The 224,743-nt window shown below is 39.7% G+C and overlaps 7 protein-coding genes across 9 annotated transcripts; 5 read left to right on the top strand and 2 right to left on the bottom strand.

The window, feature by feature from the left end:
- The first annotated feature begins 20,659 nt into the window (after nucleotides 1–20,659).
- On the top strand, nucleotides 20,660–125,820 carry ascc3 (activating signal cointegrator 1 complex subunit 3). Of its 2 annotated transcripts, XM_027015427.2 has the most exons (42): nucleotides 20,660–20,745; nucleotides 24,435–24,581; nucleotides 26,421–26,571; nucleotides 29,910–30,493; nucleotides 35,174–35,294; nucleotides 43,135–43,333; nucleotides 44,806–44,941; nucleotides 45,576–45,701; nucleotides 59,499–59,702; nucleotides 60,070–60,210; nucleotides 69,106–69,270; nucleotides 78,030–78,206; nucleotides 78,300–78,371; nucleotides 86,196–86,330; nucleotides 97,671–97,862; nucleotides 98,023–98,247; nucleotides 98,768–98,887; nucleotides 99,106–99,270; nucleotides 100,231–100,317; nucleotides 100,600–100,776; nucleotides 102,276–102,501; nucleotides 102,660–102,814; nucleotides 104,714–104,812; nucleotides 105,075–105,243; nucleotides 106,797–107,017; nucleotides 107,115–107,200; nucleotides 107,312–107,478; nucleotides 107,618–107,763; nucleotides 108,586–108,706; nucleotides 108,857–108,999; nucleotides 111,455–111,592; nucleotides 111,859–111,979; nucleotides 112,060–112,192; nucleotides 112,309–112,434; nucleotides 115,476–115,587; nucleotides 116,269–116,403; nucleotides 118,701–118,925; nucleotides 122,100–122,251; nucleotides 123,092–123,242; nucleotides 124,248–124,454; nucleotides 124,578–124,753; nucleotides 124,831–125,820. In XM_027015427.2, the coding sequence occupies exons 2-42, from the start codon at nucleotides 24,492–24,494 to the stop codon at nucleotides 124,976–124,978; spliced, it is 6,624 nt and encodes a 2,207-aa protein (XP_026871228.2). In that variant the 5' UTR covers nucleotides 20,660–20,745; nucleotides 24,435–24,491; the 3' UTR covers nucleotides 124,979–125,820. The 2 variants fall into 2 exon arrangements, with proteins under 2 accessions (XP_026871228.2, XP_026871238.2); XM_027015437.2 differs by lacking the exons at nucleotides 20,660–20,745; nucleotides 24,435–24,581; nucleotides 26,421–26,571; ... (1 more) ...; nucleotides 35,174–35,294; nucleotides 43,135–43,333 and adding an exon at nucleotides 43,462–43,736.
- A 2,824-nt stretch (nucleotides 125,821–128,644) lies between these two features.
- sim1a (SIM bHLH transcription factor 1a) lies at nucleotides 128,645–142,956 on the top strand. Its single transcript, XM_027015901.2, has 11 exons — nucleotides 128,645–128,878; nucleotides 132,591–132,673; nucleotides 133,305–133,394; nucleotides 133,560–133,668; nucleotides 133,756–133,841; nucleotides 134,278–134,477; nucleotides 134,839–134,945; nucleotides 135,780–135,927; nucleotides 140,300–140,465; nucleotides 140,596–141,001; nucleotides 141,091–142,956. The coding sequence occupies exons 1-11, from the start codon at nucleotides 128,704–128,706 to the stop codon at nucleotides 141,774–141,776; spliced, it is 2,256 nt and encodes a 751-aa protein (XP_026871702.2). The 5' UTR covers nucleotides 128,645–128,703; the 3' UTR covers nucleotides 141,777–142,956.
- Nucleotides 142,957–172,539: 29,583 nt separating this feature from the next.
- On the top strand, nucleotides 172,540–179,639 carry LOC113581109 (cytochrome b5 reductase 4). 2 transcript variants are annotated; one of them, XM_027016036.2, is made up of 17 exons: nucleotides 172,548–172,650; nucleotides 172,886–172,998; nucleotides 173,091–173,244; nucleotides 174,303–174,403; nucleotides 174,508–174,592; nucleotides 175,381–175,416; nucleotides 175,569–175,641; nucleotides 175,889–175,946; nucleotides 176,074–176,167; nucleotides 176,264–176,296; nucleotides 176,992–177,114; nucleotides 177,246–177,386; nucleotides 177,632–177,781; nucleotides 178,127–178,277; nucleotides 178,509–178,595; nucleotides 178,756–178,917; nucleotides 179,192–179,639. In XM_027016036.2, the coding sequence occupies exons 2-17, from the start codon at nucleotides 172,924–172,926 to the stop codon at nucleotides 179,244–179,246; spliced, it is 1,578 nt and encodes a 525-aa protein (XP_026871837.2). In that variant the 5' UTR covers nucleotides 172,548–172,650; nucleotides 172,886–172,923; the 3' UTR covers nucleotides 179,247–179,639. The 2 variants fall into 2 exon arrangements, with proteins under 2 accessions (XP_026871847.2, XP_026871837.2); XM_027016046.2 differs by lacking the exon at nucleotides 175,381–175,416 and having other exon boundaries at nucleotides 172,540–172,998.
- Nucleotides 179,640–181,315: 1,676 nt separating this feature from the next.
- Nucleotides 181,316–191,187, top strand: yme1l1a (YME1-like 1a). Its single transcript, XM_027016281.2, has 18 exons — nucleotides 181,316–181,504; nucleotides 182,329–182,472; nucleotides 184,809–184,980; nucleotides 185,214–185,315; nucleotides 185,579–185,688; nucleotides 185,831–185,978; nucleotides 186,291–186,374; nucleotides 186,721–186,894; nucleotides 187,085–187,237; nucleotides 187,447–187,579; nucleotides 187,703–187,765; nucleotides 188,024–188,136; nucleotides 188,246–188,401; nucleotides 188,494–188,645; nucleotides 188,808–188,934; nucleotides 189,021–189,094; nucleotides 189,732–189,818; nucleotides 189,929–191,187. The coding sequence occupies exons 1-18, from the start codon at nucleotides 181,472–181,474 to the stop codon at nucleotides 190,070–190,072; spliced, it is 2,169 nt and encodes a 722-aa protein (XP_026872082.2). The 5' UTR covers nucleotides 181,316–181,471; the 3' UTR covers nucleotides 190,073–191,187.
- A 576-nt stretch (nucleotides 191,188–191,763) lies between these two features.
- Nucleotides 191,764–199,362, top strand: pks1 (polyketide synthase 1). The gene is made up of 6 exons (XM_027015357.2): nucleotides 191,764–191,812; nucleotides 191,886–192,039; nucleotides 192,551–192,711; nucleotides 192,800–193,003; nucleotides 193,591–193,772; nucleotides 193,870–199,362. Exons 1-6 carry the CDS (start codon nucleotides 191,764–191,766, stop codon nucleotides 199,360–199,362), a joined length of 6,243 nt encoding a protein of 2,080 aa, XP_026871158.2.
- A 5,514-nt stretch (nucleotides 199,363–204,876) lies between these two features.
- Nucleotides 204,877–214,828, bottom strand: si:dkey-61p9.11 (uncharacterized protein LOC100000781 homolog). Its single transcript, XM_027016162.2, has 6 exons — nucleotides 214,771–214,828; nucleotides 214,506–214,659; nucleotides 211,578–211,738; nucleotides 211,222–211,428; nucleotides 210,726–210,907; nucleotides 204,877–210,462 (listed from the first exon to the last, which is right to left on the bottom strand). Exons 1-6 carry the CDS (start codon nucleotides 214,826–214,828, stop codon nucleotides 204,895–204,897), a joined length of 6,330 nt encoding a protein of 2,109 aa, XP_026871963.2. The 3' UTR covers nucleotides 204,877–204,894.
- Nucleotides 214,829–220,431: 5,603 nt separating this feature from the next.
- ptchd3a (patched domain containing 3a) lies at nucleotides 220,432–224,484 on the bottom strand. The gene is made up of 4 exons (XM_027015983.2): nucleotides 223,792–224,484; nucleotides 222,897–223,024; nucleotides 222,428–222,573; nucleotides 220,432–222,322 (listed from the first exon to the last, which is right to left on the bottom strand). The coding sequence occupies exons 1-4, from the start codon at nucleotides 224,482–224,484 to the stop codon at nucleotides 220,530–220,532; spliced, it is 2,760 nt and encodes a 919-aa protein (XP_026871784.2). The 3' UTR covers nucleotides 220,432–220,529.
- Between the last annotated feature and the right edge of the window lie 259 nt (nucleotides 224,485–224,743).

Below are 224,743 nucleotides of genomic sequence, written 5' to 3'. Positions count from 1 at the left end.
GAGAGAGAGAGAGAGAGAGAGAGAGAGAGAGAGAGAGAGAGAGAGACGCTCTTATTGCCTCTCTCGTCTCTTTAATTACAGTCAGTCTTCCATATCGGAGAGGAAATTAATTATTCACCTAATCTGCCGAAGGAAATACCCAAACCGCAACAACAGTCAGTGCAGCAAACAGCACCGTATGAACGTGAATTGAAATAACTTGCCAAACACCAGCTCACAGTAGCCTACCTGTGCTCTTAAGTCCACGGCATACCAGAATAGGACTAATACTTAAACACCACAGATACAAAACAAAGGAGCCTAAATGCACAGTTTGTTATGCATAGTTTGCTTAAATTTCCTTTTTAATGGTTTTAGTGCTTCTGGCTCAGAAATGTTGTTCAGCTTTCCACTGAGAATAGCTGAGGATAAATGTTACTCTTTTGAGGAAGTAACATATTCATTTGTATGGACAAAAGACAGTACAACCCATTTTTTATTATTGTGAATATGGTCATGAAAATACTATGCAACTTCCTTGTTAGAATGAAATAACTAGCACATAGAACATTGTAAATAAAACGAACAAACAAAAAAAAACCTCTTCTGATTATAAGCACTGGTCTATAATGCATTGGTCTATCTTTACTGAAGTCTGCTTTTAAGTAAACAGGCATAATGTTATCAATGGGCAGACTCCCTTTCAACCTAAGATCTAAATTCCCACTGCAACACCTTGTGTCCATTTCAGTTATTCTCCTTTCAGCTGCTTTTGACATGGGAGAGCTTTAATAACGTCTTTTGCAAGGAAGATCCTCTGAAGTTTGGTCTCTAATGAGCCCTATGTCTTCCCATTGTCCCAGCTGAAGAATGAGGTGGAGCACTCTACAGGCTTGATCAGCCCCTGTTCTCATTGCCTGTCAGGCAACTTATTGGAAAGCAGCTCTGTAACATTACTGTGGAAACTCTCAAACTAGTGTAAGAGACAGATCTTTAGATGGCAGTCTTGATTACCCATGTACTCCCTCTACACACACAGATCCACACAGAGAGTTCAGTAATAGATCAATAATAGACAACTCTGTTGTGTGCTTACCAATAGGATAAGGAAATGCCTTTTAACCCCCTTCTTTCTCAGAAACACACACACACAAATGATGTTACTGAAGTTTGAATGAGTGTTAATCACTTCTTCCTGTCTAATTTCCTTATGTGAACATTAAATTTTTAAGAGCAATCAAAGCTCACTAAATACGTCTGAAAGGTAAAGATTCCATATCAGATAACTCAGTTAAAAGTCCACAATATTTATATATATTGCATCACACTTTAGCATACTGAAGTGTGAGGCCTGCATCTAAACATACCTTTTGCACAGCTCTGTGGCACTTCCTCTTGTTTTCAGTGCTCTTGTTTTCAGTTCTCTTGTAACTGTCTTAATACCTGTATAGACTTGAGTCCAAGTTAAAGAAATTTAACTGCAACCTTAGAAACATTTTGAAGTCATTTCTTCAATTTGTCAAAACTTGGTTCACTCTACTGCCAGAAGAACTCCAACTTCCTGTATTGAGTTAATGTAGTGACTTTGACGATAGCATGAAGTGAGAGAAGTTTCAAGAGGTTCCTGATACATTTCATAAGTCCTTGAGACACATTTTACTTTTGTGAGAATACTAAGTATGTGGCAGGGAGAACTTGATATTGCCTATAGCGTAGACATGGTTAGAAAAACAGGTACTAAGAAATCCAGAGCTATCTAAATCCAACTATATATGCATGGCATAAAATTTATATTTTTTGTTTCTTATTTATGTTGGTGTTGTTTATTCAAAAAAGAAATGTACTAATGTAGCTACTCCACTTTTGTGGAAAAGCTATTACCATTATTTCAGAGCACATACTATACCCATGCGACAGCAGCATGTGTACACACACAGGATACTTGTGCCCTAAGAGAAGGACAATTAGCTACTAACTCTCTTATAACTAACAAGAAAAAGGGGCAAATTCATTTTAACTTTCCTTGACTTAACTTGGGATGATGCTTGCTGCTTATGATTAGGTTCCATTAGGTTCTATCAGGTTCTTTGTTCTAATAAAGCTGGTTAGATGGTAGCTTTCAGAGGAGAACTGAATTACACACAGCCAAAAGAGAGAAATATTGCTTGAGAAAGAGATTTTAGGTGTCTTTATCAGTCTCAACCTCAAATAATTGTGTGAATTTGCCAGCCAGGAAAAATATATATTGACTATTGATTGTGGCTGTCTTCGGGGCTTTGTTTTATGTAATTTCAGCTTCCTAGTGTTTTCTAATTCAGATTTAATAACCAGGGCACAACCTGAAGTCCCTGTGAGGGTAAACTCATCAGCTAAGTCAATGCTTTCAGTGGCCACGCAAAAGTAAAGGATACCTTACTTCATGTAATGATTGCTCATTTCATATTAAGAAAAATTAACTATTGACAATAAGTAATATTATTCAGATCCACTTTCCTTGAAGGAGTGTCATCAAACATCAGTTTGAAACTGAAGTGAATGACAATGCATTTAAACTCAAAAAACACAAAAAGAACTTATGGGCCACTAAACGTAGAATAACTGATGTTGTCTTTAGAGAAGATGACAGATGTAAAGTCTGGCCTACTACTGGATTTCATATCAGTGAGCCAGTATCTTTTCAGACAGAATCAGCTGCAGGGACCAAGCTTCAATCTCACAAGATTTGTTTTTTTTTTTGTGTGTGTGTGTGTGTGTGTGTGTGTGTGTGTGTGTGTGTGTGTGTGTGTGTTAGAGAAAGAAAGCGAGACACAGAGAGGGAGAAAGAGAGAGTGAGATGGAAAAATTGCACTACTTACTATTTTTCATTTATTATTTTCCTTCCCCCACCAGCCCCTTCAATAATGCAAAATTAAAGGTTTTCTCAGTCTATAATTAGTCGACCCTGACACTAATTAGAAATGCTCAGTGTGGTGCCACTTCATATTAGAGCAGAAGGACTATCCTCTTTTGTTCTCTTCCTCTTCACCGAGGCTATTTATGATAGGCTGAGGAATTTCGGAGGGCACGGAACTCCAGACAGGTCCAGATAAGGAAAGTGGTTCTGACAGTGGGTCCGATCAGCATGTGTTCTCCATAATATTAAGCAGTCTGCCCCATGCACAAAATGCCTAAAGAGGAGATCTGAAAAATGACCTTCTGAACTGCGAATATGGACTAATATTTCATATTGCTTACATTTTCAAGTCATAATGTCACGTCCGCAGACCTGAGCGTTCCCCGTTTTCATGGCAACCGAGTCGTTTCCGGGTTTTCGTCCGTCTCCATGGTTCCCTGTCTCCTCCCCTTTCGCTCCATCTGATGATCGTTTAGCATTCATTAGTGTAGACAACCTCTGTCTCTTTCGCTTCTTGTTTGTCGGTCATTCGTTGGCTGTCATTAATTCTTTTATGATTTCGTTCGTCCATGCTCCGCTCGCGTATGTATTTTGTATATTCCTGTTTAATCTCACTTCTCATTCCTCGCCCCGTGCTCCCTGCTGTTCTCTCATCTGTAATACTTTCTGTGTGCTTTAGTTTTTGTTAATTGGCTAACTTGGTCTCGCCCTAACCCTATTAGCCTGTTATTGTTTTGTTAGCCTGTTCGATTCCGTATTGTCCCTGGTAAGTCCGTTTGTTACTAAACTTGTTTTTCATTTCTGCTATCCGGTCTGTCTGTTGTCCATATTATGGCTTCCCTACTTAGTACCGTTTCGCATCACATCCAAGGCACAAGCACTTCGCAAGTGTGTTCGTTCTCCACCTCCTTCACGTTACACTTAATGTAGAGACACACTGGCTGGAAGGTAAACAAGCCCAAGGCCCTTGGATTGGCGTCTTAATCAAAATTCGTCCTTTCCATATGACTCACAAGCTTCGTTATAATCATAACACCAAGTAATGTGCCACATCCTTTAGAGAAATTTCAGAAAATAACACTCTAGGAAAGCATCTTTATTAAGAGGTTTTTTTTTTTTTCTGTTTTCACATAGACCTACATAAGCTATTTTGTTACAGGCAAGAATGGGAAAGGAAGAATCTTAGCATCTTCTTAAAACTGAATTTGAAACCTGGCTATATAAAGAACTTGATAAGCATCAGATCAGCTTTAGATCTTGCACAAAACCATTTTTTTTATGATTGATATTATATACTAGGAATCTTACTTTAAAAACTTCTGTAAGTATCATAAAATCCACAATAACAAATAGCTTATACTGAAAAAAATTTTAGCCATAAGCCAAAGAATTTGAAACTTGTATTGGAGAGATTTTGTTTCAAAATGAGTCATTCTTCTGATAAGGAGAAAATTACACTGGGCATAAGAGTAGAGACTTGGAGAAAGACACAGGTAAAGTGTGGAGCAGGACAAAATGGCCAACAGGTAAGTGGATATGGAAGATATCGAAATGAGAGCCATAGTGCGTTTAGCTAGAAGACCAAAATGGCTGAGTAGAGAGGAGAGCTCTGGGAAGGGGATTAAAGACCTATCGATCTGGCACTGCCATCATGCCTTCATGTTATATGAAGCCATGTTTAATTCAGGATTACACTGCACAAGGCCTGAGAAGAGATAGAGGTAAAAGGGGAACACTATGAGAATGAGGTTAGAGTGGAATGGAAGAGAGCAGAGCTGAGCTATTTGCTTCATGGAGATAGAGATGCCAGTCTCTTCTTTCATACCAGCCCATTTCTCTGCCACAAAAAAATCTCCAACACACACACACTTTTATATTCCAACCGCAGAAAACAGCAAAACAGCCTAACCAATAGGCAGCTCGCCATGCTCAGGAAGGGACAGAGCCTCGCTGTCAGAAACACAGAAAAACAGAAAAAAAAGAGGGGGGGGGGGTGAAGACCCTCTGAAATGATTTTGTCTGTGTGCTCAAAGTGAAGATCACTTTGCTCCTCGCTTTGGGCTTAGCCAGATATGCTTTCAGCCTAGAGGCAGTAGCCAGTGTGGATAGCCACGTACAGAGACAGAAGTGGGCTTTGTTCTTGGAGATGGAAGAGTCTGATGCACTGTTTTGTAGTGACTGTGATCAGATATTACTCAGATCTACCAGAGACAATGCTCTGTCTCTCTTGCCTGCTGCTCCTCCCTCCTCCATGCCTCCAGTGATCAGATACAGTTAAAGGTCAGGCAAAAGGGAATAGTATGCTAACACTCACAAGCAAGCTACATTTATTATTACATTTGTTAAACATCTTTATCATATGGAATGACCACACTTTCACAAAATGTGATCCTTATATGTATATAATTTGTCCCTTTATTCTGTCTCTGTGGCACAAAGGTCACATTTAAGATACAGTGCATTTTTTAACTACAATGTGAACTACAATTTGCACAATCCACTTAAAGAAGAAGAGGTATTTGAAAATAAAAGGGGATGAGCTAAAATGTAAAACTTCAAAAAAATGCTTTCTCATGCTTTAGTTCCCCTTGAGATGTTTCCAAAGGCGTACAGTGTGTTTACCTCATTCTCATCAGATGGGAGTGTTTCTATTTTCTGACTTGAAGTAGCAAGTCACACTGTCCCTGACAGTGTTTCTCCAGTATTTATCAGTCTATAGTAGTATCATCAGAACCAGGCATTTTGGCCTCACTTCAAATGGTATAACAGTGAAAATGGAGTTAGGAAAGGAGTCACGCTCCCAAAGCATTAGTCAAGTCAAAGTGGGGCCAGGATGACCCTGAAACAGGGTGATGCAGGAGAGGTCCAGATTGAAATTCTCTCCACATCTCCCCTCACTCTAGCACCTTGGCCAGCCACTCCTGACAGATATTGTACAGGCAAGAGAACCGTAAATTGCTTCACTTTGCTCTCCCTAAAACATTTATGACAGTGGAATCAGTCATTTAGAGCCCAATATTGTTTTAAACTGATTTATATTTTCAGCAGCAAAATGAATAGAAAAACTGGCAAGGGGTTTGGGTTCAATGTAAAAGAATTCAGAGCCAAAGAAAAAGACAATTCATTCCACTGACAAAGCATAATAATAAAACATGGATTACAGTGACACCACCTATAATATTTTCTTTGACTGTACAGATTATTTTGAATATCTGAGCATGCTATTAATGTACTTTAAATTTGGGACTGAATAAGTGTAGTGAGGCATAAGATGTAATTTGCCTGGGTTATGCTTAGCTATGATAAAACATGGTACATGGGGACATTGCACCAGAGTGAAGGGCTGGTGAATTTATTTTATGATTTTGACAAGTATGGATTGGATGTCTTTGGCATCAGTAAAGTTTGATGGACAGATAGCAGAGGAATAGTCATTTACAGTGCTCATCCCCAATTCAGGTCACAATCACTGGCATTGTGTGGATTTCCTCCCTAGAGTATAGGTGGCATGCACCTTGACTGTGAAAGCTCTTTAGTGATTGTATCTTCATGGTCCATTGTGTCACCAAACATGCAATGAACTCAATCCTGTAGGTTTACACCCCAACGGTGAAGGAATATTTTTACGGCCAACTCCAAGACATCACTGACGAGATACAAAGAGATACCTGAAGATTATCCTGGGTGATCACAATGTCATATTGGGTGATGCCTTCCAAGGCTTTGAGCAGGTAGTTTGATCAGTCATGCCGTTGGATGGAATGAATGAAAATGGAATGGATGGTAGCTTTCTGCACAACCCGTGCATTAGTTACATCAATTTCCAACATAGGCAAATTCAAAAGAAAACAAGGTAATCACCTGATGGATTAACAATCAAGAAGATTATTGATGTCAGCCTTGTGCAAAGCTTTCAGGTTGTGTTCACTATCTCATTAGAGTAAACAATTTCAAACTCTGAAAGAAGCCACTGCCAATTCTACCATTCACCATAAAGAAGCTGAAGGACTCTGCCATCTATAATGCCTTCACGTTGCAAAATCACTTCCAGGCCATCAGAGATCTATCTAGAGTTACTATCCAGAGTTACTCCTAAGAGGTCATCAGGAGACAAAGATCAACGTGAAAGGAGTGGTGTACTACAGATCAGTCTCGGATGAAAATCAGTGAAAGGAGAATACATAAGCAACAAAAAAAATTAAGCACAGACCACTGACAAAGCACGAGGAGCCTGGAAGAAGATATAACAACCTGGACTGACAGTCCAAATGCAGTTGAAAGTAGAAGGATTTGCTCAATTTTAAAGCAATTAAAATACAAGAAATATAGGAGGCTGCCAACTAGGGTGACTTAAACCCCACACTCTATTGTCAATTACTTCATGAGGTATAGGCAATGTATTGATAAAAATGTATACACAAAAATGGTAAGCTTCTGATCACCATCAATGAGCAGAACTGATGTTGGCTTCAGCTTTTTCTGAGATTCTTAACCAACCGAACTTGCTTATCACCTAGACCTTTGACACAGACACTGCCAAAGCAGAGCTGCAGGGAAACCTCAGAGAAATAACCAGCAAAAAAGTTAAAGTAGCAATTAGGATCTTGAGGAAAAACAGGATGACGCACCTTGATGATTGCTATCGCAACAACACATCATCAGTAGGGTATAATTACCTCACGATGGTCTACCCATGGTACTACTGTAGAATTGTGGATAGGCTGTGGTGGAGGAACTTTTAACACCATCTAATGAGCGCTGGTGCAGCAAAACAGTCCCAGATGAATGGAGGAAGAATGCCCTTGTTAAAATACCAAAGAAAGGCAATATTTTTGAATGTTTCATCTGGAGAGATATTACCCATCTCTCAGTACCTTCTGCGTGGTCCTACTAAGGCTCCATGCAGTCATCAACCAGCAACTAGGGGAAGAGCTGGCCAGGTTCTGGAGTGGATAATCATGCTGCAAGCAGATATTCACACTGCAGACTATCATAGAACTATGCATAGGGTACATTAACTCATTCATCATAAAGTTTGCCAACCTCAAGAAGGTTTTTAATAGCATTCCTCAGAATTCACCTAGGCATATTCTTTGGTAACACAGGGTCCCTTCAGCTTTTATGGGCATCCTCAATAGCCTATACTTCCAGCCTAGTTAATGCATCAAGACCAATGCTGAGTACATGGAATCTTAAACCTTGTTACCAGGGTATGTCAAGGATGCATCTTCTGTGTAAAGCCAATAAAACTGGGCTAAGCATCGGTGCAAAAAAATGTATTATATTATATATATTAAGGGCCATCTCAGGAAAAAAGCTGCAGGTTTCTGATGCATACAGAACATCAGGTTCTCTCTGTTGATCTCAGTGAAGATCAAGCTGCACCTATATGCCTCCATCATGATACTGACCAGCATATATGCATGCAAAATTTGGAAAGCAACTGCAACAATGATATACATTGAGAAGCAGGTTCAAAGACATGTTTTACTTTTGTTTTGCTTCTAAACAATAAAATAAAGAAAACCTAAAATAAATAAAATGGTAAAATGATGTACTGATTAAAAATTGTGTAATCTTCAAGAAATAGGAATTTACAGTGCATTTGATATAAAGTATGGCTTTAGTAATTTCAGACTGTATCTAACATTTTCATATTTAGCTGAAACTTTTAGCCAAAACACAAGTTGAGGGTTATGGGCCTTGCTCAGGGGCCCAACAGTAGCAGTTTTGAACTGGCTTGAACTGGCAACTATCCAATTACTAGTTCTTAATTGCCATAAGCACTGAGCTACCACTGCCTTTACCTTACTTATAGAACTTGACCTAGGCAGTCAAGAAAGGCAATGTGCAAAGATAAACACAGAGAGAGCCTTCTGTTTACTGTTTTCCAGGCTGTGGGTGCCACAGCACTTGCCCTGCCCTGTGCCTGGGTGGGTGCAGTGCCCACTGCACCCCCCCCCCCCATCCCCAACAGTGTTTGTCTCTTTGGCAGAGACAAACACTGCTGGTGGAGGTGCGCTATTGTGGCCAAGTTTACTGCCACAAAGGTCACTCTTTGTGAAGTCTTGGAGTATGCAACATGTGCCTTAAGCTCACTGGTTATTGGTATTCTCAAGCATAACATGCTCCTGTGGTTTCTATCACCTGTTCTTGGAGAGATTGTTGTCCCTTGTGTATGTTGTTTTTTTCTGGAGGATGTGTTCCACTTTCTTACAGTTGTTCACCTTTGTCTCAGTTGTTTGATCTCTCTCACTCACAGAGTGGTGATTAGAGTCTGTGTGCCTGAATTGGGCAGACCTGGCTTTGATTCCTGGACCATACAAGTCAAGTGGGGCTTTGCTGTATTTTTCTTTTAGTTAGAAGTGGTTGGGGGTTTGCTCATCTGTAAACCTGTCCCATTTGTTTGGATGAACCTTCAGCTCCCTTCCTCCCCTTATATGTCCACCAAGCACTTTCCAGTGTTCCTCACACTTTCACAGTGGGCCGAGCTGTGTGCTCTTTGTCCCCCACACCTTCAGTTTGAATCCTGCTGCTTGGTTTCCTTTTCATTTGTTTTGCCTTTTTCCCCATTCCCTTTTTTGCTTCACCACATCTGCATTTGGGTCCATGTAGGAGGTCCTACCATCCCAGTGTGTTCATAAGGGTTGCAGTCTATTAGGGTGCATCACCCAGATTACCCTGTTGCCCTGTTAACTTCGCCTTTGGCAAATATGCCTAATTTATTAAAATATATATGAGTTAAAAAAAACAACCACCACCAAAAGTCCTAGGTGCTTTTCTCTTCGTCAGGAGTATAAAAGTACTTTGGGAGTCTGGTGTCTTAACTTTCAAATGCAAATCACTTAAAAATATAGACCATCGGTTTGCTTATCAGTCAAGACATTTGTTTTAGGACAAAAATAAATGTTGAGATGACAAGTACTTTCAGCCTATGAGCAATTTAATTAATGGCATAAAGGTTTACTCAGACCTCAGAAATTCACTCATATGCTCTAAACTTATGCGATTAATTAGCTGAGTTTATCTTTTAATTGAAGTGAATGGATACTAGACAGAAGATGTTGATTGGTATAGTATTTTATTTTAACATTCTTTTAATAATCTGAAAGTTAGAATACACTGCTCCATAAAGTTTCTTACAACCATGCAACAACTATATACTGGGCAAGTAAACACAAGTAAAATTTGAGATGGATGAAGCCTACTGGTCTATGGTTTATGTTTTCTGAGTCTCAATGGTCATCTGTACTTCCAATATCTCAATTTCCTGAAAAGCATCCAGCACAATTGTGCTTATCAAAATATTGTAGTATACGGTAGTAGGTTAAAGAACGCTTTTCATGCATATATACCTTTTTTTATCCCTTTACCAATTTTCTAGCCAAAAACACTTAAAGGTGCAACAGTGTAGTCTAAGCCTTCACAAGTCTAAACTTCCACCCACACCCTTTTGTTTCTCCATTTTTTTGTCTTTTTCCATGATGACTTTCTTAGTGTGAGAGAGAGCTCATTTGTAGTTTGTCTCAGCTCCCCATCTCTCATCCCTGAGTTGATGGAGTGATTCTTTCCTACAACGTGCTTGAGAAAGCTATTGTGTCATGCTGATGGACAGAGTCTTCCAGTGCAGTGGGTCTGGCCACTTGGAGGGCTTAAATCAATCTGTTCATTTGTGTGTCTGTCAGACTGATTATCGAAAAGTGCAAACATTTCAGAGCCCCTCCATTCTGAATAGTACATTTTCATTAAAGTGCACACTAGCTGTACCAGGCCTAACTCCACTCTTCCAGCTGGGCTCTGTTACTGTTTACGTCCACGAAAGCAGGGCAAATTGTTCAGAGGCATTCATGCTTTTAGTATTCATTGCTTTAAATCATTTTATAGCTTGAATTGAAACATGGTTCTCATATGTTTTTTAAATCAAGCTCATAAAAATAGATATGGAAAAGTTGTGCTGTCAATGAACTGAAGCTGTTGTTTGGTTTTGTTTTAAGATTATCAATTGCTTTATCATTGCAGTGTCTGTATTCAACCTAACTGATAAACAGCATTAGCTTTTACTACAATACTAAATCAGAAAATTTTCACCTTTTATATATAACTAGAACTCCTCCATTATAGTTCATTCTCTATTCTGGAGAATGTCCTTTATTATGTTCACAGGATGCAGTCCATATTATATAACACCATCTTTAATGCTTATCTTATGTCCTTTAATTTATCTTATGTCCTCAGTCCAAATACATGCTAGACTAAAAGGTAGATGAGCTAATAATGTAATGCAATATAATGTAGCTCTGATGAAATAATGTAGACTACCACTTACTACTTAACAAGAAAACGTATTCCATTCTACAACCTGTTCTCACCTTATCAAGGCTTATCAGGTCCCACTTTACAATTAGTGGAAATGTAATTATTTTTCATCTACCTAACTTACTTGCCTATACCTTATATTCAGGTTAAGTGTTTTAACACTCCATATTACACCATGTCTGCATAAACACACACATTTAAAACCTTATTAGTCAGCAAGGAGAAATGGCACAGATGTTGCTGTCTTTCCTGAAGATGTGAGGAGTGTCACAGGAAACAAAGACCAAAGGAGAAAGAATGAGGACTGACAAACCTTGTATACATAGGAGAAGTCAGTATTTCACCAGTGGGAAGCCATTAGAAGATGACAGCATTTGTATGCTTCCATTATGATTAAGGTGAGCTGTTTAAACTGTAAACAACTTCATGTTTACAACTATATTCTGAAAAGGATGGAGGTGGCATGACACTGTCTGCTCATGGGCTACAGCAAGTATTCACTTGCTGTATCCATATTCACCTTCAGTCATTCTGACTGTCACTAAGATCCAATCTGAGATAAGCATATTATCATCACAAAGAGGAAAAACAAATAAACAACAGCAAATGGGTTCAGAGTCCAGGGCATGAAGCCAGCCTCCAGCCTGGCTGAAAAATGCAGTTCCAGCCACCAAGAGCTAATTACAGTATCACCAAAGGCAACAAATGCCTGCTGTGGTACATGCTGCTCCATGCCAATTACTTCTGAATTTATATTTGTTGTAGCTTTGTCACCTTTATACACACATTGAATTATGACTGCTGGTAAGATGGACTACATTAATCAGCAAGCATAATCAGTGACAGAAATTCTAATATTTATGGTAACACTGACCAAACTGATGCCTCACTTTACCCAGATTTTGTCCTAGACGTATTTTAATTAAAATTTCTATTTCTATTTTAGTTGACATTTTTTTCATTGTTTAGTATTTTTCACTCTAAACTGTTCATATAAAATCAAAATGAATTGTGAATTTAGAGTTATGATATCTTTCTTACAATGACAGTGACCTCATTCTTTATGAAGGGCATAAAATGTTTCTTTCTTTGTAAGGTCGCTTATGTGATGTATCAACTGCAGTGAGAAATGTTGCTGACATTGACTTGAGATGAGACTGCTGCTCTGTTTGTGTTTATGAGCATTAATTTCAACATTTAGTGCAGTAAATGAATGTGAAAGTACATTTGACAAAAAAAATAATTATACAACTATACCACAGAATGATAAATTTCAGTGTGTGTTTCAATGAAAAAATGCATTTCCATAATATTTCCTACTCCTATGTTCTTTTCCATTTTGGAGGATTATTCAGAATTTCTGGGGCCATATGACATTTAAAGTGTTTATTTGAAAGTGTGTTAAAGTGTTTATTTATTTTTACATTGACTTAATGTAAAGATTAATTTGATTCTTCCTTGGAATAAACACATTAGTCTTAAAACCAAGTATTTTTGAATACAGCATTAAAACACATAGATCCACATATGCATTTACGTGCTTTTGTGAAAGTTTTAGTCCTGCATATAGCTGCCAGATTTCACAAGGTGTGTTATTAAGATTCATGCAGTCGTGGCGGCATCACAGTGTGAGGCTTTCTCCACAGAGCATACTGCACAATGTGAATAATCGGGATACATATCCAGGCCTGGGGGAAGTGGTGGTGTGAAGCATTCTGGAAGTGCATTAGCAGCTATTCAACTGGGTTCTGACCCAAACAAGTGACCCCATGTGCTGCAGCAGGTAGCAAGGTTTTTTTTATTATTGTGGCTATGAGCAGAGCATGTTGCTCTGTCAGACACTATAATACTTTAGTATTCGGTAGGCTGCAATGTGTGCCCTGTGCATATGAATGTGCCGAATGTTATAGCTATTATCTTCACATGCTGTGAATGCGCAATGTCAATGCAAAAGTCATGCCAGAGAGTGCTCACATCATTCATTTTCAGATGAGTGTAGTATTTACTTTAGTAAGTATTGCATGTTTTTATTAATACCTACCCAGTTTTCAAATTTTTAAGTGCAACCAGCTGACCACAATTCCAGTACATTTCATGATACACAATCCTTTAACCATTGCTGCTCATTCAGAGGTAAAGGTTGAGGAAAAAAAATACAGAAATGTTTTCCTTCTGATTGTTTAATTTTCTTTATTGCATTTATACATTTATTTATACATTTTTATTATATTTCGCATGGTTTCTTGCAGTAATATGATCTTGCAATGCATTCCTTAAAGCATCATAAAGTGATCATATCTTGTAGACATGGTGTCACGGTATGGCCCCTCCCCCCAAACGTCTCCCTGTGTGTGTGTGCGTGTTCGTCTGTAAGGCCACGCACTCCTTGTGTTTCACACCTGCTCCTCATTGTGTTTTGTTAGCGTGCGTGTATATAAGTCTTGTATTTGAACCCCAATAGTCTGCATGCTATGCTTGTATTTATGTGTCTAAATAAACGTATGTGTTTGTCCTATGCTTGTGATCAAGTGTAGTATCTGTTCTTATCAGTTTTTTAAGACATATACTGCACCTTGTTCTGTGGTGGGGGTTTAGGTTTTAGGAGATCAAGGGAACCGGCTGTGCAGTGGTAGGAGGCTTGACCTCCACCACCGCATGGGAACCCCGTGATCTTCTTTAGAAGGATTAGTTGGTTTTTATGGTGTTTTTATTGGGATTTTTCACTTTTATTGTTGTTCAGTTTGTTTTATAACTAGTTTTATGCCTGGCCCTCTTGGATCAGCAAGGGTGGAATCTCCAGGGACCAGACGTGATCTTCCTCCAGAGCCCTACATCTGTGGCAGATGGATCACCACCAGCATGGGACGTCGAGGACCCGGGACGGAAGGGGGGACCTCCGCTGCAGCTCTGGCATCCGGGAGATTTATCCCAGGGGAGCCAGACAGGGGAGAAAGACAGGGGAGAAGGAGGGTTATTGAACACTGCAAGGTTCCGTTGGAGGAACCCGGAAGGGGGGCTGCCCTTCATGGGGAAGGTCCCCTTTGTTAGGGAGCTTCTTTTCAGATTGCTGGGGCTTAAATTGGAGGAACCCGCCTGTGTTCAGAGGAGTGGGGCCCAGATCAACTTTGACGCAACTGTGGCAACTGAAGGGTTGTATAAGGACATGCTTAAGAAGAAGGTGTTGGTGGGGCATCCGGAGTGAGTGCATTTTGCGGTAGAGCCATTGTGGGGTGTTAAAAAGACATTGAATATGGTACATGTTTTTAACCCCCATGTTCCTGCAAGTGTCATTTGTAGGTTCCTGCAGAAGTATGGAGAAGTCCCTGATGAGAAACTGGTCCAGGACGAGCTAGGGGTTTGGAATGGGTGCTGGCAGTATCTGGTTCTTTTGAAGGAGGATGGTAAGGGGTGGATATACACCCCCCCCACCAGTGTATTTTTCCATTGATTGGGAATAAGGCTTACCTTTATTATTCGGGCAACCCCTGTGTTGTAGGAACTGCCAGGGCCAGGGACACATGAAGGAGGACTGCCCGGACCTGAGGTGCCACAAGTGCTTGGAAGTGGGACATTTGGCCCGAGACTGTGGCGGCCTGTTAAGGTGCCGACAATGTGAGAGGGAAGGGCACCTGGCACGCTCCTGTCCTATGATGACCAGGACATATGCATTAGCGTTGGCAGTTATGGGCAGCGTCATTACTTTTACCCCTAAGGAGTGGAGTACGAGGGATGAGGCTCGGACTGGAGAACCCCGTGTTGAGAGATGGAGCAGACATGCGGGAGGCGAAAGGAGGACCCATGGAGAACTTGACAGGTGCGGCCTCCGTTGTAAATGTTAACCTGTTTCCGCTTGTGAATGTGGCCCCAGGTCCGGAACAGATCCAGCCCAAGAGGGGGAAGGTCCCGGCAGTCATACCAAAGCAGGGACTTAAGAGGAGAGCAGATGAGGAAGCCCAGGGGACCCTAAAAAGAAGGCTGTCCATCCAGAGGGGTCGGCACCCAGGATATCTCACTCCCCTCAGTCTGCCACTTCAGAGGAAGTGATCTGTATGGGGACATTTGACGAGGAGTCCACGGAGACGACGGCCTCAACGGATCCCTTCTCGGATGAGGAAGCCTTATCGGAAGATCGAGACATGCAGGCTTTGGTAGGACTGGGGGATGAGTTGGAGGTGGGATAGTTTTTTAATGTATGGGTTATAAATTTATGAATTTTAGGATTTTAAGTTAAACCAACTTGTATGTAGAACCTAGACAATAGTGGTGTTTTAGCCAGAGGTGGGAGGTATAGCAGGTTAAGGTGAAAAATCTTGAACTCTTGTTTATGTAGAGAGATATGGTGTTTTATAGATGAAACCAATTCCATGTATGTAAGTTTAATATCTTTTTATGATTATTTTTTGTAGAATATTTTATGTGAGTTGGTGAAATAAAAGGGGGGGAAAAAAAGTTTGTCCTACGTACTTGTCCCCGCATCCTGCTCAGCCTCTTTGTCACAGAAACATTAACTGCCAAAGGATGCTGGGAAAGAAAAGCAAGAAGGGGAAGAAGGCGCAAAACCGTTCCTCCCCAGCCCTTACGGGGAAACCCCCCATATGCCTGGGCACTCTTAGTACCGTGACGACAGGGGAGAGTGCGCCTGAGAAATTTGTCGGGCCCTGGGTGTAGTTCAGGGGAGGACTCCGCAGAGTCCTTCAAGTCCCTGATGGACTATGAGAACTGGTACAAGGGAGACCAGTATCCAAATCTGGACTCTGCAGGGTCCCAGTACCCCTGCTGGGGCTACCGGGAGAGTTACAGGGAGTATGAACAAAGTGGGGGTGCGGCTATACGGATGTCAGCCTCCGATTGGAATGTACTGCTGTCAGCTCCCAATCAGACTCCGCTATCCATCAGGTGGAGAATCTGGAGGTCGAGGAGGTCCTCCATAGGGATTCTCTCTCAGATATGGACACCGTATCGGTAGAGTCTGTGAGAGAAGAGCCTCCGGCACTTAAGTACCACCTAAGGTTCCGCCTAGGAGGCGCTGACCCAGAATAAATAGGCTGCCCAATGGGGCCTGCAGGGAGGTGTTGTCTGCCAGTGAGGACGCTCCTCCCACGAAGCCTTGCAGCCTCAGAGCTCAAGTGCCGAAGTCTTGTAAAGGCAAGAAGGCGGTGTCACCAGAGCCCGCCCCCGAGATGGCCCAATCAGCTGGTGCGCCTCCGGATGCACATGTGCTGAAGACGGAGCAGCTACCGTCACACAAGCCGGCGGGGTGGACTCCAACCCAGCCATCACATGGAAGACTAGTTGGGGCTCTGGCTATGTTCCCTGGACTGTTTAGTAGTGCTTTATGTGGTCATGTTCTCATACCTGTCCCGATCACTGTAATGGTTGCTTTGTCCCCCTTTATGTCTGTGCTCGTGCCCGTCAGTGTGTCCATCCCTGTCTCCCTCCCGTCTGTCCTGCTCACGCTGACCAGTGTCAGGTTGCTCGGTTCCCCAGCCTTGGCATTCGGTGTGGGTTTCGGGGCTGTGGCCCAATAGGCTGCCGCATTGGGAGCCGCAACGTTAGGAAGGGGCTCTGTCACCCCCAAATGTCTCCCCGTGTGTGTGTGTGTGTTCATCTATATGGCCACGCCCTCCTTGTGTTTCACACCTGCTCCTCATTGTTTCGTTAGTGTGTGTATGTATATAAGTCTTGTGTTTGAGTTTCTGTGGGTCAGTGTTTGAACCCAATAGCCTGTGTGCTATGCTCGTATTTACGTGTCTAAATTAACGTATGTGCTTGTCCTACGAACTCATCCCCACATCCTGCTCAGCCTCCTCGTCACAGAGGGTGTGCACTATAATGCCCATTCTGTTCAATGATTTTTGTTTTGCAACGCTTTTGGGAAAGTCAGCCTTGCTCTGTACATTATGAACTCTTTGTACCTTTAAATTATGTTAAAAGTAAAATGATAATCAAAAGACAATGCAAAGCATTTTCAGTGAAGGCAAAAAGACAGCCCTTAAAACATTAGGGTGAATGGTGGGCATTGCTGATTGTTCAGTTCAATGATAATTGCATGTTTTATATAGTATGGATGATGCGCTGTTCTTCGTTGGGAATCTTTATTGCTAAAATTAAGAGTATTAAAGAGTATTTTACCTTGTACTACTTCAATTTCATTAAGATTCCAAAAAGACTACATTGTTTGCCTTCCTAGATGCTTCCAGCTGTAGATGCATCTTTATTAGAATGATGAGGTAAATGAAGATATTGATCACATCATTGCATTTACAAAATGAAATAACAATAGGTCTGCAAAAACAGGAAGGAAGAGAAGCGGTCAGTAATTTAGAATTGGCACAATGGGAACAATGTCAGCATATCTCAATAGGATGATGCTTTAATCTGTGTCCTTTGTAGAGGAGCTGCAGAGGTGGAAGTTATCATAATATACTCCAACTGTTATAGATTTACAGTACAGTAAGAGTGACAATCGCCTTGAGGATCAAATGTTGCAGAAGAGCTGCAATGATTTCTGTTGGTCTTCAGTGCATTGCATTTTAGATAGTTGTGCCATTGACAGTCACATTTATTAGGTCAGAGGGTTAGCTAAGAAAATGAGACTCCTGCATAAAGCTGGAGGGAGAGTCTAGCCTTTCTAGCAAGCAAAAGGAACACATGAGAGAAGATAATGGGCAAACTCTCTCCTGATATGCAGGTGGTTGCTGTGTTTCTGCTGTAATTAGCTTTAGGCCAGTCATAAGACTTCCTGCTGTTTTAGTGAGGTAATGAACAGCTCCCCAGTGAGAGAATGCTGGCCATACAGCAGGCTCTGAGACACTCCTTATTTTTGCTAACAATGTGTCTGCTGCTGCTTTCCCTCTCTTGGTTTTGGTGCGTGCATATGAGAAACTTTAAGCTGTAAGGCTCTATTCACTTGGTACATAACAAATTGTATGGAAATATATACAAACATATATGCATGTGTTCATGTGTGCACTTGCATTATACGCAGAATGAGTGGACTACCAGTGATACTGAATGATGTTGCTCATGGTTATTGCTTATATACGTATAAAGCTTCAGAAACATTGTGCAATCTAAAATGCTACTAGTTTTTAAGGTTAAAGTGTTTATTCTAATACCAAATTAACTACACTGTTGATACAGACATGCCAGCACAACCCCTACTACAATGCCACTACTATGTCAGCATCACTGCTATATTGAAAATTGTCCACCAACCAAAAAATAACCAATCAGCAGCAGTTCTGTGGTTTTAAACCACAGAACTGGTCTTCAGTGTGCAAACTTTAAATACAATTCTATGTATTCTATGAAAGTAAGAATAAATTGCATATTAAGATACAGAACTAGCGCATATATATATATATATATATATATATATATAATAAAATTTGTTTAGATATTTGTGAAATCAACCTGCAGTCATAACATTGCTCTGTTTTTGTTCATGAATGTACTGTGCAAAGTTACACAAGTAATTTTCTGATCTATCCATATGTTTTATTCTATCACTATCATTCTAATTCAAGTCTGTGGCTATATAAAGCATGCTTATGACATACAGTATATATTTTTATATTTTATATAATATGATTCATGGGTTTAGAAAAGCTATAGGCATTTGCCAGACTACCTGTGTGTGCAGATGAACGTGATCTAAATCAAAATGAACAAACTCATATTAGCTGTGATCAGATGTACAGCACATTGGCTAAAGGAAAATAATATATCATTAAATTCATATTTAGACCATATTTGCATACAAAAAATTACTTCACCATAAATGACCAACTCATTGGCATTGCACAGGAAAAAATATTATCATTATATAATTTTTGAACATTCCTTATAACTTTGCTATACAGTTGTGTGGAATAGTTTGTGAAGCCTTTTGAGATCATTTTGAATTCTGCATTAATGGAACCTAAAATGTAATCTGATTTTTATATAAAGCATAATAATCTGTATTTTATTAAAATAATCTTATTTATTAAACAACACTAACATTTTTTGGATAAAGAGTTTAAACAAATTAACATAATATATGTGAACCCCTAAGACACAGGTATTCAACTCCAGACATACAATCTAGTTTCACTGGTAGTTATTTTAACAGTTAAAGTAACTGATTAGATGCTTTGACTGCACACCTAATTCCTGAGGGTTGAAAATCCATTGTATTTGGATCTTAGGTACATATATTCTATGACTACCAGTCATAAAAAAAAAACCTCTGGACTGAATTTTGGCATTTCAGAATTTGGTCTGGAAATGCTAATTTTAGCTTTTCCATTCAGGCATAAGTAAAACCTACTCTTGCCCTGCTGTAGAAAAAAAAAATCAGCCTTATTCAAGTTTTCACAGGTCATCGAAATATGAAAAATAGAACACAATAGAATAGAAAACCAGCTGTTCTCTGTAGTAGTGAGAGAAAAAAAAACATATGTACAAAAACAAAAAAGAAACAAAGAATCTCACAGTAACCGCTGGTTGACAGATAGTGTATCTCTTGAGTGTTTTACGAGTCTACCATAAAAACCCACTGGACAAGAGTAGTGTTCATGGGAAAAGGTTCTGTCATCTTAAATTTGCTAAAGGCCACATGGATATCCTATATGCTCTACAGCACTAAACAGATAAGACCAAAGTTGAACTTTCTGTTATAAACAAACAAACAAACAAACAAACAAAAAAAAACAATCAGACAGACAGATACAAACACCATTAAGTTTGGAGAAGTAAAATCCTTCATTCCAAGTGTGAAGCATGGTGGAGACAGTACAAGAGTGTTGCTTTAGGGCCTGGGTGGTTTGAACTCATTGGGAACCTAATAAAAACAGTGTGAATTCTACAGCATCATTTCAGAGTTTTTGTCTGTGTTCTAAAACCCAAACTGGGTCATGGAGCCTCATATAATTTGAGACATGCCACAGCAAAGATCAATAAAGATTATCCTGTAATGCTTATATACACATATACTTATATATACATAATGTAAATGACAAAGGGTTTTTTTTAATGACAAAAAAGAACAATGCTTGTCACTTCAAACCTATGGTATGAAAATGTTTTGGATACTTAAAAAAAAAAAAGGTTTAGAATAAATAAACAAACTCCACTTCCTGAAATATGCATTTACAAGAAGCCTCTGAATATTAGTCACACTAGAACTCTGACTAAGACATTCAATATTGGGTCACTTCACATAAATCTGGGGAAAGTTTGTTTTAAATATATGGTGCTGTACATTTTTTTAAGCTTGTACAAAATCATAAGTAGCCTAGTCTTGAAAGTGTCGAAAGTGCCTGCTTTTGAATCTAATCACATATTATTATTACTGATGATATTTTCCTTATATTTTCCTCAGACGTAATTTTGGACGAATTTTGCAGTAGAACTGAAATTAGCATATTAAATTAAGCCTCTTTGAAACATAATAACACTATAATACCCATAGAACCTTGCGTTTATGCCGTCTCAGGCATCTGGCTGGTTTCCTGTCTGACGTGTGTCCAACCGGGTTTATATTGGACTGACTGAAAATTGTCAACTTCGAGGTCTGAGTACCTTTTCGGCTTTTAAATTACTTATTCGTAGTTTTGTTGCAATGTCATTTATGGCACAGTACAGTTTCCCCAAACATGTGTTTTAAAGAAAACGATAGCTAACTAGCCACCTCAAACCAAGTATAGAACAGCTAGCTAGCTATCAAGCACAGCTAGCTAGCTACTTTAAGCACACCTATGTGAGTTTATAAAGTTAGCTAACTACCTTAATCTTGTCTTATCATGTTCCTTTCGATTTCAAAGGCTGTTTAAAATGGTAATGACACTAAATTACGCTTCACTAGAGACGTGCCTAATTAACCAGTTAGCTTGTCAGCTGTGCTAGCTATCTTTGCATATGATACAGGTAATGCCGGTATTGAGAGTAACCTAGCTAAGTAAGCTTAGCTAGGTTAGCTAACTCCTAGCTAGCTGTCTTAACCTACCTATCTGAATTATTGCGAAAATGTTTTTGTTAACATTAGCGTCAGTTAGAGGTGTCTTAGCATTATGTTCTAAATGAAATGCAGGCTAATCTAAGATAGCTAATCCGTTAGCAAGGTAACGGTGTTTTAGTTTCGTTTCTGCTTCAAAGTTTAGAGTTTTCAAAGTCTTTACATTCTAGTTAATGATCATGCCACAAGATTCAGTCCTTGGTCTCATACGCTAAGTAATTTATATGCTCACTGTTACCTAAGTCATAGGTTCAGCTTTCTTTAGTTATTATGCCGACGACATCCCGAGTTACAGTGGCACCAGGTCCCCTTCTGATCTGTCACCCTGTTCTCTCATCAAATAGATGTCTGAAGAACTGGATGAATGCTAGATAACTTTCTCAAGTTAAGCACAGATAAAAGAGATGTTCTGTTTAGTCACCCAAAATCTTCCAAAGTCTCTAATTTTGTCCTTAATATAGACAGTGCCATTGCCAAAGCTCCATAGTCTGTCTGTCTAATCTTGTCTGTCTGTGTGACCCTTTACCTTCACACCTCACATAAACCTGTGCACTAAAACTGCATAGTTTCATCTTCCATGTTTTCATTACCTCTTGGCCGGGTTATTGCAATTCCGTTTTCTCTGAAATCTCTGCTACAGTACTTGCATGATTGTTTATCCATTTCTTCATTTAAAACTGAACTAAAATGTACCTCTTCATTATCCACTGTTAATCTGTCTTTACCTAATTTTATTTTTTGTTTTTTTTCTCGTCCATTTGCACTTAAATTAGTGTTCTTTGTCGACCGTGTCTTTATTGTGTTCATTGTAGATGAACAGTGTACAGTGACCTTGAGCTCTGGAAAGGCAAATTATAAATAAACCTTATTACCAGCATCACTAACTACATCAGATATTAAAAGTAATGGTTAGTTAACTTTTTGACTACTACACAAGATAAGTGTCATCAGCCTCTAAGATTTCTTTTCAGAACTAGAATCATTTCTCATCCATCCTTCGCTTCTGATGACCAAAATGGAATGTACCACATTGAACCTCTGGAAAGCCACATGACTGGAGTGATTAGTGATTTTCTGGTGATAACAAACGTAAAGCATCTCAGCAAGGACTACATAATTTCTCTGTAAATCAAACCCTTCTGTGCCACCTTTTTAGAATAGATGTTTATCCATTTTTTTCACATTGCACACTTTTTTTTTTTTTTTTGCCATGCCAAAATTCCGGCTTGTGAAACTCATGATGTTTTATTGATACTGGGTTGTAGATATGTTGATTGAATTCTATGGATATATTTGAGACCATAGTGTTGTGGTATTTAGCAATTAGTATCAGTCTATCCCTTGTGACCTCTGTTCCCTTGTGCAGATGTTCTGCACAAGCTTTCATCAATGCTGTGTGCCTTGGAAGAATATAGAAGTCCTAATGCAGTGCATCTGCTATTTGCTCACTGTGTATGCTGCATAAGCCTTTTTTAAAGTTATATAGCTTCTGTTAATTGTCAAACATCTTTTAATAGTTTCTAAATAGGCTACTACTAACTGTTCAGCGTCATAGAAACCCACCAGTGTGCTTGCTGCATAATTGTGATTATTTTTAATTCTTCTTTCTATATGGTGTTACCTTTGTTTTGTACACTCAAGTTTTACATCAAACTGCAGTATAAATTGTGGCCCAATTACAAACTTTGTGAAAGAATGGGTCACTCTCAGGAGCTCAGTGAGTTCCAGCAAGGTACCATGATAGGATGTGCACCTGTGCAGCAAGTCCAGTCATAAAATTTCCTCGCTACTAAATATTCCACAGTCAACTGTCAGTGGTATTATAACAAAGTGGAAACGATTGGGAACGACAACAACTCAGCCACAAAGGGGTAGGCCATGTAAAATGACAGAGCGGGGTCAGTGGATGCTGAGGTGTATAGTGCAGGTTTCTGCAGTCAATCGCTACAAACTTCATGTGGCCTTCAGATTATCTTCAAGAACAAGTGTGTAGAGAGTTTCACGTAATGGGTTTCCATGGCCGAGTCTTACTTCACCAAGCCTTACATCACCAAGCGCAATGCAAAGTGTCGGATGCAGAAAATGCAAATTAATTGCCAAAGTTTTGAGGAGAACCAAACATGTAGTGATCAGGAACGCATTATGCTCCAGTGCTGTCGTATTCCAGGACAGCAACCTACCATGAGCTAGTTGAACCTTTTTAGGTTGAAGATCAACCCCAAACCTATTGGCATGTGTTAGAAGACACTTTTTTCAAGCGGTGGTACAGGAAAAAGTCTGCATCTTTCAAGAAGACCATTATTTCTATGCAGGACAATGCTCCATAGCAGGCATCGAAGTAGTCCACTGTGGCTAGCCAGTAAGGGCCTTAAAGATGAAAGAATAATGATATGGCCCCCTTCCTCACCTGTCCTAAACCCTGTTGAGAACTTGTGGGCCCTTCTTAAATATACAGTGAAGGAAACAGTAGAGCTCTCTGAACAGTGTCTGGGAGGCTGTGGTTACTGCTGCACAAAAAGTTGATTGTCAACAGCTTAAACCGACAGATTCAATGAATGGAAGGCTTATGACTGTTATTGAAAAGAAGGGTCACTGATTTTTTTATTATTATTTTTTTAATGTCAAATATTTGTGAATTGAGGTGTTTTTTTTTATATTAGTCTCACTTTAACAGATGAAAATAAACAAATGAGATGGGAACATGTTCTGTTTTTCATTTAGTTGCATAATAATTCTGCACACTAATAGTTGCCCAATAATTATGCGCACACAGATATTCTCCTGAGAAAGACAAAACCTCGCTTTTACTTTCTTAAATATTCAGGTTTGAGGTTTAACATTTTGAAATGACTGAGAGCACTGTAGTTATTCAATAATACAATAAATCCTCAAAAATACAACTTGTCAAATAATTGTGCACACAATTTGTGTGTTTTTATATATATGTATATATGTATGTATGTGTGTGTGTATATGTATGTGCCCCTCCATTCTAGCTCCATGGGAAGGTTGGTTGCTCTAGAAAATTGCCTAGTGTCACCCTTTCAGTTCTTCATCTACATTTAGTTATTTAGTTTAACATATTCATGTAAATATGCATGTAGTTTAGTATAGTGATTTTTTTTTCTTTAAAATAGATCAGAATTTGTCGTCACTTGTGTGCTCATGCATGTATGAATGTATTTATATGTTGCCCTATGCAGCAGCCATAACCTATAATTCAGCATTGCTGTTCTTTTCCAACAGGCCTTTGTTCCTGCATGAGTGGAGCTCACCTTCAATGGTTGACTGACTGGCAGAGCTATGTCTCCTCCTCGTCTCACCGGTGCATTACGTTCTTTCTCAACAGTCAGCAAGCAGGAGGACTTCAATCTCGAGCTTTGTGATTTAAAGGCAAGGCGTAAAAGCTAATTTCCAGAGTACATGTTTGTTTTAATTGCACTGTATAATTTCTAATAAAAATGTACAAGTTTGCCATGCCTATTTATTTTAAGAGTGCAGCTTGTTAGAACAGTATAGTATTCCTATCTTTGTGTATTGATATTACTGTAAAACTGAATTCATGAATAGGTTGTATATTTTTTTAGATTGGGTTTAGAAATGCATGCAGTGTCACATATGGACTGTTTAGTGGAAGCTACTCTGTCTACTCTAATGGTCTATGGAAATCAATTAGGCCTACCTTGACTCATTCATGTCAAGCTACTAAGACAACTTGGGTCTTTTGTATAGAAGGGGGAGACATTTACTTTAAACTTCATACTTTAAGGTGTATACTAATTTTGAATATTTGTGTTTATAATTAACTTGTTTAGTTTTGTTATTTGAGCACCATGACAATCCAGAAGTCTTAATTGTTTATCATCAATATAATATTTGGACTAATGACCTAACATTTGATGACAAGTTAATATAGTTGTTTATTTTTTAAAAGGCAATGGGGCAAAAAGTCAGTATTGTTAGTTTTAGCACCAAACCTTGCTTTGCTGCAGTTGCAAAGCACATATATGGGGATCATTTCAGGAAGTTTTCATAGAAAAATGAGAAAAAATGTAATGAATTATAGAAGGGAGCACAACAGTAACTTTAGAAATGTACAAATGTATGATCTGTGAAAAAATGAGCAGCAAGACTGACCTTATACACAGCTAAATGCAATTACGTAGTTCGTCATGGCACAGAAAAGTTGTAGATGGCAGGTCAGTGCTCATTTTAAAAATTTGATTAAGCACATAATTCACTTAGTGACATAATATTTGAAGGCAGTCTGTCACTGAAGTCAGATTTGTCAGAAATGGCACAAAACATAAAGTTCCTGCACCAAAGACTTGGTAAGAAGAGCCAATTATGTGCAGTGGATATGCCAAACCTTATTTTACTTCACTTTGTTTTTATTTTTTTTCCCTGGAAAAAAAATACTTAATTGCAGTAAAATAACCTGCAACCTACTGTACTTTTGGTTCATGTTTTTATTTATCTTCATGCTGCTTAGAAGAAAATTTATCAAGTTTGCTTTCATTCATCAAATATTCGTGGAATTCCTAAACGAGTGTATGTAAAATACACCACTGACACTTCTCCCCCCCCCCCCCCCCCCCCACACACACACACATTTCCAACTTTAACTTACTACTATGGGTTTCAGATTTTGTCTTGAATGATGTTTTGAGACATGGATATTAGAATGGATATGAAGGCTTTAAAATCAAGGCCAAACTCTTGTTAGTTTCTACCCAGCTAAATGGTATAGGAAGGGCTGCCTTTTATTGTATGATATCCTTGGTCTTGGAGCTCTGTAAATGTAGTCCTATCTTCTTCCTACATCATTGATGCCAGGTAGGTTCCCTCTTCCCTACTCCCCTCCCCCTCTTCATTTGGTTGTCCCCTGACTTTGTGTTTATCTTTTGCACAAGTGGGTAGATTGTGCATCATATCTGTTGAAATCAGCTTCCTCACCCCAGAATTTAAGTTTGTAAAGCAGTAACATTTTCACTTTATTCCAAAATTTCACTTTATTCCTTAGTTTAGAAGGCACCAAAGTGATGTGTAGCTAACATATTTTGCTACCCTTAAATCAAAAGTGCTAAATCAAAGTGTTTTATCCTTGTACCTTTTATAATAATGTTTCACTTTAATGTCTGAAAATATTTTTAATATGTTGCTGCATGTAAAAGAATTTGGTACATTTTCTTCGGGAAGAAAAACTACGTTTTTTCATGGTTACTTCTGCAGGCCAAACGTGTGAAGAGGCAAGAGCTGTTTGCCAGAGAAGGCCTAACATGGCCTAAGGTTGTCCATTTCTTTACACAACACCTGGAGAAGAGGGAGCAACAGACAACCTCTCAGGAGCTGAAAAGTGTTCTGCAAGCAGCCAAGCAGATAGGTATAGTATTCAATTATTTTCTTTAGAAAAGTTTTGTATTTTAAGTAGTATTACAAAACAATACATTGTACAATTTGCACACACACACACACAAACACACACACACACACTATGTGGCCAAAGGTTTATGGACACTCCGCCCAATTATTGAGTATTGAGATTAGGTTTTGCAGCCACACAAAGCGGTAGACCATGCAGATAAGTGCCAAAATGTATAGCGTGTAAAACTAACCTCTCCTGTGTTGCAAACAAATGTATCTCGAAGCAAAATCAAGAACTTCATGTAATGGCTAAAAAGACACACCAGACTAAGATCTCTGCGTGCATTGCCAAGTGACAATTGGAGTAGTGAAGCACTGTGCACAAAGCAAAGGTAAAAAAGACATGGTTTGACAAGTCTGGTGTGGAGGAACTCTAGTGGCCTGCACAGAGCCCTGAACTCTATGGTATTTAACACCTTTGGAATAAGAAGGTCAATTGCAAGCCAGGCCTTATCATCCAATAGCAGTGTCTGATATCATGAATGATCTTTAGACTGGATGGGCACAAATGCCCAAAGACACACTACAAAATCATGTTAAAAGCCTTCCCATAAGCGCGCAGGCCATTAAGGCTGCAGAAGAGTAGACAAGTACATATTAATCCCCATGGATTTGCAATGAAATGTCTTAATATTATGTAGGTGTAATGATCAGGTGCACACAAACCTTTTGTCATGGAGAATACATATGAAAGGCAGATTGCTTGTTTTAGTCATAAGGCATGCCTATCCACACCATTCACAGCCTTTTGTGCTGAATACATGTTCCATCAATTTGTTTTGGTCCATTTTGCATCTAATATTGGCCCATTAGAGAACAAATTGAATTAGCCAATGCAAGTGTTTTTGTAATTGAGCCACCATTAGCTTAGAGTCATTTTCCTCACACCACCAACCTGGACTTATTTTCAACCTCATCAGTAACAAAGGTGACCAATTTTATAATGGGACTGTGTAGATCAACCACTATAGTATTTAGCTGTCCTGATGCGCCTAATAATTATATTAGATGCAAATTCCTCAGAATACAGCCTTAGTCAAGCAGGGCCGCATGCTGGGTCCTTTCCCACTGTTCATATTACTGTTCTGATCCTGTCGGCAGGGGGAGTGAGCTGAGGTGTGGGGGGTACAGGGAAAGCAGCAGGGCAGGGATTGGAACATGGCAGGGTGCTCTCTTTGCCACTAATCCCAACATAGTGCCCATGAGTACAGGAGAAACTCTGGTCACAGCAGGGATGCCACATTTGAGGTGGAAATGAGGACCGTGAAAGGCAGAAAGGATTCTGAGTTGCCCTTGATAAAAGACTTACTTTTGTCTAGCAGCACGGTGCGGCTTTGTATGGTTTTGGTAAATGTTTCCATACTCCTGGTCTGATTAAGGTTGAGGTACTTCTCTCAGGCGCCAGGCTCACTATGCCAGGCTAGAGATTCAGCTTGTTTGAAATGTGATAAGATATTTGCAAAGGAAGTCATGAGATTAGATTATGAAGATAAGCAGTACTTGGAAGGGGGGAGAGATCATAAAAAATGACCCTCCCCACTAATTGGAAACACACAAATTTTTACTATTTTCATAACTAAGATATAAACAATTTTTCTTGAGGTTGCTTAAAAATTCTGGGTATGGTGTACTTTGAAAAGCTTTTAAACTTGTCTGCTTGTTATCTTAGCTGTCACTGTGTTTTTGCAAAACCTGCACACTTGACTGAGGTGATCCCACTGAAAACTGAATTGAAGCATATTGCTTAAGGATACATAAGTCAAGCTGAAACAGCATTTTGAGCAACGTCACATACCTGGAAATAAGTTGGATTCATGGTCAAATTACATGCATTATAAGACAATGTTCAGGGCATTTTCATTTTATCCAATGTGCGCTGTACTATTAGGGATAAATGATTGTGAATTCCTTGATTTCAAAATTAAAATTCCAAAATTTCTGAATGCATGGCTCCTTAATGTCATTTAAGTCACAATAATACAAATGATTGAAGTCATATTCAGAGCACTCTTATGTAACAACCAGGACAAATTTTGCAATGCCATGCCTTTGAAGACATTTTTTAAACAGTCAAGGCCATTGAAGCAAAAAGCCCTCACATTTAAGTAGAGCCTCTTTTATTAACTGTAACCTTAACCAAATGCTTTCTCTAGCTGCTGATCCATCCTGCAGGGCAGTTAGAGGGTGTTGGGACCAATTTTATACAAGTTTGCCCCTATTTGTTGTACAACTATTTAACTATTTAACCAAAATTTTGTAGTTTTTCTTTATTTACATACTTATTTACTTTCTTACTTGTTCAAACATGAGTATGTATGTAAATTCCACATTCAGACCTGACTCTAGTGCCCTTTGTTCGAAATGGTTCGTTCCACAAAGGTTTATATTTTTTAATTTGGCTTTGATTGTTTAAACCATTTGTCTTGTTAAAGTATTATTTATTTATTTATTTATTCGTAAATCAGACTTTATGTATTATGACTTGGATCACATTATATTTTAGGCAAAATTCAAAGGGTTTATAATCATTTGTTAAAACTATATTGAGGTGAGATTAGAACTGAATAATAGTCATTCCATCTGAAGAAACTGAACTCCCAACAAACCTCGCTTGCATAAGTCTAAAACCTCTGTAGACAAATCTAGTATGTTTACAATATAGGACTGTGCAATATGGCCAAAAATCTCATATCCTGGTATACGTCATTTCATATCCAGGGAGCAGTAGCAGCAAACAAAAATATATACATACCTAACATAAATATTGGCATATAAAGTACAAAATGTAAACATTATACTATTGAAATAAATGATGGAACATAATATGAAATGATAAATGTTTTTCTGTCATTACATGATATATAATCATATCACACAGCCTTATTACAGAACATGCTTTCTGCAACCAACTTGTCTGAATGCTGTTTAGGGTCTGTTTTAACCAGGATCAACCAGAGTTCTGCCATGCTGTAGATCATGAAATGTACAAAAATGAGCAATTATCTATAGGCAGCAAAGAATGGTGCATTTGAAAAATTTTAATTGGTCCAAATCCTTGCCTCCTCCTTTTTTGTGCAAATCTTTCCTTTAATTGGACAGTCGGCCCTTTGTCCTGTTATTAAAGTCTGGTTTAGTCAAGATTTTCTTGAAGCATTCGTAGGTGCTCAATTACCAGGATGTGCAATGTAGAAAGTGGTCTTGTAAAGAAAGTGGTCAATGTAGAACGTGTATACTATCTTATTTTTAAGAATCTACTCAGTAATCCCACTTTTTCTATGTTTCCTCTCTATTTTACAGTTGGTACAGATTATGGGCAGGATATCATTGAAAGTGCTGCTGTCTTCTTGTTTAAGACATTCCACAACAAAGAGCATGTTGGCCATGAAGAGACCCGGGCTATTAAACAGATGTTTGGCCCTTTCCCAGCTTCTGCTGCTGAGGCTGCCTGTGCTGCTGTGGACCGACTGGTGGCCAAGATCGGAGAGTCACAGGCAGAGGCTTTCATCCAGTCCCAGAGTTCTCACCAATCCCTGGACCATGGAGCTACGTTTGGACGGAACATTGCATTCTCCTTTGACACATATGTTCTAGATACCCAGGATACTTTACCATGGGAGGAGGAGCCTGATGAGAGCCGAAACCTGGACTTCCACAGCTTCCTAAGTAACCATGCTGGTGGGAGGAGCACTGGGGTAGAGAGGGTGGGCGTGCACTCATTGGGTGCTCTGGCCCAAAGCACTGCTGACAGTTCTATCCTCAGAAGAGAGGTGGAGGAATACTTGAATGGCGGCAACATGATCTCGTCCAGTGCTGAGGAACTTTGCACCTCCCTGTTTGAAATGCTGGCGTCTACCAAGAGCGACGATGAATTACAAAATGAGGTGAGAGATTCACCTGCTTGCCTGGAACTCGCTTAAAACTGTTGTAATTAACTGTACTGTTTTTGCCAGATTTCTGCTGGACTTCCACCTTCAGTCATTTTCTTCAGCTAAAACCTTCTCCAAAGATAACCATGCTCAGCATTTAAACCACCTGTATATGCACCTTATACAAACACAAAATGACTGACTGGTAGGAAGGACTGTCTCCTTGGAGAGTGGTTTCCTGATTGGTTTAGAAGATCCAGCTAATTTTTTTGTTTCTGCTTACAGAGCTCAGTCTCTCAGACTCCCCTTCCTTTTTTCTTCTCAGAGCAACTATTTTGTTCATAACTAGAGAGTTGCATGGGAATTAACTTTTGTCCCCACTCCACCCATCCCCAAAATACCGAACACCATTCCCACCCATCCACATGTGCTTCAACACAGTCCCCACCACATACCTGCTTTACCTAACAGAGCCCCCCTTCCCATTCCTATAGAATTTATCTCCACTACACCCCATCCCCACCCTATCCCCATGTGCCCCAACAGTGTTCACTGCTGTCCAATTATGTCATTTTTCATTATACAAATTATTTGTTTTACATTTATCTAGTTTTATAACCATTAGATCTATAATAGTATGTTAACACATAGTAGGATATAAAATATAATTCACAGTATTGCAAAAATGTATCGCAAAAATTTGTCTTTACACTTTATTTTCATAAGCAAATGACAGATTAGAATTTTCTCACTAGTGATGTCAGTTATTGATTTTAGGAGCAAAATCTTTTTTGTTTGTTGCCCTTTTACATTTGTATAAACAGCACTGCTTTAACTAGCATGTTGTGCTACATTCCTGCTAATGTGCAAATCTTTGCCTCAAAATAAGACTTAGAGTAAGGTTCTTATTCACCTGAATTGTGTGCATCCTTAAGAAGCAAGTTAATATAAAATTGTACCAAAACCTTTTACCGAAAAATAAAACAGCACTGCTTTCACTTTCAGAAATTATGTTCCACAATTACAAATATCTGCATCCCTAGCAAAATACTTGGAAATCTCACCAATGAAATTTGAGTTTTACTACAGGGGCTGGCCTATAACAACCTGGCCTGACTCATCATTCTGAAGAAGGGGTTATGGCATTATTAGTAAAATATCACTGTCTGAGTTCATGCTACATTAGACGTTGAACTTCAAATACACTACAATACGACTACAATAGACACACATTGTGGCGTACCTTAATTGAGACAGTTTAGCAGAAGTGTTTTTAAATTAGAAAATGTCTGCATCAGCTTTAACAGAGCTCATCCACACTGAAAACCCAGCTGTCTATAAGCTCCTCTGTTGCTTAGTGGTCTTCATGCTATAATTTAAAAAAACTAATCAACAGCCTGATAATTCTTGTAGCAATGGTAGTAAAGCTAGAACCTGCACTGCAGCCCATTCGTTTACCATTGTGTCTTTTAATAGACTTGCACGATGTTGAGGCAGATTTGGTACTCTTATAGTACTTGCTAACTAAGATTTCTTTTCAAAATTGTGTACTAATGACAAAATGAATACACTCAACTGTACACAATAATTTAGACCCGTGAAAGGGTCTTTAGGCTTTCATTGTTTCTATAGCTTTGTGACTTCAGTTTCACACCTTTACTTCATTCTGATTTGGCTTCCTTCTATTTTTGCTTTTTCTGATCACGTGTGATGATCTGACCTTCTAGACCTACTCCTGACCTACTCTTACACCACTGCTCAAAGTTTTTAGTTCAAGGTGTTGCATCTCAAATACACCCTATTGTGATATCCTTTATGTGATTGACATTTGGAACCCAAGTTGCCCACTTTGTCGGCCTGGTCCTCCATGCTTCTCTCTACAAGTAATTCTAAAGTGACCTGCAAAGGAATAATTTACACTTTCTACAGTTAAACTAGACAGTGGTTGGGGGAATGAACAATGGTATAGGTCAGCTTTTGAATACTTCACATTAGTACATTTAAAGTGACTTTTAGTGCAATAGCAAATACAGTATATTTTATAGCAGGAAAAGAGAACCCTTTGCAGATAGAGCTTACAGGTAATTTAGTCTAGAGCATTTACAAGGGGGACAAATTGTGTTAAGGAGATCTTGCCAGGCACAAAAGTTATTTTCTTTTATTGTTGGGTTTTAAAAGCAATTTTCTTAAAGTGAGACCTGTTATTCTCTTGTACAGTGCACAGATAAGTATATTTTGAAAAAGTCAAAGTGAATACTTGTCTAAAATAAGTGACTGTAATTTAACTTTACATGATATAGTGAGTTTGTAATTGAGGAGTGCTTGTGTTTAGTAGACTTTGTGTTTACACACTGTCTGACTTAGAGACATCCAGTCCCCAGTAACTACAAGACTGTTTAGTCCACAGTGGCTTTTGCAGGAAAAGCTTCCCCTGGTATATCCCAGAGGAGTGCTTTCTTACAAGGGTTAGAGTTTGCCAAGACATCTTGGTCAGAATTTATGAGATTGTGAAGAACAAAGAATACTTTTAGACAGGTGCATAAAAGAAAAAGGGCAAAATAAAGACAGAATTGAAAAATGTGCTGTCTGGGCAGGAGGGCGAAGGGAATTTACAACATGAACAACAGTATACACATACACACACACACACACACACACACATACATACTGACAGCTTTCTTGTCATCAAAGCGTATCTTATTGTGTGTTAGGGTCTCAAAATGTGTCTGGACTCCACACTGTCATGTTTTGCATATCAGCAAAAAAAGATGCAATAAAAAAGGGTACAGATGTTCAACTTATTTCAATGTTTTATACTGTTTACATTCTTAGGTTATTGTTGTTGAATGAATAGTTCAACACTTTGTCTGTTAAAAATGCTGAAGACCTTGTTCTTCTAGGCCACTGTTTTCTAGTGTGCAAGTTGAAAACTGTGATGGTTATTCCAGAAAGCATCAGTTCCCCAAGTTATTAAACTGAGGACAGTGTGAATTTTTAAGAAGTTTGCAAAAGGAATCAATTGGCATTTTAAAAACTTAGTTATTTTTCAGCAACTTTTTATATGCAGTATTTGTTTAAAGTGACCATTATAAAGGTGCAACTGTTATTCTACAGTAACTGGCTAGTTTAATGACAAGAGAATGAACAGGAGTGGGTTCTATCTTTAAAAATCATGTTTGTTTGAGCAGTACATAAAAGTGATTGCCTGCTTCAGCCTACCACATCTATTATTTTTGTTCAATGTATTTTTTACTTCACCTTCGAGAGCCACTTTTATTTATGGTTCTGTTCATAAGTATTTTGGACAGTGACGCAATTTATTCTGTTTAAGCTCTGTACTCCAACAGAATGGATTTGAAAGGAACAAGTTTAAAGTGCAGAAAGTCAGATAAATCTATATTGGATACAACTATCGAAATCGTAACCTTTTTTTTTTATACAATAGTCCACTCATTTCAGGGAATTGGTCATACATAATTGAACAGATGATGATCATAATTTACAACTTTAAAGATCATCAGATACTTGTAATATCTTTCATCTTTCAAGGCTAAAATTAAGCTATTTCAAGTTCCTACTTGTTTTGGGGGCTTTTATCTTTAGTCTCATTAGGTAAAAAAAATGCTCAGATGTGTTTAGGTTGGGTTTCTTATGTGATCACATTCATGTAACCAGCGAAGAACATTCCACTTGTAAAAATCCTGGAAATGCCTAGTTGCTTTATTAGGAGGTTTCCAATAATAATCCTGCTGCAAAATTATGTTTGGAGGTATTTGTGGTAAACCCCTACATGCTATTTTATAACAGTGTTCCTAATATAGCTCTTTTATTTAATAATAGTGATTAAAGCTTTTCTTTATTTACAGTTGTCTTCTGTGGTCTGCAAGGTTTTGTTTTTTTATAGTGTTTGTTTGGTATTCTAATGTGTTCTTGCTTTTTAAAAAAAGTACAAGTTGAATTTACCGCTTTTTTTGGGGGGGGGGGGTATATTTTATTATTTTATTTTTATTTTTATTTTTATTTATTTTTTTTTTGTCACATGATGGCCTTCAAGTGCTCCATATGCAAAGTCACATCTAGACTCAAGACCATTACTTGGAGGTCACAGCTAGCCAAGAAACAGTTGACCAGCCTGTTGTCTAATACTCATGATCTTATATACAGCACATTGTATACAAGCACTGATATTGCTATATGGTTCATTTGCTACTGATATAAAGACCTTTTGAAATAAAGCTGAAATTATGTACTATACTCTTACAATTACTTTTTCAATTCATGTCCACAATCCTGCAGAGTATAGCAGAAGCAAAAAATATTCATGGATTGTAGCTGAACTTAAAAAATAAATAAATTGAGCTGATTTATGCATTCAGGCTATAGCATAGTATAGTACTATAATGTTCTTTAACTTTCAACATTTTGAACATGTGTTCTGAGCTGGCTTTAAAAGGTCTGCTTGGTGTTTTATGATTTTTTTGTGGTGCTAAGTACCAGGTGGCTGTGTTCAGAAGGCTGAGTACCCGATGAGACTCTGCTTCATATTTAGAGCTGTTGGGTGGTGATAATTGCCAGGTGCTCACATTTGGCATATAGCGAGTTTGATATTCCCACTGCAATAGGATTTTTTTTAACCCCCACATTTTTGGCTTATTTGTGATGTCCCAATCACATATCCTTCTCTCATACACACAGCTGTTCGAGTTACTTGGTCCTGAGGGATTTGAGATGATCTCCACGCTTCTGCAGAGAAGGCCCGACATCGTGGACTCTCTTCTGTCTGCCCTTTCTGACAGCAAATTCAGCTACCCACCAGGTGAGTCTTGCAGAAGCATAGTGCAGTACCACCACCACAAAAAATTACCATGAAGTTGATGAAATTCAGAGTGATGCTGTCCTCCACTGCAATGCCCCAAATGTATACACAGGAAAATGGCAGACAAGGCTTTCTGTCCTTTTAGAATGTATTCAAACACAATTGAACAAAATTGTTCCTACCTATGGCATTCCCCATGGCCTGGCATGGAGAAGGCTATAAAATGTTCCTACGTGATCATCACATATTTTCAAACTGTCATATAGGACAGCTGTTTGGAAAAGACTGCTTAGTTATATATACCTGACGTAACAGATGCCCTTGTTCAGCAAACTTTACTCTGATGAGAAACCAAACTTTCATAGATAGGAGCCCAGTCAACCTTTCCTCCCACAAGTGAAGTGGGAGCATGGCCAAAGTGTCCTTTCATGTCCTCCATAAAAATCAAACATAGCTTACTGCTGACTGTATCCACCTGCAATGCCAATCAAGTTGAATGGTTAAAAATCCAGAATATGTGCTCTCTATTTCATTATGGTGCACATAAGCAAATCATAATTTGTCTGGTCTTATGTCAGCCCTGATATGTTAGCTTCCTTTGGAACAGGACAACAAAACATTCTAATGGAGCTTAAGGCAGCGCATATTTTCGTGAGGTTGAGTTGTCCTGGAGTCTTTCATGCATTAGCCATCTGCCCTCATGGAACATGAACATGAGCTTAAATTATTTTCTCTCTCTCTCTCTCTCACACACACACACACACACACACACACACACACACACACACACACACACACACACACACACACACACAAAGCAAAACACCCTCACCAAAAATCGTACTATAGAACAATATTATGTTTCAGACAATTTCATATTTACAGGGCTAGAGTGCAGTGGTAGAGTGCAGAGTTGCAAAAAGTGCTCACAGCTATTTGATGCCTTTAGCAGGTATATTTGATGCAGTTTCTGTGAAGAAATCATATCAAATGCTTATTTCTACTTTTTTGCTATTTTTGCTATTCTCACTTCTTTCTCAACCACCCTTTCTTTATCATATTTTAGAAAATATTTTTATTTCTTCTCTTAATCAGCATTGGTGCATTAAATGGTAAAATCATATTGGTGAGTTCTTTTGTATGTAGTATTTAATGCTGACTTGAGCTACTTTATGTATGTCTATAATTTAGTGTATTTTTGTGAGTAACTGCAGGCATGTTGCCTGTGTGAACCTTAAATGTGTAAACCTAAATTGAAAATGAAGCTCTAAATATGAAGTGCTTTAGGTCTTGTTGTTGAGAACAGGCATAGTTATTCAAGTGGGCATTGTGCAAAATCTGTTTATTCTGCCACTGAGGCACTGAAATTGAAAAATGTGCTTGGTTAAAAAATGTTTATTCTAAAAACAACAAATGGGAACTGGAACATTTAACATATATATATATATATATATATATATATATATATATATATATGAGAGAGACAGACAGACAGACCACACACACACACACACCAGTGATCAAAATTCCACACAAAAATGATAATAAATTGATTTTTAACCCCAGCATCCATATGTATTTTCCATTCCATATGTATTTTTTCCAGTGTAAATCTCAATGTGCAGGTTTTTCATGACACATACTGAGTCTCATTCACACATGACTTAGTTCAAGGTAGAAGTTGTAAAAAAGTACAAGAAGAAAAGGGAAAGGACAAATTGTTAAAGAACAATGCTGTTGAATAATCTTATAAGATAAAAGGCCAGTGATTTATAAAGGAGTAAAATATTAATGATGCTTCAAAGCAAATAAGTTATAAAAGTGATGCATTCACTCCACCAGAAACGGAAATGATGCTTAAGTAGAGCCTCATCTCCAGATGAACATCATTGGGGTTAACATATTTGTATTTGTTGACACTACAGAAGTCAGCCCAAATGTTCCTTATAGTCTTTGATAAATTACTCTGCCTAAGTAGAACTTATTTTATTACCAAACTCTTATTATGATGGGATTACCCTCTCTTGACACTTTTCACTCAGTACTGTATTCAAGGAAGATAATAGTTCAACATCAAGTAATGGGCATTAATAGATCATTTTAGAGTTATAGATTTATGTTTTGATTTCACTATAAAGTGATGAAGGGTGGAGGTAAAACTTTAAATGGCCCTCTTTCTCTCTGTGCCTTTCTCTTTTTTTGCCGTGTTCTCTTATTCTCTCTCTCTCAATTTATTTATTTGATTCTTATACTCTCTCTCTTTCAGACATAATTCAGTGCAGAAAATTATCCTGTTTTTCATTTCTGTTACTTTAGTTGTACAGTGCCAGACATGCACTGTCAAAAAGAGATAATAGGCTACTGGCTATTCGAAAAAGTTTGCTTGTCAGACTGCTTTTGAGAAGTTACCTTGACAACCATGGGCAGAGGTCAGAAGATGGGCTAAAAGCTGCTGATTAAATTGCCCATTCTTTGCATCCCATTAGGAGAGGTGGGATTTTATTGTGTGAGTTTGTCAAGAGCTGATTAGGTATATAAGTGCAGGCTCTTTTTTTGCGGGGATCTAAGCGTTAAATGTTATGGTGTAGAATTTTGAATCAAACTTGCATGCAAGGTAAGGTGCAATTCACAGATATTTTGACTTTTCAGCAATCCCTGGGATGATAACATCTTGAGTAGAAGTGTTGATAATCCAGAGCAGTGCAGTTTCCCTTGTACTACATTGTGTACTCATGAACACTTTATCCAGTTGACATTAAGCATGAAAGATGGCATTAATGTTTCCCAAATTACTAAGTTTGTCAAAGGAAGTGTTACCAATGTTATTGTTTTTATGTGTTATGAGACCCAGGGCTGGTTGCTATACCAGCTAAGGTATAATGAATGGCCAGTATTCAAGGACCCCAAAAATGCAGTTTTTTTTCCTTATATTGCCAATGACATTCTCAGGGAGAAAAAAGTATCCTGTTCTTGTTTACTGATTTTATATATATATATATATATATATATATATATATATATATAAATATATATATATATATATATATATATATATATATATAAATATATATATATATATATATATATAAATAACTGATTATATAACTATCCACCATTTTCCTGTTTTTTTAGACTCTTTCTCAACTGGATTAAATAGCTGGATAAGTGTTACCTGTTAAACTTTAAAGTTTGCTAACCATGATTGATGGCAGATAAGACAATAAGTATTAGGCATTAAGCCTGCCCAGTGCTATAATTGAAGTTATTGCTATTGCTGTCAGATGAACAGGTTAACATGTGAAGATGGTTGCAGTAATATTTAGGATTACTCTGTTTTGAAAGCTACTCTGTCATTGTTGAAAGATACATGCAGAGTCACCAGTTGTAACCTTTAAATGCTATGACTTAGTGCTCAGTGCAGAACTGCGGTAGGGTCCATAATGTTTTTTACCTATTTTGTATTGTTACTGTACCTGCTTTTCAAAGTGGTAGTATTTACACAGTCTTCACACAGTTAAGCTCATTCAAAACCTAAAGAGTCATCAGAAACAATCCCATGCTATGGCCATGGCTTTGACTTTAACAGTTCAAACTCGAAAAGACTAATCTTGAAAAATTTTTTAAGTTGTTGAACAGACACATTCAGTAGCTTCTAAAGGCTCCCTTTTTTGGAGTAACAGCCTTGTCCCTGTATCATTTTTGCTTCCTATTGATTTTTCTGCAGGAGCCTTTGTCACAGTCAACAACAATATCATGAATATTACCACCCAACAACATTATTGCCTGGTAGTTAGATGATATAGTTGTGCATTTGCAATTTGCAAGAAGAACTCATAAAACCTGGGAGCTGTCATTCAGCAGCTACTCTTGAAGATTGGGAAATCTGGTCAATAAGTGCACAAACTGATTTTCAGTGTATCAATTATAAGGAATCTGATATAGCATATCTAATATAGCACCACTGTTAGTGAATATAGCAGGATTGCAAATGCTTGTTGTAGCTTTTCACATGAAACTATTGATTGAATGATAGATTGCTTTCAAGGGGAGATTGCCCTTTTGTAACTTCCAATGAAAAGAGAGAGTTAGAATGCTACAAATTGCTACAAATTTGTATTGCTTTTACATTTTTTAAAATGTTATTTTATTGCTTTTGTTTGGTAATTGCTCTGCAGGGATTTTAGTGGCTGAACATTATGCATGTAGTAAGAGAAACACAGTGATGTGAAAATAGCATCAGTCACACGCAGTGTAATGGCCAGCACATGTTCCTGTGCTATGAAGCCAAAGTGTGAAGTGTGGGCAAGAGGCACATCAAAGAGTGGAAGTAATAAAAAGGTGCAGTTCCATACCAGGGGTGGGCGGGCATACAGACATGACTGTATCCCAAATGCAGCACCCAAGAAAAGAGAAGAGTCACCTTTGAGATGGAAATCACAAGGAGGTAGAGAGGGTGTCGGAGACAGTATGAAAAATTTAAAAGAACCTTTTGAGTCTTGATGGGCAATTGCTGTGAGCGAACGAATGAACAAGCCTAGAACTGCAATGCTCAGAATGAGATGTTTCGTCCAGAAAGATTATTGGGGGGAAAGATTGCTTGTCGAGAATAGGTGTCTCTACGGGTAACTGCAGATGTAAATTATAACCAGATGGGGATCTGAATTTATGGTACAATATGATACCGAGCACCAAATTTTGATAAAAATGTACTGGGTTGTCAGTGGTCAAGATGGAATGATAGCAGCATAAATTATATATAATTTAAGAAGCATGCATTTACAAATTCAGTTTCAATAAAATTAAATTATTAAATTACCACTACAAATCAGTGCCTATTCACAATACATTTTGTTAGACATGTTTGTTAGAATTGTATATGTAGCCACCAATTACATAAGAACATAAACCTGTGCAAGGCTTTGAGATTCAGTCTCAGATGCCATTAAAGTTTTAATTAATTTGTATCACGTCAGTTAGACCTTTTGTTGAACAGCTGTGTGCATAATGTAGTTATGTGACCCTGGGTAATGTAGATTGCATAAAGATGGCAGTAATAAAACAGTAGCTTTGGATCAAGTAGAGTAAAAGGCTGTTTATAGCCAACAGCATGTAAAAATGCAGTTTTCCTTAGTACTATGGTTAATTAACCATGTTGTTAAATAAACTGAAGCTGCATATATCCACATATTCTCTATTTATCTTTAGTGGAATTATTTTAAAAATTGTTCCATTCATTTAATTTCTCTTCCAGGTCTGTCAAAGGCATCATAGCATGTAGAGGTTTGAATTATGATCTAACTCTCAAGTTAATTCTTAATTAATTCCTGTTAGCCTATGGCTCTTCAGGGTAGTATTATTGGGATGTGTTGCCATTTTTGCCTTTTTTGTAGCCTTTTTGCTTTGAACTATATTAATTAGACAGCATTATTTTGAAACATTTCTTTTAATTCATCTTTTCTGCATGTTCTAGAATGCTATACCAAACCTGTCTATTCTCTGTGGACTTCATAATTAAGCTTTTGGCTCTACACTTTTGTCTTATATTGAAAGTGTTATCTATTATCTGTCTCTTTTCATTTCACTGTGTGTCTTTGAAATGGTACTTTCTTACTACCCTGAATGGTGATGCATCAGGCCTCCTCACTAGTAATACATTTATATAACTTTTGTGATGTAGTATTGATTGATCCAGTCTGATGAGTATGTTTAGGGAGACTTCAAACCTAATTTGCTTGTAATTTAACTTGTGTATGGGCATGTATAATAGCCCTGCTTCTTTTAAATTCACACAATCTTTTCTTTGAATTTCTGATAGTGTATTCAGGTGTTTATTTGACTGAGCAGCTAAAAGTATATTTCATTCTGTTGCTGTTATTACAACTCAGTGCTGTGCTGTTGTAGTTCTTTCTTACTCTCTGGGGCAAATTGCTTCACCTGACACTCCTAGAGAGTCAATGAGATTAGGGATTACAGTTCTCAAGCCTTCCATTTGAGCAATGGCAGCATATCAGTGCCAGATTTGCTAATTTAATGAGAAATAAGTGGGCTCTGCACCTGCAAACCTGGGTAATTTCACACTCTCACCAATCCTGTTATAGTTCCATATTGTTGGATGCATTCTTTCCAGAAACACATTTGTCAAGGAGGAGAGGTACTATTGGTACTATTTATGTTCTATAAATAGTGGTACTATCTTAAACTACAGGTGCTATAAATAGAGGTACTATTTGTTATTTTGCTTCCAACATAAATATTCAGTTGTGTTTGTGCATGTAATAAAAGTCTCTTTACTTACACCTGGTATAAATAAAATCCAGTGACTTCTGTCAGTGTAGTCTGTGAAGATTCTGGAAGAGATTTTAAGTAGATGGAACAAAGACGTCTGGCTTCAAGTTAAAAGTGTCAGTGAAACCCAAACCTTTGCATAATTAACAATGTTGTGGTGAATAGAACGTGTCTTGTTAGATCAGCCAGATCAGTAATAATGTGTGTGGAAAGCAGAGCCTCCTCTGTCTGTGTAAGTGGAGTGGCTAGTGTGCAACTTTGGTTCCCATGCTGGTTGCCAATGAGGGTGACACCTTGGGGAGAATAGCCAATCTGACAGTCTGCCTTTCATTTGTAATGGTGATGTGGATCAAGTGGTTTTCCATGCTTTGCCATCATTGCATTCAGTGAAAATTGATGTTTTTAAAATTAAAGGAAATGAAGTGGCCATTGAATGTGAGTTGAAGGTAGGTGTTTCTAATAAAGGGCTGGTGAGTGTGCACCATTGTTGAGCAAAAAAAAAAAAAAAACTTAAGTGATTTAGTAGTATTGTTCTAATTAATGAGTTCTTTTTGGTGGTGGCAAGAGTATGTCTGCCACCCGAGTGGTCTGCATAGGTGAGTGCCTGCGTACATGTGCCTGATTAGAAATCCCCTTCTTGTCATTGTAAGATAAGCAAGTCTCACTAAGAGACAGGAACAACTACTTAAAGCTGCAGTCTTTGCAGGAGACAAAGAAGCGATCATTTAGACAGCCAGCTGAAGCCCCAGTGCAATCATGTCTTTTCTTTTGCTCCTAAGAGTGGATGAGTTTAAACACTAACGTGAACTAATGGATAATTCAGATCTTATTCTGCATGCCTCTGTAAGCCCATCAAGGCCAGTACTGTAGCCTCTGTTTAAGACATGTTCTCATGTGGTAATAATGCTGTTGATGGTCTGTTTGCTAATATTTCCTTACTGGATTTTACAAAACATCAATCATAACTTGTTTTAAGAGGCTGGTAGTGGCCTTCTGGGTGATATTTATTATGTTACATATTTACTAGTGCAAATATGCAAATATTATGAGAAAAGAAAAAACTGCACAACCCCTAAACATTTTCCCCAACTGTGTGGTTTTGTCTAGACTGTATCATGTCATAATAGGCTGCTGTGACCTTGTTTTAGACAAGATTTTATATCTTAAATAAATGGTCACAATATTTAAGGTGAACCCTATTGCACTGTGTTCTTTGTTATTAACATTCCAGTTCAACCTGGCTCAACTGATGGACATAATTTTTACAAGTGGGTTCCTAAATGTTGCAGTAGGTCCTTGTTTGAAGTATGTTGTTAATTTTGGTAGAAGTGCTCCCTTGTATGCTAAGTTTAAATATTAAATTCGGTAAAGCTGACATGCATTATATTTGCATTATTTTGTGAATGCGAAGGAAATGGTAATGTATAAAAGCAGTTCATTTGTAATAGATTTGCACAAATAAAATAATTAGCAACTTGGGAGAGAGGGTGCTTAAGGAAAAAATTGAGAGTTGACGTCTTTCTTACTGTGGCTGGAATGGCACTTTGTTTTCCAGATGGAATGCTTAAAAGTGGCGAGTCTGTAAAGCCCATTTATGGTTGTCAAGTGACCATTCAGTCAGAGCAGGAGAGGCAAATGATGAAGCTTTACCGGCGGGAAGAGAAGAGGGAGAGAAAGAGGGAGAAACGTGGAGAGGACGGAGATTCCTCTGAAACATCGTTCCATTTTGACCCAAAGGAACTGAGACTGCAGAGGTAACCCCCCCCGGCCCATTCTCTCTCTCTCTCTTTCTCTCCCTGTCTCTCTCTTGTGCTCTGCCTCTCTGTTTCCCTCTTGCTCTCTTCCTATTGCACTCCCTACTTCTCTCATTCTCCCTCTCTCTTGCTCTCTTTTACTCTATAGGTCCCTCTGATCCTCCTTTTCATTACTGAACAGGCACCCCTCTACATATTTCATCAGTGTGTTGCATTGAAGAGCGAAAAAAAAAATAATTCTCTGATGAATGTGCATTCCAAACTTTTACCATGTATTTTTTTTTCTTCTGGAGCTTTGTACTAAAAGTTTAATTTCAGAAGATAAAAAGTGCAGCGATCTGGTTAATTAAAAATGTTGCCTGGCCAAATCTGCTGGAACATAAAGGGAAAGCTTAGTGGTGAGGTAAGGCTTGCTGACACTCACTGATGTACCTCACACCTCTCCTGTCTCTTCATCCTTTCTCCAAATCCTTTCATCCTTTCCATTTGCCCCTGATCCTAGTACTGCCTCTCTACAAAATAATAGAACATGCAGCAGCTGCATATCTAATCATCACTGAGAAATTCCCCACTCTTACACAAGCATCATTGTAATTTGAAGTTTTTGTGTTATTGTTTTGCTTGGTATGTTTGCATAGTCATTAGATATGCAACTATTCACTGTGATGCCTGAGAATCTTAAACTAGCCCTTTCCTTATTTCCTTAAGGTAATGACTTAAACAAGACCCTACTGAGGTCCTTACACCTTAGCAAATAACATGGGTGGCCTTGTTCTAAGAGATACCTAAAGTAACTGGAGAGATTAGACATTGATCCACAGCACCCCTCAGCTCTGTCCAAGCTGAGCCTTGGTGTTGACATGCATCTCTGAATACAGTAGCATCATGTATCGAATACCAGCTGGATGAGCTTCCCAGTGGCGGATTGGATTGCATTCCTGTTTACAGATTGGTTGAGTAAGGAACCTGAGGTGGTAACATTTCCAGCTTTGTTGTACAGAGCTAGTCATTGCATAATGGTTTAATTTTCAGTTTTACAGTGTCACCTGAGGTGAACTACTTTTTTTGTTTGTTTTTTTTTGCTGCTTTTATAGAGGTACATCATTCTCTAAATAGAACCCTTTCCACAGTGATTGGGTAATGTATCCTATTAAACAGGAATTGTCAGATTTAGAGGCAGTGCTAGTCTTCCAGTTGTTGTGTAATGTCTGCCCATTTGTCACAGTCACAGCCACATCATCTATATATCGCCTCTCCCTTTCAGTGGGGTGGCACTGTGAAGAAATCAAGGCTACTAACCACTCAGTGGTGCATGTAGTTGCTGGTGTGGGTTCACTGTACTTCACAGTTTCTGTGTGTTTGACAGTTTCAAGTCTAATACAGGAGAGTAGAGATTATCTTCTGTACCATGTTTGATGGGCCTCATGCTTGTGTGTGTGTGCGTGCGTGCGTGTGCGTATGCGCATATGCAGGGAACAGGCCTTGTTGACTGCTCGTCGATCTCCAGTGTTGGGTCGCCAGAGAGACTATGAACGCATCCACTACCCTCATGTGTATGACGCATATGCTGAAGCAAGCAAAACCTCTGCTTTCATTGGGGGCTGCAAGGTGAGACATTATTATAAGCTAAACATGCTGAGTCTGTACTCTACAGGGACAGTTTCATACCTGCTTAATTGTTTAATAGACGGACAATCTGCTGTATACCTCTAAGGTTTTCCACTCATTCATTTACTCAAAAAAGTCATCTTGCTTATTTATCACCCATTATCTCCCACTAGATTGCTAGTTTTATAGTAGCTTTATTTTAATTCTTAGTGGATCACAAATGATCTGGATAAAACCCAAGTTTTAATTGGTGCTTTTAACTGGAGTAGCACTGAGAGTATGAGGATGTGGCGGTGTGGCTATGGGTTTGTGTTTCAAGATGAATGCATTAGCTGCCTAGTTAAAGATGGAAATTTTCCTCACAGTAGCACCCATCAGCTCAGTTTTACATATGTAAAAGGAATGCATAACACAGCCCAGGACAGTATTACACAGCCAGCACCAGTCATTTTGAATACTGGTGACTGACCTTGGCTGCGATTGTGAGTGTTTGAGTTCATTGGGGTTGTGGGGAGCTAATGGATGGTAATGGTTCTGTCTCTTTGCCAGGTGGTAAATTGTAACTGGGTTTGGCTAATGCAGCCTGCTAATGTGTGTGTTTTTTTGTGGTGTGTATGTGTTTATTTTTTTGCAGATGCTGTTGCCTGAGGGCATCCAGAGAGAGAATAATAAGATGTTTGAGCAGGTTGATATCCCCCCAAATGAGCCCATGCCGATTGGATTCCAGGAGAAGCCAGTCTACATCTCAGAGCTGGATGAGGTTTGTGGTGCATCCTCTGTCTCATGCTGCTTATCTCACTCCTCTCTACATCACACTGATGGTGTACACTGCTTGTATTCACAATCGATAGACAGACTTACATGCTAAAATTGGGATTTGCTGTAGCCGCTAGATTACAACGCTTCAGTTGGTTGTGTGAGAATCTGTCATGCTGTACTCTGTAGTCCTCCAGTTCTTTTTGGCATTCCTTACTTTGTGTTGGTACTATAAATGACTGAGTAACAATATGTTTTATGAAATAGTTGTGTCTAGAACTGGGTAGTGTTAATTCTTGTACAGTAATACAGTTTTGAGGTAATGCCCCACTTTCCAGTACAAATAGGGGCAAATAAGGTTCGTGTCAGATGCTGGAAGACCAGGGCAATCTGATAGTGTGCTACTGGAACATATACAAGACATTCGTGAACAAGAGTGGAGAATAGAGGACTGTTGGAATGCTACTACACAAGTAATCCTAGTGTGAGAATGTGGAAACTATGCATGCATTGAAACTCAACATCTATACTAACCCAGAAACAACTAGTAGCTCAGTTTTCAAACATCCACAAGTGGCAACTGCTGTTACAACTAGAGATCAATGGGGTGCAGCACAAATGTCAGAGGGGAGATCTTATCCCCACACCCCAAAAGTGGGAACCAAGAGACAATGGGTCCATGCACTAAGCGCAACACAAGTGCTAGACAGACTACCAAGACTACTACCACAGACCAACCAGCTGATATATGCCACGGCAACAGTGATACCTGAGATGCTTGGCTACATGAACTTCATCAAGGAGCAGTATTGAGATGGAGAAGTAGGTTGGAGGCCAAGATAAGTGCAGCACAGTGAGAAGTATGACATGCTGTCCATACCTGAGGCCTTGGAGACTGCCAAGCAAATATTAACAGTTCTGGGAGCCAACCTGAAGATGCAAACAAGAGAAGTAGAAGCCAGGAAAAGAAACAGGATTTCTCAGAGGCAGGTTAATAGCATAACAATAGAGCCACCAAAGCTGGAAACTGTAAAATACTGGAAAGGCATAAAAGAGAAGGAGGTAACACGCATCAACAATGCCCAGTGGTTAGTGAAACTGAGAGCAGACCACAACAACCTCCCTGAACAGGATCCAAATAGTAACTCAAGACTGTAAAACTGTGCTCTGCCTGGATTGATTACAAGAAAGCCTATGATTCAGTGCCCCACACATGAATGCTTGAGGCTGTATAACAGTCTTTAAGAGCTTTCATCAAGAAATCAATGGGGCTGTTGAAGACGACCCTAGAGGCCAACTTCAAGCCAATAGCACAAGTCACCATTAAGTGTGGGTTTTACCAAGGAGATGCCCTGTCCCTGCTGCTGTTCTTCATAGAGCTGAACCCCCCTCAGTGAGCTACGGAATGGAGCAACCTCCTCTACATGGATGACATCAAGCTGTATGCCAGAAGTGTACAAGACATTGACTCACTAATCCATCTCACCAGGTTATACAGCAGCAACATTGGATCGTCATTTGGACTTGATAAGTGTTACAAAGAGAGGCAAGGTAGCTAGAACAGAAGGGATCATACAAATGTTGAGGGCAGCTACAAGGCCACAAGGAAAGCAGTTATAGCTAAATACCTACAAAGAGTTACGCAAATCCTGAGAAGTTAGCTGAGTTCGAAGAACAAGATTTGGGCTATCAACACCTGTGCTCTACCAGGCTTCAGATACCCCAATGGAATAATAAACTGGCCTCAGGAGGAGCTAAAAGACACTGACATCAAGGCAAGGAAACTCCTTACCATGCATGGAGGGTTTCATCCCAAATCCAAAAATCTGAGATTATACAGTAATGGCCAAAAGTTTTGAGACTAGCACAAATTTTGGTTTTCATAAAGTTTGCTGCCTCAGTTTTTATGGTGGAAATTTGCATTAACTCTAGATTGTGAAGAGTGATCAGATGAATTGCAATTAATTATCACTCTGTCATGCTGATTAGAAGAGCTTTAAAAGGGTGGTGGTGCTTGAAATCTTTTTCTGTTAACCATGGTTACCTCCAAGGAAACACGTGCAGTCCTCATTGCATTGCATCAAAAGGGCTTCACAAACAAGGACATTGCTGCTTGTAAGAGAGCACCTAAATCAACCATTTATCGAATCATCAAGAAGTTCAAGGAGAGAGGTTCAGTTGCAGTGAAGAAGGCTTCAGCGTGCCCAGGAAAGTCAAGCAAGTGCCAGGACCGTCTCCTAAAGAGGATGCAGCTATGGGATCTGGTCACCACCAGTGCAGAGCTTGCTCAGGCATGGCAGAAGGCAGGTGTGAGTGCATCTGTATGTACAATGAGGCTAAGGATTTTGGAGAATGGCTTGGTGTCAAGAAGGGCAGCAATGAAGCCACTTCTCTCCAATAAAAACATCAAGGACAGACTGACATTTTGCAGGAAGTATAGGGATTTGACTGCGGAGGAATGGGGTAAAGTTATTTTCTCTAATGAAGCCCCCTTCAGACTGTTTGGGACATCTGGACAAATGGTAGCACTCACCTTTTCTTCAATGGACAATCATGTGCCCTGTGTCATGCCAAAACGCCCTGAGTTTGCTCAGAATTTTGCCTAAGAACACTGTCATGAATGAGGAATGGTATCAAAACATCCTCCAAGAGCAACTTCTCCCAATGATCCAGGAGCAGTTTGGTGATGAACAGTGCTTTTTACAGCATGATGGAGCACCATGTCACAAGGTAAAAGTGATAACCAAGTGGCTCAGTGAATAAAACATTGAAATCTTGGATCAATGGCCAGGAAGCTCCCCAGATCTCAATCTCAAAGATAACCTGTGGTCAATCCTAAGAAAAGAGGGTAGACAGACAAAAACAGAAACTGTGATCAACTCCAAGCACTTATTAGAATGGGTGGCTATCAGTCAAGATTTTGCCCAGAAGCTGATATCCAGCATGCAAGGTGAATTGCAGAAGTCTTAAAAGAAGAAGGGTCAACAGTGCAAATATGAAGTCTGCTTGAACTGGATGTATATGTCAATAAAAAGTAAAAAAAAAAAACAAACAAAAAAAAAAACTTATGAAATACTTATAATTGTACTTCACTATACCATATAAACACCTGACAAAAGGAATTAAAAGAAACAGAGGCAGTAAACTTTGTGAAATCCAAAATTTGTGTCCGCCTCAAAACTTTGGCTACGATTGTACCCCCGCATGGCGGGGGTAGGGTGAGGACTAGTGAGCATCAGAGCCACTATCCAGGATGAAACAACCAAGATGTTGGGTCCCTAAGCAAGACCCTTAACCCTCAAATGCTCAAATTGTACCGTCATAAACGTTGCATCAGCTAAATGCCATAAATGTAAATGATGGTCCCAAGTGACCAAGTACCTCAACAAATAGCTCAACAAGCTTATCGGGTACCTCAAACAGGAGAACCCCAAGGAGGATGGGAATGAGGAGGAGCAGGAACCATCATGGGAGAATAGACTCCTGCACAAAGTGGAAGTGGCTGATATGGAGAAGTCCTACCAATGGCTGGAAAAAGTTCGGTTGAAAGACAGCACAGAGACACTAATCATGGCAGCTTAAGAAAAAGCTCTGAATACAAGACTAATAGAGATCTGGAATCTACCACACCAGGCAGCAACCAGATGCCCCTAAGACAACACAGCACATAACAGTGGGATGCAAGATGCTAGCAGGCAGAGCATACATAGAACACCATAACCAAATGGCTGGCATAGTACACCGAAAAATCTGTGCTGAGTATGGACTGGAAGTTCCAAGGTCAAAGTGGGATACACCCCCAAAGGTGATGGAGAATGACTATGCTAAGATCCTGTGGGACTTCCAGATACAGACCAAAATGGTAATGGCTAACCAACCGGATAAAGTAGTGGTGGATAAACAGCAGAAGACAGCCATAGTGACAGATCCCAGTGACAGATGAGAGGAAAATCTCTGGTCAGCTGTAGCTGAAACATACCTAATAGCGTGTTCTACCTCAGCGAGCATGAATAACAGCTGCGATTCGATTTGGTGTGGACTGATGTGGACTGGATTGATGTGGACTGGCATTTCTGGATGCAGGTGACATTGCACAATATGGACTGATTTTATGGCATCTTATTTGTCGTTCCAGGTAGTATCCACATATTTTCAAGAAGAATCTGGGCATCTGGGGATTTTGCGGGCCAGTCCAGATGGGTGCATGCTCCTGAATGTTTATTAGGCCAGTCAGTCAGCCCTGGGAATGTGAAAATTGTCATCTTGGAATACAGGGATTGGAATATTATGTTCCTTGGCAAAATGAAGAGCAAAAGGCAAAACTTTTTTCTCCAGCAGCGCAACAAAAAGACCCATCTCTGTGTAATTAACCCCCCCCCCCCCCCAAAAAAAAAATCACAGAGCCTCCTCCAGCTTGAACCACACCTTGGATCCAGGTCTTATTGAAGGCTTAATGCAGTCTATGATGAACACAATGCCTAGCATCATTCACATACAGGCAGAAATCAGATTCATCTGACCAGATAATGTTTCCAGTCATGAACAGTCCAATTTTGCGTCTCTTTGCCCATTTTACCAGGCAACTTTGTGAACAGAATTGAGTAAAGGCCTGTTGCGTGTCCCTCTGCTCAGAAATTGTGAAGGACCTGCATTGACTTCTAGAAGCAATTCTTGCCTGAAAGCGAAGCGATTTTTATTCACAAGCCGTGAAACGGGATTTTTGCCGCTGCAGGTAGACCCGTATGACCGTGCGCTTCGGTACACCTGCAAATTCAGCTACTTTCTTCACACTATGGCCTTTGGCATGCCGAAATGCAAGCACTCCTTTTTGCCAATCATTAACTACTTTTTTGCTACTCATTTTTCACACATCGAGCGAGACTTCACTGCACTATACCAACTCATCTCAATCGCATCACACACCCTGCAGGTATTTTTTACCATGATTATACACATTTAACACCAAAATTGGGTGTGTGTGCATTTTCTGACTTGTGCAGCAGTGCTACTTTTACCATTTTGCCTCTGTAGTGATTTCCATGCCAATATCCATCTTCCCACTATACCCATATGTTTGATACCCATCAAACCTCTCTGTAATGTTTTCTTCCCATACATATCGGAAACACCTTAGATTTCTGCTGGGTGAATTTAGTGTTTAGTACCATGTACTTATAGCACTCAGATTTTTCTTGTTTTAATTTATAGCCCTACTTTGCAGAGATTGTATTAGTATGTTCAGGGGTTTGCAAATAGTTGTCTGTAGAGTACGAGGCCTACAGCATGTTGTTTTATTGAAGTGGTATTGGTGTAAAATGTTTTGCTCTTAATGGATCCTATTTTAGCCTTATTGTGTGCTCTTAACCAAACTCATAAGCTAACGGACAGGGTCACATCAGTCTACTTAGCCAATAGCAGACCTCTGGCTATAGGAGGCTCCACCTCCTCTCTGGATTCTCCTATGCTTATTCCCCCTCAGTGCTGTAGTCTTCTTTGATTCCTCAATCTTAATGACAGGCATGTGATCATGGATGGCTTACAGAGTGCATCCTAATTCTCAGGATCAGAGAGTGTGACGCAACAACCGGCAGAGTCTGAGGGTCTGAGCGGATTAATTAGTCATGCTTCTGACATGCTCGTTGTATTTTTGTTTGCTGGCTGAGGCTCGTGTGTGTGTGTGTGTGTGTGTGTGTGTGTGTGTGTGTGTGTGTGTGTGAGAGAGAGAAGGCACAGTTCACCAAGCAGGCTGTCATGTACAATATGCCCCCAAACCTCCGCCTTAGCCATGCCTGAGCAGCAGCCGTTTCCTGTCCCATAAATACACATATTGTTGGCAGTGGGATGTCAAGCTGGTGTAAGTCACTGTAAATCCATGTTAAGCTCTCAGCCTTTAGCATCATCACAGTGAGTGGTCGCTTCTGCTTTCTTTCTTCCCCTTAATTGAGACCTTAGCACCCCTCTACCCACCCATCCCCAATCCCCTCGGCTTTTAGCCGCCCAAACGCTTGAGCGAGCAGGTGTGAATGGCAGACACAACTGAATGAGCAAGTGAAGCTTGAAGCAGTAGCTTTTAGGAGCTGACACTGGCATCAAACATAATAAGTGGCCTGAAGAAGCAGGTAAAGTAGGGGAGGTGTTGCCCAGTCTCCCTAATGGAAGGTGGGGGTTATTCAGACCTGCCACAAGTGGCCAGTGTTTGCACTGAGGCTAAAAGAATATACGTTAAGAGGGGGGGAAGACAGCATAAAGGCAGAACCTCCCTTATTTTTGTGAGGGGAAAAAAATGGACAAGACTGATTTATACTCCTGCCCCTGGCACTTAATTTTGAGCTTTGTGTTTTCCACCTCCTCAGGAAGCCATTAATTACACCAATGAGTGAGCGCCGTTTTTCTATAGCACAATTCATGATGTGCCTTTTGCACTGAACTCATTGATATGGAAGTCGTGTTCAGTTGAGTGCCAAAAAGACTAACACGTCTGAAATATTTGTAAATGAAAGAATCCTTTTCTGTGAGGTATCCTCCTACAGCCAGAGCAGACTTCTGCTTTACTGTGGGCTTGATGGAGATTGATATGGAGGCTCTTAAGATGAGTTCTGCGAATTAACGGAAGTGGAGGAACAGCTCTATTCACTTAGCAAAGCTCCTGGAACGCTGCAACAGAGTGCTGCCTTCTTCTAAACCGGCATGGCGGAGTGGCTAATAAGTCTTTACTTTCGAAGGCAGGCCAAGAAGCCTGTCTGTTTTTCTTTTTAAGCACTGTGTGATTGTCATTTATTGAAAGCTATAATGGGCAACAGGGACATAGCAATTCGGCATGCTTTTAATAGCTCTGCGAAACATTAAAAGTGGAGAATTTATTAGGGACCCTTTTAACTAATGAATCATGAGGCCTACCGTCTTGCTCTCATCACATTGCTAAAAGCCTTCTTAATTTTTGTCAATAAATATGTGGAAGAGCTTATTTTGGGATGAATGCAGAATTCTACATACACATCTGTCCATAAACTCTCAAACACACACCAAATGGGATTAATTGTGGCAGCAAAGATAATCTTTTGATAATCACTACATAATATTTTTTTATAATCTGGTAATTTATCTGGAGCAGTAAAACATTTGTTCACAGTACTATCACAGTGTATTCCAAAGGTATTAGAACAGTAGTCTTAAATTGTCCTTATTCTGAACTTTTTGATTATACAATAAAAATAACACCTTTGACTATACTGGCCAAACACTTTTGGAAGCCACTTTGTGAGCACATATGTCCCGTCACTTGTACTGTTTCACTATGCTCTTTTTTAATACCTTCCTAGATGATAATACTTAAAGTTCCACATTTGTTGGATACCGATAAGGGTCTTTTTCAGCACAACAGACACAGGCACTGTGCCTACTGTATTGAAGTTTAATGACCTTAATGCATTTCAAAAAGCACATATAAATTTTGCAAACAAGTGGCTCCAACCTTAAACCACATGCATCAGGAGAATGCACTATATCTCGTGTTTTTAAGTTGCAAGAGTCATTAACTGCAATTTTGTACTGTGTAACAGCCTGCAAACAAAGCACTCTACATGAAACTCCAAGGTCTTTTTAAAAAAAGCTTGCAAGTACTTGAAGGACACAGATGGTTGAAAGAGTCAAATATCCTCGCCAAGTCTTGTTCCTCACAGTAGTGCAAACTATCTACATAGTTCCACTTCTTACAGTGTGGAAGATGCATGTGGGTGTGTGTGTGTGTGTATACACAAATATATACACACACACACAGATATATATATATATATATATATATATATATATATATATATATATATATATATATATATATATATATATATATATATATGGATAGATATATATATATGGATAGATATATATATATATAGATAGATAGATAGATAGATAGATAGATAGATAGATAGATATTTGATATACAAGTATATACAACAGTTCCTTAGCAAATGTGTGTTTAGTATTTTTGGTCAGTCTTGCAAAGCAGGTGTGAGAATAAAGAGCACATTCATCTCCCCCAGCAATGGACACACACAGAGACCTCCTGCAGAGTCCACTGAGTTTGGCACATCACTGTTCCTTCACCATTATTTTTACGCTCAGGTTAAGCCACGACACAACACACAAATGATGATCCAAAAAAGTGTATTTTTGTTTGTATCGCAAAGTTGGGAAAAGACATCTAAAAAATGCCCATGGAATTCCTCACATATGGTACCTTTAAGGCTCTAAGAGATACACCACTACAACCACTACACTTCAAGATGGTATCTACTAACAAAGCTTGTTGGCTTGCGACAGCTGCTCTCTTACATGGAAGTGTATTGTCCAGTTTGAGCTGGCTTTGCTGCTTGTAAGATATAGGATGTGTAGGATTTCAGAAGTATTGCTTTCAGAAACCAGAGTTTCCTAGGCTTGGGCAGTACTTGGTCCAAATGCATGGAACAATTGAACCTTCAGTTTCACACTTGCTCCAAACATTTTTCTGGTTAAAAAATGTTTGTGCCTGGCATCCTTGGTAGTTCAGAGTTCCAGAGAAGTGCTGTTGGATGGAAAGGCCATGCCAATTCTTTTTATTTTTTTTCTTTTACTTTTCTTTTTGTTTATTTTACTTTTTCTTTTTTTTTTTTTTTTTGGCCACAACCAGAAGAGATTAAATGTATCGCTGGCTCTCCTTGCAGTTTCGAAAAGATGCTTGGATCCAGCTAGGGTGCCTGGTAACTTACAGAGAGAGTTCAGTGAGATTATTCAACAGGTGTGCTTGAGGGCACTGTGCAGTCTTTTTCTAACAGTTTCCCTCCAAGCATGCAGTTTCTGAAGAATTCTACTTATTTCTTAGATCTGAGTGTGTTGGCAGTCTCACATGGAGGATGGTGTGAAGGAACTGAATGTAATTAACATTCATGCATATTTGAATATGGAGGAACACTACAACAATCTCCTGTTCCGGCAGCTTCCGTTTCGAGTAGGAGAGAGATGAGAGACCTTGCCTTTCAGCCAAAGTTAGCCTTTGTTGATTTTCAGTCATATTTTTGTTTTTTGAAGTTGGGTTTGACAGTCTGGTCCACTATTAATATTTTAGATACATGGGTTATTTCAGCACAAAAAGTTGTTTTTCTTTTCTTTATGCAGTTGTGGGGGGTGGGGGCAGTGGGCCCGTTTGCTGGGTGGCACTGGGCTGCTCGTGTGCTCCTGTTTTTGTGCAGGATTTGGGCTCCTCTTGGACAGTTGCCTGAGGATGGGGTGATAAATTACTCCTCTCTTCCTCTGCTTTTTTTCCCCTCTCTCCCTCGCTTCCTGCAGTTGTGCTGAAGGGAAATGAATGGGTCTCCTGTTTGCTGCATCTGCATCTCACAGTCTGTCAGATACGGTGCATCTGCTGTCTAGGTCTCGGGTTTTTCTGTGGGTGGGTGGGTGGGTGGTTGTTTGTGTGTTTCAATAAAAAAAAATGTCAGTTTTATTTATGCACTAGTGTGTATTCATTTTCCTGTGTTTGTGTGTGTCTGTGTGGGTATGTATGCGTGGCTCAGACAGGTCATTTTGTGCTGTGTGGGTTTGAGAGAGGCAGATAAGCTGTTTGCTAAGACTAGCAATTAAAACTTGATCAAGCCTGCAGTTCAAATGGAATGAAATGGAACCGAAAAGTAATTAAATGGATAGCATGCAAACAACAACAATGATATCTCTTAGCTTTCTATTACCAGTGCTGAGAATTTAATTATTTGTAACAGCTTAAACATATACATGGCTGTGCATCCTCTCAATTTCATACACTAAGACACACACAACACACCCCCACCCTTACAGAAATTTGCACTATATATATAGTTTGTGAGGATAAGCATCCAACTTACTGGTACATTTTTTTCTGATTTTCATTTGCTTTTTAAGACTAGAATACTTGGGAAGAGAGGCCCCATTGACTGGGCTTTGAATGTTGCTATAAAATCATTCCTACTATCTATGAAGCTCCAATTAGTGTGTTTAAAGTCACTCGGGGTTTGAGGATGTATTCCTTCTTCCCCCACTCAGCACATATGGTCGGATGCCTGTGCACCACATAGCTAATTAGACTGTCAGGTTCTGCTGGACTTACAGAAGACTGCTTTGGGTTGAATGGAACCACACCTTCTTCCCCCTCTCCTACTCATATGCGTCCTCTTATTCACATACAAACAGGTGCAGTTTCAAGCTATGCAATTTAATAAAAATGATAGTGGTGTATTTTTAAACATTCCTAATGTTTAAACATGTATTTTACCATAGATCCTTAAATTTGACAGTATGGTTATATGGTACATATTACTATATACCATGGATATATGGTACATATGTCTTATAACACCATATATATGGTAGTTTAAAGTTGTCTGGGCTTTTAGGTAATGTAGTCACCTTGTATTTATCTACTCGAGCTGTCATTCCTGTACGGTTTCACCCAATGTTGATGTGAATTCCACTTAAAGCTGATGTTCTGTACTGTATTTAATGTTTACTGTTTCCTTTCAAATCCAGTGTACAGTACATGACTAAAATGACAAATATTGTCACTAGCCAAATAGTTACACACTACAATATATATCCATACTCTTTTGCATTGCTTTTTATATTTGTGAACTTCTCCAAGTGAAGACTTGTAGAAGTATGGTGAAACACATGTGACTTGTGAAGCCTGATGGATAAAGTTAAGTTTGTGCTTTCAAGTGTAAGGTGTCGTTCCCCACCCCGAGAAAAGAGGTACTCTTCGAAACATCAGACACTGAAAGTATGTTTGACACTTTGCTGTTGCTTTAATTGAATTGGAGTCTTACCTGGTGATGTTAGGTTTAAATCTGAACAAATGTTAATAGGCCGCCAACGTGACAGTATCCTCATTCAGGAGGGGCTTGATCAAAAGCCTGCTTAGTACAATGATTACCAAAGTTCGACCAGCCAGAACAAGCCTGCCATGATTTGAGTTTTAAAGACTACTTTTGGCAGATTTCCTATCTGCTTTTTGTTTGTTGCACTATATATGTGTCAGCAGATGGCTTACATGGGGGCTACACTACCTTGCAGAGTTTACATTGGCAGCTACAGGAGCACTACTGAAAAACAGCCCAGTTTGCCTCTACTTTTTAAGTGGCAGTTCACATATATTTGCATAATAATGCAAAGGATACATAACAGAAGGAGGGGAAAGCGCAAACTGTTTTTTTTGTTTGTTTGTTTGTTTTTTTTTGGTGATCATTACATGATGCCAAGTCTGTATTTACAACACTTTTGCATTACCTCAAGTTGAACATTGGGGCATGCATGCATTTGCATGTATTTGAATGATTAAAGAGTGCAGGGACCACAACTGTTCGTTACAAACGGACGAAGTCAATAAATCAAAACGATGGATGCTGTTAAAATTAGTGTGCCTGCTTAGTCGGCACAGTGACACAGTCCTGTGCAGGAAGTGAAGGAGAGAAGATGAGAGCATCAGGCTCCTAATTCAGGTATGAATATTTATAAGTCCATGCTCTAAGGACCTGCCCCTTAGAGAAATAATTGGTTGGACAGGCAGAGGCTGGCATTGCCAGGCTGCTGAGAGCAGTACAAGGATTCACCCTCTTCATTTGTTTACAGAGAAGGGCAATGAAAAGCCTTCAGCTAATACCACACTAAGAGCAGTTTTATAAATGCAAGAACACCCGCTGCCAGTTTGGGGCTAATGGGACTAAGTGTGCCTTTTTAGCAGTGTTCCTTTTGGTATAAAATAAATACTGTGATTGTACAACAAAACATTTTGAAACCTTTTCTTTCAGTCGTGGTATCCCTTAGCAATCCTGCCTGACTGCTTTCTGAATAAGACCAACATTTATCTCTCTAACACTAAAGGAAAGCTTCAACTGGCTTCACATGTGTGGACTTGAATCAGTAATCCAAAAAACCCTTGTATTACTTAGTAATAACCATAATATATATTATCACTCTGTATTCATTAAAAAAGAAGCCAAAGCAATATTATATAAAACAATTATGCAAGTTTTACCACAGTAGAGCCCATGCAAAATTCATCTTTTAGTTTTTAAATCTTAAAACATAACCTATGACAAACTATTTGGTTTAACAGAATATTTGTTTACTAAAATGTTTTCTGCAGCTCAGCAAATTATTCTGTTTAAAGGAGAAAAAAATTAACAAATAAGTAAAAGACAGGTCAGTTGAGACGAGTAAATTTCAATATATTTGTCACACTTTGTAATTATTCACTATTCTCCCAAGAGTGCTGCTGTTGCTGGTGGTGGTGATGATTATGATGGCATGACTGTCATAATAGCTGCAAAACTCAATGACTTTATCTAGCGCAGATGAGAACACCCCCTCACTAACACTGAAGTGGACCACTTTAGGTTTTCCCCACAGGCTCAGTAGAGATACTCCTCAGTGGCCCTGCCTGCCTGTCAAAAACCCACGCTCCCTCATTTACTCACTTCACAAGCATCCTTCATCTTTCCCTGGATAAGGTGGACTCTAATAAAGTTGCTCTTTGGTGCATTAATATTTTTCCCTTTCAGTATCTATTTCTTCCTGTCTTATAACCTCAAAAAGACACACACACTTTTTAAATGAGCACTGGAGTGAAACATGGGCGCGAAGAGAGCAATCAGATATTTTTAATGAATCCTTAAATAAATGACTCTGTTGCCTGAGCCATTGACATTCCTGACCAGATGCATGAAAGAGGAAGACAGAGGGTGTTGCTTAAAGAGCAAGTTAGTACTTTGAAGTGCTATTCATGCTATCTTCATAAATCGTTGAGCATAGACACTTTCGACAGTCCTCTTGCCGGCTCCTTCCTTAGGAGCTGGTACAGGCAGGTCTCAGTGGTTGTACGAGTGGATTTATGAGTTATTAATTACATATGTTGGTTCTCTTGGTCACTGCTGATCTCAGCCCACTCTTAGACTCCAAGAAGGAGAAAAGCAGTGAAAAATATCTGCTCTCAGCAGTAGCTTAAGTGCGCTCCCCATGGCAGCAGCCTTCAGAAAAGCCCCTTCATTCCTTATCAGGCATTTGGTGAGATTGAAGGCTGTCACCCCCAGAGTGTTGTCATGGCGAACCTGGCCAGTGTAGGCAGATTGATTGACAGCTTGTGACGCTGCTCGGAACTGCTCCCTCCTCCACAGGCTCGATGGTCTTTTGACACGCAGCTGCTTACTCCAGTGCCGCATGTCCTCCCGGCTGCAGGCTTGGAAATGCTAGCTGGAGATTAATTGGTCTGACATGAGACATGGAACTGTCTCTGTGCAGGCCAATGTTGCTTTTGGATCATGCTTATACTTGAACTGAGAGTGTAGCTGGTTTAATAGTTGAGAAGATGATTTGTTTGTGTGTAAAGATTTGCAAACTTGTTTGCTTTGAGTGCAAATGGAGAGGGGCTGGACTCCTCTGATGCTAGCCAGATAGAAGCCTAATTAGCTCTGGACTGTAGTACGGTACTTACGTTTTGGCTAACACTCTTCTTGGCCTGTTCCTTTCTCCCTTGTATCATATGTGTCTCACACTTGTAGCTGCACCCCAGCTGGTGTGGAGTGAACAAGTTTGGTAAAATGTGGAAGATTTTCAGTTTCCCCAAGAGCCTCTTTCAGACTTTCAGTTTAAACTAGCCATGTTGTCAATTTATTGTTTCTTCTTTTTCTGGTCTGTATTATTTGTTTGGTGCATATATGTATCCTTAGTTGTCTGCTTTATCCAGTAAATTAAAATTGTAATACCATACTTCTTTCTTTCTTTCTTTCTTTCTTTCTAGATTGGGCAGCTGGTATTTAAGGGTATGAAGAAGCTGAACAGGATTCAGTCCATTGTGTTTGAGACAGCCTACAATACCAATGAGAACATGCTGATCTGTGCACCAACTGGTGCTGGCAAGACCAACATCGCCATGCTGACAGTTCTGCATGAGATCCGCCAGCACCTGCAGCCCGGTGGGGTCATACGCAAGGACCAGTTCAAGGTATACCAGTGTTCTTTCCTAATGCCCACAGGTCAAGAGTTGTTCCCCACTGCATCCCACGCCTCCTCACTAAACCAGTGCCTGACTGCTTCCTTGGGATTTTTTGGATAGATGGGAGGGTATAAACAGGCAGCGTCCTGTAAATTGCATGTGCGCACACAAACAATGCCAAGTGGAATGATGATAGGCAGTCTTCATACATCACCATTAAACTTTCTCAGACTTAGTGGACGACATCATATTTCACTGCATGTTATATTGTGCTGGTTGCCAAGGAACAAATGATACTGTGATGTTCATTCATTTATCATGTGCTCGCTCTCTATTCCTTCCTCCCCCACTTTCTCCCCTCCCCTTGAAACTATAGATAGTATATGTAGCTCCGATGAAGGCCTTGGCTGCTGAAATGACTAATTACTTCAGTAAGCGTTTGGAGCCACTGGGCATCACTGTCAGAGAGCTCACTGGGGACATGCAGCTAAGCAAAGTGGAGATTCTCCGCACGCAGGTAACACATGCAAACACAGTCATTTTGTTCAGTCGTATTTCAGTACTGGCAAATGGAATATTTTGCACTTTTGTGGAAATTAGACCATAATGCAGGGTGACTTATAAGATCTAATTTACCTTGATTATAATTGTTGAAATGTAAGCATTTAGTAAAGAAGATATTTATCTCCCTTCGGTTGTTCTTGTGCTGAATAGTTCGCAGAATTAATTTTTGCAGCACTCAGTGTGATGAGACGTTATATCTAGCTGAGCATACAGCTGACCGAGCCATTAGATGCTGGCGCTTATATTCCTAATAATTTTGTAGAAAAGACCAAATGAGACTACATCGAGAATATCATGCTGTGCATACTTTGTTGTTAATACAGCCAGATGTTCAGGAACCAAAGATAGGCAGGAAGAAGGAGAATGTGATTCAGTCTCTAAAAGGAAATTGCACCCGTTGATCTGGACATGGTTTGGCATTGAGGTCATACACAGAACAAAGCGCGGTGTTTTGTACATTGTGTACGCTCAAATAAGATAGCTGCCAAGTCTAGCAGCATGACCAGCATGTTGCATCACTTCACACAGTGCAGTGTGCAATACGAGGGATGCGGCAGACTATGTGGGCCTCTCCCACCACCATGAACACAGCCACATCACTGCACTGCCAAGCTAAAAGAGCTTTTCTCCAGAGCAATGTAAAAAGAGTGGGAAGTGGGTGAGAAGAAGAAACCGCTGTACTTACACATTTAATAGCCAACGATCTGTTTCTTTTCAGAGCTGTAGTGAAAAGAGGGTTCAAACAGCTGCTTAAGACAATTGACTATAGACACAATTTACCAAGCCATACATTCTTTGCAGAGGAAACTCTTCCAAAGCTGTATGTTTGGGTTTGTGAACAACTGTCTGTCAGGCTCTCCAAAATCACTTAGTTTGCAACCACAACTGATCTTTGGTCAAGCAGATACTTTAAGTCCTAAATCAGCATTACTATACATCTCTTGGAAGACTAGCAGCTGAAGTCAGCTTGTCTTCAAACAAGCTACCACAGATAACACAGATGAATTCATAGCAGAGGGATTACTTCAGGCACTTGCGTTTTTAGAAACCAAGAGTGGAGAAACCAGTATGCTTCATTATCAATAATGGTACCAGCATGATTAAAGCAATATAACATTAGAATTTGGAAGGATTAGTGCAAGAACTAATTTTTTATTTTTATTTTTTAATCTGGGCACTGTATTGTGTGACATCAATCAGCTCGTAAAAAAGTGGCTTTGCAAATTACATTTTGTAAAATAAATGCCATTCACATTCGTTGTGAATCTGACCAAAATGGCTCTTCCAAACTTTGTGAGAGAATACAAATATCTAGAATACTTCTGTTGTGATTCAGGAAAAATATCCAGTCCTATCAAATGTTTTAAATTACACAGTGACCTTAATGTTCTCCTTCTTGTATGCTGTAAGGCATGCTCATCCACTGTAACAGTGTGTCCTATCCTCTTTGTTCAGCAGCATGATGTAGCCATTTATACTGGTTTATATATTAATCATGTAAAGGGCATAAGTCTAAGATTGGCTATTTTCATTTATACATATTATGCCAAGATGGGTTACTTTTATTATGTGAGTTGTGACAAAGGAGTCTTCAGTTGTTAAAACCTAGCAGAAAACTGGAAACCATGTTGGTTCAGATTCATATGAAACAGAGGTCTCACTGCCACCTGCTGCCGCTCTCCACTCAGCACTTACACAGCTGCTTTCTATGCAGGTGAGGGGAGAGCTGCGTTATTAGTGGAGTTGGAAAATGTTCTTTAAAACTATTTTTTTTCCTTCAGTAATGTAAAACTATGATTATTCACCTGGTGGATATTTTTGCTTAGATTTTTTTTTTTTCTTTCATTCATGGTGGGGCTTCTGCATTGTTTAGGAATTGTAATCGATTTACAAAATTGGTATTGACCCCAGAATAAACAAACAATTCCACACCCTAGCGTGGATGAATGAGGGAGACGGCGAGATGAGTGTTTGGATGGATGTAGGTGTGTAAGCGGGAATGGGAATGTGTATGTGCTGACGGACGCCTGCTGTCAGACTGGGTTTGGCTCGTAATGAGCTGAGGCTGCGGTTGCTTTCATCACAGCATAGCTCCTCAGATAAGAGAAGACAGAAGCGGCAGGCTGGTAAAGAGATCAGTCTGGGTTCAGACACTCTCATGATCAAGGGCCAGATAACCAGGCCTCTTAAACACAGACCCAGAAAAATCGCTCAGTCTCCACACACACTGAGCACAGGCTTCAGCCAAATATTAGCTCTGCTGTTCATTGTCTCTTGAAAATTGTATTCTCTCTTTCTCTCTGTCTCTGTCTCTTGATCTCTGTCTCATCATTCCAATTGAGAAAAATGTTGTAGAAGTACACTGATCTATGGATGCCTTGCATTAAAAATGGCTTAGCTGCTTGAATCTAGGAGAACGATCTAGAAGAATGGAATTGTTTTTTAACTACAAAAACCTTTTTCTTTTTGCATTTGTCTGGGGAAGAAAGCACACTGATAACACAGAGTTCTTTTGAATTACCTGTATAACCATGAATAACACTTACTAGTGTTCAAAACCCAGATTTCACGCCATGTGAGTAGGCTAACATCAGATAATTTAATTTCTGGCTTTTTAACATCCACATGATGTTAAAAACTGTATGGATGGGGGAGACTGATTTTAATTGCACCTCTTGTATCCAAATATTTCATAAAACCATTATTACCAGGTAAACAGAATTTTTGCCATCATTACTATTTTTTTTTTTTTTTTTTTTTTTTTTTTTTTTTTAATCGGAGCAAACTTTGCCTCATGAGTGAATGCCTAGATGGATGCTTCCTTTTCTTCATGGCAGATTTAATTCATTTCTCAATTTGCTTGCTCTTTGCTTGTGTGTGGCAAGTTTTGCAAAAGATTTCTTATTAAAGTGTCCCCCTCCTTACAGAAGTGGTGCCTCTAGTCTTACTGAAGTATGTGCCCTGCTGGATATGCCTCTAGTTTGCTTCTTTCTTTTGGCTTTAATCCTGAAATCATTCCAGGTCTCTGTAACCTAGAAGACTGTAGGCTTTCAATTTAAAATGAAGAATTGGCTACAGTGCCCTTGGGTAATGATTGTCTTCTTTTCTGATCTATGCTGTTGAGAGCCTTATCCTTAAATTCCTCAGTGTGCTCTTGTTTGGTCAGATTTGCTAATGGTTTTATGAGCGAATGCTTGCAGTCTTGCATGACTGCTCTTCTCTGCTTGGTACATTTTGTTTTACTTTAACAAAATCACTAGCAAGTTGAGTCCATGTAATCAGGATTGCCCTGTGCATCAGTGCAGACTGAACATTCTGAAAAAGATAATTAAGTCTTGAGTTACAGCAATGGTGTCAAACTTATCATAATGTGTCTGAAACGCATCATAATCCACATTTTTCAGGAGTCTGGGAGGTTTGCAAGTAAATGTTATTGACCAAATTATTGAATTTATTTTAAAATGTTTCTAGCTGCTTAAGGCAATCCGTCAAGTTTATAAAACCCGTTGTATACTGGCTACTACCTGTTATCAATTTGTTTACAACAATTGGCATATAATTACAGAAAATGTCCAATGAAGTATTAAGATGAAAGAAATACCTACACCCTTTAGTGCACCTTACAAGCAACCAAATGTGATGGCCCCTTCCCCTTGTTTTCATTCCCTCACTCACTCTTTCATCTACTCACTCACTCTCCCTCCCTGCCACACCCTTGAATGCTTGAACTGATGCATCATATGCGATGGGGAGCAGTCTTAATCAGCCCCTTATCTAAGCCCCAGTCCTGCATAGCTGAATGTGACAGGGATGGGGCGAAAGGCTCTGTAAAGAATGAGGCTGGTGCCTCTGCAGTGAGTAGCGGAGAGAATACAGAGCGATTCTGTGCTGGAGAGTGCTCTGAGGAGCCTGGAGAAGCAGCTGGGGCACCAGGTCCTGACACACAGCCTAGTGATGGTTGTTGTGGAGCCCAGACACAGAATGTTATCTAATCTGCCATTTCCCAAACCCAGGGGAGGTGCTAGAGAGCTTCAGGGCTCCACAGGTAGTGTGAAATACATAAGAAACTGTTGTTGGCACAGAAGGGCTGGGCTTTTATTCTCATCAGTACACCCCACCCCCAGATATTTTGATGAAGTCAAGCCTATTGCATGTGCAAGGTAAAAGAAAATGCGTGTAGGAGTTATGAAGGGTTGATGACAAAGCAAGCAGTTAAGAAATGGACATCATGGTCACTCTATTTGACCAGTCTATATGGGTAGGGTAAAGAGGTGGGTCACTCCTCCCTTCACATTATTGTTTTAAACACTGATTATTCTATCAAAACACACAACTATTCATGTTTGTTTATTTTTAAGATTAATAGTAAAACAGTCAATTGCACTGTTTGAAAAGTGAAATGTCACACAGTGACATGTGTGGTGTAATAATAGACCTTCTAGCCAACATTCTGCCAAAAAGGATTTGAAATACAAATAATGTTTATTGGGTGTGTCCATTAAGTATTTCGTTTACTAGTCCATTAATTGGAGCGGTGTTAAATATTTTTTAATGGACTAAAATTTCATGGTTCATCACATGAAATTTTATTGCTTGCAGTTGTATGCGATTTCTGTACCTGACTTGCGCATGTGAGTGTGTAATCGGTGGGGCTCGGGTGTACTTTTATCCGTGCTGTTGCTATAGGAGAAAACACAGGTTCAGGTCCAGATCTGGTTTAAACTCTGTTTTCCCCTTTGTCAAATGGCATCTTGTGTCACTTTGGTTAATTACACCGAAGGGCATCGGAAGCATCAGGAGTGAGTTGTGCGTTATTGAGCGCCTGAAGGTGGTCATTAGATATTGATCAGTGGAGATCATCAGAGCACCATCTCTCTCTGCCTTGCTGAGGACAAGCAGCAGGTTACAGCTTAACACCTCTTTCATCTATTGTGTCCTTCCTTTTACTTTCACTCTCCTTTTTTTATCTGCCCATCTCTCTCTCTCTCTCTCTCTCTCTCTCTCTCTTTCTCTCTCTCTCTCTCTCTCTCTCTCTCTCTGGTATTTTCTCTGTGTCCCTTTCTTTCTCCCGTCCACGAGCCTGTCAGTCTGTAGCTCTTGGATTTCAGCATATCTCCTTTTCTCTCATTTAGTTGTTGCCATAGAAACTGCTGTACTGTAAAATGCCTGTTACAGTGTACACACAGCTATACAAATATCGTCCTTATTGATCACTGAATTTGTGCTTGCATTTAGATATAAAAATAAGCAATGCTAACAAAACATTGCAAATTGTGCCTTACTAACGAGCAGATCAAGGTCTGCATGTTTGGACACTATAGAGGGATTGGCCTTGTGTTTGCTCCTTTAGCTCAGAGGAAACACAGCAAATAAAGCCTAAAAAAAATGCAGTTTGCTTAAGAAAGACCCCGCTTTTTTTATTGTATTAGCTTTATTTTCTTAACCACATATGTATGTACATATAGAAAGCATTGTAATTTCAGTATGTATAGTCTTCTGTTTTTATGTTATGCTGAGTAGTTAGAAATTCAAGAACTGAAAAATACTTTAACTTTTAGGTCATATGAATGAAACAACAAAAATTAATGGGTGAATGACAGAGAAGCTGAAGATAGTATCTCTGCAAGTATTTAAATATCCATAAGATGTATATTATCTCCAAAATCTGAATGCAGATTCCATATCTGAGACTCGGGAGGATATTTTCTAATCCCAGAGCTCATTTAAGTATTAAAATGCAGAGAGATGTGAATCTCAGAAATTGGGCCAATTCCTCTTAATCTCTGGGGAAGTGCATTTAACTTAATACGAGCTCTGTACTTGGGGGTGGGGGGTTAGTCTCCTGAACTAGCAAGACTGATGAAAGCTGCTGTCTGTTTTGTTGTGTAGAAAAAGTAGCCAGCCTATGGTTAGACTGGTTAGACCCTGCCAAGCAAGGCTCTTTTCCTGTGTTTCGTACACTACTTCTGTAATGAGGCTCAGCGCGAGGGCACGAACAGTAACCTTCTGTTTCCTTTAGCTGCTGCTCTCCTCCTGAGCCCGGCTCCCTCCCCCATCCGCACTGGCAAGCCAGTAAACAATGCCTCGCTGTTTTTAAAGAGGCCAGATGCAATGCTTGGGGTCTTGCGTCAGCCCTTTCCGATGGAGGCAATTGGACATGGTTTTCATGTCAAATTTGATGAGGCACAAAAGCAGCGATAGGAATAGGCACTCCACATGTGCCACCAGTGCATGCAAGCACATGCACACCCACGTGCATGTGCACTCTACACTGGTGGCAGGTGTGAGGTGTCTGGTCCCACTGAGCTGCATGGCTCCACCAGCAGGCCAGCTTGCATGCACTTAGACAGTAGCTCTCTGTAGTGGTGTGTGTTTTCTTGGACTGCATTTGTTTGAAGTTAGGCAGCGCTAAAACGCTAGGCAAGCTGACCTTGGAATGCATGTTCAGTTCTCTGACCTGGAGGCCACTGCCCTGCTTTAGAGCCGAACTGTACGTGACTCCTCTGTAATAATTAATTCATTCATTCTTTCCATATTTATTTTCTTTCATGCTAACCAGGGAGTAGTTCAGCTTTTCAGACTTGCTGTGCTTGCGAGTAAAATGTTGTTGATTATAGGTTTGCTAAAAAAGAAAAAAGACCTCAAAATCAGGCTACTATAATGAGGGCATGGTGAGATGAAGTCAGGTTGAAGAGTTGTGAGTTTAGAATGACGGACATGGAGTTAGCCACTGAATGCTTGTCGTCTGTGACGCTGAATTGTCATCCTACATTTGACAGCTTGACAAGTTCCTTAAAGCGTCACTGGAGTGGAGGTCCTGCAGTCTTGCCTGGTCTCATCACAGAGCTTTTAGTGAACAAACAAGGATTACCATGCAGCTATTTCTGACATAGAGCAGTTATTGATACTTTCAGGCAAAAACAACAGAGCGATTACAATATACCAACGTGCAGGTCAGGTTTGGAATTTGACGTGTTTGGATCTCCTCTGCCTTCATCTCCCTTCTCTTCATCTACCGTCTTGCTGATGTTGGAGCCTTCTTTTTCACTAGGACATGATCCATAGTTTAAAAAGATTTTTTTTCGGTCATACATTGTCTTTACAAACCATCAGCACATCACTACCAGTGAAAGATCTCCCAGCTCTCTTGCTCTCTGCCCACTCTAAAGACGGATTGTGGTTACCATGGAAACAGTGGGCAGGCCAGGAAAGCATTTGGCAGCAGTGTCTGTCTCTCTGTGTGTGTCTGTGTGACTGTGTGTCTGTGTGTGTCTGTGTGTCTGTGTGTGTCTGTGTGTGACTGTGTGTGTGTGTAAGTGCATGTGCATGCGCATTTACATCTTCCCTGGCCCAGGGGAAGTGGGTAAATATTTGCTGCTTGCGTAATAACAGAGTGGCAGGCGTCTTGATGCCGAGACAGCTCTACAGACAGAGCCTTAATTAAGAGATAAGTCTTGGTGCTGGGGAGGGATGCCTAGCCACCAGTGGCTTTTTTTTTTTTTTTTTTTTTTTTTTTTTTTTTTTTTTTTTTTACACGCCTGCACACATCAGTGCCTCCACAGGAGTCCCTCTCTACATCACCCAGCAACCCAACACCTTGCATCGCCTGCGCCAGGCCCACTTACTGACACACGTTCTGTCTCTCTCTGGAGGTGCTGTTCGGTGAGGGCCTGCAGACCCAACCGCTGCATACTTTTAGAACTGTGCGGATTTCCCCGTGCCAAAGAAACACACCATGTTCGGGCAAGCCACTGTGATACTAGCTTGTGAGGGTGGCGTTATCATCACAAGGGGTAAAAACTGCATTGGCCTCTTTGAAGTCCTATAGGGTTTTTTATTTTTTTTTATTTTTCTTTCTTCCCCCCCTTTGCTTTGTACTGTAATTAAAGTAAGCACTTTGGCCCTGCTACCTGTTTGCCAGGGCTTCCATTTAGATTAGCGGCAGTCTAATTAACAGTGGAGGCGCGGTTTCTGTTCTGGCACCAGTCTCTAATGGCCAGGCAGATTGATTTAAATGCAAACTAGAAAGGATTTAATGAACTGCTTTTACTGAAAGTGTTTAATAGGAATTTCCACACTCTCAGACATGTTGGCAAACAGCTCTTGGGCTATTAATTATATATTATTGTGTATTTCTGGTTAAAATGTTTTTTAATTGCATGGCAATAACTGCATTAGATGAGTCTTAAATGCATATGCCTGTCTAAGATACTTGACATTAGTGTGAAGCCATGGTAGAAGTATCCAAACTGTTGAGATAAAGATGGATTCTGATTAATTTACTGAAGAACAGTTCTGGAGAATTCATATCAATTGTCATGCGTGATTTGTGTGTCACTAATTCGGAGCCCATTTCCCAAACAGCACTACTAAAAAAGCCTTGTGGGGAGACACAAGTCTGTAAGGTGTTTAATAAAGACCATGTTTAACTCCACCATCATAGTGTTCATCTTGGAGAGGCAGATCTGAAATAAAAAGATAAAAGCTTGGGCAGTGGTTAAGGTACTTGACTAGAATTAAGAGGGTTGCAAGGTCAAGCTCCACCACTGCCAAGTTGCCACTGTTGGGCCCCTGAGCAAGGCCTTTAACCCTCAATTGCTCAAGTTGTATTCAATCATAATTGTAGGTCATTTTGGATAAAAGCATCAGCCAAATGCCATAAATATAAATATAAGCATCCTCAATGGACCTAATGCATTTTTTTTTCTAAAGTGCTCCGCACACCCAATCTGCATGCATCATTTACACCTGTTTTACACTTACAGTATTTACATGTTTTCTGAAGCATTCTCCAGAGCACTGGTCAAGCCCTGTCTTTCTGTCTAGTTGATGTGCTTGTGTCCTGCAGATGCTGGTGACTACCCCGGAGAAGTGGGACGTGGTGACAAGGAAGAGTGTGGGAGACGTGGCACTGTCTCAGCTGGTGCGCCTGCTCATCCTGGACGAGGTGCACCTACTGCATGAGGACAGAGGGCCCGTCCTGGAGAGCCTGGTGGCGCGCACACTGCGTCAGGTTAGACACCCCACCCCACATTCTCTAATTTACATGCATATGTATATGTGTTCATGTGTGCACGAATGCCCTTGTACATGCGTGTGTATTTGTGTGTATGAGAGCATGCACATACACATCTGCATTTGTGTGCTTTGTGAGTGACAGAGACCTGGTGATGATGATTGGCACCGTGCCTTACAGGAATCAGTCTGGCCGTTTGGGATATTAGTGTGATTATGCAAATCCTGACAGGCAGAGAGATGTGAGTCTGCATTCCAGAGAGTCCCATGTTCATGTTCCATTCTTTCAAGCTGCACTTCAGTGTCAGTCTCAAGGAGGAAATTAATAAATAAGCTTAAACTGGTGCATTGTGGGAAGTGTCCGTACTCTTTGTTGCAAAGCAAGGAGAGAAAAGTATGTTGGGACAGTGTCAGATTTTTTATTCTTATCTAGAAGATTTTGGGATTTCTCAGTGGGGTTAGCAATCTGTATATCTGACCATTATTTGTGTTTTCATATTCTTATGTTTTCACGTACTTCTAACATGAAGCTTGATGAAAGCTGTCCACAGCAACAGCCAGATATTACTGGACAGTTTAACAGGGACATACAGCATCACTTCAAATGTTTCATGTGCTCTATTTAGTTCAAGATGTAGTGCTTTTTTTCATGTAGATTGCAACCCCATAAATCTAAGTAATAGAAATCAAAAACATATAAAATCTATATTTCTACCATTACTTCCAGTTGGATAAGTCATAATATTCCAGTAGAGGGGGGAATCTCTAGACACCCTGTGATTCCATTCGACTGTAATCAGGGTGCCACGATGCCATTATATTATTCTTCTCCATGCCTGAAAATTGGAAAGGTTATTAAGACCAAAATACTAAGTCATTATAATCGACTCTCTTTATATGCATGAAATTGTCTGTGTGGGTTTTTTTTGTTTGTTTTTTTTAACTGAAATGTTGTATACTCTGCGTACTTTCATTAAGATGGACACGGTGTCAGAGATGCAATGCAGTGCTGTTGCCCAGCAGCCCCTGTGCTTTGCCAGGGTTCATCTCCATATGTCATTATATTTGGGCTAAGAACAAACACCAGATTAAGAATAATCCTGACCCATCTTGCCTAGATAGTGATTGTTAGTGAATGTTACATGTTTTTCACACATGCTTTCTGAATGCCTAACATTAGCGTAGTAAAATAAATTCAGTTATGTAGGCAGTATCAAAGTCTTCTACTTTTGCATCAGGTCAACAGTGCAAAACTTAGAGAGCTATGCATATGCCCTCCCCTCCCCCTCCCCCCCCAGTCAACAGTATTTCTTATATAAATACATTTATAGTCACCCCTGGTATTCCATTATTGTTTATTTCAAAACATAGAACAAGTTTCAATGTCTAGCCAAATTAATTCAGAACCCTGGAATTAAGTTGCTTAGTGGTCAGCAATATAGTAAAGCAAGTTCACAAATTAATAGAGCTTTCTTACTTTGTTTCAATACATTTTTTATCCTAAATCAATCAGGACCTGATTTGCTTACAACAAATCTGCTTTAGGACATCATGCATGTGCTTATGACACACTCAAACAATGGCAATGTTCACTGAAAGAGCCTGTAATCTGTTCAGATCGATTGTCAACATTTTGAGAAACAAAACTGAGGAGATTAATGAACATTGGACAGTGTCAGACCCTTCCTTCACTGCACTCAAAGAGATAACACACAGATCTGACGACCTTGAAACTATGCTGTATGACAGTTTAATATCCTGGTTGTATGCATTACCCTTAAACTTAGCAAATCAAAATCTCAAGAACAAAAAAAAAAAAAAAACCTCTATCTGGTGCACTAAAACCTCCTGTACTTAATGTAAGGTCATGAACCAATGCATCATTTATAGTATGATAGTTGAAATCTATGAACTAGATTTAATTTTCTTAACAGAAACCTGGCTTGGTAATAATGATCACTGTACCATCCGTGAAGCAGCTCCCCTTTTTACTTTTTGAATCTCACCACTTACTACTTGCTGGGGACATTTGCCTAAACCTCAAGAACCTCTTATTAAGGATTTTACAATTTGAGTGAGCTCTTTTGAGCTTAACCAGCATTTTGCAGGCCCTACACATAAACTAAGCCAAGAATAGATCTGATTATATTAGATACTTTGTTTTAGATACCAAGGTATCTAATATTTTTCTTGTAGGAATTTCAGATTACTAATGCCCTCCAGCAAATGTACTGGCAGTCATTAGCAAGTGCTATTTTACTGACAATTTACTTTCGCAAGTAAACTTTCTTACTTTCAAGGCACATTAACTTTTATGAAAAATAACTAAAATTACTTAACAACCAAGTAAAAATGGCTAGAAACTTTTCAAGCCTCTTTGACAGTCATAAAGACATCATGTAATTCTTCATGTTCACTATCGACAGCCTGGTTAATAGTGTCCATATCCAGTCTGATCTCCTAAATGACACGTTTGATTACTTCGCTGTCTTTTTAAGTAGTAAAATACTTTCAACTAGGGACAGTGTTGCAAATGATTCTCACTTGTCATAGTCCTCCCAGTGCACAGTAAGGCTAGAAGCTCAAAGTCAGCATTCTTAGCAATTATTCATAAAATACTTTTTTTCACTTCTCACCACCACCAGCTGCCCTCTGGATCCTTTGCATTCTTTTTTTTCCATTGTGAGCATCATCAGTCACCAATATGGAAAAATATCAAGCCTCTCCTATAACCTCAAATCCTGTAATCTCAACATTTTCTATTTAAGAAACTAGATAAATTTCCAATATTCCTTTCCTCATCAAAAATGTGTTTTCTGTTCATTTACACATCTTAAATGATTTCAAGTTCATTATAACACAGGTTCATTCTAACATTATAACATAAATTATTTGTTATTAATGATCTTAGAGTGACTCAAAATGCAGGTAACCTATCTGTATTAGTTATTTTAGATATGACTAAAAGATACAACTTCATTGGCTACAGACCTGGATTGGACTCTTCAGCTCGGTTCTAATTTGTCTTCAGACCTACCCGAGTGGCTGTGAATATTGTTACACATCATGATTGAGCCAAACTTTGTCTTGTGGAGTCCTTCAAGGCTTGTTCTTGAGACCAGCACTATTCAGAATAAATAAATACATTTACATTTACAGATAATGCATAGCTGTTTATTAACCTAGCTACTGATCCTCGGAGGTCTATCAGTGTCTTGTTTGATCATTTGGAGGACATCAAATCCTAGATATGTCATAATTTTTCTGTGGTTAAAGAAAGAGAAAACCGAATTCCTTGTTACTTGGATTGGCAAACAGAAATCTTGCACTGCCACACTTAGTCAATCTGTGAAGGCTAAAAAGGTTTTAAAAAGATGGGTGTTACTTTTGACATTGATCATTGTTTTAATAATTATATAAGTAATGTTATAAATACATTGTCACATGATAAATATATCCAAGGTTCATGACATTTTCAGCTGACAGTAAAAAAAAAACAAAAAAAAAACTTGTACATACTTTTGTGTCAACCCTTATGGACTATTGTACTGATCTTCTTCCTGGCCTATCAAAGAACTTGATCTTTAGATTGCAGTGAAAATTTTGACATGCATGATTTTACCTGATCTAAGACATCTGCACTGACAACTTTTGACCTTCAAATGACTTCATGGTTTTGCCTTATTGTGAAATATTAATTATGTTCCTAAAAGAGCTTTCGGGTCCACAGACCTGATTAAAAATTCACAAGCGTTTTCTTACTATGGTTTTAAATTTGGAAATTCCTTCCTAGCAGCCTGAAAGCTTCTGTGCGATATAGGCAATAGTTGAGGGTTAAGGTGTGTGTGTGAGAGAGGGCATTTAACAGGACAACACAGTTGAGGGACAAAACCAGCACAGAGTGACAGACAAACCAGGGGGACATCCAGTGACAGAAAAAACAGAGCCAAGCCAGATCAGAACCAGAAGAGAGAAAACCAGGCAAAATGGAAAATACAAAAAGTAAATTAACAGCAGGGTAAAAAACATGAGAAAATAATAATGAATTGATTACTCAATGCACTGAATAAACAGGGGCAATACTTTACAATAAGGCAAAGGGAGTGAACATTTTATATATGGGATGTGGAATTTGAAACAGATGTAACAGTTCGGTATTCTGAGGGTGATCTGGAGAGTGGTCCCTGATAGGTGGATGGTAAGGTGACCTCTCCTTGATTACCCAGGGGATTCTGGGAACTGAAATCCTGATCTGTAGAACCAGGAGGCAGCATGACCATGTGTGTGAGAGTATGTGGTGTGTGAATTTGATTTCTCATCAAGAAATAATTATTTTTAACAAAACTGCATCTGTCACAATTATTACAGCCTTCCTTTACCAATAAAACAGTATAGTCATCTCCTATTATATCTTATAAGGAATAAGAATACAAAGCATAGAATTTTAGACCCTTCCTTTTTACATACTCAAGATCATCCAGGTCCTCTCATGTGCATTCTCCTCTTTATTTTAGCCCACAGGTTTTCTGTGGGGTTTAGAACACGGGACTGATCTATGGCTGAACTTGTTTTTATGTTCAGTAAACCATGTTGATTTGGTCATATGTTTTGCATCCTTGTTCTCCTGCAAGATCCAGTGACACCACATTTTTAGTTTTTTGGTAGAGGCAGACAGATTTTGATTGAAAATGTCCTCGGGTTCATTCCATGTGGCTATAAGCAAGATGAACATCAACAATACTGCATCCTCCTTGAACAGAACCAAGTAGCCAGGAGCATGCTAGCAGATGTCCAAGAAAGGGTCTAAAGTATGAAGACCCTACTGACTGTAAAAGCTAACTGCACTCTAAGAACAGCATGGCATAAATGAAGCAGCTGATAATGGAACCAACCCTGAATGGCCAAACATTTCTGAAGAACGCAGAGAAAGGGGCAATTCCATGGACGTTCCAAATACTGGCTGTACAGGCATCATTGTGGCTAAGATTAGTAGGCACATGGCTCGTTACATGAGCGGGGCAAGAACATTGACACTGACACCAGAGGAACCAAACACCACTGCCTGGATTTCAAGTAAACCTATGATTCAGTGCCCCACACATGGATACTGAATAACATTAACAGGACTCTTAAGAGCCTTCATCATGAACTCAATTATGATGTGCCCAAATTCAGACCAATAGCACGAGTCATCATTCACTTGGTTTTACCAAGCAGATGCCCTGTCACTGCTGCTGTTCTACATAGGCCTGAATCCTTCAGTGAAAATTTCCAAGAGTGTCTATGGATACTGGTTATAAAATGGAACAACCATCAGTGATCTCCTTTACATGGTTGGCATCAAACTGTATGCCAGAAGAGAACAAGACATCAACTCACTAATCCATCCAGGAGATACAGCAATATAATTGGAATGTCATTCATATTGGATAGGTGTATTCTGATGGTTACAAAGAGAGGTAAGATAGCAAGAACATAGGGAATTGTACTTCCAGAAGGTAACATTCCTTGGAATCCCACAGGCAAATGGGAATCACGAAGCAGCTATAGCCAAATGCCTACAACAAGTAAGACAAGTCCTGAGAAGTAACCTGAATGTAAAGAACAAGATTTGGGCTATCAAAACCTATGCTCTACCAGTCATCAGAAATGCCAAAGGCTGCCCAAAGGTGGAGATAGAAGCCACATCAAGACAAGGAACTCCTCATAATGCATGGAGGTTTTCATCCTGAATCTAGCACTCTGAGACTATACACTAGTCTAGTGGAAGGAGGGGGTCTGAGGACTAGTGAACGTCAGAGCCACTCTCCAGAATGAAACTAACCAAGATCCAGGTGTATAACAGGAAGATGGCCCTAAATGATGGAGTGCTTAGTAAGTACATCAGACGTATACTGCCTCACACAGCCAGGGCCAGAGCTGGGAGGTGCTGGGGTGGTCATTGCCCACTACGGAATCACCTCATATTTCACATAAAGAATTCCTGATATGCCCAAGGCAACTTGTAAATTGTGTAAATCGCACAAATGGTTGCAGTGAAAAGAATGATGACATCTTGAATGACATCACATTTATCCAAAAAAAGATGGAAGGGAGATGATAGGTTTTACAAGGAGGTGGTTGTCCCCGTTTTAACTGGGGGATTGGCATCTCCTCGCGTACCTCTTCAAATCAAGATCTGAATATAGTTCAGACTTTCAAAATATGACTAAAGGCATGTCCACCCATTATATTTTACTTCCCCCCCCCCCCCCCCCCCCCCAAAAGCAGTCTAGAACCATGGCTGCCCACAACAGTGCATAAATTGACTTCCCTATGTTCTCCATTTTGTGTGTGTGTGCGTGTGCATGGAGATCCAACAAAGTTTGAATTATTGAGATCATGCATAGTAAGCAAGACTGATGCCTTAGGTAGTAGAGAAATGAGTAGCATTATCAATAAGAGATGGAGGAGGGGAAGCTGAACTATCCAAAGAATAACTTTACACCTGCAAGGAAAGGAACAAAAACAAGGCTCACATGTAATGCTCATAGAATCTTTTGCTGTCTAGGCAATCCCCTGTCCTCAGATCCATTTCATATATATTTCTGTGCAATCTGCAGTCAGTGAAGCATAGCAGATATTTTGACTACGCTTGCTGAAGCTGTGTTATAAGGTCATTCTGAGTTTTCTCAGTTGTAACACATGCATGTGTGTGCAAATGTTCCCAGTGCCTTTGAAGCAAAATGATTTCTATTGCTATATTCTGTCTAGCATGTAGGTAATCCTGTGGTCTTCCAATGACAGAATAAGAGTTATAACTTTGGAAGTGATCTTCCAAACTTTTCTTTGTCAATGAAAAGAATCCTTTACATTGGTGGATGCTAACAAAAGGGTATGCATTGACCCCCACACCTCAGCTAATAAAACAAAAAAAATAAAAATAAAAAACATTTTAAACCAAATTTTAATCATGGAATACTTCTTATGTAAGTTTGAGTTGTGGTTAATTTGCAACCCCTTTGTTCTTCTGAAAAACATACTAATAATAAAGAAAAACGTGACATAAATGTTTGACCTTTATGGCTAAGTTTAGCTGAACACACAGTATTTGTATCTTGAAATTAACAGATATGTGAAAAACTGAATAATTTATGTATTGAAATATGAAATCAAGTTCAGTCATGTAAATATTACAATGTATTATATTTACATTATTCACATGTTTTGCATCTGTCTGAATATTTTGAGAAAGGATAGTAGGTACTTTGCCATAGGTATTTTGCTGGAGACTGATTTAAAGCTTGGAATGCTACAGTTTAGGTTTGCTTCCTAATCAATCTGATCACAGGCATAGAAGCATTGTTCATGCTGGGATATGTAAGTAGCTGTTACTGAATTTAATGTGATGCCTAGCACCTAAGAGAGGAAAGATTAAATTCCCTCCTAAAGTGAACCTGCTGTCATGTTGCAGTGTGTCTCGGTGCTTACACAGAAGCTGATAAAAACCCAGATAGTAATGATATTAAAGCATTGCACAGTATTTATCAAGTAATAAATATGTTTTATTTTATATAAGGTATTTGCTCTCTTTTGAATCCTCAATTTGTGTAAAATCACAAATATCCTCTGAGGATCATTATTGCTTACATTCATATGTAAAAGTGCACTCAGCAGCGCTCTTTAGGAAAGCAGGGTACATGCTGTTTAAAGAGGGCAACCTGTAAAAGTGCCCTGCATTTCACGCCTAGGTAAAACCCATCACATGGTGCTAAATGTCTATGGAATGTGATCGAAAGCCTTTCATGGCCTGTCGCGAGAAAAAAGAAGATCCATAGGAAATAAGTTTTATGTTTACACTTAATAGTGAGTTAATAGTGTAATTATTAACCTCCATCAGAAGGAAAGGACCAGTTTGAAAACATAAAGGTATCATCATCTTTGTGGGTTATGCTATGTTTTATTACATTGCATCTGTCCTAATAAAACTTTTTTAACTGTTATAGTCCAACATGAATACACTTAAATCAGATCATACTGAAAGCCATAGCTGATGTGCAGATTAGGGAAATAGCTAATTAATTTTTTTCCAAAAGATCTTGACCCTCAGTTGCCACCATCTAGGTTATCCTGGTGCAGAAGTGGTCTGAGCTCTCCTGTTACACTGGTGTTGAGACTGTCTTTTGCTGGAATGAGTGTTTTAGCTTTCCTTTGTACCTACTGGCGAAGAGTGACTGTGATATCCAGATTGTCCAGACAACTACTATATCATAGGAAAAGCCTTACCAATGTCTTCTGTTATCCACACAACATAAGAATCAGTTATGTCTCTCTGTGACTTTCTCTTAATCACTCATTCACTGATTGAAACAGAGAAGCAATGGATAAGTAGCTTGCATGTAAAAATTTGAGTCAGTGAGTGAGTGTGTTGGTACAGGGTTAGGAGAGAATGATTTTTAACAAGGCATGAGTTAATTTGTGTGTGCATGGTATTAGTATCAGACTTCGAGATTTATAATCTGACTGTCCGATAAATATTTGTAAATATTTTTGATTGACATAGTATGTGAAATGGTGCCCTTATCAGTCAGAATTAGGCTTCAACTATTTAATTGTTTTGAGTGACAATTCTCAGGCTGTTTCGAGTAACATCTAGTTCTCCACCTTATTTATCCCAAGCATTGTTTTCCAATTGTTTTGAGAGCTTGGTGTTACATTTTGTGTTCGTGTGTGTGTGTGCATGTGTGTACATGTGTGCATGTTTGTCCATGTGCACAGGTGGAATCAACTCAGAGTATGATTCGTATCCTGGGGCTCTCAGCCACTCTGCCCAATTACTTGGACGTGACCTCTTTCCTGCACGTGAACCCCTATATTGGCCTGTTCTTCTTTGACAGCCGCTTTCGGCCTGTTCCCCTTGGTCAAACCTTTGTGGGCATTAAGACCACAAATAAGGTAACCTGCCCATCCCACATATTGCATTCTAACTGAATGTGGCATAAAGCCATGTTACCATGCTGTGATTTCTGTGCTCTGTGTCTTCTACAGATTCAACAGCTTCATGACATGGAAGAGGTTTGCTATGACAAAGTTCTGAAGCAGATTAAAGCTGGACACCAGGTAATTTTTATGGAAACTAAGAGCCTTTAGTAATGTGTCTGTTTATTGTATTATGTTTTTCTTCTTTGTACTTCAGACCACAAGTTTCTCAAGTTTAAAAACTCTCAGCCTTCGAGACTAGTAATACTAAAGTAGTATTATAATTTTTTTTTTTGTTCTGTGTAAATGATGATAGAAATAAAGAAAAACCAAGAACCTCTCAGATGTCCTCAGCCCAGTAGGCCCAACTTTAGCATTCAGTGATGAACATAAATTATTCTTGTTGTGTGTCATCACTCACCAATAATTTAAGTCATGTGTCCTTAGGACTGTCATAAAAAGTGACAAGAAAGGGCATCTCTTGGTGGCTTTATGAGGTTTTATTGAAAAGTATTAAACGCCAAAGGCTGGTGATGGCTTATTAATCAGACCCAGAGTGGCTCAGTCTGTTTTTACCCCTGGAATCTTGCCACTGAGGGTGTGCAGAACTGGAGCAGCCTCACTGCACTAGGACAATTTGTGGCATGTGTTTCTTGCTGAACTCAATTTTGAAATCGTACAAATCACTGAGCAAGACGATGTTTCCCTGCCACAATTTCACCCTACAAGTTCACTCACTCACTTTTTTAAGAACTTGTGTTATACCACACCCTTTTTTCCATTTTTTTAATTTATTTTTCTTTTGTTTATTTTTATAAGTGTGCCAGTTTATCTTCCCTAATGTATGGTAGCTGTTGAACGCAGGGGTACTGGCTAACTTATGCCTCCAGCACAAAGCATGTAACCAATGAACAAAACTGAGCTGCTGTTCCTGTAGCATAGGAGAGCTTATCACCCAATTTGGCAGATGTGGCTTGACAGACACTCATGATTGGTTAGGTTCACTGTATTGAATGAGTAACTTATGGCATCTCTCCCACCCAGTGAGAGTACGGATAGAGTCTCTTGGACTCTCAGGTGATTGGGGCATCATTTGGTCCCGGCAACAGGATGCAGCCTAATCTAACCATTCAAGAATCCTCTTATGCTTTGTTTTCTAGTTGCTGGTCATATTTTAGCTGCTGCATATAAAAAAAAAATCTGTTCCAAAATTTGTAGCATACAGTATAGTTATATTATGTTAGACTTAGTCACGTGTGTGTGCATGCACATGTGTATGCTTGTGTGTTTGGGGTGGGTTGCTTGTGTGTACTTGCATGTCTGCTTGCCCTTCATGCCCTTTCATCTCCCACATGCCCAGAACGGAGGGGCAAAGCTGTGGATTCAGCCCTCTCTTCCTCTGCCCATCTGCTCTGAGTAAAGAGCTTCCTGTGTCCTTCTGTTTCTTACATGACTTCACTACCACACATGGATTATACAGAATATATTAGTCACCAAATAAATGGTAGATTAGTTTTCATTTTCAAATTTTGGAAATATTAAAATACCATATTAAAATGGATGATTCACCTGAACAGTGCATTTAGAATGTGAGCAGACTACTGGTCTTCTGAATCCCATTTCATGTGCTACCTCTGGCCTATACACTATGTGTACAATTGTTAGGCAAGTTGTATTTTTGAGGCTTCATTTTATTATTGAACAACTACAGTGCTCTCGGGCAATCCAAAATGTTAATAAACCACAAACCTGAATATTTAAGAAAGTAAAAGTGAAGTTTTGGCTTTATTAGGATAATATCTGTGTGCGCATAATTATTGGGCAACTATTCGTGTGCAGAATTATTATGCAACTAAATGAAAAATGGAAATTTTCCATGAGAATAATAAAAAATAACCCAAAATTTACAAATAAACATTTGACATTAAAAAAAAATCATTGACCAATATAGCCACCCTTCTTTTCAATAAGCCTTCCATTCATGCAGTCTGTCAGTTTATTAATATGTTGACAATCAACTTTTTGTATAGCAACAACCACAGCCTTCCAGACACTGTTCATAGAGCTGTACTGTTTTCCTTCACCATAAATCTCCCATTTAGGAAGGGCCCACAAGTTCCCAATAGGGTTTAGGTCGGGTGAGGAAAGGGGCCATACCTTTACTGGCTAGCCACACAGTGAACTACTTCGATGCATGCAATGAAGCATTGTCTTGCATAAAAGCCATGGTCTTCTTGAAAGATACAGACTTTTTCCTGTACCACTGCTTAAAGAAAGTGTCTTCTAAAAACTGGCAGTAAGTTTGGGAGTTGAGTTTGAGTCCATCTTCAACCCAAGAACTAGCTCACCTTTAATAATACCATCCCATAGCAGTACCCCACCTCCACCTTGCTGGCGCATTAGTCGAAGAGGAGCTCTGTGCCTGTTACTGACCCAGCCATGGGCCCATCCGTCTGATCCGTCAAGAGTCACTCTCGTCTCATCAGACCATAAAACCTTTGAAAAATCTTCAGATATTTCTCGACCCAGTCTTGACATTTCACCTTATGTGTCTTGTTCAGTGGTGGTTGGGTTTCAGCCTTCCTTACTTTGGCCATGTCTCTGAGTACATAACACATTGTACTACTGGGCACTCCAGGTAGGCTGAAGTTTTGGAATATGACAGCACTTGAGGATAATGAGTTCCTGCTCGCTTTACGTTTGATTCTTCTCAAATCTTTACCAGTTAATTTGCGTCTTTTTTTTTTCTCAACATGTTTCTTGTGACCATGTTGACTATTTGCAACAAAATGTTTGATGATTCTGTGATCACACTCCAATATCTTAGCAGTTTTTACAGTGCTGCATCCCTCTGAAAGACGACCAATTTTTGACTTTTCAGCATCAGTTAAATCTTTTTTGGCCCATTTTGTCTGAGGAAAAGAAGCTGCCTAATAATTGATATAGGGTGTTGATCTGCTTAGGCCACACCCTCTCTCATTACACAAATACACATCACCTGACATGCTTAAATCCAAAAAGCATTCAAGTTTATAAAGGTTGCAGTTGGAAAATATGCATAAAAATGATGATATGGTCAAAATACTCTCTTGCCTAATAATTGTGCACACTGTGTGTGTGTGTGTGTGTGTGTGTGTGTGTGTGTGTGTGTGTGTGTGTGTGTGTGTGTGTGTGTGTGTATGTATGTATGTGTGTGTGTGTGTGTGTGTGTGTGTATATATATATATATATATATATATATATATATATATATATATATATATATATATATATATATATATAATATGAGAATGAATGACAGGGAAATTCTGCAGTGTCCAACAGCAACTCTAAAATCATACCTGGAAATGGTGTAATATAGAACCACTCTAAGGTGTAGTAGGAGAAACTATATCATAATGCATGAGTATTTTATATGCTGTACATCTCAGTTGGTTCTGGTTGACAGCTGTGGTTGCTATCAAGTTAACCTCAAAAGAGAATGTTCATGTTCTCTGGGCTTTTACTCACGCATCTAAAACTGTATCTTTTTATAGTGGTTATGCAGTATTAACATCACATAATTCCGAAAGTAATTTCTATGCATAAATATTCAATATGTATTATCAATTTGTTCATGCATGTTCAAGCATTTGAGGAAATCTTAGTGTTTAGACTCTGTATGTATGCCTCCAGTATATCTGTACCATAGCTCTGTGGAGGGCCTCTTCTCTCTCAGCTTGATATTAAATTGTCAGAACTGCCTGTGACATATATTAATTTCATCTGGGAGCATGATGGATAGAATTTTCTTTATGAAATAGCCCCTTTAGTCCCCCTGTTGGGACCTGGGCCGGCAGACAGAAGGCAGGCAGAACTTTAATAAGCTTTAGGAAGAATCCGGCAGCAGCTCTAGCCTGTGGCTCCTCTAAGTTATGTTACAACCAAAGGGGGGAAAAAAAGAAAGATCCAATAAATAATGCTACAGACGTCTGTGGACTTTTGCAACCATTCCTTTCTATTCCCGCAAAAGAGTAAGAGGAAGAAATAACATGAGTCGTAGAAAGAGGTAAATAGTTGTGCAAGTAGAGTTTGTTTCTCAAATGTATTTACATTACTGTATCTCTCCAAATATTTTCCTGTGTCAACTACTTTTATTTGGAAAACAGTTTAGTGGTGATGCTTTTTACTATTTCTACATTTTTAACCAGAGAACTCATGGTGGTTCATTTTCAGATGTGTAAACTGCTTGTGTTTTCTTCAAGCCTGTGGTGGTAAAGCCATTTTTTGTAACTTTGACATGTGTGAGTTTTCTCAGCATCATCAAAATTTGTTCTGTCATCCACCCATCTGTCTTTCATCAGATGGATACTATACTCCATGGAGAACTAATCAGCACAACAAGATCAGTCTAAATCTGAACGTTTAATTGAATAATGTTTAATTGAATTGACTTGGAGTCCAGGAGCTTCACATTGCTATTGCCACAGAGAGGGAGTGTGGTTCAGCATCATTCATCGCTGTTGACCTAGCTCTCTAGCCATGAAGTGTTCATAAGGTTGCCTTTGAGCCTGGGGTTGTGCAGTTGATTCAACTGGGTGTTCATTTGCCCAGCAAAGCACCACGCGTCCTGCAGCAGACAGGCCCAGTCCCACCGATACACTCGACTGGGCTTCCGATGTCCTTACACCTCTTCATCAACAAAGACACAGCTCAGCTGATTCATCAGATTAATGTCCTGCTCATGAGGCTATATGAAGATATAGGAAATCCTCTCCAGAGACATGGGAAACATGATGATCTGAGCTATAAATTGTGTTGCTTTGTACACTCCTGAAAACATGTAGTCTAGGGATAATAAGTGAGAGTTGTTGAGTACTGGAGTTATTAGGTGTGCTTTTATTAGTAATTACACTAATTCTATGATAAACATATGAATGAAAATATCATCCATCATACATGCTTGTCTTCCTCACACAACCAGATCTTTGGTGCTTATTTTAAACATGAACATTTCTACAAGTCTGAATTTTGCCCACACCGTTTCAAGACAGGGTGATTATGGCAAAACACTGTATGTAAAACCATTTAAAAACCATTAGAACCGGTAGAATGGTAGAAGTGTTGAATCTTATAATTACAATGGTTCTGTTCAACTTTGCCGATTTTAGTTGCTTAACCATGCCATACACATTTTATGGTTGTACAGATTCTAATATGTTAAACTACAATGCACATCTTGATGAATGCAATGATGGACTTTGGTAACTCTGAAGGAAAAATTTACAGGTCACTAGCATTAAGTTGCATGCATGGCATCTGATGTCAGCCCGGAGTTCTAAGCAACTTGAGCAGCATGTCATCTTTTAATTGGCCTGAATAGATCCGCACACTTGCAGTGAAGGTCATGCTGTGTGTGTGGTCTTTCATAGCGTGGGTGCTCGTTATGAGCTAAACTGTACCTCTGCGCATCTGTTGTCTCAAGCACATGCAGCGCTGTCTCAGACTTATGCCCGCAGAATGTCTCTCATGTCTGAGGCCTTTTTCTCTGTGCTTTTCAGTCTGCTTTGCTCTTTTAAATTTTCAGAATTGAGCTTAACCTAAACTAAGACTAGAGCTCGCAGTCTCACTGCCATGCTTTACTGGAGAGACATGCCAAGCCTCAGTTCCATGGCACAGCTCTCTTTAGTACTTCGGTACAAGGTTAGTAATGATGAGTAGCTATCCAAATAATAGAGTTTTGTCAAATGGCTCATCAGCTGGGATGTTTTCTTGTCCCTTCCCTGAAAGTATGTCTCTTTGTAGTAGCAATAGCACTAAAAAGGAAGGGATTATTTGACAAGCTGTCTATTTACTCAAGCCTGAAGGCCAGAAAATACCTGCTCTTCGGGGCTATGGAACAATTAAACATCATTGATGGCAGAATTGTTCATGGATGTGATGCAGAATATCACAAAAAGCCTCACAAAATTTTATAACCATCAATGCCCCACTTTTTGCCCTCAGACCTTGTCACAGTTGTTAGTCCTAGCAAAGCAGCTTGTTGAACAGCTGCTAGAATCTCTTCAAGATCCTCTCTTCATTTGAGCTCCTTTCCTTCGCTCTCCCTTTTTCTTCCTAGTACAATGAAAAAATAGAGATTGCTGTGGGCATTGGTGAGAACTGTGTTGGCAGGTGTTCAAGGATGTGTTTGGGTTGGTTTTTATTTTATTTTATTTTTTTTAAAGCAGTCCTTAAATTAGTAATCATGAATTAATTAGCTAACAATTATCTGCAGGCCTTAATTATTGTGATGAACACAAAAGTGCTGGGTCTGTTTCCAGGTACTGACAAAGGGGAACAAACCCAAAACAAACACATGGGTTTTCTATAAAATTACAGAGCACTGCTTGGTCCCCACTGTGTATCCACTTGTGTTTCTCTTGGTTTGGCTTCTGTGGGGGGGGTGCAGGCAAAAATAACCTAAAATTAAGCTTGGTTAGCTCAATGTGTTTTGCATGGTCTGTTGGATAATTTATACATTATATAACCAATTTTACATACACAATATTAGCATTATTGTGTATTTTGTATATACACATATCTGGAGAGAACAGGGATTCATGTGCATTCGGTAAATGCTGATCTAATGAGCAACTAGCTGGTCAAAACAAAACCACAGTTTAGCTGATTCTTGATCGCTTTTATTAGTGGTATTGCGCAATGTCATTTGAGATTATACATTACAAAAAATTATATTGATATTTATTTTAATAAAAGCAGAACCTAGAAGTGGAATGGTTGGGGTAAGTCTTAAAGGAGCGGAATGCAATCATTTTATCTTCAGATCGAAAACTCGATAGCTCAGAATTCATAGCTACACAGTTCTGTGTGGTGCAGAGATAGTCTGTATGTGCTGCGAGAGAGAGAGAGAGAAATGATTCATAAGAATAAACGTGACTCTCACTATCTTTCCATATTTTCTCTCTGTCTCATCCGTTCTTATTCCCTCTCTTGCTCTCACATAATCTCTCACTTTTTCTTACTGTCAAAACACCCCACCCCACCCCACCCCCTGCTTCAGTACTTTATGATGTCCTCAAAGGACAAGCAGGAGAAGAGGAGTAGAGAACTCTTTGGCTACCATCTCATAACTGTCTTGTATTTCTGTTATTGATTGTTTTTGTCTGGGGTATTGACTGTTTTTGCAAGGGCAGCCGAAGTATAATAGGAAAATTACACTCCTCCTTTGTCCTTTAACAAAGGCTGTTTGCTTCTGTGCCCTTCTCCAGCTGTGTACGTCACACGGGATGGAGGCTTCTGCATTGGTGAACAGAAGGGGGCAAAGGTCTTGGTCTGTAGTTACTTAGTGCAGTCTGTAGTTAGTTACTAGATTCATGCATCTTGTCATCTCCTGTCCTTCTGACACACAGGAGTTGCGGCAGTTTGTAGTTTGATTTCATTGGCAAAGGCCAGTTTTTACTAGTTTGTCAAATGTTAATTGCCTGGCTGGGTAATCACATGATTATTACAGGAGATTGTGCTCAGCCCAGCCTTAACTGCTTCTCTGAGACAGGACGGTCATTTTATTGCTTGTTTCATTGATTAGACTAGTGAAGCTCCAGAGTGTTGCTGTATTTTTGTAAGGAAATGGGTAGCCAGCTGTCACAGAGAGCAACATGGTTTGTTAGTCCACCTAACAAGACACCTCTCATTAGCACAGTGGGGTTCACAGGCACTTATTCTTTTTTTTTTATTATTATAAATAAGTGATAAGAGACCTTCAACATATCGCCAATGATCACATTTTGAAGGTCTAGGTCACCGTTTTTGCTCTGTATTTTCTCATTTTGCCCACTGTTTCTTCCTTCTTACCTTGTACCTAATAATTGGTTTACTCATTAGTACATGTTGCCAGTAAAGAAGCAGAAACAATCAGCAGACTTGATGAGGCAAATTGACCTATTTTGTAACCCCCCGCAATGTGTTTCTGGTCGTTTGTTTCAGGTGATGGTGTTTGTCCACGCCCGAAACTCTACTGTGCGTACTGCCATGTGCCTGATTGAGATGGCCAAGAATCGAGGCGAGTCATTGTTCTTCCAGCCAGAGCATGGCCCAGATTATGGCCAGTGTGAGAAACAGGTGAGGTGATTTATAAATGGATGCCTAAACCGAGAAGCCTAAACATTATGCAATGTAAACTATCCATTCCAATAGCAAAGTATGTATGAGGTAGCATGATGTGGGATTTGTGAGTGTGTGTTTGGGAGAATGTTGTCTGGCACATATAATGTCATAAACTGTAGTACAAAAAAAAAAAAAGGTTTTTTTTGTTGTTGTTTTTTTCCCCCAGACTGAGAATTACAGATCCTTTATTTTGAGCATATAGTGGCCAGGCAAAGTGTGCATTTATTCCTAACATTGTCCCTTGTGCGGTTTGAATATTCAATGTGTCCCCCTCTCCCTCCATCCCACTACATGGCCACATTGTTCCTCCACTAAATGTGCGTCATGCTTCCATGTGGTTTTCGCAGGAGAGCGAAGCATAGGCCAAGGGAGGTGCAGGGATAGGCGGCAAGTACCAATCAGTCCTGGCCCTGTTGGATGTGCACACACCAACCAGCTCAGCCAATTAGAAATGCGCAGAGGGCAACATTCAGGTGCAGTGGCATAGGGAGAGAGCTCCCAAGTGTGCCGAGAGTGGCACTTGATGTCAGAGAGTGCAAAACCTCCAGCCTTCTTTATGACTCCACTGCATGTTCAAGGAGGCTTTGACCAGAAATAGGTTTGGTCACTGGGCACCTCATAGCTTTGTTAGAGGGAAATACAGTGCCTGGCCAAAAAAAAGGTCACACACACTAATATTTCGTTTGACTGCCTTTAGCTTTGATTATGGCACATATTCGCTGTGCAATCCTTTCCACAAGCTTCTGCAATGTCACAGCATTTATTTCTGTCCAGAGTTGCATTAATTTTTTCACAAAGATCTTGTATTGATGATGGGAGATTTGGACCACTGCGCAAAGTCTTCTCCAGCACATCCCAAAGATTCTCAATGGGGTTCAGGTCTGGACTCTGTGGTGGCCAATCCATTTCTGAAAATGATGTCTCATGCTCCCTGAACCACTCTTTCACAATTTGAGTCTGATGAATCCTGGCATCGTCATCTTGGAATATGCCTGTGCCATCAGGGAAGAAAAAAAATCCACTGATGGAATAACCTGGTCGTTCAGTATATTCAGGTAGTCAGCTGACCTCATTCTTTGGGCACACAATGTTGCTGAACCTAGACCTGACCAACTGCAGCAACCCCAGATCATAGCACTGCCCCATAGGCTTGTACAATAGGCACTAGGCATGATGGGTGCATCACTTCAGCCGCCTCTCTTCTTACCCAAATGCACCCATCACTCTGGAACGGTAAATCTGGACTCATCAGACCACATGACCACCTTCCATTGCTCCAGAGTCCAATCTTTATGCTCCCTAGCAAACTGAAGCCGTTTTTGCCGGTTAGCCTCACTGACAAGTGGTTTTCTTAAGGCTACACAGCTGTTTAGTCCCACCCCCTTGAGTTCCCTTCGCATTGAGCGTGTGGAAATGCTCTTACTTTCACTATTAAACTTAAACTATTAAAGTTCTACTGTTGTTTTTCTACGATTTGATTTCACCACACATTTAAGTGATCACCGATCGCGATCATTCAAGATTATTTTCCGACCACATTCCTTCCTCGAAGCTGATGTTTCCCCACTGTCCTTCCATTTTTTAATAATGCGTTGGACAGTTCTTAACCCGATTTTAGTAGTTTCAGCAGTCTCCTTAGATGTTTTCTCTGCTTGATGCATGCCAATAATTTTGACCCTTCCCTAAACAGATTAACATCTTTTCCACAACCACAGGATGTGTCTTTGGACATGGTTGTTTAACAAATGAGAAGCTACTCACTGCATCAGTTAGGGTTAAATAACTTGTTGCCAGCTGAAACATAATCACCCATGCAGTAATTATCCAATGGAAGGCTCTTACCTATTTGCTTAGTTAAATCCAGGTGGTGACCTTTTTTTGACCAGGCAGTGTATATGAGTGGCAAATTAACCAATGGCAAATCGAACTAAACATGAGCCAGTTCTTCACTGCTGTCAGTCAATACTTTTAGGCTATGATATGAGAACTGTGGAGTCTGGAACCAACGTTCACTGTGGAGCTCCAAAGGGAAATCTCCCAACATCCAGATGTCATTGCAAAGCTCATAGCTATTCTGCATAAAACCCATTCAGTCTTTTCAAAACTTAAAAACTTTGGTAACATTCCAAGCACTAGCGACATTAGACATTAGAGCTCCATGGAGAGAGAGGGACATTGTTGGAGTTTACTGCACACAGTGGGGGAGTCACTCAGAATCTTACAGAAAGCCATTTTAAAAGCAACCTGCTGCTGAAAAATACACTTGACATCCCCACAGTGAAAGATTTGTCAAAGCTGTCAACTTTTTTTTTCCCCTTTCTCTGGGTTAGCCCATACTGTTCAATAAAACCACAAGTATAAAATATAACTTCCCTTTTTGTTCCTACCATCACTTGCCACTGTATCTACTACATCAGGAGCAAACACATCAGTACTGGGTTGTTGGTCAGAGGATGCTATAGAGAAGCTTTACGTGTTTGCATGTGGGCGGGTATTTGGCTCAGTGTCTGCGTGCGTAAATGTTTTTGTGGGTGGGTTGTGGGCGTGGGTGTGTCTGCGTGCAAGTCTCCTGTCTGCGCATGTGTCTTAAGTGCTGTCCCCTTCAGTGCTGGCTGGACTCAGGCAGTAGGTTGGAGAGTGAGAAGGACTGGTTCTGGCTTCATTAGGAACTGTCTGTGCTGGAGGCACAGGCTGAAGCTGCCTCTGATGGATTGGACTCATCCCAGCTCCACACAGCCAGAAAGGATCAATAAGCAACTGGAGAGGTCACTACTCGCTCCAGTCCGTCTCTCTGTGGGTTAATGCAGCTCACTGGACAAACTCGTCCAGGCTTCCATTCCCCGCCTGCTTGCTTGTGGGTGGGTGTGGGTGTGTGAGAGAGATATGGTGCTGCGATGTGTGCATACAAGTGCTTGTGATAAAAATGTCAGGGGTTGTTGGGATGTGTGTTGTAGATGAAAATAAGCTAATTGTGCGTTTGAGTTAGTGTGGGACATGGGTTTATGCCTGTATGTGTACCTTTAATGGATAATGTGAATGGGTGTGAAAGGAAATGTGTTTGTGTGTGTACGCACACGTTTTAGGTGAGATTTGTGATGAATAAATACGCAAAGGTAGAGCTGTCTCTCTCTTGGGAGGGTGTTGCACACTAACTTCATATTTAAATCTCCCAGCAGAAGGCAGAGTGATGCATTTAATAACCTTTGCCTCAGTCCCAGGGGCTTTGCCAAGATAGATGCTTCTTTCAGTGTCTTCTCTAATCTGCTCTCTATTTTTATGAGCCAGATATAAATACACACACACACACACACACACACACACACACACACACACCACCTCATCCTCCTCGTTTCTCCAACTGAAAATGGAGTGGGAGAGGCTAGGTTATGTCTTATATGCAAAAAGCACCAGTTATCTTCATTTGGTTCAAATGGCTCTGGCCTGAGTTTGTGTGCGCACGTGCATGCATGTTTTTGTGTGTATGTATGTGCGTGATTGTGTTTGATGGCTATGTATAATTCTCAAACACCATGGTTAAAAATGGTTATAGATACTGTCTTATCACTATCTGTTTTGGAATGGAACTGAAAAAAAGAAACACACTCAGTTTAAAGTCTCACACTCATACTCAGAAGTGTCTGTCTTCAAACCAGACATGACTGTGTTACTGTTGCATTGTGAGATTTTTAGTTTCTGCTCTGTAGGACTAAAGGATAACCCAATCTGTTTTGGGTTATGTGTTTTCTCCACAAGTGATCAACTCATCAGCAGTGCATTATAATAAAGCAGCTTGCTTTTGAAGAGTAACGGTTGTGTCCAAATGGGTACTTTAGTGGGGGCACATCTGTGTTTGCCTTGGTCACACAGGTGAGTCTTTCTCAGAATTACTCATCCTCCGATAATACACTGCTTATTTGCTAATGGAAATTGCACTGCATTAATATTTATACCTGTTTTAATCCCCAGGATGCTTGTGCAGTATAAATACAGCACCTTTAAGGTCAATTATATAATTTGCCCTTATTTACCCTGCTTAGAAGTCCAAAGTGAGGCCACTACATATCTTCCTCACACTATTCATTAATCTGCTTCATTGCTAAGTTTGAAATGGCTGTCAGTCAGGCTTAGATATCTTAACACACTCACTTGAATAAGTGATAGTGGGAAATAATGACTGTTTATTAAGATGTTGTTTATGCAGATTACTGTCTATTAAAGAGTAAAAGTTTCTAATTGAGCAGGAATGTGCATGGGCGTTTAAGTGTTTTTTTGTTTTGTTTTGTTTTTTTAAATGACGCAGTGCATATGAGAGGGACAGAAAGACAGGGAAAGAGGGACAGTGAGAGGAAGGAGTGTTTTGGTGCAAGCATATGTTGTTTATAAAATCAACAACCTACCCAGAGCCACCATACATTAAGCGGGTGATTAATGAGTATATAAGCAATCTTTGTGTGCTTGTGCAGACAGTGCGGTATACAGGCCCACAGTCCTCAGTGATATTTGCTTATTTTCATGAGATGCCAGAGACACGCAGCCTCCTGAGCTGCTTGAAGGACTTGAGTCTATAAATAGAAATGATGGATGGGGCTCCCTGTCCGAGGCCCTGCCACAGGTCCTATCCCATTTATTCTGCTTAGCACGTGGCAACCCATTATCGCTAGCATACTGCATATGCCACTAACCACTGTATATCCTGCAGGCCCGGTGTGTGTCCAGTTCTTCAGCGCGATTGAAAAGCACTGCCCAGAAGCAGAGGGTCCACGGCTGCTGTTTGTGATCCCTGTGTTGTCTATAGCCACGACCTCTGTGTAGAACACCAACCTGTCTGTATGGGAGCATGGCCCCTCTTGTTTGCTGAGGATACTGGTACCTTCCTTTGCACTGCATGTGGTGTGGTGTTGTGTGCTCTCTTGTGTTTCCTCAAGCCATTCAAGGCCTGGCCAGATTACCAGATTGTAAAGGTTCAGCGGGGAACCTGCATTGCGCTTCCAGTGAGGAGGAGCCTGTTGTTTACTGTAGAGAGAAGGCTTATAGTAGCACCAGCTGATATGCCATTGCGGGGATGAAGCCAAACTGGCCGAAAATGGAGAGTGAGCGTCCCTGACTACAGCCCTGCCCGCAGTTTTCCCCTCTCTCAGGGACCTCCTCTCCCCCGGATCTCGTCTGGCAAGCGTGACCACAACCTCCCTCAAACACATACCATGGTGTTTGTCTGTTCTACATCATGCATCCTGATACCCGATTCAGCACCCACCTTATTGGACTGAAGCCCTGGCTTCCAGTCTTCTGCCCCACCCCCGTTACCCACCAGTCATGCCAGCCCTGATTTAAGATACCACTCATAGGTGGAAGACTGGAGACATCTAGTGGACAAACACTGTAAGTGCTGACACTTCTAGGCACCAAGAATAAGCAGCAGAGGGTTAGGGTTAGCAGCTGTTGGCAAGAGTGTTCAGGAATATCTATAATTCTGCTTACTGCACTTACATTTGTCATGGTCATCAGTTCTCTGTCTTAGTCTCTGTCTCTTAGAACATTCTTGAACTGTGAAGCTAATGTGGTTCTGTTCATTTGCTTCAGTTTGTTTAGAGATGAAGGGAGAAGGAAGGTTCCTGCAGCAGTGACTCATTCTTCCGTAGAGATGGAGGGCTCTTTGAGACAGCATCATAGAGCTGGTGTTCCGGAGCTAATGATAGTGTATTGATGTGGATGAAAGGATGGCCTACCGGCTACAGAAGGCAAGGTGCTGGGTTGGACAACTTGGTTGGAGCTAGGGATCTTTGTTCTTGTTGTTTTTAATGTTTGTTTTGTTTTTTTGGGGTTTTTTGCTGGTGGAGAAGATGGCAGCTGTGACAGCTGGCTGACAGGCTGCTTGTGTGATGTTGAAGTTACTCCGCACTCAAACACGCTCATCAGCTTCTGTCGTTCTGCTAAGCCCTCAGCCACCTGGGACAGGCCTGTAGTGTATGATTTAGCTCATTAATTTTTATCGTTTGTCTGCAGTTTCCACTATTTTTACGTTGCCACCCGAGGCTATCATCTTGAATTGCTGTCAAGGTGCACTGCATTGTTGTCTCTGTACCTTAGAAAGTCCAAAAAGCCACCCAAGAGCATGGGCACCCAGAAATAAACTCCTCTCAGCCGTCCACTGGCTCTCTGCTCTAGTTTGTATATTGTTGCTCTAAGAAATGTTGGCTCAGGCAGTAGAGGCACTCTCAGTGGTGACTCAGTGTCATGAAAGAGCTGACAGAAATTCAGAATTCAATCACTGTACTTTGTGACTCCAGTAGCATAAATGGGGCATTGTTACAATGCATCTTATGGCCTGCAGTTGTCTTGCCAGTAGTTGTTGAAGTCATTTGTTTTTCTTTCTGAAGTTTCCAAAATGTACTTGCCAAGAAAATGTTCTCTTGCAGCTTGTAAATATGAATATTACCACCATCCAACACAAATGAACTACAGTGAGTGGTTTTGTGCCTGTTTGCATGAACAAGTGCTCAGAATGTTAGTGCGATTTTGAAATCCCTCTAGTTTCAAGAGATGCATTCATATTTAAGCGCATACTTACTAATGTGAGTACTCTGAGAGGAAAGCTGCTGCTGGGAGCTTGTTTTGAGAATGGGGAGAGGGGAAAGGGAGGGGGCAGAGAGAGCCTGAGTACATTTGAGTGGCAGTTCTTCCTGCTCACCCACTCCTCTCATGCAGGGTTAATGACTGTCAAACCATCAGCAGAAATATTATGACTATTAAGTACCCTGAAATCAGTGATGAGCCACAATCTCTGCACATTCAGCAGCTAGATGAGTTCTTTGGTGTGTACTTGATTTTATTCGGAGTGATTAGTACTCTGCGGCCTCTGATTGATGCACGAGGGGTGTGGGAAGCCAAAGCCAAAGTACCCCTGGCCTGCAGCCCCCCACTACCTCCCTGCCTGTGTCCCAGGCAGGACCCCTGCCAGGGGACACACCCGGGGATATCCATGGTATCGCACTGCAGCACGACTGCTGTCGTCTCTGCTCTAGGCAGAGCTGGAGATAATCAGTAGTGTGCGGCTGGGCGTCAGGCAGGCCACTGGGGCCATAGTTCTGTGTGCAGGGAAATGATCTCTCTCTGGCAAGCCTTAATCAAGCCTGATGCAGGTACCGACACACTGCCACCTCAAATCCAGGCTGCGAGCAGGCAAGGCCAGCCCAGCCTTGCTATAGCTTGGGCTGTGATAACATAGCCCTAACTCTCCTCAACACCTCCAAGCAAACCTTATCTTAAGCATTTCAATTAGACTCTATCGCCTTAACTTTTTGCCTGAGAATGCACATTTATCTCTGTTTACAACAGCCATACAAAAAAATAAACGTTATGTTAATATTATTATTATTATTATTACTACTATGCAAGTTGGTTCTCTGTTTCATATTATGCCTTGGTCTTGTTTTCCATCTTTAAAATACACTTCCTCGCTATGTCCTTGTTTAAGCTTTGTGCTAAGTGAACTGGGAGGACTGCCTCTTTATAGTTCTCAAACTGCTGATTCTGCCTGAAATGGCTTTTGCTTCTTTTTTCATATACATAAATATTTATGACATTTTTTTTTAACATGTGGTTTTAGTGCACATAATTTATCACTTCAGTGTGTGTAGTACCTGACCTCATTCTGACACATTTGTCAAGTGGACAAGATTTTTGGCTCAAGGATATTCAGTGCAGAGACTCGGCAAGGCACCTGAGTCTGGAATGTTGATGCCACTTATTTTATAAAAGTTGATGATCTTTTTTTTCATTTCAGAACAGGTAACTCCAAATTGTTTGTCTAATTTTAGTTTTGTAATTGCAGTGGGTAGTACCCACAGGTAGGGTGGATGAGCTTGGCTGAGTGTCAATTGGCTAGCTGCAGTCTGTGTAGCTCCACTCACTACAGTTTGTTTAGGTCCACTGGCTATGGTGTGTTTAGGTCCACTGGCTTGCTTAGGTCCACTGGCTGCGGTGTGTGTAGGTCTATTGACTGGTCTGTTACTCTGAGCCACAACTATGGCAAAGGCCAGCAGAGAGCAGAACACTGCACTCTTATTCCAGTGCAAAAGCGGATAAAGAGACAAGCTGATAAACAGGTCCTGAGAGGCCAGCTGAGTGGAACACCAAAAAAAAGAAAAGAAAGCCACAAAATAAATAAAGTAGAATCCAGAGCCAGAGTAAACATCTTATGATGGAGCAATTCATTACTGAAGAGAGCAGCAATGGCAGGAAAGCTCTGAGAGCTCTTTGAAAGAGACTAAAGAGTTGTTCAGGTGGGCAGTAGTACCAGGGAACCTGTCATTAACTAGCAAAAATAAAATCAGAAGACTAGCTCATTATAGAAGAGCAGATTACAACCGGTAGGTTCTGATTGGTGGATCAACGCATTGATTATCAGGAAGGACGATATCCTTGAGGACTAACATCACTTATTAAGGGGTCAGAAAAGAGAAGCTCTTAAGAGCAGCACTGCACAACATGGGGATATTTGATGGGGCTCTGGGAAATGGAGACAAATACAACCAGCACCCAATTGCATCCTGGCTGGAAAGTGCAGCAAGATTACCTTTTGGTGGGTCTTCTTTAGTTAGTATTCCATGTGGGTGAGACCTGATGGAGAAAGAAAGAGATAGACAGAGCTGGATGCTGTCTGCCACAGGCTTTTTTTTTTTTCTCTCTCCTCTCAAAGGCAGTGGTGCCTGGTTGCCATTGACCTCTATTTAGACCGAGGCAGAAAGAGATAAAACCTTTTGATGGGGAGGCCATTACTGTCAGGCGAGGTCACAATCCATGTCGCCAGTCAACACAACGCAAATCTAAATCACCTCACTCATTAAAACACTTTGTTTGTTTGGTAAGTTCGCGTGCTCGGGCATGTGCCCGAGATTCCAGTAGATTCCAGGTGAGTAACAGCAGTGTACTGTAGTTACAGATGTAGAGTATTCAAAATTATAGTGTGCCCAAGTTTTCTTGCAAAAAAGGACATTTTAGAAGAAGGTCCTTCATCAGCTCTGCAAGCAAATTGCATCTGAATTTGTAGGAGGGGGAACCAGTTATTATTAACCACTTGTTTAGTAGATGTTTAAACCATAATATTCACTGCATGGGGTTAAAAAAATTCCAAGAGTATCAGTTCTTTTTTTTTTTTTTTTTAAGTTTCCTAATTCCATTGCTGCCATAGCAACTGGCAATGCAAACAAATATATCATTAATTAAATGCACATTAATATTAAAATGCCTTTGATGGTCCTGCATATCATCTTAACTGTTCCCAATACAGCACTCTTCTTCTGGACAGAGATCTCGGATATTTTTCTCAGGATCTCCTGAAGCCCGGGGTCACACCCCTTAGTGCTTTGATTACTGCAGAAACCATTGATGCCTTCACCTTCCAAATATTTTCTGACTCTTCTTTCAGCTTTTTGTGTTCCCTGTTTCTGATGTTGCTGTCACTTGAGATTGCTGCATCTATCACTCCAGCCTTCTTCTGCTATTGGTCTATCACTACTATATCCGGTTGGTAGCCATTACCATTTTGTCAGTCATAATCTGGAAGGATCTTAGGTCTTCTCCACCACCTTCAGGCGTGTATCCCACTTTGACCTTGAAACACAGACATTTCTGTATACTATCCCTGACTCTTGATTATGGCATTCCATGTATACTCTGCCTTCTAGCATCTTGCATCTCATTGTTTATGTGCTTGAATGTCTCATGCACATCTTTGCACAGACTGCATCTGGGGTCCTGATTTTTCCAAATGAGCCACTTCCACAATTTGCTGATAGTGCATATCATGCAGGGGTTTATCCTCCCATGATTGTTCCTGCTCCTCCTCATTCCCATCCTCCTTGGGTTTCTGCTCTCTTAGGTGTTCACTAAGCACTTTATCACTTGGGGCCATCTTCCTGATATATTCCTAGATCTTGGTTGTTTCATTCTGGATAGTAGCTCTGATGCTCACTAGTCCTTGGCCATACTTTTTCTGCTTGGTGTACAGTCTCAGATTGCTGGATTTGGAATGAAAATATCTGTGCATTGTGAAGAGTGTCATTGTCTTGATGTAAGTGGCTTCTATCTCTTCCTTTGGCCAGCTTATTATGCCAGCAAGGTGTCCAGTAACTAGTAGAATTTAGGTGTTGATAGCCCAGATCTTGTTTTTCCCATTCAAATGACTTTTTGGGTCTTGCCTTCTTCTTTGTAGCTATTAGCTTTAGCTGCTTTCGTGTTTCCCATTTGCCTGTGGCATTCCAAGGAACTTGTAGCTGCCTTCAATATATGTTATGTTACCTTCTGGTAGTACAATCCCCTTTTATGTATCTACCTTCCCTGTCCTTGTAATCAACTGAACATACTTATCCAGTTTGAATTACATTACAATGTCATTGCTGTATATCCTGGTGTGATGGATTAGTGAGTCAATGTCTCATTAACTTGGTTGGAAGTTTGAATCTCATCCAGGATGTCTTCAGTGTGGTCAATTAGGCAATTTCCTTTACACTACAAACTACCTCACTAGCAATATGTGTTAGAGATAAGAGAATAAGTGAGTCACACTGGCTCATATGTCACTCGGGTCAATAAGGTCAGCGTCAGATGCCAGAGGGCTAGGGCAATCTGATGAAAAGTGGACTGCTGGAACAAATGCAATATACTCATGCACAAGAGTGGAGACTAGAAGACTGTTGGAATGCTACTAGCAGAGCATGTGGGAACTTGGTGTCTGTGTGTGTGTGTGTGTGTGTGTGTGCGTGTGTGTGTGTGTGTATATATATATATATATATATATATATATATATATATATATATATATATATATATATATATATATTGAGAGAGAGAGAGATTTAAAATTGTAGTACACAGAGTTTCCAGAGAAACAGAACATTTCTGTTCAGAAACAACACAAGCACTTTGCTTGCACAGCTGATGAAGGACCTATGTCCAAAACATTCTGTTTCTCTAGGAACTGTTCTTTTCTACAGTTTTGAATATCTCTATATCTCTACATCTCTTACTACAGTACACTGAGCTAGTACTGAAACTTCCTGCCATCACACTGCTGCTAAAGCTAAATCTGTTGCATCGATAAATATGTATTGGGAAATATCTTTCAAGTGTCAGTTATAAGTATCTACTTTTTTTGTTTAAATAAACACCAGAGTTATATCAATCACAGGTGATTAATGAACCAGCAGCTGGTACTGTTAGTGAGATGTGCTGCATGGTTAATAAACTGGAAGAGACATTGATTAGTGCTGAGTACACGAGGTGTTTATCCCACAGGTGCAACGCTCACGGAATAAGCAGATGCGGGAGATGTTCCCGGATGGCTTTGGAATCCATCATGCAGGGATGCTACGGCAGGACCGCACACTTATGGAGAGTATGTTCTCCAGGGGCTACCTGAAGGTGCTGGTGTGCACAGCCACTCTGGCCTGGGGTGTCAACCTGCCTGCTCATGCAGTCATCATCAAGGTAAAAGAGCCCACTGCCCACCTTTGAGCAGGGAGTGAACTCTGAAAACGAAGGCACACTTAATGATAAAGGCAATGCCTTATGTTAAGAACTGATGTTCTCTTTAGTTAAATGCCAGATGCTTCATTATATTAGTGTCTGTCTGTGTCGGTGACAATAGGGCACTCAGATCTACGATGCCAAGCGAGGTGCCATGGTGGACCTGGGCATCTTGGACGTGATGCAGATTTTTGGGCGTGCTGGCCGTCCTCAGTTTGACAAGTACGGCGAGGGCACCATCATTACCAGTCATGACAAACTTAGCCACTACCTGACACTCCTCACCCAGCAGAACCCAATCGAGAGCCAGTTTCAGGCCAGCCTGGCTGATAACCTTAATGCTGAGGTACTGCAAAAAAAGTTACAAATAATGCTCCTTATATATATCTGTATCTGAGTTTCTTTTTTGTTTTTTGTGGGTTTTTTTGTTTTTGTTTTTGTTGTTTTGTTTTTTTACATGCCAGTCTCTCTCTCTCTCTCTCTCTCTCTCTCTCTCTCTCTCTCTCTCTCTCTCTCTCTCTCTCTCTCTCTCTCTCTATATATATATATATATATATATATATATATATATATATTTATTTATTTATTTATTTATGAGTTTATTTATTTCCTATTTTCTATGTCCCCTATCTTTCCACATGATGGCAGCATCTAACAGCAATGCGTAGAAAGCTATGTAAGATGCTGAAGTGTCAAAACCATCCACAAGGGGGTACAAATTTACAGTAGGATGCTGGAGGCTGACCTGCTTTTTCCATAGATGTATACATTTTGGCTTTCAGCATACAACATTCTGTGACTGTCATCTGGTGCTATGCAGTATGCACTTATGCATGGTTTCCCCTTTGTTTTCCTTCTTGTCCCAGGTGGCTTTGGGAACTGTTACCAATGTGGAAGAAGCTGTTAAGTGGCTGAGTTATACCTACCTCTACGTACGAATGAGAGCCAATCCACTGGCTTACGGCATCAGTCATAAGGCCTACCAGGTACACCACAGGGCCTTCCTCAAGGTTCTCTGGGTCTGACGCTACCTGTTTATCGAGTGGCAGCTTCTGAAAGGGTAGTTTTCTTGTAGCTGACGTTCAGCAATGATGTGTCCCTGCTTTTCCCTTGCCCTGAGATGTATAAAGAGAAATGATTTCTCTGTACAATAGGTCCTTCTCAAACCACTCTAATAACTGAACTGTTTTATTCTTCTTTGTAGATGGATCCAGGGCTGGAGCTCTACAGGAAGGAGTTGGTGGTTGAGGCTGGGAGGAAGCTAGACAAGGCTCGGATGATTCGTTTTGAAGAGAGGACTGGGTACTTTGCCTCGACAGACCTTGGCCGGACAGCTAGCCACTTCTACATCAAGTATAACACTATTGAGGTATATGATGAATTTATATACCATTTGTAAATTTACTTATATCCCATACAATGTTAAGAGCTCAGTGACTACTTAATTATGTTTTAAATAATACTAAATAATGTCTTAAATTATAATATTAAGCTTACTTTCAAACAAAGTTGTTATGCATCTCTCCATTTAACATTACGTTAATTATGTTTTTTGCTACACTAACAGCAGCAGAGTAGACAGGTATTTCTTAGTCCTGGTCTTGGAGTACCCCTGCCCTGCTCCAGCACATCCATCTTAACCCCACGAAGGGCTTGTTAATTGAGTCAGGTGTATTAGAGCACAGGGAGCTCTCACATGCTCAGGCAAGGCTACTCTAGCACCAGAACTGAGAAACACTGAAGTAGATTTTATACATCTCTTATAATCTGCTGTTAACAAGCACATGGATATCTAACCTTTTGATTACAGTCACTATAGTGTTTTAAGGTGTATTGTCTTTTATTTGATTTGTTTCTTTGTTTGCAAAACTTTATAACATATCAGGAGGCAATATTGCACTGAAATACACCATTTCGATCAGTCAGCAGTAAATAAACTAAAGAAAATAGAGATGGTCTCTTGTTTGTAAACTTTTAAGCTAATTTCCTAAATTTCTTAGGGTGCAAATGAATGAAATTTGTATTAAATGACATTAGATTTTTTGCATTCAGATGTTTTCACTAACTCAATTTCATAACAGCATGTGGTGCGTTTCATCAATTACAGTCCATATCTTCACAAATACGTATACCCACAACAGATGCTTTTGGTTAAAAGCTTCATTAGATGTTTTCCTCCTTTGTTTTATATCTTTCTCTTAATTCTAAGTTTTGTTTCAGTTTCCCATTGTGTAAATTGTATGAATTGAATGGAAGTTTTAAAAATGGGTATTTAAAAATGTATCAAGCTGTAACAGATTTGGGAATGAAAATATTTTCAATGCCACAGACATTCAATGAGCTTTTCAGCGCCCAGAAAACAGAAGCAGATATCCTGAGTATCGTCTCTAAAGCAGAGGAGTTTGAGCAAGTGAAGGTAAGATGTCACCTTGTATAGCTTGTACATGGCGTGCCATTGTTGGGGATATGGATTTGACAGGGGTCAAACACTCATTCATACCTTGCACACTGGGGGCATGTGTAGCTTGCAGTATTGATGCTACTGGGGGCATGCGTAGTGTGCAGTGTTAGTTTCACTGGGGGCATGTGTAGTGTGCAGTGTTAGTTTCACTGGGGGCATGTGTAGTGGGCAGTGTTGGTGTCACTGCAGGCATGTGTATTGTGCAGTGCTGATTTCACAATCTTGTGCCATGTCTAGGTGCGAGATGAGGAACTGGAAGAGCTGGAGCAGTTGCTGTGTAACTTTTGTCAGCTGCAGGCTGCTGGAGGTGTGGAGAATGGTTATGGGAAGATCAACATCCTGCTGCAGACATACATCAGCCGTGGCGAAGTGGACAGCTTCTCACTCGTTTCTGATCTCGCTTATGTGGCTCAGGTGAGAGAGAGAGAGAGAGAGAGACACACACACTCACACATACAATATCGGGGGACAAAAATGGCATTTCAGGTTTTTACCATGGGCAGATGCTGTTTCACAAAACTTTCCAACAAACATGTATGCTTAAATTTCATGTTAAATATGGAGTGTAACACTGTCAGTTGCCCATCCTGGATGTATTATTACTGGTTTAGAATAGTGTTAGTAATAATTATATCATGGCCTTCAACAAACATGTTTCTCTTTTATTAGCTCTTGCCTTTGTTTCTGTCTATGGGATCACTGGCTTTCATTAACTGTCACTGTGGATCTCACAAGAGTATCTTGCCCAGCTTGTTGCATTTATGTAAAACCAAAACTTGATAAGCCCGGATATGAATATTTTAGCCAGCCCATATTTCACAGTGACTGAGAGGCAAGAATCCTTTGTGGAGGGAGTCCACCCCCACTTCTCTTACCATTCTCTGCTGAACACATCTATCCTGAGCTCTCCTGCAGTAACCGCTTCCATGTGGCTGAATAGCTGAAATAGTTCAGGCAAATTCCCTCTTTGCTCCTAATTCGGCTGATTTCAGTCAAGCAGCCTGGGATCCAGCAGTGGCCATCACTGTGGAGAAAAACGGATCTGATTTTAAATCCAGACCAAGGCCTTCCCTGGCGCTACAGCTTACGATGACTCCCACAACAACACGACAGAGAGCGAGAGACAGACAGACAGACAGACAGACAGAGACAGATTTGACATACTCAATAGCTTTAGCAACTGTGAGAAAGTGAAGTTGTAAACTAAGCTCAAGCTCAGACTATGTTATAGGCTTTGGTGAGAATGAGGAGAACACACCTGACATGACCCTCAAAACCAATCACACAAGCTTCAGGATTCAAGCAAAATCAATGAAAAATACCATCCAGGGTTGTCTGATGTCTATGCTCTCATGTCATGTGAGTGCTTCAAATGGGATTGTGGTGACTGTCATACTCTGCTTCCACCAATAAGGCCGGATGATGGAACTTGGTGGCCCTTGTGGTCTATAAACCAGCAGCAGAACATCTGGACCAACAGGTGTCCAGCTCGAGACACACACACACACACACACAAAAGCAGCTGTGCTAGCAATGACAGTGAGAGCACATTCAGACCAATCAATCAGAGCAGTGACATCCATTACCTTTCTATCAGAATGCAGGGACACCTTATAGATCACATCCCTGTTGGACCTTATGGACTTACTATAAATCAGACTGTACCAGTTGAATGAGGAGCAGTTTAGCCTTTATGTATGTTAAAGACCCATTGCTTTTCACAAGCAGAATATAAAATTGTTGTGTGGGGAAAAAAAAGTACAGGAAAATCTGGGACCATTCTTTTAGTTTTTACTCATGTTATTTAATTTGGTTAGCCTGTGAATGTATTGACATGGCTGCATGCATGTGGGGTGTGTGTGTGTGTGTGTGTGTGTGTGTGTGTGTGTGTGTGTTTGTGTGTATGCGCGCAGAACGCTGCCCGCATCATGAGGGCTCTCTTCGAAATTGCTCTGAGGAAGCGTTGGCCAGCCATGACCTACCGTCTGCTCAACTTGTGTAAGGTGTTAGACAGGCGCCTGTGGGGCTGGGCCCACCCTCTGCGCCAGTTCACCATGCTGCCCAACACCGTGCTGGCCAGGCTGGAGGAGAAGAAGCTCACTCTGGACAAGCTAAAAGACATGCGCAAGGATGAGATTGGTCAGTATGCTGTTGCTCTCTCACCACACTTTGCTATACACTCAAAAATGCAAATACAAAATTATTTGGTGCCAAACTAAAATCTAGGAGTTCAGAGGAGTTCAGTGACTTATTGAAATAGTGATTTGATGAAACACTGAATCTATGTATTTACACAGGCCACATGTTGCACCATGTGAACATCGGACTGAAGGTGAAGCAGTGTGTCCACCAGATTCCTGCCATCCTGATGGAGGCCGCCATTCAGCCAATCACGCGCACTGTCCTGCGTGTGCGCCTCACCGTCACCCCTGACTTCAGGTGGAATGATCAGGTAACTATGGCAACCACTGCTGAGACATAAAATAATGGCTCCTTCATTTGTGGTTTATCTGTTGTATTTTGCAATAATGTAGCTGCACAACATGGCAGACATTTTTATCATTATTGGAAACTACATGCAGGTGCACAAATACACACGCGCACACATATCCGCAGCCTGGCTTAGAGCAGCTTAAGCAAGGCTTTATGTGTCCGTGTCTCCCCTGTATTTAAGAGCAGAGAGGCTTGACTGGCCCAAGTGTGGGAGCTATTGTTCTGTGAAGAGGGTGGAGGCAGGCAAGGCGCTGAGCCCCAGATGGACCCCGTGTGTCCTGCCTGGACTACAGTCTCACTCCAGCGCCTCACAGGCTCTCTTCCAGCTTGACGGCCAGCATCTGGCCCTTGGTGTTGCCCCCCACTCCTATCTCCCTCTCCTCAAAGACTCATCACACAGGGCTCATGCCTCTTTCCCTGTTAAAGCAAAGAGCCTGTGTTTCAGAGACATCTGTTATTTATGTCAACTGAGTTATTACACTATCAGGACTCAGTGTTTATTAACTGAAACACTGTTACTTATCTGTTTTTCTGGTATCTAGTCATAGCCCTGTTAAGTCATTGTCCTGGGTGAAGATATCCTGTTAAATTTTCTTCCTTTTTTCTTGCTTGCTGTCTGCTTGTTTTCTTGCTTTTAATTTCTCCCTTTCTTTCTTTTCTATTTCTGCTTTTAATTTCTCCCTTTCTTTCTTTTCTATTTCTGCTTTCTCTTGCTTTTTTTTTTTTTCTTATATTATTTCTCTTTCATTAGTCAGAACTGGACAGGGGTTGATATGCCGCAGTGGTATATCTACAGCATTGTAAACGCAGATTGAAGCAAACGGCGTGTGGGGCCGACCTGACCGGGAGGCAGGTCCGGACACTGCACTCGGCACCGGCTCCTGGCACATGTGTGAATCCCGCTGCAGCCACTCTGTTGCTTTTCGAAACATATACACTTCATTAAGCAACAGCTGCGCAGGACTCCTGTGCTCCTGCGAGTCCTGCCAGTCCCCCAAGCATCTTTCACACTCACCACCTTCCCATCTGACCCCACTCAGGCCTCTTTATGTTGCTGTCGTGGATCTTTCTGCATAATTCTCCTCTTGGGAGTTGGTTGGTTGTTAAATTGAAAGTGGATTTGTGTCATAATTTCCAAAGCAAGGATATGCTCTCTACTAAGACAGTCCCCCAAGATTAGCCTTCGTCCATATTTAATATATACTCTAAAAATAAATCAGATTGTTCAAATCTGGCGATCAACGATTCAAATTAAGCAATCTTGAACTTTCTAATTAATCAACATGACTTAAGTCCATCATGGAGTTCCGCTTTGCCCTATCAGTTTGTGTTTGGTCTGCATATGGTTTCCATGTTTTGGATGGCCTTTGCAGTCGCAGTATTGGGCCCAGTATAAATGGCCCATGAAAAGCAGGGAAGGATTAGGACCAGATTAGCGTGGAGATTGAGCCAGGTTCCGGATGGAATTAGAGGCCTCTCAAGGCGCCTCTGGGACAGGAAAGAAGGTGAATGTTTGCACGCTATTAACGGTGCATGCATGGCTCATGAGAGAGCTGTAGTAGGACAGCCAGAGTTTAGCAGTGATCCCAGCGCAAACGCAGTGCTGCAAACATCTTCACTCAAAGCAAGAACCATCACTCCGCATGGCATGTGCTGGCCATCCAGTTAGTGTATGCATTTTGACAAAGGGTTATAGTTCTTTCCAAATGGACACATCATCCTCAAGCTGATTGCAGTTTTGTGAGTCATGCCCACTTGTTGGGAAACTGATTGGTCTCAGGTCCCTATAAAACAAAGCATGCTGTCCTTGTTACCACCACCCTACCAGTTTATGACCTTCCATTTGTGTGCTTTACAGGTCCACGGCTCGGTCTCAGAGCCATGGTGGCTCTGGGTGGAGGACCCTGTCAACGACCATATCTACCATTCAGAGTACTTCCTCCTTCAGAAGAAGCAGGTAAGGATTGAGAACATTCTTCCCAGCCAGTGTGAGACAAGACAGTAGGGCTGTGAGATGTGAAACCTCAAGTGTATGTTTGGAAACCTTTTTTGTGAATTCGGTGAAACAAAAAGGTTTCAAAGGACAACTGAATCATGGCTCAGTCACACATTATAAGTTTAGTGTTGTATTGCATGGCCTGAGAATGATTATTCACTCTTGTATGCGAGCCAAATTATATGTAAATTACATTTAAATTCTCTCTCTCTCCCGCTCCCAGGTGGTGAGCGGGGAGCCACAGCAGGTGGTCTTCACCATCCCGATATTTGAGCCCATGCCTTCACAGTACTACATCCGCGCTGTGTCTGATCGCTGGCTGGGCTCCGAGGCCGTGTGCGTCATCAACTTCCAGCACCTCATCCTGCCCGAAAGACACCCCCCACACACAGGTGTGTGCATATAAATAGACATACACATAGTTTTAGTCAAGATCATCTTTGTTGAGTCCAAGACAAGTCCTAGACTATGACTAGCCAAGATTGAGTAAAGGCTGCATCTAAAGGGGGCTGAGACCAGGCCAAGACAGAGTCCAGACTAGTCAAACCTAGTCCTTTAAAAAAAAAAAAAGTTCTCTCTCAAGAGAACTCTTAATGTTTATCTGCTTCTATTTAAAATTTATTGGGCTTTTACATAAATCGTCACATAATTTCATAGTGATATGGATATGAGCATTTTGGTATGGATAGTGATAAGCATATGAGCATTTTGTATATAAGCATAAATTCTATCCTTATGGATATGAGCATAAATTATGATCATAAACCTGCAAAATCATCTGTGTAGGAAGTCCTCAAAAGTGACAAAGGTGGTAAATGTAATTGAAATTGTAATTGTAAAATGTAATTGTAATTCTTACTATTTAATGTAAAACATTCATCTTTTTACTCCCACTTATGTTCTTCCCTGTAAGTGCCTTTAATCAAGGCTCCACACTAACAGTTTACAATGGTGTCACTGGTGCTGTCAAGCAGTTGCCCCTCCCAAATCCCCCATACTAGCCCTTGTTGTTTGATGCCCCTCCCCATTTATTTATCACACAGCTGGGTACTAACTTGTCTTCACTCACATTTAAGCAAATACTAGGCCTCTAGCAATTTTTGTTTGCCTCATTCAAAGGGATGAAACTGCCACCATAAGAATGAGTTTACACCAATACTTCTGCTGCAGTTCACTACAAGCGGTTTAAATGTTGCCATGGCAACTCATAGGCTGGCAGGTGTACATTTATTAAGATATAGATTAATTAAAAGACAAGTATATATAAAATCAAACTTGGAAAGTCAAATGTTGATTGGGATGATCTGTTTCATAATCATAAAGATGAATTTGATGTTTTGGATGTTGTGCCAAGCACCTCTGAAATAGTCTTGTTGAAAAACTTTCATTTGTAATTCTTTTGAAGTGAAATAGTCATGAATTCTTTGTGGTTTGTAAAACCAAATTTTATGATGCCAGAATAAACGACATAGTTAACAAGTGTGCGTGCCTCAGCACCCCTAGTCTCCATGTGTTCGGTGCCCACTCTGAATGAATACATCCAATGCCTGCTCTGAATAAATCAACTATTAGTCATGTCTCTATCCAGTTGGCTAAATCAAATACAGATGTTGATTTGCTTTTGAGTAGCTGAAGTGCAAGTCAGTGCATGTTTGTGACTTTTAAAAGAAAGAAAATATAGATATGTCTTAAAGGGTAGCTGCTGTAGGTCAAGACCGGAGACTACATTTGGCGAGACCAGTGGCCAAGACAAGTACGAGTACACATAGTATTGAATCCAAGACAATAGAAAAAAAACATCCTGAGTCTGAGACAAGTCTACATCCTACACACCAGTATTTTTAAGCATTCTTTTTTTTAAGCATTTGTATTTTTAAGCATAAAGGTGCCCTTTATTTTACTGTTGTGACCTACGTACACTTATGTGTTGTGTTGATCTCCATAGAGCTCCTGGACCTGCAGCCGCTGCCTGTCACAGCACTGGGGAACAGGGAGTATGAGAGCCTATACAAGTTCACCCATTTCAACCCCATTCAGACACAGATCTTTCACACGCTCTACCACACCGACATGAACGTGCTGCTTGGAGCACCCACCGGCTCAGGGAAAACCATTGCTGCAGAGATGGCTATTTTCCGGGTGTTCAACAAGTACCCTACCTCTAAGGTCTGGGTCTCTGTTTGTTACTCCTGTTCTTGTACTATTGCCATCTGGATTTTATCCTTTTGACTGTATGCATTCTGTGTGTCTTGTATGCCTGTAGGTGGTGTACATTGCTCCTCTTAAAGCTCTGGTCAGAGAAAGGATTGAAGACTGGAAGATCAGGATTGAAGAAAAACTTGGGAGGAAGTGAGTAATAATAATGCAACCATGCCTCATGAAATTTGATAATAATACTATCCTATTCATTAATTCTTTTTCTCTTTCCCTCTCTCTCTCTCCCTCTCTCTATCTGTATAGAGTGGTTGAGCTGACGGGTGATGTAACTCCAGACATGCGGGCCATAGCACAGGCAGACCTGATCGTCACCACTCCAGAGAAGTGGGACGGAGTCAGTCGCAGCTGGCAGAACCGCAGCTATGTTCAGAAAGTGGCCATCCTCATCATCGACGAGATCCACCTTCTTGGTGCACACACATGCACAAACAATATACTTGACAAAATAATAATGCTTAAATAATAATAATAAATAATGTCTATGTTGCTCCAAGAATAAGCTACAAAAATCAAAGCGGTGTCTCACTGTACCTCTGTTTGCTTGCACAGGGGAGGATCGTGGGCCAGTGCTGGAGGTCATTGTGTCCAGGACCAATTTCATCTCCTCTCACACCTCCAAGGCTGTGCGAGTTGTTGGCCTCTCCACAGCACTGGCTAATGCCCGCGATCTGGCCGACTGGCTGGGCATTGGACAGGTGAAGTCCCCATAGCATCCAGCATGTATATCCAGATGCTGCCATTTAGCTCTGTCCACTTCTGACTGACTGATTCTGCTCATCTGGTCACCCGCAAAACTGCGAAGCTTCTCCTTACCTCAGAGTTTCTAAGTGGAAACATACAGTATCTGAATCATATTTTCTCAGCCACACACAATTATTAGTTTGTCCCTAATCAAGTTGCATAATGAATTCCTGCTAAAAGAATTATGCTCTTCTGTATGTGCTTTAGGTTCCCAGAAAGACTAGGTAATTTATTGGTGTTGTTCATGGAAAAACACATAATTGGATTCATTTTCCTTTGGTACTGCAAGGGCAGTCGCACAGTCATCCATCCATATATTCATGCAGTCGTTCTTGTCCTGCTTCCACCACAGACTGTGAGCATGTGCTTGTGTGCATTTCTAAATACTTGCTCTAGGGTCGTGCAGCATGACTCTAGCTGGGACAGGGCCGGCAGGGGCCGTTATGTAAACGTCGTTCCACCGTTACCGAGACGTCATGCTGGCAGACAGATAGGGGCGGGGGGCGGAGCGCAGAGACTCTCCATAAATCTGCCTGGTGCTGTTTGGGCTGGGGTGCGGCATTACCTGCCCAATCCATTATCCAGCCCTTTAAATATGTGCACACACGCACCCAGGCTTGTGCCACTTATGTGAGAGCAGGGCTCTGGGACAGGGGACAATGACTGGCTGTAATTACCCCCAGATGGGCCACACTGTCAGACACACAGCCAGCTGGTCTCTCCATTTCTCTTTTTCTCTCTTTCTCTCTCTGACTCTCTCCCTTTCTCTTTTTCAGGTGGGATTGTTTAATTTCCGCCCATCAGTTCGTCCAGTCCCGTTGGAGGTCCACATCCATGGTTTCCCTGGACAGCACTACTGTCCACGCATGGCCAGCATGAACAAGCCTGTCTTCCAAGGTACAGTACTGCCGTTCCTCCCACTGTAGTTGTAGGCTCCACCCTACGAGGAAAACACTGTGACAGGTTTGGTTAATTGAGATGGACGTTTTGTCCTGATGGCTGATGCTGTGATCTAATGTTGGACATGCTCTCTTCACTCCACTGCAGCTATCCGCAGCCATTCCCCTGCCAAGCCTGTCCTCATTTTTGTGTCATCTCGACGGCAGACACGTCTCACGGCGCTTGACCTGATTGCCTTTCTGGCTACAGAGGATGATCCTAAACAATGGCTGCATCAGGATGAGAGAGAGGTCAGCCTGCCTGTTCACCGTGTTCCATTATTGTATAAGAGCAATGATTCATTAAGATGGCATAAGTCGTTTTACCCATATCTGAAATCATGAGAATATTCAAGAAAGGCATCAAAGACAATAGCTATCAGTATGCCTGCTGAGAATGAAAACCCAGCCCCCCCAAGTGCTCCAAGCCTTTTAACTTTTTCAGCACAGCATTTCTTCCTTTGGCCACTATCTCTGCCCTCCATCCCTGATCTCCTGAGGTTAGATATGATTGAAGTTCCCGGTGTACTCCAAGCGAAGTGGTTTTACTGTGATTACAGAGTCAACTCAGACTGACATTAGCTGGGAAAAACTGGTGTCATGTCCCATTAAATTTCCTCTGCATACCTTCAGATCATTTCAAGATGTGAGCAAACAGATCTTTTGGGTTTCTGAGTACAAATGTATGCTAATGTTTTCATAGCACTCAATTACAGAGCTATTGGAAAAGCGTTGTGCTCTCGTATTAGCAATCAGCAACTTGCAATCAAAACATAAAAGCAGGTCTTTGTGGGTGATCATTTCTTTGATAGGTTGACTGCAGAATAACACACAATGTGCAGATATAAATACAGCAAATGCTGTCACAAGCACAGACTTACTAAGATGTAAAGTATATAATTGCATATTTACATTCTATACACATGTAAATGTTTTAAGCTACATCACATTCACTGTAGTCTGGACCCCTTTTCTCTCCTTTGAAGCCGCAGTGTCCCTTTCCAAAATAATAATTTAATTACCTATGGTTACATGTGTGTATGTGTCTAGATAATGCCATGATCCAGTGCAAATGTGAATAGTAAATAAGTTGCCCTTTATATGATTGTACTGAGACTTAACAGCATAACACCATCAAAGCATTTGTATGTGAATCTCTCTGCATCTAGACAAAGAAAGCTGGTGTATCTGTGATTGCTGTACTTCTGAATGCGGTCATCGACTCCTTATTCATTGTTTTTTTTTCTTCATTGGAATTTTTTCTTCCATAAAGCTTTGCAATTTGAAGGTGACCATATAAAGCACTAAAATAAAGCTGTAGTTGCACTCTCTCAGTGAATGAGTGTGCTTTGCAAATGCATTAACCACCATGTGACTGTGAGACAGTGAGAGGTGTGTGCATGTAAAGCCATAATGTATGGTGATAGACATGGAAATTATGCTGACTACATCAAGATGCTCACACCTTAGCCAACTTCTCAGGAGACAACTGGTTTTAAGTGGTGCTGTGGAGTGAAGTGTGTGTGTGTGTGTGTGTGTGTGTGTGTGTGTGTGTGTGTGTGTGTATGTGTGTGTGTTTGTGTACGCGTTTGAGTGTGTGTGTGAAAAAGCGCTATGAGCGGGCACGCGTATAGCTGCAAGGCGCAGTCGGGCTGTGTGTGTGTTCCAGTGATATATGCTGCTCCCCCTGCTGCTGTTCTTCACTGGGCCGTGGAGCAGCTGGAGTCCCTGCTGCTTGAGTGACAGGCCAGTGGTGCTAGCTGTGTGCTTCCCAGCAGGGGTCCCCCTGCCTCTTCCTCTACTGACTTGCCTGCTACCCTCTCCTCTCCTATCATCCCTCTGCTCATATCTATAGCTCTCATCTTTATTCTCTCCTTTCACTCTTTCTGTCTTATCACATACTTAGCTTTCATTATCACACAGACCTATTCATGTGTAGTATTACGTTAATGGTTAATGTCAGTAATATCATAATTTATGAATACTGTGTTTGTTAATGTGTGGTCTTACCTTTTGTACCAAGTAGCACAGTTCAGTATCACATTGCAAGGTATCATGAATTATTCATAACGTCTGGAGTTACAGGTTTGGTAACATAATTACAGAGGTTAACTTGCGGAGACATCTCATGGGCACACAGTGAACACATTTACTGGAAATGCAAGTGTTTCAAAACATATGAGGACAGAAGCTATGAAGTAGGTTTCACAAAAGTCTGTTTAACATTTTCTCCACTGGCACATTTGTAATCTCAGTGCTTAGGGGGGAATGAAAGTGAAGACTCAAATTAAAATGACAAACTGATGAGCTCTAAGATTACCTCTTGGGTTAAAACTTATTGATGAAATAAAAGAACCTTATCTGACAGTCAGAGTCACAAGTTGGTCTGTTTTCTGAAGGTTTCCTGCAGTGGTGTCATCCTAGCAAGATTTGTTGCATAATTTAGAACTGCTTTTTCTAAAATATTTTTTAAGTTTCTGCATGAACCAGCTTCATCAGTGAAAGCTGTTATATTGCTCTGATATAGCAATATAGGTGTTTTCACGCATACATGTCCTTCCTCACCCACTGTCTCCTTTTCTTTTCTTTTTTTCTCCTGTTCTCTAGAAGTACTGGTTAATATTTACTAATATGCTGACTACTAACAAATTATCCACAAATCTTTTTTCTTATTTTTTTTTCCCCCTTTTGCCCTTGTATGGAACAGATGACAGACATCATTGGCACAGTAAGGGACTCAAATCTGAAGCTGACTTTGGCATTTGGCATCGGCATGCACCACGCTGGTCTGCATGAGAGAGACAGGAAGACCGTGGAAGAACTGTTTGTCAACTGCAAAATTCAGGTACAAGGCTCCTCCGTACTGCTCCTGTCAATCATGTGAAAATGTATTGAGTTAAAATGTAGGTAGCTGTCTGCCTGAACCTGAGCCATGTAACATTTTACAAAGATCAGATGTCCTGTGTTTGTTGGCCATTGATAATTTGTTGCTTTGGCAACTGTTATCTTAGGGTGACTCTTGTTCTCCTGGCTGCATCTTAAGGGTTATAAGGAGAATTTGATGGAGAAGATTCTGTCTGTTTGATCTGATCTCTTTTTTTTATCCTTAAGGTGCTAATTGCAACAAGCACACTGGCCTGGGGTGTGAACTTCCCTGCCCATCTGGTGATTGTGAAGGGTACTGAATACTATGATGGAAAGACCCACCGCTATGTGGATTACCCCATTACAGGTAACACTGGTGCTCATCCATGCGTGTATCTGTCTGTAATAAACAGCTGATTTAGATACGCTTTTTCATTGCTTCTGCAGATGTCCTTCAGATGATGGGCCGGGCAGGCAGACCACAATTTGATGACCAGGGCAAAGCAGTCATCCTGGTACATGATATCAAAAAAGACTTCTACAAGAAGTTCCTTTATGAGCCCTTCCCTGTAGAGTCCAGGTGAACTCTTGTTGCCCTCTGGCTGTGTGCAGTTGAATGAACCTTGAAACTTTTGAAGCATTCTGAAGCTTCACAAGCTCCTGTTGACCTTGCTTTATGCCTCCATCCTGCTGTAGCCTGCTCGGTGTACTTGCTGATCATTTGAACGCAGAGATAGCTGCAGGAACTATCACTTCAAAGCAAGATGCCATGGATTACATCACCTGGACCTACTTCTTCCGACGGCTGGTTATGAACCCCAGGTATGCACTGTGGTCAAGTCCATGTCACTGGCAGCTGCTACAATATCTTAGATTCTTTCGTTTGTATCCTCTGTTACAACACATTTGTTGTAATACTTGAGGCGTTACACAACTGTAGACCAAGTGCACCCTTAGACTTAGCTTTCCAAACCAATGGTCTTCTAATGGTTTATTACCTACACCTTGATCAATCTAACATTATTGCTCATCCTGTTAACAAAATGATGTCAAGAAAGCTGCAGGATGGTTAGTTCCATTTAAGACTGAACCCAACTGGAGTCTTACCTCTCTATATGGCTATGGAGAAGTCAAGCAATAACAACTCCAATGAGACAGTTGGTGACCATGTTAAAGAAGCACAGCTTTATAGTGAAGCCAATGTAATTGATAAAGACAGATTGGATGATTAATTGGCTAATTGCTGTAGCAGGTTCTCAGAGCTCAGCTGTGTGGTTAAAGCTCAGTGAATGGGGTGACAGACAGTGAACATTCTCCTCACACTGACTTATTACTCATTGTGTTGTCATGGCAACTTCCTGCTATTGCGCAGCCCACCCTATCACTCACTCTGACATCACAGACCATGATCTAAAACAGCACATGCCAAACTCTCTTTTCTTTCTTTCTTTCTTTCTTTCTTTCTCACAAACACACACAAACAAACTCATCCCTGGCTCTAGGGGTCATATAGGGCAGCATAGACATCTGCTATGAATTGAAGACGATGATTCCAGAACATTCCACAGTGCTGGCATTTGCATGCCTGTCATCCCACATTAAACATTTAGGCCCAACTCTGCCCTCACTGGTCTATGGAACACTAACGGGGGTCATGCTATAGCATAACAACATCAGTTGTATTCAACTCAGCCACTTCTGTTTAACTTCTTTAGAAGATCCTGTCATTATTTCTTTTTTTATGAACAGGCAGTTAAGGTAATGATAAGATCATCTACTTTTACTGCTAACTAAAGACTTCTGTACCCACAATGTATTTCTCGTATTTCTTTGTTGACTAGTTTTCTGAGTACAATAACTATTCCACAAGTAACAGTGTGAAAAATGGACAGAAGATTAAATGTGCTGTGTGAAAGGTGGCTGGCCTTGACCCAGCATTTTTTACATACTAAAATGTATTTCTAAGAAAGCTATTGCTTGCGCTTATTCTTTTATTATATACATTTTTGAGTGTATGCAGTGGAAATACACAGTCTCAGCACTCCAATGTGAAATCAGATTTAAATGTTGTCTCTTCAGGAATTCACTTTGACTTTAAAATCCTTTTGTCTAATTTGTCAGCTGAGCTGTAAGGTAGTGGATGGGCATGTGCTTGTACAGTAAGAGGCATGGAAACGAAGCAAACAAATTCATATAGAATGCCACAAATACTTTCCTAAAGTGCCATATATTTATAATAACCTTAACTGTGATATGTCACTGCTAGCAGAGTGTGTATGTGTGTGTGCACGTGTGTGTGTGTGTGTGTGTGTGCTCGAGCGTGTGTGTGGGTAGGAATACGATATTTGTGTGAGAGAGAACGGAAAGACATGTTCTCCATCCCTATCTATCTCTCTGACCAACGTGCTTGAGGCTTCAGTGTGCTGAACCGGTCACCTTGACACCGACCATCACTCATCAGCAGTGATTCAGTGGGCCGGGCAGCCCTGCATGCTCTCTCTCTGGCTAGGCCAGGCAAGCGAAGGCCCCCGGGGTCCCATAAAGAGCCCCGCTCAGCCGCTCAGCGCCATCAGGGGCCAAATGGGGATAATGATAATGGCAGTGGCTTAATCACATAGAGAGATGTTCACTAGGAACCCACACAGCCCAGGCTGAACGCTGCCTATCACTCATTTAGCTCTCACTGCACTACTCGCCATGGCCACCACACAGACATGACACTGAACAATAATTACCAGCCTTATTATTGTTAAACATCCATTTAATCTGGGGGCTGTTGTTCTAATGCTGGCTGACATGCCATTGTCTTACCTTAGGAGTGTGTTTTATGTATTGATTGCATTCTGTGTTTGGAGTACAAGAAGAAGCAAAGTGATTTGTGTGTCAGATTATATGTAATTTTAAAAAAAAGGGAAAATGCCTTGACTGGACCTGACCTGTAAATATTATGGTTCTGTGCACTGCATTAAAAATGGAAAAATCATAAACACTTTCATTTGTATACTACATAAAATGCTGAAACCGAAACAATAGCTTTCACTTACCTACAAGTATATAAAATCCGGGTATCTTTGTCCAGAATGAGAATGAAATATAGTATGAATTTAAAAAGAAACACATGCGCTTCTGTATTCCTAATTAACTTCTATTTTAAAGAAAAGGACATTCTGAAATTAAACTCTGAGGTTAGGTTTAGAAGTCATTTTAACAGCATTTGCAATGGATGATGGGTATTGGAATAATTGAATATGAATAATTAAATTGCATGTGATTTTAAGAATTATTTTTGGTCAGGTTTAGAATTAATCTTACAAATGTGTCCTGTTCAGGTAACTGCTTAAATTACATAACATGCATATTGTATATGACCTAGGTAAATAAGTCTACTAATACATGGGTGAGTGAGTGAGACAGACAATATAGACAGACATGCAGACTCACGCACAGTCTCTTACATGCTTGCTGTAAAATGAAGTGACTGGGTATGCTGCTGTGCTGCTCATGTGGTAGCTCTTACAGAGGTAAGAAAAACATGGAAGTGATTTCAGCACTGCTGTGTCAGCCAGCTAGTCTGAAAGCTGGTAGTCATTTTCCTATGAGAGAAACTTGCTTGTGTTAAATTGAATGCAAGTTGGGATAAAATTAGGTATTACCATGGTAATGTTTATTGACCCAGAAATCAATACGTCGTAGACGCAGACATCATACTATTTCATCCTGACATGTAACCATTATTTATGTTTGACAAGCACCATATTGTTTTGTTTTGTTGGTCTTTTTTTCCTGTTAGTTTTTTATTTATTTATTTATTTATTTATTTATTTATTTGCATACACTTCATGTTTGTTCTCCTCTGTCTTCAGCTACTACAATTTGGATGACGTAAGTCATGAGACTATAAACAAGTACCTCTCCAGTCTTGTGGAAAGAAGCCTTAGAGATCTGGAATGTTCCTACTGTATAGAAATACAAGAGGTATGTCTGTTAATAATAAAGCAATTTTAATTAATGCTTCACTGAGATTTGATAACTTGGCTAACACAATGAATAAAAGCCAGCAAAAACCATTCAACATAACCTAATTTCTGTAGTATATCATCTGCTCTTCATTTTTAATGATTTGGCATTTAGCATTAACAATTTTGAGGGATGTATTCCATTAGGTTGTTTTTATTATTATTCAGTGTCCTTGCTCATTGGGGATTCAGAGTAAAGCATGCACTCTGAGTCAGTGTTCTGTCTCGGGCCATGCCAATGGGTGGAAAAGCCTAACTAGGCCTAGAATTATGTGGTTTGCTTCAAAACACAGTTGATCAATAGCACAGATGTCTAAGTAAGTGGAACACTCAGTCTTGGTGGAAAAAAAAAATATTGAACATCTTTTTAACAGGTGCATTTTGCTGTGCACTGGTCTGCAGTAGCTCGAACTCATACCCAGCAGGGCAATATCCGGCTGCTCCAGCTATCATTTAGTGCCCAGCGCCTCTTTCTTCTCTCCCTTTATTAAAAGTTGCAGCACTCCTGGAGGAACTCAGGCGACGGTTCTGCTCACCAGGGATTTAATCCAGCAGCCCTGTGTATTTGATGTAAATCCCTAATCCACTGAGCCTCAGACCCCATGCTTGTTGGGTAACAAGTTTTTGCGTTCAACTCTAGGACGAGCGTGCCATCGAGCCTCTTACATATGGCCGCATCGCATCCTACTATTACCTGAAGCACCAGACCGTCGGCATGTTCAAGGAGAAGCTGAAGTCGGAGCTGTCTGCACATGAGCTGCTGTCCATCCTCACAGTAAGTGCACATGGCCTCACTGGAGACAGAGACTGATAGAGCCCCACCATCGGTCATCCTTCTGAGACTCCTACACCTCACACGCTGCTCCCCAGCACCACCCCCACCACAAACCCACCAGTGCACTCGCCAGCCAATGTATTCCCTGGCTAATGACTCTTTCCAGCACAACAGTCCTGATCTCAGTGAGGACCATAGGTGCAGCCAAGACACACACTTGCGCGCACGCACACACTCGGACACAGTTGCAGCTCTCCAGGCTAGTGTGAAAATTAGCACGTCTTTACTTTCGCCTCATTAGAGAGCTGCTTCCCTGTGCTCTGTGGGCCGTTCTCTTGGGGCTCTCGTCCTCTTCACTGATTGCTGACATAATTGGGACATAAAGCGCTTTCACACTTCAGCGGTGGCCAGTGACATCACATCTGTCTCACTTTACGCGCAAACAGACACACACACACACACACACACACACACAAATGCACACACATGCACACAAACACACTTGTAGTGGACGTCCCACTGAAAGAGGAAGTAAGCTACAGGCAAGCTGTCAGAGATCACTGCCAAACCTTTTTGGAAATTAAACCATCATCAATGTGTGATTTCATAGAGGGCACTTATTCCCCTGGCAGTGTGATGCATTAGTTGAGTTAGGAGGGGGAAAAGGGTTTCTGTGTTTGTAGAATGAGAACATGATTGAGCCTGTAGAACATTTTCAAGAGGGGTTTTCTTCTTCAGTGCATAATTGCAAGAGTTCCTGCCCAAGCTGGTTCATTTGAATTTGCAGCACATTTGCCCCTCATAGTGTCCACCTAATTCATGAAGTGTTGATTTCTTAGCACTGATTCCTCACTGCAAAATAAAGGCTGTCTAATAAAACCAACCTGCAGTATACCTTGTTCGTGTTATTGAACCAGTCAGGCTATATGAAGGCTATAATGTATGCAGTAAGTGATTTATTGGCAGTTATGGACATGAACTGTGTATGTGTTTGGCAGTCACAGCGGGAGAACACATGGTGCCGTGCTAATTATGGGTTGGGTTACAGGAACGGGTCACGTCTACCAATTAACATTCCTTCTACTTTATTATCCATCTATCTGTCCCTTAACATGTCCCTGTTTAAGTCTCCCACAGACTGGCTAACAAAAGCATGACATGCAGGAGATTGGACCGCTGCCAGCTCCCTCCCCCACCCCAGCCAGGGGTCTAGTCCCCTCAAACCACTCCCACTGTCAGATACACAAAGACCCAAAGCCCCTCAATGTCCCCTAATTACTGTGGCGTGGCCATAATGAGGCTCCCAGTCAATTGCCTTCTCCTACCCATTCTCTCTACAGTCTCTCTCTCTGTATTAGGCTGTCAGGTTACTCAGCCTCTCTTCCTACCTCCTCCCTCCGAATGACAGGGAATGCTTGTAGTGTTTAATGATGCCACTGATAGGCTGCTCAGATTTTCTTTAAAAGATGTGCTGTCCCACCAGCCCTCTCTCTCTTTCACATGTCAGAACTTAGCTGTAGAGTCAAACACACTCACTCAACCCCCTAAAGAGCTACAGCACCTCTCTCTGCATGGAAATGTCACCTGAGATGGAGGAGAGAGCACAGGAGCTCGCTGTCAGGGCCTGTTTACAGATCAACGCACTGCCCTGCCTTTGATCTCCTCTAGATCTGTATGCAGGCTCAATGCCCCCAGCAGATCCATCATGTAGTGATATGCTCTTTTGTTCTCCATTTTTCCACCATTCCTCACTTTCCCGGTTCTGAGGCGTTTAAGCACAACATGCCATCCCTGATGGATGGAGGAGGGGGAGTACAGAGCTGTGACTAATGTGTCCACTGCCTTCACTCACTAGCATTAACTAAAAAAAATCCTTACACAAAACCTCGTGCCTTCGCATATATGCCCTACAGCCATCAAGGAGTTCAACTAATGAAATTGTGTTCATTTTTACCAGTGATGGCAAATGCTTCTTAAAAGTGGCACATAAGGTTGTAAGTTTACATTATAAATAGTCATCCTAACAGCATTGTTTTACCATTTTCTTCCATTAGTGCTGTACCCATAGACAATAATTTTGGAGGTGAGGGAATTTTTTCTGGATGAAATACAGGCTGTGTATTTTGCTGTCTTAAACCTTGTCTAGGAAGGGCCAGGGAGGCATACATTTCACATTAGATGCAAAAGTGACTGCTAGAATACAAGCAGAGGCGAGCAGATGCTGAGCCTGCAGCTGTTCCTGCTGACACCGTCACCGACATAGCCTCAGTGTGTCCCTCCCTGCCCTCTGTGCTCAGGATGCGGAGGAGTATGCCGAGCTGCCCGTACGCCACAACGAGGACCAGATGAACAGCGAGCTGGCTCAGCGGCTCCCCCTGCAGCTTAACCCACACTCCTACGACAGTGCCCACACCAAGACCCACCTGCTGCTGCAGGCCCACTTCAGCCGTGCTCAGCTCCCCTGCAGCGATTACAGCACGGACACCAAGACCGTGCTGGACAACACCCTCCGTATCTGCCAGGTGTGTGGTTGTGGGTGGGTGTCTGTGTCTGTGTCAATGTTTGTGTCAGTTCACCAGATACGAGTGCTAGGTCTGCTTTCTATTGTTGCCATGCGGCTTGTGTATCTTCTTGGCATATGCACTGTAGTGTGGAGTGCATCCAAACCCTGCACGTTATACTGCAGCCTCCCTTCCATCATCTGGGGGCCTTTGTTGCCATCAAAGCGTTTTGCTTGCTTTCATACATCATAAAATCGATGCTCGGCCTGGGGACGGTGGAACTGAGCACATTTCCATGTGTCAGAAGAGATCCATCTTAGATGTTCCATTGAAAAAGAAAAAAAAAATTGCATTCCCCTTTCTGACCTAAGCCTCATTTTACCAGGGCTTCAGGTTAGTCTGTTGTTTCCTACTAGGCAAATGTAGATGGCACCTAATAGTGCATTCTGCACTCACACTGCAGGCCCAAAATCAGCTAAAAAAGGCACAGAAGAATCTAAAAAATATGTTTCAGACCTTTAGCACCAAATGTGAGAGAATTCGTATTTTTATGTTTACTTTTCACTATAACAATTGCTTGTACTCGATAGCTTGATAGCTTGTCTCATGATGAAAATATAATGCTAAACTACAGACATAAAAGAACAGCTTTAATTGCTGTAGACCAAATTACCTTTTATTATTATTTAGGTTTGTTAGAGGATTTATTTCTTCCTCAGCCACATGGATACTAATTGTCACCTCCTTCCCTATTAATATCCAGGCCTCTTGGTGAAGAGATAGTTATTCATGTGGCTGATTCATGACATTGTTAGTATTCCTGTGCCCAGAGGCCTATAAATACAGTGAAAGAGCAGACACTTACAGCACCTTGGAGAGAACACTGCATTTAACAGCCAGTTCCCTCCACACATCAAATGCACATTAAAACAACAGTGCAGCTCATTTCCTCCTCCTCCTGAAGCAAATGTGATTGCCTGTCACCAGCAGACACTGTATAAAGTATTGTTGTATTCACAGCTGGTTGGTTGGGTTTGTATGAGTGTGTGAAACAGTAGTGGAAATCTATATGCATTTGGATCATACCATGTAATCTGAAGAGATTTTTGTTACACCTCAATTGGTGTACTCCCATGGTCAGAATTCTCCTATATTTCACTGATTTTATGACCAATTTTGGCTCTTTTTCATCACGACCTTTTTAACAGTGATTTAATCAAGAGGAGAATTTCCTCGTGTTCATTGTTAAGTTACTACTCTAGATTTGCAGTCTGTTTGAGCTAGTCAGGTAAGGACTATTTCTTTTAATGCCTACATGTAGCTTTTTGACCTTACAGCAATGTCATTCAAGAACCTTTGAGCCCAGCTGAAGTTACATATACATGGCAAGATCTATAGTATCTTGCAGTCATACTGCAGTTGCCTAGATGGTTGTGGGGCAGCTGGAAATGTTTCAGTTAAAATTGGCTGATAGACCCTAACAAAAGGGTTGGCTTTTTCTGAGGTCTAAAGGTTGTCAAATTTTGTGTTTTCTGACATTCCTAAATGCGTGGTAGGGTCAGAACCATGATGTATTGTGTTGAAAGACCCCCACAAACTCTTGGCACACCACAGGCACACAAAAAACAACTTTCTCGAGCACTGCAATGGGCTGGTGCAAAACGGAGTTGTGGAGATTATATATTCTCATGTTGTTGTCGAACCTCTGGCTTTGTCATAAAAGCACTTAAAGCAAAGGCTAATCACACCAGTCCTCAGCTCTGAAACCACAGCCAGCCAAATAACCTGCTGATGATTGTTCATGCCTGATAGCATTATCTGGTTGTGATTGTCAATGCCTCCTCTGAGGATGTGCGTTGTAGCGATTGTTCATGCCAATATGCCAGCTCTGGGAATGGCTCTGGTGTAGGGATCTGTAAGCCATTGTCCATGCCTCTGTGTGTGTGTCTGGGAGTGATTGGCCATGCTTGTCCATGTGGTTACTTTTTTAGGTTCCCGCTGTGCCAGGTTGTAGCTCCTCTGCCAGCAGCTGCCTGTCTTCCCAGCATGTATCCAAGCTAGCCTTTCCTGGCAAACAGCTGAGCTAACTGTGGAGTGGTGTCTGTGGATTAACCAGAAAAGTCAACTCCATGATCCAGCCAATTTTATGTCAGCTAGTCTGGATAGATACGATTTTGTCTTTATTCCACTCTATGCATTTGTTTGCATTGTGTGCTCCCTCAGGAAGTAACATGTTGGTATTCTCAGTGAATACAAGAATAAACCAAGATAAACTGTGCAGCATCTACATGCCAAAAGTTAATTGTTTTTGTCTTTAAGTCACTAGAATTCTTTAAGCTTCTATAAATTAAATAGTTTAACAAACTGTTATGTAAAAGGGTTTTGTTTTGTTTTTTAAACAGCCTCCCCAAACCCTTGCAAATGTATATACATTACACATTTATGCAGACCGCATGCATATATATATACACATACGCATGTCTTTCAGTATTGGATTATCAGTGGCTTTGATAAGTGGCTCTCTGATGGATGGATAAATAATTCCTGTCATCTCTGAGCTAATGAGGTGCTTCATGGCTGTGCTAGTTCACCCAGCTCTGGAAACGCTGCATATTTTTGGTGGTTTCCTCCAGCGGCAGTGAGAGGAATTTTAGTGGACAGGTTAAGTGAAACTGCTTGTGTGATCATCTCTCTCCCATGTTTATTCTCCTTCTTTCTTTTGCTCTCTCTCACTCTGTCTCCCTCTCCCCTTCTCCATCCATACTTCTGAGGGGCTCCAATGCTATCACCCCATTGCTGTCATCAGTTTGCTCAAGCAGCTACTGTGAAATGTTAATCACAACTTTAATTTGTACTGCATTAGCATTTTGATTAACTCTCTGTGCTTGCTGCTGCACTCAAGGTGCTTTTTAGTCATAGTTACTGAGGAAATGACTTTTTGATTAATTAAGTTTGTTAGCGCAGCTGAGCTCAGCAAACTTTAACCTTATGTCGAGGACAAGAGGGAGTGGCAGATAGGAAAGAGTACAAAATATTGTTCTGAGTATTAAGTAATTGATTGATTGTATAAAGAACATTTTTGAAAAATCATTGATTGCATCAGATAGCTTGTGTAGAGTGTCAAATATTTATTTGATTTTAGCCTTTCCTAGCATTTCATCAGCCATGTAAAAGCTGTTTTTGTCATCTCTGCAGGCCATACTGGACGTGGTGGCAAATGAGGGATGGCTGGTGTCTGCTCTGAGTGTCTGTAACCTGGTGCAGATGGTTGTTCAGGCCAGATGGCTTCATGACTCCTCTCTGCTCACCATACCTCATATGGAGCAGCAGAACCTCTACCTATTCAGGTGCGTACAGCCCGGACAGGCTTTCAGACCACTCAGATCCTGAGCTGGCATTGTCACCTGTTCTTCTAAAGCCACATATTGAGACAGAAACCACAAATCTGTCAAATTCTTTTCAAAAGTTCTCCTATTTCTAGATAAAAGGGAACGTATTCATTTCGGTAATGTGTTACTTAGCACTAATTAATTGTACATACATTATTTAGGACCTTAAAATAAATTTGTTCAGTAGAGTGCATTGTCCTTTCCAAAAATGTATAATATGGGCAGAGTCACTAGACAGATTCCTCACTTTTCTATGGCCACATTATGCTTGAATATGGGAATTTGCTGTTATTTTTATTGTCTCAAGCCCACTTGCATCAGAGAGCAGGGAGTGGGTTCACTTCCTGTCAGCAGTGTGCTGAGGGGCGGGGTATGTCTCTCACCGCTGGTGCTTTGATTACAGCTCTGCGACATGGCGTAGCAACTAATCCCTTTACCATCTCTTATCAAACTCTGCAAACACCATTAGCATCGCTTATCAGCAGGCACTGTCCTCTGGACAGCCCCAAACCCAGTGCAGTGCAGCTTGTCTCTCACGCTCTCTCCTACATGCACGCTCACAGCATGGATAGCATTGGATTTTCTCTTACACACGTAATGCGTTTCAATGTGGCTGCCCCCTGCAGTGGAGTGTAATTTGGTAGAAATACAATAAAAATGGTAAGAGGAGGATCAGAGCAGGGAGGATCTCCCACCATGCTGAGACAGTAGGAAAAGGGGTGGGGCTTGACTTGTGCTTATAAATCTGGCAGAAAGACATGTCACATGACTGCCCTTTCCCCTTGCTATTGACAATAGGAGATGGAGCTCCAAAGGTGGGAGGGAAGGAAAAGGGGGCTATCAAGGCCCTATCGAAGGGCTTCCGGAGTTAATGGCAGCCTGTGATGGAAGAGAAGCGATCTTTACAGCCATGGTGAAGGAGGAGCTTCAGCCCCAGCAGATCTCACAGGTAAAATACCTTGCACACCTTGCAGGAGCAAAAGATGACGTTTTTATTCACGTTTTATCCAACGTTGAGAAGAGTCCTGTAATGAAGTGATTTTGCTGAGAGTGAATTGATGGATGGTGCCCTGAGCGATTATAGGGTTTTAGACAAAATATGATCCTCTCAATGCTGAGAAGAATTTAACAAATTGGAGTTATTTTTGGTCAATTCTGACAAACATATGCATTATAAAGTGCATTTACTCAGACACACACACACAGACAAATGTGATTTGCAGAAAGCAGCAGACGGGCATGGTGGTCTCAGGTAGCACCAGGATCCCCAATTACCTCCCAAATGAGAGGGTTTAGCGCTCCAATCTAAGTGCTAATTGCAGCGGTAATGAGAACGTCCGGGCACAGCGGCGAGCCCAGCGCCTTTTCCCCATCAGTATTCCGGCCACCCCCTCCTCTTTCCCCCACACCGACACAGCAGCCCCGGCCCTGCTAATTAAATAAGCACATGCGCCGCCGCGTCCTCGTCTGATTCGCGGAGGAAATGTAATCCTCGCATAAATAGCTTTGGCAGGGTGAATCTGGGCTGTTTTTTTTTTTTTTTCCTTTTCATGTGTCTAATACTGACAGAGCTGCCGCAACCAAGCCCCATCACTCCCCATCAGTCTGTCTCATACCAACATGCACATATTCTTAATGGTTTATTATATTCCTTCTATCTCATGCAGTTGCAAATCTCACAGCATAAAGCATAGATGACAGTAATATGATGGCTTTCCTAATTTTGTACGACATGCTGTTTACAATATGCTTGGAAATTAATGGTTTGTTTTGGGGTTTTTTTTGCCACAGGACTGGACCATTATGCCTTTAACTGTTCCATTTCTAGCATATAAGCCTTCATTTTAATTGTGAATAGCATCACTTGTTAAACGCAGGACCTGCTTTATCTTCTTTTATGATTCTTTCTTTCTTTCATTCTCTGTCTGTCTCTCTCTCTGCCTTTCCCTCTCAGGCATGGGCTTTTCTGAGTCACTTGCCTGTGGTGGATGTCAGTTTGAGCATAATAGGCTGGTGGGAAGGCTGCAGGGAACAGACTGAACGCTCTCTATCCACCAGCATCACCAACATGCGGGAGCAGAGCAGTTGGCTGCCCGTGCATGCTGACCAGGAGTATGTGCTCCAGGTGTCCCTGCAGCGAGTCAACATGGGCCAGCAGAGAGTGAGTCACACACACACTTACTCAGGAAGCGGTCCACATCACTTCAGACTCCAGGCCATTTGGACTCATGGTTTATCTGCTGTTGGCTGTTAATTCCATGGCTGATTAAGTTTTCTCTTCTAGAGGAGGCAGGACAGCAGGGCCCAGGCGCCACGCTTTCCCAAGTCCAAGGACGAGGGCTGGTTCCTTGTGCTGGGAGAGGTGGACAAGAGAGAGCTGCTGGCGGTCAAGCGCATGGGCTATGTGCGCAACCGAAGTGCAGCATCCGTAGCTTTCTACACGCCTGTGCAGACCGGGAAGTGAGTATGCACATCCGCACCACTGCATAATATCTCTCTGCAGCATTATCCCTTTCTAATACTACTGTCCACCACAGGTGCATCTACACCCTGTATGTGATGAGTGACAGCTACCTGGGCTTGGATCAACAGTATGACATCCACTTCAATGTGACTACAGCCAGCATCACTTCCCAAGTCAACACCGAGGTCTCTGACAGCATGGGCAAGATGTCCATCGAATGAACTCCCACTCAGTAGCACCGGCACACCGTTGCCCGGTGTGGCGGGTGAGTGTCACGGTGTGTAGAGCAGTCTTATACAGGCCACAGTTTGACAGAGCAGCACAGGTGTGATCGGACTCTGTGTCTGCCCACTTTAAACACTGGCCTTGTAGGAGATTATGCAAAGGACTGGATGTGGGTGCTCATGAAGTTGTTCCATTTTTACCCTTTTTCCTTGAGTTCTATAATGCATCATTGTTATCCATGTTCATAGTGCTATTGGATGTGTCAATCAAAATAAGACTGCATTGAATCTTTGAAATGCATTGTGATGGTGTGATAGAACTGCTTGCTTAAGTAAATGGAATTCATGTGTTCATATCATCTTAAGTACTCTGTCTGCAAGACTTCACTGTTAGAGCCAAAGAGACTGGAAGGGATTTATTTGAACAAGAATTCAGGGCAGGTGTGTGAAATGTGCCCCTCTGTGAGGGACTAGAGACTGTACTCTGCCATAGCCACTTTAGCACATCTGTTTGTGAAAGTCTTTTTCCTCCCCCTCCCTTCCCCTCTCCTCTTCCCACCCTACTAAAAGCATCTAGCACATACAGGTGGCAAACACATAGTCACATAGTAAGTCACATAAAGACACACAAAATAATTTATGCAAAAAATAATTTATGCACGTACGAACTTAAAAATGTCACATCAAATGTCACAAGCTGACTGGTTCAAGGCAAATGAGCATAGTTTATAAACCACTATTCTTCCTTCTCTAGTTTAGGGTTTTGTTTTATTCCTGCCAGCTGTTCCCTAAATGGTTTTGCATCCAGTGAAAATAAAGGGAAATACATCTTGAATACATCTGAATGTCTCATTGGTCATCTTTAATGTGTGTAGCATTTCTGAATAATACAGTGGAGTGTGATCCACATGGAGCACATGCCCATGGGTTTAATTTGCTGTATCCTTGATAAGTTCATTTGAACATTTTTGTTAAGTGAACAATGTATGTTTATTACACAAACTTAAAAATGAATACGTTAGACTCATGCTCAATAATACTAAATTATTTGCTTTGGCCGCCTAATAAGCATGTTGTCTTTTGTCCGTTTTTTATTGCTTTTGTTTGTGCTTGTTTTTCTTAAGCACAGGAAAAAAAATTACATATAGACCACGTGACTATATATTGTAGGACATGAAACATATTAATTTAATTCTTAAAATCGCACTGTATTAGCCTGAAATGTAAACGTGTAAAAAATATATATATTGACCAAAGGTTTAGCTTTACTGAAAGCTTCCCATCTTTATATGGAACTCTGGTTAGAATTAGTGTTACTTAAGATTTAGCTGAAGTTAATAGAGTTCTTAATAGAGTTCAGAGCCTGTTTTCTCGGTATTTTCCCCCACGCTAGACAGTTGAACAACTTTAAAGAACAGGAATGGAGATGGTGTCCCAGATATCGCAGATATTTTATGGTTTACCCAATTCTGTTGAAACAAAAATATAAAGGTAACGAATGTAGCCATCTCAATGTTTTTATTCATTTTTCATGATGGAAATTTTGAATTTCACTGTTATGTTGTCTTGTATTCAGTGTTTTGATGTCTCGCAATAATGGATGCAAATTCCCGTTTCTAATTACGCGTAATTAAAAATTTGAGTGGCAAAACGCGCTTGAAAGTGTCACCATCATTTAATTCGGGCCTTTTTACTGAATGACGATATTTTGAGTCTCTTCTGAAGACTTCATATTTTGGACTATTTTCAGTTGTTCTCTTTTCCACCGGCGCCGTTTAATTAGCAGCAAATTCGGGGTTTAGAAAAAGGTTAAACCAGCATCAACCATTCCGTGCGCGGAGCGCATCCTGGCTGATTTTCTCCTTCTTACTCACTGCAGGTGATTTCCTATTAAAGGGGCATCCGTATCGAAAGCGTCAGAAAGACGGGCCCTTTTGACAGCATGGAACGCACGAGAAGGAGAGGAAACTACAATTTATTCAGATAATCACTTATTTCTGTGCTTTCGCTTGAAATAAGACTCATGAGCAGAATGTACAAATTGAATACAACTTTTGGTAGATCGCACGGATTGCCTTCATGTAAACATATTTTAATAGAATTCACTAAAAAATGGTGGGGAAGTGGTTATGGTTTCTATGCATTAAAAATCTAAAATTAATTCACCAGTCTTTACATCAAAACACAGATTTCGTTATTGGCACAGCTAGTCGTTTTGCAATCATATAAAATATAGCCCACGTTTATTTATCTGTATTAGTAGTCTATCGATAATGACCTTGTTTTTATGTTGTTTGTTTGTTTTTGTTTATAGCTAAAGTATACTGGCGGTATCAAGCATTTTCTCGCTTCTCTTTATTTTAAGAAAATAGTCGCTGATTTAGCTCGTTAGTTTATTGAAAAAATTTTGTTCCACTTGCCTTAGTTGGCTCTGTTCTGTGGACCATAATCCGAAGAAAATTACGAAATCCATAGATAAATAAATAAAATGAGTGACTGAGTGAGTGAATGAATGAATGCTATGTAGCTGGGTCTCAAACTGAAAGAGGCAATAGGTTATGACCTTTCTACTGCCCTTGTGCTGCGAATGCTATTATTTAGTTTTAATGTTAAAGTTTCAGAGGTTAATATTAGCATAACAGTTATAGCCTAAATATTATACAGACTCAAATATATTTCATAGCTTTCTCCATGTTATTATCTGTAAAGGTCAAGGGTTAGCATTTCTAACAAATCCCGATTTCACTTCGGGCATTGATATGTGAATGCCCAATAGGGAAATAGACTTCAGCGCTTACTACCCAATAAGAGCGGGGTTGGCTGGAAGAGAAACTGGGGGTGGGTCTTTCTGCTGCTCAACTAGAGAGTTTGGAACAGTGTGCGTCAGGAAATTCTCTAGCACACATCCCTCAAACAGAAAATTGTGGATAAAATGCAGAAATTTTTTTCTAAAGTTTGCCTTGGAATTTGACATTTTAAACGTAGTGGGGATATTTTAAAATCTGGAATTGTCTACTCTGGAGCGCAAGAAAATGAAAGTTTGGCTTGTGATGCAAGGTGAATAGACTTTTTACTCTGTAAAACTGGCTGTAATATTAAGGTGAAGGTTACAAAGAATGGGTTTTGTTTAAGCTGTGTTATGGGTTTCTGTCTATTTTACCTATGATTTTCAAAATAACCTGCGTCAACATGTAATTGTAAATTCAATATCAATTGACATTCCTTCCGTATGGCTATGGTGATCGCTTCTAGAGCTACTTTGGAATGTGCGGCTGGAACTAATTTTTTCCCTTCAATTTGTTATTTTCTATTTTTATTATTTAGAGATTTGATGTTTGCACTAGCGATGGATGTTTTCCCCATTCGAAGAGCTGGGCCCAGATGGATTTGACGCCGAAGAAGTAAACTGTCTACGGTGGACAAAACCCGTCAAACAACGGCTTTTATTCGATATGAAGTTTCGAAGTTACCGCTTTACTTTTCACGTGAGACACTTCAGAGTCCTCAGACGTTTGCTGGAAAACCTTGAGGAATGTCATCGGCTGACCTGGCTCTTCTGACGTGAAGGGCAGGTAGAGTGTCCATTTGGACAGTTGAATCGATATGATCACAAGATGGTAAAATTGCGTTGATTTCAAAAGTTGTGTGCGTTTTGTTTTTGGTTTTGGGAAGCCTAATCCGAACACTGGAGGGGTGTAAAACACCTTTCATCTATAAAGACAATGAAAGAGAAGTCGAAAAATGCCGCCCGGACTCGACGGGAAAAAGAAAACAGTGAGTTCTATGAGCTGGCAAAACTCTTACCGCTCCCCTCAGCCATCACATCTCAGCTCGATAAAGCTTCTATAATTCGCCTGACAACGAGTTACTTGAAAATGAGAATTGTTTTTCCTGAAGGTAAGTTAACACGTTCTCTGTATGTGCGCGCATAAAGCTGTCAGTTGTCGCTTTTTATCGTGACACTTCCTTTATTATTATTATTATTATTATTATTATTATTATTATTATTACTGGAATTTGTGTTTGCTGTTTTTTTCCTTCTTATTTATGCTCGGATTTTAAAATACTTTTAAAGGCAAAATATTCTACCTTGTCTTGGGGATCCATTTTTAAAAGTGATTTCCTGTACTAATCTAAATGATTTAACATAAATTATTTAACCTTTTTGTAGACTAATTGGATAAAAATATCAAACAATATGATTAGTCAACTTTGTGACCTTTCTTTTGTCTTTAAAATTGTTGTAGGCCTTTGTTTTATAAACCCCACTTAATTTTTAAACTAATTTATAATAGGCTACATGTGTGATAGGTATATATTGTGAAACAATTGACTCTAATATAGAAGAGCATATTTTTTGCTCTTTAAAATATACATGAACTCACGTCGTCGGTGTCTCTTTGTGTATGCATTAAGATGTAGTCCCTTTTCAGAGTCAGGCGACCATAAAACTCCCTAAAAGACGATTAGCAGTCATTTCCCACCTTCTCCGTAGTCTCAACGGGTTTCTATTCTACGTGACCGAAGCAGAGCCTCGGCAATTATCGGTACCCGCGTGCCTCCCTGTCTGATCTCTCTGACCATATGGAGGTCCTTGTAAGACCGAGGCGTCTTGATAGAAGAGGGAATGGGTTTTAAAAACAGGGGCTTGAGACCGAGACAAAGAAACACGGTGGTAAGGGTATGAAAGAGACGCATATGCTGAAGTGATTAGGCCAGTCCACATCGTCCTGATGTTTTGGCGTCAGAATATCAAAGCGAGCGCTTAGGTTAGCTCTGAGAGGGCTTTTTGGTAATAGCCGCAACAAGGGGAAATATCGAGACGTCGAGACTGGTACTGCGTACAGTTGATGAGGCCTATTAGCGTTCCAACACAGTGAGGTTTAATATAGATGACCGAAGTGATGAAATATCATTTTCAAATAAACGTTACACCCAAAGATAAAAATAAAGAATTGTTAATCTGTCTGATGCTTTTTCTGATGTTGGTAAGATACCTGAGTGTGGGCTAAGATACGATGGGCTCACTGTTAATCTTCTGTAGTTTTATTGTATTATATTTTTTGTCACTATAATATCTAAATGTAGGCCTTCATTTTAGTAGTCCTTTAACAGGTTATTAATTACACAATTTATGGCTCAAAATTGGCCACGCTCTTTACATGTATTCTAGAGTAAGATAATAATTACTGGATGTATTGGTCAGTAGGTTATTCTATGGGGTGTCCATTTTAAATTAGGAGTAATAAGACAAGAGCAGCATTATATGAAAAAAAAAAAAAACTGTGTGCATCCAATTCGTCTGTTTAACTTTTTTCTAGAATTAGGCAAGACTTCGACAAAGTCTGTCAGATTTTCCAAGTAGCTACTTAAAGATTTTTTCTTCAGACTAAATGTGCTCATTAAAACAAACTAGGCACCTGCTGACGCCCAGTGATTTTTCAGAGGTTAGAATTATAAACATTTAACAATCATAATAACTGATGAATAGGTTCGCGTATAGTAGCCAAAGGGAAAAAAAAAAAAACTCAGTTGAGCTCTTAAAGGAATTTGAAGTTAATTGCAGTTGCGCTTACAGCGTGAGGGAGCCTGTACACGTTGGAGATCTCCATCAGCGTAGCTTTGTTCTATAGTCTTATTTGTGTACCACGTGCTTTGGATTTTATTTTCTTATCATAATTCGCTTTCATTGCGCACTGCACCTTGCGTTCGTGCAGCTTGTTCAAATTATGCCTGGAGTTAGTGTCACGAGGTCAATGTAACGATACCCTGCTAGTAGTCTGAGGAAATGTTCTGCGTAATTGACAGTAAAATTTTATTCGAAAACTAACGAAAGTGTGGCTGTGTTTACGGTTGTTATTTATGGCCTGAGGTGGGAATGCTAACCTTTGCTACCCTTCTTCCTCCCACAGTGTTCTCATATGTCAGTGTCCACAAGCAAACAAACTGTTTCCAGTTTGTGACTGTTTAAGTTGTAACTATAAGCGTTTTCATATTTTTGAGCGTAGGTCTATCGTATTATAATGACAGTTCTGTTTGTTTGATAAAGAAATGTAGCTAACAACATAGCGTTATAAAGGTTTTTAAAGTAAAGACCGGTTAAATTTAAATAGACCGTTTTATTTATGGATGTTGTATTTTAAAAAGTATGGGATTTTGTTTGTTTGTTTGTTTGTTTTTTTACAAAAGCAGACGCTCTGATGAATTTTATGTACATTCAACTTGCACAGCGCGTGACCATGCCCACAATTAAGTTATTAGCCGACTTGGAAACGGCTGGAACGTTTCCAGTAGAACCTGTAAGTTGTAAGATGGATGCAATTTTCTTGCCCTGCAAGCAATTGAAAGGTTCCTTCTGGAGAGGTTCAATGGATTACTCTTTTTATCGCCAGAAACAACCGCTTTTGTTCACAAAAGCTGCTTAGCTCACTGCAGACTCTTCAAGTCGAAAGAGTATATAGATCTTATTTCTTCTCTCTAGCAAAACGAATTTTGTCATTATCTAAACTCACTGACGTCCAAGCGCTTAATATTCTTGTGGTAGGTCAAGTGCGAAAAACCCAAAGCTCCAACATAGATTGGGCAAGCATGCATATTCATGCCAGTGGCACAAATGACCACAAATATGCAACAGATTTGTGATTTATAGACTGTGTAAGCTTTTTTTTTTTTACATGATACATGTTAAAAGGATTTAGTCCGGGTTTCGCGCATGGCACCATAGCCTGAAAGATGAGAAAAATGAAACTCCAATATTTACCTGTCTACAAAACTGTAGTGTTGTCGTATTCTAATTAAGATATACTCGCAGTCATGGTAAACATACAACATGAAATGGAAGATAGTTTTTATAGTATTAGCTCATAAGACAGTCACACAAAATGACATTTCGACTCTGGAAATTTCAGATTTTCTTTTTCTTTTTTTTGAGGGGGCGGGGGATGTGGAGGATGGTGACATAATTTTACGAACTGAATCAAGCGCTGAGGATTCGCAAGCAGACTATGTTTGAGTTGTGGTTAAGAAATAATTCGATTGTTTCTGTTGTGTAAACCTGGAGTGTATATTTGGTTAATATTAAAAAGGGTATCAGAGCTTTGCAGTGATCCTTTCACTGTGCGTGTTTGTTTTCGTAGATTTGCATTTCAGTTGGGATTGCGCGGACAGCGACTCCTTGTTTATCTTATTGACTTTTTGTTGGTTCCTTCCTTCGAGGTTTACTGAGTTGATTTGCATTTTTACAATAATGTTTACAATCATTTTAATTATAGAATGCTGACCAACTTTAAACGATCCTGTATTTTGAATTTGAGTTTTTAAACTTAAATAGGCTGTAATAACGCAACAATAACAACAATAGTAAGTACATCAAGAATAACAGCAATAATAATAATAATAATAATCATTATACTAATTATAACAACACCAGCAATAACAACAACAACAACAATAATACTATTTCTTCTTCTTCTTCTTCTTCTTCTTCTTCTTCTTCTTCTTCTTCTTCTTCTTCTTCTTCTTCTTCTTCTTCTTATTATTATTATTATTATTATTATTATTATCAAATAGAAACTGAGATCATGTGTAATTAATATAGGCTATCCTTCAGGTCTAGGGGATTCGTGGGGGCACGTCAGCAGAGCCAGCTCTCTGGATAGTGTCGGGCGCGAGTTGGGATCACATCTTCTTCAGGTAGGAGTGTTTAGAGTTGCTCGTGCTGCTGCTACTACTACTTCTGCTAACACTAACATACTGGGCATTCTTCGTCCTGTTCGTCATCGTCCTCGTCTTCTTCTCATTATTATTATTATTATTATTATTATTATTATTATTATTATTATTATTATTATTATTATTTCTTTATTTTATTATTTGTAATTGTTTTTTATTGTTGTCCTTAACTGTTGTCATTTTATATTTTCTGTGTTTATGTGTATACTACGGGAAGATTCAATTTGTTTTAATAACTGTCCTTATTCAAATAAATTGGCTAAGTTTTGACGTTATGCGAATTCGAATTTTTTTTAATTCTAAGTACAGAATAGGAAACCACTATTTAATATTACGTGAAATTCGAAAATGTGTTCTCGTCACCTGAATGAAATGGAACCTATACAGCAAAAAAAAAAAAAAAAGTAAATAAACATTGCATAGCATGTTTACAAACGTTTAACGTTTATTTTGGGTGTTTTCTGTTTTATGAGATTCGGAAAACGAAATACTTGTAATAGGCTATCGTAAATCTCGTTTTTGTGTTATTATTATTATTATTATTATTATTATTATTATTATTATTATTATTATTATTATTATTATTTACCAGACTTTGGACGGATTCATTTTTGTGGTCGCACCGGATGGAAAGATCATGTACATTTCTGAAACGGCTTCTGTGCACTTAGGACTGTCACAGGTAAAGTGCGTCACTCATATGAATCTTTGATTACTTTCATTACTATTTTAATTACTATTTTGGCCAGGTTATTTTGCTGCGATCCCTTCGTATTGTTCCCTATTTGATTCATATAACTAGGCTCACTGCGTCTTTGACTGAGATGACAGAAATAAATTTTAACAGGTAGAGCTGACGGGAAACAGCATTTACGAGTACATTCATCCTGCTGATCATGATGAAATGACAGCGGTGCTCACTGCACACCAACCGTACCATTCACACTTTGTTCAAGGTAGGGCAGAGGGTGCTGTAAACTAACATAATTACGCCAAGATGCTAGAATTATGGCTCTTGATGGTTTTCCCGATGTTTTCTCCAGAGTATGAGATGGAGCGGTCTTTCTTTTTGAGAATGAAATGCGTCCTTGCAAAGAGAAATGCAGGTCTGACCTGTGGTGGTTATAAGGTTGGCTATTATTTTATTTATTTTTGCACCTATTATAATTAGCTATTTTCAGGACACTCATAATGCGCTGGATTTTTAATTTGTTAAACTGATAAAATTAACGTACTGCAATAAGCCTACTAGAATGTGATCATTTGTGTGACGCTACAGTGGGAGTTTTGCAAGGGAAACAACCCTTAATGTTAATTGTATTAATGTTAATTAATAGTAATAATAACAATAATAATAGCAACAACAACAATAATAATAACAATTCATAATAATTAATAATATTATAAATAATATAAAGTCAGAAACATATCAATGAGGATTGTGTAACAATCTGTGTAACAGTTAGTATAGTGAATTTTTCATTATAGGCTTTGTAACTGTTTTGAATGCATGTCTTTGTCTTTCTTTGTGTGTATTTGATTGGTGTCACCGTTTACTCCTACAGGTAATCCATTGTAGTGGCTACCTAAAGATTCGCCAGTACAGTCTAGACATGTCACCGTTTGATGGCTGCTACCAGAACGTAGGACTGGTAGCTGTGGGCCACTCGCTGCCCCCCAGCGCAGTGACTGAGATCAAACTCCACAGTAACATGTTTATGTTTAGAGCCAGCCTGGACATGAAGCTTATCTTCCTGGACTCCAGGTAATTTATACTCTGAAGAGTTCCTGTTAAGTATGGATATTGCATCACATTAGGCACAATGAATAAACATTTTTTGTCAAATAACTCTCAGCTCACAATCCACCACTTAGGCTGTGTGTATGTGTGTATTTATGTGTATTTGTTTGATTTTTTCAGTGTGTGTGTTTGTTTGTGTGTGTGTGTGTGTATGTGTTCAGCTTTGTTTGTATATTCATGTTCCATCATTCATGTGCATGCACACCTGTTATTTTGTTTAATGCACATCCATATTTGCATGTTTGTCTTGTGCATGTGTGCGTATGTGTATGCGTGTGCGCATGTCCGCAGGTGCTAATTATTCTTCTCCATGTTTGTTTGCCAGGGTGGCGGAGCTTACTGGCTATGAGCCACAGGACTTAATAGAGAAGACTCTTTACCACCATGTCCACAGCTGTGACACCTTCCACCTACGCTGTGCACACCACTTGTGTGAGTTAGGTTTGTTTTTGCTCATGGTTACCTCCTACTATGATGCAGGCAGTCACACTGCAGCCATAACAAGAATCACAATACTATTATTGTTGATGACAACTGTGAACCCAGTATTATATATTTGAATTTCTCCATGCTTTGTGATATAACAGAGCATGGATAAAAAAAATTATATTAAAAAAACATAAAACATAATATCTGTTTTATATATGGAAAAATACACTAGTATTTTATTTTGTTTTGACCTAATTATTACAACAGTAACAAGCTTTACATTAATTTAACCACCTCTTTTTTCACTTGTTCTTAAATATAAAATGAGTATTTGGATATCTGTTTTCAATTTATGCTAAAAAATTAAAATGAGCAAAATTGTATCTGTATTTGTGACTGAAGACTTCTCTTAACCAAATTATCTTTCAAAAAAGTTTGCTGTTCAGATTTCTTTGTAAGCAGAGTTCACTTCTGCTTTCTACTTTTACACTTAGACCTTTCTGCTTTTGAAATTATGGCAATGTTAATTCTGTGATTGTAAATGAAATTATGAATTCTAAAATTGCAAATAATAGAAATATAAATTGCATAATTGACATAACTGGTAGATTTTTTAAACATCCACAGTAATTTTGGTATTAATACAGTATTAAGAGAAGTAATCAGAAAAAAAAAAAAAACGTTTCTCCTCTAATCATGCAAGTGTTACAAAAAATCCATCTTATCCAAAAGTACTGCATTGGATTCCAGCCAGGGTTGATGGTCATCTGACTATAGAAAGTAATCTCTCACTCTCTCTGTCACTCTCTGTTTTTCTCTCTCTCTCTTTCTCTGCAGTGTTGGTGAAGGGACAGGTAACTACAAAGTACTACAGGTTTCTTGCTAAGGAGGGTGGCTGGGTGTGGGTGCAGAGCTATGCAACCATCGTGCACAACAGCAGGTCCTCCAGGCCTCACTGTATTGTCAGTGTTAACTATGTCCTCACGTAAGTAACCTATTACTTGCAATATGTAAATGTACCTTTATAATAATCATAATAATAATAATAATAATAATAATAAAATATACATATATGCATACATACATACATACCTTCACATGTTAATTTACAAGTATAATTATATTTGAGAAATGAGGGAAACTTGTTCTGCAGTGGAGATCAGGATTAAATCTCACAGTTTGTTTTGTAAATATTCTGGTACTACTATTTTTTTTTTGTTGTTGTTGTTAGGCATACTTTTAAAGCAATTCAGGGAAATTCAATGTTTAATTAAAAAGATCCTGCAGTGGATTTGTTAATTTCTGCTGACTGGTGGATAAAAACTGAAGATAGAAAATGAAAGGATGAAAGTAAAAGATAGGAGGGGTTATGTGATGGCATCCCATTGGTTAGATTGCTAAAATAAATCCTTAGTGGTCACATTATTAGGAATTTGAGCTGTAGAGGTGAACCTCACAGGATTCCTTTCTGTATATATATACTTGCTACTTGATTAGGCTTTTATTATGTGAATTGTTTATTTGGTCACTTCTGCTGTACTCAGAAACTAAGTGGCTAAATGTAGGATGAATAGTGGTCTGTGTATTTAATACCAACCTCCACTGACTCCATGAAAAAGGCATGAGCTAGTTTAAATCGTGTTATATCCAAATGTTCATACATGCATTTATAAATGTATATGTAAATATTGTATATCCATATGCATATGCATATTGTATATACAAAATTCCATGACTGTTGCTAGAGTAAGTGTGCACTTTACTTTCTATGTCTGATTGAACTCCTCAAGTAATCAAGTCCCCTTGGGCAGAGGGATATTAAAGTTGAGAATGTACTGATGTTCAATCCTTGGGGTTCCCTGGCTTGGCAAAAAGAAACTCAGGGACAGCACCACAGACAGGGCACTCTAAAACCTACTGCTTTTCAGATTTCAGCACAGGCTTATTTATGCAGCGTGTATAGTGCTTTATTGTCTTGTTCCTTTAATTACATATGGCACTAATTAGTCAGAGACACTAACCATGTTCTTTAGCTTTACACATGTATTCATTAATTAGAGCAAATATAGTTGCACACATGAAATGCACAGCAGTGGCACTAAAACACATTGCAGGATATGAGTTATTTGGCTGTGTCTGAGTCGGTCTACCTGTTGACGTATAGCACTGTTGCCACACTGTTGCCAGCTTTAGTGACATCCCTGTTAACATTCCACTATGCTGCAGTGTTGTTCTATTCTTGCAGAACTGTAGTTATTATGTTGCACATTAATACACTTTAAATGCTTTTTTAGTGTTTAATGGAAAATTAGCACATATTGCAAGTTACAAAGGTAATAGCAAATTATATGAATGAGAAATCATTTATTTTAATTTGCATGAATTAAAATGCAATAACTAACAAAATCTACTAGATTACTTAAATGATCTGGATTGTTTACCAGTTTACATCATATTTTGTTTTATTTTTATTGTTTTCCCAAAGAGTAATTGGTCGGAATTCATTGATTGTGTAACAATAAACCATATACAAAAAACAAAGGACTAAACGGATAGTTAAATATAAAGTTTAATTATTGGTTACAGTCATTCCAATTTTTATTGGACTACATATATGTAAATAAGTAAACATATTTAAAATCATGACTGTAAATATGATCAAGGGGAAGGCTGTCTACTGACAGCCGCATGAAGTTGTGCTCTCAGTCTTGAGCCCCAGCTGGCTGTAGTGGCTATTAGGAGGCAGGGTGAACCTGCTGCTCCGGCCTGATTTAGTTGCTGCCGTACTGAGGCAAGCATGAGCACTCTGGGCAGGAGGACGGAGAGCACAGCGACTGCACTGCTCTACACTGCTGCACTGTGAACGCACTAAACCCATAAACGTGCCCTCCCTTCCAGTAACCTAATCACACCGCAAAGCCCTCTGGAACATCTTTGTAGCTTTAAAAATTCATATGGCGCACACCTGTCAAGTACGGTAAATGGACACTTCCGTCTCGTCCACGTCATTTTGGTCATGCGACCTTCCGCGCACCCACTGGCGTAAGAAGCATATATTAGTATGCAGTGGCATGCTTCATTGGCAACAGAGGAGGTGCAGTGGCCCTCACCTCCAGCCTGGTGCGGCTGTGTGGGAGAGGGGAAAAGCCAGTTAAACTGGGAACTGCATACAGCTACACACAAAAAAAACCTATACATACAGTGTGGCACTGTTAACTAGAACACAATTAGAAAAAGGAATGGTAATAAAGTTATATATTTAATATGTTTCCTTATATGTTATCTCATATATCTCATATCTCGTTTTATATAATGGGATTACATATTAAATTTTGCATGTACTGTAATGTTCAGTAAGCTCTCTTCTGTGGAAGAGATGCTGTTTGTGATTAGCAGACAATGCAAGGTCTGCCACAGCTGTTGGTTGTGAGGGCCTGGCATGGCTGCTGAGCTCGCTCCTGTCTCAGGTGGGAAGACTCTCTGTTGAAGCATGCACAGCTGCAAGGCTGCTGGATACACAAGCTCTACAGTATGGTGGAAGGGGGGTGGGGGGACTTGGCACTGATTTATTTGTCATGCATTCATTCTGATAAAGCGGCTGCGTTATTACTGCGCGCTTTCTTCTGGAACTCTCTGGAAAGAATGAAACTCCCACTGGTAGCCATCATTCATATGGGCCCTGGATTTCAGCCTGGGTGGACAAGCGATGCACCGCTCTTTTGTCTGCACATGTCCAGCAGTACTGGTGGCTGGGCTGGTGAGTCCACCATGTTTGCTCTCCTCTCCGCTCCTCTACTCTCCTCTCCTCTTCACTCATTTCTTTTCCTCCTATTTTCCTCCTCTTTTCCTCCTCTCTCCTCTCCTGCCCTCTCCTCCCCTCTCTTCTCCTCTCCTCTCCAGTTCAGCTTGGTTGCTGCAGATGGTAATGACTGGCTTCCATCATCATTAAGCCAAAGAGGCGGCACGTGTGTGCGCTAATGCGAAGCTGGGAACAGCCTCACCCAGCTCCTGCAGACTCCCAGCCATAAAAGGGAGTGTTTATGAGCTTTAATTAATAGGCTGTAAAGATGATCAGTGTTTATAGTGCACAGCTTGCTAAGTGTGTTGCTGAGAGCTCCCAATTATGATATGCGTGCGTTTGATCCGTGGTTCAGTGTTCTTATACGTTTGAGGAAAGCTGTTCAGAAAGGGTTCACTCTTGTATTGCCGAGTGAAAGTGCAGAGTCCTCACCCCTCTCTGACCCCAGCACATGGGTGTTTGTTGTCTCATAATTGCAAAGCTAATCTTTGTTCATGCCAGAAAGAGGTGAATGTGTCTGGCCTCTTATCATGGCTGTTATCAGAATGTGTGCTTGTTCACACAGTGACTGCAGTAGGAGGTGTGAAGTATGAGTAAGTGTGTGTGTATGCATGTGTGTATGTGCATGTGTGTGCACAACTGTGCCTGTATGTTTACATGTCTGTATCTTATGCCACTGAGGCTGGCTAGCCTGTTGCATCATTATCACCTGTTTTGACTTCTGTCCATGAACTCTGACCCTAGATATAGATCCTTGTTTACACAGACACTGTGACTTTACTTACAAGAGATGTGTACTTCAAAGAGGAGGTATAGGCACATGCATGCATGTGTGTGTTCGTGTGTGTACACGTGTGTGTGTGTGTATGTGCACACATTTCAGTGTATGAGTTTGGGTGCATGTCTTCTTTCAAGATGTTTCTATCTGTGTCCCATGCTACATGTCTACATATTGTAGTAGGCTGCAGGCTCGAGGAGCATAGAGCTCCTTTCTTGGCTGCCATACTCTCTGGAAACAGTTTTCTTTGTCTGAAAGTTGATTCATCATAGGGAACAAAATCCATACCACACTTTACTCAGAAATCAATTCCCATTTCCTAGTTAGACCTCATGCGGGATCTGCTCGTGAGCTTGATTTAGCTAGACAGAGCTCTTAATCTCACTGTGTATTTGAACGGAGACGCTTCCCCTCTGTCGTGTGTTTGCAAAAGCCTTGCTCCGCTCCTGTAGGAGAAACAATGACTTCCAACTGCACCTACTCTCATTTGCACGAATGCACGCACACACGTTTTCTCTCCCACAGACACACATACATGTCATGTTATTGTCTCACAAATGAGCAACTATGTCTTAATTACCAAACATTAGCCTGCATTTACAACATTGGCAAAGCTGACATATGACAAGTACACAAATGAATGGGAGACACACTTGTACAAAGAGCATGAATACTGCTCTGCCAGTGAGCTAGCCTTTGTTTGATGAAAGAATTGATTTTTGTCTGGTGAGTGCAGTACCTGTTGGGCTCAAGATCAACCTTTGCATTGGCTCTCAACAGGGAAACAGAGTATAAGGGTCTACAGCTGTCCTTAGACCAAGTGACATCCACAAAGCCTGCCTTCACCTACAACAGTCCCTCTAACCCTACCAGCGACAACAGGAAAGGCAGCAAGAGCAGAGTGTCCCGCCCCAAACCCAAAACACGCCTCTCCCCCTACTCAAATGTGAGTATATGGATTCAGACTATAGAACTCTTCCATGAGAACAATAGCTATGGTTAAAATTTAGTTATTAGAGTGAAGTTTAATAGTGTATTTTCAGTGAGTGTTGACGTGTGTATATATGTTTATGTAGTACCCAGGGTTCCACACAGAGCGCTCTGAATCAGATCAAGACAGCAGCCCCTGGGGTGGGAGTCCTTTGACTGACTCTGCCTCTCCTCAGCTATTGGAGCAGAATGAAAGCATGGATGCCTCCTGTGTCTACCGCCAGTTCCCAGAGCCACGCCCCTTGTGCTATAGCCTGCCTCTCTCGGAGGAACACCAAGCCTCTGGTGACCATCAGAGCCACATCCACACCCAGGCCTGTGAAAGGGGGCGTTGTGAGGCTGGGAGGTACTTCCTAGGTACCCCCCAGCCCGGGCGAGAGGCATGGTGGGGTGCGGCTCGCACTGTCCTGCCCTTACCCAAGTCCCCCCCCGAGAATGAAGATGGATATGAGGGTGTGATGCCCCACATCACCTCCATCCACAGCCTACATGGTGAGTCTTACCTGTGATCAGAGTCTGAGGCTTTGGGTCTGACAATGCCTTATTGATTTAGAGATAACATTTATTTGTCCTGCTTGCAGTGAGGGGCCACTGGGACGAGGACAGCGTGGTCAGCTCTCCAGATGGTGGCTCAGCTAGTGATTCAGGGGACCGATACCGAGGTGACCACTTCCGTTCAAGTCCTCAGGAGCCCAGCAAAATTGAGACCCTGATCCGGGCAACGCAACAGATGATAAAGGAGGAGGAGAGCCGTCTACAGCTGAGGAAAAGTGGTGTTGAGGTGCCTCTGGGCCCCACTAATGGCCTGGCCAAGAGTCACAGCTCCTGCTTCGGCACTGAGTTCCCCCAGTCAGTTCTGCAAGGTGCAGCATGCCGAGGGACGGCTCAGGTGATAAGCCCCGCCCCCAGCCCCACCCCCCTGCCCCGCCTCAGCAGCCCTGGTTCTGAGCGGCTGGCCAAAGCCAAAGACTTCCTGCAGACTGAGCTCTCTTCTCCACAGCAGCAGGTGGCCCTTGCTGGCTCTTGTGCTGTGTCCCCCACCCCTGCGCTCTACCCCTCCCACCCACGCCAGTACCTGGACAAACATGCTGCCTATTCCCTCACAGGCTATGCGCTGGAGCACCTCTATGAGGCAGACAGCTTCAGAGGATACCCGCTGGGCTGTGCGGGCTCCTCCCACTATGACGTGGCCTCTCACCTGCGCATGCAGGCAGAGCAGCCCCCCAGCCATAAAGGAACCTCTGTCATCATCTCTAATGGCAGCTGACGCTTAGCAACACACTCGCCAAGACTGGGGTCACCCCGACTGGCTTTTATTCCCAAAGGGACAAAACACTAAATTTTGTTTGTTTGTCTGAGATCTTTTATGTTACTATTTGCATTGATTCTAGATTTCAGCATTGAGGAAACCTTATTCATCCATTAAAAAGACAGATGGCTCAGATGAACTAATATTTGAAATAGTCATTATTTTACATGCGCATAACCACCAAGGAAATCTGGTTGATTGCATTTTTATGTCATCAATTAGACTTCAGTTGGAAGAGAAAGGGATTGGTTAAACAGTGAAAGTGAGATTATACAAATGACCTATAGAAGCAGAAGAGAAAACCATAATTGTTAGTTATTGATGAATGTGAGCTGAGATTATCCACACAAAAATGTCAGTGCATTCACCATGTCTTTACAGTCAGTGTTGCTATCGCATTTGGTACTTGATTTTTTGAGTTATGCATTTAAGTACTCCCATGTTCCTGTCTTTGTGTCTTATTTACTTATTCTGCCTGAGAAATGCAAAAAATATGTCAGCATTTGAATTCAAGCCATTTTCCCTGTATAAAGGAAAAATGATGAAACATGAAAATTTTTAATGTTGCACAAATATGTGTGATGTGTTTTACCAACCAGGCAGCATTAATAGACCAAGGAGTAAACAATCTTACAATAATTAATTGTTTTAGGATGATGGCTTCTATCTATGAATTTGACAGGAAACTTGACTCATCTAATCAGAATGATAGATGACTGGGACATTAATCCAAAGTATTTGGCCACTTCAAGTTGCAAAATATTCACTGGAATATTAATATAGTTCACTATTTGGAGAATATTTCTACAGTGTTTGTCCTGTAGCAACAAATTTTTTTTTTTTTTTTTTTACAAATGCTTTGCAACTTTACCCCAGACCAAGCCACTCAAATTTAACTCATTCTCTGGAACTCTAGCAGGACAGCCAGGATTATGCAATTGTAATGACATTTGTTTTAATGTCAAACACATGGCATGGTGGAGGAAATGATGTACACACTCATGGTTTTCAGTTAGTTGGGATGCCTTCGCATGTTGTAACTAGCCAGGCCATTCCAAAGAGATTGACTGTGGTCCAGTGAAAGTTGGAGGAGAGGAAGACAGAGGGAGGAGGGTGGAGGTGTGACAGTAGGCGTAACAGTGGGCGTGGCAGTGGGTGTGGCAGTGGGCGTGACAGTGGGTGTGGCCGTGGGTGTGGCAGTAGGCATTCTGCTGTGCAATGTGCTGAGGGTGCCTGGTGTCCAGGAGATAGACTGCACAGGGGTAGGGGAGGGGGATCTCTGAGACTATACTGCAGCTTTCTCACTGCCATGCTGCTGGATGCGAGAATCATGCTCACTTTGGGCAGCAGTTCTGTTTTCTTTTTCTTTTCTTTTTTTCTCCCTACAATGAAGAAAATCATTCTCTACATTTATTTATGATGTAAATATGCTTAGATATGTTTTGATGCACAAGTGGCAAATGTATTTATTATGTGAATGAAAAAAAGTGGTTTTCATTTTGGTTTTAAATATAGTTCCAATCAAATCAGCCTGTCTATCTTTGTTTATATTTCATGCTTTAAATTAAAATTATGTACTTCAAAATTATAACAGCTATTTCCATATGTACACCAATAACTGTATACATGCAATCATAGCTCAATAGGTGATCCATTTTCTTTATAAATTACAAAATTTTACAAGATCACTTGTTGCCATTGGTTGTTATATAGATATTTATAAGTTTTTATGCAAGCTATCTAGTTCACCTAAAACAGCAGTTCTAATATTTTATATATTTAGTGAAGTTTTGTTAATATATATCTCTGTGGTTATCTGTTTATTTAAATGCATTAAAATACCTCATTCAGTTTAACCACTCTGAAAACATTTCAAAACTCAGTCAAATGTAAAAATAATTCTAATGTGATCAGTTATAGCCACATAACCTTAAATTTCCATATGTACAGTTTTTGCTACCAATCTTTGCCAGTAAATTTCATCAACAGCTTGTGGATTTAATCAATATTATTAATCATTAATCATTACTGAAGCATGTAATTTGTAGTTTACAATCATTTATTATGTTAACATTGGTCCATATATTAGTGTATAATCTAAATTTAAAATTATCTTCTTCTTTTTTTCTGAGCAAACTGTAAGAAATTACAGAAGTAGTAAGAAAGACCAATATGTTTATAAAAGTTACATACAGTACTATAAAATATTTTTAGTGTAATCTGCATTATGGATTTCCAAATGCCACTGTTAATTTTGAAAGTACATGTGGCCTAAAGTAGTACTTTAAACATTTCTGACACTAGAGAATAACTTACTGATCAATTATGGGTGAGTGAATTAAGGCATAAAGTCATTTGCCCTAAAGGTCCACATGAGCCAAACTGAGGAAACAAATGTGTGAATATTTTTTGTTTGTTCATTTGTTTGTCTTAATTCACATAAGTGTTTGATAATGACTGTATTTTAAATTATTTCAGTATTTCAGTTTCAGTAGAAACAAATTTGTTCCACAATGAATTTGGGAAAAGATATTTTATTTTTTTAGTGAATCTCAATGTCTGGGTTGTATCTAAAAACTGGAGTCCATCTCTGCAGTGAGAGAGACAAAACAATTTTTTGGTGTCAGCATTCCACCATTTTACCTGCAGTGAAAATAGATTCTTAGAATAAAAAGAAAACACATCCAACCTAAAACAACAGTACCTCCCACTCCATTGCAGCTGGAAATGATATAGTATGTTTGCTCTAATCATTTTTCAGCAAACAATTGAAAGATTCTGAACCATCCATTTCAGCTGCAAGCCCAATAAATGTCCCCTGGTTATGTGTGGCTGCTTTTCCAAATAAAGGAGCAGATGAAAATCGATACAAAAGGATCTCCAATTAGGCTCGACTAAACTGAGGATCAGAGAGGTCAACAAAGAGGGCTGTTTTTTCCCTTCTGTCTGCTGATAGATGTTTACTGTTTGCTGTAGTGATTTTTGCCAATCCCTATGACATGAATCTGCGCTCCTCCAGAACTCCTATTACAAGGATATTTTTGAGGGAAAAGCTCTCCATAACACTTGGAATGGCTGTTGTCGATCTACTGTGGCCATTTTTTTGCTGTGTTTTTCATGTGCAGTGTGAAAAGAAGCCAGCGTAACCTGTGCTGTCTTGACAGATGTGTTGCCAAGCAACTGTGAGTAACACAGACAGCATTAACTCACACCTCTGACCTGTCTACTCACAGCTGGGGGAGTCAAAGCCCCTGTCTAGTCTCTCGCCTTCACTCTGCCTCATTTACCTTCACAATCTGCCTTACAATTGCTACAAATTTGAATAAAGAACGATGAAAAGCATTTGATATTTGTCTTAATATAATTTTATCATTTCATCATTCTACTGGTCATAACATGTATGTGTTTTTGGACATGATGCTTGAGTTCTAGTGTACTAGATTGAAAGAACGTAAGTGGTTTATTTATATAGATAAAGCCTATTTATACAGCATTGAACTTAAATGCTACCATGTTGAACTCATTTTCTACATGGTTTATCTTAGGTCCTGTGGCATATAATCCATCACATACTGGGACCCTGTCATTCAACAGTGTCTTCCTTAAATGTTGTAAGGACAGCCAATCTCAGTCTGACCTTAGAACAATGAAGCTGGATTAATGATCCAACAAACGTTGTTAGTCTCAGGTCTTTCCTCTAGACTGCAGAGTTTGTTTATAATGCATTATCTATATTTATTATCCACTGAATTTAGAAATCCTGAAGTTACTTTGAGTAGAAGCGAAATTTTCATTAATAAATGTTTAGATGCAGATGAACAGCACCACATGTGTCACCAATATTGCAATGCACTGAAAAGAAAGAGTCAGTGCTAAATAATTTCCCAAGATAGAAGGAGTTGACTCAGATTTGTGCAAATCAGAGGCAGTCCTGAAGTGGAACAGTGTTAGAGAAAAGCAGAGCATTTCTTTAGGGCTGTTAAGGAATTTTTGAAAGATTGTTGGCTCTTAGCTACAACAAAGATGTGCTTACTCTTGACAAGTCTTGCACCATTTGTACCTGAATTTATTCCCATAGAATTGGAAATTTGTCTCTGGACCCATGCCAGGAACACTATTGTAACATCTGACTGTTAGCTTTGGTTAGTGGCATTTGGTGATTTTTAAAAACGAGCTGAACAATTTTACTTTTTTTTTTTTGTTTGTTTGTTTGTTTGTTTTTTTGCAAATGAAAATGTATTAAAACACTAATATATTTGTGGCAAACTGCCACATAGCATCATGCTGTCTCTCTCAACCACCTAAAAATCATGAGACTCAGTTCCAGTATGCTTCACCCTCCTTCCTGACTGACTGCACTGTGCACTCCTTCAGACGCATTGACTGGATGAAGCCTCAGATTGGGATCTTGGAAAAGAGAGCCACAGGAGGAAATGGCTGCAGTCATGACCTGTTCCCATCCCACCTCGATGGGTGAGGCAGCAGTGCGGATCAGTGGGGCGTTAGGGCTCTCACCGCTGGGGTCTCTTCCCCCCTCTCACCCTGCTTGAGGAACTGCGCTCAAAGTGTTTGAATCCCTCTCAGAGCTCAGCCAGCCATGACATGAGCCTGCAATCATTCACAGAGCCACTTTAATGGGGAACCCTTTCCAGTGTCTCACCAGGCCAGGTCATTGGGTTATCTTGCTTAGCATATCCCAATTCCCCATTTGTCTCATAAGTGATCAGTGAGTAAAACATGACTGAGAATCAATTTGGGGGATTGTCTTCACTTTTTTCCACATTAAGTAAATAGATATATGTTTAAGGAAAATGTGATGTCATGATGCATGTAAAGAGACAAAGCATGAACATGAGAGGGAGGAAAACACCATTGGGAGTGCTGCATTCCAATTTAAACATAAGGCCCCATCTTCCCCTCTGTCAGGTGACTTCCAGAAGTGGAAACATGATGGCCTGTCACAGTTGCCAAAAACCCAGAGTAGTAAAACAGAGGGTGCTCATATCTGTGCTGTCACCCCCAAAGAAAGACAAGAGGGCACAAATGCATAATGACTAATCCCATACTGTTTACTGCCAGGCTTAAGAGCTTGCCCTGTTCCGAAACCAGAGAACCTCGTTGTAGCTCAGCTAGACAGGTGAGCCCCTGCTGTTCTTTTTCAAAATGTTTGTATGTGTATGTATATGCATTTTGTGTTTGTGTGTGTGTGAGTAGAGTGAGGGTATGTGTGCGTGTAGTGTGTAAGCCAGTATTTGATTTCCTATACTGCCAATCTATTACACATACTCGTCTGTTTGCATACACACACATAGCCAATGCTATATAAAGCCTAACATATACAATACTGATATGTTGTAATGAACTGTTGACAGGGATAACACAAGAGGTGTGTCACATACAGAACTGTTCTTTAATACCAATGGACAGATGGGCTCAAAAACACCCACATAGTGAGCAGAGAATTACAGATCAGTGTGTCCTCTATATCCAACCCAGAGCACTCTCAAACCACTTACAGATGATTTCAGTAGAGTGTCCCTCACCACTCAGTCATCTCATCATTTCTATGATTTTGCTGTGTTTAGGCATTTGGAGAGAACACATGGAGAGAATATACTTTCCCATCTCATCTTGGTGATGGCTCCCTTGCATCTTGTTATGTTTTCTCCAAAAACAACAGTTGGAACTCCTGAAAAAAGACCACCCTGATCAAGCCTTCATGTCTAGCACTTGTGTTACAGTGCTCTTGGCTCATGCATACCTTTGTGTGTGTGTGTGTGTGTGTGTGTGTGTGTGTGTGACTGACTTAAATGCTCTTTTTACAGTCCCATTAATCCCTCTGTTCACAATTTCACGCTCGATTTCTGAACAGCTTGTGCCTGGGTGTTATTTTCACAACCTTTCCTCCCTAATGCTGGCTGATCCTGAAATGGAACACCTTCCTTCTTTTGCTGCAATGTGTGTGTCGCTATGTTTTCTCAAGGCAGAGCAGTCTGGTCTCTCTCTCCCTCTCTCACTCATCACATCAAAGCCAAGCTTAAGGCTGACAGCCAAGACAAAGCCTGCTCATCCGCTGCCTTGCTTTGTGAGCCTTCACGAATGGGATAGGTATGATGTTATTCATAAAAAAAGAAATGCAATAAATATATACCAGTTCTAGAATACCACTTGGGTGAATCTAATGCAAACCACAAATCAATTACTTCTACTCTCTTGCTGATTTCTATCCAAAGCAAGTAATAAATAATTCTTTTAAAAATAGATAGTCCCTAAAGACCTTCCTAAGACAAAAAAAGTTAAGGAAAGCCGCTGAAAAAAATATCAGATGGTTCTATAGTCCAGTTTATTGCCTAATTAAATCAAACTCATAGAAAGCACTGGCACTGGCCTGTACCATATGCACTGGGGTTTGCATAATGTCAATACATACCAATTAATCCCTGTTGTTACAACAGGTTGATGGATGTAAAAACATCAATTGTGACACTGATGACTCCTTAATCAACCACCATGCTGCCAACTATGCAAAACTACTGCTGTCAGTCTTGGCTGTTATAGCCATACTTGGGTGAGGTCTGACTGCACAGCTCCTCATGATGAGAGATCACTTCTTAATTATTATGACACAGAGATGGGATGGTCTCTGTTCAAGCTATACTAACTTAGAATAGCTTAGGTGCGAATGCACAGAATGGTCACACAACATATGTAAAGTCACCTTTCTCCCCTTTCCCCAAAGCAAGTACGCAATAAAATATGCCAAAAAGGAACGAAAACTTTGTCAGGTCAAGCCATTTTCAAAGCTAATTAAAGTAAGTGCTGCAGGGTTACTCTAAGCTAAATTCATCCTTATGGACAGGACCATGAGTGTTGGCTGATGTGGTAGAGCAGCTCTCTTCTTTTTGATTAGATGGGTCTAGAATTCATAATGCTTTAATTAAAACTGTATGGGTATTTCTGATGATGTGCTATCAGCCAGTTAATATATTTCTCCAGATTCATCTTCTTTCATCAATCATCAAAGAAAAGGAAAGATAAAAAAAGAAGGGTATTACTACAGTGAAATAATATGGTTCTGAGTGAGAGATAGAATTTTTCATTTTTAAGTAAATTTTATATTGTTTGGTTGCAGTAATTTTGTTGACGTATGTCCCATCAAGAGTAAATAGGAATTTATAAGATGCAAAATATAAGATGATTTTCTTTGCATGGTTATATTAATTCATTTAAAAATTAGCTGTAGTCCAAATGTGTTAATTTACATGTGTGAAAATGGGGCTCTGTAGTGTATTTTAAGGGTGATGGAAAGGGTGGAAGGGTGTTCATGGCCATCTGTCTGTATACACACCACGAGGGCGCAGTAGGTGCTAGCAGTCAGAGCAACTCTACTTGTGTAAGGAGAAAGGAGATAATGGATGACAAAAGAGAGAGGCCTTCACAGCTTGTAGGTCTGCATTCACAAGTGAGAGAGAGAGACTGAGAGAGAGTGGGAGAGAGAGAAAGAGAGAGAGAGAGAGAGAGAGAGAGAGAGAAAGAGAAAGAAAGACAGACAGAGAAAGAGGGAGAGGGAGAAAGAGAGTTCCTCTATGTTACCAACTGAGACAGCCGCTTCTTAGTGCTCATCCAGCACATGGTGCCTTATTAAAGGCAGTTTCCAGCAGGCAACAGATTGGTGCTGAGGGTACCTGGGGGTCATCCCTTGAGTCTCACCACTACTGGTGGCCCACTACTCCCATTCTTTAACATACAAATTGCTTTTTTTGTGTTGGAGGATCTGAGATTAATTGCACACACCATTTGGCACTCCTTGTTCAAAGCTCTTGGTCTTTTTTCTCTCCCCCCTCCCCACTCCTCGCTTTGATTATGGTTAGAGATTAGCTCTACAGAGATTGCATCACATTAAGGCTTTTTTCATTGCTGCCACTGAGGCCTTTGTGGTTTACATTTTAACATCGAGAGCAAGTGGATTTTCAACTGGGAGGCACACTTTACTTTTTTCCACTTGTCCATTAGAGACTTAAGGCTCCCTGTTCACTCTTCGAATGTTCTCGTTTTCATTTCATTTGCTGAAAAAAAAGAGCTGATTGGTTCTCACCCTTCTCACCTTCTGAAAAGCAACAATTACATAAAAACATCAACCCATAAGAAGTGTACCTCCATCTCTTCATGTTTAGATTGGGTTACTCATACTCTATGACATAAATTACCATAGCTGTGGTGATTTTAAACCCCAAATAGTTTTATTCTTCTTATTCTACTCATTTTATTTTATCCATAACAGTTCTAAGTATTTTATGTTTTTATGTTTGTAGACAGTAAAGTGTAGGGAAAGCACTGCCACTACTGTATTGCTGTATTTGCTTTTATGCTTTTATCTTTTAGCTTATGGTATTTTCCATTTACTATATATATATATATATATATATATATATATATATATATATATATATATATATATATATATATAGAGAGAGAGAGAGAGAGAGAGAGAGAGAGAGAGAGAGAGAGAACAAGAAATGACGTTATATAAAAGCTTTAAATGTATTAACCCTTTGTTATTTGAAAAACCCACTGCACTATGAATTATTTAGGATTTGAGTTGAAGTACTAGATTGAAATATAAAGATTTGACATTATTCTTACTTTTTCAATACAGACCTTGTTTATCCAGACTTCTTGTGTTAGAGGAAGTTATGTAAATATCCTTATCAGTGTCTAGGCTTTTCTTATTCCTTTATCAGCAGAAATTGAATGTGATCCTATACACATGCATTGACTGGACACATGGGCACATTTTTCATGTTCTTTGTTCCTGATTGTCTTTCTGTAGTTAGTTTGCTTCAGGTGTGTGTGGTGCAAAGTAATGGTGCGGCCTCTCGAAGAAGACAAACAGGCTTGCTGCAAGTCCATTAAGGTTCTTAGCAGAGCCCTTCCAGATGTGGGACCATCTGCTTGTCTTGCTTTGTTAGTGCTGGACAAGAAAGGTAAGACAGGGGAGGTGAGCTGGCCCACACTGGCCTTGTTTACTCTAGCTGGGTCCCCACAGATGCCCTGCACACACCTTGCAACCAGCTGTGTGTACATGGAGAGATACTCACACACACACACTTACAAATGGGTGAATATCTTGCCTCATTGCTCAGAGAGCAAGCAGAAAGCACCGTTTATGTTCTGTACTGACCTCCCATAGCAGGCTCTGAGGAAAGAATCAGCTCCAATAGTTTGTCATGTGCAACCATTGAACTCTAACAGAAGCAATGCTTTAACCCCACTGACCAACACGTCCTAAAACATATCAGCATTGGAATGGCCAAGACCAAGCCTGTTTAAGTGCCTGTTATTGGATGTTAATATGTAGAGTTAGGCATTAGCGGGGGGCAGGAAGTGTGTAAATGGGTTTTACTGCTTGCCCCGAGTGTGGGGGTTTATTGACTGCATAATCTAAGGTCACTAACACCACAGGGTGTTTCCACCTCCAACTTCTTTCAGTCTTCATCAGTGGCAAATTTGTGAATAAATAGCAATAATCAAACAAACCTAGCTCTCTGAATAAGACAGACACAGAGTAGTAAGTGTTAGGCAGGGTAGGTGTTGACTCAAGGTCAGGCTGAGGCTTTGCAAAGAGCTTTACTTCATGTTATCATATGCTGGAACATTCCCAAAACCAAGCTGAGTATAAGTTATTTTTTAAATGAGTTTCTAAGAGCAAATAAACAACAACAATAACAAATCTCTCAAAGTTCTAACCCACCAAGACCTAGTGGATGCTAATGATTTTTCTTTCCCCCTATGGCTGGGCTTTAGCGGTCACTGAGCACAAAGACTAGGGGGACAGGTCAGGCAGTATTCTGGTGTTTGACTGACCCTGTGAGCTGGGCATACAGATGAACCCAGCTCTGGCAGATTTATGTCTGCAGTGACAGTAGAATCTCCCACCTGTGCAAACACCATCTCCCATGCTGCAACTGCTGCTGTAGCTTACCATGCTAACAAGAGCAGGCAGTCTCCACAAACGAATACACTTCCAGTCATGTTTCCCATGGAGGGCACTCTCCTAGAACACTTACTTTACTTACTTAGCTTACTGGGCCTTGGTTTTTGGGGTTCCCTGGTCTGAGGACAGTGTTTTTGACATGGGAATTGCGCACTTTCTCCCCGTCAAAGAAATTTGGAGCAAAGTTTTCTTTCTGATCTTGTTTGAGAGGGTTGGTGAGAGCACTCCCTTTGCCACAGCTGCAGAACAGAGAGGTGATGGATATAGCTGCAGGGGGTGAGGGGAGACGGCCCCAGAAATCCAGCCTGCTTTTAGTGCTCCTACCAGTCACTGAAACAGCCAAAGTGTTCAGCATGGTTTCATGTTCATAGTATTAATTTCTTTAGATGAAATGATGTTAGGTACTTATTACTGCTTATAAAATGAATGTAATCAATGACCCCGAAGGAACGCTCCTAGAATCTGATCATCAGAAAAGTTGGAATAATAGTTCTGTAGTTTTCCACCACCAAATTGCTAGAAAATATACAAGAAAACAAAAAATTATTTGGCCAATGTCTTGGTAGGTCAGACAATTACATGAAAATAACACAGACAGTCAGAAAGTGGGTTTACTGTTTTTTTTTTTTTTAGCCGTTGGTTCAGACATTTATCTTTTTCCTTATGGAGCTTCAGGTAACAAATCAAAATGCATCAAGGTATTCAAGCATTTCTCATTCTTGATTTCTGCTGCGTTCACCTGTTTCTGTCTTTTCTGTAATTGAGCTAAAAATCTGAACTGAGAGAAGACAGAGGCCAGGCTGGCATGTGGATGGTGAGCATGGCTGGCCAGGACCTAGTCACTCTGAGCTGTTGCTGGGGAACCAGCAGCAAGAGCACTACAGCCTGAGAGATTGATCACAGGACCAGGCTTCTTCCATGCATTTCTCACTGGGTGCACTCTCTGAGTAAAGTGACTTTTGTTAGGGAGGTCGTAAGGTGCTAAAAAGGTCACAAGGGGAAGTTGACCTCTCCAGTGTCTGACACGCTCCATTCTAGACAGGATGTCTGCATTGCTGAGAGGTCTGACGAGGCAGGAGTCAAGTATCATAAGGGTGATATCGTGTGCATACACACTCACGACTACATAGTTCTACAGACGTGACTTTCACAACCCTAGATTATACACACCGTTGTATTAACACTTTAAAGAACACATACTGTATATACATGAATACAAAACCTAATATATAAACCTATACAAACATATATTACTAGGGGTTACTGTGAAATTCCACAGTACATGTATTTACAGCAACACTTAATATTTTTATGTGTTGTATATATATATATATATATATATATATATATATATATATATATATATATATATATATATATATATATGTGTGTGTGTGTGTGTGTGTGTGTGTGTGTGTGTGTGTGTTGTGTGTGTGTGTGTGTGTGTGTGTGTTGTTCTTTCCAGCAATATAAGAGCTAATTTAAATAAAATATCAGTTATCTATGTTGGAAAATAGGAATAAAAAATCTTTTTACAATTAAGTTAGCCTGAATAAATCTAGGTCACATTATGTCTAATAAAGAACATTTATTTGATCAGCATGAAATATTAAATGTGTGCATCTTACAGTGTCAATATGGGAGCTTGTTGAATTTATTTGCATTTGTGTGTGCTTTCACGTTTGCCAGAGTTTGTGTGTGTGCTTTTACATGCGTGTGCCCATATGTGGGTATTTTTCAGTTAGTTACTGGAGCAGTTAATTAAATATTTACATTTGTTAATTATTTGCATTAACTATAGTAATCATCACAATTGTTATTTATTATCAAGCAAGCATTTGTGTTTCTGCAAATAGCTCATGAATTTTCTAAAGCCTTGAGAATATGTGCTGGTTCTTACTGAGAAGGAAGTGATTTAATAGCCAGGTCTCTGTAATAAGTAACTGGGTGGCTGTGTATCTTTGGGTGTAGACTGTGGGAGCATTCCACATCCAGCCCTCCATGTGGTCTACCAGTTATCAATCTCCAGTTCTCTCCCCTCCCCCAAACCCTGCATGTGATATTGATATGGGCAGCCCAGGCCAGGCCTGCCAGCAGCTCCCGCATGGTGACACACCTAACAGACTCCCAGACAGGACAGAAATACAAGATTCTCCCTGGCTTTTGTCCATTCCTCCAATCCAGTCTAATGCCCACCTCCTAACCCAGATCTGATTGGTTGTGTATTGTCTGTTGCCTGGTTCTGCTAGCACCTCCAGGGAGTTCATAATGTTCTGAGCTACTTCTGGAGGAGTCCTGTTTCTGCTCAATTCCATATCACTGGTGTGGAGAAACACCAATGGCAAAGGAATATGACTTTCATAACCCTACGGAGCTGATTGCTCCATATCATTATATCATGCCATGCCTTTCATAACCCTATGGAGCTGATTGCTTCATATCATTATATCATGCCATGCCTTTCATAACCCTACAAAGCTGATTGCTTAAGATCATGGTGCAGTCATAGTACCGTGAACCAACTGACAGATTCTGAGGAAGAACTAAAAGAAGGTGAAGTGGTAAGCTGACCACAACTATGTAACTGGTCACAGCTACTCATGTTTGAATTTCTTTAATCAGAATAGTTGGCCATTGCAAAAGTAGTGTCTTGGACTATTCTATCTTAACAGATAATTTGGTAGACCTGAAAGATGGTGCATAGTGATAAGCATGCAAAAAAATGATTGTGATAATAAGAATGTTTTTTTTAATCTTGACTAGCAAGCATACATTATCATTATTCTGAAATGTGGGTGTTCACTCTGACACCATTTCATTATAAACTGAAAAAACAGAGCATTATTAAGTGACCTAATCATTTAGAATCAATGCAGGCAAATGTATTTCATGCATGTTGTTCTGACTGTTCTTGAGACCAAAAATACCATGAAGACTAACACAAAATAATCATGAAAATAACAACATACCAATATGTATAACTCTTATCCCAGTCTCACCTAAACAATGCATTAGGCCTAGTAGCTTATCACAGTGTCTATGATACAATAAGCTTTTCAACATACATACAAAATTCATAATTTTATATGTAATTACCATAATTATTGAACCTAAAGACAGTAACATTGCCTAAAGATTTGTTTTCATTCATTTTTCTACATCTATAAACAAAGGAAGCCTAGAAAATGTTATTCTGGCTGTAGCTTCTGAAGGACATATAGCATCAAATGTTAAGTGAGTGTACAGACCAGGCATCCTGCTTTTGTCTTTCATGCCACCAGCAAATGCAGTCGTATGGACAGAGGACATCAGTACTCTGACTCAGAGGCGAGTAATGGCTACAGGCTGTCTTGCCTGGCCTCCCTGCTGCTTGTCCATTGGTGATGTGGAGCAGAGCCTGGACTGTACACAGCCCAGCTGACTGCAGACTAGTAGGTTTTGTAATACCTGTAATGGAAGCCCTATTGTTTCACAGAGGGCACTATTGTGAGTGACTTGGCAGATGTGGAGGCTTTGCTTTGGAGTTTTTCAAAACTGAGGGCTCATTAAACAATGTTATTTACGTTCTGATCATATTGAGTTGCGCAGGCCATATAAGCAGCCGTAATAACAGCTGTCCTGGCCAACCCGTCTGAGGGAACTCCTAGGAAGAGCACTCCGGGATTACTAGAAACCTCTCGCTGACAATTTATTATCAGATCTACAAGTGAGAGTACATATCCTAAATTTCATATTTCTACATATCCTAAATTTCACAAACAATCCACAAGAACCACTAAGGGAGTATTTGAGAAAGCCCAAGTCATTAACCCCCCAACTGCTGTCTCTTTATTTTACCAAAGAGGTTCCACTATGTCTCTTAAAACAACATCCAATCAAATGGAGTAATCTGTGAGAAATAAAGCCCATGAGGAGGGACAACAAACAGCACACTGAACATTTCTGACAGAGTCAGAAGAACTCAGAGGGGTGAAACTTGTTCATTTGCTTTTATGGCCGGTGGTGACAGGAGTAAGAAGAATGATGGAAGCAGTGAGTCTGTCCTGCATGCAGTCAATCTGCTCTGGCATCGGCCTGGGTGGGCAAGGCAGACTCAAGGGACTTATCCATGGGACAAGCCAGCCCTTTGTTGACCATCAAAGGAGACAGATGACAGACACACAGAGTTGGTTTTTACAGTATGGGTTTAACCTCCAGTTCCACAGGCCTTAGCCCAGTCTCATCAGCTATGGGCTAAAACCCACCAGCCATTAAACTGGAGACACTAGTTCTTAGTCATTGTTTGATTTTTAGTCTTTGATGACTCACTGAAACTTGGCTCTACTGCAGGAATTGTAACAGGTGTGAGTGGTGTGTTGTGCGTGTGTGTGAGAGAGAAAGTGAGGGAAAGTAAGAAAGAGAAAAAAACAGAGATTCTGTAAAGGCAATGGTATTTAGGTGACAAAGAAAATATATTCTAAAATGATAAGGGAAAGTGAATGTGTAAATAAATGGCTTTGTGTAGCTGTCGGGATTACCTTTTGTCTTATCGCTGTATGTGGGTTTGCTCTCAGCTCCTAAGAGTTAGACAGTAAACAGATCTGATAGACCAAGGCCACAAAGACAATAGATGTGGACTAACACAAATACAAATACCAGCCCTTTGTCTCTGACCCATGACCCCTGACCCTTCACCCTACCCAGTCAACTGCCCAAGCTGTAACCTAGGGCTTCTGCAGTGAGATGGACAAGCCGAAGTTTAGTTTTGAGCAGAGGACATGAGAAGTATGTGAGAGAGACACCTTGAGCTACTTGGCTTCGGAAATAATTTTGTTGATTATTTCATTTTCCAAGTTGGAATATTTGACCACTTCAGCATCTTACAAGAAGTAAAAAAGCAAATCTGTAAAGGAAGTCAGTGGATAGCATGGGTCTACAATGTGAATCCACAACTAGCCTTAGCCTTGATGAACAAAACAGTGTCAAGGTGCTTCATGTATAGTAAAGCATAGAAAACGCTCTTAGAATAGCCTACATAGTACATAGAAACATTCTTAAAGTACATAGGTATCGACAAGAAAGTGCTACACTACATGTTGCTGTCAGCTGTACTTGGTCAGCTCCTGAGACATCTTCTGCAGGCAGGACTCTTATAACCCCAGACATAATTTAGACATAAGACATAATTATAGATATAATTTCTTATGTCTTATAGACATAATTTCAGGCACTCTACCTCAGTGTCAAGTTGCTGTCACACAGCTAGTGGGTCCTGAGTACAGAAGCTCTGGATTTGCCAGCACAGGGGAAACTACAGGACCTATTATAAGATATGAATTATTGTGTGGTGGCAGGAACCACACAAACAGAGCCGCAGGGGGTGGAAGCCTACTCTGGCATCAAGCAGTGCTAGTGGTATAGGAGCCAGGAGATGGTGGAGGTGAGTGGGATGTGTGTGTGTGTGTGTGTGTGTGTGTTCTGAGGCAGTACTGGCGTGGCCCTGGCACCTCTGACCCTCGACTCCGCTACGTCTTTATTTCATGGCTGACAGAGCGCATGCCAGCTCCACGTATGGAATTCCGCCTACATCTGATTTATGGTCCTCAGCTGCTCCAGCTACTCCAGCTGCCAGCTGTGCATCACGTGGGGCTCTCCAAGAAGGAAGAAGGAGGGAGAGGTGGAGGCAAAGACAGAGAGAAGGAAAAGGCAGAGATAAGTGAGGGGTTGATATGAAATGGGATGTTAAAGGAGATGTGAGGTTTAGAAAGATTTGAATTGATTAAAAAAGGAAAATGGAGAGGGAGAGAGAGAGAGGTTAAGAAAGTCATCTAAATGCAACACCCATGCTCTCCATTGATCCAAGCCTGGCCAGAGAAAGCAAAATGTTTGGCTTATTTTAGCCAATTAGCTGTGAGAGAGCCCATTGTGTGAGCACTATTGAGCGGCGCTCTGCTGAAAGTGCTTATTGTTGGCACGTTCAATGAGCGATCAATGGCATGCCTGTGATCGGATTAGCCAGGTAATCGATGCAGCAGACTAATATATTAACACGGTAATTACCACTCTCTCTGAGGGAGAGGGCTGAGACTGTAGGCAGTGCAATCAACACTCAGTGTTTGATGTGAGAATATTTGAGCAATACTGCTGCTGCCAGTAGGGTTCAGTTTGTATTTTACCCCAGGCAATGCATGGCATGATGCTTTCATAAAAAATTCCACTAATGAGTCAGTGATTCAACTAAGTCAGAGATTCCAGTTCAATAAGCCCCAATCAGAAAACAGAGAAAGCTGAAATCAAGGAGTCTTATGTCTTCAATAGCTATAAATTTCACAGTCGTTTATACATATACTACACACACACACACACACACACACACACACACACACACACACACACACACACACACACACACACACACAGTATGTAGAGTATACTATATACATATATTTATTCATATGCTATACTTCAATGCTATTATATATAATGCAACATAAGTAATTAACATAACAACTGGATGAAGATTAAGGGTCTATTTGTCATAGTGCCCATTTTGTTCCCTTTTGCAGAGAATCTCTCTTTAAAAGACAAATCTAAAACCAGTGACTGCTTGCTAGTCAACTCATGCACTAGTCAAGACCTGTAACCTGGTATAACCAAGTAAAGAAACAGTGACTCTACTTAAAAGCTACACACAAAGACAAACATGGGCTTGCACACACACACACACACACACACACACACACACCCATCACACATACACATGGCAAATAAACATTTCTGTTTTTTAACAGTAATGTTGTGCCCATGTGCTAGTGTCAGCTGCTTGAATGGATTGAAAGAATCTTTTTTACAAACCTTCTAAAGGACAACTATAGATAATTAGAAACTTTGTACGTTTGATTTTTTTGTGTTACTGGTCAGCTGAGTGGTTTACTTTATTATTACTTTCCCATGTAATATCTGTTCTTTAAAATAAATGACAGAGTTTTGTATTACTGATATGAATTGATGAACAAAACCACAGCTTCTCAGAGTTCATAGTTTCCTGAAAACATAACATGAACTTGAGTAAACTGTTAGAACAAAATATAATCACACTATTTATATATTCTATCTGTCAAATAAGTTTCCTTTAGCAGATAAGACAATGAGTTTACTAACCACATGCCAGCGTGGTTTTAGCCAATCAATAAAAAGCTTTGATTAACCTATGGATCATTATACAGGACATATTTAACAAGTAAAAGCAAAAATAAAGTGAAAAAAGATTTTATGCTATGTATTGATTTAAGAAACAGTCCATTTATTTACATCTATCTACTCAGCGCTATTCATGCAGTTAAATGATATCTTGTAATAGGTTATTTCAAATAGTAATAATGAAATGAAATGAAAATAAATGTATAGTTTATAGTAATTTTATAATGGCAATCATTTTGTAAGAATGATTTGTGAAATTTTACCACGGCTTAATAAAACTAGTTTTGGGAAAAATAAAAACAAGAAAACCTCTACAAAAAACTACAATGCTTGAGCACAATAATTTATTTTATGTGTGTATTTACAACATCATATTACATATTATAGATGTATCCCAATAACACATAAACAATTAAACAATTGTGGCCTTTTTTGTCTTGAAATTACTGTAAAGGGTTAGATGCTTTAAAATAATGATCTTGCAATTTTAAACCTGTCTTTGTGGTACATTGGTGTCAGAAAATCATTATTTCAGTATCCAACCAAAACCCAATGTGCAACTTATTGTGGAATCTTTTCTTTTCATTTTCCACCAAATCAGTTAAGTGAGTTTGAGTGCTAAGAGGAACTGAGTGAGCTTTTTGTGAAGCAAAGCATTCTCAAACACTGTCACGTTTCGGAGCTTCAGCACTCCTGTTAACTGTTTAAAGGGACTTTTCTCCTTTGAAGAGCTGGCTCTTTTGTGTGGGGGTGTAGACTGGCTTAGCCGAGCTGCTTTGTATTCTCCCTGGGCCTTGTGCCTTTGGCCGCCATATGGGAGTGAAAAAAACAGCCATATAAGTACTTAAGCAAAGTTTATATTTGCCCAGGAATTTTCAGGGCTTTGCTTTGCTTTAGTGGAAAAACAATAACCAGGCAGACGGGATGCTACCATTATAAGCACTTATGCAAAGTTCATATTAGCAATGGAAATTTTAACCTTGGCATGTCCACGAAGCTGAAGGCCTACATAATGCTTGATGGTTTCGAATGCAGTAACTCCCCCCCCCCCCCCCCCCCCCCCATTACCCCCTGTATTCTCTGTGCTTCTGAGCTTCAGCATTTGGAAACTTGTGTGCTGCAGAGCTGGAGAAAATGTAAACCACAATGACTTGTTTTCATCTTTTCTCCAGGCTTCTCCTGGTAGTTACTTTTTAAACTCATGGTGCCCAGAAAACAAGTCACTCCTCAAGTATGTTGCAATATTAAGTTTGAGAGCATTCTCTTGAGACACCAACTCTTCATATGAGGACACAATGGAGTTTGGAAAAATAAATTTATAAAACCTTATAAAAGGATCAAATTAGTTGTCCACAGACTACTTGTACTTCCTGTGCAAAGATGTTGATCATAGTTATTCATTAGGTACTAGTAGATACAGACAGCAAGGAGAAATTAAAGATGCACACAGCAATGTACCTAACATTCTATAATATAGATAAATATAGCATATTTATACATTATGGCACATTTATATACAACGCATCATTTTATTAATGAAATAATTGCATTTATTTATTTATTTGTAGTAGTAAACTAGATACCTGATACTGAAATAACCATATAAGTAGTTAGAAAATACTCAAGTAAGGGCACTTTTCAGTAGCATTTTGTGTACTGCCAAAGTGGGAATATCAAGCCTCTCATTCATTATTCATAGCCCAAAGAGTGGAATCTCCACTCCATAACAATGCTCTGCATTGCATGTATTTGCAGAATGATCCTGGTTTGTGCTCCTAGATTCTGCTTTCACTTGGCCTAGCAAATTCAAGTACACTGCTTGTGCTATTACACTGCTTGTGCTATTCAGTGCACTGGGAGAAATAAATCATATTTTCTGATGAATCCCATAACCTTCCCCCAAAGGATTAAGCACTCAGATGTTTTTCAAAATTAATGTCACAGGGATGAATGAATGTACAATGCCACATCACAGTCTTTGTCTTGCTGTAATGCTGATGGTTTACAGAAGACTGAATTCAGTGATACATCAGTGTTGGTCATGCTGTAATGCTGATGGTTTACAGAAGACGGAATTCAGTGCCACATCACAGAGCTTGTCATGCTGTAGTGCTCATAGTTTATAGTGAAGACTGATTTCTGTGCTACATCACAATGTCTGTCATACCATAATGCTTACAGTGTGCGCCACTGATGATAAAATGACTTTTTGGCAACATTTTCCAACATTCAAACTGATGCAGTCTAGTTGCCTAGAGGAAATGTGTAATCAAAAAGTACTCTTGCACATTGGCCAGGACATAAAGCTAATTTGTCTAAATTAAATCTAAATATTCGCCTTTTATTCTAAAGGTTCATTTAATGATATTAGCAACTCCTTTTACATTTTCTTTCTAAAATGAATTATATACACAAGAAAGCATTGAAAGTACTTGCAGTTTCTTTAGTTCACAGACTGGGTTCTATATAAAAACATTGATTATTAGTGTAAAGAACTTGTAAAGAGCTTTGAAATGATAACGGTTTATTTATTTTTTGGCACTTGCACATGTGATGATATGAAAGAAGAGAAGAAAACCTTTAATATATATTTATATCAAGAACATTGATGCCCCTTTAGTTATAATTGGTTGACATACAAATTTATAAAGGCTTAGAAATATTAATTTCATCTAAACCATCAGCCATCTTTAACCAGCTGAATGATTAATATTCTGTTTAGTGGCATGCAAACTGTGAGGTGTAAAATCTAATATAATGTAACATCTAGGAGAAATCTCATATTATTCTTTTTTATTTTAAATGTGCAATAAAGTAAAAGTTTACTTTTTACAATACATTTAATTACTTTTCTGACTACATTGATTTTCAACTGTTTTCCCATTTTGACTGACTTGAATGTTTTAGTTCATTGATACTTGAGCCAATTAGCTGCCTATTTATAGCATCATGTTGCTGTGATAAAGGTGCCAATGTAAACATGTGTTCTTATTTGATTTTCCAAATATTATTTAAAAATACAGAAGAGTGTAGATATTTAACAATTAGCATCAAATAGCTAGAATTGCTCTTGATGGTTGCTTAATTAATTTGCGATCATGTTTGCGCAATAAAAGTATTAAATACTTAATCTTTTGGGATACATATGTCAGTTATATAATCATTTATCTATTGACTAAACAAGTGTGTGTGGTGGTGTGTGGGTGTGTGCATACACATGTGTCCATGCAGACAGACCAGCAGCTATATGGGGGGGGGGGGGGGGGGGGGGTTCCACCTTTTCATGTCAGTGTGCAAATTCTCACAAACGTATTCCTTTCACACCACAATCTCCTAATTCTCTACTATTATGTTCTCCAACATTAATGAAAGAAAAAAAGCACATTATGGGCATTGATGCCCTTGAAATGCATGCTTGTTTTCTGTGTTCTGAACCATCTGTCTGGCACTAGACACAGAGAGCCATGGCCATGGCCAGCCTCCCTCCTAGATCTATCTATTCATGGGGCTTAACCAGGCATGTGATGGGCCCAGAATACCAACTACTGGGGCGTTGGTGTTCTTCCCTGAGAGAGAGGGTCCCGCGTGTCTCATCCACACATCCTGCCCAAGAAGGGACACCAAGATATGTTGCCTGGGCGACACAGGAGGTCAGAGGGCCCGCGTGAGAGGTGAAGGGGACACAAAGGGATGAGCGAGGGTCCATCTGGACGAGTGACCTGACATAATTAGATATTAATCCTGCACCAAAGTGTTGCAGGGGAGTTTGTGAGTGTGTGTGTGTGTGTGTGTGTGTGTGGGTGTGGGTTGTTGTGGGGGGATGTAAGTCGGGGGGGATGGAGGGAGAGTGAAGGGGGAGCTTAGAGGGAGAGAGTGTCAGCCCTAAACGCTAAGCTGATTAGCCAGGCATGTGTTTGCTGTTGGGCTGAGGTAGGTTGGGTGCAGCGAGCCATTGGATGAATGTGTGTGTGTGTGTGTGTGTGTGTGTGTGTGTGTGTGTGTGTGAGAGAGAGAGAGAGAGAGAGAGAAAAGTGGTGCGGGTGGCAGTCTTTCTTTCATATCATCTGTCTACTTGTTTCAATTGACATTTGTTAAAGAGGAGGACTAGGAGAAGGATGAGGAGAAAAAAGGGGATAACAGAAAAAGGAGTGGCACCTGAAATGCCAGGCCAGACAGATGGTGCTATATGGGCGAGTGGGATTTGTGCTAACCTGGCACACAGATTTCAATCAATCACACTGTCCCTTAAACAGGTATGAGACTTTATGAGTAGAGGCAGTGACTACCATTTATGTCCTCAGTTCCACTCACAAATGATACATATCTATCCATTAGCACCCACCATGTGTCCAGTCCCTCTGTCACAGTTTTCCTGTAAGCATGTTTACCTATGTACTTAGACTAAGAATAAAGAGATGGAGATTGAATTTTCTTTAGTGAGTTCTCATTGACACTGAGTTTATTAACATTGTAACAACTTGTCTGAAGTCACTAGTTGTAATGAACTGATTTAAGTTTCGTCATCCAATTTGGTGACCCTAATGTTTGGTTAGGACATCTGGTGGGAGACCCCTATGGCTACCAACAGCAGTTGGTCATATGAACACGGGCTTTAACTCTATGATTTATAAACTATCTGAATTATTTCAGTGTTTGCAAAACATATCAGTAATAGTGTCTTTAAGGACTTACATCATGCAAGAATCGGCTCAGCAATCTGTTAGCACACACATCTCTAAGGACCCTAACTCATCTCCTGAAGCCTGAGATGAGTTAGAACCGTTGAACAGCAGGACTTAGGGGCATAAGGAGAGAAGCATCTTGGCGAGATTTGCACTCGAGCGTGGAGAATAAAGAAGAGAAGCGTGTTTGAAGTGACAGAGCATGTCGTGAAAGGGTGGCAGTGGCTTGCTTGCTGGTCCGTTGGCTGGTGCCTCACCTACTAAAATGAGGTTTAATGTTCATGAAGAAAACTGCCACAGGCATCGGTGGTGAACAATAGCAAGCCTGTGAGAGCAAGAAGTGAGTTAAGCACTCTCAGCTGCGCTCACTATATCAGCCTCTTTACCTGCACATTCACCCAGGCGCCCCAGCGCCACCAGTCTCTGTGTGTTTGCCTTAGAGAGAGAGGTGTGAAACCTCAACTTTGCTTGCTGCTATGCATAAATCTTGTACTTATGATGGGTGGAGATGATATTTTCGGCTGGGGTAGGGGAGCATTGTGCCTGTGAGTGTGACCATGTGGAGTGGTGGAGAATGGGAATTAGAGAGCTTTGTGATTTATTTACAATGCACATACTCAAACCCAATGGAGAAAGGTAGCAATGCCACTTGACCAAGTACTGTCCCACAGACAGGGAGGGTCTGTTGTTGAAATAACTGTCATGAAGTAATTTGCCTAAATGCATCTTGGCAACAATAGGTTGGTGGTTTAGCTAAAGTTATAGAACCAGCAGGGCATCACTCATTTAATCCTATCTGCTGATGGTTGTGATACAGTGCTACTGTTATACTGAACAGCCAGTGAAGGAGTCTGCTTCCTTCATTATAGGAGTGCCTGCCAGCCATACACCCTCTCCACACTGCCCACAATTAGACTCAGGTTGGCTCAATGCCCTTATGGCATAAATCTCAACCTTATAGCTGCTCACTCTGTATAACAGGACACTTTCCATTGTACTCACTGCAAAAACATTACAAATGTTCCATTTTTCAGATAAAAAAAAAAATTACAGTGAGGGTGTAAGGATGCAGATCTATTTATGAACAGGAGTGAGAAACACCTTAACATGAGTCACAGACAAGACATGTGCCAGAAGTGAAGTATACTGTGAAACAATGTATCCATTGGATCAGCACATGCAAACACTTCCAGCTGTGTGCATTTATTGCACTTAAATGCAAATGATTTACATTTCACCCTGAACGTCTGGGCAGACAACTGTTCTGTGGTTTAAACTATGCTCTGCTTGCTTTACACAGAGAATCCAGGGGGAGTAATTTGGAGCGAGTGTAGAAATGATTAATCACATAATTAATGGAAAAGAAAGTCCTCATCTGCTGCTTTCTCTGTAGTTTAAAGATAAGGTGAAACTTTGTTGTAGGTTATTGTACTATTTAACTTGGTGATATTTAATTAAACTGATTATTTAATTAGTTTATTGTCCATTTGAACCCATGCTAAATAATGATCAAAGTTGGAAATCAATTACAGACTTTTTCATAATTTATAGTTCATGTTAACTTAATGTGTGCTTTAATTATATTTTAAATGTACTTTTAGTGTATTTTATATAGTATATTTATTTAATATTGTAATATATTAAATATGGTATTTTTATACTAATCATCCTTAAGGGAATATTTTATGTAAAAATGCTGAAAAATGCCTCTACAAATTGGTATCCAAGTGCAGTGTATTGGCTACTGCAATGTTCTAATAGTTTGGTCTGAGGATACACTAGACATTTTACAAGTGAATCATTTTCTCACTCTATTAGCACCTTTAATCCATTTATACACAACACAAAATGCTACAAACCTAGAAACAATGAGCTACATAATCTCCTTGGTCATTGTAATTTATAAATTGTCAATTTATAAATTATTTAATGTTAAAAAACAATGTGCAACTTTGCGCCTTTATTTTGCTCTTACCAAGTTCCATGACCCACATGTGTGGCTTCATCTCAACCACGTGCTGTGCTCAAAGTCCTGCACAACATTTCCAGATGAATCCATCGCCTTTCTTTCCTCTCACTAGAAATGATTATTTTAAAACAAACAAGAAGTCAAACCATTACCATTAATGTTTACATGCTTGTGCTACATTAGTTGAATCAAGAGGATTTTATGCTTTCTTCTTTTCATTGTTTTTTCTTTCTCGTTGTATTGTTTGTGTCCTGAGTGGCAACTCTGTCCTGCAGGCAGGTTAATGAAAGAGAGTGTGTGCGATTGGCTAGTAGCGTTAGCTGAGCTGATTATCAGGCCCTGCGCTCTTAATTAGACCTGTCAGCAGACCTGCACGTTCTCCTCCAAACAACATAGCTCGCCAAACGTGTCTAATTAGGACAAGAGTTGAATATTTCAGGAGGGTCATTCTGTTTAACTAATGACATTGTATACTATTTAATGTCAATAAAAAACATGCCCATTAAACTCACATTCTCTTCTAAACATGCAACTAATGCACCTATTATAGCTAACGTGAAACATTTTAACGGCCAATTAAATCTTGCAGGTCCTGATATAACTAATGGTTTATGTTTCTCTTTGTGTTCAGCTTGGCTAATTAAAACTAAAGTGCCTCAGGGTGCTTTCTGTAGGATGGCCACAGTGTGGATTGTGTAAGTTCAAAGAAAGTTTCTGTAAATAATAGCACCCTTTATCCAAGGTCGTATAGCACGTTTTTGTCTTCCTTAGGGGCCTGTGTCAATCTGCGGCTTTACATGTTCTGTAAACCTTAGGGTACTCCCACACCAAGCAAAATCAAAGATAGTTTGGTGGGAGATGAGGTCCCTTATGCACCACAACACCATTTGCGATACACTCATAAAAATAGATCTCACCAGTAGCATGGCCAATTTTTACACCAGATCACCACAAATATAGTAGCCTTGTATTACTCAGTCATCAACATTAAATCAGTTGACATGCCTGTAATATTTACATTAAATAGATTGTCCTTGTTGCACCACAGAAGAGACCATTATGGGTGGATTTACATACTGTTCTGTGTGTGAAGTGTGAGAGAACACTTCACACAGAACAGAATCAACAGGTCCACCCATACTGTATGGCTTCTGTGCTGTTTCAGAGCCACACAGGGATAAGCAGACGAACATCCTTGGCTTCAGGTGTCTGAGCCTCAGCCACCCCAAACCACCCATTCCACCCAACCCTACTCACCACCACCAGCAACTATGCAAACTCTGTCTCTAAGGATCCTGGATTCCATATACTGGATTTTATCACACAAGCGACCAATAGCATGTTACATTCTGTACACTCCCTTTTACTCACTGTAAATACAAGGTTTTCCTTACCTCCTTCTCCTCTGACTCCACTCATTCACACACACATGCTCACACACATATGCAAACTCACTCATTCATACAAAGGAAATGACCTGCATCAGGGGGGATCTGAGATGGCAGAAGAGAGAGAGGAAGATTACGGCAGTGAGTGGCTGTTCTCATCTCTACAGAGTGAGAGAGTTGGAGCTGGGTTTACAAGGATTACAACAAAACATAACTGTTTACTCAACCCATCTAACCCCACAACACACTCAACTCACCAATGTGTATCTGTTAGGGTGTGTGCATGGATATATATCACATCTCTTGAAAAATATTACATATGAGCACAGAATTTATTCTACTTGTGGTTGGTAACAAGAATAAAATGATTATAGATTTGTTTGCAATAATTTACCTCAATATTTGTTCTATTTATATATGTTATACTATGGTTAATTTTCCGTATTGTGCAAAGTTTATATGCAGTGAAGTGCAAAAATGTCAAGTGTTGTGTTGAATGATAAGCAGCACCAAACAGCCCATGACAGCATTTCCAAGCCATGGTGAGAACTAGTGAAAAAATAGGCATTCTAATCCTAATTTTGAGCAATAACTCAAGGAGAAAATATTGTCTCTGATTGCTGAAGGGTGATTAACTCCAGAATAAACTCTAACTACTGCATCATGTCTCCTGCTGTTTCACCTCTGTTCAGCTTTGGCTTCATAGCTGTAGCCTACTCTGCTGTGTGATGTGGTGAGAGGGCTCAGTATTCTGGGGAAGATTCTGTCATTGTGGATGCAGAAGATCCATATACATTTACATTTACATTTACGGCATTTAGCAGATATTCTTATCCAGAGCCACTTACAAAAGTGCTTTGTCATCTTCTCATGGAATGTATTCCAGCCAGTACATACGGTTATAGTCAATTTGAACTATTGAACTAGGATACTGCTAGATACAGGAGTCAGTGCTGATACCTACAAGAGAATGCAAAATGAAAAAGTACAATAATATTTTTTACCCCCGCTGTACCTTTGAATTGGCCAATATCATCTCAATCATTAGTGAACAATGTATTTTGTAGAACTCATTTTTCAAAAGGACAGAATTCCACCACATCACTGTCCAGTTTTGTATGTCTTATCACAATGTGTTGTCAATGTAAGTGTAACACAGTTTGACCCTAATATAGTGTTTCCTGCTATTTATTGATTATTCTCCAATACCATATCCTCAGCCAGAACCACAGACCAGAACCAAAATGCATCCAAGAGTAAAGGTAGATGATGGAAGGTGTAGAACAGCATCATTGCTCTGCTCATTGATCTCCCTCTCACCCCTCTCTGAACCTTGGGTCACAAATCGAACTGGATTCATTGAGTTCTGACCTGTTTGCCTGCAGGGTCTGCTATGTCCTTTTTGGATGAAGCTGTCTGTTTCAAAGGCCCTCTGCAGCCAAAGTGACAGCACTGGCTTGCTATGTGTGTTCGCTCATAAGGAGGTGAAGAGGTCAAAGGGGAGACCAATGAAACATAGGCTATTGATGAGAGAGCCTGGAAATAGACTATAAATCCACCTTTGTTTCCTTCCATCTGATCACGTCACTAATTATAACACATCACCATGATAGTGGACTCTGAAGAATATGCATCATGATTAAAAAAAATTACACCTTAGGTATAGTCATTATATAGCCCCTTAAATGTGTACCAAGGAAATGACACACACACGGCTTCACATAATATTCTCTTTAATCTTTATACATGAGGGATAAAAAAAGACCTTCTAACGTTTTCAAAATCAGTGTAGGTTGTGAATTGGGCCTTCTCAGCCTTGACAAAATAAATGTGTTAAGACTATTGATGCTGTCAAATGATGAATAAAAACATTTGCAACAATATTTGGACACTCACTGGTGAAAGCAGCCAGTCCTCAATTGGCTCAGTACTGTTGCTATGGAGACTAAGTCCATGCTTCAAGACATGGTAGAATGAAGGCACATGTAGTGGTGAAAGCTTGGGTATTCATCACAGGCACACTACATCCTGCAGTTCCTGAATTCATTTGAAGAAGCCTCTTTAAAGATAAACAAATTGTGAATAGAAATAGAAATGAATGACCCAAATGTTTTTTTGTTTTTTTCAAATGAGTATCATTACATCATCCTTTATTATAGTTAATTCATAATGAAACTTTTTTTTTAATCTAAATAATAAGACAGATGCTTCTGAGTTGCAAGACCTGTCCTCAGTCAGCTAGATGAAAACCAGCAGCACTGAAGGATTTTACCTGATATGTCTGGCAAATCATCAAACTACATGGAATGAGAACAAATCTTGCCATGTCCTTCTAGATTTATACATGGTTAGCGTGGGTGTGCCCGGGTATGTGTTCTCCCCATGCCCCCGTGGCCGGAAAAGCGAGGGACAGTGGTGTTATAAAAAAAAAAACACTGAGCTGTCCAGCGCCATGCTAAATGAGACGCGTGACTCATCAGATGAAACAGGGGATTAGGTGGTAATGATCTGGCAAATGGTTTTGAAATTGTAATTATCTACCCTGTGCTGTTGTGCTTAGATTTTTGTTGGGGGGGCACAAGAGAAAGACAGACAGAGCGAGAGAGAGAGAGAGAGAGAGAGAGAGAGAGAGAGTAAGAGAAGTATGAAAGTTACAATGTAAAGCATTTTATCCAAAACAAGTGCTTCTTACCCCCAAAACAGCATGAAAGTTCTCCACTATGGAGTGATGTCAGTACCATTGCGATGAATATATCAGGCTTTGTCACTGAGCCACTGGTCTTTGGTTAAGTGTAGACAAAGAGGATGCTGAACAAAGACTGATCTCACTCTGCTCTCTCTAGCGTAAACACTTGACCTGACCAATCACACTGTTACCTGTGTTACTCCCCTTAGTGGTGCTTGAGCACTTTAGAATGTGCTAAAGAACAGCCTCCAAAAGCTCTCTAAATCCTCCCAGGTGTATTATATTTCAGATATGGCACAGGACTGCAAAGTGATGCATATTCATCAGCTCACTGTCCATTTGATCCAGTCCAGGCATTAAAACGTTCTGAAACACACAACCAACATTTAAGTGGTTGTGATTGAAATGTTGTTAAAGAACCTACTGGTATAAGTGAGTCTAGGCTTTTGGATCTTATTTCCACATTTGCTTCCTAGTTCCTCTCATCTTCAGTGGTGGTTAAGTCAACAGACCACCTATCCTAGAAATCCTTTTTCAAAGCAATAGAAAATCTCACCTTTTTCAGAAAAAAAAATTATTCTCAGATCGAGATGGCTAAGAAGAGGATTTCAAAATCTACCATGAAATAAATTGTTTCTTTATTGCAATGGTTGACTGCCATCTCATGGAGGTAGTGAACTTGCGTGTAGAGGGGAAATTGGAAGACTACTACCACCTAGTGTATGTGTGCTAAAACAATGATTCTATATCCATGAAAAAATGCTTAGAATACAGCAAGATAAGGAATATGTGTTGTTTACTTTGTTTTGTCCATTTAAATGATCATTTACATGTAATGTACTGCTGTCCCGCAGGTTGAAGTAATCTTGTAGCGCAGGCAGGATAAGCTGAATGCTTGTGGCAAGCTCAGGTCTTCCAGGCCCCTGCTGTGCACAGGTGCTCCTCTTGTCAGCAAATGTTCCTCTTCATTACTGTCCAGCAGAGCATCCTTAGCTCTCAGCTGTATCTACTACTACTGTGTGTATGTGTGTGTGTGTGTGTGTGTGTGTGTGTGTGTGTGTGTGTGTCTTGTTTGTAAAATAATAATTATTAATAAACATTATTAATTTCAGATGTAAAAACAACATGGAAGAAATGTAAGAGAAGAAATGTAAGAGAAGAACAAATTATATAGCACTGTAGGAAACTGTTTTATTGTGGGTTTTTTAATTATTATTATTATTATTTTTTTTTTAAATTAATCTTCTTGGTTCTCAAATGAACATAGAAGAGAAGACATGCCTTGCCAGATGCATTCAGGGAAGACACAACCATGCATTTTCTGTATAAATAAATACACTGATAAATAAGTAAGCAATCAAACAGTATTACATGCACTTTTATACATGAATCAGTATGCTTTCTAATGGATTCATTTGCCAAGACTCCATGCTCCATTATACCACAGCTCTTGTGATACAATAAATGTATTGTTGAAAACTGGTAATGATTGTGGTATTGTGTAAAATATTCTAACAAAGAGTCTAATTTGTCCTGCTCTCATACACATTACATCATAATGTGATTATTGAAAAAACAAAGCTTTTGCACAGACACCAGTAGTGTTTAAATTATCACAGGGACTTTTACACTGACATTCTCACAGATCTTACACATGACAGATGTAAGAAGATTAACCAAATAACGCCCTGTAGCAGGATTACAACTGATCGTATGCCATGCTATGTGACTATTTTTTAATAAGAATGATAATGAACCTGATGTTGATGAATTTCTTTATTGTAACAGTGAAACAGGGCTTGGAAAAACTCTCAAATTCCTGAGCCCTTTGCCCCTATAACAACCTAGTGGATCCAGTTCTGTCAAAACTGATTTTGTTAAAAAGTAAAAGAAGAGGAAGACAACAAGGTGGAGGAGGAAAGAGATGTTACAAAAAGGAGATATTATCAAGTTTCCATTCTATTATCTCTAATACAATTAGAGAAAATTAGGTAGCCTAATCACTTTTACAGGTTTGTACAGTATCAGCTACTGCACAAAACCCATTTGATTTCCCCTTAATTAAACACTGTGATAGAAACTCTGTTTGAAATTGTGTTATAAGAAAAATAGTAGGGGAAAATGACCTAAGGGAAATTATCCATGTGACAAAAATGCTGAAGGAAAAATATAATACTGAAAATACTTTTTTCCTTTCCTTCCCTTTTTTTTAAATTTATTATTATTATTATTTTTTTTTTTTTTATAACAGGACTGCTTAGGTTTTTATCAGCCATAGCGCTTCACCGACTGTACAAGAAAGAGGGTGAAATAGTTATGCTGTTGCCTGATTTAATTTTCTTTTTAAGCTGCACAGCTGTTTTTCTTCTTTAGTCTATGCAGTTAATCAATCAAGTTGAAAGATGATAGTCAAGTAAATAGCCTTACTTCAAAGCTGTTATAACATTTATCTCAGATTGCATATGTGTAGCCTGCTTGTGAACTGTCTTTGTCAACTAACACGCATGAAGCATCTTCAGATGGTCTCCACCTGTACTGAGATGAAACGGTTAAGATTCTGTTAAACTAGTCAACTAATCCTCCCTCCCCCTGCCCCAACTACACACACACGCAGCAGCAGCAACCAAAACAGCACAAACACGCATGCTAACACAACAGCAAAACGTTTAGCGTTTGAAAATCATATGGTGACTTTTAATCAGGCTATTAATGATATTCTCTTTAGTATATGAACCCGTTTGGTCAAACGGAAACAGACTAAGCATGACGACCACTCCTTAGCACACCAGTGGACACGAATCGATTGTTATGTCGTCATATATCTGCGACATTTGTTTTTCATGTCAGACCAGTGACTAGAGATTGAGGCTTCCGGGTTAACGATTTAACAATTTAGCTGGAGCTAACGTTGTTGTTCTATAATTTCTATAAATAGTAAGTAGAATGAAAAGTTAGTTAATGACATAATCCATGCGTATTTCCGTATAAGTCAAGAATACTTGGCCAGTTTTTGATAACTGGTCAACACCAAGGTGTTCATGATGATAGGGTGGGAAAACGTTCCACCTTCTTTTAAGGAAGGAGCTTTTTGTCAGCCTTATTAGCTAGCTAGCTGTTGAATAAAGTTGCAGCTAGCAAGAAAGTTGGTCATATAAAGCTTTTATCACAGGTTTTCTGCTGAATTGGAACTGTTTTAAAAGATCAAAGATGCAGAACGCCCCTTCCTTTCCCGGAGTAAGCTCTCAGCAGCGCGTTGCTCCGTTGGGACAGACAAGAAACAAGGTTTGCTTTCTTCAAACAAGCCTGAATTTAGACGGCTGTCAGCGATTTATGAAAAATGTCATCACTGTGAGTATTTCTGTGTCATGGTGTAGGTGGCACTAAACCCGGGCCATAGCCTTATGGACTGGATACGACTTACAAAAAGTGGACGTGATATGACTGGACTGAAAGGGCGATTGATCGAGGTCACAGAGGAAGAACTAAAGAGACATAAAACACGAAACGACTGCTGGACATGCATAAGAGGTAATGGCATTCAAGCATGCAAAGTACGTACGGTTAAAGAGCACAATGATAAATTTGACAATATGAATCATCAGGATTTTATACTTTTCAGTTTTAAGAACAACCTTTGTTTTCTGTCAGCTTCACTGCTCTTTTATAAACTAGATTTTATAAATAACATTTTACGTAAGTGGTTAGACATTTTTGTGTAAAATTATGGTATAATTTCAAAGGATTCTTTAGTTCTAGTCACCCAAAAGAGATTACTTTAGGCTACGTTCAGACTTGGCAACAAACCGTAGTGTAATTGCTCTTTCTGATTCATTAGAGCAAGTGAGACCACTGCATTTAGATCTCTAGTACACACCAAGTAAATGGACCTCTGAGCAGCTCCATATCAGTCTTCTTGCAGATGAACACATGCCAAAAGGCAACAAACGGGCAAAAAGTAGGACGTGATGCCACAAGAATTTTCAAAATGTTTAGTCAGTACAGTGAAGCAGTATCGCTTAAAAGTCAAACTGCATGAACAGTACATTAAAATGTATGACATATTTCAAATCTAGTTGTTTGAAAAAGTGTGCATTTTGTCATAAGTAAAAAGGTGCAGTGTTACCCTTGTAAACCCTTGCATTGCATGTACTCTTGCATTCTTTCCTGCAGTCTTTTTTTAACATCTCAGTTTCTTGTCCCTCCAGTTGCTTTCAGATTTGACAGTTTCTGTTATGCACAGGTGCATCTCGACACGATGTAGTACATGCTACTAGAGGCTTCACTTCAGTGCGTCAGCATTTTGAGCCCTAACCCCTTTATAAATAATGCAGCTGACATTTCAGCACTACTGAACAGGTGCTTCATAACTCACTAAAGCTTTTGTGTTGGAGTTGTGATCAGAAATATGGACGCAATAATGGCATTGTTGCTGTGGCTTGTTTGGTTACCAGCCTTAGTGTAAACTATCAGGGTTTTGCTAAGCATTAAAGAAGTTCCTCTCAGTTAAAACACATGAATCCCTGCCATTCAGTATATGGTATGGCATAGACTGTGTGTGTGTGTGTGTGTGTGTGTGTGTTTTGCAGGTATGGTATATAATATTAGTGCTTACATGGATTTTCACCCTGGTGGAGAAGGGGAACTGATGAGGATAGCTGGCATAGATGGTACTGACCTGTTTGACCAGGTAGGTTTTGGACTAGAAAAATGTTTGCGTTTAAGAACATGAAGGACACACTGTATTTTACCAGTAATCTAACCTAAGATAATGTGGTTAATGTCTACCTGCAGGTCCACCGGTGGGTGAACTATGAATCCATGTTGAAAGAGTGTCTGGTGGGGAGGATGATGGTGAAGGCCAGCACAGTTATTAAAGGTATAAATTGAATTAATATAAAGGCATTGAATTCAGTTACAGTAGTGCAGCAGTTACCATCTTTTGTTTTGTTTGTCAGTACTTGGTTGGACTTAGGAAAGTTTTTCCTAAAGCGACAATCAGGGCATATTATAAAAATGTATAATGTTATTATAAATAAAAGTGAGTGAAATGACAAATGTATTATGATACTAATTTTTAGATAACTTGATATTCTATACTTTTTGCATGATATGTAAATGTTATTTTTGCTAGAAGAGACAGTACACCAACAGAAATGTAGTTCCATGTTTTAAAAAGGGGGTATAAACATTTTTCTCAAAATTCCATAACTATTTGACAAAGAACAGTTACAAAATCATGTATAAAGAAAGAAAAGTAAGACTGAGCAAATGGGCCAACATCCAGTCAGCGTGATTGTTAGTTACAGGCACTTTCTAACTGGTCTACTTTATTTCCCTTTTTTTCCCTTTTTAATGATGTATTGGTTGTTGGACAGTGTTATAGAAGTACTGAGTGTCTGCAATATGCTTGATAGAAACATACTGGGTTGCAATGTTTTGCAATAATGATAGTATCTCATTACCTTGCCCACCCCTAATTATACTGTCATAATAAAAAGTAAAACAAATTTAAGCAAAAAAAAAAAGCGTATATATCAAATATATACACATACACAAAACGTACATATTTTTACATATATAAATAAGTATTTTTGCAATCAGAGGACATGCAGAGTACCTGCATTACATTTATGGGTGTCTTATGCACTCTTTCTGCTCCCATAGCTCTGCCAACAACAAAGGCCAATTCCCAAGTTAATGGTAGGACCATAACTCTATATTCATGACGCATTATCAGTTGGGAAAGCTATGTAAGTAGTTTACACTAGGTAACTATCTGGTGGAATAGGAGGATTGTGGCGCAAAATGTTTTAAAATGTCTGAGTAATATGAGATGATTCTCTGCTTTTTAGGTCTTGCTCCACCGCCTCTTGTGGTGTTGGAGCCAAAAGTAGCGCCGATCCCATCTAAAGTCAATCGCCCTCAGTACGGTTCAACTATTTTAATCATAACTAATAACTATAGTTAAGTTTATAATAATTTATGCTTCAGATGTTTGACTGATCTTATGAATGTTATTCACAGGGTTATTTACATTCTATGCTAACTTTACCATTACTTAAGTTTTACATATAAATCTGCTGCGGATGCTAATCATATGTGAAATTCCATACTTATTTGATTATTTCTAAAAGCAGGCCCAGTAATGTTCTCTCTTATTCTTTTCTCCTAGATACGATTGGATCCAGACCGATGACGCTGTTAACATTGTTATTTACACCAAACAGAAGGTAGGTGTTTTTGATGTTTTTACTCGAACCATGTTGCTACGTGACAAAGATCAATGTTTTAGATTTGAAATCTATTTATTATGTTTGTAATATATTTGTCTTCATTACCTCCCCCCAACCCTGTGAGATCCCCAGCTCAGGTTGTTCAGTAGTTGACCTTCAAGTTAACATTCTACGGATTGAGATACTACTGGAAAATTGGTCATATCTGCTTCATTGGAGTAAGACAGACATGTGGATTAAATTATTTAGTTTGCCTGCACCTTCCTTTATTATATATATATATGTGAATATAATCTTTAATGTGCCCTCTCTAGGTCTGGCTCATGATGTTGAAGAAAATGTTGCCAGTAAGTGAGTTTTCTTTTGCAAAAGAAAAATCCTGCAATGTAGGTTTGAAATTCAACACAGTTATGTCTTGTCAGGGTGAAAATGTACTAGTTAAAAACTATTGATTGATTATCTTCTTGTGTGTTTAGTGCCACTGAAGAGTATCTGCTTGTGTGTTTAGTGCCACTGGATTATCTGATTGTGTTTAGTGCCACTGTGGAGTATCTTCTTATATGTTTAGTGCCTCTGAAGATTTCTGCTTATGTCTTTTGCATCACTGAAGATTATCCAAATGAAAATATATCTTGCTCTGCTGTAAGCACAGCTTTATGAAAATGTGTTGAACATGCATTTCAGTGTGTGCTGGTGAACTCCATGTGCACTTTGTATCAATGTCTAAGATTTGACAGATTGCATATCTCAGTCAAAGGCAGAGTATCTAGGCATGGAGAATGAAAAACATCTTGAGGTTTATTGGCTTGTAGCTGACCTTGCTCACTATCACCCCCTGCTGCATAAATACCTCCACTGTTTTATCACTTTTGAAAAGTATTCACGTTCACATATCATGTTATTAGATCAAAGACTAATATCTGTATTTAAGGACAGAATGACATTCTGTTATTATGTTGTGTCCCATGGTGTGTGTGTGTGTGTCACTCTTTCTCTCTCTCCCTCTCATGTGTTCTTTCTCCCTCTCTCTCTGCCATGGTAGTTCAAACAGTCAATTTGGTTGGAAAGGTTAATGTGCACCTGCGCAAAACAGTCAATGCCAGGTGGACACAATTGGGCCAACCCCTACAATCCCATGATTCATTTATTCTGAGTAAAGATCGGGGTAAGTTACCTGCTTCTGTGTGCTAGTCTACAACTCAGTAAAAGGCAAATTCATCACCATTGGGTCCAAATAAGTAAAGTACAGGTGAATAAAAGGACACCTAAAGTTTGTTTATCTTGTTGTAAGTGCAGAGTTGTTCTACAGAGACTGTATGCTGGTTTCTAAAAAAGAAGTTACACATTGCACCTGGCTCTTCTGTTTCCGACTACCTCCTGGAGCATGCATGCAGATCCCTGTGGGGAGACATGTCTACCTCAAAGCCTCTGTTCAGGGTAACTCCCCATCTAAGCCAAGCTTTCCAGCAGACAGATTTGCACTGACCAACATTTATTATACATGAAGGATGCATCTTAAACACTTATGAAAAATACTTCCAGCAGAGAACATGAAAACTGTACTTCTAAATTGCAATTCTCATACAAACTGCTAACTTTGGCAAAGACCTGTCTTTATGAAGAAATGCCTTTTATTGTGTGAGTTTGGGTAGCTTTGAAGCTGTGGGTTCTTCTGTTAACAGGCTGTGCTGTTGTGAAGCCCTACACACCAGTAGACCAGGTACTTATGCCTCAAACTCCCCCCAGCACACAAGGGAGTTCAGATATCTATCTCATGATTAAGGTCTATCCTGATGGAGTGTTCACACCACATCTGAACAACCTTGACATCGGTGAGCTATAGGGATGTCTGGTGTGCATGTGTACATGCGTCTGAGTGTTGGAGGGCAGTGGTTAATTTTTGAAAATAACAACCTCTCTGGTTATAGTGCCCTGTATATTTTAAAAATTCTGCTTTTACTGTAGTTTGATGTATTCATATCATTCTTTTTTTAACTGAAAAACGGCAAATACCTTAACTGAATAAAAATACTTTTAACTGAATAGAAAATCAAAGTATGACAAATTGCCAGCCACTGCCTCAAGTAAATAATTTGTCAATTTTGAATGCTAATCCCATATTTTTATGTGGATAAATCTGCCATTAATTTTTCTAACCAACCTGTACATTTTGTCAGGCGCTCCTCTGTCTGTTAGCAGTCCGGAGGGTGCCTTCACACTGCATAGCCTGAGTGATGTCACTCATTTGTACCTGTTAGCTGCTGGCACTGGCTTCACACCCATGGCCCGCCTCCTCCATCTGGCCCTTCAGGAACTGTCCTCTATCAGGTTAGATCGACTAAGCTTTCTGTTCCAGTTGCCTTCTTGCTGACTCACAAGTTTTCTCTCAATTTGTCTTTACCTAATTTAATATTGTTAATTTTCCACTGATCACCAGAATTGAGCAATATCCAAAATGCTTCCTTCCTGATATTTTTCACCTTGGTTCAGCTCTTTCTGATGTTTGAACTGTTATCAGTCAAGCTTGTAAGCCTATGCATGTTCTTGTTACCCTCTTAGAAAGACGAAGCTCATGTTCTTCAACCGTCAGGAGAAGGACATCCTATGGCATTCTGAGTTGGAGCAAATATGTGCAGAGGATGCAAGGTATAGCGCTCACTTAGACTTAATGAGTGACCATAGGTGTCTCTTCGTATGCTCTGTGCACCAGCAGCCACATGGGAACTACTAGTCTTTGCAAGTGCAGTGAGGCCTCAGATTTGCAGTGGTACCTACATTACTAAATCTAGGCCTATGTGTGACTCAGGTTCCAGGTTGAGTATGTCCTGTCAGAGCCTTCAGCCTCATGGACAGGTAGAAGAGGACACGTAGACGTCTCCAAGCTGCAGGATTTCCTGCAAAGACCAGGGGATTCCAAGTGCTTAGTATGTGTGTGTGGGCCCACTGGTTTCGCTGAGCTGACAGTGCAGTAAGTACTACTATCCTTTCCCCTTCCTTTTCATCATGCTCACATGTGCAGTATCTTGTGGGACTCTCTATTTTGGGGCTTACACCTGAAGTATGTATTACTATGGCCAAGTATTAATATGCCTCATCTCAACCTCAGTTGTCAAAAGCTACTTCACAGGCACAAAATGTCACCACAACATAAAAATACATAGTATTTCCTACACCTGTAAGGTAGTGATAAAGCACACTTTCTCTGCATTTGTCTCTTAAGACTTTTAAACCTCCCTTTCCAGGCTGGTGAAGCAGCAAGGGTTCAGTGAAGAGGAGATGTATGTTTTCCAGGGTTGATTTCTGAATTCAAGCATATGGTGGCCTTATCATGCTGATTGTTTCTATGCACAGAAGACTGAAATTCCTTGATCATGGGGATTAATATGAGCTTACCACTCTGTACACACACTCCTCTGACACATGAATGACTGTCTTGAAATCCCATGTGTTTTGCATTGGTACAACTGTGAGGGAACGTTTTAGTGTGCTGTGAACTGTTCTTCCATCCTGTGTAATTTTTCGTGAGAATTTTCTTAGATTGTGTGCTAACACACACACTGTGATTTTAAATTTGTAAATCAGATGCATTATTGTAGAGTTCAAATGAGGTAGCCTGTTCAGCCTTTAAAATAATATGTAGTACTAGTGACTAAAAATTAATAAATAAATAAACAAAACTGTGTAAACAAATTATGAAAATGATTTACTTTGTATGACAGCACAATGTCTGGTATGCATCGCAGTTTTATTTTGAACATGGACCTGTAGCCAAAATAGTTGTTAGTCCAAAGAACCAGCCAAGCTTATTTCATTCATAATAGTTATAAATGTGACATTCTTTTTAACTTGTGCATTCTATATTTAGTGAGAGTGATAGTGCAATTTGTATCCTGTTTCAATAATTCTCACTTGTGTTCTGCAAAAGTACTGAAGAATGCCAGCATTAAATTATGAATGTGTATGTGTGTTTATATATATATATATATATATATATATATATATATATATAATTATTAGGGGTGGGACTCGATTAAAAAATCTAATTAATTAGAAGCTTTGTAATTAATTAATCGAATTAATTAATCTTCACAATAACCTGTTTTACTTCCCTTTCCTCATCATACAGCTGCTGGATTTTTTTCGACATTGTCTTTCTGGACGGCAGTTCGTAACTTGCATCACCTGGCGCAATTTGCAGCGTCTCTTGTAACCCTTTATCTTCGATCACAGAGAGCGGTCTACAGTCCACAGCAATCCATCTCGCCAGTGAATTGGTCAATTTGTCTGACGTGGACTTTGACATTTTGTTTCTGAATGTGAACCCCGACATGTGGTCGAGTGTTGACTGGCGACACTGTTTGCTCGTACTAGGAATACTATCACATTTAGCAGCGAAGTTAACATTACTGACCTGCGCGCTAGCCCCAAAATGTTTTGCGTTGAGGTGGTAACGAAGGGTGGAAGTGCTCCTGTGATAAGCAAACTCCTTCCTGCATAAAGTGCAAATAACATTTTTGTTTGTACTTCCATCTGGAAGTTTCTTGTATTTAAATTTCGCATCCACCAGCGTAGCCTCTTCCCTCATCTCCATCATGCTCATCACATTGTGCGTCAATATAATCTGTATGCCTGGAACTCGTGCACTGAGAATCGTTCCACGGTGCAAAAGTGTGATTAAAATGCGTTATTTTTTTAATTCGTTATTTTCCCTGTAATTAATTAATCGAAATTATCGCGTTAAAGTCCCATCCCTAATATATATATATATATATATATATATATATATATATATATATATATAGTCCTGGGGGAAAGGAATTTAGTGAAATTAATTACATCTTATTCATTTTCCTTTTCCTTTGTCGTCTTTTGATTTTTTTTTTCTCAAATCCATTAGTATCCGCTCAAGAATTTAGGTCTACGTTTCTGTATATAAGGAACTTCTCTTATCATTCATTTAGTGTGGTGGTTTTAATCTTCTTCGGCAGTTCCAAATGTAAAATTGGGCTTGCAAATGATATATATAATAACCCTTTATAAAATAAATAATTTTATCATGTTAATTTTCCCTTGTTAAAATGGTGGCGTGAAAGTAACAACATAATTATTTATAAGGCTGACAGTATATTATATTCCAAAACTAAATATTCATAGATTTGTTATTTCCAACATAAACGTCATGATTTGCATTTCACTGTCATCATATTCCCACACCATAATCCATTGTGCAGGCCAAAGATGTCATGACAAAGTTACTAATTTGTACAAAATAAGTTTTCCTTAGATCACACTTGTTATCTTGATATGGAATTGTACCGTACGTGTAACGTGTTGTACCGCGTTAGTCCAATATGTGGCGTACGGGTAGTGTGGATAGCTATTAAGCGACAAGATATAGCTATTTGTTAGCAAGATACCTAACAGCTAGCTTGCTCGCCAAGTGTAAAGGGAAAACAAAAGGATAATAGATTGAATGGAAATTCTTTTTTTAAGAGTCACCTAGATAGCCAACAGTTCAAACAATGATATTTTTAAACCCGTCTGTTCAGTCTCAGGTAAGATTTTAAAAAATCCCCGCTGAAAATCAACTAAAGAATGATGTAATGTCGGTAGCAGCTAACACCATTGTCCATAATCAGGCGGTTTCGGTGGTTGTCAGGTTCAGTGTAAACGCTTCGAGCGTTTGTAGCTAGTTAACATTACATGGCTGGTTTAACGAACATGGATGAACTTTCTGACATGTTATACCTCAGCTATAACTAGCGGACTGGTAGCTAATTGGACAATTTCCCAGTTAGCTAGGATTTGTCCGTTTCCTGGTTAATTAGCTGCCTAGCTTGCTAGCAAGCATGTAAAGTTCCCCATGCGAACTAGCTTCAAAAGCTACGCAATACAGTGGTAGCTAGCTAGTCTAGCCTAGGTAGTTTTAAATTATACCGTTTTCTAGAGCGCTACGTGAAGCTATGACAACAAATTAGTTTTTTAAGTTGTCTCTTAACCTAACTGGCTACATACTTGCACTGATACTGCGTTTGCCTATTTCCCTGATAAATACATTAATAGCGTAGTGTACAGGATGTCTGTCATCCTGTGAGTAATCTGCCTGTTAGAGTTCTCCACCTAACATAGCATAGCTCTTAACCTAGCCGTAGCTGCAGTATTTTATATTTAAGATACTTTTGTTAGAGATATGTAACCTAGCTAAGAAATTGTAGCTCGATTATTTTTTTTATGACATGTGATCCAAATAGAAAAAAGTTTCGGTCTAGCCTCTTACCACAGTCAGTACTGCGGTGTCTATTTAAGTATTTTTCTGCTTGTCCTGACCCAGTGGCTTATTGGGCTAATGATTTTTTGGCATGTATAAATTTACCTTTAGGTAACTGTGCCGTTGGCCCATATCATTAATGCCCTGCACTCCTTGAAAGCATCAGTCAGCTCTACTGCCATCACTTCAGTTCAGAGTCATCAGAAAGATCTTTCCCCAAAGTATGACCTACTTCTCAGTGGGCCTGAAGGACAGGTAATCTTAATCATAAAGAGTGTGATTAATATTTACATGAGTTACCTTTTCCTTTAAAAATGCACTGTAAGTCAAATAATGTGTAAGTATATATAAGTTTGGATTTAAATTACTGTTAACAGAAACATTTCCTAAGCTTACACATAAGTACACATAAATGCATCAAAAAGAACAAACAGCTCATAATATATGGGGAGAAGTATATTTACAATGTAACGGTGGCCAGAGTGCTGCAGGGCTTGGGGCAGGACGCACAGACTTCCTTGTTGGTGAAACACATTTATTAATACATCATATAGGACACATGTGGCACTTACAACACCTATGGAAAACATGACTATACAGCTAACATTAAACGAAGATGCGTACCCATTAACAGGGACTACACAAACCATCGATATGGTTACAAAGATCTACAGTATCACATATATAGTGACAATGACCAACAAAGGGAGCACACACAAGACATTAACATTGAACCCTATACACGTTTGCAATCCCGGGGGGCGTGGTTACAAAAACAAAGACACAGTACATTTGTGCATCCCCTTGCACATTGTGGGCCGTACCACAGAACCCCCTCGTGACAGAACCCCCTCCCAAGCGGCGTGGCTCCCGTAGCGTCCACCTTTGGTACTGCGAATCCCAGGCTGTCGTGCATACACCCACAGACAAACACTGCACGGCTCTGCCAGGTGCCCACCTACTACCAGGTGGGCCAGGAACCGACAACTGGGGAGACTTCTCTTGAAAGAGAAAGGCAGTGTCCCTGCCCCTCTTGGTACGCTGTATGTGAAATGTGGGGGAGGAGCATTCCTCAAAGACGACCCCTACCTAGGGGCGCGGTTCCTGACGCTTCCCTTTCCGGGATAGCGAACTCCAGGTCACCGTGCACACATACAAACACCGCATGGCATTGCCGGGTACCCACCCAGCACAAGACAGGCCAAGAACCTCCCACTTGGGAGACCTCCACAAGCGAGGGAGAAAGGCAGAGTGCCTGCCTCTCTCAGGTCAATCTGATACACTCCCCGCGACATGATGCGCCTTGAAAACACGCACAAGGCACGAATACACATAAACAATAGCGCCAATCGACAAATGGATAAGGTGCTGTAAACGTGTCCTTGGGCCCTTCGGACACGCGGTTCCGTATGTGCAGCCTCCCCTAATGGTCCTCCTTAATCCTGCCGCTCTAGGAGCACCCCAGAGGAACTCCTCCTCCGAGACTTTGGGCGGACCCCTGCAGTCCTCCTCCTGGTGGGTCTGTAGAAGCGGAAGAACGCGGGCTCTTGTGTCTTTGGCCGTAGATCTCGCCGACTCGTTCGCCCTAGGGCCCCCCCCCCCCCCAAATATTTTCCAGGGGGTGTTCCTCTCTCACGCCGGAGTTTCCACGATCTTAGGTCGTGGTACTCTCCTCAGTCTCCTGGGATCCAGGCTGCAGGTTGGGAAATGCCTAAGCACCGTCCACTAGAAGGTCCGTTTCGTGACGGGGAAGTAAGCGTCCTGTGGTGCTGGTGGCCCGAATGCCGTGGGGAAGTAAGCACAGACTTCCTCGTCAGTGAAACACATTCATTAATACAAAACATATAGGACACGTGGCACTCACACATGACTATACATCTAACATTAAACGAAGATGCATGCACATTAACGGGGACTACACAAACCATCGTTATGGTTACAAAGATCTACAGTATCACATATGTAGTGACAATGACCATCAAAGGGAGCACACACAGACGGGTTTAAATAGACACACAAGACATTAACATTGAACCCTATGCATGTGTGCGCAATCCCGGGGGCCGTGGTTACAAAAACAAAGACACAGTACATTTGTGCATCCCCTTGCACGTGGTGGGCTGTACCACGTGACTATGGGGGGGAGGAGCAGTCCTTGACATAAAAACTGCTCATAATATATAGGGAGCAATGTATTTGTGTTTAATTGTGTGAGCTGTCATTTTTTAAAATAAACAAATATGCAGACATTTTTATTGTACTTTCCATTTCCAGTAGTTAATCTAATGTGTAGTAGTACTTAAGTACTACTACACTACTAATGTACTACAAATTTGTAGTTGTACTCAAGTACTGCAACACATTAGATTAACCACTACAGCCTACAATATGTTGCAATTTCTATAGAGAAAATTATTTGTTACCTCTGGCAAAACCCTTTGTCAACATATCAAATAAAAATTTTTTTAACGTACAAGCAGCAGTGGCAATATTTTTTGTAATAAAGGTTTATTCACATTTAGGACCAGTAGTGATTTGCATGTTTTCACAAGGTATAGCAGTTCCTGACTGTCACTAACTTTAACTTGCAGCAAAATGACTTGGGGCTGTCAGAGCTGAGACTGAGTGCAGTAAATGAGGAGTTGACCAGGCTTCTGCCCATGCTAGCTCCTGAGGAGAGCCCACACCTTATGACCCACCATCTCTCCTTAAGATGGAAAATATCTCACATCTCTACATGTTCCTTCTTTCACAACAAACATGGTAAAATGCTCTACTATGCAATGTTTGAGAATTTGCATTTAAATGACACTTTATTTAACGAGCGCTCCCTCTGTGGGATCAGAGAGTTATTTATTAAGGTCTTAGTCATTCATTAAAACATAATAAAGAATAACAACCTGACAAGTAGTGTAACACCAAAAGCCATGTTGGTGATGCACTAGATGATGCACTCTTATATTGGCATAAAACTAAAAAGTGATTGTTTTTGCTAGGCTTCCCTCACAGAGCACCAGGCATATTTGGCTCTCCAGTATTCTACAGACAAAGTTGCAGTCCTCTTCAGGCAGCCTGCTCTGATCTTCAGCGTTTGCAGGGTATTGGAGTGAATGAAACCTTATTTAGAAATTAAGTTTTTGCTTGTAAAACTGCTGTACTGCCTCTAATGTATTCCAGCATGGTTAAAATTTAGATCATATTCCTGCCTATTCTAATTTTTAATGTAACAGTAACTTTGTCGTACCTACTAGCTTTACATATGTACATCAATGTAAAGTTTGGAAGAGCAGGTTATTTGCCTGTATAAACAGGAATTATACAAATGTATAGTATATATGAAAATGTATGTTGCTTCTGCAAGTGTGGGTTCAGAGCAGAGGCTTTAAGACTCTGAGGTCAAAGGCTAGACGCCTGCAGCCTAGCATTGAGAGTTCAACAGAACCAGATAGCTACACTCCAGCATTCATGAAGGTTAGTAATCAGTCTTCCTGTAGTGTAGCGCCTAACATGATTAGTTTACAAGGCGATAAATTGTCAAATGATGCTTCTACAATTGGTTGCACTTAGTCCCTCATCCATGCTCTGTTGGTCCTAGTTTACTTTTCTGTTTCAGGGTCTCCTCAAGAGGGAAAAGACTGATGTTGAGAGTCTCAACCAGCTAACGAGGCAAAGGAATCTACCAGAGAACCTACAGGATGCATTTAAGACTGGCTTCACGGAGGGCTTCATGAAAGCTCAAGCTCTAATGCAGAGGACCCAAGGCATGATCCTTTGTGACTGTGCTTTCTCTGTTGCTCATCTTTTTAGTTTGTGTTTGCTAACTTACTCTCTGTTGCTTAATTGCTTTCTTACAGGAATTGAAGCTAGTGTAATTATAAAAAATATATTCACTAAACGTCTGACATTACATTTTTATGTCTGCATTTCCATTACCAAATTAGGTGTATATTTTGGTATATATGTTTTGGTTATGTTCTACTGATTAAGGTATATAGTAGCATGTTTGTGTCATGCATGTAGTGTGGTGTGTGATGCTAGAAATGAGTGAAGAAATGTAATGTTGTTTTTGACAGATTCACTTAAGAGGACCCGTCTGGTTTTACTTGTCCTCTTGCTTATTGGTATCTATGGTCTGTCAAGAACCCCGTTTCTCTCCGGTAAAAGCTAATTTTCTGATCCTGGTTTGTTTCCTATTTTATTCATTATCTGTGTTAGCATACACAGCACGTTCAAGCTAATTTAATCAGAAGACAATTTTAAAACCATTTAAAAAGTTAATTACAAATGGATTAAATAGTGAAACTACAAGTCATTTTTTACTGGTATTTCTTTTGCCCACTTACATTATATGCTTATGGGATGAACCATGTAATATATGTACATAATTTAATAATGGACAAAAGAAATACCAGTGAAAACTGACTCATAGAAATTACTAAAATTCCCAAAGACATGAATTATACAGTGTGAGCTTACCTTGTTTTGTTTTTGTTCTTTTTGCAGTCCGTTTCCGTACTACTTCAGGGCTTGATTCTGCACTGGATCCTGTGCAAATGAAGAATGTCACCTTTGAGCATGTGAAAGGAGTGGAAGAAGCAAAGAATGAACTTCAGGATGTTGTTGAGTTCTTGAAGAATCCCCAGAAATTCACTGCACTTGGTGGAAAGTTACCAAAAGGTATATCTGGATAAAATATACCTGTGGATATATATTGTTTGATGATAAAAAAAAAAAAAAAAATATATATATATATATATATATATATATATATATATATATATATATATAGAGAGAGAGAGAGAGAGAGAGAGAGAGAGAGAGAGATAGGCATATAGGTTGTGTACATTTTCTATAATGCTGTTTGCAGGTATCCTCCTGGTGGGTTCCCCTGGAACCGGAAAGACTTTGCTTGCCAGAGCTGTGGCAGGCGAGGCAGACGTGCCATTCTACTATGCATCGGGGTCAGAATTTGATGAGATGTTTGTGGGTGTTGGAGCAAGTCGCATCAGGAACCTCTTCAGTGAGTGTGAATGGCTTTCAGAGTGATGCAGCCCTGCCTACGAAGGTTACAGTACATGTACCAATTGTTTTCATAGTTTAGGCCTGTGATTTTTATTTTGACTTGTAAGACATGAGGTCAGTGTTTTTATTTGTATTATTTTTTTAACACTGTAGTAGTGAAGCTCTGTGGGATTTTGTGTTCTTTTTTTCATTTATTATTTTCTACAGAAGAGGCAAAAGCTAACGCCCCCTGTGTAATATTTATTGACGAGTTGGACAGTGTGGGTGGAAAGAGGATTGAGTCACCCATGCACCCATATTCACGACAGACCATTAACCAGCTCCTTGCTGAAATGGATGGGTCAGTAGTATATTTTATATTTCTATATAGTGTATTTGTATATTGCATAATCTTAAAATGAGCATAAATACTATAAAATAATGTGCTTGCTTAATTAACATTTAATGTATTTGACAATTTCAGGTTTAAACCAAATGAAGGGGTTATTGTTATTGGGGCAACAAACTTTGCTGAAGCTTTGGACAAGTAAGTGTGGTGTTTGAAAATTTTCTTGGTCTCAAATCATTATATTAGTAGATTTTAGTAATTTTCCAAGCTCATGATTTTTCAAGTGAAGGCCTCCAGCTAAATAGCTTCATACACCAAGAAGAAAAATCATGTGATGTATGAGTATACTGTGTGTGTCTCTGTCTGTCTGTCTGTCTGTCTGTGTGTGTGTGTGTGTGTGTGTGTGTGTGTGTGTGTGTGTGTGTGTGTGTGCATGTGCTTGTGTTTCATTTTAAGTGCTCTGGTGAGACCAGGTAGGTTTGACATGCAAGTCACGGTCCCCAAACCTGATGTGAGAGGACGTACAGAGATCCTGAACTGGTACTTGAAAAAAATCAAAGTGGACTCGGGTAAGAAGCTATTGTAATCTTACACAGTCAAAGTGAATCTCACAGTCTCAGTTCACATTTATTATTGTTTTCAAAAATTGATTTGTGTGTACATATGTGTGTTCTGTAGCTGTGGATGCAGAAATCATTGCCAGGGGAACAGTGGGCTTCTCTGGAGCAGAGCTGGAGAACTTGGTGAACCAGGCTGCACTAAAGGCTGCTGTAGATGGGAAGGAGGAGGTGACCATGAAGGAGCTGGAGTTTGCTAAAGATAAGATCCTCATGGGTGAGGCTTCACTCTGTGAACATGTAGGATGCATTAAAGTTTGGAGATCTAGGTTCTTCTTCAAACACATTTTGTCATGCATTTCTCACTAGGCCCAGAACGTAGGAGTGTGGAAATTGACAAGAAAAACAAGACTATCACAGCTTATCATGAATCTGGTCATGCCATTGTGGCATATTACACCAAGGACGCCATGCCTATCAATAAGGCTACAATCATGCCCCGAGGCCTCTCTCTTGGTCATGTAATTATCAGGAATTACAACAACATGACATTCACTGCAGTTCTTAACATTATCCATCAAAATTCACACCACACATGAAACATACTTTCATTCGAAATTTGAAAATATCAGTAGTCACAAGTACATTGTAAACATTTGAATACATGTAACCTTTCCACTCAGGTGTCTATGCTTCCTGAAAATGACCGGTGGAGTGAAACCCGAGCTCAGCTTTTAGCTCAGATGGATGTTAGTATGGGTGGCAGGGTAGCAGAAGAACTCATCTTTGGGGGTGAAAATATTACTACAGGTGAGCTTTATGTATGAGTGTGATGATTTCTTGTTAGAAGTTGGTTCATTTCAGTTGTGGGTACCTTTTAAAATATTGATTTGCAGGAGCGTCAAGTGATTTTGATGGAGCCACACAGATTGCAAAGATGATGGTGACACGATTTGGAATGAGTAACAAGGTATGAATACTGTCAAGTTGGTGTGAGGTTTGTGATTAGTGTGCAAAAACAAATGGTTCTTTCATAAAATGGTTTATGAAACCATTCAAATGAGTTTTTAATTTGTCATCTGTTTCTGAAAACATTTAATAAAATGAGCAGTAATTCACAGTGTTGACAATAAGCATTGTCTTGTTTTCTTTCTTTAAAGATTATTGGCTATATATTTTTTCACCAAAAGCTACTGCAAATACCTTTTAAAACAGGATTTTGAAACCTTTTGTGGGTTCTAATATAGTGTTCACATTTCTGACTTTAAATCTAGACTTTATCCTGATACTTTGTTGATTCTTTGTGTCAGACCCAACCTGCTGAAACAAATCTACTTCATTTAGAGTTAAAACAGTTCCCACTTAAGACACTCCAGTTTACATTTAAAATTTGTAATGTACAATCTGCCTTTAAGATGGGCATTCATAAAATAGAGTGTACTTCACTGTTATGGACTCTGCTTATAGCCAGCTTATGGTTTTCTTTGGCTTTTCAAATGGCTTCACTGTTATTTCTCTTTGTCCTGAGGCTTTCTTTTGTGAGTTATCATTTTGTGTACATTGTCACATAATTGAGCAGAACCTAACATTTTCTCTGCCTGTTCTAGCTGGGAGTCATGACCTATGCTGACCTGTCCAAACAAAGCCCAGAGACACAAGCTGCTGTTGAGCAGGAGGTCAGGGTACTGCTGCAGGTACAGTGACAACTTATGGCCTTGGCTTAGTTTATGCATGTATTCTCATGGTCTTTAAATATATAAGTCCTAATTATGTTCATTGTCTACTCCTGTAATTGTTCTATCAGGACTCATATGAGCGTGCTAAGAAACTCCTCAAGACGTACAGCAAAGAGCACAAGAAACTGGCAGATGCTTTGCTGACTTATGAGACTCTGGATGCAAAAGAGATTCAGATGGTCCTAGAGGGCAAATCTTTGGACCCAAGATGAGATTGTTCTCGAGTTTCAAAGAGAGCTGAAGGCATAATCCTCTACTTTTAGACATAAATGGAATGAGACTCTTTGACAAACTGCAGTTCATCCTCTATAAATCATCATGAACAAATGTGCTAAAATTGTTTTAATTAAAAAAAAATTGTACTGTTTTTGTCTACTTGATGGACAAAATTGCTGTTATAAATTATATTTATTTCAAGGTTTTTAGGGCTCTCAAATTTTAAAGAGAATCCCATTTTCAACCTATTTAGATTTTTTCAAATAATTTGGTTATGTGTGTACTATGTCTCCTTAGTTACCTGTGTACTATGTCTCTCCTCTATCACAGTGAAAATGGTAAGGTAAGCACCCAACTCCACATTGTGTTCCAAAGGGAGAGGGGACTGAGAATATGAACACAATGGGGATCCACATAGCTACCCATCTCAACTGGGTCTCAAAAATGTAGGAAAAAGAAAATATTTCAAAATGGCCATAAAATCTCATTGTGGTATGGTTACACAGAGTTAGATAAGTTTGTGGAAACAGAATGCCCTGGGATGCATTTGAGTGCCCTCAAAATGAGGACTTTTGCAAATGTTATAGAACTTTATATGGGGGGGGGGGGACAGGCACAGTATTTTAATCTCCAATTTTACATCTATTTGTTTAGAGAAAACTATTTAGAAAGGCAGACTTTATTGTAATAAACAGCATTCAGCCAAGAATGCAACATCAGAACATGAGTACTGGTTTAATGCCAATCTAAATGGCTGATTTGTTGGAGTGAAGAGAAATGTTATATTAAAAAAAAAAAAAAAACTGTTTCCATGTACACTTCTGTCTTTTATGTTAAATTTTGTACAAGTTATGTAGTTGGATGCACAAAATAGTGATTTCTATTCAGTGTTTTATTTATTTGTCAAAGTCTAGTTTCTCATGGTGCTGCTTTTCAGTTTCACTGTTCTTCATTTGGCCATTTTACTAGCCAGTGTATGAGTGGAAAGGGAGCCATCATGGCTGTTTGTGTAAATGCAGCTGTCTGTATAATATTTATGAGGAGTGAAACTTATTTGTCTAGTTAAGAATAGGTGATGGCAAAAGACTAATAAATTGTTTTTCAAATCCTTGGAATGGGAAATGTCATTTTTTCCTAGGTTCATAATTTTACCGAACTGTATCAAATTGTAGTTCTATTAAAATTGCTGTTGCATGGCCCTTTATGGAATCGTGGGCACTTAGTAATGGCCAGTTATTCTGTAACATTATCTAAATCTAAATCCAAGCTGCTCCCTTACTTTAAAGTATAGTGGGGATGATTTTAAACAATACCCTTGTTTTGCTTAGAGTATTGGTTTGAAAGTCTGAACATAGCCCTCCTCTCCTCTGCTTGGCTGGTTCTCTTCTCAGTAGTGCATGTCAGTAAATGCCTCTGTTATCTCTGCCCAGGTATGCAATTATTAGCTTTTATTTCAGACCTCTAATTGTGGGTTATGTGAAAACTATACATGCAACTTGATGCCCCTGTCTTGAAACAGACCTTTGTTTAGACTTTGTTCTTTGATTCTGAGCCATGAAAGTCTTTATAAAAGCAACTTAAAATTCCTGGCTGTGTGCGGATGCACTCTGATCTGTAACAAGAATATAGGGCATGAAGAAGTTATTGGTATGGCTTAAAATGTTTTACCTGGGTAAAATACATCAAAATGGATGAAGATATTGCTGTAGTTGGCATTGGGTGCAACTTCCCAGGAGGTATGTTTTAGTATTTTGAAACATGTTGACTGAGTACGAGTAAATATTTATAATGTGTGTGGCATCCTCACAGGTGAGGGCCTTGACAGTTTCTGGAAAGTTCTTGTTAATGGGAAGAACTGTGCTACAGAAATTCCAGAGGATAGATTTGACTTAACACAGTGGTATGATCCTGACAATACCATCCTTGGAAAAACACAGACCACTAAAGCTGCTTTCATAGATGGGTAAATTTTTATTTCTTCTTTCACTACTTTTTCATTATCATCTTATAATTATTCTTCTTGTAAAACGTTTAATGATTTTTTGAATACTTTGCAATTAATTGTAAAATAATTGTAAAATAAAATGCATATATTTACATAAGCACTGAAGAGAGAGAAGACAAACTGCATGGCTTTGAGGTTAAAGAGCAAAATGTTGGTTTTATGCACCTGCATTTCATCTTGTTGGCAATTGCCAGTTATATATTAAAAGTGTTTTTAAAGGCTGAATGCCCTGTACATATCCTAAAGCTGCATTTTACTGTTCTGGTAACTGTTTCCGGTCTTCTGTACATCAAATTCAGTGTGTCATACCATAGAGCCAAAACAACAAACATTATCACTGGCTCCTTAGGGACCACAATGTATGCAGCATTTACAATAGTAGATTGATTTCTCTGTTAAGACATTTTGATTCTCTCACCTATAAAAATTAAAGAGATTAATACAAGGTTTGTTTCTTGTTCTCCACCAGGTTCAATGAGTTTGATCACAAGTTTTTTGGCATCTCTGAGGCTGAAGCAAACTTCATGGACCCCCAGCAGAAGCTCCTTCTACAGTGCTCCTATAGAGCCCTGGAAGATTCTGGGATTCCTATGGAAAAAATCAGCGGCTCCAGAACAGGAGTTTATATAGGTAATAAAACCATCAGTATTTTAGTGAATGTGTGTTTCTCACTTAGCATAATTTGTGCAGACCTAAGTTAAATATGTTTATTTTTCAGGGCTCATGAACAGAGACTACGAAACACTACTGAACAACAGTGCTACCACAATAACCCATTACAATGGAACTGGTACAGCCATGAGTATAGCTGCCAACAGGATCTCCTATACCTTTAACCTCACTGGGCCTTCATTTGCCATTGATAGTGCCTGCTCATCCTCTTTGGTTGCACTCCATTCTGCAGGTCAGGCAATTAGACAAGGTAATGCCTTTTACATCACACAGGCACATAAACATGGTGGAAATGGCTTCCGTTCTGTGTTTTTCTATGTGTATTTCATCAGATTATTGTTTTTATTCAGACCTGTTTCCAAATGCCTAAAGTTTAATGAAAAATGTTCTTGAGTGCTGTCTTCTTTATCATCTTTAAACCAGTTTAACATCTTACAACACAGGACAGATTTGTGGATGACTTAAGTTGTCTGGTGCTTACTCTATATGAGCCATGATTTGAGCAAATCACTTTTTGTTAGTGACCCACAATAAACATTGTATAAACCACTGTAATACAGAAATTGCCATCATCCCTGCATGGTGGTCCAGTTGTAGACTTGTTGAAGTTTTGGAAGCTCTGATAAAATGATGAAGATTTGTAGTTTTTTATGTTTTTGTTTCTTTTATTTGGTCAGTGTATCAGAATGATTTATCACAGATGGAAGCAAACTAATTTGCTGCTACATTCAAAAATAACCAGTTAATTCCCAGAGGGTGACCTGTTGAAACATATTTTAGGGGATTCTGATTAATTATTTCTATTTGCTACATAGTTCATTGATTTCCTTTTTTCAGGTGATTGTGAAATGGCGCTTTGTGGAGGTGTCAGCTGTATTCTTGAGCCACGTGTCTTTGTGGCCCTCAGCAAAGCAAAAATGATCTCAGCCGAAGGCACTAGTAAACCATTCTCTAGTACAGCAGATGGATATGGAAGAGGAGAAGGCTGTGGTATAGTTCTGCTAAAACCTCTGAAAAAAGTAAATATATTCTAACTTATCATATATTACAGATATTCATATTTTACCGTTTTCAGAGATTTAACTTTTATTATCTGCACATCATTTTTTTTTCCAGGCTCTTGAGAACTTTGACCACATTTGGGGCATTATATGCAAAACAGCAGTAAACCAAGATGGCCACACTGTCACTCCAATCACAAAGCCATCCATGATCCAGCAGGAGAAGCTGCTGCAAAGAATTTACTCTACAAAGACCTACCTGTCTGATGTCCAATACATAGAGGCTCATGGAACTGGAACCTCAGTGGGAGATCCAATAGAAGCAGGTAGCATCTCTAAAGTTATTTCTAAGGCAAGGCCTGCAGACTTAGGGCCACTTTGCATTGGCTCTGTTAAAGGTAACATCGGACACACAGAATCTGCAGCAGGAGTGGCAGGACTCATTAAGGTTCTCCTCATGATGAAGCATGAAACCATCGTTCCCTCACTGTTCTACTCTGAAGAAAGCTCTAGCATAGATGTCCAAGCTCTCAATCTAAAAATCCCCACCAAAGCAGAGAAATGGCATTGCACTAGTTGCATGGGGCGGGTGGCTGGTATAAACAGTTTTGGCTTTGGTGGCACAAATGCACATGCCATCATCAGAGAATACAGATGTGCTACAGCCTCTAATTTAGACAATCTCAATTCAAGGAAATTGTTTCCATTTTCTGCTGCCACAAGTAAGTCCCTTGAGATGTGTATAGCAGACACACATCAAAAGATTATCACAGAAAGCAAAAATGACATAAATACTCTTCTCTATACATCTGCATGCAGAAGGAGTCATGTGAAACACAAATACAGGAAAGTATTCATTACAACATGTCTTTCAGACTTAGAGGAACAGCTAAAAGCTGGCTTGAACAAAAAGGTAGTTCCAATGAAACCTGACCCCAGGGTAATTTTTGTTTTCTGTGGGAATGGAGTTACCTATAGAGGCATGTGCAAACAGCTTCTGAAAAAGGAACCTGTTTTCCAAGAAAAAATGAGAGAGGTAGAAAACTGCTTTCAGAATTACAAACGTATAAGCATATTACAAAAAATAGAAACCAGCTTTGACAATGATGATTTCTCGAAACCAGAAATTGTCCAGCCCCTCCTTTTCGCTACTCAGGTTGCCATAGCTCATTTGCTAAAGCACTGGGGCATCAGGCCAGTTGCTGTTCTTGGGCACTCTGTTGGAGAGGTTGCTGCAGCTCATTGCTCTGGACTTCTGTCTCTTAACGATGCAGTAAAGGTGATCTACTATCGGAGTGTTCTGCAGAATGAAGTGACTGGAGGGAAAATGCTGGTTGTTGGTAATGCAGCTGTGTCAGACATTTTGAAAATTCTTCCATCATACACTGGGAAGATTTGTCTAGCTGCCATTAATAGTCCACTGTCATGTGTATTATCAGGAGATAAGGATGCTGTTGAAAATGTATACCAAGTACTGAAGACTTCACTTAAGGGCAAGGACCTGTTCCTTCATGTCTTGGAGGTTCCTGCTGCCTATCATAGCCATATGATGAGTCCGATACTAAGTCAAATTAAAGAGAGCATAGGGTCTCTAAGTGAACATAAACTGAACTGTGAACTGGTGTCCACAGTGACAGGAAAGGCCTATTGTTTAGGGGATTTTTTAACTGGTGATTACTGGGCAAGAAATATCCGAAACCCAGTTGCATTTGAACAAGCTTTGAAAGCTGTGGCTAATAATAACAACACAATCTTTGTTGAGATTGGCCCAAGAAGGGCTTTGCAAAGAAATATTTTGGAAACTCTAGGAAATGACACAGTGGTGCTCTCCTCAGTGCAGCCAGATAAAGATCATGAGACAATACTTAGTACTGTGTCAAAACTCTTTGAGCTAGGAGTTAATGTAGACTGGGACCAGTTCTACAATGGATTTGAGTCATTGCCAGCATCTTACCCAGTGTATCAGTTTGATTGTCTAAAGAATGAGACCTATTTTGAGGAAGTAAGACAAGGTAGTGAATTGGTGGTTCACTGCCTACATCCACTTATAAGACTCCATAATCGTAACAATGGAATGCTCAAATGCACTTTGTCATCAGTAGCAACCCCCTATCTTTGGGAGCACAAGAGCAATGGCATTGTTATTGCTCCAGGTGCCTTGTACGTTGAACTGGCTTTTGCATCTGTCATGGTAACTGCTATCCCAAAGATGCCTCTCACTTCAATTCAGGTCACTATCAACTTTCAGAACTTGCTCATTCTTAGCAAGGGCTCCCATCTTCTGAATGTGCAGCTTGAGTCATCTGAGGATAAGGTTCTCTTTCAGATACAATCCTCAGCTGCATTATATTCATCAGGTTCCATTACTTATAGAAGAGTACCAGCTCTGATTGAGCACCAAACAATTCTCTTGGACATTATTTTGAAGAGATGCTCATTAGTCATAGCACGGGAACATGTGTATTGCACTCTTATTCAGGCAGGCTTTGAGTATGGACCCACCTTTAGACAGCTGGGTGATATTCACTATGGAGAAGAGTTTAAGGAAGCTGTAACTACTTTCAGGATCCCAGATGAATTGCTGAGACAGCTATATGAGTACTACTTGCACCCAGTTGTACTGGATTCATTTTTTCAGATGAGCTCTGTTTTAGTACTGAGTAACAGTACTATTAGACATGGGTTTCCCTCTGCCATTGGCAGCATTTCAATAGTTGCACCTCTGTGTAAAGAAATGGTCATTTATATGAGAGTTACTCAAGAGATGCCAGAATACTTTGAGGTTTGTGGTTGTTTTGCAGATACAAAAGGACATACTTTGATTGAATTGAAGCATGTCAGAGTCACATTTCTAGGAGACAGCATGAAAATGACTGACTCATGTTTCTTTCATAATGAAAGAATCACTGTCCATACTAATGCCAACATTTACAGCAAACCCAAAGCTGTTGTCTTTGAGGATACTTTAGGTATCAATAGTGCTTTGAAACCATACTTGCATTCATCATCAGTATTTTTCTCTCCTGATGACCTACAGTCTACTTTACATGCCTCAGATTTGCTGTTGAAATGTGACCAAATCACAGTAGACATGGAGAAAATTTTGTTTATCTGGAACTTTCAAACTCTTAGTCATCTTAAAACTCAGACAGTTCTAGAACACTTGGTTGACATTTGTGATCTTTTTCGTCAAGTTGTTCTGACCTTGAGGAATTGCAAGCATTTGAACACTGTTCATGTAATAACTTACAGATCATCTGAGAGTACTGTTGATCACATTAGTCCAGGATTTGTGCTATCTGGTTTAATAAGGGCCTGTGCTGCTGAGCTGTCAGAAGTCACTTTTCAGCTGATAGATCTCGCCACAGTGTCGAGTGAGGATATAAAGGCACTGGTTTCTGTAATTAGCTCCTATAAAAGCAATGAATACCCAGAGGTTACAATAAGCAAAGGAGAAATTCAATCCACAGTGATAGCACGTACACCCATTAATATTATAACAGAAGATACAGACTCTTTCCAATCTGACCATGTCACACTACAGACGGCCAACCCCTACAGAATGGCATGTTTGTCAGCCATACCCACTAGTGTAGCTGATCTCACTGAAGGAAAGAATGTGGAGGTCCAGCTCTGTAAAATATGTGTACATTCTTCAGACTACTTTCCTGTCAGTGTCTCTAACCTTAACTTTGGTCAGACATTATACTGGAATAAATACACATCTCAGAACCACAAGCTTTTAGCTCTTGACTTCAGTGGCACTGTCACAGCTGTAGGAAAGGATGTTAGAAAACTGAAAGTGGGAGACCATATTGTCTCTTGTTATCCTAGTGTTGCAACCTCCAAAATTGTACTTCCAGAGGATGCTTGCTACGAAACAAAGAGACTTCAGTTTATGAAAAACGTTCCCTGCGTGTCTTACTTAATACTTGCTTGGGAGATATTGCGAAATGCACTACCTAAGGCCAAACCAAAGAGGATGATGGGCATTTTATCCACTAATCCAGACTCAGCACTAGTAAAAGTGTTAAAGTTCACAGCTAACAAATCAGGATGGAATGTTTTCATAGAGACTGAATTGAGTAGTCTCATTCAAAATTTAAACCTGTGTCCTGTTTTTGTCCTCATTCCTCCTTATGATCAGTCATGTTTGGCACAGCTAGGCAGTATTGCCAGTGCAAAGCATATTTTTGTTGTTGCAAAGGAGTCTAAATTCTCTACATCAGACATTCTTAAGAGTGAGAATGTGTGCTTTCACTTTCTGAAGTTGTGTACCATTTTCCAGAAATCACATCTCAAAACACAAAGAGCGCAGATATACAGATGGCTAAAATTAATGCAGTTCGACAACACATGTTTATCCTTAAACAGCGACACTTTCCAGGTCACCCCATCAGAAGTGACTTGCCAAACTGCAGATGTTGGGTCATATTTCAATACCAAAACCATATCTTTAATTGTTCTGCATAACACTGGATCTGTAGCAAGCACGTCTCATATCTGTTTAAAACCCAGACCCAAGCAGCTCTTCACAAAATCTAGTGTGTACATAGTTTCAGGTGGACTGTCTGGTTTGGGACTTGAAACAGTCAAGTTCATTTCACATTGGGGTGGGAGGTGCATTGCTACACTTTCGAGAAGCATTCCATCTGAGGAAACACAGCTACAGATCTGTAGCCTCCAAAAAAGATATGGATTAAGAATCATCACCCTCCAGTGCGATGTGTCTATGTCAGAACAGGTGTCGGAAGCAGTCGCAGTCATTGGACAAAAGTTCCCAACTTGTCCAATTAAAGGAGTCTTTCATAGTGCTGCAGTGCTGCATGATGGGCTGCTTGAAACACTCGACAAGTCTCTCTTTGAAAAAGTATTGAGACCTAAAGTCAGTGGGGCACTGAACCTTCACTATGCTACTCTGAACAGTGAAGTTGACTACTTTGTATGTTACTCATCCATCTCCTCTTTCATCGGCAATGCTTCGCAGGCTAATTATGCAGCAGCCAATTCATTTCTAGACACTTTGTGTCACTACCGGCGTAATATTGGACTTGCTGGTCAGTCTATCAATTGGGGACCTCTTAACCTTGGTCTTCTATTAAACAAAGAAGGTTTTCAAAAATTCCTAGAAGCCAAAGGACTCATAACCATGGAACTTCCAGAAATTCATGAAGCTCTAAAACAGTGCTTATTGGGAAATAAACCTCAACAAGTTGTCTGCAAATTCAACTATAGAAACTTGAGGAACAATGTTCTTTCCGAAAATGCCTTCCTAAAAGTTCGACTGATGGCTTTAGTTGAGAGAGAACTGGAAAGCAATGTAGCATATGAGTTCAAGAAAGAGCTACTGTCTTCATTTGATGACTATGTAAGAGGCATTCTAAGTGATATTTGCAATGTGGGTGTAGATGAGCTTGAAGATGAAACTCTCCTTGCTGCAGTAGGAATTGATTCAATGTTGGCCATGACGATGCAGAATCTAATCTTTCAAGAGACAGGTGTGAACATTCCACTTGTTACTTTACTTGATCCTAACTGCACTCTGTCCTCACTTACTACACTTCTTAAAGAAGCCAACAATGGGTATAAAAATCATACATATTTGTAAATTGTTTTTAATGTTAACCAATTCTCCAATTATGGATATGGAGTCATAATAGAATATATGTATGTTGAGAATTATTCTTTAAAGCTCAACTGTCTTATGAAGAGAAAACGCTCTATTCTATTATTTGACTGTTGCTAAGAATTTTGTGTTACCAACAACTGCAGTGGTATACCTTGAATGAGAAGTAATAAAATTAGCTACAACAGTAATACTTTTATGACTTAAGTTTTTTTTTTTATTTTTTTTTTTATTTAGAGTGGTCAAAGTACTGCTGCTTATTGTGAATGTCTTGAATGGCTCTGCAAAAGACAAAAATCATTAAAAACAAAACGTTCTACTTCTGACAACGGAGTATTTGATTAATCCAAAAATATAGTTTATAGTGGCGACAAAGAGCACAGACAGTCAGCCAGTTGGCTTCTCCATACAATGTATGGGAAATACTGAAGGTTAATTAGTTTTATATCAGTCTCATTCTGTAATTATAGTTCATATCCTGTGCACTGACCAAATACCATTGGTTAAAAAATATACTTGCCACGACGACCAGTTTATGAAGCTAACATTAAACTGAATAAACTATAGAACTGGGAAATTCAAACACATCTTAAACTAACACTAACTAGCCATGAGGCTACTATGGCTAAGTAAATAAAAATGTAGGAAAATGCCTGAAAGGGGACAAATCCTATCCGAGGGAATTCTGACGGCATAGTTAGACCTGTGTGAGATATAATGTTGTATAAAATCTATAGGAATGACGGCTCACGGCTGGCACCCAGAGCTTAGCATGTGAATGAACTATAAAGTCTTACTTCTGGGTCGATGAAGGGTCAGTTTCCAGTCCAACCGCATGAGAGGCTGGAATATCTGCGTGACAGAGGGCCGGATGAACCACGTATAATTTGCGTCGCGTATTTACCAAAACCTTTCCTCTGCGCAGTCGACGACCCTGATTTCATGCTCAGAGTTGTTCAAAGACTATGATATGATCTGGTCTGATTTGTGTGGACTGTTCTGAACTTCACTAAAGTTCCCGAGGCTTTGAAAAGTGTCCTAGAGGTGCTTACAAATTTATCTGAATCGCCGCTGATGTAATCTACTCTAACCTTTAATTTGTAGTTGACTAAATTAAAATTAATTACTGCTGGCCAAACATAATTAATTCTAATTCTATCACTGACGCATACACTATGCACATACTATACATACACATGAACTATAGCAACCATGTATTAAGATTCATAGCCATATTTATATTTCTTATTATAACTTTTATTCCAGGGCAATCTCTTAATCTATTTGGTGGACTACCACAAACAATTGTGAGCAATTTATGCTCCTCAGTAGATGGACCTTCTCAATTCTGATGACATAACTTTTCCTCCTGTGTAAGTATTAAGTACTCTTAAATGTGCACACTGTATAAAATGTCCCTCAACAAAAGTAAATATTTTTGTAAATTGTACTTGGGATATATTTGTGGTTGTTTAACCAAAATATTCAATTCAGTACTTTGTTCGTGTTTTTCAGAACTCTCTCAAGTTCCATAATGTCTAAAATAATTTTAAAGGGCAGATGTGGGAAGCTGCTATTTACCCAGTTGCTAAGGTACTTGACTAGTAATCAGAAGGTTACTGGTTCAAGCCCCATCTCTGTCAAGTTGCCACTATTGGGGCCCCTGATCAAGGCTCTTAACCCTCAATTGCTCATGTTATATTCAGTCAGAATTGTAAGTCACTTTGAATATGAGCTAAATGCAATATATATAGAGAGAGGATTTTTGGATGTGCTCCCTGTCATTTATAGTAAACAGTTAGTATAGTCCTAATGTAGCATGCTGTCTGGAAAAAGCACCCTACATCAGCTGGCTGTCAGTCAGTCATTACTTTTGAACTTGTTGCACACTACTGTAGAGAGACTGTCCTCTGCCTATCCAAGTTTTGGATCAACAATAAATCCTTTGCTGTTGAAGATGTTAGCCAAGTTATATACTTTAGTGGAATGTGATTTCATAGCAACAACAATGTGGGATTTCTGGCTTCACAAATAAAGTGTCTCTTAACATGCAAGATGTGGTCTAAATGTGATCCTATTTAGACAACTACAGCTTAGTAAAATGGTTGACAATGTACACAGGATTTGTCATACATTAGCTAAAATGTACAATATTTGAAACCGTAATCTAACTTGTGGTTTGTGCCTCTTTAGATGCTGTCATCAGTAGGCCTACATATAAAACTACACACACTAGAGACCATGGCAAAATACCTCAAGTATGCTCTGGAGAGGATGGGTGGGGGTCGAAAGAAATAAAGATATGTGGGATTTGTATTTTTAATTGCCTGACTTATTCAGTTTCCTCTTGTACTCTTCTAGTTCTCTGATTAAATATATTTTAAAAAGTAGACTGTGTTATTGTTTCATTCTGGCATCTTATTCTGTGATTTTTCTCTCCCATACAATGTTGAACATTCCGAGTGCGGAACTCCAACCGTGCCATTTGATCACAATCAAGTGGATTTGTAGGTATGGCATGGCCAATAGGTTAAATGTGAACATTATTGCACTGAACACATAAAATGTGTAAATGATTCAATTCCAAACAGGCATATAGTATAATTGAGTGCCCAATTGTTTATAGTGTAGAATGAAATGGAAATGCTGGGAATTCAGTTTTAAAAAGACGTTTGACAACACGATATCAATGATGATTCAATTTTAAAAAACTGAAAATTCAACGGTGGTATGTTGATATTACTTGCAATTGAGTGTTGAAATGCTTATTCAATGTTAGAAAGCAAGACGTTGAAACAAAGTCACTGTATCAACTTTAATGTACTTTTCAAAAACGAAACAAAATTCAGCGGTGATTCAACCTTGGCCCATGACGTTGATCGAACAATAAATAAGCGTTGAAATGCCAGCTGGGATATTCCAGATGGCTCGCATATTCCAGCATATTCCATATGCCAGCTGGCTCGCATATTCAGATATTGGCAGGACTGTAGATATAAAAGGAAATAAGCTATTTGAGTAAGGGTATGCGTAGCCTACTTTATATGCATTTTATTAAATTATAAAAATATGGTGACAAACAGTAGCTAGGCTTATTGCTCTGCACAAGATAATAAAACTGCATAACTGGGCAGTTTAATTTTTCATTGATATGAATTTGGCTGGATGTTTTAATACAAATCAAACAAATTACAATGGATGGAAAGTCAACTGATTGGCAAGAGAGAAAGAAAAGTATGTCACAGCCTTTAAAGTTTTTAGCTAGTTTGTACTAAAAAGGTGTTAATGATTAAAAGTCTAAACCAATGGTAATCTGTGTTCCAACTGCCCAAACATGCTGTTAAAACATGGTTTTGGGTGTTTGAATGTTAATTTAATTATATAATTATCATGCCCTTGATTAGCTAAAGCATATGTAGCTTAATCAAGTCTCAGAGTGTTAAAGATAAGCTACCACAAAGAATTTATGAAGCAATGCCATAGAACGGTAGTCATCAACCCTGCTTCTTGAGCTATTTCTTCCTTTCTGCAAAAAGGTAGCTCTCCAGGAAGAAGACTGTTGACCATTATTGCCATAGAATAAAACAATGTTGGTTTGCAAAATAATCTATTAAAATGTTTTCTTTCTACTTTTAAATAGGCAAAATATTAAAAAATTACAGTAGCTACCCATATGACTTTTATTAAGCACAGTTTCATTGTTTTACACGGCTGCCAATATCTGAAGCAATAGCTCAGTTTGTTTCCCCTGATGCACCTGTTTGATGTAGTATACATTAAACATTTCAAAATTAATAAATGCCATGTCTATCCTAAAAGAAAGATGCATGTGACTGCAAATCTTGTTTATTTGTAGTATATAGTATAGACAGGGCATTTATTTATTTTGACCTAGTACATAGTATATGAAACAATAGTCTTCCTCATGAACATACTTGATGTCATTCATGCCTCAAAGAGGTGTCAATAACTCGTAAACTTGGGCATCCTGAACTTCACCAATGTTACTACTGTGCAAACTGATGAAGATGACCAGGAGCGGTTGAATACAGCAGCCATTGACTTTGTGTGTGTCTTTTTTAAGCAGATACAGACATAGTGATAATTGGATATGAATACACGAGTATTTCCTATATAAGGACCTAAATGTCTTACAATTTTCATATTATGGACGATTAATTTCATATTATGGATGATTCATTCAAATCATTCCTTCAGACCTGCAGACAGAACTATGTGAAGGACTCTTATTTTAGTCAAAGTTCTTTGTGAAAAAACAAGTGACCCTAGAGGCTGGCTAATGGCATAGAACCAGCACCTCAGACCCATGAACATTTCCAAATCAAAATATGAAATGTATATTGGTTTTGTAGGCATAAGCACCATAATGAAAATTTGGGCAAATTCTTGTTTCTGCTTTCTTGTGTATAAAAGAAAAAAACAAAAAGTGAGTAAGTTCTTTAGTTTCCGATTGAGTACATGAATGAACAATAAAGGGTCATTTTTTGTTTTTTCTATTTTAGGATTTCAAACAGAAAATCAATTACCGAAAGTTACATGGACTCTTAGTTGCTCTGTTCTTGCATATTCACTGTTACTTTGTTTCAGTCTTTGAGCCAGGCATTTTCCTGGAGTTAGCTTACAAAAAACACAAAATAATTTGATATATTAATAAAGAGCAGAAAGGAATAAAACAACTGGAACACAAAAGCACACACACACATACACACACGTTTGTGTGTGTGTGTGTGTGTGTGTGTGTGTGTGTGTGTGTGTGTGTGTATGCATGGTTAATTAATGAGGGCGCTGTGGACTCATAGTTCAAAGTGTTCTGTTCTGACTCTAATAAGAAAAAAGAAAAAGCATTAAATACAAATATCCTTTTATTCAAGTTTGGTACTGTTATGATGCTCAGGGGGTGACACCTCTTTTGAGAAAGGTCAGAATCCAGGAGTCCTTCAGGAATATGGACATTTAATAAGTCTTGCAGGTCTAGGTATTCTGGAATGTGAAGTTATCCTTAAGAATGTGGTCAAGAGTGAGAGAAGGCTGCGTTCTCTATTATAGTTTACATGGAAGCTTTATTGAAAATAACTCAATTATACTCAGAATCTCAGGCAGTAGATTTATGAATATTTCCTCTGGTTTCACATTAAGTACAAAGTTATGAACAACAACTTATGATAATCTCACTGAATATATACAATCTTTTATATCTCAGTATATCTCAAAGCAATGTACTGCTGTGATCATTGTACAGATACTTTCAACATAACTAAACATACTATACCCTATAAAATAAATTTAAACTGCTAAACAAAATATATGAACAAAAAGCAGATGGAAAGTGAAAAACATGAACAAACATAAACACAATACCAAAATATGCATTTAACATATGCACACTAAAATCATCAAAACAGATACAAACAAAATAAGCATCCATCATTTATAAATGACAGTGGGAAACCTAAATCTCTTCAGCAGCTGCTTACATAACAATGAGCAGAATATCTAGAACCTTGTTGTCTCCGCTGTGTGCATAGATAGTAAGTCATTCTCATGCTGATAGTTTCCTTCATTTTTTTTCTCTCCCAAGATTTTCACTAAGTGTGAGAGTGTGCTGTCTGGATCAAGGAGTGCCACTAGTGGCACATTCACACCTTTCTCCTGAAAGATGAGATTCTGTAGAGTCATGGCTAACATGGAATCAATGCCCAGCACTGATAGAGGTGTATCATCAGACAACTCATTCTGTTCAACACCTGTAGTGTTACTGATCACAGACTTAATGTATTCATTAGGTGAAGAGAATGTGTTAAACTGCTCAAGATTGGAGTTGAGCGTTGTAGCCTTTCTGAGGCCCTCTTCTACCAATGCTGATAATCGAGAAGTAAGTGATTTGTTTTGTGACAGAACATTATATCTGATGTTTTTGAAATTGAATTTGCATACGACCTGCTGTGGTTTGTTCATGAGAAGACATTGTTCAAGACTTTGATGAATTTCTGGAACTTCCAGGATCATCATTCCTTTTGCCTCCAGAAATCTTTGGAAATGTTCTTTGTTTAACAGGAGACCCAAATTTAAAGCCCCCCAGTTAATCGACTGTCCAGGAAGCCCCATGTTCCTACGATATTGACAGAATGTGTCCAGGAATGTATTGGCAGCAGCATAATTTGTCTGAGAAGCATTGCCAATGAAAGCTGAGATGGAGGAGTAGCATACAAAATAATCCAAATCACAGTGTTTAGTGGCATGGTGAAGGTTGATCACACCATTCACCTTTGGCCTCATGACTTTCTCATAGAGGGATTTGTTTAGGCTTTCAATAAGCCCATCATGAAGAACAACTGCACTGTGGAACACTCCTTTAATTGGATTGGATGAGAACAGTTTTTTGATCTGAGCAATTGTGTGGTAAACTTGTTCTGGTGCTGAGACATCACATTGCAGACTTGTGATTATGGACTGACACTGATTTTTAACATTTTTTATTTCCAGTTCCATCAGTTCATTTGGGCTATTCCTAGAGAGGATAACAATGTTCCCTCCCCCTCTCTGAGCAATGAACTTCACTGTCTCAAAGCCTAGTCCTGAGAGACCTCCTGTCACTATGTAGACAGAATTTTTCTGGAACAACTTTTGGACCTTTTGCATAAGCAGAATGTCAGACAGTTCATCCTTGGTATCATCACCAAGGACCACCACAGGCATTGTCTGACATCTAAAGTATGATTTAGATTCATCTAAAGGGAAGCAATCAATGTTTCCATTTGCCAGTTTTTGAAAAGTGGTCTTTTCAAAAAACACAGACCTTTTGTCCAAATGCATGTGTTTCAGCCAGTTTGAAATGCATGACTTGTGTGCTGTAATTGATTGCTTCTGCAATATGTTTGATGTGAAAAGGACTTTCATGAAAACCTCATCATTATAACCTCTCAAGTCAAGCTGACTGACAGAGGTTTGGTTGTCAGAGACAAGAACAATGTCTCTAACACCATTAATATTCGCTGTTTGTGCTATAACACCTTCATCATAGGGAGGCAGGAGCACAATTCTCACCACCTCATGGCAATCCGAAGTCAGCTGATTAGCATTTGTGCCCACGGTGACACTCCAGCCTGATTTGATTGCTGTTAAAGTTAGGACCTTCACAAGAACTGAGTCTGGAATAGTGGAGAAAATGCCTAACTTCATACGTTGTTTAGTCATTGGTAATGCACAGTGCAGGACTTCCCAAGCCAATATAATGTAGGACACACATGGCGTTTCCTTCAAAAATGGAAGCCTCTTTGTTTTGTAGCAAGCAGCTGCTGGAATAACAACTTTGCTAGAAGCAGTAACAGGGTAGCAACACACAATCTTATCTCCCAATTTCAGTTTTCTAACATCCTTTCCTACAGCTGTAACAGTGCCACTGAAGTCAAGGGCTAAAAGCTTGTGGTTCTGGGATGTGTGTTTGCTCCAGTATAAAGTCTGACCAAAGTTCAAATCTGAGACACTGACTGGAAAGTAATCTGAGGAGTGCACAGCTATTTTACAGAGCTGGATCTCCACATTTTTTGCACCAACAGGTTGAACAATTTCATCAGAACCTATTGCAGACAGCCTTGTCATTCTGTGGGGATCAGACGTTTGCACAATAAAACTTTCACATTGTGAAGAGTGGAGGCTTTGGCTAGCACTGTCTGTAGTTGTAATGGGGGTTTGGATTATCTGTGGCTTATAAATCAGTCCATTTTTCACAATTAGTTCTGGGTATTTGCTGCAAGGATATGATCTGAGGATCTGAGCAAAGGCTTTGATGTCCTCTTCAGAGACTGAGCCTATGTCTATCAGCTGAAAAGAAAGCTCTGTTATCTCAGCAGCACAAGCTCTTATCATTCCAGACAGTACAAAACCAGGACTAATATGGTCAACTGTGTCCTCTGATGACCGATAGGTTACAACTCTGATGGAGCTTTGGAAATGTATTGTCTTGAGTCCTGCAACAATTTTTCTGAAGATTTCACAAGAATTTGCCATGCTGTCTAACACATTCTCTGTTTTGTATGAAGTCATATCTGCAATACCCCACACAAACAAAACGTCTTGGAAGTTTGCCTTGATATTTGGGATTTTCATTTCTGAGAGAAAAACTTCAAATCCATTTTCCATCAGTGCTTTGGCATGTGTTGGTGAAATGTATTTTGATGATGGGTCTAAATATTGCTGCAAGCCTTTGGATATTCCTAACTTATCAGCAAAAACCAATGATTTTGGTGTTGAGAAGTTTTCATTCTCAAAGGGAATGCTGTAGCTGTTGTGGTAAAAATACTCCTTTACAACATGAGAAGGATCCCCTAGATATGTGATTGTCACATGTTTGAGTTCAACCAAAACTCTGCCCTCTTTGTCAACAAAGCAGCCACAAACATTAAGCTCCTCTGTACTCATATCTGTTGCTCTCAAATACACAACCATCTCCTTCTGCAGTGGTTCAAATACAGTTAAACTGCCAATTTGAGATGGAAATCCAGGTCTTCCCAAGAGGTTTTGAGTTCCTGTTACAGGAAGAATCTGCATAAAATAGTCTAAGACCACAGGATGGAGATAATAGTCATACAAATGGGGCCATAACTTATCAGGGACTGTCACAACTGAATAGCTTTCTCTGAGTTCTTCCCCATAGTAAACATCCCCTTTGTTTTTGAACACAGAACTATACTGAAAACCACCTAAACATAGGTACTTGTAGAACTCTTCAGAGCTCACAACTGACTGGCATCTTTTGTAGATGCATTTCAGTGAAATGTATTGCTCTTCAGGTCTTTTTTGTACTGCCTCTACTTTGCCTGATGCATAGTATGATGACAAAGAATGTACTTTGTACTGAAAACTGTTTTCTGCTGTGTCTTCTGTTGGATCCAACAGCACTTTCATGGCTGGTATATTCTGTGACAAAATGCATGGAGTGTGGAATCTTATACTGAGCTGTAGATAGTTAAGGGGCACTTTTGGTTTTGCACTCATCATAAAAGCTGCTAAACCCAACTCAACATAAAATGCCCCAGGAATAATTGCAACACCTTGGTGTTTGTGGTCATTCAAGTAGGACAGTGCCTCAGATGAGAGGTCACAGCTGAAAACCAAGCCATCTTTACTCTTCTGTGTAATTACAGGGTGACTACTCCTAGTATCATTGTGTGTTGCTTCAATAAGTACATCTTTCTTCTCATTGTCAAACAGATACCTTGGCAAAAATATAGGTTTCACCTCAGAGCCTTTGTAGAATTGATCCCAATCTACATTCACTCCCATTTCAAAAAGTTTTGACACAACAGTCAGCATTGTCTCATGATCTTTATCTGGCTCCACTGAGGACAGCACCACTGTGTCATTTCCTAGAGTCTCCTTGATGTTTCTCTGCAAAGCTCTTCTTGGGCCAATTTCAACAAAGATTGCATTCTTGTTCTGTTTGGCTGATTTTACTGCTTGTTTAAATGCCACTGGCTCTCGGATATTTCTTGCCCAGTAAATACCATTAACAAAATCTGTGGGGCACACTTTTTCTCCTGTCACTGTTGAGAACAATTCTGTCACTGTGTTCTGTACCGTTAATGGACCTATACTGCTCTCTACCTCTGCCAAAATAGAATCCATCATATGGCTATGATAAGCAGCAGGGACATCCAAAACATGAAGGAACAGATTTTTCCCATCATGTGAATTATTCAAGCGCTTATGTAAACTATCAATGACATCTGCCTCTCCTGAAAGTGTGCATGACTGAGGACTATTGTGTGCTGCCAAGCATATTCTCCCAGAATAAGAAGGGAGGATATCCAACACATTTGATACAGCCATATTACTTACAACTAGCATTTTTCCTCCAGTTACTTTGCTCTGCAAATGACTGCGATAATAGATCACCTTCACTGCATCCTCAAGTGATAACAACCCTGAGCAATGGGCTGCAGCAACCTCTCCAACAGAATGACCAAGAACAGCATCTGGCCTAATTCCCCAGTAGATTAGTAGCTTAGCAATGGCAACCTGAATGGCAAAGAGGAGGGGCTGGATAATTTCTGGTTCTGAGAAATCAACATCAGGTCGACACTCCCTCTCCAGCATTTCTACAAGGCTCAATTTTCTGTAGCCTTGGAAAAGAGACTCAATCTCTCTCACTTGTTCCCTGAAAACAGGTTCCTCTTTTATGAGCTGTTTGCACATGCCTTTGTAAGTAACACCATTCCCACAGAAAACAAAAATTAGTCTGGGATTTTGCTTTGAAATCAAAGTCTTTTGTTCCAGAACATGCACAAGCTTCTCCTTCAAATTAGTCAAACACGATGCATGAAATGATTTCCTGTATTTATGTCTTAAGTGACTCCTTCTACATGCAGAGGTATATGCCAAACTATGTAGATTTGTTATGTTCCCACTGCTGATATTTTCTATAGTGTCTTTTATCATCATTGCCATTGATTTTTCTGTTGCTGCAGAAAGTACAAAAAAATGCTGATTTTTCTTGACAGGTGCTTTCAGGAATTCTTTCTGCCTGTATTGTTTCACAACTGCATGTGCATTTGTCCCTCCAAATCCAAAGTTATTTATTCCAGCAACTCTCACGGAACTGCTGCAGGTGACCCATTTCTCTGCTTTGGTGGGGATTTTTAGATTGAGAGCTTGGGCATCTATGCTAGAGCTTTCTTCTGAGTAGAACAGTGAAGGAACGATGGTTTCATGCTTCATCATAAGGAGAACCTTAATAAGTCCTGCCACTCCTGCTGCAGATTCTGTGTGTCCAATGTTACCTTTAACAGAGCCAATGCAGAGTGGCCCTAAATCTGCAGGCCTTGCCTTAGAAATAACTTTAGAGATGCTACTTGCCTCTATTGGATCTCCCACTGAGGTTCCAGTCCCATGAGCTTCTATGTATTGGACATCAGACAGGTAGGTCTTTGTAGAGTAAATTCTTTGCAGCAGCTTCTCCTGCTGGATCATGGATGGCTTTGTGATTGGAGTGACGGTGTGGCCATCTTGATTTACTGCAGTTTTGCATATGATGCCCCAAATGTGATCATGGTCTTGCAGAGCCTATGGGAATATTTGCAAATATAAATTTGATTTTTAAAGTTTGATATAACTACCATTTTATGACCTACTGTATATGATTGAATTCTGTAGCTTTCTTGGACATGGATTATGCACGATCTTAGGCTAAACTGAACTGGCAGGGATAAATCACAACTGGAAATATTTTTTTCAGTCTAGGCTTAATCTGGCTCTGGTAAACTGGTGCTATATATATTGGTATGTGTTAAGGTATAAAGGTATCTGGTTTATGTAAAAGAAAATACCTTATTCAGAGGCTTGAGCAGGATGACTCCACAGCCTTCTCCTCTTCCATAGCCATCTGCTTTGTCAGAGAATGGTTTGCTGGTGCCATTAGGTGAAATCATATTAGCCTTGCTTAGAGCCACGAATACTCTTGGCTGAAAAATGCAGCTAACACCACCACATACAGCCATTTCACAGTCTCCTGTTCAAAAACAGTACAGTTAAACTGACTTTAATAGAAATGTGAGAGTAATAATCAAATAATTCAAATTTGAGAAAACATTTTGAGAAAAAAAAAGTTTCACAAATTTATTTTCATCTCATAACTTCTTACTCTTTACGATGGCTTATACATAATATCCTGATATCATAATATCATAAAAAAGACAGATGCTTTTGAATTGTGAAACATGAAATGTGTATGACATAATGTGTATGATTAAAGATGAAATAAAGGTAACAAAAACAAGTTAAACTTATTTGGGCATAGGAAAAAGAGCTTTAGTGTTATTATACCTTGTTTGATGGCCTGGCAGGCTAAATGAAGTGCAACAAGTGAAGAGGAGCAAGCACAGTCTATAGCAAAAGAAGGCCCAGTAAAGTTGAAGACATAGGAGATTCTGTTGGCAGCTATACTCATAGCTAAACCAGTACCAGTACAGTGGTTGATGATGACTGGGTTAGCATTTGCCATGATGAGTTCATAGTCTCTGTTCATCAGGCCTAAAAAAACATGTATATGAATCCATTTCAAGTTTGAATATATATATATATATATATATATATATATATATATATATATATATATATATATATATATGTGTGTGTGTGTGTGTGCACACATCATAATCGTGATCATTTAGTCAAATTACCCAAAAATACTCCTGTTCTGCACCCACTGGCCTTCTCCATAGGTATCCCAGCATTCTCTAGTGCTCTATAGGTACATTGCAGAAGGATTTTCTGCTGAGGATCCATTTGCTCCACCTCAGCATCATTAATACCAAAGAACTTGTGATCAAGCTGATTGAACCTGTAAAAAAATATGTAAAAAGGCTTAATTTAAGTAAATAAAAAATTCTTTATGAATATTTATGAAATTTTAACTAACATTTTATAGCATTACCTATAAGCATTGTGTTACATTAATAATATAATAATATAATTTCAGTATGGTTAGGGATAGTGTCAGTGTGTAAAAATTTAAATAGAAGAAAGTAAACATTATAAGTTTAAAGGTATTAAACCTTATTGAAAGAAGAGTATTAGCAACATTTGCATAGTAACCGTCATGTTTGGCCCCTCCTAGCATCCTTATTGTCATGGTTACCCTGTGTTGTGTATTTGTTTTGCTCTGGTATGTGCTTATTTCACTGGAACAAAGCTCTGGCTGTTTCTACACAGTCTGAGTCTACCACGTGTCAGCACCACCAAGCCAGAGATAGCAAATCTCCTGGTGCTGTGGGTACATGGGTATCTTTTCATTTCTGAAAAAAACAGGACCCTGTATATTATGACTATGACAAGATCCCAGGTAAGTGACATGGGCCTGCCCATCTTGACCAAGAGTGAAGGCTCAGATAACCCCATAGCCTGTGTGAGCCTTGGGAGCTACCGAGAGTGTACTGTATCTGTATCTATGTGTCAGTTCTCCTGTACCTGTGGCTGTCCCACAAGCCACCCTGCCACTTCCTGTTCTGGGCGTGAAGGACGCCACCCAGCCTGATCCAGTTAATGTTCCCGGCATGAAAGACACTACCCAGTCTGTTCCTGTGGCAATGGCCCCAGACCTCCTGGACCCACCGCTGAATGCCGCAGCTGCTCCCCCGGGCCTCCTGGACCTGCCGTTGAACGCCCCCAGACTCACAGAATCTGTTGCCAGGCACCTCCACATCCTCATTCCCACTTCTTGACTCTCAGGCTTCGTGGTCCCCACCCGGCCCACCCCCGTCTGTGTCTCCTGCTGCCCCATGGTCCCTGCCCAACCTGCCCCCGTCTGTGTCTCCTGTTCCCTGTTGGCCTACCGTGTCTCCTTGGTTGCTTGCTCCTACTGTTCCATTGTTGTTGAATTATCATCTGCCTGGTTTTGTTTTTGCCTCTGTTGTGGTGTCTGTCCCTGAGTCTGATTCTGTGCTCATTCTGATTCCTTTGTCTCCCTCTGTTTCTGTGCTGTGCCCGTCCATGTCTGTTCCGATGTCCGTGTCTGTTTTTGTTCCTGTCCCATTTGTCTCTGGCCTACTCTGTGTTGCGTTTTTGTTTTCCTCATCCTTTTGTACCTCCAGTCATCCCTCAACATCTATCTTTTGTTGTGTCTCCTTGTCCTCCCTCCTGGCCCTTTTATCATCCTCAGTGTTCTGTTTAGTGTTCTGTTCCTGCTCCTGCTTCTGCGTCTGTTCCTGGTTCTTGTGCTGTTCTGTCTGCTCCTGTTGTTTCCCCGGTTTCTGTGCCTGTTCCCACATCTGTTCCCTTGTCTGCTCCTGTTGTGTCTGTGGTTTCTGTGTATTCTGTCTCCTCTGCTCCTTTGTCTGCCTGTGTACTTCCTGCTCCTGTTTCTGCTCCTTGTCTTGCCAGTTCTGTTCCTGTCAGTGTCTTGTCCTAGTCCTTTTTTTGGTCTGTTTTGTTTTTGGTTGTTTTCTTTGTTTTTGCACACCTCTGTGCTGTGTGGTTTTGGGGGATTACTGTCAAGTTTGGCCCCTCATAGTATCCTTATTGTCATGGTTAACCTGTCTCGTGTATTTGTTTTGCTTCTGTGTTTTGTTTATCTCTGCCCATCTTTTGTATTACTTGTGCCTTGTTAACCCCATTAGTACGTGTGTATATACCCTGTGTTGTTCACACTATAGGTCTGAGAGAGCCACTGGTATACTTGTGTGGGGGGAGATCACTATGGAAGGTCCTTAGCATGGCTGGACGACTCCTATTAAGACCAAGAACCCTGTCCAGGTGGAATGCAAGTACTTCAAACCAGTCACTGGTGCGTTTGATCAGGGCACAGTTTCTAGTCTGGCAGAGCCTGAAAATCTTATCATGTAGTGTTTCACACCAACCAGTCATGAAGTCCCTCCCATCAGCCTCTGCCCCAGACATGATGTTGATGTTGTTTTTGCTTTGCTTGGGAGCTGTTGGTTTACTGGTCATTGTTAATCCTAGCTGCTGTTCATGTTCCAAGCCTCATGTTTCCTCTGCCTGTTTGGTTATTCGCTAGTGTTAGTTAAGTGTTCTCATCATTGCTTGTGTTTTTGTTATAGCCTACTTCCCCTTTTTCATTGCATTTTGTTTCATTTAGTTTATGATGTATTCTCATACTCTACACATTGGCTCTATGACCCTGATCTGTTCTACTGATTATGATTCTCGATTTGCCCATAATAAATTTTGCTCTTTTCCCCATATGCATCCAGCTCCTAACCCCTCAGTGTTATAGAAACAAGATTATAAGACACATTATTATAAGGCACATTGTTATTACACTATAATTTACATGAAAAAGTGAAAAAGATTTTTAGGTGTACATGATCTTTCATACAACATATACAGAAGTTTGCACAGTTACAGTCTAGGAGTTGGTTTATTATTTTTCTGCATTTTAATGAATGACAGAGGTCTTTTGAAAACCACATTCAGAATTTAATAAGCTGCAATAAACATAATAATTAGTGATTATCATTACATGTCTGATACTAATTAATTGTCTCCTGTTGCTATTTAACATTCAAATCTTTTATGCTTTTTGTCTCTATTTTTTTCTTTTTTTAGTTTACCCAGTTTTATTTGTACTTATGAAAGACGGCAAGACTCACCCTTCAGCAAGTGCAGCTTTTGCTGTTCGTGACTTCCCTGCCTTAGTAGCATCTTGATCATACCACTGGGTATAGTCAAACCGCTCTACTGGTATCTGTACAGCACAGTTCTTTCCCTCAATGAGGACCTTCCAGAAATGATCAAGCCCCTCTCCTAAAATAGAAGATAGCAAACAATATAATTCACAAGAAGATAAGTATACACAAAAGTCTGACTTTAATGAAGGAAGTGTGAGAATTTATTATTATTCATTTAATATCTTACCACCAGGGAAGTTACATCCTATGCCAACAACAGCAATTTCTGGATCATCATCCTTCATGATGAAATTTATCTGAAATAAATAATATAAACTTTAGCTGAAATTCATGTGAAGAAAGCAGCATGCATATATTTTGTATGATAATAAGTATCAATATTTCAATATCAATCAATTCTTTATTTTTTTAAACTAAGAGCAGATAACCCAAATATAAGGTAATGAAAGGTAATGGAAATAAATCTCACCTATCCTTTCCTTTCCTGTTGTAAGGTTATGAAAATGTTCACAGAGACAAGTCCTTTATAAGCATAACCAATTGGGGAGGGAAAAGAAAAGAAATCATTATTGACCAAAATATGCAAATATTTCCATTCTGGTTAATGTTTAGGCCAGGTGGCCATGAATGAATGCACTCTGTGAATGGATCACATCAGACAAAGTAATACATAAACAATTAACTGCACAAAGTACATCAGGTTAATAGTTTATTTTCACTCAGAAATCAGTGAAGGTGAGAAGAGGAGGAGAAAAGAGAGGTACTGATACGCTGCAGAATGAGCTGAAGGGTAGGCTGGCAGTGTTGAGGAGAGCAGAGGTCTTGAGGAAAAGGAGAAAAAAAGGAGTGTGCTATGGCAACCTTCTTTAGGGATCCATTTAAGTTTGAGAGATTAGAAATTAGAAAAAAAAAATTATTTAGAGGAGCATCTCAGTAATTTGTATTCTGATAAGGATAAGGTGAAGGTGATTGATTTGCCAGCATAAATTCCACCTGTAGGTGACAGGGTGGCAAATAGACAGGGTGGCACTGTCGTGGAGTGAGGTACAAGATGTGGTGCATCATTCAAAGGCAGCTTCTGCGCCAGAGCCTAAAAGAGTCATGCATCAGGTGTATAAAAGCACACCTGATGTCTTGACATTTTTAATGAAGATGACGGTCATAGTGTGGAAGAAAGGAATTATCTCAAAAGTGCGGAGAAAAACGGGGTGTTCTCATAACAAAAGAGAATGATGCTGTGGATATTGAACAATTTTAATCTATAAGTCTTAATCTAGAGGGTAATAAATTCTTTAGTGTGATCATTGGCAACATGTTTGAAAGTTAATTGATACATCAATGCAAAAGGCAGGGGTTTCGGGTTTTGCAGGTGGTTTGGAGCATAACAGTATAATTTGGCTTCAGATTCAGACAGAAAGAGGGTCGAGACCTAAAAAAAGGGTCGATGTGTTTTTCATAGATTTGGCTAATGCATTTGGCTCAGCACCACATAATCTCTTTTGGAAGGAATTTGTGATTTTCTAGGTACTGGATAAGATCATTAGGGTGGTGAAGGCTTATTTTAAGTTTTGTATTAATACAGGAGAGTATGTTATATCTTTCCAGTGATTGGAAATGAGTACCAGCTGTACTATTTCACTGTTGGCATTTACAAAGGTGATGAAGGTCATAATTAGAGCTTCTAAGTGGGTCGTACATGGAGAGAGGCTGCAGGATGGTATTCAGCTCCTGCGAATCAGGGCATACATGGATGACATGACAACACTGACAACTACTGTGCAATGTACCATGCTTTGTACTTTTGCAAGAGAAATAAATGATAATCTTATGTGGGGAAGGATGAAGGTTAAACCTAGCAAGTCTAGAAGTTTGCCAATTTTTAAAGGAAAATATGGGAAAATGTTTTGATTTGAGGAGAACTGATATCTTCTATACTGAAAAAAACAATTAAGAGTTTGGATAAATAATATAGTGCGGTATTAAAAACTTTAGGAAACTTTTCTTCTCAATAATACCTGCCAATAACAGTAATCAAATTCTTAAAACCCTCATGAACAATCTAGATAATATATGGCCTTTTTCAGAAGAATTTTATACAACCCCCAATTAACACCATATAATTTTATTGGAGGTCAGACAGATAATAAAACTATTCCCTTTAATTTCATGTTGTGTACATCAAACAAAAAAGACAGCAACTCATTTGAATCTTTCCATGAATTGAAGTCAATATTTCTAAAAAACAAGTAACAACAAATTGAAACAACCACGATAACACTGTAAAGAATCTTCCTGGAATATATGAACCCAGGGGGTAGTGCCAGAGTGAATAAATAAATCATTAAAAAACTCCTATCAATGCTGTGCCTGTATCTTCACATGTGTTTAGGAATATATTAGGTTAAAATTGTATGCTGTCTATTTTGTTTGTTAATTCTTATGTAAACAGTACCCACTGTACTACAGGATTTGTAAAGGTGGCTCATTTCCAATCATTGCCAAGAGAATCGAAACAGATTAACCAGCCCTGCAATAAAAAGTACAATGAGGAACTGACCAAAGGGCATAAAGGGGCATTAAAATCAACTGTATGCTCTATATATTAACAAAGAAAACAAGTCAAGGCCATTGACTGAGGTGCACTTCTTCATGGCTATGACATGGCCATGACTGTCAGAAAAAAAGCAATTAAATAGATGGCAACAGCTTCCTGTTTCTTCCTGTTTTCTTTTATTTTTCAATGTTAGAAGTAAGAGTGACTTCTTAGGTCACAAAATGCACACTGTGCAAGTGTTTGTTTGTTTGGTTGGTTGGTTGGTTAGTTGGTTGGTTGGGTTTTGTGGGTGGTTGGTCCTTAAATTCCTGGGTAACCATCATAGACTACCGAGATGGTCTGTCAGTCAGGGTTTGTTAATTAAATTAGGTAGAATATCATAATAAATTAAGTCAAACTTTGAAACAAAGAATTGGCTAAAAGGACTTTGATGAGAGGTTCAATTCAGTGAATTAAGTGAACAATTTAACAAACATTTTAAAAACAACCAATTTTCCAATATTAAACATTATAGTACTTACATCTTGCTGTTACAGACAAAACCATCCTACAGAGAATCAAGAGATCTTCACCTTAAATCATTAACATCATTTGTCCAGTCTTCTGTGGGTGGCAGTCATACTTGGCCTCCACGGACATATAAAGATGATGGCATCAACGCCTTCACGCTCAGATAGTTAAAGACCATAGACAATTTGGATAAGAAATTACTAAACAATGGATTGAGGAAGAAGATAATAATGCATTGATGTAGATGATTCCACCTCAGATAATATCCCATGGCATCCTATGTTTGTCCTGAAATAGTTTCTACATTCTGATATACAGTACATACTGTATAAGAGCATATTCTAGCATGAATTTGTGAAACATTGCATTATATAATATTCTGTAAGCATTGCAAGCAAGGATATCAACAGACACAAGTGTGGTCTCATTGACTTTATGGATGCATGTAAGTCAAACAGATCTATACATAACAAATGGCAGGTTGTCTACAATTAAATCTGAATTTTGTGAAATGCAGTAGGAATGGCAAATACTGTAACCTGACAATAATTAGGTAATTTATCAGTTTTTAGTGAAAGCAACCTCACTCCCTTACTTCCTTACAAGCAGTGATAAAAACTTCCTTGTATATTTCCCACATGCATTTTGCTTGAACACAACTGTGACTGTCATGTTCGCGGATCGGGGCTCCTCCTGTTTCCTTGGCTTCATGATCTCTTCCGTGTGCTCGAGTCCTTAGTTTTGTTTTCTCCACACCCTTGTTTGTTTTCAACGCCCGTCATTGCTTTCACCTGCTCCTTGTTTATAGGCTATTGTTAGCTTTGTATATTTAAACTGTGTCACCGCATCTTAGGTTTGTTGGTTATTTCTAATTCCATTTCTATGTGTCTTCAGTGTTCTGCCTCTGCCTTGTTTATGGTTATGCTGTACTCGTTCTTTGTGTTTCAAGTTAAGTTTCTCTCTCCGTTTACTATTGTTATTCTCCTGTTAGTGTTATCTCTTGTTTGGTTCCTACATGCGTTCTCTTGCTATTCTAGTTTATGTTGCCTTCTTTGTCGGTATTGCCTTCTCGGTTCATGTTCGTTAAATTGATTGTTCTCCTGTCCGCTATACGTTCTCTCTGTGTACTCTCCTAAATTTCTTTCCTGATCTATAATCCCACGTCGTAGTCTAGTCTCTTTCCTCGTTGCTTTGCTCCCTTTAGGTTTCTTTCCCCTTCCTTGTTTTTTACCCTGTTTGTCTGAATTTGTCTGCTTCCTTGTTATCCGGTAGGTTCCCCCTTAATATTTAGTCCCCTTATTTATCCAGTGCTCACCCTCACCCTGAATTGGCCTCTTATCCTTTTTGTTTGTTCCTGGAGTTTCTGTTATTAAATTAATCATTTATTTACATTGTCCAATTTTTCATTTTCACTATGTCTTCCCCTGTTTTGGATTCTGCTTGGTTCTCAAGTCCAAGTCACTGGTACTTTGCATGTGTGTTGACAGACACTGCCAGAACCAAGTGTCAGTGTAAACAAGAAGAAATCTTATACACGTGAAAAATAATCTAAAGTTACAGCAATATCTATTCACACACTTATTTCTGTGCTTACATGTTTGTTTGATAACCAGAACTGTCATGAATAGTGCAGAATAAGCAATAAACCACTAATGAGAACATTTAGCTATGAAAGCAGAAACACAGAGATATCAGGAGAAACACCAAACAGATACGACTACCTGAGCACTTCACAAAGATAGTCTTTGCAACATCCAAATAAAACAATGCTAATTAGCCTTAGCATCAGAAACAAGCTAAGTTTACCATGACCACAACATTACAGTAAAATGGAGTGTTACTATAACCATTACCATCTTAGCTTTGTGGTTAATTTTGGATGGAGTATTGTGGATTGGTTTATAATTATTAAGATTTGCAAGGTTTACTCTTATTCAGAAGAGACCTGTTAACTGTTTTGAGACTCTGCCGTTAATTCCTTGATTAAGTGACTAATTAACTGTAATATCAATGCTCTGAAAAACATTTCTATAAATTTCTAAAAAAATTCTATAAATAATTTGCTTGGATTGGGATGTAGTGGACAGCTAGCAGTGTTGAAAGTGAAATAATTTATAGTGTTTCAAGGTCAATCCCTGAAACAGACAAAATTCTTTCTGATTCAATATGAACCTGTATGTGCATGGGAAGCTGTTGACCATGCGTAAGCAAAATAATTCAGTAGCTTCGTCACACTTATCTTTAGAAAAAATTTTAAAAGTCTTAGGTGGGTGATTTACTAGCCTATAAATTGTATTAGGCTTTTTGTTTCCATCAATTAGCCCTGAAAAGTAGGCCACCTCACAATACTAATCTGCTTGTTGATTTCAGATACACAGCTCCATATGCAGCTAGCTACATCATACTATATTCTGACAACCTTCTATCATAGCCAGCATTACTCAGGAATTTGTACTACAGTAGTATGGCAGTCGCTCTGACCACTTGCCCATTTTTCCAGTTTCCAGCACATCACCTTCATCTGTCAGGTTTTAATGTTCTGACTGTTTGGTGAATTTGCAACTACACTATCATAAATGCTAAATCTCTGTGGGAAACATAAAACATAAAAAGCGCAAACATACACCACGGGTATCACAAATTATTCAATGTTTATTAAATATCACAAATTTTTAATACATTTGTTTAATACAAATGTTTAACACAAACATTCTATGCAAAATACCACATGAATACATTATATATTTAAGTAAATTAAAAGTATGTGCTGAAAACGCTTCTTCGAAGGAATATTTGAAATATGTTTGTGACTTCTAAATGTTACAGCTAACAAAAAAAAAATCATTAATGTATATTTTTATGAATAAATTTGAGTTTGTAATAGACCTTCATGTCTTCATTTTGAATTCACTATGAATAATTTAAGGACAGTCAGGATCCAAGCTCATGCCTGATATTGAATAGATGGGGCCAGTTGCATGATTCTTAATTGCTGGTAGTTTGTTACCATTGGGCAAAATGTTTTCATTTGTTCTGTATATATGCTGATCGCTTGATATATCATGTGTATATGCTTTATTTTTAACCTCCATCTGGTGGGTAAAATCCGAATTGGAGTAAGTATAAGAATGATTCTTAATGTTGGACCCTGTAACTTTATGATTTTGAGGGGTTTTAGGTATGATTGAAGTGTGTGCATTCCCACATGCTCCAAATAAAGACAGAAACACAGGTAAGATCATTATGCCATGAATTGACCCAAAAAGGATGACCAAAAACATGATTTTAAAGAAAGTCCTAAATATATAGCTTTGAGCAGCTGATAGCACCACTATCCCTGCAACAGTGGACAGTGCTGCCTGTATCATTGGATAGCCAAGGTTATAGAGGGCATCTATAGCCTTCTTATTTGCTGTCTGTTCCTTACTTGAAACAAAAGCATAGGATATGTGTGCAGAGAAATCAACAGAAAAACCAATGCAAATGACTAAATTGATCATAGATATTGAGTCTAGATTGACATCCCATAATGCCATAAAACCAGCCACACCCACAATGACAGACACAATAGCAAAAGTTACCCATATTGAGCAGATAGGGTTTGGTATCAATAGCAGGGAAACAAAGAACATAGCCAGAGTAGCAACTATTATGTTTTGGATAGTATTGCTTACTATGACAGAATACTGATCAAAATAGATAAAGGCATGGTGGTAAACTAATATGTCTACTGCTTCTTTTGACTTAACACATTTTTCAGCAGTTTCTCTAAAAGCATTCAGCATATTCTTTTCATCAGCTGCTGTACTAATGTTTACTGTCTGAATAAACATGCGGGAGGCAATGATTTGGTTATTAGTAAAGTTGACGTCTTGACTGAATCCTGAAGCTCTTAGAAATATTACCAGCTTATTTTTAAATATGTTTTCATCATTTAAATCTAAAGATGTTTGTTGTAAGTAGGAATGAAGCCAAGATATGAGTAAATGTTTTGAGGTCATGGTCAGTTTGTTAAATTCCTGAAGACAAAAATCAAGGCTTGCTCGTGCAGAAGAATTCCAATACTGAAATTTCTCATCCCTGATAACTATCATAACACTGGGACCATACTCTTTAAAGTACTTTTCTTTATCATAGTATTTAACCACATAGGAGTCATCTACAGCTAAATGTTTTAGTTCAATTCCCTCTTGCATTTGGACGCACCCATAGATGCTAGCAGCTAAATACCCACCGTAGAGAAAAATCACAAACACTTTAGTCCAAGAATTAGTCAAAAAAGGCCCATAGTATTTCTTAAAAAACAAATTAAGTAGCATTTCTGTTTCAGTACCAGTCAAATCATCATACTCCCCTCCCACACAGCAAATATTACCATCAGGACAGTCCTTTTTTTTAGAAACTACCATGCAGGTCAGCCAGTGTCTATTGCTTTGTTCCCTTCTTCCATTTAAGGCTAGAAAGGCACCAAAAAATGTGATGTTGTAGATGTAGCAAAAGAGCACAGCTGTACCAGTGTACAAACAGAAAGACTGCACTGAGCGGAATGGAGTCATAAGACCAATGTAGAAAGCTAGAACATCAGTTATTGTGGTGATAGTGATTGATACGGCTGCTTCTTCATATGTTTCCGCCAAACGATCTTCAACTTTATCCATAACTTTTGTTTTCTGCCAGCAGGAAATCATAATGAACATGTCATCAACCCCAATCCCTGGAGAGAATAAATGAAAAGTAGGCTTATTGAGAAACAAAATAAAAGCATGTACATTTTCACTTATAACAAAAATTAAATATGAAACAGTATAGTAAGAGTCACCCAAAATTAAAAAAGGAGCTGTAGCCACTGTCATAGGAAACTGTATTCCACAGAAGAGCAGCAACCCAAAACTGGACAGCACAGCCAAGCCAGCTGAAAGAACCCCACATGACGCAACCCATACCTTGTTCCTCACACAGTCCAACCTAGGGAAGTTAAATGAATGACAAGCTATAGTGGAGATAACTACCCAAAGAAAATTGATGTTTATTTCTAATTATAAGTTAGAAATAAATTAAATATAGGAATTTCCTAAAATCAGAAGGTTGTGTGTATATATACACACATCTGTCCAAAATATCCTGTTTCTCTAGAAACTCTGTGTGCTTCACTATAATTTTAAATTATACACTAGTACAAGGCAGTTACTCAACTGGAATCTTCTTCGGATATATGAAGGTGAGCAACTGCAGCATAAATATTCAAAATTGTAGAGAAGTACACACACAGACAATTTTTTTTTACATACCTCAAACAAGATATTATTGCAATATTAATGGACAAACAATAAGTGATGGAGAAGAAAGGAATCACAGACGCTGAACTGCTTTCAAACTCTTCCTCTCTTGATAATGAAGTGAAATAAGACAGAGACACCTAAACAGACAACAGATTTAAAGAAATTAGCTTTGAGTTTTGAAACTAATAGTCAACACCTTAAAACTATTAGTAAAAAAAAAAATAAAATAAAAAAATCCAGTAGTCGACACTGCGTAAAAGTGGGCATTTTTATTTCACTGTAATATTAGTGTCCAAAGAGTCAACTATGTACTCGATCAACAACATGTACAGCCTACAGTAAAGTATCTATAAGAGTCCACCAGGAAGAGCGGTTTTAAATCAGTTTTCAAAATCTAATAATAATTTTACTTTTCGGTGCTTATTATTCAACAGATCTTTCACATAAAGATAAGATAAACACATGCATTAGCTGTTTGGGAACCCAGACTAACTGATTTATAATAGATAAAGCCTAAAAAATTAATGTACGGACAACACAGTATTTGTGAGGCGTCAGATGCTTCCCACAGATTTGGGTAGGCTATTTTTAAATAAACAATCTCGGTCCTCAAAAATTTGTGTTTCAAGAAAGCCTTGCTCTTATAGAATCTGCAGTTTGCTACGTCTTTTAAGTCCTGAAGATAAATGCGAAAACGAAAAGTACAAAAAAAAAAAAAAGAAACCCTTAGTAAATAGGGTACCTCATTATTACTTTTATTTTCAATGTTATTAGTGGGCGTATAACTCAGAAATTATTGTAGTATTGTTGATGTTAGCAATACTTATTTTCAAGGCTAAGATGGGAACTTTTAGTTTACTAAACCTCTTATAGGTTCTTTCATCTAAACAGGCGACGTGCTTACCGTTTTTGGTTCTTTGTAGGTGGACATGGTTTTAATGAAAGCCTTCAGCCAAAGAACATTTTTACTTTCATCGTCCTCTTTTAAGAAATAAAAAAGTCTAATCGCTTCTGCGCTGATTATCTCCGAGCTTCCTGCTTTCAGCTCCACACCTCCAATCGAAGATCCTATGAAAATGTCTTCATACACTGGATACTTAATTTTGGTACTTTGAATTTTACTCGCAGTGAAGTTTATAAAATCTAAAACTGCATTTGACATGCACTTCCCAGCAGTTTGAGCACAAAGGCTCACAAAAGTGTCCCCTGTATTAACATTTTTAACTTCGTTGTCCAAGTCAAGTATTTCGGTAAACGCGTCTACTGTTAGTATATTTTTCTGCTGCAAACCAGTAATAATTACCGAGGCGTACGTTCCCTCCGATGTAAGCCTAAGCTGGGAAAAATCACTATCGTTTGTGAAGTGTTCTTGTATAAAAGCCCTCTCAAGTTTAGCGGGACCGTTTACAGGCGTAAACTGGTCCTCAATGCCATTTGCCTCCCTCTCTCGAAGAAAAATGAAACCCGATCCCAGTCCACCTGCTAGGAATAAAGGTAAAAACAAAAACCAACACGGGTATCTACCAATAAAACCTCCGAGGCGTCTAAAGCCCAAGCACAGTGGTTTTTCTAAGCAGCTGGTTCTGCATCTAGCCATTTTTCACCTATAGGTTTAATACAACTGTTGGAAAACAAAGAGCATCAGGCGGCCGCGCTGTAAGAGAATCGAACCACGAAACATCCGAAACCTAAACAGGTTTAGGGTGTCAGTTGTCAGGATAGATCATTGATTAACCCGGCTCTCGTCACGTGTTAACGAAGCAGGTAGTCATCTAGCGTGCTTTATTTTGTTAGTGGGCATATGAACCTTCTAAAAATGAAATGGGTGCAGGTGAGCCTCATATTTGTTAAGGCAC

This window comes from Electrophorus electricus, chromosome 10, assembly GCF_013358815.1.
Source record: "Electrophorus electricus isolate fEleEle1 chromosome 10, fEleEle1.pri, whole genome shotgun sequence".
NCBI classification, from domain to species: domain Eukaryota; kingdom Metazoa; phylum Chordata; class Actinopteri; order Gymnotiformes; family Gymnotidae; genus Electrophorus; species Electrophorus electricus.
The sequence above is the reverse complement of the archived record's forward strand: the minus strand, read 5'-3'. Positions and strand labels throughout refer to the sequence as shown.

Excerpts from the sequence above, each read along its gene's own strand:
- ascc3 (XM_027015427.2), top strand. The coding sequence starts at position 24,492 with ATGTCTCCTCCTCGTCTCACCGGTGCATTACGTTCTTTCTCAACAGTC. Across the intron at positions 108,707-108,856 it reads GAACAAGCCTGTCTTCCAAG|CTATCCGCAGCCATTCCCCT; the intron begins GTACAGTACTGC and ends ACTCCACTGCAG. Across the intron at positions 111,980-112,059 it reads TGTGGATTACCCCATTACAG|ATGTCCTTCAGATGATGGGC; the intron begins GTAACACTGGTG and ends TTGCTTCTGCAG.
- sim1a (XM_027015901.2), top strand. The coding sequence starts at position 128,704 with ATGAAAGAGAAGTCGAAAAATGCCGCCCGGACTCGACGGGAAAAAGAA. Across the intron at positions 133,669-133,755 it reads CCATTCACACTTTGTTCAAG|AGTATGAGATGGAGCGGTCT; the intron begins GTAGGGCAGAGG and ends TGTTTTCTCCAG. Across the intron at positions 135,928-140,299 it reads AGTGTTAACTATGTCCTCAC|GGAAACAGAGTATAAGGGTC; the intron begins GTAAGTAACCTA and ends GGCTCTCAACAG.
- LOC113581109 (XM_027016036.2), top strand. The coding sequence starts at position 172,924 with ATGCAGAACGCCCCTTCCTTTCCCGGAGTAAGCTCTCAGCAGCGCGTT. Across the intron at positions 178,278-178,508 it reads CAGGAACTGTCCTCTATCAG|AAAGACGAAGCTCATGTTCT; the intron begins GTTAGATCGACT and ends TTACCCTCTTAG. Across the intron at positions 178,596-178,755 it reads ATATGTGCAGAGGATGCAAG|GTTCCAGGTTGAGTATGTCC; the intron begins GTATAGCGCTCA and ends TGTGTGACTCAG.
- yme1l1a (XM_027016281.2), top strand. The coding sequence starts at position 181,472 with ATGATATTTTTAAACCCGTCTGTTCAGTCTCAG. Across the intron at positions 184,981-185,213 it reads CTTCTTTCACAACAAACATG|GCTTCCCTCACAGAGCACCA; the intron begins GTAAAATGCTCT and ends TGTTTTTGCTAG. Across the intron at positions 189,095-189,731 it reads GATTTGGAATGAGTAACAAG|CTGGGAGTCATGACCTATGC; the intron begins GTATGAATACTG and ends TGCCTGTTCTAG.
- pks1 (XM_027015357.2), top strand. The coding sequence starts at position 191,764 with ATGGATGAAGATATTGCTGTAGTTGGCATTGGGTGCAACTTCCCAGGA. Across the intron at positions 192,040-192,550 it reads AAAGCTGCTTTCATAGATGG|GTTCAATGAGTTTGATCACA; the intron begins GTAAATTTTTAT and ends GTTCTCCACCAG. Across the intron at positions 193,773-193,869 it reads TGCTAAAACCTCTGAAAAAA|GCTCTTGAGAACTTTGACCA; the intron begins GTAAATATATTC and ends TTTTTTTTCCAG.
- si:dkey-61p9.11 (XM_027016162.2), bottom strand. The coding sequence starts at position 214,828 with ATGAAGGATGATGATCCAGAAATTGCTGTTGTTGGCATAGGATGTAAC. Across the intron at positions 214,660-214,770 it reads AGGATGTAACTTCCCTGGTG|GAGAGGGGCTTGATCATTTC; the intron begins GTAAGATATTAA and ends CTTCTATTTTAG. Across the intron at positions 210,463-210,725 it reads TGCTCAAGCCTCTGAATAAG|GCTCTGCAAGACCATGATCA; the intron begins GTATTTTCTTTT and ends ATATTCCCATAG.
- ptchd3a (XM_027015983.2), bottom strand. The coding sequence starts at position 224,484 with ATGGCTAGATGCAGAACCAGCTGCTTAGAAAAACCACTGTGCTTGGGC. Across the intron at positions 223,025-223,791 it reads CCTACAAAGAACCAAAAACG|GTGTCTCTGTCTTATTTCAC; the intron begins GTAAGCACGTCG and ends TTGTCTGTTTAG. Across the intron at positions 222,574-222,896 it reads GCAATAATATCTTGTTTGAG|GTTGGACTGTGTGAGGAACA; the intron begins GTATGTAAAAAA and ends TAACTTCCCTAG.